This window comes from Xenopus tropicalis, chromosome 4, assembly GCF_000004195.4.
Source record: "Xenopus tropicalis strain Nigerian chromosome 4, UCB_Xtro_10.0, whole genome shotgun sequence".
NCBI lineage: Eukaryota > Metazoa > Chordata > Amphibia > Anura > Pipidae > Xenopus > Xenopus tropicalis.
Genome location: NC_030680.2, coordinates 24,918,348 through 25,206,705, shown reverse-complemented (window position 1 = coordinate 25,206,705; position 288,358 = coordinate 24,918,348). Strand labels below are relative to the sequence as shown.

Sequence of the window (288,358 nt, the reverse complement as noted above, 5' to 3'; positions counted from 1 at the left end):
AGCTGAGGCCTGCACCCACCATTGCTTCCTATGTTGCATGTTTGAATGACAGGAGGTGGGCAGAGACCCCCCCCCCCCTTCATTAGAGCACTGATAAACACAAGCAGCACAGTATTCATGGTTAGGGTTGATACTTTTTCTTATGGCCTGTACCAAACAGTGGGGTAAGAAGTGTGTGGGAGGGGTCTTACAAAGGGCTAGAATTGTGTTGTCAATGGGGCAGAGTTGTTCCTTTTGGGGGGTAGAGTCTTGACTTTATGGGGCAGGGTTAAATAAAGTAGGTCAAAATTCAATGAGTAGGTAAGGTTTGGGGGCATTCAGAGAAGGGGATGGAACTGGGGCAGTTCAGAGGCAGGCCAAGGGTCAAACAACTAGTGATTACAATTTTTTTACCGTCAAAACATTGCCTAGTGCCAGATGGCAGCCCTATTCATGATGGGGGGGGGCAGACCTTTGTCCTCCATTTTTCACCAGTTCTTCAAGGTGCAACACAGGGTAAAAAGTGCAAAAAACATGTAACCCTTTCTTGGCTGTAACTAAGCCAACAGCACGGCTAGATAGGCCTAGAGCATGGGGTACACGTGACTCAGTCCTTCAGGATGGGCCTTTGCTATGTGGAAGTAACCAAACGGAGCTATGGTGTAGTGCAACTACAACTCACTGTAGCTGTGTGCAATGCAGAATAACAAATGGGCGCCAGAAGGTTCTTGCAGTTGAACAGTAGAACTAGTTTATTTTCAGCAACAAGCAACTTGCAGGGTTATGCAATATACTCACACCTCAGTTAGCATAGCAGTCTCTGAGGACAGCACAGAGAGGGTGCACACCCGCTCCTCCCAACTCCCCTTGAGCCTGGGCAGGGTCAGTGCCACCGGTTCAGTTTCTCACTCTGTGGAACAGTCAGCTGGATACCACTCTCCTCAGGCCTCAAACTACCTGCCTCCTAGGTCTAAACCATGGCCCTACACTAAGGCAACAATGCCTGTCTGGGAGGGACTCCCACAGCTACTTTCCTCTGAGCCAAACTGCTCGTGCTCTCTTCCCTCACTATCTCACTTTCCTAGAAAGGGCTCCACAAAACTTGCTATCTAACTGCTCCTCATTCACGGGGTCCCTGTCCCCGACTTCACCAGACACACTCTGGGGCACATGGCTTTACTGGGGGCCTAGTTCTTCTGCCGCCATGCTCAATGCTCCCCTCTCTCAGAACACAGGCAGCCAAAGAGACAGACCCACCCCCTGCTAAACACTATATCTGTGTCCCAGGGGAGGGGTCTCCCTATTAACCAATAATCACACATATGAACTCAAAACTGATACATGGGTGTTTGCCCAGTAACAGCACAAAACCAGGAAGCTGCAGGGTTTAAAGCCATAGGGACTAGTTAACCCTATGGATCCGTACAAACACATAGCACATTGTGCTCATTTTTTGCAATTATTACCTGGCCCTGCACAAAACATATATATGAGCTCTATACAGCTTTGTGTGCACAGCCTGTTTGCCTCTCTAGAGGAAGCCATAACGCAGCCCCCAGCAATACACAATTCCCTTTCAATGCTTTCTGCTGTACACACAATTCAATACTTGCATGGCACCCATTTTTTTTTACACTTGACCCCTTTTGTTTTTAAAAAGTGCACACTGCAATGATAATTTAAAGGCCCTATAGCTTGACTTGCCTTTGCAAAGAGACCATATTGCTCAGCAGTCCTCTATCTCTAATGCCAATGTTTATCTGAGGCAAACAACACAGCAGCCTCCATATTCAAGCATAAAAGCAATTGTGCAGCAAATGAAACTTTCCTGTCCATAATTAACTATGTCCGCACATTTCAAAGCTAATTTTAATTGGATATGAGCCTTCAGCTACATTATCTGCCCATCTCCTCAGTGCCAGCAGCCTGCACCTTAATTGCAAATGAATGAGGATCCCACATGATCCATGTGTACACAGCTCTCTGTCCCTCATGTTGTATCCCATACATACTGTACCTGAATTAGAAGGGTACTCTTTCATGTACAGCAGAATTGTTTTTTTTTATTAAATGAAATCAACATACGGTGGGGTTAATGCATTTTGAATGTTGAGGATTCTAATTCTGCACATCCTTAGGCTTAATGTTCCATTCTGCAAGGCACAGCGGTTTGTGATGAGCTGCCGAAGCCACAGATGAATAGTGGGGTCATTACTGGGTAAAGAAGTAAATACACAAGTAGATGATACGGTCGAATGCAAAGGACCGGGAGGGAAGACACAATTATTTTTTAACAAGTTACAAATAAGTAAACTGCTTAATTGAAGGGTACTTAATCCTTTTTAAAGAAGATAATTACACTGATGGGATAGTTATTGACTTGCTTCTAGGGATGGCCTCATTAATAGTTGTTAACTGCAATGGTTTTTTTATTTCCTCTTTCCTTTTGGAGAGTCATTGTTTTGTCAATGCTTAAAGGGCAACTAAGATTTTTGTAAGTCTGGGAACAGTCGTAAACATGTTGGCACACATTGCAGTTTGACTTTCTTGCCTGGGGACAATGTTTACAGTTGTACTCTAGTCTATCACAACTACCTCCAGTGCCATATGTAGGGGTTGATATTGTGCACCACTGAGAAGAGAACCAATAACACAAGAGAATGCTCCTCATTGTAAATGCCATGGTTAAAGGACATGTCAACCCCCCAACCAAAAATTTTAGCAGAGACAAGCCTCACAGCACTGTTTAAATACCTGCCACTCCTGTCCCTCAGAAGCAAACACTGAAGCGATCCCTTGGAGTTTCTCTCACTGCAGAGCTCAGTAACTCCCTCTCCCCCCTCCCTTCAGAATCTCCTTGTCTGCCTGGCGTGGTGCACATGCCCAGTTCCAAGCCGTTTTTATGAGCATGCTCACTTGAGATGGATCTCTTCTCTACACAGCAGCCCATTGAACTCTTTAACCACGCCCACAGTCAATCCTCCAATGAGCCTATCGCATAGGCAGTTGCTATACTAACTCTGCCTTTGTAAACAAGAGCTCTCTGCTCCCTCTCTTGGATAGAGATGTAGCGAACTGTTCGCCGGCGAACACATTTTCGCGAACATCGGGTGTTCGCGAGTTTGCAAGTTCGCAAACTTTTCGCATATGTTTGCAATTTGGGTTCGCGTGGCGTTTTTCCGCTGCGTTTTTTCTCTGCCTAAAAACGCCGCACAAGCCACACATGGTGTTTTTTATCAAATCCCGTTTCCATGGTGCTAATAGCGCAAAATAGCAAAAAACGCCAAGTATTTCCGCTAGGTCTGCCAGCTGCTTTTGCTGTTTTACGCAACGCTGTGTCAACAAAGTATTTTTCAGAGAAATTTTTGCCCTTGATCCCCCTCCTGCATGCCACTGTCCAGGTCGTGGCACCCTTTAAACAACTTTAAAATCAGTTTTCTGGCCAGAAATGGCTTTTCTAGGTTTTAAAGTTCGCCTTCCCATTGAAGTCTATGGGGTTTGCAAAGTTCGCGAATATTCGCACTTTTTGGCGTAAGTTCGCGAACGAGTTTGCAAACCTTTTTTTTGAGGTTCACTACATCCCTACTCTTGGAACACATCTTTTGACTGCAGGCAGGAAAGTTTAACCTTTTCACCGCTGAATCTGATCTGCAGGCATTTTATAAGTGAGTCTTGCAAGCTTAAACAGTATTTGCTGAATGTACACTTCATTCCTGTTTAATTTTATTGTTGTTTAATGCCCTAACAGTTTCATTTTAAGGAAAGAGCTGTCTGTACAGCTTTATTTAAAAAAGCAGCTTGAACAAAACAATCCTTGAAGAGGTCAGACAGGAGGGGCAAGGACTGTAATCTATGTAACATACACATGTGCTCTCAATGACGTCACCCGGCAAAATGGCCGCCTGGTGACACACAAAACCGAGCAGAAAAGAATGCGGCAGTGCAGGCTGTAGGAGGAGACTGAGGGAGCGGCACTTATGCGGTTTAAGTGGGGGTAAGGCGCCCTATCCATTAGAACTGAAATTAGAATTAGGGTTGACATCTCCTTTAAGCTTAAACTATTGGTACTTTGACAGATTTATTGCACTTATTTAGAAAATGACCTGTATTATTTTGGCTTATGCCCAAAAGAAGATTATAGGAAATGGGGAACTATCAGTATCCCTTAATTTAAAAGCAGCTTGTATATTAACTTATTTCCTTTTATATTCAAGGCTGTGCTTTCATTCAGTTGTCAAATTTTCTAGCAGTAAGGAATAAAACAACTCCATTCATTTGTTAACATAATAATTTGAGCGTGTACGGGGGAAAAAATAGCAGCGGATTGAAAGAAAATGTGATAAAGCCAACCCTCCTTTTTGGATATAGTTTCCGTTTAATGAATTTTTAAAAAGGGAAGAGTCTGGCAGGCCAGATTTGTATGAGAAATGCTCAGCGGAGTGGAACAATGAATAAATGCCTCAGAGGATAAATTAAGGCACAGCTGTCTGTTAACTGGACAGGTGATAAAGGTGCAATTTAATCAAGTATTCAGCCTAATAGTAACATTCTATCCGCTACAATTTTAGAAGTGGAAGCTGCTAACTACTGCTGTGGAGGTATAGAGCAGGTGAACGTTATTTCTTTTTTATCTTGATTGGGACAAGTATCTGGCAAATGCCTTTCTAACTACCCATTGTGGTAATTAAACCCCTATTAAAAAGAAACTATCCACGTTTTGTTGATGAGCAGCTGAAAAGATAAACTCCTACCAGGCTTCAATAAGTACCTGGGAATGTGTGTAGGCAGCAAATATGCAGATGTTTTTTTGGAACATCGAGACCAAAGAAATTTCAGAACACAGAGTTTTCCTATTTCATTTATTTACCCCCAAAATAAAGGTTTTACAATGGTAAAGTGTGAGAGTCAAGGGTTCCAGTGCAAAAATAATGTTGTGATGGAGTGTGGTTAGGTTATGGGTTCAATCCTGCTGATAATTCAACAAGCTTGATTGTGTTTTTATTCTATTCTTGAATATTTTTACCCACACTAATGGGCAGTGTATAGATTGGACTGGTGATGGGAACTGCATACGTCCTGTATAGGGAAAACTGAAATCCCAGATTTTGAGAATTCCATTATTATTGCCGTATTGCATGGCTGGTTGCTCATTGGATTCTGAAGGAGAGGGTCTGGGAAGGGACATATTTTGCTCTGGTTCTGCCTAAGACACATTCGTTGACTGGGGAAGAGGAGGGTAATCATTTTAGCTCTGCCACCATTTTTAAGCTGAGAGTATAGGCACCCAAACACTACTTCGCTAAAGCTGCTGCCCTGTATAATAGTATGGAATAACAGGAAGCCAAGTTTTAACAGGCATTTTCTTTTAAAGCATTCAAAATACTAAGGGGTTTGCAGGATAGGGCAGTTATTGGTGCAGGGTAGAATAGCCTTTTCACTTAAAAAATTTGTGTTAACTTTCCTTTAAGGAATTTGTTCCCAGAATCCCTTTTGCATACATATGAGGCGGTCTCCTCAACCCTTTTGACCTATTTGTGTATCCCCACTCCTGGCTCTACCTAAGCTAATCAGAAAACCCTGCACTACACTGATGAGCCCCAAGAAAGGTGAAACTGGTCTGTAGAGCTTTGTGTAGTGGCAGTATCATAGCCAATGAGGTCAAACCGAGGCGTGATTATTGCTAATTGTGATGAAGCTGAAGCTTGATGAAAGTAGGGGGCTGTGTTCCCATTAGGGAAGAGCTGCTGGCTTATTTTTTGTTGGGGGCTTTGCACATGCTCCTTCTGCCTAATCAAGCTTCACTTCCTTTGCCCCAGCCATTAGGTGGGTGGGAGGTATTTTCCTTTTTTACTTTCCAGCTGCCAGCTGGAGCCTTACCAAGGTGATTAAGGGCATTGCACCAGTACACTTCTGCACCCTGGATAGGTGTCATAATCCTCTGGGCTTGACCCTAGGCCAAGACTTGGTGGTTCTCACCCTAGCTTCGGCGAAGGTGGATCTGCCCGCACATGCTGTTCATTGGCAAAAGCCTTGGACACGTAAGCATCGGAGCCCATGCCTTCGGGTAGGACTCACAGGCGATTACTCAACATGGAAACCGGTCTGTAGTTGGGAATCTGATCAGCTATTATCCTGGCTTCTGCTTTAAATCCCAGCGGGTAAGCTTAAGCCTATAGGATAAACCCATGTAAAAGAGTCTTAAGGAATTTGTTCCCAGAATCCCTTTTGACTTATTTGCATACGTATGAGGCGGTTTCCTCAACCCTTTTGCCCAATTTGAGTTTCTGGTAAGTAATACATATAATGGGATGACACTCTGAATCACTATTGGAATAATGGGTGAACTAATGCTTATAAGTTCACACAAAGGCAAAGATGGAGACTTGTAGTTAAACAAGTGGTATGTAAGAAAATGGAGGTCTACACATGTTGCACATGAATTCAGTAACAGCTTCTTCAGTTTACTCAGCACTAAGTTGCCAATATTATAAACAGAGAAACAGCACAAGGATTCTCAGGTGACCCGGCCTTCCTGCTAACTACCTTTTTTACACTCTTTCTCAGATCAGGTGGCATTAATAGCTAATAGAGTTTTTGGCACAGGATAAAGCATACATTAGAGGAGGTGCCTCTGCTGCAACAGAACCCCTTTAGCCTTAGCCCTACTCAGTCCCTGAATGGTGAGGTACTGCTAGGGTGCTGACCCCTTCCTTTCTCCTTAGTAGAGCTTTTGATGCTCAGCTAATTGGCCTGTTACTATCTCTCACCAATTACAGTCAACTCTACAGAATCTGGCCTACCACTATCTAACTAACTAATCTATATAGAACAGATATCCAGCATGCCTACAGTTCCTCACTAATATAACTAGCCTCAGGCCACTTGACTTCATTAGACTTTCTTCATATCAGCCAAAAATGGGACGAGACACACTACTCACTTATATGGACTTTCTAAAGGCTGCCATACACGGGCCGATTCTAGCTGCCGATATCAGTCCCTTAGACCGATTCGGCAGCTTATCGGCCTATGTATGGGCACTAACGACGGACCTGCCCGACTGACATCTGGCATGAAATTAGCCAGATCTTGATCGAGCAGGTTTAAAAATTTAGTCGGATCGGGGACCACATTGGCTCGTTGATGCGGGCCCCGAACCGACAGATGCCTATACTCATCGTTCGAGTACTCTATTTCTATTGTTTGGCCCCCTGAATGCCACCTCAGGACCTTCTAAAGGGAATTTCCCACCTTACTCATCCATCTAGAAATTGGAACTCACCAAAGCACTAAAATAACATGTTAACCCCTTAAAAAAAAATATAGGCCCTAGAAAGTGAAATTACTGGAGATGCAGATAACTGAGACTTGTACTTTGGACAAGATCAAAAAAGTGCAGAAAAGAGGACAAAACTGCAAAGCCTTTATAGCACTGCAGAAAGTCAAGAGGCAGTGAGTTAATGAAAACACTGCAGTGCATTGGCACATAAATAAAGTAGCATTGTTCACAATGTGATTTACTGTACTTTGACAAATATATTTCTTTTTGTGTTTGTATGTCAAGTGAATGTGATGGTATTCACGTGGTTCTCTTTTTTCTTCCTTCGTAGAAAAACCATGCTCAGAATCCGAGCAAGTGTCTCCCAAGCTACACTGCAAAATCAATTAGCTTTTATCTGAAATGCTTGTTTGCATTAACTACACCGATGCTTGGAGAGGTCTGTAACCGATTTAGCAATAAAAGTTGAAGCTATAAGGAACCCTAGACAAGACAGGAGCATATAAAACCACTGAACTCGCAAGATGAGATTGTATTCACCTTTTCACAAGGTCCAGAAATGTGTTGATTTTTATGGTCACCATTTGAAATCCAAAAAAGCACAGGAAGAACGCTCAATCTTACTGCCGCTTATTGTTTTTACTGGGGTAAGCATCAAGAAGAACATGGTCATATATTTTGACTATTAGTATTCAAACTACATACTGAGAAGAACGATATAACATGGAACTGGTACTGGGACATCAATGAAACAGTTCACATACAGGGATTAAATGTGGCATAATATATAACTCCTTCAACCCAGCTGCATTAGGAATATCAAGGACAAGGATGCAGCTATCAGTAATTCTAAAGGCTAATGTAAAGACGGAATAGGTTCCTTCTCAGTTACAACCCACCACTGGTTCAGTCAGACCTTCCAGGCACAATGGTACACAATTACCTCCCCAACAGGCTTTGCTGAGAATTATTCTCCTAATTATGACCACTAGCCATTTTCAGAAGCAATTTAGAAGCAAATCCTCTGTTCTTCTTACATCTTAACCAACACACGTTGCCCAGCGGCTGCCAACACTGCCTGTGATCATCTCATGGAAAATGATCATTGTCTTTTTCAGGATCTAATGGAGCTAGCAAGACACCGCTTATTTTTCTTTCCAGAGACAGATAAAACTGTAATTGGATTGATCTTCTTAACTTGTTCATTATACTAATAACATTCGTTGCACAAAATATTCATTGCTGATGCAAGATAATTGTTCTGCTTCTGCAAGATTGCATAAAGGAATATGTTTATTAGAAAAAAAAAAAGAAAAAAGATGTCAAACCCCCCACTAAAAATAAAATACAATCTGTTTTAAATGGAATCAGTGGGACAGATGCACAAACATGTGCAAAGAGGACACCCTAACCAGCTATAATGGGTCTCACTGCGCTCTATGGTACCAAAAAAAACACAGAATAATGCTTGGAATACAGAAAAAAGACTGAAATTGGCTCTAATAGCTAATGAAAGAACATTTTATATACTTTATAGTCATTTTAAAACAATAGCTCAGTGCTTCCAAGACTGTGGGACTTTCAGCATTAGGTAAGCCTGAAGAGTAGTTAGGGTGAGAATTGGGTGAGTGTCCATTTGTTCTTCTAGATACACCCAAAAACACACTTTGGAGGTCCGTTAGTGTAAGCTTTGGTCTGAACATGTTTTTGCTGTCCTTGTTGTCTTGACATTCTGTTTCATAGATTTCTTATAAGCCAAGGGGGGCCTTAACCCAAGGTTGGACCTGCAAGGTGCACTTGGGCTGAAAAAGGCCAACAACCACTGCAATAGCTCATTCTCTGCTGTTGGGTTCAAACATCAGAGTGATGCCAATCTTCTTGCCAGTTGGAAATGATTGTTTGGTTAGTACAATTGCTTGTTGTTATGCAAAATGACTTTTAAGTGACTGTTTTTTTCTTCACAGAGGCAAATTAAATGAGCTAAAGCTTAGCGCAGTTAATATAAAGAGTGATTATTTGGGTAGGTTAAATCAGGGCTATCCAACTGGTGGGCCAGATGCAAATTTTCATGGCCCCCTGCCTGCCTATAAGCTCCATAGACTGCTGTGTATTACATCACAAACATGTAGTTTGTCAACTAATTGGTCCACTACATGGAAAGAGTTGGACAGCATTTATGACAAAAAAAATTTGCCCAATCTTATTAGAAGCTATTTAGGCTATTTAGAAGATCTTCGGCAATTATAAAATGTGTGCAATAGTTACTTTCTATGATGCCTCTTACAATGAAGGATGTTTTTATCAATACTAATTTATACACACGTACCGTATCCTGGTCTCTGGGTTAAGCAGCCACTAGGGACTATGTAACCTGACTCACAACCCTCACTGGTATGTGCTCTGAGCTATCTTGTACAGATATGTTTATTTATAATGATACTTGTGTACTAACTAGACATTAAAATAATTTATTAAAGGAGAACTATAGCTTAACAAATAAAGAGAATAGAAATGCTGAACATTATGTTTCGGGTTTCTGTATCAGTCCAAGGCAACCACAGCCTATTGGCAGTTAAGATCTATACCTTTAAATATTACCTGTGTTTAGGGACCAACTCACAATATACTGTAATATAGAATATAAACATGCCAGCTCAGAAACCAGTGCCAGAATTTAATAATCAGTATCCCCTAGTATCAGGTTTTATTACAGAATAACCTTATTTTCTGCTTGACGACCCCCTAAGCTTAGCTTCTCAACAAAATCCAAGGTGACAAGCTCCTGTTCATGACTTTGAAGGCCTGTGTCATGGCTGTTGAAACTTTAGGCTGGTGCAGCAAGTTCAGTATAAATAAAATACAACATTTTTAGCCATATTCATTTAAATTAAAGTCTAGTTCTTCTTTAATAAAACAGACAGAAACAATCCAATAATAGAACAAATAATGCAAAAATACACAAGAATGAACATTTGGTAGGCTGTTCATATGTTGGCCAAGGCTCATTACGAGTACTCACTTGGCTAGACCTCTGCATTGTGTTATTTGTTGGCTCCTGCCAAATAAGAGCTATGATTGGCTATTTGATACCCCCTACCAGCCTGATGAAGGTTCTGTTTGGCCGTACACTGGGTTTTTATGCAACCAAAATGTGTCTCCAATCAGGAATTCAAAATAAGCAGCTGCTTTGAGGCCACTGGGAGCAACATCCAAGGGGTCGGTGAGCAACATGTTGCATGGGAGCCACTGGTTGGGTTACAACCAGATTCTAAATGTTAGTCTAGTGTAGCCCTGGTCTAACTTGTATAATGCTTTTATGTTGTTTGATAGATGAGTTCTATCAAACAGGAGGAATTATTTACAGATGCAGCACATTGTACAAAGTGCAATTTTGGGCCACAAATTGCAATGTTTTTTTATTCAGAGAAACTCCAGCATAAAATTGCATGGGATTCAGCAATATGAACACAATTTAGTATGTATTTTGGTAAATTTTACTCGAGTTTGTGGTGCACACTGTTTCCCAAGGTGCGTTGGAATGGCATCACTTCCTATGCTTGGCATTAATAATGCCAATAACATTCTAATTGCAGCTAATGATGCAGCCCACTGTCAGTGTGTCAGTGCATAATTCATCATTGTACAATAGAATACTGTGCAATTTCGGATCACGTAATATATAATCTATTTTACCATTTTTACAAAATGAAATTAACTTCTAGAATAATGAAACCTACCGTTTTTAGTTCTCTGTCTTTGTTATCAAATGAAAGAGATGCAACATCAGAACATTTACTTAATGCTTCATGATATCTCGCCACTGCTGTAGTTAATCATAAATGGAACTAATAAGTTCTATGTGTTTGCATTAAACAGTTAAAATGTCAAAAAAGCATAAATCAGAGAGAACAGGACAGAAAAAGCAACATGTTTACAGCCATCATGCTTATTTACTTATAAAGGGAGTTAAATATATGAAACTCCTACATGTTCACTGTGGGTAATAGAACCTCAAACCACTAAATGACATTACAGCAAGCCCAGTGTGGGCAGAAAGTCAAGAGTGTGGGTTGGCAGATAAACAGATTTCATTCTGAAGATCAGAAAACTTTCTCTTGTTTTTTTTAATCTGTGTTAGTAGTTAGTGTTTGCTAGAAATTTGTTTAGAAATCAAAGACTTTCTTGTCTTCTCCCAACACATTCAGGCCGCCTTCTCTGTGAACATGTTGGGTTTTGGTGCGTTAGACAATCCATTTAATCAGAATATTATTATATATATTATTATCTCTTTATGCTCTAATATATATTATTATCTTTTTATGCTGGAAATCAAAACTTTGTGTTCTTTTTGCAACATGACAAGCAAAAGGCATGAAGATTATCATCCTAAAATAAGTCATGTCAAAATGCTTTGTTTTGCCACAAATTGCTTTTTTAACTTGGTCATGAATTGTGTAATAAAATGTTCTCAAGATTTGCCAGAAAGGATTTGTTATTGATGTTGTTGTCAATTTTTATGTATCAAGTCTTATAGACTAGGATGGAGCAAGCGTGTCTACTTCCCTTATGTAAACCTTACAAGATGGTGGGCTTTTTCTATAGACCAGTGATCCTCAACCAGTGGCTCGTGAGCAACATGTTGCTCACCATCCCCTTTGATTTTGCTGCTAATGACCTAAAAGTAGGTGCTCATTTTTACATTTCTGGTTTTGGAGGCCTCCTGCAGGCCAGCAGTCTACATGGGGCTACCAAATAGCCAATCACAGACCTTATTTGGCATCCCCAAAGAACTTTATTTTTTGCTTGTATGGCTCACCAACACCTCACTTACATCTGAGTGTGGCTCACAAGTAAAATAGTTTGTGCATCCCTGCTATAGAAAACGTTTCAGAAGCTCTGGTTGGAAGCCATTTAATTGTTCATTGTTGTTTAGATGATGACCTAAATTTGTTCTTGACCTTCCTCCTGCTTGGGGTCATAGAAAATATGTGTCCTTTTCCACACTATTTATTTAAATATATGGTATATCGTTGTAATGTTCTACAACAATACTCGGGATCTGTGTTATTTTTCAAAAATAAAATAGAATGTTAGATTAGGGGTCATTTACTTTGGCCATGAACAAAATCACTAAGGGAACCACTCAGAGACCATTTTTGTCTTGGGCCTGTCTGCACTGTGCAGAGCACAACATCATTGGGCACAAGGCAGCCCTGTTAATACCACCTGGACAGATCGTAAGTCCAGGCCCCAATGTGGCCTGTGGCTGCTGGCGCATCCTAACAAAGGGAGAAGCATGGGGTGGGAAGGGGGGGCATCTACATGCCGCCTTTTGCCCCTCGTGAATACAGCATTGCCAAGCATAGACAGCACTTTATCCATGGAGTGAATATAGGTCTCTGAGCTGCAAAACAGAGGGCAGAGATCTGTAGAATTGTGGCTTTTTTTGCACTTTGTACCCTGCCCTGCAGGAAGTAAATGACCCCTTTTCTATATTTCTGCTGAAGAAAACATCAGAGATGATTCTAGTAGTTTTGGCGAGCTAAAGCTGCAGTTCACCACACAGTCCACCAATGGCATAGACCTCAATGTACAACATACTATCTTTTTACTTGTAATTCAGAATAGGCACAGAAGTTTGCTTTGATTGCTCAAACGTAGTAAAACTGGTCATGCATTGGGTGTTATTCAGTGTAAACTTGGCTCTTGGCTGAACTGTATATGGTCTCACCAATCAATACTTATACATGATAAGAGTACTGTATTGAGCCTAGTCCTCTTCTAAAATGTCTGTATAGTACCCCAATGTGATTCCCCCCCCCACGCGTGGCCATAATGGACAAATATATAAGCACATAATGGACAAATATATAATACAAAGCAGGGTCTCTTTGCCAAAATTTTCCAAAAAGTGCTAATCTTTCTGTTTATAGACATGTAGGGACCTATAGGGTTAACATTCCCTATAGCTATAAACTCTGCACTTCCAGATGTCTATGTATCTATTATGTGTTATTGGCCCATAAGGTTTATGACTAGTGATGAGCAAATTTTTTCACCAGTCATGGATTCACAGCAAATTTCCGCATTTGTAGATTGTAAGCTCTTTTGGGCAGGGCTCCCTTCACCTCTTGTATGGGTTATTGATTGCTTTATATGTTACTCCTTGTAGATTGTAAGCTCTTTTGGGCAGGGCTCTCTTCACCTCTTGTATGGGTTATTGATTGCTTTATATGTTACTCCTTGTAGATTGTAAGCTCTTTTGGGCAGGGCTCCCTTCACCTCTTGTATGGGTTATTGATTGCTTTATATGTTACTCTGTATGTCCAATGTATGAAACCCACTTATTGTACAGCGCTGCGGAATATGTTGGCACTTAATAATTAATAATATTAATAATTTCACCATGGCAAATTTTTTTTGCGAAACTTCCGTGAAGAAAAAAAGGCACGGTCACGTCGGATTTTTCACGTTTCGCAAATTTTCTTGTCGTTTCACGAATTTTATGGCGAAGCAAAACGGGACAGATTCACTCATCACTATTTATGACCATTTCCTGCACACTGTAATAGAGTGTTTGGCAGGGGGAGGATCTTCCTCTTTGGCCTGCATCTGTTGAACAAGGTGGAAGTTCACTGAGCCTGGGTTTCACAAGAACCCCAGTAAACCTGTTCTTCCCCAGAGGGAACTTTATCTTTGGAGATATCGGGGAGCATGAATGAATGAAGCTTTAGTCAGAGACAGGTTATTAATTGTTATTGCACTTTCTAGGAAAGTGAGATAGATAGTTCTAGCTAGTAAGAGCAGCCTGTGCGCCAATTTGGTGTGATATCAGGGAGTAGCTCTCCCCTAGGCTGTGCTTGCCTAAAAGGGACCACAGTGCTGACAAGGGAATCAGGCTTAATATTAACTCCCTGATCCATGTCTGCTGTATGGTATCCAGACACCAAGAGGCACTGAAACCCTAGTCATGAACCTTAAACTTCCCTAAGCTTCCCTGCCCTGTCTCAGTTCTGCCTTGACTGTCCTGACATTTATCATCATTTGTGCTACTTTGCCCCTGTGGATTGTGAGTATTGATAACCTTGCCTTGTTTGTCTTGGATAATAAAACCATTTCTGTTTGAGTTAGCTGCAAGTACCTTCTGACATCCTTTATTTCTTTAGTATTCCACATCACACAGCATAAGTGAGTTGTAGTTGCACTACCCCGTATATACTCGAGTATAAGCCGAGTTTTTCAGCACCCAAAATGTGCTGAAAAATTAACCCTCGGCTTATACTCGAGTCCCTCCAACTAACACCCTCTGCTACCTGATTCCCTGAGTACTCTTCTGTGCTCCACTCCTTCCTGGTTCCTTGCCCCACCCCCCCAGCATGACATCACACACTCCCTGCTTTCAGCTCCGGTGTCTGTGTCTAATGGTGAGGGGGAGAGAGAGCCTTTACAAGCAGGCAGGAATGGAACTGTTTTAGGGATGTAGCGAACATCGCCAAAAATGTTCGCGGACCCGTTCGCGGACTTTCGGCAAAACTCGCGAATATTCGCGAACTTTGCGAACCCCATAGACTTCAATGGGAAGGCGAACTTTAAAACCTAGAAAAGCCATTTCTGGCCAGAAAACTGATTTTAAAGTTGTTTAAAGGGTGCCACGACCTGGACAGTGGCATGCAGGAGGGGGATCAAGGGCAAAAATTTATCTGAAAAATACTTTGTAAAAAAAACGCCCCAAAAAAACCGCAAAAAAAAAAAGCCAAAAAATAACGCCAAAAAAAAAACGCAAGCTATTCCTATGTATACGCAAAGGCGAAAAACCGAAGCGAAAAAACGCGGCGGAAAAAACCGAGGCGAAAAAACGCAGCGCAAAAAAAACGCGGCAAACCCAAAATGGCGAACATCGCCAAAAGTTCGCGAATTTGCGGACTTGCGAACACCCGATGTTCGCGCGAATTAGTTCGCCGGCGAACAGTTCGCTACATCTCTAAACTGTTTGAAGCAGGCAGGCAGACGGAACATCAAGCCTGCATGCTATTGAGGTGAGAAGGGAGGGAGAGGGAGCGAGGGAGCTCCTTGAAGTAAACCTCAAGCTGAATCCTCTCAGTTTATGATGTGCTTTAATATACAGGTTGAGGAGCAAGGCATTAATAAGTGATTACTTCTCCAGGTGACCCTGCTAGAGCAGGCAGTAGGGGGGAGCCTGGCATCTCACATACTCATTCCCTGCACGTATTTGTTCAGTAAGATTGTTAGATCCTATTTTATTGGAATTTATTTTGATTATTATTGATTTGATTTATTTTTTATTATTAGAAACTGCTGCATTTCCCATCCTAGGCTTATACTCAAGTCAATAGGTGTTTCCAGTTTTCTTAGGTAAAATTAGGCACCTTGGCTTATATTCGGATTGGCTTATACTCGAGTATATACGGTACCTCCCCCTTGTTCCTTCCACATAGTGAAGGCCCATCTTGTGCATTAGAGTCAAGTGTACCCCATGCTCTATAGCCAGCCTAGCTGGACATAGTCTGTTTTACAGCCAGAAAGTTGTTACTGACAGATGAAAGTCTCCAGGTGAGAATATATTTACACACCTAAGAATGTATTGAAATTGTGCCAATCTGTTCCGGTCAAGAGCAAAATGAAAATACAATAAATGCTTAGTGTTGTTTAAAGCTCAAAACAGGACATTTCATATTTCTTCAACCTACAATAATCAAGGAACGCTTTGTACTGTATTATATTATTTTCTTTTGCACAAAGAAAACCCACTAATTTGCCCTGGAATATATTTTACAATTTCCCCAATTGCTTCAAAATGAAAAAAAAAACCTTTCCTTTCCCATTAGATGAAGGAAATGTCAGCATGCTATTATTCTGGCTTTTGCAAAACGTCGGATCACAGCAATGAATCAGAACCACCGCGGTTTATTACAGTATTGTCAAGCCTGTTATTGTAAAGCAAAGGAGATCAAGATTATCACGTGAGAAGATTATACAGTCCCTGTCAGGTAAAACTTACTAAGAAAACCTTTAAAAACTTCAAAAATCATTTGCTTCAGAACAGTAAGAGATTAATGAATAATCTTAGCTGAGAGGCGAGTTGCCCTTTATTTGAAATGTTGGCAATACAATGTTGGCTTTATGTTGTTGTGTCTGCCTTGTTCTCTGGGGATGTCATCATGGCACGTGTTTTCCTTCTTGAGTTAAAGCATTGGACCTTTTTTTTTTTGTAAAATGCAGCACCCTGAAATATTTAAAGGAGAAGGAAAGGCTAATAAAGAGTTAATCTCAAGCTGCAGGCATACCTTCAGTTCTCTCAATAGTGCCCTTAAGTCTCCCCCTATTTCTCCCATCCCTGAGCTCTGTAAAGAAAGTTCCTATAATGCCTCACTCTTGCACCAAGACCAAGACCGGTGTACATGCTCAGTTAGTAAGACTATTAGGAAGCTTCCTGCTGATTGGCTCAGATCCCACATTCCTAAGGGGGGGAGTGAGTTCTTAGCATTCTTGAGGGAGGGGGGAGCAGGAGAGGGGAGAGAGGAGAGAGCTGCGCGTCTCTGGCAGAGGAAAACAAACAGACAAGAAATCCTGTATCTTTTCATAGAGGACTCAGTGCAGCGTTTCTGTGAGTGCTTATGGCTGTATTTACATAGGCCTTTCTGATAAAGCTTACTTTTTACCTTTCCTTCTCCTTTAACATTTTAATAAGAATATAAATACATATACTGTTATTTGTGGGGTTTTTTCAGTTTTATATGCCCCCCACAATATGGTTAGTGTTATTAGTTAGTGCACAAAACGAGGCGGGTTGGGATGTAAAGGGGCAGGGTTGTTATGTAAATGGACAGAGCAAGGGGTTGGCAATGGCTCGTGGTTAGACAGAAAGCGAGTTATGGAGTGGATCGAGGAAGAAAAAAAGATTTGAGCAGATCAGGGGTGGGCCAGGAGCATAACTTAGATGTATTTCCAGCAACTTTGTAATACCAGCCGTGGCCTTGTCAGGTGTTTTAAAGGCAAGACATAAAGCATAGAAAGTCCAAGGTATAGTGCTGGGCAGCCAGAGTACAGACAGGAAATAGAATAAAAGGTAGCAGGAGAAACTTGACTGGCAAAGATGCCTAACAAGAAAGCATAGTCATTGGCATCCCTAGGTCTTTAGCACTTGAAGTTCTCACCAAAACACACTGACATCACTCCCAGAATTCCCTGTGTAATTCTTGGTGTCTAGTGGGGATTGGCCAGTTCACATGTAGGAACCCAGTCTTATAAATGACAGAGAAAGGTTTGTTATATGTTTGCATAAAGGAAAGGCATAATCATGGGGGGGCCAGTATTTGTGTCATCTGCAACTATATTATATATTATTATATATATGGTTATTACAGGGTGGAAAGGAATGTCAGAATGTTTTGCTTATGGCCCCATGTAATGGATTGCATAAGTCACGTCAAGAGTAGAGGAGCAGTTTTATAGAAATTATCAGATTTATAGAAAAAAGACTTACAGAATTGTGATTGGTTCGCTTGTACGCATGCTTAAATAGACAGTGAGGAAGAAGGCAAATGTACAAGGAACTGCGAATCATCATAGCACAAAACACACAACAAGTGATAATGCCATATAAAATACTGTGGGTCTTAGTTTGCCTAAAATTTGAATGAAATACAAAAAAAATGTTGCCTTTGGTGCCCCAATGCCTTAAACCACTGAGGTTATGCTGGGTTATAATAATGATACAGTAATAATAGGGCATTTAGGCTGAACATGTGGTCAAGAGTTTCCTGATTTTTAAAACTGACTATTTTGAAGTATGTTATAACTAATAATAAAAGCTCTGTTTATCTGTCTCTGTGTCCTTGAATGTCTTCCCAAACTGATGTGAATGTAGTGCCCACCTGAAAATATACCATGGATACTTGCCCTCATACAGGACCCTCATACAGGACACAGGGGTGCCAGTTTGCAGTTTATTATTATTAGAAACAGGAATAGGAATAGGAGAGGGACTGAATAGAAATATAATGAATAAAGAGAGAAACCTGTAGCCTCACAGAGCAATAGTTTTGTAACTGCAGGGGTCAGTGACCTCCATTTGACGGTTGAAAAAAGTCAGAAGAGGAGGGCAAATAAATCAAAAACTCAAAGAAATAAAGAATAAAGACCAATTGCAAAGTTGATAGGAACAGGACATTTTATAGCACGTAAAGTAAAAGTGAACCACCTCTTTCTTTTTTTTTTTTTTTTTTTTGTCATATTGACTGTTTTCCTGTCTGTGGTCCTTCTATTCCCCATAGCGATGAGTTAAATCTTTGCTTGTTTCCCACCAATCCCCAATCCAGGGGTCTGATCATTCAGCCTCACATCTTGGGTGTCTGCTGCAGATCTCATCAGGTCAGTGCACTTAGTGTGGGAGCAGCTGCCTGCCTTCCTCTATGATTGTATCTGCCCATAAATCTAACGCTTTCTGTACTTTCTGTTCCAGCCGGTTTAGAGCAAGCAGATTGCATGAACAATCATAGTAGGAACCAACATTATTTATTGTTTTACGCTTTCTTGGCGCTCACCACACTAAAACACTTGGGCCTCACATATTTCCTAACATATGCACTTTTATATATACAGTGCTTCCATAACATTTTAGTCCATGGCCTGGAAATGAAATTAATTTACCTGGGACCTAAGTATGTACATGGTTCCAGCGATGATAAGTGGGTGGGTATACAATGCATATGCACATATACTGTATGCTCACACCTTATGGGAAATTTAGGGTTGCCACCTTTCATGGGTGGACAGCCCAGACGGTGAAGAGTAGGTGATGCAGGGGTGCAGAACAATGACATTTACGGGTAGACTGTAAAAGACTTGAGTTTGATCTAGATTGTAAGCTCTACGGGACAGGGATCTCTATCCTCTTGTATCTTTGACTTTTAACTTATTGCAACTGTACCTTGTATTTATTGTTATACTTTGTATTTATCTATTATTTATCCCCTGTTTGTATTAATCTATTCTACTGTTCAGTTCTGCATACATAGTGCTTTATAAATAAAGATATACATACATACATTTTGCTTCAATCAGGGCAGAGTCCTGTATTCATTTCATAAGTTAATTTTAAACCCAGACAGCAAGGCCTGGCCTGACCTGGATTTTGGAAAATGCAAGAGAGGCTGCTGTAAGATTCCATAGACAAAGCAGCATTTCTGGGGCCCCCCACCCACTTGCATAGTAACATAGTAAGTTAGGCTGAAAAAAGACATAGGTCCATCACGTTCAACCATAATGCCTATATATATAACCTGCCTAACTGCTAGTTGATCCAGAGGAAGGCAAAAAACCCCATCTGAAGTCTCTCTAATTTGCCGCAGAGGGGAAAAAATTCCTTCCTGACTCAATCGGACCAGTCCCTGGATCAACTTGTACTAAGAGCTATCTCCCATAACCCTGTATTCCCTCTCTTGCTAAGAAGCCATCCAACCCTTTCTTGAAGCTATCTAATGTATCAGCCAGCACAACTGATTCGGGGAGGGAATTCCACAACTTCACAGCTCTCACTGTAAAAAATCCTTTCCGAATATTTAAATTTAACCTCCCTTCATGCTTAAATCTTCAGCGTTGAAGCGGGTCTGCGGGGCGCATCACTAGTGCAGAGGGCACCATTGTGCTCTCACCAGCAGAGCTGAAATTTAGCTCTTAAAGTTACTAAAGGTGGCTTTTTGCCACCCATGGTAACTGGCTGCTCACTGCTGTATGTGGCAACCTTGCATCCAAGGTCCTGGTTCAAAACCAGACAACCCTAGGTAACCCTAGGAAAAATACAATATGGCCATCAAAAATAGTAGCTACTGAATGCTGTAAATGAGAGTAATTGTAGGGTGCCATATTCTGAGAATAACTAAGAATGTGGATGCTTATATGTAAGGTGCTTATAAATCTCATATAAATTAATGAGGGATTTGTAACTGAACTACTCTGGACGGAAGCCCTGGTGGATTTGCCAAGCTTTCAGATGGGTCTTTCTCCTCTCTGCTTTAGGATTTTCTTTTTGCTTGCGGCCAAAATACATGCAAACACACACATACTGTATATATATATAAATAAAGCAAGAAAAAAGAGCTGCACTCACCAGGACTTGGCAAAAATATAATAAGTTTATTTAAGCAAAGAGATCCAACGTTTCGAGCACTAACTGTGCTCTTCCTCAGGGAAAAAACCTGGTTTTTTCCCTGAGGAAGAGCACAGTTAGTGCTCGAAACGTTGGATCTCTTTGCTTAAATAAACTTATTATATTTTTGCCAAGTCCTGGTGAGTGCAGCTCTTTTTTCTTGCTTTATATTTTTTAGCCAGCACCCTGGGCATTTGAATTTCAATAGGGTGTGCTCCGTTTGTTCTTGCTATATATATATATATATATATATACAGGTATCGGACCCCTTATCCGGAAACCCGTTATCCAGAAAGCTCCGAATTACGGAATGCCCGTCTCCCATAGACTCCATTTTAATCAAATAATTCAGAATTTTAAAACTGATTTCCTTTTTCTCTGTAATAATAAAACAGTACCATGTAATTGATCCCAACTAAGATATAATCAATCCTTATTGGATGCAAAACAATCCTATTGGGTTTAATTAATGTTTTATTGATTTTTTAGCAGACTTAAGGTATGGAGATCCAAATTACGGAAAGACCCCTTATCCGGAATACCCTTGGTCCCGAGCATTCTGGATAATGGGTCCTATACCTGTATATATATATATATATATTTGAAACTCTATGAATCATTGACTCATGTTAAGGCAGCTAAAATCTGAAAAAATCATCAAATAATATTGATTCCTCTATAAAAAAGTATTCCGAGGGTAGAGACTTCATTAAATTTCGTTTTCACATTCTTCAAAGAAACAAATACTCTAAATTTATCAACAAAATCCCTGAATCCAGTTACATATTTTCGATGCACAAATCCTGTTTTCTTAAAGAAAAAAAAGAACAATCTATTTTTTTTTCCCTTGGAGAAAGGTTTTGACAAGTCCCCTTGCAGCAAAATTTACTTTTCATTAGTTTATTGATTTCCCAACAAGGGCACGATGCACACAATCTATATGGTTGACATTGCAAAAAAACCCTATATTATTCAGTTTATAAACATGTCAGTTTCCATTTTCCCGTATGTATTTTTAAGCCATTGCAAGCCAAATAAAAATTCATATTGTTATTAAGTATTTATAAATGTATTCTTAGGTGCTGCTCTACTGCATTAGGAGAAAGGGAACTGCTGGGCAGCAGAGATTCCTGGAGATACAGGTATATACACCGATAGTACAGTATAACGAAGGTTAAGGACTTAGCTAATTACAAAAGCATTTAATGCACTGTGTGTATGTATGTATATATACATTAATACAGTGCTAAATATGTATGCAGTAATTTGAAATTCTTATAACATCAGTAACGTTGAAAGCATTAATAAGCTTAATAAATAACAATAAGCACAATGATTATTATTGATGGCGCTGCAGTAAAAATACTTTTACAAGGTCCTGGATGAACCCCTTGAATTCCATTAAATAAACATAATATGGTTCTTACAAAGTGCAATTTTAGTACTTTTGCAAACCGACTTCCACTATTGCAGAATTGCCACAGGTTTCTGGGCTCTGTTCTGGAGGGCAGAGCCATGCAGCTGCTCCAATGAATACAGAAGACTATCCTAATGAATACAGAGCTACCTGCGGTTAGCAGGATTGTACTAACTTGAGGCTGGCAGGGGAGCCACATAAACATCCCCACTCCTGCCTATTACCTGCCCCCCATGTCAGGCATTAAAGGAGAAGGAAAGTCATTTTGGCATTTTATTTCCAATAGATTTGCCACATTAGTGCCACCTAGAACAATATATTTATTCTACAGAAAGCATTGCCATACCTGAGTAAAGAGCCCTAGAAGCTTTCTCCCTTTGCTTAAGACAGCAGCTGCCATTTTAAATAGCTTTCTGCTCCAGTTCTAGCCGTTATAGCTGAGATCACACATTCCTAAGGGAGGGAGTTCTTAGCATTCTTACGGAAGGGGGGGGCAGGAGAGGGGAGGGGGAGCAGGAGAGGGAAGAGAGGAGAGAACTGTGCAGACTCTGGCCACTGGAATTAAGGATGTTTCTGAGAGAGGAAGTCAGTCACCCAAACAACATGTTTACAAAAATGGAGAGAAGACATCCTGTGTTTCTTTTGATAGAGGACTTAGGGCAGCGTTTCTGTGAGTGCTTATGGCTGTATTTACATAGCCCTTGATACTAATATTTGCAACTTGCACAGACCACATCTAGACCAAGGGAAGAAGTGCTTGCTGAATGAAAGGGTGCATTTTTGTACGTCTTAGTTCTCTTGTACTTCTAACCCCGCTCTGGCCCCTACAGTTTCTTTTATTATCTTATATTGACTGGTAGACTTATTTATAAAAATTAATATTTCAGAATTTTTGTATTTTTTCTAATGGGAATAAATACAATTTCTTAAAACCCAAATGTTTGCTTAATTATTAAAAAACCTGAATACAAAAAAATGCAATAAAACATATTCATACTTTACTCATCATGTTTAATGGTTCTACAAACTCGAAATATTTTTGAAAAAATAATAAGTTATAGGTTTTTCCCAGAAGTCATGTCATTTTCTGTGGTCCCACATAGACAAGCTGCCTGCTGGGTTTTATTTCTCCCAGATTTTATGTTTTCCCAGAATTTACTCTGTTTTGTTGCTGCCCCCTGGAAAACATAAAACCACAAGCTTTCAGATTCCAAATTGAGTTTTTCGTGTCTTTTTCTCTTAAATAGTGAAAGTAAATATCAAAACTTTTAGTTTTTGCCCATAATACAAATTCATGATTTGTAGCGGCAAAAAAAATCAATCACAGTAAAAATTTATATTTTTAAGCATTGATTTTTTTTTTTTTTTTAAACTAAAATCTGGGAGCTTTACATTTTTTGGAAAAAAAAACACAATTGTGAAATGGAAAACAAGAAATCCTTGTAAAAAAAAACTCACTTGTTTTTCATATACAAGTCCAATCTCAGCCAACTATTAATAATAAATCAGCCCCTTAGTATGACTAGAGGCAAATCTATAAAAATAAAAACACTGCCTCGATGGTTATAAATTCAGCAGCCTTTGCTGTAATCCACTCCGTGTCAAATGCCTCCGTGACAAACACCTTAATCTCTTTTAAATAAACATGCGTATGAAACTCTTGTCTGGAGCTGCCTCAGCTGCTTCCTGGTAGACTCTATAATCCACTGTCGCCATTCCTCCTCCCTTAACAGCAGGTACGATTATATGAGTTGCAACTTCAGAAATGTCCTGTATTGCTTTCTATTCTCTGTTGGAATGGTTGCATGAATCTATGATTTTGTTTAGTTTATAACTGCAATTATCTCTTAACATTCTTCAAAAACTGCGCATTGACACCACCAAGACCATGATACCCACTTAACGACAACATACTTTGAGCTCCTATGCACCAACTCAGAGACTAAAGCTGGCCATACACGGGCAGATCTGCTCACTTGGCGATGTCACCAGCGAGCGGATCTTCACCCGATATCCCCACCTATGGGTGGGCGATATTGGGGAGGCATGTAGGCGAATTCTACACGTGGCAATGGGGCAGTCGGTTCAGGGACCTCATCAACGAGCCGACGCGGTCCCCAATCCGACTGGATTTTCTAACCTGGCCAATCGATATCTGGACAATTTCAGGCCAGATATCGGTCGGCCAGGCCCCTCGGTTCTGCCCCTACATGAGCCGATAAGCTGCCGAATCAGTCCAAGGGGCCGATATCGGCAGCTATAATCGGCCCGTGTATGGGGACCTTAACACTCATCTCTCTACTTTATAATAACCTATCAACAGAAAACACCATACTGGTCCAGCCTTGCATGACAAAGTGGGAAACAGACCTCCAACAAGGCATCCCCCACCTCACAATGGCAAATAATATTGGACAAGGCTAGAACGACATCTGTTTGTACCACAGTGACAGAGAGAGTTTATAAACTGATCTACAGATTATTATACCCTCTCTAGGCTCTCCAAACTGACAGGAGGCTCCTCCACCCTGTCTGCTTTGCCGGCTGTAGTGAGAGAGGCACTTTATTGTGGTGGACATGTAGGGTGGTTGGGGAATTCTAGGAGAAGGTGGCGAAAACCCTCTCAACCATCTTCAGGCTCAGAATAGATCCTGACCCTCTATCCTACCTCCTTGGAATGCCAATCAGAGCACCAAAGTGCCCAGACAACAATAGACTAGCCACCCATATATTTACAGCTGCGAAGACACTTCTTGCACCACTCAACATCTACTTGTAATTAAGGTGAAATGGATTACAACAATGGCAATCAGGGCACAATTACAAGGGAAAAGCTACGATCATGAGTTGCTGTGGCTCCCCTGGATGGAGTTAGAGAGAGAGAGAAGTTGGGACCCACATGAACTTTCTTCCAAAGGGGTTGGGAGTCAGATCACTTAACCCCCCTCTACTCCTAGACCAATCAGTTTTCACCCTAGCCCTCCACTGGTCTTTAGTACGTGTTAGCCGAAACCTCCTCTCTGAATCACTTGAGTGTTGATCTTACATAGCAGACGGCCAAGGAAGAGAGGATGTTCAGGTTGTATACTTAAACATACTGAGAAGGACCAAATATTCATTCATTCATCCATCCATATTTTCACTGTGTAATGAGAAAAAAATGTGATACTCTATATCATTTGTTACCAATGCAATGTTATGTTACATGGATAATGTAAGTTTGAAAAAGCAATAAAAAATAAAAAAACTACTACCGATTGACTACCAGAGGCATAGAAGAAGTGAAAGTTAAGGAGCTGTTATGGTTTAAATTCCTAGTTATCCTCTACGGATCATTTTATTTCATGTTGGTAACTGCAATGCCATGTTTTACAGCATATAAGGAGTTAAATTTGTCTGTGATTCAGCAAGTGGTCATGCTGAAGCCCCTAGAGAGACTAGAGCTATTCTGTGGCCATTCTGTTTATGAGGCAAAGAAGGTCAGGGTATCATTTTCAAGTATTGTTATTTAGTTGTCAGCACAATGCTGGTGCTGTTTTAACATAGCAGTTAGCACCACCTACAGGCTTGATATATATTGATAGAGCGTCCCACAGATATTCCATGTGGTGCCAAGTCATAGATAGACTGGTAAACTGCAGTCATTGATCTTACTGTCCCTCCTGGTTACACAAATCAAGTGAGGCTGGTGGTTTTATAAGACATTAATGGCATTAATGGGAGTAATGTTGGTTCCTTTTCCTGGGGCTTGAAATTGCCATGATGGGATCCATTGTCCTTGTTGATTCCCAGTCCTCACGACCCTTTCAGCCCAAACAACCCTTTCTCTTAGTGAAGATACTTTAAACCTATAGCAACATAACATAACATAACAAATTACTGACTAATTCAGTTCCACTATAGGTATTGCAGGCTTACTTTCTACAAACAGTAGTGAATGAAGAGTCCGAAGGGTCAAAGGCCAAACATTCCTGGAGTGGTGTTTTATTATTTTGTATTGCATAATTTGAATTAAATAAAATTGTTATTTATAAATGTAGTTATTGTGTAATTAAAGTGGTAGCTTTTCATATGCTTCCTAACATGCAGTGAGTTTTTGGTTTTCAAAAGCCCTAGAATATGTCATGAGGTTTTGTAAAGAAAGACTCTGCCCTGGTCAGAGCACCCTATTGGATTCAAACAGAGCATTGACAGAACCTCATTACCAAAACATACAAGCTTCCCTGTGCACATCAGATGGGAAAGAAAGGTTCAGCTAGTTAGGTGTTACAGAAGAAAAGGATTGTAGATTGTGGTTTGTTGATGGGCTTATCAGGATTTGGCCTGGCCTGGTAAGTCAAAGAAGCATGGGCATCTAAAGGATCATTTATACCAGTGATTCCCAATCAGTGGTTTGTGAGCAACATGTTGCTCCTTGGATGTTGGTCTCAGTGCCCCCAAACCAGGTAGTTATTTTAAAATTCCTGACTTGGTGGCAAGTTTTGGCTGAATAAAAACAAGATTTACTACCAAATAAAGCCTCCTGTAAGCTGATAGGGTGCATAGAGGCTGCCTAATTTGGCTCCTCCATGAACTTTTATGATGCTTGTGTTGCTCTCCAAGTCTTTTTACATTTGACTGTTTGATTTGAAAGTTTGGGGACCCCTGATTTATACCATCAGGTAAAGTGATCACCTCCATTAAGACAGTACTTCTGAAGAGAAGCTAGCTCTTTTGCTCTTTGTACAAGTTCAACAGAGGAAGAGTGCCTCCACCCACTCCTTGTCCCCGGCATGGAACAGCCTAGACCCTGCTCTTTCTTTGCCCTTCTCTCTTTCAATACTTTGCTATTATTATTTAACGTTTTCACGCTCCTTATTTATTTTCTTGGAGACATTTATGTTATTTCACAGCTTTTTCCCTGTTTCATTGTGAAATCATCATTTAAGGTTTGTTTTTTTGCTGCTGTTGCTGGGTTTTTAAGTAAAAACATGAAAGCTGAAAATGTCAGTTTTGAATGAGTGTTACACTGCCTGCTGTGCTTACAAATTCTGCCTTTGCTCGGCAGTCCCAGGATATGCAGTTTGATTATTTACTTTGCTGCTTTCTGTGTGCCATTTACATTAGATCATATCCAACCCCTCAGTGCACTATGGTATTACAGTATATGTGGTTCGGTAACAGATATAAAGACCTAACAACAATTATAGGAACAATTACCGAAGAACTCATAAGGCAAAAAAAGAAAAAGAAATTACATTTCAGTTACTCACTGATTCCATAATGAAATACGGAATAGTTTAATCGGCCAATGCCATTTGAAGGTAATGGGGGGGGGGGGTTCACTGATAATTAATTGGGGTCTTAGGTCATACATTTGATACAGATGTTATATATGAAGAGTAATGATGAGAGAAATGTTTCGCCAGGCATGGATTCGTGGTGAATTTCCGCTTTTCACAACTGGCGGATTTTTTTGCAGAACGGATGAAAAAATTAGCCGCAGAAAAATTAGCTGCGCATCCAAAGATTGTCGCCCGTGTCCAAAGAATTGTCGCCTGCATCCAAAGATTTGTTGCACGTCAAAAGAATTGTTGCGGGCACAACATTTTCTCCGTTTCGCTAATTTTTTGCCATTTCGCAAATCTTTTGAAAGATTTGCGAACTTTTCAGCGAAGTGAATCAGGACAGATTCGCTCATCACTAATGAAGAGAAAAGTTTGACTGTTTGTTGTGGCTTTGTTCTCTATGGGATCAGACATGCTATGACTGAACGTGACTTTTTTTAGGGGGCGTCTTCTCATCCAGGAAGTGGTCAACAGCCAATGTTACTGTGGGCCCCTGTGTGCATTGCCCCTGCCTGTACTGTTATTTCATGTTACCAAATATTCACTTCAACACAGAACACAACTAAACTTTTCAGGCATCGTTTATCATCCTGATCTTCAGACCATCTGCTTACCTCAAAATCAGAGGTCTGCCCATCTGACAAATAAGACTGAACCATTCTATACTATAGGATAGCTACTCAGCAGGGTATTGTGGCACAGGACAAAACATATACTAAGGTGTTTTCAAAGGTACTGATCTTCAGTCAGCCATCTGTTTACCCTAAGGTACACACTATAGTATATTATCAATGTAATTTAGTAAAAGGAGGAAACCCATACCTAAAGATTTTCAAAGATGCTTACAAAGCTATGGATGGCATACCCATGGATGGGCAATACTGAGCAGTGACATTGAGGAATTCCATGGTTTTTGAGAACTATTCAACTATTCAGGGTGATGCTGGCTACCTTAGCTAGTCTGTTGGCTTTAATAAAACAAACAATGATATGGCTCTTCAAGTTGTCCGTGAAGGTTCTCAATTATGCAAGTGATGGTATAGCTGAAGTAATAAGTCAAATTAACTGGATTTGCTCTGTTTTTCTTGCTATTTAGAATCTGAATTGAGAAAGCCAGTTGAATGGCTAGAGAAAGGTCTTCCAGAAAAACACAAGTCCAGTTGATTTGACTTATTAGTACAGGATCTTCACATTCTAATCATGGGTGCAACTTGACAAGTTGCACCTCCCATTTCAGTGACAGGGACGTGATCAGGAGCAGGACCATTTCCTATCAACATGTCATATGTGCCACAGCCCTCATGTCCTCTTCATACTATCCTATCATAGATCCCAATGCAAACAAGAAAAGGGTTCATTCATTTTATATCTCACTCCTGTACCAAAAAATGTAACATTACAATCTTATTAACATATAGAGAAATGTGTCATTTGTTGATATATTATCTGCACAACTGAGTTGACAGTAGAACCACTAGAACAAATGGCTCCTATTGGAAATGTTTGATACTCAACTACTCATAAAGTCCAGATACTATAAATAATGGGGTCTGTCGATCTACTTCTTCTGCACTACATGGAAAATATTTTATGTAGAGGAATCAGTGCTGATGTGGTTACTGACAGAAGACCAATTGGAGAATTTGTGTTCTTGCCAGAGAAAATGATGCCATAAAAACTGGCACCAGAAACCTTGATTCAGCACCCATTGTGCAAAACCGTCAATATCCTTTAACGGTTGGCGGCGGTGAGCTTTCATTAGGCATTAATAACAAATGGCCAATAATGAAGCTGATGCATTTGATACACTGCACTTAACATTAAATTCCTCATTTTGTAATTTTCAACAATTGCATTTCCAATATCAGCTTTTGAATAATTGGTCAACTTCTTGTAACTAAGCAGATTTCCTTCCCATTACAAAAAGCCCATTGTTGCCTATATTTGCAGAGAAATAACTGTAACTCTTGTTTATTGCATCACTGATGTGTATTATAATTCAATTTCTTTTCATATTATCTTGCATTGATTCTCCTACCCTGGTTTTAAGGACCAGTAACATTGTAAAAATATGTTTACAAGTAAACTACTGTATTTGAGCTAGAATTTCATCATGCATTTTTGTGCAGGAAAATGAAGAAGAAAATGACTTTAATGCATTTAGAGCATGAATAAAGGGGGAAAAGCACATTTATTTCAATGAATTGGGCACAAGGAAGAACAGCCATTGCCTCTAATGCATTTGGCGCAGGAAAATATGGCCATTCATTCTAATGCATTTGGCACGAGATTATATTCCCATTCATTTCAATGCATTCTATTGTTGTAATCATAAAGAGCTAAACAGTGCAAACTCTTTGCAAGGCACATAATACGATTACCAGAGCACAGTTAATTCCCCAGCCTAATGAACTTTTGTTTGTGCATTGGTAATCTAATTACAGTAACTGCCTCGCAAGGATCAAACATGGATACCTGTGTTTGCCCTGAACTCATGTTGAAAAGGGGGTATACCGCCACATTAGATGAGCCAAGGCATCCCCAACCTGCAGATAATGGTTTATTGAGAATCACCAGAAAACATCCATAAGGGTGAAAACACAAGGAGCTATTAGTAGCAACTACTTATCATGTCTACAAAAATAGATAATGCTGATATTTACTAATAGTTGTCTCTATGTGTGTTTTAGCAGAGGCAATTCTCAGTATCAACTATGGGAGGGTATGTTCTGGCGTTTAGTAGCCATGGCAAGTAGCTGCTACTAAGTAGTGTGTCCTCACCCTAACATCTCCTATTGACCTTTGTGGACACTGCTGGTCAGCACTGGGATACAAATTTTTCAGCCAAAAAAATGCACAGTTGCCAAACATTGTCTAGTGGGTTCTATTAAATTCATAAATGGCATCTGGAGAATTTCAGACCCATGTGTCCTGTTTATAAATAGCAGTCAATTTATGGTTATGAAAATCCGGTACATATTTCAGTGGCATGTATAACACTTCTTTGGCTGTGTATTCCAGATGGAGAAATGTCCCACACCTTCCCAAGGCTTCTGCCATTGATATCAAAGAAAGTCGATGTTCATGAAGCAGAAAATTCCCACACCAGTGGAAAAATGCTACATGTGACTTAAGCCTTGGGGTACAAGATACAACCGAGACCTTTGGATGATGGGTTGGATAATGCTCTGCAAATCTTAGACAATAGAAGGTGAACATCCTTCATCTTCTCTTATACTTGAGATACTGGATTTATAACATTGATATCTCTATTGTATGCTTCTGAAGTCTTCTGGTGTAAAGTTTTTGAAAGAAGTTATCAAAAATAAATAAACTTTACACTCTTTTTCATACTTTTGAAAGCTATAGTAAGAGGTTTAATAGAAGAGGAACAAATGATTATGGGATTCCTTTGGAACTAATAAAGGCATTGACCATAGGGCATACTTCAGCAGAGAAATCATAGATAAAGAACAGCAAACATGAATATTCAAATTGCTTTTCTAAATAGTATAATGAGGTAAGATTAATTTCCTGGGTAAGATTAATTGCCTAGTCAAAGACTAATCCATTGATCATTTCCCCAGAGGAGATATCAAGGAATATCATATTAATTGCTGGCTAGGTTCTTTGACCCATATAAGTAATGGTTGGTATCTGCAGAACATTTGTATATTAAGATACTGCATTGCAGGGAAACACCCATAGAAAGGGTCACGGTGCACTTTCAGGAATAATTTTTTTCACCACCAGAAGAGTTCAAAGATGTTGCACTAACCATGAATGGAATGGCATGTGAAGAACCAATAGGCACACTTAGGGGCACATTTACTAATCCACGAACGTCCGAAAAGCGTCCGAATGCGTTTTTTTCGTAATGATCGGTAATTGTCGCAAATTTTTTGAGTGCTCAATATGAAAAAGTCGCGACAATTCGCGAAAGTCGTAACGGCTATGCAAAAGTCACGACAATTCACGAAAGTCATAATGGTTATGAAAAAGTCGCGACAATTCACAAAAGTCATAATGGCTATGCAAAAGTCGCGACAATTCACGAAAGTCATAATGGCTATGCAAAAGTCGCGACAATTCACGAAAGTCATAATGGCTATGAAAAAGGCGCGACAATTTACGAAAAAGTCGTAACGGCATCGAAAAAAATCGCAAAAAATACGAGAAAGTCGCAAAATGTTCATTTTCCAATCCAAATTTTTCTCATTCGGATTCGTGGATTAGTAAATCAGCCCCATAGTACTTAGATTTGGGTGCAAGGCACAGCGTGACCCCTGTACTTACCAGGTGTTAAATGCAGGGCACCATTAGTCCTGCCCCCTGTGCCTTGCCCTAGACAAGCTATCAAAAGTTGCACCTAGCACAGTAACCTTGCACAAACAATATGTGAATTAAATACTATAGTAATAGTGATTAGTAATAGTGATGAGCACATCTGTCCCTTTTGCTTTGCCAAATAATTTGCAAAATTGCTGAAAAATTTGTGAAACGGCAAAAAAGCAGCAAAAATCTTTGAAGTCAATAGACGACTTTTATTACATGTGACAATTTTAGGGCTGTGGCACATGGGGAGATTATCCTTGTCTCCCTTGTCACGGGCGACTAATCTCCCCGATATGTCATCCCACCGGCATGAATGTAAATCGCCAGTGGGATGGCATACGTGGCGCCGTGATCACGGAAGTTGCCTCTCGAGACAACTTCGCTGATTTCGGCAAATCGCAGACGCCGCGTATGCCATCCCACCGGCGATTTACATTCATGCCATATCGTGTCATATCGGGGAGATTAGCCTCCCACGACAAGGAAGATTTCCTTATCTCCCCTTGTGCCACAGCCCTTATGTGCAACAAATGTTTATCCATGCAACATTTTTTGCACACAACTTTTTTTCTCAGCAAAATTTTTTCTTGCCAACTTTTTTGTTTTTGCAGCAAATTTTTACCGCAGTTTCGCTGCAAATCCAATGCCTGCCAAAAAACTTTGCTCATCACTAATTAGGAGAATAGTGTTTACCCCCAGCATTAATTTTGATGCAGACAAACTTTCGAAAGTCCCTCCCGTTGCTCTTGGTCAGTTTTGCTCAAGGTCAGAAAATAGATCCTTCTTGATGGTTAAGGGAAATTGCCTCTGGATCAGCTTATTGACCCCGGTTCAATGAATAATTGAAGCTGTGGAAGTTCTGGTCACTTTAAAGATATTAAAACCCTTTCTTAGACGTTGATAACTTATTGAAGGTCAACTTAATTATAAGCAAACGCAGGAACTGAACTTAGTTGTCCCTGATTTATTGCCCAGTGTTACAGCTTTACTCACACTGATATTCACTGTCTCTTTTTCTCATACAAGGTATCTGTTATGACTTACTGTATGATATTGATCTAGTTACTTGGGTGACAATGCTAATGCAAGTGAAATGTGCATGAAAATCTCCATGTTCTTCTGCAACCAAATAACATTTCCTAGAATTTGAACCACAACTAATGAACTAATTACTGATGAATTTGCAAATGAGTCTCCTTGCTGGTTTTCTCATCCTTGCCATCAATGTATGTGTCAATTGACTCATTTCTGCTGTGGTAAAGCACATGGTTAGTACGTGTGTGGGCAAATGGCAAACAATCAAAGCCCTAGAAGTAAAGGTGCCCATACACTATAAGATCCGCTCGCTTGGCGATGTCGCCAAGCGAGCGGATCTTCACCTGATATCCCCACCTACGGGTGGGCGATATCGGGTAGCAAGGGACTTTAAAAAAAAATAATCCGATCGTTTGGCCCTGGGGCCAAACGATCGGATTACATTTGAGCTTATGGGGCAGTCGGTTCGGGGACCGCATCAACGAGCCGATGCGGTCCCCGATCCGACCGGATTTTCTAACCTGGCCGATCGAGATCTGGCCAATTTCAGGCCAGATATCGGTCGGCCAGGCAGCTCTGTTCTGCCCATACACGGGCCGATTAGCTGCCGAATCGGTCCAAGGGACCCATATCGGCAGCTATAGTCGGCCCGTGTATGGGGACCTTAACACCTTCTCAAGGCAGGTTTTCATCACAGGGGGCATACATGTGTTCTTTACCTCTCCTCCTTCCACCTTATTCATGAAAGTATAATAAACTGGCATTTTGGTGCAAAGGGCAATTATAAGGGGCATGTATTGACACAAATACCTTTTTGTACTGCATTAAACTGTATGATGTTTGCCACATATTTTTGCACCTTTGTACAAATATGTGATTCCTCAGCTTAAAAAACCCCCCATAAAAGTCTGCTTTTGATTGGTAGGAACCATTTCCCCTACCCCGTAGACTATAACAAAGATAACTTCTTCTAACACAGTTGAATCGGGCCCATTATACAGAAATCTGATGTTTTGGTCCTTTGCACCCCTTTTTTTACTCACGTGGAGTGCTGCCACTTAGGGACTTAATTATATGTATGTATGTATGCATTTATTTAACTTGGGAAGCTAAGAAAGATCTCATGTCAAAAAGTCTGTGATTTTTTCATTGTAATTAGGGATATTGTATCTGAAAATGTTTACCGCCACAAAGCAGTTCTGCATAGTATTGTCATTTTTCCCACTGCTGGAAAAAAAAACATAGGTATGTATGTACAGTATGTATGTATGTATATTTTTATTTATATAGTGCTACTTATGTACACAGTGCTGTACAGCAGAACAATAAACAAACAGGGTCATTACAATAATAGATAAATAAATACAAAGTACAATAATGAAACAAATAAATAAACAGAACATAGGTATGTATGTACAGTATGTATGTATGTATATTTTTATTTATATAGTGCTACTTATGTACACAGTGCTGTACAGCAGAACAGCAAACAAACAGGGTAATTACATGTACAGTATGTATGTATGTATATTTTTATTTATATAGTGCTACTTATGTACACAGTGCTGTACAGCAGAACAGCAAACAAACAGGGTAATTACAATAATAGATAAATAAATACAAAGTACAATAATGAAACAAATACAAATAAATAACAGAACATAGGTATGTATGTACAGTATGTATGTATGTATATTTTTATTTATATAGTGCTACTTATGTACACAGTGCTGTACAGCAGAACAATAAACAAACAGGGTCATTACAATAATAGATAAATAAATACAAAGTACAATAGTGAAACAAATACAAATAAATAAAAAGTACAGTTGCATTAAATATTCCACAGAGCTATGTGACAAGAGACAAGAAGATGGATGTCCCTGCCCTATAGAGCTTACAATCTAAGTGGGTGGGTAACTTACAGTAATAATAGTAGGGTATTAAGTGCTGAAGGTTACAGAGGGTAACACTGCAATATAAGTGTCAGTGCATAGGAGGCATTACTCTTACTAAAAGTCGCTAATGTGTAGTTTTACGTTTGCTTATGGGATTTATCACTAATTATCTGAAAAGAGATCTGTTATCCAGTGTAGTGAAGACTCATTTACTCATTTACCCTTCTGTGTTAGCCGATAATCCTCCATGAAAAAACCTTTTACATGGTGTGTGTTTAATTCAGCTGCCTTAATCCCATCCAATTTGTATCACACCGCCCCTCCTCTATATATCCCCTTTTACGTCCCGAGATCTATGTCTGGCGTGATGCATTTATACAGCATGCCTCGCTAACCATGTTTGTAATCTACTAGATGAATGGGGCCCTAGTGTCCCGAAAGCTTTCAAAGATCATCAGTTGTCAGCCAATAATGCTCTGCCCTTTAATCCGCTCTTGTTATTTTCTTGTTATATTCTTTATCCTCTCGTGCATTATGGAGCTAACGCTGCACTGGCCTTTAGTGGAAACGCTCTGAAAGTGAGAAAAAAAAAGGGCTACAAAATCGGATTTCAAGGGTGACGGCGGAAAGGTGGAATTACACAAAAAGGCCCACCTCAACAGCTACTTCAAACACCGGAGTAGCTTTTATCAGTAAGAAAAGATCTGTATCAGGAACAGATGTCTGCATTATCTCATGTAAAAGCACCAGAATAGCCGGTTCTTGCTACAGCTTCAAGGGCAAGGTGTAAAAAACAGAGATAAAAGGGACTTAAGGTCCCCATACACTATAAGATCCGCTCGCTTTGCGATGTCGCCAAGCGAGCGGATCTTTAACCGATATCCCCACCTACGGGTGGGCGATATCGGGTAGCAAGTTGCTTTAAAAAAAAATAATCGGATTACATTTGCGGCCATGGGCAGTCGGTTCGGGGACCGCATCGACGAGCCGCTGCGGCCCCCGATCCGACTGGATTTTTCTAACCTGGCCAATCGATATCTGGCCAATTTCAGGCCAGATATCGGTCAGCCAGGCCGCTCGTTTCTGGCCATACACGGGCCAATAAGCTGCTGAATCGGTCCAAGGGACCGATATCGGCAGCTTCTATCGGCCCGTGTATGGGGACCTTTAGGCTGTTGAGGGTTTGGCTCGATCTGACGCAGGCGTTGGGTTGGAGGAGATTGTGATGAACGGTTTGAGAATGGAGTGTCCCCGGCAGAAACTTTTAGTTAGTTTCTTAAACATGGCATTGACTTGTGGATCCTTGAAAATATATTCCATTTGCAATCTGTCATACTTTGCTTTCATCTTATTGACAGAATAGCTAATTCATTTGGTGCGCCCAATCATTTATTTGTGGCCACTGAATTTTTGCATGGGGAATACGCAAGGTCTGGGTTAGAGGCTTTCTGTAGCTATGGTAACACCCTGCTCAGATGCTGAAAGGGAAAGATGCTTTAACTCCTTCCTGTACCTCTGAGTTATTATTAAAGCCTGTTTAACTTGGGAATGTACAAAATAGATTGGTATTTATTATCTTTATTTATTTGAAGTGCTGACGCATTTATGGAGCTCTTTGCAGAGTTCTCCAACCTAAGATCCTTATAATATTCACACACAACAGTAAGTTCAATTTCATCAGGAGTCTGTGTGTGCAAGATGATGGACCACTCCTTGGTACCCAGGACCTTATCCAACTTGGACTATGGAATATGTGTTACATTAGGCTTTCCCTCTATGGCTCTGCTAGATCTTGAACCTGGGACCTTTTGGTTGCTGGCTGCTCTCCTTAGTCACTGGGCCAGGAGAGCAGCTGACAAGCTCTTTCTTCCAGTCTATCACTTTTAGTTTTACCTGGATTTCCCATTGTGTCCCAGCACTCTTATTTGTTGGGCTGGCCAGCCAATCAGAGCTGGCTATGCCCTATAAAAGTCCAGCTCATCTCACATCCCTTATCTTCACTATAGGGTTAACCACAATGACTTTATTTGCTTCATAGATGGAGTGATATAGACTCATTTCTCAGATAGTTCAGATGGTTACTTGCCTTGATGGTTTTGGGCATAGGCAAAGGTAGTTGTCTCTTATAGGTAAACTAGTCCCCAGCACTAGAAGGATGCCCACAGTGGTGTTTTACTCGAGGAATATATCTATTCCGGAGCCTAACCACTTGAGTCCTTATGCTAGTGAGTGACACTACGGGATTCTACTTGTTGGAGCATTTGACGGCACTACTAACTACCCCCTTAGCCTAAATCTCACTCCTATAGTGAGCTATTAATGAAACTTATACTATGAGCACCTTTTGAGGCCTACCTCCACCTCATACTCCCAAGCACGCTGATAGTGTCTAGTTCAGAAATAACTTATGACTTGTGTGCTAACCATGATTGTATTTAAAGAAATGACATGTGATGTGAATTACAATAGCCACATCCAAGTTTCTGGTCAGTATACAGTACATTCCATGTGAAACTATGTATGTAAAGGGGTTGTGCACCATTAAGTTAACTTTTAGTATGATGTAGAGCAGTGATCCCCAACCAGTGGCTCCCTAACAACATGTTGCTCACCAACCCCTTGGATGTTGCTCTCAGTGCCCCCAAACCAGGTAGTTATTTTTGAATTCCTGATAACATACTAAAAGCTAACTTAAAGCTGAACCTCCCCTTGAAGGAAATTGGTATTTGCTTGCTTGCTTGCTCATGTAAAGTCCAGAGGCTCTTTCTTTCTTTCGTTCTCTTTCTCTCTTTCTTTCTTTCTTTCTTTCTTTCTTTCTTTCTTTCTTTCTTTCTTTCTTTCTTTCTCTCTTTCATTCTTTCTTTCTTTCTTTCTTTCATCTTTCTTTTTATTTTTTTCTATCTTTCTTTTTATCTCTTTTTCTTTTCTTTCTTTTTTTCTCTCTTTCTTTCTTTCTATCTCTCTCTCTCTCTCTCTCTCTCTTTCTTTCTTTCTTTCTTTATTTCTTTCTTTCTTTCTTTCTTTCTTTCTTTATTTCTTTCTTTCTTTCTCCTTACAAATATGTATTTTATACCAATGTCATTGCTCAGTGTGGTCTAATCTTTATTTTTTTTTAAGAAGCAACACTTAAAGAGTCCATTAACATTAAGTTCTGCACATAGAAAATATGCTTAATATGAACAAAAGACAAATGGTGGTGTTTGAGAGTTAAATGGGCACACCGAAATGTATCAAAAGCTAATACCAGTGCAATTTTCTACAGGACAAATGCAGCAATCAATACTTAGCGTTAGCAGCAGAGTGAAAATGGATGAGATAGAATGGAGAAAATTGGCTTTCCTGCCTCAAAGCCATCCCAGACTACACATAACTGTGCTTGGTGATGCAGACGAAACTAAATCAGCCAGCAACCAAGTAAACCACCTTGATAAATAGTATCCAGTGCCGTATTCTAAATGGATACTTAAAACCAAAGATCTGGTTGCTAAGTGCTTGTGAAAATGAACAGATTTGGATATAAAATGGGAGGTGTGAAGGAATGATTGATGGATCTGAAGGATCTGAATGTGAGGTTGCCACAGTGATGTATCATTTAGATGGTACTCTTCTTTCCCTTTACCTTGTCTGCTTAAATCATTTCATGGAGCAGGAAGCGCAGAAAGCAGAATGAAGCAAGATTGGTACAAAAACAGTGTTGACAGAGCAATAAAACACATGCTGGAAATGGTCATAAGGCCAGAAAAAAAACCTGACAGCAATTGTGATTGTGATTACTGTACCAAAACGAGACACAGAAGGATACATTGTGATGCCTATGTCCTTCCCTTACTGCCTGATCATTTATTGATGCCCATTAATTATGCAAGGTGCATTTATATAAATAATTGTAACAGCTGTATCCTGGTCTACTGTGAGAGATGGGGTTGTATTGTAAATGCTACAGGCTATACTCACTCAGTCCATTGAGAATGAATGATAATGATTGAAGTGTAATGTCTGAAATGTTTGATATATATATTTATATGAGATTCCAGATAAATGTGTAGAAAGAGCGATTGTGGATAGGCAAGAGAAAAAATTCAAGGCAATTGCCTCATTTGTTAGGCTGTGTAAAGATATAATAGGATTTGTCTGGGTGGTGCTAGCACCCATAGTTTTGCCAAAACTACAGGTGTAACAATAGCTTTAACAGACCCAGCAGCTATTGAGAGTTTATGGGTATCGGAGAGGCTCTGGCTGGCATTTAATTTTCGTGAGAAACTGGTTATCTTCCCTCAGGCTCATAAAAGAATGTACTATGGGGGCAGTATTGAACAGCATATTTTTATGGAGGGAATGATAAATGTTCCACACTTTGTGCACACATGCAGTGTTTATCACTTTGCTCAGCCATACAGAGTCCTTCACTTTGCTCAGCCATACAGAGTCCTTCACTTTGCTCAGCCATGCAGAGTCTTTCACTTTGCTCGGCCATACACGGTCCTTCACTTTGCTCAGCCATGCAGAGTCCTTCACTTTGCTCAGCCATGCAGAGTCCTTCACTTTGCTCAGCCATACAGAGTCCTTCACTTTGCGCAGCCATACAGAGTCCTTTACTTTGCTCAGCCATACAGAGTGCTCACTTTGCTCAGCCATACAGAGTCCTTCACTTTGCTCAGCCATACAGAGTCCTTCACTTTGCTCAGCCATACAGAGTCCTTCACTTTGCTCAGCCATACAGAGTCCTTCACTTTGCTCAGCCATACAGAGTCCTTCACTTTGCTCAGCCATACAGAGTCCTTCACTTTGCTCAGCCATACAGAGTCCTTCACTTTGCTCAGCCATGCAGTGTTCCTCACTTTGCTTGGCCGCTTGTCTCATAGCAGAGGAACCTTAGATTCTATTTAATGACTTCAGCTGTTCCATATAAAACAGATCCACATGAGCAAAAATCTTTATATTTCTCCATGCAGTAAGAAGAGTAATATTTGTGGTGACGTCCCTATCTCTTTTCCCAGTTGTCAGTAGGGGTGAAATCACTGGCATGTGCTTATTAGTTTTTTTCACCTTGCAATATCTACGGCATACCAATGAAGCACTGGCATTCCCACAATATTTCTCAAGATATTCCAGAGAGTTACATAGGTTCCTAAGGGATAATTTGATTTAAATTTCTGATGATAATAGGAACTCTTACACAATGAGAGTTCTACCTATTTTAAGGCATTTGATCAAATCAACCCTTACAAAGCCAGCCTATTTGGCATATCTTGAGCAATCCTTTGGGATAAACTGCTGCAGGCTTCACTGCTTAGCGTGCTAACGTGGCATTTTCATCTGAACAAATTGATATCCTAACTAGGTAATTGACATCGGAATTTTATGTGTCCGATTTTAAAGGGATGAAGTGAGAGACACAGCAATGAATACAGAACTCTCTTTTAAAATCCAGACCATGCAAAATGCCCCTTCCCAACTAGACAATAAATCCAGTGTGGTCATTCTCCATACAGTTTTACTACTAGGTTTTCATACTGAATTTTCTGTGAAATTAACAACCTTGCAATTGTTGCCAAGTTAGAAGAATTCAAGCATGACTGATGTAAATATAATTGTTACTAATGGTGACAGTGATAAAGAATGAGTGAAGAACTACAAATGCTATCAAACCATAGACTTGTAATCATGGCTTATAATTCTCTGAATGACATAATATGAATTGTTAAGGTATTGACCTCTTTAAATGGTTGTTCACAATTTTCATGTATTAACCATTTCGAGATTTGTATATATTAATGAATTTCTTGTTCACAGAGACTTTTAAGGGGTTTTAGCTAGTATTGTTTGTTAGGTCCTTTTTGTTTCATTAAAGTTGTTCCAAGATTTTTTGCTTAGAGGGAGTGAGCGGAGTAGTATTCTCTGCCCTCTGGTCAGCTGAACCAATTTGCTAATTAAGTCGATCAGTTTATGTACGGTATTTAAACCCTCTTGTTATCCAATTGTTTAAGCCTATGAGAAAGTGCGCAATGCGTACGAAACGCGTTAGGCGTATATTCTTTTAATGAATCAATAAAGACCTGTTTTTAAAGCGAGACCCCAGAGTCTGGAGCGCTTGGTGTTCTTCACGTTTGGATTTGGATTTCCCCTCAGCTACAGGTTCGGGGCCCCGAGCACCCGGGCCACCTAGGGATTCCGGTGAGCTATTTTGACTTGAGCCTGATTTAATCTTACTTCTAAGTTCCTTTGTAGCACTGGCGATAGGTCTGGGGTTTTTACACCCGGACCTTAAATATCCTAATTGGTATGAGCCGTTTTCCACTAATTGGAGCTTAAAGTTATTTTGAATTTACATTTTATGTATACGGACATTGTTATATCTTCAAGTGTTCTGTTATTATCATTAGTTTGGGTTTGGTCGGTAGCAAATGCATCAAGCACTTAAACTGAAATGCGCAGAGACAGATGCATAAATGATGTCAGTACCTTTCCCTGAAGACAAAGCTTTGAGAAAGCTGGAAAGTGGCCAGAGCTTTTGTTGATGTGTTTATACAAAATCCCCTGGCTCCCACTTAGCATTTTCGCCTTATACAGTCAGATTGCACAATCTGTATCCCACTGTCAGGGGTCTGAAGGCCCTTACCAGGTTGAAGTCCGGACCAAGGAGGAAGCTTGTACAGGTATAGGATTCATTATCCAGAATGCTCGGGACCAAGGGTATTTCTTTAATTTGGATCTCCATACCTTAAGTCTACTAAAAAATCAATAAAACATTCATTAAACCCAATAGGGTTGTTCTGCATCTAATAAGGATTATTTATATCTTAGTTGGGATCAATTACAAGGTACTGTTTTATTTCTACATAGAAAAAGGAAATCAGTTTTCAAATTTTGAATTATTTGATTAAAATGGAGTCTATGGGAGACAGGCTTTCCGTAATTCGGAGCTTTCTGGTTGACGGGTTTCCGGATAAGGGGTCTGATACCTGTATACAGAAAGCACAGTTTGCAGTGTCCAAGAGGTTAACAAGGCCCTTAGTTGTATTAAAGGTGCCCATACACTATAAGACCCGCTCGCTTGGCGATGTCGCCAAGCGAGCGGATCTTCACCCGATATCCCCACCTACGGGTGGGCGATATCGGGTAGCAAGTAACTAAAAAAAAAAATAATCCAATTGTTTGGCCCTGGGGCCAAACGATCGGATTACATTTGTGGTTATGGGGCAGTCGGTTGGGGGACCGCATCAACGAGCCGATGCGGTCCCCGATCCGACTGGATTTTCTAACCTGGCCGATCGAGATCTGGCCAATTTCAGGCCAGGCCGCTGTGTTCTGCCAATACACGGGCCGATAAGCTGCCGATTCGGTTCAAGGGACCGATATCAGCAGCTATAGAGTCGGCCCGTGTATGGGGACCTTTAGGCAAAAAGTCGAGGTAGGGAGCAAACAACTATAGTTAGAATCAAAGCAGAGAGGCAGGAACTGGAAGAAGTCAAAATAGCAATTTAGACGCACATAGGAACTCGCGAGTAAGACCTAAATTTGAACATAGAATCTGGATTTATGGCAATTATTTATTTTAATTTTCAACACAATGACATGCGTGCTGGTGTCACCAACTGTACCTTGTATTTATTTATATGCCAAGATTTGCCATAGCCCAGCAATTGATGTATGTGCTCTTTTCTTTACACACAGTTGATGCAGGGCACAGTGGGGACCCTGGAGATACCACCAGGTTTGGGGGTTTGGAGGTGGCACAGTTTCCCCCGTGTCAGTAGGTGGCAGGAGTGGCATTGAGTGCAACTATACGGACATGCAAAATCTGTCTTTCACACAAGTACCTAATGAATTTTGTGCAACTGACCATGGCAAAATGTTGTGTACAACTGCAGTTACATGGCATCGAAACATAATTAACCATTCCTAAAAAGATTCATGAGCTCTGTAGCTACATTGGATGGTGGGTGAGTTGGTGATGGATAGAGGTTGAACTCACCTATTTACACATGACAATCCAGGTGCTTGTGCCCCAGACCTTTCAGCATACAGTGCAGATATTAACCAGGTTGGCCCTATGCATTTTGTGTCTTAAATGGCCACTTAATCATAGGCTAGTGCCAATTAAAGGCACAAAACGCATAAGGCCACTCTTATATAAACTGTAATTCCCTTAATCATATTCCTCAAACATTAACCATATTTTTCTTGGTAAATCAGCATATCCTGCATATTGTATTTGTATCTTAAAACTGCTAATGCAGATGGTTTCAGACATAAAATATCAGTCTTATTCATAAGGAGTAGTATGGGATGTGGCAGCAAATGCATTACCCAGGGCTGAAAATGAAATGCAAAACGACAGATGCATTTAATGATGTCAGCGCCTTACACCAAAGACACGGCTCTAGGAAACATTTTACTTTAGCAAAGTCTAGCGAGGAGTCACTTTTGTTTTTGTTGATGCGCATATACAAATGGCGCGGCCTCCTTTTTACTATTTCAGTTATGAAGTCAGATTATATACTCTGTAACACATTTGCAAGACAGTGGCAGACAGCCGGGTGCTAGGATGCTGAAGCAGTTGTTTATGTATAATTTACCCATTATTCACCAAGTATAAATGTGTTAGATGGCCTAACTATGCATGGTATTCAGTATGCACTGAATCCAGAATTCGGTTCGGTATTCGGCTAGGATTCTGCCTTTTTCAGCAGGGTTCGGATTCAGGCGAATCCACGGTCCTGGCTAAACAGAATCTGCGCGGGGTGACGTTTACCCCTTATGGATCCTAATTAGGATATGTATTAGGATTGGGTTAGGTATTTGGCTGAACCCCTTGGGATGGATTCGGGGGTTTGCCTGATCCCAAAAATTTAGTCCATATTGAGGATCACTAGAGACCTGCGCACTCTTGCTTTGTATATACAGTACGGTGTGTAACACACAGCACAGCTATAAAGAAGCCCACCTTCAAAAAATGTACATGTATGATATGTTATAACTGTAGTTGTTGACTTTGTCCTTGGTATGTTTGCTGCTAGTGTTGACAAAAGGGTTCATTTACAGCTGCAGTTGAGGTTACTCAAAACAGATGCAGTGGTTCAATGTCAGACTGGGATTCCAGGGGCCCACCAGAAACCCTAAAGTTGCCCATAAACAGGCAGATCCGCTCGCTTGGCAATGTCGGTCCCCGATCCGACTGGATTTTCTAACCTGGCCGATCGATATCTGGCCAATTTCAGGCCAGATATCAGTCGGCCAGGCCCCTCAGTTCTGCCCCTACATGGGCCGATAAGCTGCCGAAACAGTCCAAGGGACCGATATCGGCAGCTATAATCGGGCCGTGTATGGGGACCTTAAGACTTTCTAACCTGGCCGATCGATGTCTGGCCAATTTCAGGCCATATATCGGTCGGCCAGGCCCCTTGGTTCTGCCCCTACATGGGCCGATAAGCTGCCGAATCGGTTCAAGGGACCGATATCGGCAGCTATAATTGGCCCTTAAGACCATGGGCCCACTCTCCAAACTATTTTTTCTCCTTTCCTCACGCACTCACTCCTCTCCTACTCTGTTTATTTACATACTACACTCTGTTATAACATCTATTCTACCTCTTTTTTCCCATACAGAAATGGGGACAGAATATGAAATAGGTCAAATGGTTAGGAGCAGGAGGGCCCACTGACACCTGGGCCCACCAGGATTTCTTATGGTATCCCAGTGAGCTAGTCCATCACTGCAGTGGTTGCATGCTTTGATGCCATTAATTTAATGAGTCCAAACTCTAATTGAGTCCAAAGATGCTTCTTGCTATTCCCTGTAGTTGTGCTTAGCACCAGTGCACCTAAAGACAAAGGGGGCCCTTGGAGCCACCTGAACCTTCAAGGTTGCTGGTAATTTCATAGTTCCCATTATGAGCTACATTAATAGACACAGCAAACTTGTGACTCAAGAATCATGTGCAACTCATTTTTGATGGCGAACATTGGAAATTATTTCTCCATTCATGAAAACATGAATGCTTTCTCTTGAAGGCTCAATTACACTGTGGGAAAAGCTCCTTGGTTCGTAGATAAAAAACATGGCATTGCATACTGCACTTATGTTCATAGATGAGTCCTAGAGTCTTGGTAGCAGCCTGGACATCCTCATATAATGAAATTCTTGGAGAGCAGACAGGTATTAATAGGATGAAAAAGCTAGGGACAGGCACCATTTTACAGGAAAAGCATATGAAAGGCAAATTCTGGGTATGACACACTCTAGGCCAGTCCAAAATCTTATCCTATATGGAAAACAAAGTCTTTGCAAGATTTGAAATGACAGCTCAGCAGTTTAATTTAATTTAGTTTCCTAATGTGTTTGGGGGCCACTGTATGGGAGCTGCCGGTCCACACAGGGTCTACCAAATAACCAATCACAGCCCTTATTTGGTGCATTTTTCATGCTTGTGTTGATTCCCAACTCTTTTACCTGTGAGCTACATTCAAATGTAAAAAGGGTTGAGGACCCCTGGTGTAGAATAAAGTTCTGCTGATAGAAAATGGATATATAGAAAAAGCAGGTGAGGCAACAGCAACTCTTGTTAATGGCCTGTTCATTTCTATAGCCATCCCTGCTTTACCTGCAGCCTTGGTATTAGGAAAGGAGGCAACAACCTCGACTCATTTTCTGTTATTTCTGCTTTATATGGCAGTCTTTATAACCAGGTCCATGACAGAAGGCATTTCAAACAAACAAGGGTAATGGTTTGAAACGAACAAGCACATTTGAAGCCTGCCTGAAGCAGGTATTTAAAACTGTGGGAAAAAAAACTCTTTATGATAGAATTTTTATGGAATAATAAAAATAGCAGCTAATCCACAGCCTTCCGTTTTCACTACGGCACTGTACATTAACAAGCACATACTGTATATCCTAAGCCAAAGTGAATCAACCAGAATGTAGAAGAACCTTTGACTTCCTTATCCTAATAAATCCATTGTCAGTATTGTTTATAGTTCGAAAAAAGCTTTATCTTGAGCAGAAGCGATCAATATATTGCGAAAAGAAAACAAGAAATACCGTGCCATAATTACAGGTTCAAGATATAACTTTGGGATAACTTTGGCTATAACTGTATAACTATTATGTATTGTAGATAAGGATGAATGGAATTATGTGTTGTGTTCATTCGTTTAGATGGTGACTGACAGTCCTTTTACACTGTACAAATAAAGCTGAGCCTTTGACAAATTGGATTTTGTATGAATTTCAGTTCATGGTTTTTCTGTAACAAAAACAAAAATAGATGTTTGGGGAAAAAAAACCCTGAGTATCTCTGTAATTTCTTCTAACCATAATGGTTTTGGCCTAATATTAAATAGCATTGTTACAATTTAGAAAAAAAGTGACAATAGAGTTCACCTCAATTCATCAGAAAGTAACATGCCAACCCTCTGTTCACTTGTACAGAACTTTTCAGGTGCATATATCAAAAGGTGAAACTAGACATCAAAATACAGTTTGAACTTGAATTTTTACAATTTGCTAAGTAAAAAAAAATGCAAAATTCAAATAAAAAAGTAAAATGTGATATACAATATATTATAGCAGGAATTCACTGATCCAATGTTATTCCTTCAATTCAGTGTCCTTCATCCATATTGCTTTTTCTAATACATTGGGGTTTCATCAGACCCCTTCCCTTATAGACACAAAATGTTTTTTTAAGGTTTTGGGTCTAAACTAAGATATTTCATCAATAAGTTTTACTTGTGGGTTGCCATTTTGCTACTGCTGATTTTACTTATGTTTAGGCTTATGTCCCACCTGGAGCTTTGCCATTGCTTTGTAGCTGCAAGAAGTAACCTAAATTTATGATGAATTGCTTCCCTTTGAGAACAACTGGAACTGGTAAAATATGGCACACCTAAGCAAAGCATTCATATTGGCCATTCTTGTAGGGATTTCAGTTGTTCATAATGAAAACAGACTGGAGGTAATTCCTACTTGTTGGTACTACTCTTCCAGAGAAACATGGCAGCTTCCATAATGCAAAGAGACTGGAGGTAATTCCTACTTGTTGGTACTACTCTTCCAGAGAAACATGGCAGCTTCCATAATGCAAAGAGACTGGAGTTAATTTCTACTTGTTGGTACTACTCTTCCAGAGAAACATGGCAGCTTCCATAATGCAAAGAGACTGGAGGTAATTCCTACTTGTTGGTACTACTCTTCCAGAGAAACATGGCAGCTTCCATAATGCAAAGAGACTGGAGTTAATTTCTACTTGTTGGTACTACTCTTCCAGAGAAACATGGCAGCTTCCATAATGCAAAGAGACTGGAGTTAATTTCTACTTGTTGGTACTACTCTTCCAGAGAAACATGGCAGCTTCCATGATGCAAAGAGACTGGAGGTAATTCCTACTTGTTGATACTTCTCTTCCAGAGAAACATGGCAGCTTCCATAATGCAAAGAGACTGGAGTTAATTTCTACTTGTTGGTACTACTCTTCCAGAGAAACATGGCAGCTTCCATGATGCAAAGAGACTGGAGGTAATTCCTACTTGTTGATACTTCTCTTCCAGAGAAACATGGCAGCTTCCATAATGCAAAGAGACTGGAGTTAATTTCTACTTGTTGGTACTACTCTTCCAGAGAAACATGGCAGCTTCCATGATGCAAAGAGACTGGAGGTAATTCCTACTTGTTGATACTTCTCTTCCAGAGAAACATGGCAGCTTCCATAATGCAAAGAGACTGGAGTTAATTTCTACTTGTTGGTACTACTCTTCCAGAGAAACATGGCAGCTTCCATGATGCAAAGAGACTGGAGGTAATTCCTACTTGTTGATACTTCTCTTCCAGAGAAACATGGCAGCTTCCATAATGAAAACAGTCTGGAGGTCATTCCTACTTGTTGATACTACTCTTCCAGAGAAACATGGCAGCTTCCATAATGCAAAGAGACTGGAGGTAATTCCTACTTGTTAATACTTCTCTTCCAGAGAAGCATGGCAGCTTCCATAATGCAAAGACACTGGAGATAATTTCTACTTGTTGGTACTACTCTTCCAGAGAAACATGGCAGCTTCCATGATGCAAAGAGACTGGAGGTAATTCCTACTTGTTGATACTTCTCTTCCAGAGAAACATGGCAGCTTCCATAATGAAAACAGTCTGGAGGTCATTCCTACTTGTTGATACTACTCTTCCAGAGAAACATGGCAGCTTCCATAATGCAAAGAGACTGGAGGTAATTCCTACTTGTTGATACTTCTCTTCCAGAGAATCATGGCAGCTTCCATAATGCAAAGACACTGGAGATAATTCCTACTTGTTGATACTTCTCTTCCAGAGAAGCATGGCAGCTTCCATAATGCAAAGATACTGGAGGTAATTCCTACTTGTTGGTACTACTCTTCCAGAGAAACATGGCAGCTTCCATAATGCAAAGAGACTGGAGGTAATTCCTACTTGTTGAAACTTCTCTTCCAGAGAAACATGGAAGCTTCCATAATGCAAAGAGACTGGAGGTAATTCCTACTTGTTGAAACTTCTCTTCCAGAGAAACATGGCAGCTTCCATAATGCAAAGAGACTGGAGGTCATTCCTACTTGCTGAAACTTCTCTTCCAGAGAAACATGGCAGCTTCCATTTCAGAAAAATGTGACTGCAAAGAGACTGAATGCCATTTCTACTTACATCTCTTTCAGAGAAACGTAGCTTCTATAATAAAAAGAGACTGGATGTCATTCCTACTTGTCGATACATGTCTTCCAGAGAAACATGGCAGCTTTCATATTGCAAAGAGACTGGGGATGATTCCTACTTGTTGACACATTTCCTCCAGAGAAACATGGCAGCTTCCATTAAGCAAAGACACTGGAGGTCATTCCTACTTGTTGCTATATCTCCTCCAGAGAAACATGGCAGCTTCCATTAGGCAAAGAGACTGGAGGTCATTCCTACTTGTTGATAGATCTCTTCCAGAGAAATGTGGCAGCTTGAATGCAAAGATACTGGAGGCCATTTCTACATTTGATAGATCTCTTTCAGAAAACATGGCAGTTTCCATAATGCAAGGAGACTGGAGGTCATTCCTACTTGTTGATAGATCTCTTCTGGGAGCTTCAAACCACTAACAAAATCCGTGTGGTCTAGCGTGTGGTATACCATGTCAGCTCCTGTTTTCTATTGCAGCTAAACAGCAAACATTGTAAAAGATGTTCCTACTTGGTTGCACTTGCAGTATTTTTGGAGAACGGAGGTAATTCCTAAATGCTGTGATCAAAAAAGAAATTCAACCTGATGTTATACTGGTCCATCCATACATATGTCTTCTTCGAAACTAAACTACTAACCTTTTTGGTCCATAGGAACCAACGAGAACTTTGCAGTAGTGTCAAATGCTAATAACATCTTTACTTTGGTAGTATTTTATATTTTAAATGTCAGGCTGCCAATACCACTGTAGAGCTACTATCTTCTGCCTAATGTTGCAAACATACCTCGTTACATTAAAACAAAATATCGCAGTCCTAGACATGCTGTCAGATAGCGCTTTTGGCCATTTTCGACTGACTGCTACAGATGTAGAATATCAAGAAGCTTTCAGAGACAGTGGTGGTTGTAAAACTGCTGAGAAGAGAATCGTACTGATAGCTCGCACTGCAGTGTCAACGTGTCAATGTTTTTCAGGTCATTTTGCAAAGTTGTAGTGTGTCTTGTTCTACTGGAAAAAACACAATTAGGAGCGGTACAGTATATGTCTAGAGACTGATGAAGCTGGAAGCAAAGTCATTTATTCCAATAATGCCTTCCCCTACCAACCATATGTGGGTTACTAAACTGGAGAAGAAGTTTAGGTGACTTTATAAAAATAAAACCATGATATTTGATAGAAAGACATTCTGTTAACGTTATACTACAGACAGTTGAGTGCAGGTAACTCTGTCACATTTAGAGGCAGTTTAGAGCTTAATACATAAAAACCTATTCTATTAGTTCTATTCACTATGGGATTTTTAGAAATGTATCAAATAGTGAACTCTAACTTTCACCCATTGATAAATATGCTTCTAAAAATCCCACAGGAATGAATAGAACATGGGTGAGTTTTAAGTCTGCTCCTTAATCTGTGATTTATTATCCTTTGGTTTCTTTTGTTCTACTCTTTCAACCTAGACACCATTTTAAAACTGGATTTTGGATCTTTTCTATCTTAACTATCCATCTTTTCTTTTTTTTTAAATGTTTTCTACCAATTAGCATCACCAAAAAATACCCAACCCTAGACCTGTTTCTTCAGGAAATAGTGCAGGTAAGGGACCTATTATCCAGAATGCTTGGGACCTGGGGGTTTCCAGATAAGAGATCTTTCTGTAATTTGGCTCTCCATACCGTAAGGCTACTAAAAAAATGTATAAACATGAATTAAACCCAATAGGGCTGTTCTGCCTCCAATAAGGGGTAATTATACCTTAGTTGGGATCAAGTACAAGGTACTGTTTTATTATTACAGAGAAAAGGGAATCATTTAACCATTAAATAAACCCAATAGGGCTGTTCTTCCCCCAATAAGGGGTAATTATATCTTAGTTGGGATCAAGTACAGGTACTGTTTTATTATTACAGAGAAAAGGGAATCATTTAACCATTAAATAAACCCAATAGGGCTGTTCTGCCCCCAATAAGGGGTAATTATATCTTAGTTGGGATCAAGTACAGGTACTGTTTTATTATTACAGAGAAAAGGGAATCATTTAACCATTAAATAAACCCAATAGGGCTGTTCTGCCCCCAATAAGGGGTAATTATATCTTAGTTGGGATCAAGTACAGGTACTGTTTTATTATTACAGAGAAAAGGGAATCATTTAACCATTAAATAAACCCAATAGGATTGTTCTGCCCCCAATAAGGGGTAATTAAATCTTAGTTGGGATCAAGTACAGGTACTGTTTTATTATTAAGAGAAAAGGGAATCATTTAACCATTAAATAAACCCAATAGGGCTGTTCTGCCCCCAATAAGGGGTAATTATATCTTAGTTGGTATCAAGTACAAGGTTCTGTTTGATAATTACAGAGAAAAAGGAAATTAATTTAAAAAATTTGAATTATTTGTTTATAATGGAGTCGATGGGAGATGACCTTTCCGTAATTCGGAGCTTTCTGGTTAACAGGTTGCCGGATAACGGATCCCATACCTGTACTGCCCTGTTTTGCTTTGCTAGAAAATTTGAAACATTTTGGTAAATGTATTGAAGTCAACGGGCATGTTTTACTTCACATTTTTTTCCCATGCCAAATTTAGTGTAGTCAATGGCAGAGATAAGCAGAAAAAATTGCCACGGATGAATTTTCAGTGAAGTCTGAGAGTTTTGCATGAATTTGCAGCAACATTCATGCCAATGTTCACCTAGGCAGTGCAAGCAGGTAATGCAGTTCAGATTGCATCTCCAGATGATCTCTCCTGCGTGGCACAGGCATTGAGGGTAGAAAGGACTCCTTCTTGGCACAAGCACTGGGGGCAGAAATGACAGCCGGGGAAGCTGGAGATGCAATTGGAGCAAATGGTGGAATTCTATTGTTTCTACCTGCATTTCTGAGGATTCAGCTCTTAACATTAGTGGGGTGGATGAACAATCTTTCCTCTGACCAATGGTTGCAGGAAAGGCCGTTATAGTAACGTGTATGGTCACTTTAGCATTATATTGTTAACCTGTATATTCTGAGCCAGAACTGCAATAGACAAAGTAAAGCTGCAACATGCTTTAGACAATTGTTAGGATCATCATACTCACGAGTCATGCAACAGTGGTGGGAGAAGAACACTGTGGCAGAGCTGGAACCAGATCGGTCGCAAATCTAAACCACCAACTGTGCGGCCAGCAGATGTAGCAAGGGAGGTGCCCGTACTGACCCAAACTGCTTGCTTTGTTCCCCACGGCTTTCCAACTAGCACGTGCCAGTCAATAATAAAGTGGGTATGGGGCCCAGTGAATTAGCCCATAACGACAATGTCCAGTAGTCTTTACAGTCTGTAAGAGGAAAGGCAGTTTAATACATTGGCAATATCTCATCAGGAACTAAGGGCTAGATGTAAGGAGAACTGCATCCCCAAGCATAAAATTGTATATTCTAGGCACCATGCTAAATTGCAGGATTAGGGATAACCAAGTAATAACATGCAGGTCAGGGATCCAGACAAGACCCCATATTATAAGATACTAGCAGCTCAATATCTATGTCTACATACAGATTCAACCCAGATCATAAAAAACAACTACATGGCAACATCTCATTCAGTCCTTTTGGTGCCCCTGTCTGTAGCCTATGGATCCAATGGGATTCAAATTGGAGTAATACTTATGTCAATCGCTACCCCTCCTGGGGACTGGAATAAAGTCAATTGCCATGCAGCGGAGGGAAGGTAAAGGGTGTCCCAATTTGGCAAAATGTCTAGCAAGCGGTTGTTCCCATACACTTTTTTTGTTTTCTTTTTTATCCTTGGGTACATTGAGCTGCCCAAATGTCTCTCTAATAAAGTTCTTTTCATCAATTGATTCCTTTTTTTGGGAACTTGCTTTCTTAATCACAGCCTTAAGATTTCCTATCTGTTCTCGAAGGGAAGTAACAGTTTTGCGCACGTACATCAGTCCAGATGGGCAAGTGATAATTTATACAACAAATTCTGAAAAACATGTCAGTCTGTGTTTAATAGAAATCCTTTTACCAGAATAAGGGTGGGCAAAGTAGTAAAGAATTACATTTACATAAGACAAAATTATGACCTTTCGTGGGTTTTGGTAACCAGGTGGAAGCCCCTGGTTTGAGCCTAATGCCTATCCCTCAAATTGGGGCCTCTGTGGTAACCCAACCAGTTCTTTGTTCTTTTCCTATGACAAAAAAACTCCACTATCTGCCTATGATGTCCTCTTATGATGTTGTGAAGTTTTTGTTTACTCATAGGATCCAATAATCTTTCCCCTTAGTTTAATTACAAGTATTACAAGACTACTATAGTTTATATAAACAAAGCTGCTGTGTAGCCATGGAGGCAGCCATTCAAAGGAGAAAAGGCACAGGCACATAGCAGATAACTGATAAACCCCCATTATATTCTACAGAGCTTATCTGTTATCTGCTATGTAACCTGTGCCTTTTCTCCTTTTTCCAACTTGAATGGCTGCCCCCATGGCTACACAGCGGGGTATTTATATAAACTATAGTAGTGTTTCTGTAGCAAACACACCAGTTTTACCAGTATAGGGCACCAGTATATTATATTTAATTACTTTAAAGGAAAAGGAAAGGTAAAAATTAAGAATGCTTTATCAGAATGGTCTACATCCATAAGCACTTACAGTAATGCTCCTTATGAAAAGACACACAGGATTTCTTGTCTCCTTTTTTGTAAACATGTTCTTGGGTATCCGATTTTCCTCAGAAAATCCTTCATTCCTGGGGCCAGAGTCTGCACAGCTATCTCCCATCTCCTGCTCCCCCCTCCCATAAGAATTCATAAAACTCACTCCCCCCACCCTTAAGAAGGTGTAATCTAAGCTGCCAACAGCAAGCAGGAAGCTACTAAAAATGACAGCTGCTGTCTTAAACAAACAGAAGGAGCTTCTATGGCTCTTTATTCAGGTATGGTAATGCATTCTGCAGAATAAATATAGTGTTCTAGGTGGCACTAATGTGGCGAATCTATTGACAGTAAAATGGCAAAATTACTTTAAAACACTTTCATTTTTTGGTGTTGCTGTTCCTTTAATATCAACTACAAAATTATTCTATTAGTTTATAAGTATTCCCTCTTACCAAAGTATGCTCCAACCTCATCTCATTCTGGCATTAATAATCATAGGGAAATTTAATATTGGCATAACTATTATAAGATTTGATTCTAGGAAATCAAAATATAAAATATAAGGTAATCATATCTTGTATTGGGGTCCCTTTGGATTGAAATATTGCACTAATCATATAAAGGGATGCTAATCTACAATTTCCTATAATAAAAATAACAATTGCTGCCCAGGAATTGTTCTGAAAATTCATGATTAACCAAAGGAACTTTGTCTGTGGGAATGGGGGAAGGAGAAAACTAAAAACCTTTTTTTTCACATGACCATTAATAGAGAATATTTAAACTACTGAAAGTAACTCCAAATAAACCTTGAAGAGCCTGCATTATCCAGACGCTACATACGGTTTGACAAAAGGAAATTGCAAATGCCGAGCATTATAACTGCAATTATACAAATGTCTTTGTGGCCGTTGCATTGTAAGAAATCTATAGGTCAGGGAGGTGATTTTGTTGAATCCACAGTTCATTTAACAATTAGAGAAATTATGTTTTATGAAGTCGGAAGAGACAAAGGTCTCCATAGAAAATAATAATGCAAGAAAAAATGCATTTATAGAACTTTTTTTTTCCTCCTTTTCCTAAGGGTCATGATGTTCTGAATTCGGTTTGTACAGGTATGGGATCCATTATCCGGAAAACTTGTTATCCAGAAAAGTCCAAATAGGAATTTCCGAATTCCTAAAGACTCCATTATAAGCAAATAATTCTAATTTTTAGAAATGATTTTCTTTTTCTCTGTAAAAATAAAACAATGCCGTGTACTTTATCCCGAGTGAGATATAATTAATCCTTATTGGAGGCAAAACAATCCCATTGGGTTTATTTAATATTTAAATCATTGTTTAGTAGACTTAAGATATGGAGTTCCAAATTGCAGAAAGACCCCTTATCTGGGAAACCCCAATTCCCGAGCATTCTGGATAACAGGTCCCATACCCATAGGCAAATTGCTGTCATTAAGTCCAATTCATATGATTTACTGGATACTTTTTGGCACTGGGGGAGTTAGAGGGCATTTACTAGTTTAGCTGCACCAGGTATGGTTCCTAGTTATACTTGTTCCTTTGTTACTGACAGGGCCAGAACTAGAAGGAGGCTCGTGACTAGGGAGAAACATATGGGGGGGGGCACTAAGCACATACCTTTTCTGCCTGCCTTTTGCTAGTTTGGATTTGGGTACCTGTGTATTTAAGGACCCCTGTACATAAAGCTGGCCATACACGCACTAATAATATCATACGAAACCTTGTTTCGTACGATATTCGGTGCGTGTATGGCAAGTCGGCGAGTCGACCGGTATCCCCGATCGGCCAGGTCAAAAGATTTTGATCGGGCGCCATAGAAGGTGCCTGAGCAAAATCTGCCGGCACGGCTGAATCGGCAGAAGGAGGTAGAAATCCTATTGTTTCTACCTCCTTATCTGCCGTTTCAGCCCTGAAGGTTAGTGGCAGATCGCCACGTGTGTGGCCACCTTAAGGGCTCTGGCACATGGGGAGATTAGTCGCCCGCGGCAAAACTCCCTGTTCGTGGGCGACTAATCTCCCTGAGTTGCCTTCCCCTGCCATCCCACTGGCGAACATGTAAGTCGCCGGCAGGATGGCACACGCGGCGGCGCGATTTCGCTGCGAATTACATGTACATGTGATTCTCTGGGTTTCCCGAGCTTCATTGAGCATTTAACAGGTTGTCGAAAAGAGTGTAACAATTAGCTACATATATATGCATATACCACTCCCCAATACGGCCCTGCGCCCCCAAAAGCTGCTGCTAAAATATACGCAGGACAGTGGCCCACACTGAAAGCAGCAGTAACCACCATGCCTTTGAGCTAGAAATGTGGCTGTAATAGAACCCCAGTTTTTCTTTCCTCCTTTAAAAAAATGGAAATGCGGCTCATATAAAGCAATATGTATTAATGCAAATACCTTTATGAGTAGGATTTGAATAGATGCAATTTTAAAAAAAAATAGATGCAATTAAAAAAATATGCAGCCCTTTCGTGATTTTGAATGTGATAATATGGTTTGGAACAGTTCCCTAAGCCCCGCCCCCTGTTCCCCTGCTGATCTGGCTGACTACTTTGTGACTCACATAAAATTCAACAGTAGTTGCCTGTCCTCAGCCTGCCTTCAGCCTGCATCCTCCCAATCAGTGTCGGACTGGCCCACCAGGATACCAGGAAAACTCCCGGTGGGCCCAGGTGTCATTGGGCCCTCCTGCCTGACCATTAGGCCTGCTTCATGAACATTCACAATTTCTGAATGGAAACAAAGAGGAGAAATAGATGGAAATATAGATGCTAGAATGTAAATAAAAGAGACTGGGAGAATAAAGAGGTTGGGTGGGGAAAGGATGAAAAATAGTTTGAAGAGTGGGCCTAGGCTCTAAGGTTTTCTGGTGGGCCCCTGTGGTCCCAGTCCGACACTGGTTCTCTAGTCCCCTAGAGTTTTGGACACCTAAGTGTGGCCCTACAGTTTAGATGGGAAGCTGTTTTCTGTATTCTCCTGGCAGTTCAGTAACTGGCTTGTAGATGTCAGTGTTCTATTCTAGAAACAGGGAAGCGCACGTGTATAGCCTCTTTTGGTTCACCTACAAATGCAGCCAGCAAGTTTTCTCATTTTGTCTCACCATGTTCCAGACACCATTTGGGTCCTGCTTCTAGATCAGTGGTCTCCAACCAGTGGCTCACGAGCAACATGTTGCTTACCGACCCCTTTGATGTTGCTCCCAGTGGCCTCAAAGCAGGTCTTCATTCTTGAATGTCTAACTTGGAGGCAAGTTTTAGAGGCATAAAGACCTTGGGTACTACCAAAAGAGCCTCCTGTAGGCTGCCAGTCTACATAGGGGCTACAAAATAACCAATTACAGACTTTTTTGGTCTCCCCAGGACCTTTTTTAATGCATGTGTTGCTTCCCAACCTTTTTATATTTAAATATTGCTCACGGGTTAAAAAGGTTGGGGATCCCTAGATGGTGCTACAGTGCAACGACAACCAGTTAGAGACATAATGCAACAAAATGGTAAAGGAACTACACTGCATCTGTACTTGCTGGAGAGTTCCATGTGATAAAGATTTCACATGAAAACAGAAATGTCTTTCTGAATTGAATTGCATCTCAAATTAAATATCATCAATAAGTTTTCATGTGATAAACCTTTTCTCACTGAATTACATCTGGCCAAGTGTACAGCTAGCCATACACGTACCGATACAAACTAGGTTTCCTATGATTTTCGGACCGTATGCGGGCTCCAAATTATTGTCCTGATAATTTTCGTACCATGGTGATGGTTCATTTAGTCGATCGGACACGTTATAAAATTTGGTGTCGTATAATAAAATCTGTGCATGTATTGTGTATCGGATGATATCCATGAAATATCAAATGGAATCTACTCGTACGATTGGTGCTGCTAACTATTTCATGTTCAGAACATCCTCCCATTTGTTATTTTAAGGGATTTATCCTACAATTTCAGTCTGAATGTTAGTTTAAAATTGTTGCATTTAAACGTACGACTGATATCCGAATGTTCCTCGGAAGAAGATTAAAATCCAAACGTGTGTGGCCACCTTAAGTGCCTATCATTATCCACAATCGCTCCATAAGTCTATAACACAGACCACCAAACAGCATCACTTATTCAACAATGATTCACACTGATAACAGAGGGGCTAATTTATTATTATAGGTGCTAAATTTTACCAGGGCAGTTGTCCATAGCAACCAATCACATTTTTGTTTTCATTTTCTTGGCTGATCAAAACTCACTGCTGCTTGGTGCTAATCAGAACTTACGTCAAACAATTTCTCCCAAAGGGTCTAATAATGACAATAATATCTCAAAAGAAAAGTATAAGTTCCAATATAAGGTTCTTTTGCACACAATGTATTAACAGTGAGCACAGCACATTATGTAACATTCTGACAGTGACTCTGCCCATAGTCTCCCACATTGTTCCCATTTGTTTAGTACATAATGTTCTCTGTCTTCTTGCAGTCTGGCTCAAAGTTCCTTCTAATATCTTGTAGGCTGTGTGCGTTTACGTTAACTTGTGTGTGCTTTCTTTAATGAAATGCAATAAAAGTCAGAAAAAATAGCTAAAATGAAAATAACAAATAGAATTTCACACTGTTATATTTTTTTTATATTTCTTACCTTCCCCAACTCTCAGTCAGACTCAGTTCAAAACAATGTTCCCATCCCATTTGTACATCATAGCAGCTCTGCTTACATGGGATTTCCAATGAGCCCTACTAAACCCAACCAGTATCCGCACAGTGAGAACTCAAGAATACTAAGAGGATAAAAGATTCAGCAAAACTGAAAGACATGGCTTTTAATACATTTTCTATGGCACAATAAAATAAGGATATTTATGAAATCATGGAGACTTGGGTGCCATTTAAACAATCAAACAACCATCACTTCTAATGAGTTTTGCATGTTTGGTTTAAATCGTCTTTGGCCCTGTGATCTGCTGCTATAGTAAATCTAGTGAGGTGACTTTATACAACGTGCAAATACACATTCAGTATAGAGGCTTAGAACAACAAATACACACAACTTGTGGGGGCTCATTTATAAATACCAGGCAAATGTGCATATGGCAATAACCTGTAGCAACGTATCAGTGACTGCATTTTTTCAGTCAATTGCTGGTTGAATAGTGAAAACAAAAATCTGATTGGTTGCCATTAGTGATGAGCGAATCTGTCCTGTTTCGCTTCGCTGAAAATTGTCACGTGGCGCCACCTTTACTGTATTTCCCAGTGATTTATTGCAGCAGCCCAAGACCAGGACATGTGGTGTATAGTAACTACAAACATTTTACTGTAGTGTGAATGTGCCAGTCCCAGACCGCTGCATTTTTTAATCTCCAATAGTGCAGATTATAAAACCACTTAAAATGTATTTATTAAAACACTTCTTTTACGTGAGATTTTTAAAAGGCATATCAGGCAAATGTTATACTAATTAACACTGCCCTTTGGCATTTATTCCATGTATTAAAGTTCTGATGTGCCTATGTATAAACCTGCAGATACAGAGTTACCCCCAGCATTTACTCCAAATTTTGCATCTCTTTGTAATTGGTGGGGGAAAAAGCCTTCCTGTCTGTGTTATCTTTCTTCCCGATTAATGACAGTGACATAGAGTGTAACTGTTAGCAGCCAGGCAGGCAAAATACCTACATGGTGGCACTTCTACTGTACATGTATTTCTGCAACTTTTTCGTAGCCGTCGCGCCGAGTACGAAAGTTTCGGATTCATTCAAGCTTCAGTATCGTGACTTTCCTTGGGCCAGGTTGGAGCTGCAGAGTGCCATTGAGCCCTATGGGAGACTTTCCTTGGGCCAGGTTGGAGCTGCAGAGTGCCATTGAGCCCTATGGGAGACTTTCCTTGGGCCAGGTTGGAGCTGCAGAGTGCCATTGAGTCCTATGGGAGACTTTCCTTGGGCCAGGTTGGAGCTGCAGAGTGCCATTGAGCCCTATGGGAGACTTTCCTTGGCCAGGTTGGAGCTGCAGAGTGCCATTGAGTCCTATGGGAGACTTTCCTTGGGCCAGGTTGGAGCTGCAGAGTGCCATTGAGCCCTATGGGAGACTTTCCTTGGGCCGGGTTGGAGCTGCAGAGTGCCATTGAGCCCTATGGGGAGACTTTCCTTGGGCCGGGTTGGAGCTGCAGAGTGCCATTGAGCCCTATGGAAGACTTTCCTTGGGCCAGGTTGGAGCTGCAGAGTGCCATTGAGCCCTATGGGAGACTTTCCTTGGGCCGGGTTGGAGCTGCAGAGTGCCATTGAGCCCTATGGAAGACTTTCCTTGGGCCAGGTTGGAGCTGCAGAGTGCCATTGAGCCCTATGGAAGACTTTCCTTGGGCCGGGTTGGAGCTGCAGAGTGCCATTGAGCCCTATGGGAGACTTTCCTTGGGCCGGGTTGGAGCTGCAGAGTGCCATTGAGCCCTATGGGAGACTTTCCTTGGGCCGGGTTGGAGCTGCAGAGTGCCATTGAGCCCTATGGGAGACTTTCCTTGGGCCAGGTTGGAGCTGCAGAGTGCCATTGAGCCCTATGGGAGACTTCCAAACTTATGCAAAGTCGCAAAGGTTTGCCCGCCGTTTACAAGCGCTCAATACGAAAAAGTCACAACAATATACGAGCAAATCGTAACGGCTACGAAAAAGTTGCGACAATTTGCGCAAGTCGTAGCGGCTACGAAAAACTCGCGATAATTTACAAAAAAGTCGTAACGGCAACAAAATTTCGCAAAAAATCAGAAAAAGTCGCAAAATGTTCGTTTCCAATCCGAATTTTTCCCATTCAGATTCGGATTCGTGGATTAGTAAATCATCCCCAAAGTATTTTGCAAAGTGTAACCTTACTGTAGTTGGTCTGTTTAATAGAAAAAAAAAATAATCGCCACAACCACAAATATAAATAATATGGTTTATTTCTCTTTACTGTAACTCTAATATCTCTGTGATTCAAACAGGGGTATCCAATGGTGTCTATAATTTTATGTTTCTGCTCAGGGGTACGAGATGGAAATGTTCAGCCCAGGTGGGAGAGCTCATCGCTGGAGACAAATAATGGCAGAAAATAATGGCAGAAATGAAATAAAGCACCTGGGGTATTAGCTTTGGTTTTACACATATTCTTTTATTTAATAAATATAAAACTCTATTATGAGAGCTGGGTTGGTAGGAAGCATTGGGGGACAGGGAGCCTACAAACCTCTCAGCATAGATACATGGAAGTATAAAATAACATTTGGTATCCATATTCTTCTAATATATTGATATTCCCATTGCTTACTGTAAGTCACACTGTATTTAAAAGTGTCTGGTTTGTATGATTTTAAGCTACAAGTCTCAAAGCTGCTATTTCACAGCCACCAACTGTCACTGTGACACTGCCATAAGCCTGATGTGTGACTGAACCATTGTGATGCCCTTAAGTTTAACGGTTTTAACTGTCATTTGGTTGCTAGAGTGTCCGTTATTAACGGCTTTTCTCACTTTCATTTCTGGGATCAGAGGTAAGTGGAGTGCGCCACACGCTGGGGGGACATTTTAGGAAAATAATGACATAAATGCAGAAAATCACTACTTAATTGCATCACTAGGTAGCGCCTGGGATATTAGCCTTGGGTTTGCATAGAATTTTTCAAGTTTAATACATAAATACATACATATAAAACATGACTATTGGAGAGTAGCGGTTGGGGGAATAAATAGGGGAGCAGGGAGGCTACAGACCTCTCAGAATAAATACAAAAAGCATAAAATAACATTTGGGATTCAGATTCCTCTTCTAATATTAATATTTATGTTGTTTTTAATTTTGCTGTGTATTAAAACAAGTTTGGTAAGTCTGACAGTGTTTGGGATGACAGTTGGCCACTTGGTGTTCAGGTTCTGCCTCCAATGCTCTTAATATTCATATTTCTCTCTCTGTTTCTTACTTTGTACATAAAACTGCCTTCTTTAAAAAGCTTTTAAACATAAAGTTTCAGAGTTGCCATTTTGCAGGCATTAATGGGCCACTGATGCTGTCTGAGGCAGTTAATGACAGGCAGCCATTGCTTGTCCCAACTCCCAGCATCCCCTATCATACTTTCAGCCTGTAGTCCTGTTACTGTCACTGACCTACAACTCCCATCATCCCCTATCAGACCTGCAGCTTGTGGCCCTTGTCCTGTGGTTGCTAGGGTCCCATTCAGCTCGGCATTATTTATATACATGTTGGATCTTGGTAGCCAGTCATAGGTAAAATCTTAAACTCAAATGTGATTGGCTGCAACCCATTTAGGTATATTAATCTTTACTATAGAGGTGAGTGGAGCATACAGACACTCATACAGGGGATACATTAATGTGCTCCATCATTCCCAATCCAACTACTGTTCTCTTTCATGAAATCCAAAACAAATACCTGTAATCCTCTCCCTTCCTTTATATGGGATCCCCTCTGCTCTGAGAGCTGCCATTATTGCTATTTCCCTTCTGTGCAAGTTGAAATCCCCCTACCCATGTATTGGTACATCCTGTTAAACAGTCAAAATCTCAGTATCCTATGCTAGTAATGATATCATCACCTGGACTGGTGCAAGTGATGGGGGGGTGATGATGTTATATAGAGCTTTGCCCATAGTTATTTAGCACAGAACTATATCTCCCAGCATGCCCTGAAAGCCTTTGCAGCTGCCTTCTGAACTACGAAACACAAGCAGGGTGTCAGTACAACATGGCATAGATTTTTCAGAGGTTACTGGGCTGCATCTGCCACTGTCAGCCGTTCCTTACCCCTGGGTGCTATGTATATATATGTGTGTTCCTTACCCCTGGGTGCTATGTATATATATGTGTGTTCCTTACCCCTGGGTGCTATGTATATATATGTGTGTGTTCCTTACCCCTGGGTGCTATGTATATTATCAGGCATGACGGCACTGGGTTACATTGGATACTGGGAATTGTAGTATAACAGGGCAGGTGCCTATGCCAGTTTTCCTGACCTAAGGGATAGAATACTCCCAGTATTATCCATAGTCCCCCAACATGTGGCCCCCAAGCTGCTGCAGAACTACAACTCCCAGCATCCTTGTCTGCTCTCCCATCATTGGGCCTTAGTTATATGGTGGTGATAACATTGCAGGAGGGACTGGGCATTATGTTCTAATAGAAGGAAGGAAGGTGCCAAATACGGGGAAATGCTGCAACCTGTTTCACCATAATTTAAAGGGGAACTTCACCTTTAACGCCGTTATTGCTGCAGAACTCAGCAGCATGATTTTTGCTAACCTGAAATAATGTCACATTACACAGAAATCAGATTTCAGAAATTTGAATGAAAATATCATAGAGAATAAATATCAGTTTTTTTGTAAAATGGAAGGATTGGTCAGGGGGGAATAATGTGAATATAATGCAGTGTATCCTGATCTGTATAGCAGAGAGGGCCGGACCATGGAACTTATATCTTTTCATTTCTGTCCCCCCATACAGTGAAATTCTGTGCGACAGAGCAATTTCTGAGCGATTTCTGAGCGATTTCTGAGCGATTTCTGAGCGATTTCTGAGCGAATTCAAAGCTTTTTCAGAGCGATTTTCAGTGATTTTCCTGAAATTTTCAGCTTTTCTTTGGAAAAAACATCTTCCATTGATATCAGCTGATTTTTTTTTTTTCTAAACCCAACTGCTCTTTTAAGAGCAAAACCACTAGGGCGCAATGCCATTCTGCGCCCCCCGGAGGAAGGTAAGGCTCCTGCTATGGATTTCATTTGCTGGGTTTTGGTGTAAAGTATAGAATGTTCAGTGACACACAGAGCAGTGTTCTGCCCATATGGGGATCTTTAATGAGCCTGAATAAATATCTGGTTCTATATGGGGCCAATTTATCCCAGAATCAGACACTTTATCAGACAGTTCTTTAATATCCAGGGGTGTAACTATAGAGAAAGGAGACCCTGTGACTGCTGGGGGCCCAGGGGGTGTAGGGGGCACAGTGGGGCAAAGACTAATAAGTTGGTTTGTGAATAAAGTCCCATTCTTGGCCAAGGTTTAAAAGGCCCTAAAGTGAATTTGCTATGGGACCCCACTTTTAGTGGAAGGGCACAAGGGGTAGTACCATTTTGTTACTCAGCAAGTGTTGGGCCTAATAATGACCCTTTAAACTAACAAAATCTTTAAATTTTCCCTCAGCGAACAGCTGAATTCGGACGCCTCTCCGAAATTTATAAGGTGAGTAGGAAAGAGGGTGACATACATGACCAACACCCTGTAGGGGCTGCTAGAGCATGGAATTTGGGTGTTGGTTTTGTGATACCCCCCCAGTTTTATGTACCTCACACCTGCCAATTGCCTCTGTCTCTCATGTGTTTCTCATGCCCCTCCTTCCCAAAAGTCCCTCTCCTTCCTGTCTGCCCCCATTGTAGTTAATACATATTTTTTACCCTGTTGAATATTATGTTATCAATAAAATTCCCCTTTAATTCTATTTATCTGTTTTTCCCAGCCTCCTGATGGTCGGCTGACCAAGGAGATGCAAATCGGAGAGGGCGGCACTGGAGCCGTGTTCATGGTAAGGGACCAACCAAATTCCTAGAGAGCAGGGGGAGCTGAAAGCAAGTTGAAAGTGCTATCACTATCCCTGCTATGCACATGATTACATTCCTTAATAACTCAATATTTCTGTCAGTTTGTTCCCAATATGAGTCTTGATATTTCCAGCTAATACTGAATGTCAGTTACACCTTTCTGTGTGTGTTACAGGGCCATCACCATCGCAGAGGTAAGGTAGCCGTCAAGATGGCCAACATCACTCGGGTAAGGTTTCTTTATAGTTCCTTTCTCCATATCATCCCTATTGTGTGGCTGCCTATGTGAGCTAAAGGGTTTCTATTTTTCCTCTCCAGGATGAGGAGTCAGTCTGCCGAGAGGTAAGCTTTCTCCTGAAGTTCAGCAGGCACAGGAACATCGCCTCTTACTATGGAGCTTATTACCACCCTGCTCCAAACGAGGAGTCATCGGAGTATCTGGAGGTAAGAAATTGTTGCATCACATTCATCCCTTATGTGCCAAAGAGATCTCCATTGGAGGCGATAAAATACATACACGGCCTGAAATCATTCCTTCCTATTGCAGCTTGTCCTTGAGTACTGCAGCGGCGGCTCCCTGTACAACCTGATCGACAGCACCGAAGGCCAATCCCTGAAGGAGACCTGGATTGGCTATGTCTGCAGGGAGGTATTGAAGGTAAACTTGGATTAACCCCTTAAAGACTCTTCTATTATTTTACTTTACATTATCCTACATTGTGTTACACACTCTTTGTTAGGAATATTAAGCCAAATGTCCGTTATATTCTTATAACCTACATCTCAATCTCCCCAGGCTCTCAACCACATCCACCACCACCGGGCCGTTCACAGGGACATCAAGAGCCCCAACGTGATGCTCACCGAGAAGGGAAACATCAAACTCAGTGAGTAAAACTTATAGTTGTAAGATGAATGGATGGGGGGAAGCTTTTGTGGATATAAAGTACAGAGGGTTTCATGATACAGGTGTTTATCTTACTGCCCTTAAAATGAATGAATTTTCCATTTATATGTTTAATCTGTCATTTCAGTCGATTTCGGACTCTGCTGGGACCTGGACCCACAGACAGGGAAGTGCAAGCAGACCGATGGGACTGCGCACTGGATGGCGCCCGAGGCCTTTAGGAGGAGGGACAGGGAACCGGAATTCGACACCAAAGTATGTTGTAGAAGCAGTAGGAGGACCCAATGGCATTTATGTGTCTGCACAAATGGGTGCTGCATTCAGTAAAGGCCAATTCAGTTACATGAGTGCTAAACATGAAGCCATTGGGAACCCCCCGGTAACAAGTAACTAAATCATACGCTAACCCAATTCTATCCTTATGCTCTTTGGTGTCTTCTTTTCCAGTGTGACATCTGGTCCCTTGGAATCACTGCCATCGAAATGGCCGAGGGAAAAACACGTAAGTAAATCACAACAATTGTGGGTTTCTGTACATTGTAACCAAGGAATTGTTACCCAGTCTGGCAAAGAGCCTTTATTTAGTCATCTGTTACATTCAGAAATCCAGGCCATGCCTATTTTTCTATGTGCAGGGGTATCGTTTGTTTGTTATAATTATTCTAAAGCAAAATGTCTATTATGGTGGAAATAGCGAATAAGCCCCAATACTTCAGCGTCATGTTATATATATATGTTTTTAACTTTTAGCATACGCCGATCAGGAACTAGTGTCGGACCTGGTCATCAACAACGACTCTCCGAGGCTCATATCAAGGACCTGGTGAGTCCTTCCCAGCTCATGTCACTGTGCGATGCTGATACTGCAACTCTGTGTGTCTCTCACCTTGGCATATTAGCGATTAAAGCGATACATCTGTTTTTCTTGCTCAAATCTTTTTCTTTTTTCAGGTCTCAAACTTTTGTGTCCTTCTTGGAGTCATGCCTTGAGAAGGATCCTTCCCGGAGATGGAGTGCGGAAGAGCTGCTGCAGCACCCGTTCATTACTGAACTGCCCCCTGCGAAGACCATCAGGGCTGAAATCGAGGAACACCTTCGGGCTGTGCAGAACCGGCCGGCCAAACAAGGTGAGGGAATCCATTATATTTGTTATGGCTGTACTGTCACATCACTTAACTTACTAAAATGAGAAGCTGCTTGAGCTGGAATTGTAATAGTGGTGCTAGGAATAATAAACATATTTTTAGAGGGGTACTTTACCTTATTATTACATTTTTGTACAATAATATAATGTCAAATAATGTTGCTTTTGAATCATATAAGTTTTATTCTGCAGCTTTCCTGTTATAAATTTCAAGTGCTAGTTGGTTGCCATTACTCTAGCAACTGTTGCACCTGCAGCAATACATGCGCTAGTTAGTAGGTGCTTTTGTAAACTGCAGTTCATTCTGCGCAGCAATAGTAACAGCATTTGCATCCAATTCGCTTGCTGCAAGTCAGTAGCAGACGCAGCATACTCGTAGTAGAATCATGGAACTACCGCCATGTCAAATCTGCTGGTAATTGTTGTGAAATGGGTTCAGTAGTTCAGACTAGTTGGATGAAAGGCCGTCCCAGGGATTCATTTTTGTTTTTTTCCTTAATGTGATTTTATTTATCTATATAGGATTGAGAGCAGTTCGCTGGGCCAGGGAACAGCTACGGCAGGCAAGGGAACAGCTACGGCGGGCCAGGGAACAACTACAGCGGGCCAGGGAACCTCTACGGCGGGCCAGGGAACAGCTACGGCAGGCCAGGGAACAGCTACGGCAGGCCAGGGAACAGCTACGGCCTTGCTGTGCCATGGAACATCTACGGCGAGCCTGTGACTTCTGTGCAACTGAAACATCACTAGAACAGAAGGAGGCTCAGCAAATGGCCCTGGAGGGTTTTGCCTGTGTGTGATCCTGTGGCCAATAACATCAAGTGCCCAGGGTGAGTCTCCTGTATACCATCCAAGGAGAAAGGAACATCTGCAGAGAAAGGTACCATCTCTCCTTCTTCTACTGCTCCTTTACCACTAGGCTCTTTCCTCAGACTACCACACCTCTAGCATCTGTAGCTCCATCAACACGATCCCTTGCAGCTGCCCCAGCTCCTCCACAGTGGTGTCTCCTCGTTAAATAACTGTAACTCCACCAGCAGTCTCGGCCTTTAACATCTGCATTCAGATCTGTTTTTCTAACTGTAGATCTGTCATCATTATCTGTCATCATATCTCAGACTACCACTGCTCCACCAATTATGTCTTTCCTTTAATATCTCCATTTCAAACAACCACAGCAACAGTAATACTCACCACAAATTTCTACAGATTCACCAGTGGCATTCACAATTTTTAAACACCACAGCTCCACCAGTGAGACCTTAGATTCAAATTACCATAGCTCCACCCGAGGTCTCTTCTCTTAATTTTAGCTCCACCACCTGCCTTCCCTTTATTTGTCTACTCCTCAACCAGCATGCTCTTTGCCTTATTCTAATCTCTTATTTCTCTTCAGCTAGTCTCTTCCATTTATCTTCTATTCCACCCTCACACACTTCAAATCTCCCACTGTAGAGCCAGCGACACCTCCTCTCTAATCCCCTCACATACACACTGACATAAACCCTTAGTACAAGTTGATCCAGGGACTTGTCCGATTGCCCTTTTGGGAGTCAGGAAGGAATTTTTTCCCCTCTGAGGCAAATTGGCTCCGGCTTCAGATGGTGGTTTTTCGCCTTCCTTTGGACCAACTAGCAAATAGGCAGGTTTCTTTTAGACTAAAATTTAATACAAACAAATAACATCTATTTTATAAATAAAGCTTTAATACATATTTTGTGGTGTTCTTGCCTTTTTATAGTATTGCCAGGGAGTGTTAGAGATGACGGACACTTGTAGTGCAAGGGAAAAGGGTAACTGAAAAGAGAAGGTGCAATGAAGGGGCAGGGGAGGGAGAAATGGGTGAAAAGTGATACTAATATTGAAGAAATCAAAGCAGGGAATAAGTCATGTCTGGGCCCAGTGTTACTGATCTTGACTGAGGCAGGGATTTTGGTCAGTGCTGAAGCCTCGAGGGAGACTTCAAAAATTAAGAAATATCACTATACAGATATAGGATCCATTATCCAGAATGCTCGGGACCAAGGGTGTTCTGGATAAGGGGTATTTCCATAATTTGGATCTCCATACCTTAAGTCTACTAAAAAATTAATAAAACATTGATTAAACCCAATAGGATTGTTTTGCATCCAATAAGGATTAATTATATCTTAGTTGGGATCAATCACAAGGTACTGTTTTATTATTACATAGAAAAGGGAATCATTTAACCATTAAATAAACCCAATAGGGCTGTTCTGCCCCCAATAAGGGGTAATTATATCTTAGTTGGGATCAAGTACAAGGTACTGTTTTATTATTACATAGAAAAGGGAATCATTTAACCATTAAATAAACCCAATAGGGCTGTTCTGCCCCCAATAAGGGGTAATTATATCTTAGTTGGGATCAAGTACAGGTACTGTTTTATTATTACAGAGAAAAAGGAAATCAGTTTTAATATTCTGAATCATTTGATTAAAATGGAGTCAATGGGAGATGGGTTTTCCATAATTCGGAGCTTTCTGTATAATGGGTTTTCAGATAATGGATCCCATACCTGTATACCTATAATAATTGCTGTATAAACAATATATAGCTTATATAAACATATCATTTGGGTTACAACAGTGTGAGGCTTAGGAGGTACAGACTTATTAATACTGTATGTCACTGTGTTTAGTACATTTTGGGCCTCTGTAAAATATGGATGAAGCTGAGAGCATTTTTTAGTAGCTTAATGCACAGAATGTTTTAATGTCCTATATATAAATATATATCGATAATGGGTCAGTGCATAGGACCTCTTGTCTCCGTATGACTTTTGTGGTCAAAGACTCATATCACCCCACCTAATGGCTTAAAATTTAGTGGTGAGCAGAACTTTCCCTTTTTGCTGTATGACAGTTTAACCAGCAGACAATGGGGAAGCCCTGGCGGCACTCTGTACAAAGGAATAATCCTGAAATGACACCATATGGACCGGAGTGAAAGCTATAATGGGTGTTGGTGACAGCTGTGGCAGCTGGTGCGCTTATGTGTTTGGTGGGGCCACTGGGGTGAGATTATCTATTATGTTGCCGGGGTGATCAGTCACTGTGTCCATAGCCTAGAAAGGAACGCGCATTTTCAGTGCATTACTGCCGGAGAAACAACCGCTAGAGCTTGTGGGGGAAGTGATTGACAGGGGCCGGAGGCTGCTACCCCACAGTATAAAGCAATAGGATACATACCTTGTAATCGTTTATTCACCAGTTGGGCAGAGGGACTCAGTGAGACAGCAGTTTATTTATGATACAGTGATGATAGATGATCTTATAGCCCATCTTATGGGCTATAAGATGTTGCCTATAGATCCTTTCCTTACACAGCAAGGCATATTAAATAAATGTAAATAAAGCCCAAACTAGCTATACACCATGTCTCCATTCCATTGGATGTTACTTGTAGGAGAAAAGTCTTAGGCATTACTACTTCCACCCAGCCCTACGGGAATGCTCACTCATTTCGGTTCCTTCGGACTCACTAACATGACAAGTCATTAGGGAATGACAGAAGCAGGAAGAGGAGACGCTCGCTGCAGGTACCCCGGGCTGGTACGGTTTTCTCCCAACAGGGGCACCAGCCCGGGGTACAAGGTAAGCGATTAAAGTCACTTGGGGGTGCCTAACATTTTGGCACCCCCAAGTGACTTAGTCTTTCCTTCTCCTTTAAGTGCTGGTCAGCTTCTGTGCAGCGTTCCTAAGGACTTGTCATGTTAGTAAAGCATTATTCTATAATAATAGTAGTAATAACAGTGGCCAGTTGATTGGCTGCCTCCCCGCCCTGCTGCAACTGCAACCTGATGCATCTGTGTGACAAGAGGACATATTTGTGTACTTATACACAACAACAAATATATATACCAACACTGATATACAGGTATAGGACCCGTTATCCAGAATGCTTGGGACCAAGGGTATTCTAGATAAGGGGTCTTTCCATAATTTGGATCTCCTACCTTAAGTCTACTAAAAAATCAATAAAAGATTAACTAAACCCAATAGGATTGTTCTGCCCCCAATAAGGGGTAATTATATCTTAGTTGGGATCAAGTACAGGTACTGTTTTATTATTACAGAGAAAAGGGAATCATTTAACCATGAAATAAACCCAATAGGGCTGTTCTGCCCCCAATAAGGGGTAATTATATCTTAGTTGGGATCAAGTACAGGTACTGTTTTATTATTACAGAGAAAAGGGAATCATTTAACCATTAAATAAACCCAATAGGGCTGTTCTGCCCCAATAAGGGGTAATTATATCTTAGTTGGGATCAAGTACAGGTACTGTTTTATTATTACAGAGAAAAGGGAATCATTTAACCATTAAATAAACCCAATAGGATTGTTCTGTTTTATTAATACAGAGAAAAAATAAATCATTTTTAAAGTTCTGAATTATTTGATTAAAATGGAGTTTATTGGAGATGGACTTTCTGTAATTCAGAGCTTTCTGGATAATGGGTTTCGGGATAAGGGATCCCATACCTGTACTGTATATACCCACATACAAGGTTGAACATCTGGTGGGCCCCGCCGGCCCAGGCCTGCTCCATGCCTTGAAGTTGTGCTGAAATTAAAGTAAGGAGATGCAATGTGTGCTCATACACGTGTGGGCCAGAGGTGCGTTTTATAAGTGCACACATGCATGGCGGCTTGCTGGTAGCAAGTGTAAGGAACAGGGTGTGCAACTGAGGTGGGGGCCCTTGAGGTAGCAGCCGCGGTGGGCCCCAGAAATCCCAGTCCGAGCCTGCTCCCAATCCCACAATTCCCTGCACACATGATGTCAATAAGGAAAGGAGCATCACAGTGCAATGCATTGTGGGTTATGTAGTTCCTGCATGCTGTAAGCTGTGGAGAAGTTGTTACAATTTGTAACAACAGTGTTTTAGTCACTCCTGCCCTGCCAGGATTTCAAATGATGCAGAAAGAGATGGACTTTCTGGATAATAGGTTTTCGGATAACAGATCTGATACCTGTATCAGTAAATAATCCATACTTACTATTCCTCCTTCCCTTCAAAGTATCCCTGGTAAAATTCAGAACTTCAGTGTTTCCCCCGATTCCCCTGACCCTGATTCAGTTCAACTCTTGTGTCCTTTATACAGACGTGTATTTGAGAGTCTAGTGAAGTCTTCATTAGGGGAAGTCTTCGATGTGCTAAGGTAATTTGGAGATGCAAAATGAACCTTCACCCGCACTCCCTCCACTCTCCAAAATCCACTCACCGCTCGGTGCACAGTGCTCAGAGGGATCGGCACCCTCCCCACAACTTCCAAACAGACAGATAGCAACGGCACTCAGGAGCTTAATACAGGGCTATGCCCTTCAAATATTTTATTGCGGAAAATGCAATGTTTCGAGGCAAAGACAGCCCCTTTGTCAAGCATCGAAACATTGCATTTGGACCCTAGCAACCAGACAGCTGCTGAGATGCAGAGCTGCTGAGCAAGAGGGTGAAATAACTAAAAAAATTACAAATAATAAAAAATGAAGACCAATTGCAAATTGTCTCAGAATATGACTAAAAGTTAACGCAAGGGTGAACAGCCCCCTTTAAAATGAATTCTATGGGATAGGGTCTTCCCATAATTCAGAACGTTCTGGAGAACGGGTCTCCGGATAATCGATCCCATACCTGTATCACCCATTTTAATCTCCTTAATCTATAATTTATTATTGATTGATTTATTGGTTGAGCAGTGATTAATCTCTTTCTGTAGCTTCTGCACTAAAATAAAAAAAAGTAGATTCTATTCTGAATCTCATTCCCCCTTCTGAAATGTATAGGGCGGCAGTGCCAAGGCCCAATATTAACAGAATAAATAACATTTACAGCACTGTGATTTATACAGCAGTAGGGACAGCTTTGCTTTCAGATCTTGGCTAGGTTGCCAACGTGTGATTGGCTGTAGATCCTTCCGATCTATCCTGGCGAGACTGTAACAAGACTGAAAAAATGATCAATTCTGTATTTTGAGGCAGGCTGAATTCACTTTAATTCATGGCTCAGTTTGTGATGTTTTATTTGTTCTCAGTAAAAAGGTGGTAAATTACTGCATATTTGACTTTGCATTACTTTTGTGTTACATTATTTCTAATATTATAGATTATATCATCAAGAGAAGCAGACAGGGGAACAAGTACCTATGTAATGCCTGGGTTCTCTATGATATGTATTAAAAATAAACAGGAATTCTGGATACAGAGGGTGCCAAAATAATCAACTAGAAGCTGGGCTGGTAACGTCTTCATGTTGTGTATATTCATACACAACAATAATATATTCACCTCTTTAAAACAGCAAAAAATTTGAGAAACGTGAAGCTTGACACGTGATACGCGTGATACGCGTGATACGCGTGATACGCGTGATACGCGTGATACGCGCAACAATACATTTGACGTGCAACAATTCTTTTGATGAGAGACAATTCTTTTTGGCACAAGACAATTCTTTTTGGTGCAAGACCATTCTTTTTGACGCAGCAACAATTTTTGGATACAGTGAATTTTGTTGCCCGTTTTTTAAGGTGATCCGGCAATGGCAAAATGTGGAAATTCGCCACAAATCCATGCCTGCTGAATTTTTTCACCCATCACTAGATACCACCAATGATGATTTTCGCGGCTGATTTGACTTTTGACTATTGATTGTTGCATTCCAGACCCCTTGTGCTTTACCACTGCACTACAGGTGTTGGGCCCACCAGGTTTTCTCCCGATGCCCCAGCACGCTAGTCCAATGCTGTTAGTTACCATTTATGACCAATTAGCAGGCACTATCAGTGCTCAGTGAAGTCAGTTATAAGGAAAGTTATAGCCACCCAACCTGAAAATAAATGCCATTTTCTATAAGGCTGAAACACTGAGATAAGACAGTAGGGGTCATTTGCTCATGTAAAAATCACTTGGTATTAGAGCCAAATGATCAAATTAGCTTGATGCTTGATGCTTGATGGGTATATCGGGAGAAGATCAGTTTGTTGGTGGGCTACCTTAACATATGGCATATGGCCACCTTAAAGGAGAAGGGAAGGCTAATAAAGAGTTAATCTCAAGCTGCAGGCATACCTTCAGTTCTCTCAAAAGTGCCCTTAAGTCTCCCCATGTTTCACCTGTTCAGAAGATCTGAAGCCAAACAGGAAGAAAAAACGCTGAGCTGTGTAAAGAAAGTTCCCATAATGCCTCACTCCTGCACAGGCACCGGGACCAAGTGAACATGCTCAGTTAGTTAGACTATGGGGCCGATTTACTAATCCACGAACGGATCGAAAGCGTCCGAATGTGGTTTTTTCGTACTGATCGGTATTTTGCGATTTTTTTCGTCGCTGTCGCGACTTTTTCGTAAATTGTTGCAACTTTTTCGTAGCCGTTACAACTTGCGCGAATTGTCGCGACTTTTTTGTAGCCGCCGCGAAAAAATCAGAAAGGTTTGCCCGCCGTTTACTAGCGCTCAATATGAAAAAGTCGCGACAATTCGCGCAAGTCGTAACGGCTACGAAAAAGTCGCGACAATTCGCGCAAGTCGTAGCTGCTACGAAAAAGTCGCGACGGCGACGAAAGAATCGCAAAAAATAAGAAAAAGTTGCAAAATGTTCGTTTCCAATCCGTTTTTTTCCCATTCGGATTCGTGGATTAGTAAATCAGCCCCTATGAGCCAGCTTCCTGCTGATTGGCTCAGATCCACATTCCTAAAGGGGGGAGTGAGCTCTTAGCATTCTTGAGGGAGGGGGGAGTAGGAGAGAGCAGGAAGCTGAAAGCTGCGCGTCTCTGGCACAGGAATTCCAGACACAACAAATCTTTTTACAGAGAAGTCAGTACAGCGTTTCTGTGAGTGCTTATGGCTGTATTCACATAGACCTGTCTGATAAAGCTTACTTAGTTTTTACCTTTCTTTCTCCTTTAACACAAAGGGATAAATGGAAATGAAGTAACTCCTTATATTCTCCGTGCCTCTTTAATATTCTGATTTGTGAGTTCACTTTTCTAGAATGCACGTTATCTGCCTTTTTCCATCTCTTTTTTTCTGCTTCCAAAATGCAAAGCAATGTCCCACATACCACAGGACTGAAGCGTATCTGTACTTTGTGGATCGTTTTAAAAGATGTCAGTGATCCAGCGTACATTTCCCTCTGCCTTTATTCTAATACAACATTACAATCTCCCGGCGGCGTTTGTTAGCCTTGGTGAGCCGGTGCTTTTAAGGGCAGAATGTTTCTGAAGATAGTGGAACGTTCCTTATCATTTATCACGATGTTCATGTTAATCGCGCTCTTTTTCATTTTGTTTTCCTATTTCCTTTTGCGAATCGAAGTTCCGCTGGCTCCCGCTATGCTAGAATTCCTCTTAATACAAACTATTAAAGCAAGGAATTAGTGTTTTATTAGATGTGGAAAAATGCTTACAACTTTCAGCACAAAAACAGCTTCGGAACAAAAATCGATACCTTATTAGCTTCAAGGTTACTAAGCTTAGCGGAAATCTATGTGGACAAACATGCCAGGGGCGGCAGTTGGAGAAGAAAATAATAGACAATCACACAAGATCATTTTCTGGAGATATATGTTAAAATTCCATTTCAGAAAAAGTAAATCTACTTCCCAAAAGCTGAGCAGTGTTGATAAGGTGAGTACTGGCCTCTATAGCCCTGGGTTCTTACACACACTGTTAGGCCATTTCATGAGTTGGCAAGGCTGTCCCTACTTGATTATAGTCTTTATCTCCATCGGAATTTGCTTTTTACTAAAGATATATGAATAAATTGAATTGTTAATCATTTATACCAGTCCCTGCCCTATTGGAGCTAAGGGGGTAATGGAATACGTGATCTTAAGCTTGGTTCTTGTCTAGTAACCCCTAACAAGCAATCAGAAGGTTGCATTTACTGGTAAGCTATTTTAGTAAAAACATATGATTTGTTGCTATGGGTTAGTAAATGTTGGCATACTTAAAACATTTTATTAAAGTACCCCCTGAAGTACCTATTGCATTCAAATAATAAATAATAAAAGCAGCCAAAAAGAAGATGGGGGCTACTGGGAGCACTATTGAAGGCACAGATCTGCCCATGATTGCCTTGGGCTGGTACAGAAGCCCAAAACATAATGTACAACCTTTCTGCCCTACTTCTTTAGTTAGGCTTTAGTTCCCCATTAACCTGCTTGCATGTTTTTTGAAGTACCCAAAGGGAAACCATCCAACTTGAGGGGCTTGAGGCCCCAGCACTGCAAACTTCTAAACTACTGTGCCAGTTCCACCCGAAGCAGCAGCCCAGATGTCCCCACTCTGCGCTAAAGGAGGCCATACATGCTAAGATCTGCACACTTGGTGAGGTCGCCAAGCGAGCGGATCTTCTCCCTATATCCCCACCTACGGGGCCAAGCGATCGAATTAGAAAGACAGGTATAGGCGTCTGTCGCTTTGGGTACCACATCATTGAGACAATGTGGTCCCTAATCCAACTTAAACTCAAACCTGCCTGATCGAGATCTGACCGATTTCAGGCCAGATGTCGGTCAGGCAGGTCCGTCGTTAGTGCCCATACATGGGCCGATAAGCTGCCGGATCGGTCTAAGGGACCGATATCGACAGCTAGAATCGGCCTGTGTATGGGGACTTTTAGAACTTTAGGTCGGAGCAGGACAAAAGGGGCCATGTCACTAGTGCAGCAAGTGCAGAAAAATTAGAATTCAGTTCTTAAAGTTACCAGAGGTGGCTTTTTGCCTCCTCTGGTAACTGGCCACTCCTTGTTGCCCGCAGCACTGTGCTGTCCTACATATGGACTTATGGCTCATTAGCTGGGAAGAAGCTAAAGGGCAAATATGCCTGCCAGAATGCTCTGAGCACAGCACAAATAACAGGAGCTGTGTTCATGAGGATGGAAAAGCCACTACAGTTACTGGGATTTATGAATCATTGTCTGTGCTTATACAATGGCCAATAAGCTGTTTGCTTAGTCTGAAGGGGCTGAGTAGTAAATTGTGCTTAGTTTAAAAGAATGGCGGTGCTGGTTGGTATGGTATTATGCCATATATAAACAGTAGAGCAGTATGAGCACAAATTTTGCTTGTGCTATATCTACTCCATTCCAACCAGTCATGATCTCAGTATGGACAATGACAGCACAACATACCCCCAAGGCAAGTAGGCTGCAACATCCACTGACTATCCTAAAAAAACACAAGTGGGCTAATGTACTGTAGGTTATAGTAGAAATGTTATAGAAAAGTATGGAGATTTACACGAGACTGAAACTACAAATTAATTTTACTGTGATGTAGACAATGATATTCTGAGACTACTTGTAATTGGTTTTCATGTTGTGGTTTTGAATTGTTCAGCTTTTCGTTCAGCAACCTTCCAGTTTGGAAGTTCAGCAGGGTTGCTAGTGTATTGTTTACCTTAGCAACCAGGCAGTGGTTTGAATGAGAGACTGGATTATGAATAGAAGAGGGCCTGAATAGAGAGATAAGGAATAAAAAGTAACAATAACAATAGTTATTAATGTTATAGCAATAGTTTTTTGGCTGCCGGGGTCAGTGACCCCCCATTATAAAGCTGCAAAGATGTAGAAGAGAAAGACAAATAATTCAAAAACTATTATATATAAATAATGAAGACCAATTGCAAAGTTGCTAGGAATAGGACAGTCTATTACATATTAAAAGTAAACCTAAAGATGAACCACCTATTTAATCCTAGGACCAGTGTAACAGCATGGAACCACAGCCCCCTTGGATTCCAAGCTTCAAATCTGAGTTATATCATCAATGAATATTCTGTTTGGTTTGTGTGAAATTCCCACTCACATCCTATAGACAAATAAGTCCCCCCCTGCAGCAATGTGCCTTTTTATGTTTATTGTCCTCCTTGGTTTTCTCTAATATCTTTATCATTTATATAAAGGGGCGATTGATCCCATACACAATACCTCCCTCACATATTTAAATCCTTAACATCCAGGAACATTTATGATAATCTGTTTCTTTTTATGATGAATAAAACATAGGGATGGCTCTAGCATTTGAAACAGCTGTTTCCCTAGCAGATAGCAGCGAGAGTGATATGTATTATACAGATCTGTACATCTAAAGAATGTTAATGCAAAAATTGTCCTACTTGTATCAACAGATTGTGTTGGAGTATTTCTTAGGATAAAGGTAAATATTTACATGCCTTGAAAATGTACCTGTTCCCAAAGGATTTCTGCTATTGTATCTGCAGGTTTCTTTTCTTTCCGTCTCCATTAAGTGCTGCATTTTGCAGGCCTGTTAAACAGGGTGTGAGTTTCATTTCTGAATGTATGTATGGATAAAGCACAAAATCAGAGTGTTTGAATGCTAAGGCTAATACCACTGATTCTTGGCCTGCGGATAAACACATAACAGGGGCAGTGCCATTTTGACAGGCCCCTCCCAACAATCACAAGCTCCTCCCCCTTTATTAAGATAAGTAAATTTCATGAAAGACTTTGGTTGAAAAAGGCAGCAGCTGGTTTATTAACAAATTTCCATAGAAAACAACCAACATATATAAGCATCAGTAAAGTGTAAGGTAATGTAAATAATTACATTTATATAATATTTAACAATTTAACATCTTGTTACCTTCAATAGCCACTATAGGCTGCAAACCATTCTAACCAAGAGTGAGGGGCCCATCTGCTGTCCCTCCTGGGAGCGGCTTTCTTCCATAACTCGTGCCCCTTCTTACCCAGGTCTTACCCCTGTTACACCCTACACATCTCCCCCCCCCCAGGAGAACCCCTCCCACTACCAATCTATACCCACTAATTCAATATCTCTTTGCTCTGGGGAGGGCAGACAAGAGCTGTTCAAGGTAAAAGATAATGCCTCCTTCACTTCCTTCCTTCTTTAACCCCTCATGTATCAATCCTTCCCAATAGGCAACCCAACAATCTATAACCCCCAAGATTCCTAACAGACTCCAGTGGTTCCCTCCTTTCTAGCCCCATCATAGCCCTGTTATTCCCCAGTTCCTGGCTCACTGTCCTCAGGCCTTCTGGACAAGAATTAGCCCCTACGCTAACATTGCCTTGAGTAACTGTTACTTCTAGCTTTTCTTATGAATCCCAAGTAAATGCCATTCCTCGGTCAAATACTGTGCCTGGTTGGCCCATGTAAAGCAACCTTTAAGCTCCTGTAGGGACTTTGTTTAACTAATAAAAGAGAAAATATGGCTGAATACAGTAGAGCTGATAGCAACTACCCTACAATAAAAGCAGGGGCTTCTACTTAATGATAACGGCACTCAGGGGGTTGTGTCGCCTTTGCAAAATCGCCTTTATGACAACAAATTTCCAGAAAATACAACCACCTCGCGCTACATACGATCCAAGAAGCAAAACTCTTCATCCCTAAAAAATGGAATAATCCACCTCCTGCCAATATTTCAGGAATGGTTGATGGCCCTGGAGATCAAGAAATTTAAGGAAATCAAAGCAATGAAACAGGGGATGTTCAAAATATTCTGGGCCACATGGGACCCATGGGTCAAATACAAAAAAACTCTCAGCTAAAATTAAACGCACAACCACCAAGACACCATACACTCTAAGCGCTCAAACAACTGGTAGAGGATATCTTACAAAATAACCCCCACCCCCAAGTCTTCATATGTCTATGCAATGTTAGGTCTTTTTCCATTGTGCTTATCCCCCCCCCCCAAAAAAACTACAGAATTTACAAAAAAATATACCTTGCCATAGAGGGTAATTATATATAAAAATGAACTTCTAGGTTTGTGAGGGCCTATAGTCTCGGGTAATAATCTTTGGTTGTATTGTTGGTAGCACCTACCTTAAAGGAACAGTAACACCAAAAAATTTACATATTTCAAAGAAATTAAACTATAATGTACTGCTGCCCTGCACTGGTAAAAGTTTTGTGTTTGCTTCAGAAACATTACTAGAGTTTATATAAACCCTGGTGTGTAGCCATGGGGGCAGCCATTCAAAAGAAGAAAAGGCACAGGTTATATAGCAGCTAACAGATAAACCCTGTAGAATACAATGGTGTCTTATCTGTTATCTGCTATGTACCCTGTGCCTTTTCTCCTTTTTTCCAGCTTGAATGGCTGCCCCCATGGCTACACAGCAGCTTATTTATATAAACTATATTAGTGTTCCTGAAGCAAACACCCCAGTTTTACCAGTGCAGGGCAGCAGCACATTATATTTCAATTACTTTAAAACACTTTCATTTTTTGGTGTTACTGTTCCTTTAAGAGCCTTAAACCCTATTTGCTATTCAGTTGAGAATTAGTGATTCATGAGCATGCTCTGGTTAGCTAAATCTTTTTCACCCAATCATAGACAAACAAGGATTTCTAAAATAAAATTCGCAATACTGAAGCCACAAATGAGCGCTTATGCAGTTCCACCTTTGGGAGCCACTCAAATATCAAGAATAATAGGGATGGACACTGGGGTCGCTGATTGACTAATACATTTGCATGGGTACTGGGTCCCTGTGTAATATCCTTGGATACAGAAGTTCTAAATACAATGTAATGCCACTACCCCCTTCCTTCCTCCTTGAAAAATAAAGTTTACAGTATTATTGTACAGGTGGGGGTGGGGGTCAATTGTTGAAACTCATTGTGTGGGGTGTAGGGGGCAGTAGTCCCTCAATTCTGTTTGTAGAGGCAAAGCTACACAATAAAATCTATATAACATGGGAATGATTTTGTCACAACCCAATAGCACCATAAACTTCAAGGTGTTGCTCTCACTTACATTCAGTCTCTATTACATTTGAATCACAGGTTCATACCATTCTTCACACCATGAGAATTTCGGCACCAGAAATAATCCTGTAGTAACATCTACCGAGCAGTGGTACAGTTCCAACCCTTTGGCGCCACTCAACAATCAGTAATAATAGGAAAGGATTCTAGGGTCCCCATGTTGATGGGTACTGGGTCCCTGTGTAATGTACTTGGGGAAGGATTCCATAAGAACTCAATTATGAGGATCCAAGAGAACGCCCAGAGGGCAGGGGATGGGGGTTAATTGTTAAACCACACTATGTGGGGTGTAGGGAGCCAATGGTATCCAATCCCTATTTGGAGAGAAAAATCTACACAAACTATAAAAATCCATACAACCTAATTTTGCCAGAGCCTAATGGCACCATACATTTGAAGGTGGCTCAAGAAGCAAGCTTGTAGTGTTTAATGGTTTCTATTTACCAAGCACGTAACAAAGAAGCCCCCTTATAATTCATGATCTTACACAAGTGTTGAGTTGTTCTTTAATCCTTTAAAGTTGATTAGCTACATGAGTGCTCACCGAGGTACTCGACTCGTGTCTGGCACTCCTACAAGGATCTTTTATCTCCATTAAGTTACATGAGTAATAGAAAATAAATGACTCCAAAATCTGTGCCTTAAAACAAGGACATGATAATGAAAGAAAGACCTGGGCTGTCAGTCAAGTTTATGAGCATGCCTGCACTTGTTTTGTTGGCAATATCGGTAATATGTCTTGTGAAGAGAGTTGATAATCCTTTCTAAATATTGTTCCAGGCAGTACATGGCTTTGTGACCCATAACAAACACGGCATTGCCTGCAGGATGTGTGTATGCATTGAGCATATCTGATTAATAGATTTACCTTCCACCTCCGTGATCTAGAGGAGCCTTTTGTTTGGAAGTGACACAGACAGGAGTCGGGCATTTCCATGGAGCTAGAGCGCCATTATTCACGGGTTGTTTTGGCCATCAGAGAAGAAACACAGTTGTTAATAAATACCTCAAATAAAATGCATTTAGAGATGGCAAACAAAGCTGGATTTAGGGCTGAGAAAGGGCCTTCCTTCCTGGGCACAAATTAGGCATTCACAAACCAAAGCCATATGCCAATACAAGGGGCTGTTGGGATCCATCTATCCCTGACCCTGTCAATTTGAGTCCATACACTCAAGGGTAACACTTAAGATAATTTTCCTTTTGCTCTACTTGGTGAAGCTTCAGGCTATTCAACTACCACAGTCTTCCTCCCGCTCTATACACATGAGCTATAACAGGATCCAACCTCGTTGGTTAGTCCTACCTTTCTAGAACTTCTCCTTCTACAGAGGTCTCCCACCTTAGGCTCTTCAGCACCATTCACCCCCAGAATGTAAGGAACTCGCAGTGGTGTTTCCCCTTTATCCCTGAGTCTCTCTGCTAGAGTCCCTACACTTGTGGATGACACCTAGGGGTGTATTTATTAACATTGGAGACAAACATCACCGGTAATGTTGCCCATAGTAACCAACTAGATCTTTGCCTTTTTTCTAGCTTGTAGGTGAATGTTCAAATGTAATTGCTGATTGGTTGCCATGGGCAATATCATTGGTGATGTTTATCTCCAATGTTAATAAATACTGCCCTTAGGGTACTAATCCTTCTACTCTACTCAGTGTAGCTTCTGGCTGCTCTGCTACTCACAGTGTGACTCCTACTCCTAGCGTAAACTATGAAAGGATCTAACCTCACATTTGATATCCCTACCTGGAACTTTACCTTGTACTAAGTCCTACCTCAGGTTCTTTGACACCTTCTACCCTCTTCAGCAAATGCAGTCCAAAAGGACTGGCCATTTGATTCCTCTCCTATTTAAGAGACAGTTAACACTCCTACCTACTAAGAAACATATAGTTTCCTCCTGAGTATAGGAAAATACTTTTACTCCTAGCTATAAACAGAACTTCTCCTCCTACTGAGGCCTCCTAGTCCTACCTCAGGTTCTTCAAGACCTTCTTCCCTCTACAGCAAATGCAGTCCAAAATGACTGACCATGTGATTACATAAAGAAACAGCTGACTCCCCTACCAATTAAGGAACATACGGATTCCTCCAGGGTATGCTTGACCAACAGAAGGGAAAATACTCCCAGCAAAAACCTTAAAGTTGAACCTAAAGGGGATTTACCTAAGAAAGGGTAAAAATGATCTTTATACTGTGTTTTACATTTCCCACTTTAAAATAAAACAATAATTAAGGAATACATAAATACATCAGTGATGCCTTGTAATGTTTTACAAATGGCACATAAACGAGCCAAACACTTTGCAAACAGATAAAGGCTGTTTTAAAAATAGAAAATGGCAATTACAGAAGAAAGAAATCGTTTATTGTTTTTTAAAAAAAAGTTGTATTGCTTGTGAAGCTCAATAAGAGCATTTTAAATGTGCTCGAAATTAAACTTTTCTCTTGCTATCTTGAGCACACATTTTTGGCTGCATTTGTGTCTCAGATTATATAGTCCAATAAACGTAATCTGAGAGGCCCTAAAACAGAAAAATACACACATTTGGCAAGGTCAAGTGATACTAAAGGCAATTACTTTTATTACCCAACATTTTCCTTGTACATTTTAAAGTGCCCTTCAGTACAATCTGCATAAAGACAAGATAAACTATGCACTAACTCTGGTTCAATAATTTATTGGGTAAGACATTTGCAGACAGGGTTGGACTGGGCCGGTGGGACACTGGGGAAAAAACATGGCGGGCCCCAGCCCTTGTGGGCTCCACAGACTCAATACTGCTTCTGGTCCTCCCTCCACCCTTGATCATGTCAATAAAGAAGCTTCCGTGCGTGTGTGTGCAGTTGAGGGCAGAATTACACTGTAACCTGCTCTGTGGAGAAGTGGCGACTGGAGTTGGGGCCCCAAGGTGGAAGCCCCAGTGGGCCCCACACACCCCAGTCCGACACCGTTTACAAAGCAATCCAGAAACAAGCAGATCTTTCCATTTTATGCCGATCTAAGGTGGTCAATACTTATCTGATCTTTTGGCCTTAGGGCCAAACAATCGGATCACAATGATACAGGCTGTCGGGGCAAGGACAAAATGAACGAACCAATGCAGTCCTTGATCTAACAGGAAAATCAAACCTGCCTGATCGCCATCTTCCTTATTTTCAGGCAGATATCCATCATTTAGGCCCGTTGGAGGGTCCCATACATGGGCAGACAAACTACCAAATTCTGAGTGGGGAATTGGTGTTTAGGTTAAGCATGGGGCAGCATGATACAGGGCTTGCCAAAGGTTTTCGATACATTAAAACCTCATAATGATTCCCACATGAATTGACTATAATGTACAAATGTAAAAATAGGGGAAGCAGACCCCACAATCGCAGGTGACCTGGGGGGGGGGTCTTTCCCTATTGTTGTATATAAATCCCTGGTCCCCACCAGCTCTCAGGTAGGAGAGTAGGAGCGTAGAGCAGCTAACACATTAATGGGAAGGTGAAAGGGGGCTCGGTAGAGTTTGCTAACGCGGTTTTGAACATGCACTCCAGAAATGACACAACCCCACAGTCGGACTGGGGGGTGCAGGGCCCACCGGGGCTACCACCCAAGGGGACCCGCACCCCCCAAGGTTCCCCCGTTGCGTCCCCGCACCCCCCACAGGGGTCTCCACTGCGCCATCTTAACCCCCCGCAGGGACCCCCGACACTGCCATCCCACCAGCAAGAATGTAAAGCACTGGTGGGATGGCATAAGCGTAGCTGCGATTTACGGAATTCGCCCGAAGTTGCCTTGAGTATGCCATTCCACCAGCGATTTACAGAATTTGCCTGAAGTTGCCTTGAGTATGCCATTCCACCAGCGATTAGTTGCCTGCGGCTATGGGGATTTGTAGTGGGGCGACTAATCTCCTTGTTTGTCACCTCCCTAAGCCCCCAACGCCTGCCCAACGTCCACCCCTGAGCGCGAAACTTACTTTCAACGTATCAGGGGAGGGACACTGGTGGCCGGAGGAGCGGCAACAGGGATCAGGTCAGGGCCACCCAGTCCGACCCTGCACAACCCCCACTCTGGAAATAGTAGATGCAACTTACACACAATTTGAAAAAAAAACAGGAGAAGAACTGCAAGAGAAGGATATTTTTCCCGTGACTAGCCATCATAAGACTGAATATATATGCAGGAACCATCTGCAGAGAGATACAAGTTCCGCCACATAAGTTTGAGTAGCTTACAGAATGCATCTGTACATAGGATTCATTGTTCCTAAAGTAATAGTCTTACTCTGCTAAGAATCTGAGGCAGTAAATACTTTTATTTCTGATGCATTTTCTTCGCTCCAGTGAATTATTTTGGAATTGGAGATGGGTTGCCTTGGCCCTTTGCTTATTAAGGGAAAGCTTGGAACTAGCATGGTCTCCTGGTAGCATTTGTCATCCTTGTCTCCAAAAATGGCTGCTCCACATTTCTAACACACATACGCTGACAGAAGTCGCTATGAGCCCAGGAGAAAATGAAGAATACATTATTCCCTTGCTGTCAGAGGCTTCTGCATTATATTACCTTGTCATGGCTTGCAGGGTTTTTATGGTAGGATTATGGTGACATTAAACTGATGGAGGGGGGACACAATTCAACTTGGCCAGCTTTAAACACAGCCCACAGCAAAAAATACTGACCCAATAGTAATCATCATGATCATGTCAGTCTTCTAATTAAAGTCATATATTTACTTTTCTATGGAATGGTTATTGTTCCTGATAAAAGAGCAGTAAGGGCCCATGTGTGTCTTTGTCCAGTGCAAGATGACAAATGTGGGTAATATACTTATGTAACTTGCAATTAGTTCTGTTCAGTCTAATGTTAAATAATGAAAGTAAATATTTTATTTTTTGCTTGGGTATAAATTTGCATCTGTTTATGGCAGATCTGGGCCAAGTACTATTGTTACCCATACCCATACTGCTTGGCCCAGAACCCTACAACTTTGAACCCCCCCCCCGTGCTGATCACTCTGCATCACACCTGTGCTTAGTCTGAGCACCACCCACCCTCACTTCAGCCTGCACAGCACCCACCCACCCTTCCCCCAGGCCCAGGCTTCTCTAAAAATGACAGTTTTAATTAGAATGTTCTTAAGGAGTTAATGGGGATCATTGATCCCAACCCATCATCACCACTAGTTTGAGCCTTATTTTATCTGTTCCACTGGATATTTTGCAGTAACCCAGATGTATTAATAATGAGATGTTGGCTAAACAGTTTGCTTGGGACTGTATGTAAAGTGGTGTAATATTGCCAGTCTAAGTTTGGCATGAAGTACAAGACTTCTGTTAAGGGTTAACCCTTGGTAAAGTCAGTTCTGTTGTTCAAAGCCATCTCCACCCACCCCCACCCCCTTAGCACTGATGCCCACACATTGATAAAAGGATAATAAAAGCCAAAAAGCTGTGTTTTATATACTGAACTGACTGTACTAGTCCAGAGGTCAGAAGCCCTATAACAGTACAAGTGTCCATCCATTGAGGGTCACTGGCACTGCACATGCTCAGTGTGCTTTGTCCTTCTGTTAAGAAACTAAGTTTAGGAGTTGTAGTAAAATTATCAATATGTCATAAAAACTGATGCTACTGGGTTGATTATTAGTCATTTAGGATACAGGTACAGGACCCGCTATTCAGAATGCTCGGGACCAAGTGTATTCCGGATAAGGGGTTTTTCCATAATTTGGATCTCCATACCTTAAGTCTGCTAAAAAAATAATAAAACATTAGTTAACTCCAATAGGATTGTTTTGCATCCAATTAGGATTAATTATATCTTAGTTGGGATCAAGTACAGGTACTGTTTTATTATTACAGAGAAAAGGGAATCATTTAACCATTAAATAAACCCAATAGGGCTGTTCTGCCCCCAATAAGGGGTAATTATATCTTATTTGGGATCAAGTACAGGTACTGTTTTATTATTACAGAGAAAAGGGAATCATTTAACCATTAAATAAACCCAATAGGGCTGTTCTGCCCCCAATAAGGGGTAATTATATCTTAGTTGGGATCAAGTACAGGTACTGTTTTATTATTACAGAGAAAAGGGAATCATTTAACCATTAAATAAACCCAATAGGGCTGTTCTGCCCCAATAAGGGGTAATTATATCTTACTTAGGATCAAGTACAAGGTACTGTTTTATTACTACAGAGAAAAAGGAAATCAGTTTTGAAATTCTGAATTATTTGATTAAAATGGACTCTATGGGAGACGGGCTTTCCGTAATTCGGAGCTTTCTGGATAAGGGGTTCCTGCATAAGGGGTCCGATACCTGTACAGAATGCACTGGTTTCTATTCTGTTATGTAATGTCTAAATTCATCGCTGATTGGTATGGAGAATCTTATAGTGAATATAAGCAGTATATTGTGTCTCTATGAGTATGTGCTGTGAATCAGAAAGAAATAAAATAAGACATATTTAGTGGCACAGATATTCCCTGCTAAATAGCTATGGTGGCAATGAAACCCAACACATAAAGTATAGCATTTCTAGCCTAATTATCCATTGGGCTTTCCCTTTAATTAATCTCCCATTAATTAACATCCCTCTAATGACTAGCAGAAGGCTACAGTGTTGGTTCCTAGGATGTAGGAGGTAGTGTTCTTGATATAGAACTGACAGTAAATGGGTAACCCTCTGTAATAAAAGGATCAGCCATGTGGATAAATGTAGAGTTGTGAGAAAATTCTATTCTTGCTCCAGCCCTGAGCCGTTGTGTATGTGTATGTGTGTGACTGACAGCTGGCCAGTGGGTTGAGGAATAAACAGGGGGAATATGTATCCAATGAATAAGCAAGCAGCAATCTCCAGGCAGGGGGATATTCACATTACAGGTGATTTATGTTCTGAGTTCTAAAGTTATGCGCTCCTGTTATGCCGTCGCCAGGCTAATCAAATTCTGCGCAGATAGAAATGTATATTTTTGGCATCATGTAAAGACAAGGACAACATGTGCTCACCCAAGGGGTCAGACAAGTGGTGAATATGAAATGAGTTCTCCTTGACAGGCCATCTTTAAAACATTTATTTTAGTCACTTTCAATTATGAATGGTCACATCAATGGCAACCTTTCCACAGAGGGGCTTTAGAATGATTTGTAATTCAACACTCAGTGAGGCCTGTGTTTCTGTAATTACTGCTTTATTCCAGAGCACCTTGCCAGTCTCAGAAAATGACATATTGAGTTATATGGAAGGAGAGTATTTTGTTAATTTTATAAATTATTGGGTCACTTAGGCCTACGTCTGAGAGGGAGGTTCTGGAGGGGGGAACATTTGCACAGCAGTGAACCTGTGTCACTCTGATGGATGCCATTTTGTTGGTGGTCATTTGGTGACCATTTCGGTGGTTACCATTTAGTGCTAGAAACCTAGATTCAGTTCCAGCCAGGGCACTACCTACATGGTAGGGATGAGCAGGTTGACCCACAAGACCTGCAGGTGTAGGGTGAAGAAAGGGATCCCCAAGCAAGAGCCCAGGTGGGTGGCCTGTCAAACTTTAAAAATGGCCCCATCCCTTTGTTGATGTAATAGTGCTTACTTCTCCCCTATGGTAACCGCATCCCATATATGAGTCATAAGAGGGGAGTCAGGCCAGGAGCAGATCATGAAGTAGAAGATAAGTTCTGGGCAGACCCAGGACAAAGGATAAGGGTGCCCAAGGCAATCCATCTCCATTGCTAGTCAGCGGGCCTAGGGTCCTTGTGCCTTGCCCCCAACTTTTGTACCCCAAGAACGTGACTCTTCTGTCTAGTTCTGGCCCTGCTTCTGGCAAGTTTGGATACAAGTTAGGAAGCAGTTTAAGGTTGGGTTGAATAATTTCTGATCCAGTCATCACTACTATGAGGACGTTCTGCTGTTACTCTGGCCTCCTCCCATTCTTCAAATAAAACTGCCCATGGTGTGTGTGAATATAATAGGACCATAGAATGGAAGCTCCACTGGGACAGGGCCGGATGCGAATGATGCAAATTTATTTACAGAGCTGCAGAATATGTTGGCACTATATAAATATTAGTGTTATCTAATAGCAATTGGGAACTTTTATTTTCTGCTGTTGAAGATCAGTTCATTCCCCAGTGCCATGTAATACCCTTTATCTTCTTCTTCTTTAACAGTTCTTCCTTGAACTTCCTATAGACACCAGTATATAACAAAAATAATTCTTCAGTTGAACCATACTCCCCCTCATACACAGACACGGGCAAAACTGGCATCAAAAAGTTTGTGCCATCAAAAGAGGGTGGCATGTAAGTGAATTCTTGATCATCGTATTCTTGCTATCTTTTATTTAGGTAAACAGGGAATAAACCTGAAGTACGAGTTGGTTCTGTGCTCAGTGAAACACACGATACTGGTATTTCAGTTTATATTACATTACAAATAGAAGTTTCTCTTCTGTATATGTCTGTGTTCGTCAGTTAAAAGCCAACATGGTTAATGTTACATAAAAGACCTGCTAGATCTTTCTAATTTGTTCATAAGTTCAGTATCCTGGAACTGAACCCACTCCGGGGCTCAGTTTGTCATTGCTATTCCTGGTTACCTCTTACCCATGCTGCTTTGTTGGTTTGATTGCTTTTATCTTTTGGCCTTTTATGTTACAGCTGAGGGATCTCTACACAAAATCATGAAGCAGAACTACCAGCCCAGCCTTCCACAAGGGGCTCGACTCTTCATCTGTCTCTCTCTCGGGGGGAAAAGAAAGGCATATCTGCTGTGAGTAAAGGCTGAAAGTTCCAAAATAAAAAAAAAAGCTGAAGGAGAAATTTCGCCACCCACAGAGATGCCTGAGACATTGGAAGTTACTGAGTTATCAACTTCTCCTCTAAACATCAGTGATGATGCTCTGTGCAGCCTCATCCCAAATCCTAAACAGTGTAGCAACAATCAAAATTAACAATGAGTTTTAAAGGACGAGAGAAGTGAAAATTCAAATACCTCTTGGTTATGTAGAGCAGCCCCCTTTGATCCAAGGTACTAACTTGATTCTTATTGCCAATATCTTCTGTGGTTATGTATCCTGTAAATTCCCCACCCAGTCATTTTGCCCCCATTGCACTCCTGATCAGCTGACTTGCTCACTTGCAGACAACCATATTGAACCAAGAAGAGAGCATTGACAAAATTCTCATTGAAAGATCATTCAAATGGGCCACTGGAACTGCAGAACCAGATACAGGTTTTATTGTCCACTGTTGCTTTTAGAATCCATCTTTGTGGTTCTAGACTGCCTCAGCATGCATTAACTACTTATAATATGCAGGGAATGCTGGATATCAGTCCAGCAACATTTGGGCAGAGCCACACTGCTACGGTAGGTTTAGAAATGCCAAATAGAGGGATTTCTGGGCTCCTTTGTTCCAAGCTGGGCCACACTTTTGTAGGAACAAATTAAGCATTTCGCACCAGTCCCTATAAGACATTAAATGTTTAGCAAATGGTATTGGGTAGGGTTCCATATTGGTTATACCATACAGGAGTATACACATGCAGGACAGGCCATTTTTCTTTAAAAAGGAGTGTGGCACTTGCAAAAAGGCTTTGAACTATTGCTGCCATCTTGGCATCAGAAGGATTTGCATATAATTGCTCTTTCCTTTCCTCTTCACTGAAAACGGCAACCTCATCTTGTCATCTTGCCAGTCCATGTCAGCCCAGCCATCCATTTAACTCTGCCTTAAAACCCATTGCAGAAGGATTAAAACTATGAAAGTGCTTAGTACTTTATGTCCTATTGCTCATTTTGCAGAGATAACTCTTGTTTAAGGCAGGAGCACTCTTGTTTTTTTACAACTTCCGACGTGCCATGTCCATCAAGGCTTTTTGCCATCCAGCTCATGGTTTACAGTATCAAATAGTGTTAAGTCTAAAGCAGTGATCCCCAACCAGTGGCTCAGGTGCAACATGATGCTCACCAACCCCTTTGATGTTGCTCCCAGTGGCCTCAAAGTAGGTCTATAACTACTAAGGGTGGTGGCAGATGAGGAGATTAGTCGCCACATGAAATGCCATTGCACCGGCTAGAATGTAAATCGCCAGTGGGATGGCATATGTGTGCCGAAATCGATGGAGTTTCCTCTCAAGGCAACTTCGGCAAATCGCCACCGGTGGGATGGCATTTTGGGGACCCTTGTTGCGGGCGACTAATCTCCCCGTCTGTCACGGCCCTAAGGAAACAGATCCAATGGGCGGCCTGGGGGTACAGGGAGCAGAGGGGTCTGCTTCCTCAGTAGTCGTCCATGATTTTGTGCAGTGGGGGTAACCCACGATGGATGCTACTAAGGATGCTACCTTTCCATTTCCAAGTTCGGTAAATGTGGCAGAGATTTAACAGAGATTAGATTCCATCTAAAGTTAACTCCATAAAACATAATTTTTGTTTTACTTTGAAAAGCACATTTACAGCCATATGGGACAAAAGATGCTTCCAAGCCGAAATAAACACAGAAGTGCTTGCGCTGTTATTTTTTTTAAGTGATATTTAAATAGCAAGATGCCAAAATCCTTGCAATGGCTCCATAAAACTGCTGATTAAATCAGCCTACCTGAAACAAACTTGCCTTCATGACAAACTCTTTAATATATTCTCGGGATGATGCAAATTGGAATGCATAAGGGGAGCTTCAAAGTCCAAGTCAGCAGAGAGATAAAGAAATATACATGTATATTGCAAAAGGAATAAAAAGGTAACCCTTAGATAACCGCGGTGCTTCCTAGGAACAAACGAGTCCTATAGCTTTTGTACTTTAGTGCTTAATTCTATTCAATGGGAAATTGGATAATGGCAGCTGTTTATCTTTCTTTAATCTCGATGACCCTCGGAACTCGGCGTTTCAGCCCAATCTATGTTACAGGGGATTCTGAACTTTGCTTTTCCAAAATACGCTAATGAGATCATACATATCTCATGTCATATCTCATATTTCTCGGTGGAGTCGTTGCAAAAGGAAAACATCTGAGAAACGCAGAGCGGCGCTCATTATTTTTCATAAAAAAACACGAGCTGCTGCAATCGCACATATTTTGAAGATATGTCACTGCACAATTTATGAACCCGTGAGTTTTGCCACACTGAACTTCATCCTATTTTCTGGAACAGCTTTAGCACATACTATTGAATTTTAACAAGCCATGGGCTGTTATCTAGACGTCCCAAAGCCATCTCCCAAACTATGCATCATAACTTTACTTTCCCTCTTCTTCATAATCCCCATGTAGTTTCAGTGCAAAATCAATGGTCTTATCTTCAGTAAAAGAAAAGGGGAAAAACTCAACAGAAAATAGTGTCATAAAAAGTGCAAACTTTGGCCAGGCTGGCTTTTAGCACGTTGACGTTGCCATATAGAGACAACTTGCAGTTGGTCTTCTTTATTTGTATGTTTTTTTTTTAATTATTTAGATTTTTGTTCAGTGGCTCTCCAGTTTGGTATTTTTAGTAGCTATCTGGTTGCTAGGGTCTTATTTACCTTAGTAACCAGGAAGTGGTTTGAAGAGACTGGAATATGAATAGGAGAGGGTCTGCATGGAAAGATAAGTAATAAAAGTAACAATACTAATACAATTGTAGCCTCACAGAGCAATAGCTTTTGGCTGCTGACCCCCATTTGAAAGCTGAAAGAGGCAGAAGACTAAGACAAATAATTCAAAAACAAAATAAATAATGAATACCAATTGCAAAGTTGCTTGAAATAGGGCATTCTTTAACTTTAAAGTGAACTGCCCCTTTAACGGCAATAAAAATGATTAATCTCAGTATTTAAATGTGTCTGTCATTAACAATGTCGGGGTCCAGAACACTTTAATCTGAATATTGAGGGACTGAGAATGGAACGGCTTAGGGGTGTAACTAAAGAAGAAGCAGACCCCGTAGTTGAAGAATGGCCCAGGAGTGTGGGGGACCAGTAAGACCCTAATTAATGAGCAATATCAATATATATTGTATATTGGTAGAACTGATCAGCTTTCCAATGTGTTGGGGCCCTAAATGGACTTGATGTGGGGCCCAATAACATCTAGTTTTGTCACTGGAAGGACTTAAGGAGTGATGACAAAACAAGAAGAAGGAAGAGGATCACTTTGTCACAAACACCCCAACTGGTACAGTTTTCTCCAGGAGCCCCGGCCGGGGGTTTCAAGTAAGAGATTACAATCATTGGGAGTTGCCTAACATTTACTTAGTGATTGTAACTCTCCTTCTCCTTTAAAGTCACTGGAAAGGCAAAATTTTGTGTTTTTGTGTGTTTGTGTTTTTGTTGTCTCACTGACACTTTCTAGACGGGGACCTAATACTTCTGATGTGCCCATCTTGGTTAGGGAGAAAAGGGCTAAAAGGAGCCCAAGAGCCCTACTTAAATGCAAGACAAGCCCTGCCTCATGGGATTTACCTATGGGATTATAGGCGAAGACATGCTAATGACTCCTTAATGACCCTGTAGTCAACTATGCATCCAGAACCGCTCGTTTAATAGCCCAGATACAGCCTAATAATTCAGAATTTGACTCACAGTCATCTACCAATCTTGATGCAGGGATATCTAAAGCAGAAGTCTTGATGCAATTTGTTACTTTCTCCAGGAAAGTACCAGGGAATGAGTGAGTGCATTCCTATTAATAACTTCTGCAGATTCTCACAATTATCTTAATGTCACCCTCCAATAGGATTAGTGGAAAAATGTGACAGCTCACTCTGTGCATAGATTGGGTCATTAGCTCAGGATATTTATGTCCTACTTCATTCCAAACTAAAGGGCATGGAGGAAAGATATATGAGATAGCCTTTCCAAGTCATCCTATATGTATTTATTCAAGGTAAATAAAAGGCAGATTCATAGGATAAAAGTATGGGGGGGATAAGCCTTAGCCTATGATGAATGAAGGCCTTAGCTCTAAACTGGTCCATCAAGAGAAAAATTATTAATTCATTATTTTATTATATTTTTTAAAATGCAACAGGAGAACATAGGAAAGCTCTAAGAATGTCTTGATTCAGAACCGGCTCCTCTAAAGGAATTTATTTTCAGCACCCTGGACAGCAGCCCTTCTTTGCAGTCTTTGCTCAGAGCACAATCTCATTGCCTTGGAATACAGAAACTAATGACTTGATCCAATCTGATCCAATCTGCTAGAGTCCAGAACAAAATATCACTCAATCTAAACCGAGCCAAAAGTCCTCTTGTTCCATGAAAGAATAAAAGTCTTTACAGAACAGAGAGAAACTCTGCTGGGGCTGAAAGGGAAATTACCATCAACCCATATTTATGTTGGAGAAAAATGGAATATACAGTCAAATAGAGTAGTTTGGGGATCAGTTTGATTTAGTTTCATTTTGTTGTAGCCATTTTTAATCAGTTATGTATTTTTACTTTCTCTGGCAAAGGACCAAGTTTATGTTTCATGGCTAGGATTCTCAAAGTTTTTTGTTAAAATGTTGCTCCATCCAGATGTTGCTTGGCTACATCTCCATGCATTCCCCACCTTGCTCTTATCAATTAAAACATATCTGACAGCTGCACTGGAGCAACAAAAGCTCTGAATTCTTAGACCAATACTGTCCAATAAAACATTTCCTTGGAGCTAGTGGCCAATGAGTGCAATAAGAGCCTTCAATAATGGCAAGCAAACATCTCACTATGCCTGGTTGTGTGGACATGCCTTATGGTGTGCCTCCAGTGGGGGGCGCCCTTATCTGACATTATTGTGCCATACTACTGTGGTGAATGTTGGAGTGTCTTTACCAGACACTCAGCACCACACTACAAACCAGGGGTGATGTCTTGATGCTGGTTGGCTTGAAAGGGTTATTGATGCCAATGTCAAGCTGCTTGTTTGTTGGGCTGCCTTGCTATTGGTTTGTCCTCCTGCTGTTCCTGTGGGTACTCGGAGTGTTATAGATGTTTCTGGTATTCAATATCAGCCTGTTTCTGACCTTGCCTTGTGTGCAGACGGCCCTGACCTGCACTTTGTCTGTTAACCTTGCTGAGGATTTTGCCAGACATCTGCCTAGCTTGCTTATTCCTCCTTTACCAGTACCTGCCTTATTATCTTGTTAAACAGCCTGGGTCTAATAAACCATGTATCTTGTTTGCCAGTCCTGCCTGTACCCCAGTTTATGTTTTCTACTTTGTCCACCCATGTCTACTTTGGCTTGGAATTGGTGACAGCAAGATTCAGTGTCAGACTGGGGTGTCAGAAGCCAACCAGAAAACCTTCTCCAAACTATTTTTTGCGTATCTTCTTTATTTTCTTAATCTTCTCCTACATATTATCATCTATCTCTCCCTCCATTTCTTTTCTTTGTTCTCATGTAGACATGTGAAATGGCCATGGCATAGATCTAAAAGGAAAATAGGTAAGTAAGCAGGAGGGGCCACTGACACCTGGACCCATGGGGAGTTTTATTTGTATATCTGTGAGCCCGACTGACACTAGCAAGGTGACTGACCTAATGCTGGCAGGTATGATTCTCCTTGGTAAGTCCTATTGTATAAGTAATTAAATGAAAACTCCACCCAAATACAACTTAAGTTTTTTAAAAGAAAACATAAATTCAAGCAACTTTGTAATATGCATCAATTAAAAAATCTGCACCCTTTTAATGATTTTTAATGTAATAATGTGGTTTGGAACAGTTCCCTAAGCCCTGCCCCCTGTTCCCCCACTGATCTCAAATAAAATGGTAGAATGGTAGAAGCCTATCCTCTGCCTGCCTACAGCCTGCATCCTCCCAATCCCATAATTCCCTGCACACATTATTATGACAATAAGGAAAGGAACATCACAGGGCAATGCATTGTGGGTTATGTAGTTCCTGCATGCTGTCTGTAAGCTGTGGAGAAGTTGTAACAATTTGTAACATCAGTGTTTTAGTCCCTCCTCCCCTGCCAGGATTTCAAATGATGCAGATAGCGAAGAACTGTTTTGCAGCTGGATTTCAGCATATAAAAATATTTATTCATACTTTTCGTATATTAGGGTTTTTTTGTGTTGTGTGTGAAATTGGTTCAGAAAAAACCCGACCTAGTGAAAGATAAATGGCTGCACTAATTAGCAGAATGTGAAAATAAAACAGAAATAGCGACAGTATCCCTTTAAAAAAGAAAACATACTTTAATAATAGCCCGTTACTCTGTTTGTTATTATACAAGAAGGCCAGCCGTGCATATAAATATTATTCTTCGAATCCCATGCTCCCTCAGGCCCCTTTCATTCCCCACGTTCCCGATAGCGAAACGATCCCACGACAGGATAAATACATTTCCAATAAAAATAGGAAGTTGAAACGGAGCCAATGAGACGAGGCAGGAGAACGCTGTAATGCTTTGCACTTGCTCCAAGCGCCAGGCTAAATGTATTCTTGAAAATCTCTTCAATAAGTAATGTGGATAATGGTTTTACCTGGGCGCGCTCGGCAGCAAGGCATAGCTGGAGTTTTGTGCGAAAAGGGCAAAGATTCTCTAAGGGTTTAACTGCCACTGAGGACTTTGATCCAGTTCATGTGCTGACACAATCAGCTGCATGTCAGCATGTTCATCCCCCCTGTGGAGCAGCTTCACACTTGACAGATTGGATCTCTTCAGCCAAACAGGTCTTGAAAGCAGTTTTCAAGGCTAATTTGTGTGTGCAGACTGAGCCTCTCTGACAGGACGCAGCCGCTCAGGCTACTGATATACCAGGCAGTTTCATTGACTTCTACCTTTGTTGAGCAGTGATGGTTTGGTTTTTGTTTTTTTTATTTGCAGAAAAATGTAATAGGGGTTAAAGACTCTATAGATCTTTCTATGAATTCTTAATATGAATTATCAGGTCTGTTTAGGGTAGGTGTGGGGTAACAAGCAGCCCCCAAGGCTGCAGGGGGAAGGGGGCAGAGTAAGAGCCCATGAAAATGGTGAAGAGGGCCTTCTAACTGCCTCATTGAGTTAGGAGGCCCTCTTCACCATTTTTAAGGGGTTCTTACTGGGCCCCCTTTCCCCTGCAGCCAGGTTATGCCCTTGTAGTCAGGACAGAGAAGGCATCTCACCCACAAGCCCAGCATCACAGTGACTCCTTGATTTAGACTCTATAGATCTTTCTATGATGTCATAACGCTAATCTCAGGTCTGTTTAAGGTAGGTGTGGGGTAACAAGCAGCCCCCAAGGCTGCAGGGGAAAGGGTGCCCACTAAGAGCCCATGAAAATGATGAAGAGTGCCTCCTAACTCCCTCACTGAGTTAGAAGGCCCTCTTTACCATTTTTTCAGGGGTTTTTACTGGGCCCCCTTTCCCCTGCAGCCAGGTTATGTCCTTGTAGTCAGAACAGAGAAGGCATCTCACCCACAAGCCCAGCATCACAGTGACTCCTTGATTTAGACTCTATAGATCTTTCTATGAAGTCATAACGCTAATCTCAAGTCTGTTTAGGGTAGGTGCAGGGTAACAAGCAGCCCCCAAGGCTGCAGGGGAAAGGGGGCCCAGTAGGAGCCCATGAAAATGGTGAAGAGTGTCTCCTAACTCAATGAGGCCAGGTTAAGTCCTTGTAGTCAGGACAGAGAAGGCCTCTGACCCACGTGCCCAGAATCACAGTGACTCCTTGAGATGGAAATGTTGCAGTCACACAACCTGTGTTACTTTCAGCCAAAGCTGTTCCTTGTGTTCCATATAGGTGCTCTGGTCTCCATACCATCTTCTGTTCTAATTGACACAAGTGCATCTATTGATGTATGGGAACCCAAAAGCTCCATGGATGCCACAGAAGCCTGTGTTGCATTGTGTTTGCATTGTGGCAAAACAGGTACTAAGCTATGCATATTGTAACGCATCTGCAGCAATTATATCAGGCACATTGCCACCTTGATGATGCTGGAATTATGGGGTGCACTATGGGTAAAACGTATGCCCACTTGCCCTCAAAAATACACTTTTGACTGTACAGTGTTTTTTTAAATGACCTTTATTTGGGTAAGAACAGTTGCGGTGGGGTAATTAGGGGGCTCATCACCAACCGACCTTACCCCTGCTCACTTCCAGCGATCCTCATTCCTGTTCACCCGCTCATTTACTTCTAGCACTGTTAAGGGCAAGTAGGACCAGTGCTCGTGGGTGGCAGGTGGGCCTACGGGGCACAAGTTGGAACTACTGGACTGTACAGTACTGAGTGTGACCCTGCTGTGCTTTCAGAGAGCACCTCCCTGCCCAAATCTTCAGAGGAATTCAAAGGGCGTGATTGCTAATTGTAACCACTGGCCTGTCGCAGGCATCAACACAATGGGAAAATGGGAAAACAAAGGAGAAAAAGTAGGAAAGCAATGGCTCCTGATGTTAAGAATGAGAGCAATATTGCCTGCCTCCCCAACTTGAGATGAATTAAAGGGCACATAAACCTTCCATTGATTTGCTGCTCCATATATAGATGGGCTACAAACCAAACATACTCTGGAATAATATCAACTGTGTTAGGACCCACAGTATTAGTGCTGGGTTGTTTTAGCAGTAGTGATATGTTTTAATGAACATTTATAAAAAAAATAATAAAGTCGCTGTGAGCCCTGCCTATAAATAGCTAAATGTTGCCTTTAATGCTGCCTCTCGCAGATGGCGCTGCTTTACAGCAGATGACGATGTGATCCCCATTGCTCTCGCTGCCTAGCAAAGTCTCAGGGATCAGGAATGGCCTGACAGATGATGAACGTGTATCTCCATACTTCATTGTTTGCTCTTGTGCTTCCCTTCCCTTTTATACAACATCGCATACAACGTGGGAGTGTTTCAGAGAAATTGATAGGAATGTTCCAGCTGGCAGCATTCATTTTGATTTATTCCTGCATTAGATATGCCATTGCTGCTATTTATTGATTTGGAATATAAAGGAAGGCTTGTATGACACTTAATATTTTCTCAAAGCATTTGTTTGGCACAAGGGGATATTTTGCCAGAATAATATGTAAGTCGGGTACCTGCCAGTCTCTTTGCTCCAAAACAGAGAGTATAGACCAGAGCCCACCAATGAATGCAGTGCTGCCTGTGTTCAACATTTCTGTATTCATGAGGGGTGGGAGGAGGCACATTGGTGTCCCCCATCCTACTCCCAACCTGCCCCCTCATATAGACAGTAAAGGAGTGTGGGTCAGCACAGCCCCAACAGAGCCCTGTATATGGCAGGCAGTAAGGATGAGGCTGTTCTGCCCTTAGCACCTAGCACAGGATTTACTCCCTTTAGAACTCTTGCACTTGTGTTTGGGTCTTAGTATATGACCCCTTATATCACATGTGACCAGCTGACACTCTGCCATTGCTCTGTGTTGACATAGCCCTATGTTGAAAATTGCACTTTGCCCAATGCACTTCATTCGGTAATGATCCTTTATGTTGAAGTGTCTTACACTAGGATAGGACTGTTAGGGACATTTGTATCTGTTGGAAGAGTTCCCTTGGTAAGTGTGGAACTAAATAATCACTTTTGCCATTGCCTCTTTCCCAGGCAGAACATCTGAGCCCTTGTATTTGCAGTATGAGAAAAAATAGGCCAGCTGTATAATGATCAAGGGAAGCAGATCCCAGAAGTCAAAGCTTTGGCAAAGACGTTGAAACCCATCAGCCGAGGTGCCCCCCTACATGCAAAGTGAGAGCAACAAGCAGCATTAGATGCAATGTCTACAGAAAAGGTAAAACATCCATATCCAGCTGGTAACATAGTTCTAATGTGTGCATTAAAGGGATTGGTCACCTTTAAATAAACTTTTAGCATGATGTAGAAGTTGATATTTTGAGACAAATTGCAATAGGTCTTGAGTTTCTTTTCATTTTTTATGTTTTTGGTTTTTTTCGTTCAGCAGCTCCCCAGTTTTTTGTTTCAGCAGCTATCTGGTTGCTATAGGGTCTTATTTATCCTAGCAACCAGGCAGTGGTTTCAGTGAGAGTCATGAATATGAACAGGAGAGGCCTGAATAAAAAGATAAGCAATAAAAAGTAACAATAGCGATAAAATTGCTAGCCTCTGTGAAAAATTGTTTCTGGCTGCCGGGGTCAGTGACCCCCGTTTGAAAGATGAAAAGAGGTAGAAAAGAAGGCAAATATGAAAATAATGAAAACCAATTGCAATATTGCTAGAAATAGGGCAATCTATAACTTGTGATGAGCGAATCTGTTCCGTTTCGAAACGGCGAAAAATTCGCGAAACGGCGAAAATGTTGTGCGACAAAAAAAATTGTCGCCCGCGGCTATTATTTTGTCGCGCAGCTATTGTTTCGTCACCCGCGGCTATTATTTTGTTGCGCGGCTATTGTTTCGTCGCCCATGGCTATTATTTTGTTGCGCGGCTATTGTTTCGTCGCCCGCGCCTATTATTTCGTCACCCGCGGCTATTGTTTTGTCGCGCGGCTATTGTTTCGTTGCCCGCGGCTATTGTTTCGTCGCCCGCGGCTCTCAATTTTTGGACGTGCAGCGAATTTTTCCGCGGCTAAATTTTCCATCCGTTTCGCGAAACGCGGAAATTCGCCGCGAATCCATGCCTGGCGAAACTTTTCACCCATCACTATCTATAACATGTTAGTTAATTTAAAGTGAACCACCCTTACTGAAAGAACCCTTGAACCCCCCAACCCATTAGGTTGTCAATGAAATTGTGGTGCAGAGAGGAAAAGAAAACCATAACTCCCCAACCTGTAAAGATATCTCTTTATAATACTCCTGACTACACAGGTTAGGGAGGTGCAAATATGATCCTCTTTCTATGGTCTGACATACCTACTCTAATGCGTGTATTGCCCTATGCCTATTATTTCATAAGGGGCATTTTATGACACACGGTGGAAGCAATGGGATTGCTGGATAGCCTGTGTTTGGCTTGGAGGACAGAGTAAAACTCACACATACTGACTCCTTTTCAAATAATGGAGGTTAGACGGTAAAGAGAAGAACAGCAGTGGTCAAACTGCCCCTGTCGAAAGCACCTTAGCTGGCGTCACGTGGAGACAGATGGACCCCCATGCAAAAAAATGCTCACTTGAGCATTAGCAACATTGGAATGAAGGCAGACAAGGGTGCTGTGTGTTTGTGATGGATGGCAGTTGTGGCATTAGCCATAACCACCCCCCCAGGGGACCAGACCCACAGTTGGAAATCATGATAGCAGCCAGTGGAATAAGTGAAATGGAATAGCACTTTTATATGTTGGGCCTGTGTACATGGCATAAACCAGCATATAAAATGGAAAAGCAGATGTACAACATTATTGAAGTTGACAGAGCAGAGAAACAACAATAACATAACTACATTTGAATTTTGCATTAGCTGGCAGTTACCAGGGAACAGGCCGGGGGATTTTTACCAAGATATGGGCTGCTAGTCTTGTAGTCTGTACTAATCAGCCTGAGTCCCTATCCTCCATACATGGATGAGGTTGTGCATTTGTCTCCTTTGTGACTCCATCCATCTGTTTCCTTCCTTAAAGTGAGAAGCCTGATTAGGCCCATACAGTGAGAAATGCATGCTTTGTATCTAATTAGCCAAATCTATGGAAGATATATATAATATAATATATATATATTATTAAAAATAATTTAAATATAGATCCCAACACCTGGTAGAGGAGGTTGAAGTGAACTCTCATTAGAGATTCTGGCTTTGCAGTGACACTGAGGCCAGCGTTGGGGGCGCTAGGGTCTCACTGAAAGCTCTATTAGGCCCATTTTCCAAACTATATTTCCAGCTATCTTCATTCATTTAATATACACTCATCCTTCCCTCTATATCATCTTCCTGTCTCTCATACATAAATGGGGAATAGCCTACGGGATCCCTTATCCGGAAACCCTATATCCAGAAAGCTCCGAATTACAGAAAGCATGTCTCCCATAGACTCCATTATAAGCAAATAATTCAGATGTTAAAAATTGATTTCCTTTTTCTCTGTAATAATAAAACAGTACCTGTACTTGATCCCAATTAAGATATAATTAATCCTTACTGGATGCAAAATAATCTTATTGAGTTTAATTAATGTTTTATTGATTTTTTAATAGACTTAAGGTATGGAGATCCAAATTACGGAAAGACCCCTTATCCGGAATACCCCTGGTCCCGAGCATTCTGGATAACGGGTCCTATACCTGTATAGGTATACAAGGCCACGTTGTTGGTAGAGCAGAAGGGTCAAATCATACTGTAGCCCACCAGGACTTTTCCTAGTACCCTGCTGGGCCAGCACTGACTGAGGCTATCATGTACCTAAATCCTACAGTGACAGAACCAAAATACTTTTATTGCTCCATTATCCTCAATATCAGCGAACCAGAAAATGTAAAGGGACAATATTATGTACTTTTTTGCATCCCATAAACAGATCTAAAGTAACTGGACAGAATAGTATCTGATAGGACCAGGGGTGTTTTTGGGTCCTGCTGTCATTTGAGGGGGCAGACTTGATTCCAAACCCAATGCACTTGGAACAGGTGCAACAAGGCAACTTTATCACCTTGCTTCATGACACTGGAAAACATTCACCTCTTGAATGGGGAAGATCTAACACGGGGACTCTAGAAAACGCACTGTAGCCATTATTACTCTTATTGTTTTTGGAGGAAGAGGAACCCAACTACATCATCATGGTTATTTATCTATTACAGTATATCAAGGCAACATTACATAAGTCTAGTCTATAGCCAAGAACATCAGCTATCAAATTTTTAAAAGTGGCTGAGTATAAAAGAAAATCACTTGCCTTACTATACCTGGGTTCTTCTCAACTGGAGCTCAAGGAAGGGGGGTGGGATACTTAAAAAATGTAAAACTTCACATCTTTTTCCATTATTTCTTCTTATTCATTTCTTACAAAAGGCAGGAGCTGCTCCTCTAGATTATTATAATGTGTTTTCCACAAAGAGTGACGGCTTTGATTGCTGTCAGTGGGCTCACTTCCACTCTGCCAGCTCTACCTTGATCTGCATATTCCTCTGCCAAGAAGATTTAGCCGTGGGGAATTAAAAGTGTATCGTATGCCTCTCCGGCAATGAAAGAAAATGAATAACAGGATATTATGATGTGTCCTGCATTATGTGCCGGCTTGGAATCACAGAATTTAATACATGAGAAATAGGTTAAGCTTTCAACAAGGCATCTTTGATATAGAAAAACAAATATTTAAATAAAATATATGAATGAGCCTGGGTCTGTGATAGAATATTTGACCCTTATCTCCCAAAAATCCCCTTTAAAGGAGATGAAAAAGTAAAATCACTAGGGAGGGCTAGTTGCTACCCTGGCTAGAGTTCTTCATAAAGGGATTCTGTCATGGGAAAACATGTTTTTTTCAAAATGCATCAGTTAATAGAGCTTCTCCAGCAGAATCCTGCATTGAAATCTGTTTTTTAAATTTTTTTAATTAATTTTGAAATTTAACATTGAGTTAGACATATTAATAATTTCTCAGGTGCCCTCAGTCATGTGATTTGTGCTCTGATAAACCTCAGTCACTCTTGTGCAACAAGTTGGAGCAATATAACCCCCATCCCTTTCCCCTCCAGCAACCGATCAGCAGAACTGTGGGAAGGTAGCAAGATAGCAGCTACCTGACACCTGTATTACTAAAAATGCTCCCATGACCCACCTAGTGGTAGATATAAGGATTATATTCAATAATAAAAATCCAAGTCCGGCTCAGCCAAGTCATGACTTGGAGTAGGAGAAATAATAGCTTATGTGAAAGCAGTTATATGGTGTAGCGCTGGCTCCTTCTGAAAGCTCAGACTCAGGCACAATGCACTGAGATGGCACCTACACACCAATATTACAGCTAAAAAATACATTTGTTGGTTCAAGAATAACATTTTCAAAGGTAGAATGAATTATTTGCAATCTGAATAGTGTAATCGTGCCCCAATATGTACCCACAATGCCTGTTTTTCATAGTAACAGACAGAGTAGTACAACAGGGTTGGAAACCATCATCTCTAACCCTTGCTTCTGAGAATGGTCGAGTAGCCAGAGATGGCGGCCACCAACCTTTTTGCAATACTCTTCCTATTATCATTAGGTACAGTGGCGCAGGGCCCTACTGGGCAGCATTGGTAGTGCAGTGGCCTTCACAGGGGCCCAGTTTGTTTAAATGGGTTTTATTCTCCTGTTCTCCAAGCAATTAAGTGAGCTGTAGGTTGACCTATTATTGTATTATACGGTAAGGCAAATAATTAAAGTGGGTTTTTGGTAGTTGTTTCCATTACAACATTATGCTTATAATACAAATAGTTACATAGTTACATAGTTACATAGTTACATAGGGTTGAAAAAAGACCTGTGTCCATCAAGTTCAACCCATCCAAGTAAACCCAGCACACCTAACCCACACCTACCAATCTATACACACACATACATAAACTATAAATACAACCACTAGTACTAACTGTAGATATTAGTATCACAATAGCCTTGGATATTCTGATTGATCAAGAACTCATCCAGGCCCCTCTTAAAGGCATTAACAGAATCTGCCATTACCACATCACTAGGAAGGGCATTCCATAACCTCACTGCCCTCACCGTGAAAAACCACCTACGCTGCTTCAAATGGAAACTCCTTTCCTCTAATCTAAAGGGGTGACCTCTGGTGCGTTGATTGTTTTTATGGGAAAAAAGAACATCCCCCAACTGCCTATAATCCCCTCTAATGTACTTGTACAGAGTAATCATGTCCCCTCGCAAGCGCCTCTTTTCCAGAGAAAACAACCCCAACCTCGACAGTCTCACCTCATAGTTTAAATCTTCCATCCCCTTAACCAGTTTAGTTGCACGTCTCTGCACTCTCTCCAGCTCATTAATATCCCTCTTAAGGACTGGAGCCCAAAACTGCACTGCATACTCAAGGTGAGGCCTTACCAGGGACCTATAAATAAGCTGAAAACATAGATAAACATAGATAATATATTAATTCTAAAGGCTAAGTAACCACCCTGGCTTGGTTAATAATAGGCAGCAATCACAAAGAAAAAATATGGAGACCAGCTCCAAACGTGTTATCATTGGTCATTCTTAAAGATAATCGTAAGGTAAATAACCTCTTCAGGTTTGAATGAATGTTGAGAGCTAGGGGGTTTACAAGGCTATATCCCCCAATCGTTTAGTTATTGCAAGTTGCTGAGAAGCATCCCTTGTGGCTGGTTTGGTTGCCCTCTTCTATAGTGTTATTGCCTATTTTGTCTCTCCAATAAACAGAACTATTCCTGGGGCATAAAGCCTGTTGATGTTATGAGGAAGGTTCCACTCTTGATCAATGTTTTCCTGCACTATGGGAATTCTAGTTTAAATTGAAACTCCGATTCAGGGAGTGATTTCCAATGCCAATGTTCTCCCTCTGTATTGACTGTTGAATCACATCTAACTAAAATCTATACATGAGACCAATATCCTTAATTTTCTCTTTACTGACATTATCCTTGGAGAACTCTCTATGGATCCCACCATTCTAATGTTCCCTCAGCAATATTGTGATCGAACCCCCCCCCCCCCCAATCCTGTTCTGCATGGGCATGTGTTTCCATGGAAAACTGAGCTTGTCCTTTATGTACATTTGCAACAAAAATGTAATGGATTGCATTGTGCCGTATGTTTAGTTGGCCTTTATTAGTTAAGGTGGATATCAGTTTGTTTACAGATGGAGATTAAAGCACAGAGAAAATCTTCTGAAGCTTCTCACACTTCGTTGTGTCACGGACTACTTTTCATAATAAGATTGAATCCATTCATCATCAGACAAGGATTGTGTCAATAAGAGCCCATCAATATGTTGCTTTTGCCAATATCTACACTACACACACCAGCCCTTGCATTTAAAATGGAAATATAAATATAGATTCATGGTATAACTCAGGGATCCCCAACCTTTTATACCCGTGAGCCACATTCAAATGGAAAAGGTGTTGGAGAGCAACACAAGCATGGAAAAAGTTTCTGGGGGTTCCAATAAAAGCTGTAATTACCTATTTAATAGCCCCGATGTGGACTTGCATCCTACAGAAGGCTTTGTTGGGCATTACACAGGGTTTTTATGCAACCAAAACTTGCCTCCAGCCCAGAACTTCAAAAATAAGCACCTGCTTTAAGGCCATTGGGAGCAACATCCAAGGGGTTGGGGAGCAACATGTTGCTCATGAGCCACTGGTTGGGGATCACTGGTATAACTGTTTCTTCTCACTGTGTTTCTTTAAGCCATTCCTCCTACACAGGAACACCAGGCACTGTGATGCATCAAATACACCATTTTTGGAACTGGAGAATCCTTTACAAAAGATTTGTCCAAATGCCAAACCAAATCCAAATCCAGATATTCACAAAAATGGCATCAAACACGATCAAGTAACTGTTGTTTGGAATGTCCAGAGTTTTACATGTTACATGTATAAAGGGGAACTCTGGCTTTTGAACCTAAATGAACCTAAAAAAAACCCACACAACACAGAAACCCCTATTATACCTATCACTGTCATCTGTTCCTTCACAGTATAATAATATATATCATTTTTATATGCTGAAATCCAGCTGCAATACAGTTCTTCTTATTCTACATCATTTGAAATCCAGGCAGGGGAGGAGGGACTAAAACACTGATGTTACAAATTGTAACAACTTCTCTACAGCTTACAGACAGCATGCAGGAACTACGTAACCCACAATGCATTGCACTGAGATGTTGCTTTCCCTTTTGACATCACAAGTGCAGGGAATTGTGGGATTTGGAGGATGCAGGCTGAAAGCAGTCAACTACTACTCAAATTAGCCAGCCAGATCAGAAGCAGAACAAGGGGGAACTGTTCCAAACCATAATATTACATTAAAAAACATGCAAAGGCTGTGTTTTTTTTAATTGATGTATATTGCAAAGTTGCTTGATATTATGTTTACTTCTCAAAATGCTCAAGTTTTTTGGTGGAGTTCCCCTTTAAGGGATTGGATGCAGGATGGATGGATACCTAATTCCAAATCAAAGCCGGAACTGGTTAGTAGCATTTTTTATTAAGAGCTAAAAGGTTCCAGTTCACCTAACATAGAATATTTAGCTATTGGTATCATTTTCTGCCACCCTACCTTTTTACACCATCAACTACAAAATGGGAAATTTATTACCCACGGATATGACAAGTATTCAATTTTATGGAGGGGTCTTCAAAGTAATTTTTTTTGAGGGCTGGGTACAGTAGTTATAAGTAAGATCTTGAGGGGAAAATTGCTGGAGATCCAGATAAACATGGTAGGTTTCGGCTTCCTGTACTTACCTAGTAAGTAGGCAATATAGATCTTGAATGTAAATAGTTGACATATTGCTTAGTTTGTCCAGCAGGTGGCACCAACCCCTAGGTTGAACTTTCCCAGGCCCAAAGAACCTATGTAGGGAAGTGGGAGAAGAATGTTCTCTTTGACTTAAGAAGAGCTAATGGTAGGACATACCCTTGAAGCCAGCCTAGGTGGGGAAGCTGTTCCTTGATAGGTGCTGGTTGGAAGGGGGCGGGGGTAGTAAAATCCTCTGTTAGTTAACCATGTGCACACTGTAGCTTAACACTGTGATTGTGTTCCAGTCAGGGAGAACCTACAGGAAGTGTAAGTGAAGCAATGGGTGAAGATTGGACACTGATATGCTGGATGTGACAGAGAAGCAATCGTGGTCCTGGAACTGTAGTGGTCAGGTTGCCCCCTCAGTGGTCCACTACACTCTGCTGGTGCATTTTTAGACTGAATCTGACATTGGAGGCTCCATGATACAGAAAGAACTTGTGTTCAGTGTGAACCATCAGAGCTTCCAGCCTGTACCATCGCCATTCCCATGGGAGTCTAACAGAATTACTTGGTTCTTGCACCAAAGTGTATCACGTCTACTTTCCACAGTAATGGCCTAAATACCTTTCTAGTGATGTGCTAACCTACCTTCTGACTTGGATTTGACATTTGGATTTATTTTGCACTTTTGCCACTCTTCCACTGGGTAATGCCCTGTTTTCACCTTCATTGGCTGTTGTGTGGGAGGTGTAGGTAGGGCTGTACCTAAAGTACTGATAAAAATCACAACAACCATAGGGTTTTCTACATTAAAAGAACAGGCAAGAAGTATGTTGAGCCCTATTCATTGCACTGCAATGGAACAGGGGGGTATCCTGCCCCTTTAAGCTGAGCTCATTCCAAGAGGGTATATAGTAGTATAGTACTATATACAGGTATAGGACCCGTTATCCAGATCGGGATCAAGGGTATTCTGGATAAGGGGTCTTTCTGTAATTTGGATCTCCATACCTTAAGTCTACTAAAAAATCAATTAAAAATTAATTAAACCCAATAGGATTGTTTTGCATCCAATATGGATTATTTATATCTTAGTTGGGATCAAGTACAGGTACTGTTTTATTATTACAGAGAAAAGGGAATCATTTAACCATTAAATAAACCCAATAGGGCTGTTCTGCCCCCAATAAGGGGTAATTATATCTTAGTTGGGATCAATTACAAGGTACTGTTTTATTATTACAGAGAAAAGGGAATCATTTAACCATTAAATAAACCCAATAGGACTGTTCTGCCCCCAATAAGGGGTAATTATATCTTAGTTGGGATCAATTACAAGGTACTGTTTTATTATTACAGAGAAAAAGGAAATCAGTTTTAAAATTCTAAATTATTTGATTAAAATGGAGTCTATGGGAGACGGACTTTCCGTAATTCGGAGCTTTCTAGATAACAGGTTTCCAGATAAGGGATCCCATACCTGTAGTATATAGTAGCCAAAGTCTTTCAGTCCCATATCACATTCCATATCCTTCCTGCTAAAATGTGCCGATATAATGAAACTTCCCCGCAGTATTCAGTGCTGCCAGGCATTCCCTGCTGCATATTTATGATCTTTACAAATAACTTGAGGTCACTCTATGGGAAAATAATGTGCCATATATTTCAGGCCTAAACTGAGCGGCGCTTATCTGTCTCCGAGCCACAAGATCCATATGCTAATATACTTTCCTGGGCCCTAGATTGCCATTCCCAGCACTGCTCGGAGAGAGAAAAATCATTTGAAAAATAATTCCCAGGACAGCGGAGCTCAAGCTATTTGCAGGATCCATAATTGTAATATTTGCCTTAATTTTAATCTTGCTGCCTTCATTTTTAGCGCAGGTAATTTTGTCAATTTATTTTTGGCATTAAGGCAGTTCTTTTGGCAGGGTTTAGCCTTTCATAGCTCCGACCTCTGCATATTCTAAATCATTACCAGTCACTTTTCTGCATAATTGAAACTCTTTTAACAAGGCTCATAGCGCCGAGCCGCAGCCCAACCAGCAATCATCTCACAGTCAAACCATAAACGTGCTTGTGTCCTGTTTTTTCTTTAGCTGTGTTTAATAAAATCTGAATATAAAACCTCTTTGACTTGCATTTTATTGGCAATAGAACGTGAATATTAAAGTGTACTTTGCTTTAAAGCTGAGTCTGTTTGCCTTATCCATAGCAGAAACCCACTATTTGGTACAGAACATTCAATCCTTCAGCTATACTGACTAATATTAATATAGGTACCAGTAAATGTGTAATACCTTGTCATGTGCCCCAGCCCATCTCCAATCCACCCCAGTCTGCCTGCTATCTAGCCACCCAGCTAACTTTACTAGCCCCCCTTAAACCATTTCCCCTCAAATGCGCCCCACTGACTTTATGCCCTGCCCCATTAACATCATTGCTCCGCCCCTGACATCATGGACCTGCCCCCGGTTGACCTATTAAGAAGAAGCTTGAAATGTAACAACCCTACCCAGTGTCGGACTGGGGTGCCAAGGGCCCACCAGAAAACCTTAGACTTTAGGCCCACTCTCCCCTTCTCTGTTCACTCACTTTCTTTAGTCTCTTAATTACTTCTTTATACATACTATTATCTATCCTTTCCTCCATTTCTTCTCATATAGGATTGAGTTATGGCCATGGTATAGGCATACAAGGCAAATGGTTGGGTGAGCAGGAGGGCCCTGGGCCCACCGGGAGCTTTCCCGGTATCCTGGTAGGCCAGTCCGACACTGACCCTACCCACCATTGAAAATGCCTAAACAGAAGCTGAACATTCTTCAGTAACAGCCTGCTTGCACATCCCCACCCGCTTGAATCTACTTCCTACTGCTGCTACCACTGGTGCCGCTCACCCACACTGGGAACTGGGAAGCCAAGTGATTTGAAACAACTGTCAAAATCTCCCATCCACTCCCTATTTCAGATGTGCCAGTGGGTGTCATATGACTGACAGATCTTTGCTGACCTAGGCCTGGGTCTTTGTGGCCTTCCCAAAGGCTTTTATTTGAGTGTCTATATGTTATTAACAGGTATTTACAAAGTGCCAACATATCCTGCACAATAAATGGGTGTATACAATGAACATACAGATTTACATACCTAAATAACCAGTAACTGATACAAGAAGTGAACAGGGATCTGCACAAAAGAGTTTGCAATCTAAAATAGGGCTGTATATATTTATATACCCCCCCTACCCAAGTATCAGAATGGCCAATAATTCTGTCTGCCTACCTTTAGTTCGATTCGGAACTTTCTGACAGCTGAGCGGGGGGGGTGGAAAAGGTGATGAGTAGTGTGGTGATGGGATTGGGTGCTGGCATTGGGTGAGTGAGGCCAGAAGGGTTTGTACCCAGGAGTAAAGTAGCACTGTGAGTGTTAGTGCTGGGAACTAGTTGACCTGTAATTACCGCAGGGTGCCTGCAGCAGCCATGTCTGAGCCATTATTGTAAGTGACTGACATTGCCTGAAGTGTCAGAGAGATGGTGAATAATTCAGCAAAAAGTTACTGGGGCTCATTTATCAACACTGGAGAAATTTTCCCATGGGTAGTAACCCATAGCAACTATGAGCAAAATTTTTCATCAGCTGCAAATTTCCGTGTTTCGGCATTGGTGGATTTTTCCCACATAACAGCCCCAAAACTTTGCAGGCGATAAAATCAAAAAAATTGTCGCACACGTCATTTTTTTGACGTACACAACAATTTTTTTGACGAGCATCATTTTTCGTTTTTTCGCATATTTTGCTGTTTTTTCACAGTTTCACAATTTTTTCTGTGAAGTGAACTGGAACAGATTCGCTCATCACTAATAGCAACCTTGGCTCTTCTCGTCCCCCTTCAGGTAGAACAATGAATGCAACAATTTGATTGGTTGCCATTGGTTACTGCCCACAGGCAAATTTGCTGACTGTTAATAAATTACCCCAACTGTTTGTTGCAAGAACCATGTTATTGTGAGATCAAGTTCTGTGTGTGTGCTTCAGTAGTGTGGTTAACCCTTCCTCTACCTAAAAGAAATGGTCCCATATAACACATGATCAAAAGTTGTAGGGAGTTAGCCCAGCCCAGCTAAGTCCAAGGTAATTCATCTGAAGGTAATACAAACACATTCATTCCCACCATGAATAAGTCCGTTCAACATTCACCACAATGATATAACTAGGGCGGCCCTGTCTGCTCACACAGCAATTGTCACTTTTCTGTTTAAACAAGTGATAACTCCAAGTTGCTTTACTATGTATTATACCATCATTGTTGCACTCATGTTATAATCTTTCCAAAATGCTATTCCTTTAAACAATGATAAGGTTTTATTTTTCATCTACTTACAATCTATTTTGGGTATATACATTTAATACAATAACACGGCGTTGCAATGGATTCCCTGCTTTCCAAAGGCAGCAAGGTAAACAAGTCATTAAATAGACTGTAAATCTGCCCTGCTGCACCTCCTAGTTGTCTATAGATGTTGACAAAAAACCTAATTACACACAGAAAACAATTCACTAATGAGAATTCTACTGACCAAAAACTTAATTATAGATGCATCAGAATGCACCAATCAGAATGCTGATTCCCAGCACTACGTCTGGCATCTTGCTGTTATCTTACATACAGAGATAATTGTGTATTTTTGGCTTTGTTATATTACACTGGAATCAGACACTGGGATAAAAGACAGACTTGTTCAGTGCTGATTAACACATCCAGCTCCTGCTGTAGGAACAAAGAACATGGAGACAGATTTACACAGATCAGCTGGGATTCTCATTGGAGGATTATTTTGCATTGTAATGAAACCACTGGTCCTGGAGATCTGAGGAATAGATTTATTGAGCAATATGTTTTAAAAAAATACAGCTCTGGTGTTGCTGGACTGCCTTAACCTATGTTTTTTTTGGGATCTGTAGTCCAGCACTTTGGTGTAAGGGAACCTACTGAAACATACTGCATGGTGAAAACCATAACCATTTATAGGTGTTACATACAGGATTTATAATTAGCAATATTATTTGCAACACCGAGCACCAAGTATGTTATACGAGATCTTTCTAATTTCCAGTAAATCCATTCCACTACTTACGATTATTCCTCATTGCTAATGCTTGAGCCTTGGCTCATTATATTAAAATGCAAAACAGCCCTTCCACTTAGCATTCCGCCTTATCAACCGCTCAGAAGATAATATAATGCAATGGAAGGATACCACTGTTGTTCAGTTATCTTTTCATCATCTATGGATCCATCAGCCTGCCAGGTATCACAGTCCGATACACTGAGAACATTTCTTGTGGTTCTTTATTACTCGGTATGTTTGAGCTTTGTTTGGGCATCTGATAATTACAATTTATTTTGGTTTAGATATGTAGAGTGGTTTTATAACACCATATTGCACCCACGTTCCTTTATACCTACTGATCATAAATAACCAGTGAATGACCGCACAACTTCCACAGGCTTGTGTCTAAAGAAAAGTCTCTTTATAGCCCTTGCCCATTCCCCTCTCTCTGCCAGTGGCCAACTGGTCCTTTAGGGTAGGGAAGCGTTTAGAGCTCTTATTCTCAAAGCCCAGCCAGTTATTCAATTAAACCAATGACAGATTTGAAGATTTATTTTAGTCAAGTAAACTCCAATTTCATCCACCAACCTTAACAGAGCATTAGAAGAGTCAGTCAAGCAATGACAGGAGACATGGGACAAGTCCAACCCAAGTCCAACCCAAGTCCAACCCAAGTCCAACCCAAGTCCAACCCAAGTCCAACCCAAGTCCAACCCATGTGTCATGAGCCGAAGGAGGAAATAATGGCACACAAGGGGAAGATGCATACAACTGAACATGGTGGGGTGAAGAGGAGTAAGGGGGCAATATGATAGGGGCAGAGAAGGACACATAGACTGAAGGATAAGAGTGTTCATGGGGGGCAGAAGAAGGGGAATCTTGGGGTGGAGAAGGCAAGTGCTTGGTTGTTAAGTGCTTAAGAAGAAGAGACTAGAATATGCAAGTAGAAGACAATATAAGGAAATGGCATATTAGCTAATAGATGGGGGAATAAATGGCTCATAGGAATGAAAGGGTAAAAGGATGTAATAATAGAACACATGGTGCAGAATGTAAAGGGAATAAATATGTGAGGAGTGAGAAAAAGGGGAGCAAGGAAAGGAAAACAGGGAGAGAGTGACACCATGAGGGGTACAGAAATACAACACAAGAGAGTGGAAAAGAGAGTGGAACATAGGGAAATGGTATTAGGAGCCAATGTAACATCAGAAACTACAAGATAAAATAGAAATAATAGAACTGGGGGAAAAGAAAGAATGGGAGGGAGTGGCACATGGATGACACAATAAATGGACAGACAATTGGAAACAAGGGAGAAGAGAGAACACTAAAAATGAGAGAAGGGGGGGTAAGATGGAGGGTACTATCAGTTTACTAATAGCAGAAATACCATTGTGCAGCTGTAAAGGAGATTCTCATTGTTTCATCTCTCATTATTACATATTTAGCTCAAATAAATAAACCTTATTTAGGAATAGCAGTTATACTTTAGTTGCAGCTGAATTGCATGCTAACCCTAAGTGCTAGGAAACATTGGGGCACTAAGAAGCGAAGACATTCCAGCTTTGACCAAGTGTGCACAGGGTTTGTTTGCTTTTCATTTTATCGACAAGCAAAATAAAAAGCAAAAAAGCCGGCACAAACTTGGTCAAACACCTAAATATGGTAATGCTCAAATATGTCAAAAGGGTCATTTACTAATACCCCAGGATCAAATGCACTACGGGGCAAAAGCTCATTGCAGAGCTCAGCACCAATGGGTGCATGGCCAGCCTGGCCTTATTGCCTGCTATAGCTAGCACTCCCTGGATAGCACATTCTACTTGTTGGCCCACTGCCTAGGGCCCAGGTGGCCAGTGAGTTAATAATAGCCCCCCCCCCCCCGGAGATGGAGCTCAATTACTTGTTGCCAAGGAGTCAGGAGAATGCCAACAAGCCTATTCTTCTGAAAGATATAGAGAAGTCAGCACAGGGCCACAGTGACAGGGTGATTGTGGGTAGGATCCCTTAGGGGCCATTCTGGGCCACTGCAACATCAAATGGGGTTTTTTGCCTTCCTCTGGATCAACTAGTAGTTAGGCAGGTTATATATAGGCATTATGGTTGAACTTGATGGACGTATGTCTTTTTTCAACCCAACTTACTATGTTACTATGTAAATGCATATTCTGATAAAACTGGTGTCCATTTTTATCTTTATTATCCACTTACATGCACTCCCAGAAATACCGACCCCATAGAGGAGACTGGGGCCCTGAACATTTATTATTATTCCTGCTCAGTAAAATGCACCAGTTAAAAGGGGACCTGTTACCCTAAAGAATAATTCCAAATCCTTTTCTATTATGTCCATTGAACAAAATAAACTTTACTTATACTATATTTATTTTTTTTCCCTTCAGTCCTGGAATTTACAGTTACAGCCAGCAGGCAGCCGCCATTTTGTGAACACTGTTATTAAGGGAAGCTTAGTATCACCCCAAAATCTTTTGCATTTGCCATCTGGGTGATATGTAGGAAGTGTGAATGGAAAGTTGAAGTAATTGTAATTAAAAATCTGAGCTGACAATCATATATTGCCTGCCCCGCCTCTATGCCGTACGGCATAGAGGCGGGGCAGGCAATATATGATTGACAGCTCAGATTTTTAAATACGTTTATAACAGGTTTGGATGATTTAGTTAAAAAAAGAATTTGGGTTTCATGTTTAATAGAGGACATTTATTATACAGCTTTTTATGTGTGGGTGACAGTTCCCCTTTAATCATACATGGACCCCAATATGTTACTGTAACGTACGGATTGAGTTAAAATGGCTGTGGATGTGTAACTGTATCATAAAGAATCTGTGTGACTTCTACTGAAGACAAAATGCAAGTTTATGTTCAGAATAATCACAGTGGGAGGATATGCGACGCACACTATTTACCAATATATCCCTATTCCCCCCCCCCCGCAGCTGAACAGCAGGAGCAACAGAGGTGGGAGTGAGTGAGATACAATATGGGTTTGACCCGGGTTACACAAAACCCTTCATTTCAGACCCTCGGCACAATGTATTTATTCTCACAACGAGCATTTGCAGGGGGTGTAATTTTAACTGACTTCTCTAGCAACCCCCCCCCCAAGCCAGTGCTTTCTATAGCCCCCCCCCACAGATCTGTAAATGCTCCGGCACCCCCCTGGTTTCTCTGCAGAGACACGAGTAAGATTATAGGATCCTGTGCCATGGGGAGGGGGGGTTGCAAGGAACAATGTTATTTTACCAAACTTCCCATGGGTTTAAATGATTTAAAGAATAGTCTTTAGTGTGAAATCAGGAATCTAATGATACTGCTTCTGTAGTATTCTGTTTATTGTATTTATTCTTTATGGGCTTCTCTGTCATTCACTGACCTGTAGTTATTTTAGACTGTAAGCATAGGCGGAGGGTGACTTTTTTGTTTGGGGAGGCTAAATATGGGCCGTACATAGACTGACCTACAGCTAATGTGAGACTTAGTGGAACTGTAGCTTCACAGAGCAATACTTTTTGGTCAGTGACCCTCATTTGAAAGCTGGAAAGAGGCAGAAGCGAAAGGCAAATTATTCAAAAACTATAAAAAATTAACTAGGAAGACCAATTGCAAAGTTGCTAGGAATAGGCCATTCTATAACATACTACAAGTTAACTTAAAAGTGAACCTCCCCTTTAGATGTGTTTAAGTTAGCTTTATAGAGAGAGAGGCAGCAGGTACTGACATCCTATGCACGTTATATACAGTGAGACGCAGTCTTTATATACAAAACCAGCACATTATATGCAGTGAGGAGCAGTCTTTATATACAAAACCAGCACATTATACATACCTCCCAACATTTGAAAAATGAAAAGAGGGACAAAAAGATTCGGCGCGCGCAGCGCGGCAAATTTTTTTTGACCACGCCCCCTTTTGTGGCCACGCCCCAATTACCACACCCCATTTTAAAAAAATACTCCTTTTATATAGATCAAATGGCGGGAGCAGACGAAAATGTGCTATACCCTCATACTGAACGACCAAAGGAAAACAATATAGCAACTCCTACATATAAATACAAATATAGAGAGAAGGTAGTCAGTTATAAGTGAGTTATAACTAAGTACCAGTTTTGCCCCCCCATACACAGTAGCCCCCATACACAGTGCCCCCTATACACGGTAGCTCCCAATACACAATGCCCCCTATACACAGTAGCCCCCCATACACAGTAGCCCCCCCATACACAGTAGCCCCCCCATACACATTGCCCCCCCATACACAGTGCCCCCTATACACAGTAGCCCCCCCATACACAGTAGCCCCCCCATACACAGTAGCCCCCCATACACAGTGCCCCCTATACACAGTGCCCCCCATACACAGTAGCCCCCCCATACACAGTAGCCCCCTATACGTGAGTAGCCCACAATACACAGTTCCCCCTATACACATTTCCCCCCCCTGTACCTCCCATAGGCGCTTCGTCTCCGGCTTCTTTATGCCTCTCCTTGCGCTGCGCGACAGGCCCTTTTATAAGGTTGCGCCCCGTGCGTAATGACGTCACACCCACAGGCGCAACCTTATAAAAGGGCCTGTCACGCAGCGCAAGGAGAGGCATAAAGAAGCCGGAGACGAAGCATGAACGTCCGGCTACAGCCAGCGCATCCCGCTGTGCTGGATAGTTCCATGAATGTCCCGCAATGCGGGACATTCATGGAACTATCCGGGACAGCGGGACGCGCCATAATAAGCGGGACTGTCCCGCGAAAAGCGGGACAGTTGGGGGGTATGCATTATATGCAGTGAGGAGCAGTCTCTATATACAAAACCAGCACATTATATGCAGTGAGGAGCAGTCTCTATATACAAAACCAGCACATTATATGCAATGAGGAGCAGTCTCTATATACAAAACCAGCACATTATATGCAGTGAGGAGCAGTCTCTATATACAAAACCAGCACATTATATGCAGTGAGGAGCAGTCTCTATATACAAAACCAGCACATTATATGCAGTGAGGGGGGGTAGGGGACACGGCTGACTGGGGCACCTGCAGGGCCCCTGGGGCGGGAGCCCCGGTGGGCCCTGCACCCCCCCAGTCCGACCCTGCTCCACTGTAACTAACTAGAAATGAAAAAACAATGACAAAAGTAAAAGACAAATAGAAAGTGCAAAAAACTATAACAAATATATAAAAGCACAATGAGCTTTGTCAGGGGGAAAAGTTAACTTACCCTCCATCTGTTAGGGTAGGGGATAGGGATATTATAGATATCAGGTGACAAAGAACAATTTAATTTCAGCTAGTGGGTCAGTCTTTAGAACATATAAAGTATAGTACTTGTGTACAGTACCTGTGTATATTGCCTGTGGGATTAAAACTGCAGCAAAAGTTCAAAGTTGGTTCTTGGGTAAAGTTACAGCCTACAGATTCTTCTTTTTTTGTCTTCAATTCTCCAGTTTGCAAAATCTCCCGATCCCTGTCTGCATCTGCGCCTTGATTGGTCAATTTTACTGCCTGTCAAGAAAGCTGTGCTCTGATTGGAGAATCCACAAGAAGAAAGATCCAATCAGAGCACAGCTGATTTCTGCAGAACCCGGAGAAGATTTGCAGGCCTCCCCAAGCCTTATTGAAAATCCGCCTATGACTGTAAGCTCCCTGGGCCCTCTGTAACTCTTGTATGTTATGGCCCTGCTTTTGGCAAGTTTTTAACCAGTAATTATTTTATATAGTTTCTGAATACATTGCCTTCCTAGTCTTTTAAATGGGGGTCTCTTACTTATTTCTCTGTGCAAACTATTGCCCTGTGCAGCATTGGACTGGGCCGGCAGGATACCAATCAAAAAAACCTGGTGGGCCCCAGCCCATCCTGCCCACCATGCCCAGCCCCGCCACGCCCTGCTAACCTGCCCTGCTAACCCCGACCCACTCCCCCCGACCTCCCCTCCAGATTGCTGCCACATCGGCAATTACGATTGTTGAGCATTGCCTATTGAAGGACTTGACAGTGACCTCAAAACTGGCCGCAGTGGGCCCTGGACCCCCCCAAGTCTAATTGTGTTTCTATGGGGCTACATTGTTATTGTTATAGTTAATTTTTATTACTTATCTTTCTAGTCAGGCCCCCTCCTATTCATCCATTCCAGTATATCACTCAGACCACTGCCCAGAAGTAAAAGCGCAGAATCTCTATTATAAAAGAGACATAAAGCATCATCGAAACCCCCCAGTCTTGTAAGGCAATAATGAATGATATATGGTGCTGGATTCAATCTGAGCTAAAAATCATCATGAACTTTAAATAGGGCTGCTTTATTGCAGTTTTCCTTAGATCTTCTCTGGTCCCTGTCTGTGTTTAAAATGAGGGGAGGGTGTGTCCTAACTGTCCCTGCCAGAAGCACAGTAGGAGGAGGATAGCCAATCACAGCCCTGCAGCCACAAAAGTATGGACAAGCTTCAGTTCCCTATCAGGTCAGTCTAGCTGCTGATTGGTTCCTATCCTACAGTGCGGCGTGCTGAGTGCCGCCAGCCCCTCTTCACAGCCTGGGAAAGGAAGTAGCAGGAAGTGGGACAGATGGGCAGGGCTAGTGACATTTTGTGGGAAATTTTCAATAAATCAGCCCAAAATTTTTCGGAGCACATTCCTTTTATATAAAGAGGAGTATAATGCACTTCAAGTCTCAGAATGTATCACTTCACAATGGATCAAGGTAAGAGGGGTTGCATATCACTGTGTGGGGTGGGAATTGATCCCTGCAAGCAGCGATAGTCATGGTTTGCTTTTAATCTGTGGAAATAGGGGGACACCTAATGATATGCTGGGTAATGGTGTCTTTAGGGGCTTTCTTGGGGGCCTTGCCACTCAGATGAACCCCCCAAAATTCCAATTTACAAATCAGAATCTTGGCTCTTGGTGTTACCAGGAGCGGCTTTTTACTCACCTCATAGCAGCAGGTCCCCTGGGTGCTGTTCAGCATTACAATATGATTTCTATTAACAGCCAATTAACTGTGTGTTTTTGTAGAGCAAACTCATACAGACATAGAGAAGAAACACAAATGCCGTTAAGATATCACCCAGGCCAGAATCAAGCTCAGTCGATGCAGCGCAGAAGTGCCACCCACTAACCCCAGTGCCACCCACTAACCCCGGTGCCACCCACTAACCCCGGTGCCACCCATACATTGGCAGGGCAAGTTCCCAGCTGGAAGGCTGGCAATAAATATTATAAACACCTTGTTCACATGTGGGTATAAATATTTCCAAGGTATTGTGTCCGTTCAGTCTGAATTAGAGAGAGACACAAATACTCTCTAGGAGTAATTATCCAGCACTACAGGGCTGTTACCGTTCTATGCATTCAGCACCATCTAGTGGCCATTTGCAGCAAAGCAGCTGGTAAGAAAGACAGTAATAATGTTTTGCTCAATAACAGAAAACCTAATTCTAAGCAACTTTATAATATACATTCATTACATATTTGTAATGGTTTTTTTTATTTTATTTGTTACTTGTTTATATAATTCCTATAAAACCCAGTGTTTGATTCTATTCCCTGGCTTGGTGGCTCTGACTCTTCAAACAATGTAACACAAGGCAGCAGGCTGACCATAGGCGGAGGGTGACTTTTGTGTTTGGGGAGGCTAAAGTGACACTTAGTGGATTCGCTGCTGGCGTAAAAAGTTAACCTCCTAACTACCTCTTGCCGTTCCCACTGACTCCCAGGGATACTGTACAAAAGTGCGGGTGCTTTTTTTTTTTTACCCTAAAATGTTTAGGATGTAAAAGTATTCATACGCGCACTTCTGTTAGGGGATCTGCAAACATTTGTGTTTGTGATCAGTTAGCTTAAAGGGGTAGTTCGCATTCGAATTCACTTTTATTTTTAATGGTTTTTCAGTTATTTAGCTTTTTGTTCAGCAGCTCTCCATTTGGTATTTCAGCAGCTATCTGGTTGCTAGGGTTTTATTTACCCTAGCAACCAGGTAGTGGTTTAAACAAGAGATGGGAATATGAATAGTTAAGGGGCCTACTTGGAAAAATAAGTAATACAAAATTATAATAATAATAAAATTGTAGCCTCACAGAGTAAAATTTTTTGGCCCCCATTTGAAATCTGGAAAGAGGCAGAAGAGAAAGGCAAATTATTCAAAAAAATTAATTAGGAAGACCAATTGCAAAGTTGCTAGGAATAGGCCATTTCATAACATACTAAAGGTTAACTTAAAAGTGAACCTCCCCTTTAGATGTGTTTATGTTAGTTTTATAGCAAGAAAGGCAGTGGGTACTGACTCCCCATTATATACAGTGAGACGCAGTCCGTATTTACAAACCCAGCACATTATATGCCATGAGGAGCAGTGGGTACAGATGACAGATATTCAGGCCCTGGCAATATAACACTGGCACTGATACACAACATTGGCTCCACTGTAACTTACTATAAATGAACAAAACAATGACAAAAATAAAAAAAAATAGTAAGTGCAAAAAACAACAACAAATATATAAACACACAATGAGCTTTTTCAGAGGGAAAGAGTTAACTTACCCTCCATGTGTTAGGGTAGGGGATAGATTATAAATTATTATAGATGTCAGGTCAGGCAAAAAACAATTTAATGTCAGCTAGTGATTCTTTAGAAATGTATAGTACCTGTGTATAGTACCTGGGTATAGTGCCTGGGTATAGTACCCGTGTATAATACGTGGGCATAGTGCCTGGGTATAGTACCTGGGTATAGTACCTGGGTATAGTACCTGGGTATAGTACCTGGGTATAGTACCTAGGTATAGTACCTGTGTATAGTACCTGGGTATAGTACCTGTGTATAGTACCTGTGTATAGTACCTGTGTATAGTACCTGGTATAGTAGTATAGTACCTGGGTATAGTACCTGTGTATAGTACCTGTGTATAGTGCCTGTGTATAGTGCCTGTGTATAGTACCTAGTACCTGTGTATAGTACGTGGGCATAGTGCCTGTGTATAGTACCTGGGTATAGTACCTGTGTATAGTACCTGTGTATAGTACCTGGGTATAGTACCTGTGTATAATAGGATAGTACCTGGGTATAGTACCTTGTATAGTACCTGGGTATAGTACCTGTGTATAGTACCTGGGTATAGTACCTGGTATAGTACCTGGGTATAGTACCTGGTATAGTACCTGGTATAGTACCTGTGTATAATACTACCGTATAGTACCTGTGTATAGTGCCTGGGTATAGTACCTGTGTATAATAATAGTACCTGTGTATAGTACCTGGGTATAGTACCTGTGTATAGTACTATAATACGTGGGTATAGTACCTGTGTATAGTACCTGGGTATAGTACCTGGGTATAGTACCTGTGTATAGTGCCTGCCTGGGTATAGTACCTGGGTATAGTACCTGTGTATAGTACCTGGGTATACCTGTGTATAGTACCTGGGTATAGTACCTGTGTATAGTACCTGTGTATAGTATAGTACCTGTGTATAGTACCTGGGTATAGTACCTGGGTATAGTACCTGGGTATAGTACCTGGGTATAGTACCTGTGTATAATACGTGGGTATAGTACCTGTGTATAGTACCTGGGTATAGTACCTGGGTATAGTACCTGTGTAGTATAGTACCCTAGTACCTGGGTATAGTACCTGTGTATAGTACCTGGGTATAGTACCTGGGTATAGTACCTGGGTATAGTACCTGGGTATAGTACCTGGGTATAGTAGTATACCTGGGTATAGTACCTGTGTATAGTACCTGGGTATAGTACCTGTGTATAGTACCATAGTACCTGTGTATAGTACCTGGGTATAGTACCTGTGTATAGTGCCTGGGTATAGTACCTGGTATAGTACCTGGTATAGTGCCTGTGTATAGTACCTGTGTATAGTACCTGTGTATATGTATAGTACCTGTGTATAGTACCTGTGTATAGTGCCTGTGTATAGTACCTGTGTATAGTACCTGTGTATAGTATAGTGCCTGGGTATAGTGCCTGTGTATAGTACCTGTGTATAGTATAGTACCTAGTACCTGTGTATAGTATAGTATAGTACCTGTGTATAGTACCTGTGTATAGTGCCTGTATAGTGCCTGTGTATAGTACCTGTGTATAGTGCCTGGGTATAGTACCTGTGTATAGTGCCTGGGTATAGTACCTGTGTATAGTACCTGTGTATAGTGCCTGGGTATAGTGCCTGGGTATAGTGCCTGTGTATAGTACCTGGGTATAGTACCTGTGTATAGTACCTGTGTATAGTACCTGTGTATAGTACCTGTGTATAATACGTGGGCATAGTACCTGTGTATAGTACCTGGGTATAGTACCTGGGTATAGTACCTGTGTATAATACGTGGGTATAGTACCTGGGTATAGTACCTGTGTATAATACGTGGGTATAGTACCTGGGTATAGTACCTGGGTATAGTACCTGGGTATAGTACCTGTGTATAATACGTGGGTATAGTACCTGTGTATAGTACCTGGGTATAGTACCTGGGTATAGTACCTGGGTATAGTACCTGGTATAGTCTGTGTATAATACGTGGTAAGTACCTGTGTATAGTACCTGGGTATAGTACCTGGGTATAGTACCTGTGTATAATACATGGGCATAGTACCTGTGTATAGTACCTGGGTATAGTACCTGTGTATAATACGTGGGTATAATACGTGGGTATAGTACCTGGGTATAGTACCTGGGTATAGTACCTGTGTATAATACGTGGGTATAGTACCTGTGTAAAGTACCTGGGTATAGTACCTGTGTATAGTGCCTGGATATAGTACCTGTGTATAGTGCCTGTGTATAGTGCCTGGGTATAGTACCTGGGTATAGTGCCTGTGTATAGTACCTGTGTATAGTGCCTGTGTATAGTGCCTGTGTATAGTACCTGTGTATAGTACCTGTGTATAGTACCTGTGTATAGTACCTGTGTATAGTACCTGTGTATAGTGCCTGTGTATAGTGCCTGTGTATAGTACCTGTGTATAGTGCCTGGTATAGTGCCTGTGTATAGTAACCGGGTATAGGCCTGTGTATAGTACCGGGTGTATAGTGCCTGGGTATAGTGCCTGTGTATAGTACCTGTGTATAGTGCCTGGTAATAGTACCTGTGTATAGTGGCCTGGGTATATGTACCTGGTTATACGTACCTGTGGTATAGTACCCTGTGCCTATAGTGCCTGTGTATAGTGCCTGGGTATAGTACCTGTGATAGTGCCTGGGTATAGTGCCTGTGTATAGTACCTGTGTATAGTACCTGTGTATAGTACCTGTGTATTAGGCCTGGGTATAGTACCTGTGTATAGTGCCTGGGTATAGTGCCTGGGTATAGTACCTGGGTATAGTACCTGTGTATAGTACCTGTGTATAGTGCCTGGGTATAGTGCCTGGGTATAGTGCCTGTGTATAGTACCTGGGTATAGTACCTGGGTATAGTACCTGTGGGATGAAAACTGCAGCAAAAGTTGAGAGTTGGTTCTTAGGTAAAGTTACAGCTGCAGATTCTTCTTTTCAGTCTTCATTTCTGCACTGTTTCCAGTTTGCAAAATCTCCCGATCCCTGTCTGCATCTGTGCTCTGATTGGTCAATTTTACTGTCTGTCAAGGAAGCTGTGCTCTGATTGGAGAATCCACAAGAAGAAAGATCCAATCGGAGCACAGCAAAACAGTCTTGAGGAACTCATTTCCAGGACAGTGCAGAAACGGAGTAAGGTTTTTTTGGGGTTTTTTTAATGTGCCAAGCAGGTTTGGGGAGGCTTAGCCTCCCCTAGCCTTATGGAAAATCCACCTATGAGGCTGACAGACCTATTTGGCTGGAGGAGACTGACTTATGCAACATTGTTTAAAAAGTCATAACCAGGAGTTGGGCAAACTGAAAGAACAATGGCACCTTGCTGGTAGGGTTACCATCTGGCCGGTATCTGAGAGCCCAGCTAGTGTCAGAATTACAAATTTACCAGCAATGTAACCACTCCCACTAATGGATTCCCCCTTATAAAACCAGACCTGCCTATACTTCGCCCATTTCCCCACCCACTCTCCCCATTACAATGCCAATTCCACCTGTTTCCCCGCCCCATGTGACAACCCTGCCTGCTCCCCCGACCCAAAGGCTGGTATAATAGTAAAAGAAAGGTGGTACCCCTACCTGCTGGTCATTTTTGCCAACTGGCTTGAGAGTCAGAAGAAAATTTGAAAAGAATAAGGTTTTCTGATGTTTCTTTAAATAGAAAAGAGCAAATGAATCTTCTCTGCTCTCTTTTTAGACAGAACAACACAAGACTCCTCTGCTTCTAAGAATTTCTCATGACTGTGAAGCTAGTTGGCAGACCTGACCAGCAGGTGGTGCTGCTGATTCATCTATCTATATGTCTGTCTGTCTGTCTATTTGTAATATTAGTGTGTAGCTGTAATATTGGTGTGTAGGCGCCATCTCAGTGCATTGTGCCTGAGTCTGAGCTTTCAGAAGGAGCCAGTGCTACACATTAGAACTGCTTTCAGCTAACCTATTGTTTCTCCTAATCCCATTTAACTGGAGGAGTCCCAAGCTGGACTTGGATTTATTACTATTGAGTGCTATTCTGATACCTACTGGGAGCTGCTATCTTGCTCCCTTCCCATTGTTCTGCTGATTGGCTGCTGGGAGGTGGGGGGATTATCACTCCAACTTGCAGTAAGGTGTGACTGAAGTTTATCAGAGCACAGGTCACATGGCTGTGGCACCCTGGGAAATGAAGAATATAGCTAGCCACATGTGAAATTTTAAAATTAAATATAAAAAAAATTGTTTGTGCCACCTAAAACAATATATTTATTCTGCAGAAACCATTACCATACCTGAGTAAACAGCTTTAGAAGCTTTCTCCATTTGCTTAAGATAGCAGCTGCCATTTTAAGTAGCTTCCTGCCTGCAGTCTAGCCGTTATAGCTCAGATTGTACATTCCTGAGGGGGGGGGGGGCGGTTCTTAGCTGTGCAGACTCTGGCCCTGGGAATTAAGGCTGTTTTTGAGAGAGGAAGTCAGACACTGGAACATCATGTTTACAAAAAAAGTGACAAGAAATCCTGTGTTTCTTCTGATAGAGGACTCAGTGCAGCATTTCTGTGAGTGCTTATGGCTGTATTTACATAGACCTTTCTGATAAAGCTTACTTAGTTTTTACCTTTCCTTCTCCTTTAAGCTTCCTGTACATAGGTTAATATACTGCATGAAACCTCTCCAGACAGCATTGGCCAATGCATGGGACTAAAATATGCCCTGTCCAAACAATATCTGGGTGACAGTTTTCCCAGCTTTGCATAATCAGGGTCAGGCAATAGCAGCAAGGGGGAGGGTGGCTGAGGTGGTGGGCCCTCGGCTCGGGTTTTATGGTAAACACCAATTTCCCCCCATACAACACTCAGCAAGATTATTTAAGTAGTATTGGGAGACAAAATTCTGAATACTATTCTCTTATCATTCGCTTTAGGCAGATGCAATGGGGCAATTATTTACCAAATGGTTAATTTACCTTCAATTCTGTCAGCAACAGGCCGGGTTTATATATTCTTTTCTAACAGCCTTTAATGTGGGATTCCATAGGCTTCTGCTACTGACCTGCCTCTCATTCTCTATTATTCTTCATATTATATACACGTTCCCTTTGCTTTTGTCCCATGTCACTTTGTGTTGTTTGTTATTGTGCATTCATTTCCATTGCAATTAAACCCCTGGAATCTATTTGCTACATGTCGCTATTGTTCTGGCCGCTCATTCCCACCACATCCCCTGTTGCTTTAAAGTTCATTTACATGAGTGTTCATTTTCTAATTAAGCGGCGTACCCGCAGGTTTCCCAATCAGCAGAGGTAAATTGTGTCCTTTGTTTGTTTAACATCATTTATGCTCCATAAGTAGATCGTTTGTAGGGCCCGCGGCTAATCATTCGGCCCGTGCCAATTAACGGTTCTCAGACCTGAAGCTGGGCGGATAACTTTGCGCCCAAACAGTTGCTATGGCAACATCACTGCATTTCTTTATGAGTTAATAATATCACTCTGTAATTAACCCTATTCTGTAACCTTATTATTAACTATTTCTATAGCACCGACACATTCAGTAGCACTGTACAGAGATTATACATCAGTCCCTTCCTCAGGTCCCTATCACATTGACACACACTATGGTCGGTCTTATCATTGGCCAATTAACCTGTCTGTATGTTTCATCTGAATGTGGGAGGAGCCTACTTGAAAATGGTGCCCTGGCTGCATTTCAAACCTGATAGCCCTGATAGTGCTGCAAACCTTAACCATGAACTCATTTCGGTTTTCAGAAGGGCTGTCCGGGTCAAAACCTCATGCCCGGTTCCCCAAATTAAGAAAACTGGGCAGGACTTACTGAGATTGATGCGGCAATCAGCCAATTGCTGATCGCCACGTCATAGCCCCACCTCTTCCTGCCCGGCAAAGTAAGCTAGCAGAGGTGGCAATCCTATCTGAAAGAGACCTGCTTGCCCAGTTTTGGGTGGCAGATCCAGTGCCTGTATTTCCACGGCTGCCCGTGACCCTTGCATATACCCTTTAATATCCCTGTAGCCCTTCCCCTTCCATGACTTCAGTGGTGTGGCCCCTCCCCCTAAATGATGTCATATATTTAGAACTTTAGCGTAGTTAGTCGGACTTGGGTATGTCCAGGGACAGAAAGAGGCCTGAGGTGCCCACAGTATGACGCACACAATTTCTCATGGCTTGCCAAGGTTTTTGGCCACTCCTCCATTTACCCACTCAATATCATAACCACATATTTTAATTTTAATATATATTTCTCTAAAAATAATGTATATATATTCCTTTCTTCAGCACCAGAATAGTTTGTGTGGGAAGTTTGGAGGAGGGAGAGAAGGGGGTCAGGTGATCATTTCTTCCTTCCTTCCTCCTGTCCTGGAATAGCAATGATTGGCGTTAGGGGGCGGCGACTGTTTCCATGGGGACGGTTTTCAGAGGCGGGAACAGTTGCCAAGGTCAATTTTCTACAGGGACAGGGAATCTGAAATGGGTCACTGCCCCTGGTACAGGGATTAATGGAAACTGTAACTTGGCGCTTTAACTTGAGAAGGGCCGTAGGTCTGGTTTCCAGGGCAGCAAAGTGGTTATTAAAACAAAAAGCTGAAGTGACATCTTATTTCTGAGCAGAGGGCTGTGTCCAATGGTCAAGACAGAGAGAATGGTATACTACTACCTATAACCCTATATGGCCCATAAGGTATTATCAGCATATTTAAGGCAGGTAGCAAACAAGTAAAGTAATAAAAAAAAGTTTTCCAGTGACTGAACAAACTATTACTTTTCTGATTTCTATACAAAATAGATTTATGCTGCCATCTAGTGGCCTTCTGTGTTATAGCTTTTATTATCAGACGCTGCATTCCTGTGCCCCAGCCCATCCTTATTTGCCCTCTTCTGCCAGTTCCATAAGCCTTTCCCCCCCTCCTGTAAATTAATTTACACATTAAGTGCAGAGTTTCCTATTGATAACTGGCTCAGTATGAAAAATGAATCCCCAGTTTCTCAGCCTACACTCCCCACATGTTCTCAGATTAAAATCTTCCTGGTCTTTTTCTTTGGAATCAGGGTAGGCTCTGTTATAAGTCTTGTTCATATAGGCAACTTGTGTGTGTAATATTGTAGGGGACCTAAAGGGTTAACTGCCCCCTACTTGCTTAGGGAAACCCCAGTGAGTAACCTATGGTCGGAGGAAGAGAAATATTTCCCTAGTGTAGTTTCTTCCTGGATAAGTACAGGTATTGGACCCCTTATCCGGAAACCCATTATCCAGAAAGTTCCAAATTACGGAAAGGCCATCTCCCATAGACTCCATTTTAATGAAATAATTCACATTTTTAAAAATGGTTTCCTTTTTCTCTGTAATGATTAAAACAGTACCTTGTACTTGATCACAACTAAGATATAATTAATTCTTATTGGAGCCAAAACAATCCTATTGGGTTTAATCACTGTTTAAATAATTTTTTAGCAGACTTTAAGTAGGAGCTCCAAATTACGGAAAGACCCCTTAACCAGGATACCCCAGGTCCCGAGCATACTGGATAACTGGTCCCATACCTGTACAATGTTCTATATATTTCTTCCATCTTGTATCATTGTAGTAATCATGAACTCACATCCGGCTTAGATAGGAAAAGAGCCCAATAAGCAGATGGACTGTATCGCTCATGTTATATAAAGACCAGCCTGTAGCCCCTGTACCCCAAGAAAATTAAAAAGCTCTTGGATGGGCGCTGCATTGAGTACATTTTCCTTAAGGTGAAGAACACAGTGCTACTAGGAGCAGCTACTTGTCATGGCTATGAACTTAGACAGCGCTGGTCATTTAGTAATAATTGTCGCTATGTGTGTTTTAGCAGAGGAAATTCTCAGTATTGTCTATGGCACGGTATATTCTGGAGTTTAGTAGCCGTGACAAGTTGCTGGGAGTTACCAACCATCTCTCTATTAACCTAAATACACTGTCTGACAGGTAACCAAGGGCTTGAATAAATCACACTCGGGATGCGTCATCGGAAAGCACTAGAGGGGATCTCGCTGCTGCCTATAGGGTGCCATGACTTTGCTTGTGCCAATGAAATAGAGGGCAAACTGGGGTTTATAGAATGGTTGCTCTAGACTTGCTGGAGGGAGGGCTGGCAGGGATATTAAGTGAACGAACATACGTTTCCAGGGTATTGGTACTATACTTATAACTCACCTTGGTGTGTATGATGTGAGCAATGTTTATGGTGTGTGGCAGTTATAGGGCTAAACCCCAGTTCTAGGACATTTGCTTTTCTAAAGCTGGCCATACGCAGGCTGATATAAGCTCCTGGCCCTCAAAGTGAGTTGCCAGCTGTGTGGTGCCCTTGGAAGGGCCTGCCCGACTGGTATCTGCCAGTAAATCACTCTGATATCTATTGGACAGGTTTGATAATATAATCAGGCTAGGACTGTAAAAGGGCATTGATGCAGTCCTTTATGGTTTTCCATAGGCCTGCTGTATGATTCAAACATTCACCCCTCCCTGGCCAACCATTGGATCAGCCCAACTTGGCCAGAGATCACCAAGTATGTCCAGCTTCTAACAGCCGATACTATTTACAGGGCTATCAACCCCCAGAGCAGGGTTGGCTGCTGAGAAATACTAGACCTGTAGCTTCTTTTATTACGATTCCCTTAGTTATACTGTTCCATTGTAATATGTGTCATGGCCCCAAATGCCCTCCTGTCAACCTATGACTTCTAAGGTAACCACCTGATGATGGAGCAGATAAGCCCATAACCTTATCCGAGGTCCGGGGCTAGCACATAGGAACCTATGGGAATAGCAGAACCTGGCATCATCCCTACAGTCTCCTTAGAGACTCTGCCTTGTTGGCTATTGAAATAAATACTCAGAGGCTCCAGTGCTGGTGTTTTTATTAGGAAAATCTCTGATAATCACTTCATGGAAATTACATTGTGAATCATTAGGATAAAAATCATTTTTTTTCTTTGGCATCATTCTGAACATTGTAACGTCCATAACCATTTGCTAAACATTCACATCGTCTTTCATATGACCCAAACCGGTAAAAATCCCCCCAACCCGTGCACGACAATCAGTGATTTTGCAGTGTTGAAGGAAAAGCAAGTGTTTAGTTTATACAGAGGCCACAGTCAGCTACGCTTATTGAGCCGGAGATGAGTTTCAGTTAAACTGGCTGTGGTGGACGGATCCTTGCATCGACGTCACTTTGCAGATGAGGCAGCTCCGGTATTACCAATAAAAATGCTGATTTTCAAAATAAAATTGTAATAGTGTAGTTCAATGAATAGGTGCTGGCATTTTTCAAATGTAAATCATCCCACGGGCCATCATTGCCCTCTGATGAAGGACTCCCTACTTCTGTACTGATGCTACAATGGAGAAAGGTGCAAAATTCTGGAGACACTGGGGCTTATTTATAAACACTGGGCAAATTTGTACCTGGGCAGTTACCCATAGCAACCAGTCAGTGATTAGCTTTTTTTTGAGCTAGCTGCATTCTGATTGCCCAGAAGCAAAATTGGCCAGTGTTTATAAATGCCCCCACTGTTTATATCAGAATTCTATACAATCCAAGCCTCCTACCAACCCCTGCCCCAAACCAGTGACATGATATAAGACACAATATAGCTTTGGGACCATGAAGAAGGTTCCTGGGGGGGACCAGGCAACACAGAAACATGTCAGTGCCATTTCCATTCTAATAATAATTCACTGCCCCCAGGCACTGGTAATACGTGTGCAAAGGCAATGCTACCCACAGAGGTCCAGCCATCACCACCAGTTCCATTAATGTCCCCTGCTGGCTTCCATAGAGTCAAACTGTAAACATAAATAGGACAAGGAAAGCCATTTCCAAATCTTTCAAGAATCATTAATAATGGGAAGGATGGGGGGGGGTTACACTACTGAATCAGGTTTGCCTTTAGACATGTAAAACACAATCTAAGACCAAAGTACAAAACAATACCCTAATCCTAAAGTCTTAGAATTCCAGTTTTAACAAGTGTAACTGAGAATAAAAATGGTTTCAAGTTGCCCCATATTTTCAAATGCTATAACCTATTATAGATTGTAATGTGGCGCTCCAGCTCCTCCTAAAACAGGGAGCTGCATTGTTGCCTCAACTAAAGTAAGGTTTTCTCCGAAACGTCCTACGCTGAACTCCATCTTCACTGATCAACACAGAAGGAACTTGCCTGAGTAGCCAGATGTCCCCTATATATTATGGATCGCTACAAAAAAATAAACACAGACCTATCTACCTACGACACTGTGCCAATACACAGGGTCACGTCTCAGTTTATTTTTAAACAGTACTAATAAATACAAATATGGACTAAAGTCCAGTTTTACCCATAGGGGTAGGTGGCAGAAACATCCTAACCCAGTCCCTAAAAAAAAAAATCAACATTATTTGTTTCTGGTAACAAAAAGACTCTATAAACAAAATGCATGACATTGTGGCGTCACTAGAAAAACTTAGAAAGAAAGCCTTGAATATAGCATCAAACCCCCACGTTACCAATCGTCGTATGTCTATACAGAACTGATTTTTACGTTTCACAAGAGTGTAATTATGTATATTATTGGTTTCAAAACATTAAAAAAAATTTGCTATTCAAATAGATAACTAAGAATGTGCCAGAAAGAGTTTATGCAATAAAATGCATGGGGTTGCATGACCCTTCCCTGTTGCCATAGGGGAGAGGAGAAGGCCAGTAAACTAATGCTCATGTCTGGGTTCCAGCAATAAGGGATCAGCCCAGCCCTTGCAGGTCCTTCTCAAACCATGACCAGCCAAGGTTAAGAAGGGTCTTGAAGACGAGAGCCCTCAGCAGATGTCAGAAACAAGCAGGTCAGCTGGAACACTATCCCACCAATGGGAGCCCAGTCTCAGAACATGAATAAGTTCTGTACGCTGCGGTGGGCAAGTGTGCATCACTAGTAGACATGTCTTTCATGATACGCTAGTATCTCAACTGGGTTTATGTACTAAAAAGTCCCAACTTTAGTAATCCATAGCAACCAATAAGAGGCTTGTTTTCAAAAGCCGACCCGGGATTGTTTGCTATGGGTAAAAAACCATACTTATAATCTACCAAAGGTTGCTGAAGAGTCAGTTTAAGGGCTCCTCTTGGGAGCTAAACACCAATCGTTTCTGCTTGAGATATATATACACATAGAAGAGCCCTAGGACAAAACAGGGGTTCCAACAGATCCCCCACTCACGTTTCTTGGTCTTTGGCAGGTTACTTGTATACAAAACATAAAAAAAAAACTCTCATGGAAGTGATGTGTCCAGTTCCTATGTAAAATGTTAAGTACACTACCCATTTCACTGGAACAGAAGACCAAAGGGGATGATGGTAGAGTTTATATCTTTAGAAGCTTAGGGGGTCAACGCTGGAGGTATCGGTCATAATGAACAAACCAAAATCATGCGTGTAATTAAAAACCCTTATATCACAGATGCCGTTTTTATTCTGAGCAGGACTAAATTTGAGTTTATTCTGACAGATATTCAGATGAGTATGGTTTAATTGGTGCATCTGGTACACAGATACACCCTTAACTGAAATGCTGTGCACCAGATGCATCAATGTGTTACTGTCTGTATATGTGTCCACTTGAGAATAACGCAATAGGGCTAACCCAATTGGAAATGTGTATTGTTCTGCGCAATTGCTTCTGGCAACTGCCTGTATAACGGTGTATTTACGGTAACAACAGTCGGTAGTTATGCAGAGGATCAACTAAAACAACAAACTGAGAACAATTCCTTCCCCCCCCCCCATTTTATCATTTTTACAAACTAAAATCAACACAATGAAGAGACAATGCTGTACACTTGAAATGCATCACTTCACCTTCATCATATGTCCTTCACCATATGGCTTCAGCTTTCTAGGAGGCCATTGGCTATGATGACTATTCATTTTCTATACCAGAATCCTTTGCTCTGCACTAATGAATGGACTCAACGGGATCAACCAACCAGGATTAAAACCACATACAACTGGACGATTTGCTACCAAATGGAGCTGGCAGTCAGCCAACAAGAACTCAAACTCCACCTAACTGGAAATATTATCGTCATCATCATTATTCTCCAAAGAACCTTCCAGTTGAGGCCTACAAAATGTTGGAGCGATGCCTATATTAATAGAGCACTACCCCTTTAATGTATTGGAAAGGCAGTCAGATTACATTGTTCATTTGCAGGTTTTTTTCAAACCATTTTAAAGAAATGAATATCCACTTGAGTACAGCAGTTAACCCAGTTTTATGGTGCAAGTTTCCAACATATATTTAAAAATAGCAGCACTGAAGTGCGTCCATCAAGATACATTGTCCTGCCCTGGCCTCGGCACGGTCAGCTGTTCGTAGGTGGGAAGGGTGTTGCGGGAAGCGTGGTTCTCGGAATTCAAAGAGTTGCTCCGGTGAGGCGTTCGGATGGACTGAGTTCCCTGCTGGTTTGTGACTAGATGGTGAAGCATATCAGTGATCAGATTTAGCTTGTGGTCCATCTGGGTTACCTATAATATAAAAAAATACTCTTAGAACCTACACAGCATATCTAACCACCAGAACGGGAAAGCAAATCAAATCATTTTTAACATGTATTGCCTAAACCTCATCTCCTAAACTTTTGTTTAGAGATGTTCTAGTCAACACTGGTCTTCAAAACCTTCAGTGTCTTTGAGCACCACAAGGGGAGGCCAATTTAGGCCCAAAAAGTTCTGGATGGCACCAGGTCTAGACCTCTAAAGCCCAGTTTTTGGGGGTTTATCTAAAGTATCAGCTTGGTTTCCCAAAGATGTTCTGCACATGGAGAAGTTCTTCAATTGAAGCACACAGCAACCCAAAATATTTAACCAAGCAGCTCTACCAGTGTGTGGACAGCTTTCCTATAATAGAAAGACACTCGTCAAATAAATGTGACTGTCATTCTCAGCCTCTTACACTTGACAGGAAATAACTTGCACTGATTTTGGCCACCAGGCCTGGCTCACACTGGCACTCTAATTCATCCAACAGTGGGTTCAGTTGGGTTGAGTTTATAACACAGTGCAAGTCTCCGATTCCCAATTCTGCAAACCAATTCAGCATGGGCCTTACTTTGTGCACGGGGTTATAATCCTGATGGGAACTGTTGCCACAGAAACAGGGTTTCTACATACCCATATACTGTATGTACCATGATTTGGCATTTCATTCATAAAACTACAACCTATGTTATCCATGTGCACATTTGGTAAAAATGCTCTTTGGCCATCACCCTCTTCCTTCCAAATGCCCTAAGGCCTGCAATAAATCAATAAATCTCTGCTATTGTGGGGGACTAATCTACCTAAATGCCTTTCCCATGGCAACAAAGTGATTCGTCGGTTGAAAGGCATACACGTCACTTCATTTTTTCAAATTCGCACAAAGTTTCCTCCTGAGGGAAACTACTTGAAACTTTAGCAAGGAAGCGCCTTTCCACCACCAGCAATTCTCTTTATTGCCGGTGGAAAGGCTTTTCGGGGAGATAAGTCACCCTTAGTAGCAAAGATTTATCGTGGGCACCTAATCTCTCTGTGGGGCATTAGCCTAAAATTTGCCATAAAACCTAACACTTACCTTGTCTTCCACGCGGTTTAACCTTGAACCTATTGTATTGCTTCCTTTGTCTTTCACTTTATCTAAAGGGAAGAAATATCAGCTTTGATCAATAACCCCAAACACAACTTTTTGAAAGTATACATTATTTCAAGCAACTTTGCTATATACATCAATTAAAAATATGAAGCCTTTATATGATTTTAAAGGTATTAATATAGTAACAAAATGTAACAGTTGCCGCCTGTCCTCAGCCTGCCTCCTCCCAATCCCACAATTCCGTGCACATGTTACGTCAATAAGGAAAAGAACCATGCAGTGCAATACATTGTGATTTACTGTATGTAGTCCCTGCATGCTGTCTGTAAGCTGTGGAGAAGTTGTTAACATTTGTAACATCTATGTTTTAGTCCCTCCTCCCCTGCCAGAATTTCAAATGATGCAGAAATTAACTTAGCATATAAAAATGGTAGTTATTTACACTTTTTGAAGGACCAAATTACAGTAATAGGTATATTTGGGGTTTCTGTGTTGTGTGGGACTCTAACGAATTTTGGTTCAGAAGCCGGAGTTCCCCTTTAAAAAAAATACTGGCCAATACATACTATAATAATAAACGAGAAATTACAAAATATTTAGTACCTGATACAGAGAGGAAAAGGGAAGGCTTTCCAAGTGACTGATCTAATCTGCAAAGAAAATACTTCAGTTATTTTTCAAGATATATGTTGCAAGAAACCATAGTGTCACATGAAAATACTGCACATTTATAGTCCTTTTACCCTGTATGACAGTACAGGTATGGGATCCCTTATCCGGAAACCCGGTATCCAGAAAGCTCCGAATTACGGAATGCCCGTCTCCCATAGACTCCATTTTAATCAAATAATTCAGAATATTAAAACTGATTTCCCTTTTCTCTGTAATAATAAAACAGTACCTGTACTTGATCCCAACTAAGATATAATTACCCCTTATTGGGGCAGAACAGCCCTATTGGGTTTATTTCATGGTTAAATGATTCCCTTTTCTCTGTAATAATAAAACAGTACCTGTACTTGATCCCAACTAAGATATAATTACCCCTTATTGGGGGCAGAACAGTCCTATTGGGTTTATTTCATGGTTAAATGATTCCCTTTTCTCTGTAATAATAAAACAGTACCTGTACTTGATCCCAACTAAGATATAATTACCCCTTATTGGGGGCAGAACAGCCCTATTGGGTTTATTTCATGGTTAAATGATTCCCTTTTCTCTGTAATAATAAAACAGTACCTGTACTTGATCCCAACTAAGATATAATTACCCCTTATTGGGGGCAGAACAGCACTATTGGGTTTATTTAATGGTTAAATGATTCCCTTTTCTCTGTAATAATAAAACAGTACCTGTAATTGACCCCAACTAAGATATAAATAATCCTTATTGGAGGCAAAACAATCCTATTGGGTTTAATTAATGTTTTATTGATTCTTTAGTAGACTTAAGGTATGAAGATCCAAATTACAGAAAGACCCCTTATCCGGAATACCCTTGGTCCTGAGCATTCTGGATAATGGGTCCTATACCTGTATTATAATCAGCCACAGAAGTGAATACAAATGGAGCAGAGTTCTGCGAAAGCTGCACTGGTGTGTAAGTTCTACTGTGCCTCAGTTACATGAGATAGGAAAGGTAATTCGCTTGGAACACTTGCCTTGGCTGAATTTAGGGAGACAATTGCTGGCAATCCTGGTCCCAACATGTGCCAATATAAGAACTGGTCTTGTTTTACCCTAAATTTTTATGAGTCTCTACATCCAGTGAGTGTCTGTAGACTGCTCTCACCATTAAAGACTTCATGGCTCCTTTGCACTTATTTGCACTTGGGACTTTACACTTAACGTTTAGGATGACAGCGCTGTTTAATGTAGCCGGGGGGGGGAGGAACTGAGAAACATGAAAAAATCCAAAAGATGGATTCTGGTTTAGAACCTTCTCTGAAGTTCCTTGATTCTGACCATCAAGTTAAGGTGACCTTGTGAATACTGCTCAATAACATCACGCACGTCGTAGGGTTTTCTCGCTTGCTGCAAAAAAACAAAAGGGATTTCATAAGATTACGGTCTTCATCAATACTCTGATAAAATTAAATGCAATTATGGGTGATTCTGCAGCAGTTTATAGAAACCTTTCTAGGGTTGGGACACCCTAGCTCAGAAACACTGAAGTGAACATAGAAGTATAGGCCTGTCACTGGCCATAAGTGCCATAGGCGAAGTTGTGATAAAGGCTGTTTTGACCAGAGGTGGTGGGACTAGGTATCTGCCTCCATTTAAACAGATCAACACACATTTGTGAGCACAGTAGAGAATATTGTGTCTGTGCTTAGGTGCAGCCCAATGTGACATCAAGGTAAAGTTTGTCCCATCTGTATTTATAGTACTTACAAACCAGTGAAAGTGCAACTGGGAGCCCATAACTCATCTAACATAATCACCTCTTGAACATAACACTATAAGTTTTGACCCAACACACCTGGAATTTTTTCTTTGCAACAAAGTACTGCATTCGTCGGATGACTTTTATTGCGGCACGATGATGTTCTTTTAGCCTGTGAAAAAGAATAGGGTTTTTAAAGCATATATTGTGTGTTTCCTTTCGTAGACCTCTGTACCTTCATTTTTTACTTCTATATTATTTCCCTGTGGATATTGAGAAGAACAACCCTTTAGGCTTTATCATAACCTGTACAAAGATAGTTACATCGTTACAAAGGGTTGAAAAAAAGACCATCAAGAGTCCATCAATTTCAACCCTTGCAAGTAAACCTACCAATAACTTACCAATCTATACTATAAGATGCCCCCTTCAAGTCAAATGTGCAATAGTATATTCTGTTATGGATAATGGGCACTATTATTAGCCTGCCATAACCCACATTGGAGGTCTTAGGTTATGTGCAGGTTTGCCTTCCTATGTATTAAGCATTGTAAATGGTAGCAATCATTGGTAATGCCTCATGTGCAAAACTAGAGGTGTGTACATAAAAGCAAATAATTCATCCTAAGCATACAAATACAACATGGTTAAGGGACATGGCTGGATAGAGGGCCGGATATTAAGAATCTGATTATGTGGGAAAAGGGAAAGATAAGGGGGGTGCCTGGAGACAAATTTTGAATATTAGTTGAATAATAGTTATACCACCAGTTAATACAATAAGTAAAAGAATCTGCAACTGATATCCATTTTTTATTTGCCCAGTATATTTCACCCTTAAAACATAACCCGCAGCAGCTCCATGCACTAAAGTTTCTCAAATACGTGTTCCTGTATTTTGTACAAAATGAATGCAGTACTTACTCTGAGATGTGAGTAATTGGGGTGAGGAGAGTGTCCCCTTCCATGTCCAGGTCATCTGTGAAACTGCTTGTTCTGATAAAAGGTCCAGTGCCGGGGTCTAAGAATCCAAAGGGTTTTCTTACTGTAGAATTTCAAAAATATACGGCGGTTATACCTCAAAATATAGGATTGTACCCTCAAATTTTCTTTGTGCGTCACTGCAGGGTTCCCCACCAGTTATTTAGCTGTAAGCCCCACTCCTATTGTCCATCCAAAATGCTATTCCAAGTGGGGCTTATAGTGGCAACAAGCCAAACAAATCAGCCCAGACTTCCCTTGCCAATGTTGCCACCAGGCTCAGAATTAGGCATAGGCAGCAAAGGCACATGCCTAGGGTGCAACTGTAGGGGGGGCAAACCTCAACTGCCCCTAACTCTGGCCATTCACATCCAGAGGTGGAGGTGGACCAGCAAGAAGTCAATGTATTGCAGTGGGGTTGGTGGTGAGTGGAGGTGGAAGGTGGCAAGTAGGAGGTCAGGGGATTGCTTAGGGCACCCTGTTGGCCCCTCTCTGGTTGCCACAACTTTATCCAAAACAAAGTGCTTTTAAGATTGATGTTTTTCCTCATAATACAACAAGCTGAGTTCTGAATTCAACACAAGAATGAAAAATGTACCAGGGGTATCAAATGAGGACTATCATTAGCTATTTGGTAGCCCCTATGTGATCTGGAAGCCTACACAAGGCTCTGTTTGGCAACCAAAACCTGACTCCAAGCCAAGCCATACAAGAGGGTTGGTAAGCAAGCCCCTAATAAAGCACTGGTTGGGGCCTAGAGCATTGGGTACCTGCTGTACACCTTCATTCCACAACCCTCTTTTGTTTTATTGTATGTTGGTAGGTCTGAAGAACACTCCAACCTGTGGCAGGTTGCCCCCAGCCAATCAGGGATGTGCTTGATGTGAAATAGTCAAGTCAGTGTTTTGTTTCTGGTTGGGTCCATGGGAACACTGATCCTGGAATGACCACAGTAGAGTAGTAAAAGCAGATGGAGGCCCCATGGTTACCAAGGGATCCTTCTGAGCTCCGATAAGCACATAGTGGCAAAATGATATAAACTAAAGGTGTGGATGGTGGACTGAGTGAAATTTCTATGGCTTTTACCCCAGCCAACATGAAGGGTTAGACACGCACAAACAGCACAACAACAACAAAAAATCCAGTATTAAAATGCTAGCTAAAAAACACACGGGAGGAAGTCATAAACCGTGAGAATTTTATAGAGGAAGACAACTAGGATGCTAGTATGTGAATGACAAATAGGAGGAAGCTCTTAACTGTCACATTTTATTGTGAAGAAAGATTGTGAATGAGATTTTACCTACGGAGGAAATACCAAGAATCAGATTCATCCTCATGTCCTGATGTTAAACACTGGCCCAAGTTTTTAAACCTGATTGCACAATGGGGATTTGTATGCGTTGAGGATTAAACGGTAACAGTACTTGCCCAAGATGTGACCAATGGCCTCCAACTGCACCAGTTTGTATCAACAGCTACTCATGAAACAGCTGCCCAGGTCATTTAAATGGTTCTCCTGTGCTGACTGTTGTGGCTTATGCAATGCTTACTCCGTGCTATAAATGTGGCACGGAAGCATCTTAAATCATTTCAACATCAGGAAGCGATGAAGGACACACAATTCTCACCTTAAAAAGAACTAGTGCATCGTTCCAAAGAAACATGGGTCCCATAGGCAGCCATAGGGCAATTACTGGGATTCTGGCACCATCCTTATAGTGTTGAAACAATGCAGTGGGTAAAATCACCAAACTGCTGGGGTTTACACCTGTCCCTGGCCTCAGATACAGCCAAGTCCATGGGCTTTCTGTCCATAGCAAGACAGAGAGTTCCCCACCTACTATCCTTTATGGATCTTTTCAAGCAGAAAGTCCATGGATATTAACAGAAGACTGCATCGTTTTTGCTTCTATACTGTATCCAACAACCCGAAAGGCAGACATAGCACAATTTAGCAGTGAGCGTGAAGGGTTCTCATTGGTGGATCCTCTGAAGTGTCCTTGGAGAGTTGGGAAAAAGTCTAATTATGCTTACGAATCGGTCCCTGACAAAACGTAGCCCTCGGATAATATTTTGGAATACGCAGAATTCCAGCATCATCTGGTAGCCAAAGTAGTAATGTCAACTGGTCATTAACGATATCCTAGTGCTTATTTTCCATCATGTCTATCTCCACCTATGGCTCCCAATACAGATTCACTGGCAGCCATCCTATATGTATGTCACAGTGATGTCCATCAACACAGCCTTGTTGGTCTGAGGCAATATAAAAACATACCAACAGAATTAGCATTTCCTGAGCTACATCTACACCTAGAGAGCCTATTATAGCCTTCATGTGTCAGAAAGGAAGAGTCACACCCTGCTTGATGCATAACAAAAAAAAATGTATCATTTCCTCTGCATCCTTTTCCCCTTTAAATCGTTCTGTTCTCCAATGAGATGACAGTTTCTACTATTTTCCAGTAAAAGTGTCTCCCATGGGATGCAGCTAACCATCTCATGCTTCTTGACACAATGCAATGCCCACAAATGTGGATGTGAAACACAGCTGGATAAACATTTGTCCATTTTGTTGGAACTTGTAATGGACAAATCATAGATTATTATTATACATGATCATATTAGTCCCTCGACCATGGAGCTTACAATCTAAGGTCACATTTACATACACTAGGGTCTGTATGGTTCTGTAGTATGGGAGGGAACCGGAGTACCCAAGGGAAACCCACCCAATAGCAGCCAATTACTTACCTGTATTCTCATATGCCTCCACTGAATACCCATCATTCTTTCTATCGTCGGCTACGTGATCGTAGGTAATATTCGGAATGTTTAGCATTTTGTCTGTAGAGCCTTCCTCTCTATCTGTACGAATTTTTTTCTTTTTAACCTAGAATTGATGACAAAAAGACATCATAGATAGCACCCATACTAGATTATATATATACAGGTATGGGATCCCTTATCTGGAAATCCGTTATCTAGAAAGCTCCGAATTACGGAAAGCCAGTCTCCCATAGACTCCATTTTAATCAAATAATTCAGAATTTAAAAACTGCTTTCTTTTTTCTCTGTAATAATAAAACAGTACCTTGTAACTGATCCCAACTAAGATATAATTACCCCTTATTGGGGGCAGAACAGTCCTATTGGGTTTATTTAATGGTTAAATGATTCCCTTTTCTCTGTAATAATAAAACAGTACCTTGTACTTGATCCCAACTAAGATATAATTACCCCTTATTGGGGCAGAACAGCCCTATTGGGTTTATTTAATGGTTAAATGATTCCCTTTTCTCTGTAATAATAAAACAGTACCTGTACTTGATCCCAACTAAGATATAATTACCCCTTATTGGGGCAGAACAGCCCTATTGGGTTTATTTAATGGTTAAATGATTCCCTTTTCTCTGTAATAATAAAACAGTACCTGTACTTGATCCCAACTAAGATATAATTACCCCTTATTGGGGCAGAACAGCCCTATTGGGTTTATTTAATGGTTAAATGATTCCCTTTTCTCTGTAATAATAAAACAGTACCTGTACTTGATCCCAACTAAGATATAATTAATCCTTATTGGATGCAAAACAATCCTATTGGGTTTAATTAATGTTTTATTGATTTTTTTTAGTAGACTTAAGGTATGGAGATCCAAATTACGGAAATACCCCTTATCTGGAATACCCTTGGTCCCGAGAATTCTGGATAACAATACCTGTACCAGCTCATTTTCTGAAGTACAGGTATGTTCAATTCCACCCATGGGTGGGTGCCATCTGCCCTCTGTGCCATGCACGGATAATAATTAGGTGCAAGAAGCAAGGGTTGTGAGGCCCAAGGTCCCTACCATAAATACAAGTGCAGGGCTCTCTATTACTTGTCTGGCACTCCCCAGCCTGGAGCCAAGCAATTACTAGACAGACTAAAGGTGGCCATACACGAGGCGATTTCGCTCGTTGTGCGATGAACGATTATATCGACAAACGATCGTATGGCGATCGAGTTCCCATACGATATGCCATCCACGGGCAACGATAATTCGGGAAAGATTTTGTCGCATCATTATCGTAAGATACCTACGATCGTACATCTACGTACGATCGATGTCGTTGCTGGCAATCGTGACATGCGCAGAGAACAATCGTTGAAAGACAAATGTCTGACACTCACACCAACTGGCAGATTTTATCGTTAAACGACCAAAATTTTTAAACCTGGCCGATCGATTTTGGGGACGATAATGTCGGCTCGTTTAGTGGGCCGACGATCGTTCGTACACCACCAACTATACGATAACTTAACGATAGCATCGGATCGTTCGGGAATCGGTCGTTTGTAAGTAAAAAATCGGTCCGTGTATGGCCACCTTAACAGACAGAAACAAGATAAGAACTATTTATACCAGTACCATGGCGGATTTCTTGGGCTTCGGGCTGGGCGACAAAATATGATGATTTCGCGACTGTTTCCGAATGTAGATTTTCCATGTTGCCGAATCAGGATTTTCCGCTGCGTAGCACCGCCACGCTGTCTGAAACACAGGACATAAAATTACCGGAAAGCCACTAATACAGCTGTTTGATTACAGAATGGACATTGTTCCCATGATGCCTCCTGATGACAAGAAGGAGAGAGAAATAAAATGACCTCCCTTTACATGAAGCGATTAACAAAAAACTGTAGAAATGGGAATGAAGGAAAGTCTCCTGAAAAGGGAAAATTAATTGTATAAAAATGGTCACATTATCTGTGATCTTATATTATATTGGGACCCTGCCCATCCAGATTTGGTCCAGTACTTCAGGACAGCAAGATGTTTTCAAGTCCCACTTTGTGGGTGGGTATAGACATAAATACTGGCGCCAATGTCCCTACAAAGCCTTTGGACAAGTGTCAGAACCAAACACAATTTGCAACCCAACCATCAATGATGATTCCCCCTCTCAAATGATGGATGCTGGTTAAGCTAATGCAAGGCAACAAGCTTACCCAGAAATATAATATCCCTCAAGGAGAACATTAGCAGGCTATGCAGTTAGCATAATCCAGCCACCAGCTACTGGCAACAGATAGATCACCTACACATGCCTGGAAACTATTTACAAAACAGATCCACTTTAATAAAAGAACAATATAAATTATTTACTCCAACTTGAGCTGCAGAGTGGAGGAAAGCTTCACTATATAAAGAAATGAGAGAAAGGTCTGGGGAAAGCCCTAAACACAAAGAAATGGTAGAGGAAGGGAATTATATTGTGCCTTATGGAAACTCTTAATTTGTTTCATAGATATTACACCATATCTACCCAAATAATTCCTCTGTTTTAGAACCTGTGCAGCGACTGGCGGCATAAGGCATAATTGGTGGTCCTGGGACAAGCTTTGAGCCCTAAGGCAGGGGTCCCCAACCTTTCTTACTCGTGAGCCACAGTCAAATGTAAATAGACTTGGAGAGCAACACAAGCACCATAAAAGTTCATGGAGGTGCCAAATAAGGGCTGTGATTGGCTATTAGACAGCCTCTATGCACCCTATCAGCCCCCTGGCTTTATTTGGTAAATCTTGTTTTTATTCAACTAAAACTTGGCCCCAAGTCAGGAATTCAAAAATAACTACCTGGTTTGGGGGCACTGAGAGCAACATCCAAGGGGTTGGGGAGCAACATGTTGCCCCCGAGCCACTGGTTGGGATCACTGCCCTAAGGTGACCCCCTCTGCCATGGGGCCCCAAAATGCAGTAACCCCTGTACCCCACTGTGTGTTTCCCTTTTGACATGGGTACCCTAGAGCTAGTGCCACCTTCAAGCTGGCAGTAATTCCAGATTGCTACTGAATAATGCAGCAAATTTGCCCCAAAGAATAATGCACATGTGCCACTTTTTAGTGATGGAAATAATACCATCCAGACTCGTGCAATTTGTGTCAATGTGAAGGTACAGCAGGGCATTGGGTGCAAATGCTTCAGACACCAACTCCCCCTCTCTATGGGTGACAAATACTGCATATTGGGTAAAAAAAACATATAGAACTACATCCAAAATTGCACTAGTTCATTTTTTCACTGAAAACATGATTTCTACCTGAATGAGAGATGCGGCTGCTGGGATCTGACGATTAAAGTGCTTCTGTCTCTGTTTCTGTTGCACTTTTAAGGCAAAACCAGAACCAAGGATCCCCTATATACAAAACAGGAAAAACATGGAAATGAGTTGCCTTAGCAAAGGGAAAAGAAAGCATATACACAGAGCCATTACTCTCCTAACTACAGGGATTAGAAACGGAGCTATACAGCTCAGCACCAGTTACACTAGCCTTTGGATAAACCTATGCAAAGTGACTTTCCTAGAAATATTATCAAAGGCGCTATTGTTTTTCAGTTACTCTGCTGTTTGTATTTATGGTCGAAAATGGATATTTCGAAATTGCTTCTCCGCTCTGCTTCCCTTCTGTATTTACGACAGTCCTAATCATCAAAGATATGCTTGGCATCTACACCATGACCTTATATATTTTTAGCCTTGAATCTCTGCTGTGCTGTTCTCATGTCTGAGCTCTGGCAGAGCACAACGGCCGCACCAACCTAGGGTTGTAAGGGGATAAACAGATTTTATTGTTCTTTGCTATAGGAGCAGCTTTGCAGTCTTGGGAACTGCTGAGGGGACACTACCCCTACTATTGTTAAACAGCCGATATCATGAAAACTAAAAGAGAAAAACACTAATTGCAGAAGGGATCAGAAGAGCAATGTTTAAGTAGCGTGGGTGCGTCTGCTTTCCCTTCTATTTGAGGGGCTGATTTCCTATAAGGACTAGATACTAACTGGGGATGTCCAGGAACAGGTACATACCGCCGGTAAGGCAAAGAAAGAAATGGCAAAGACTGAGAAGCAGGAAGCAATGGTTTTCCCAATCCACGTCTGAGGAACTTTGTCTCCATATCCAATAGTTGTAACTGTCACCTAATAAAAGAAACTGGTGTTAATATGCAGGAGGCAAACCAGTAAAAACTGTGGGGCTTATATAATAAATTGCACACATAGTAACCAATCATATCCAAAGATAGAGAACAACACCCTAAGAACACCACAAAGACTAAAAAAAAGCAGCTATTGCTTTACCAGGCTATCAAAAAGCAGGGAAGCACAGCAGGGTTGGTGGGCGCCAACTTGCACCAATTGAAGCTGATTCGGCCTTGCTATAACAGCCTGTGCTAAGTGGCGGCTATCACAGTGAAGAGGGCCCAAACAGGACTGAGATGGCACGTGCAAACCCTGCTGTGCTACTATGTACCCGTGGTGCAGTTTTGGTTTCACTACTGAAACCAAAAGATGCATTTTAAACCATAAGGGTTGATGTTCTATTGGGCTCCATAGAGCATATCTCCATAGAGAATATCAAAACTTAAATTTTTTGCCCCCTAACAATTCAGTTTATTGGCAGCTCCCATACAGCAGGATCCTACGGCCGCCATGTCTATATGATTAGGCTTCATTAGGTAAGCAGGCTACTCACCACTCCCCACCAAAGTGCATCGGCATAACTGCCAAACTGGTATTCACCGGAACTATCAATAGCATCTTTTTCGGCAAGATAAACAAAATAGGATGAGAAGATCAAGCCCAGAAATCCAATGTACAACGTCGTTATCAGTTCCTGGAATCCAAAAGAGAGAGAGAGAATAAAATGGCATACACTGATTGGTGCAAAATTCATAAAGTTGATTATCTGGTGCCTCTTATGGAGACATCTGGTACAATGTCAGTGGCTTGTTGGCATCAGGTCCGAAAAAGGTGGAGAATGATTCTTTGTTTTGTGCTTCCAAACATTATCACCATCTGCATGAAACCCTAGAACCCTTCTAAATTGTGCCATTTCATTGGCGCACTGGTGTCGTTACTGTACAGCAGATCCCATGACTGTGGGGGGGTGGACCAGGAAAGAAAGGAGCCAGGTAGGCAACAACACCCCCCAGTCTCCTTCCTGTGACCATTGCATACGTATTTAGGGGGAGGTGGGGGGATTGCTGGTGAAACAATGTGCAGAGGAGCCCCAAAACTGTGTGCTGGGTAAATCAATATATACCACTTTCCTGGTGTAATGTTGCTACCGCTCTGGAGACGCTGGAGGTGCCATCTCCAATCATTAAGATTTTTGGGGTCTTGCATATGGCTCTTGACTGCCACATATTATAGAACAAGCACCGGTCAAAACCATCAGTGCATTGTGATGCAGTTACAGCGTTCCACGATAGAGATAAAGGGGTGTCTTTATTAACACTGGGGACAGACATCACCAGTGATGTTGCCCATAGCAACCAATCCGCTATTGGATTTGAACAGTCATCTACAAGTTAGAAAACAAAAGCAAAGATCTGATTGGTTGCTATGGGCCACATCATCAGTGATGTTTGTGTGCAATGTTAATAAATAATCTTGGCAACATGAGGTAAGGGAGTGCTATAGAAATACACATTATACACACTCACTATTAGAGTGTTAGCCATGACACTAGTAAAATAATGTCACTAGTGGTATGGAGTTAACTTGGTAGAGCACATTCCCACTAAATTTCCACTTCCTGCCATAGTTTATTGGATCTTCCTGTCCAGGAAAGGAGAAACATAAAAACAAATTCTTCTCCAAGGCTAAATAAAATGCCGTAAAAACCCTAAATTGTTATAGTAATAACACAATAAGCCCTTTTAGAAAATGTTGAAGTTATGACAGGTTTCCCAGCCTCTTGCATATTTAAAGGACATGTAAACCCTACATTTTCCTACTATGTATATAAGTTGGGCACATCTCCCCCACCTAAACCAGAACACTTGTATTGCATACATCCCCTCTGGTTGCCAGCACCATCACATAGCAGCTTTCACCTGGTGGCCATTTTTCACCAAACGGCACATGTGTGCTGTAAAGTTCATGCAATGAACAATGCAGGCTTACACAGGCAGAATTTACTTTAATAAAATGTTCTCCTCGGATTCAGCACTGCAGTGGTTAAGCTGAGCTCAGTTAGAAGAAAAAGTGCACAGCTAGAGCAGTTTCTATGGAAACCAGAGGTGCCATCTCTTCATTGGCTGCTAGACTGGAGGGTGTGTTTAGTAACCTAAGTTGAGAAGAACTGAGCATGCTCATTTAGCCAGGAGCCAAAGTTAATTCCTGAGGGAGGGGCCCCAAGCGGGTTAGAGGAGGAGAAAGAATCCCAAGTGATTAAGGGGATGCTGCAGCCTTACTATTAACCTTTTAACAACAGGAGTGGTGGGTATTTAAAGATTGCAAAGAGGCTGTTCACTAATCACATTTTTTGTGGGGGGGTTTACATGTCCTTTAAGACCCTAGTTCAAAAACTCATAAACCTTAAAAATGACTTAACATGTCCTAGGGCTCCTCTGAGCACTTTTGAAAAATTAATGAATTCATAAAGTATGTTAGACTGCTTATACCAAGCTTCTGGATTAACAGCTCTCGCTGTATTGGCACGCAAGGCCAATATGGGTCAGAACCCCCATTCTAGAAATCATGCTGGTTATTCAACTTTCTCAGCACATCTGAGAGGTCATTGGCTGATCAATATGTACCAGAGGCAGCCTCTGAGTTTTTCTTTCTGTGAACCAGTTATAAGTGCATTGGAGTCAGTAGAGGCATCATGACAACCTCAGTGAAACTGGCCTCTAACTTACAAAGATAAATGATAAATACTGTTGTGTTGTGGATCTACAAGATTTTATATAGTAAATGTGGGAGCAGCGCTCCCACCATTTCCTATGTTTTCGGACAAAAAGCTGACACTCTATGGAGCCCATTTACTTACTCACGAACCGGCCGAATGCGTCCGATTGCGTTTTTTTCGTAATGATCGGTATTTGCCGATTTTTTCGGAAAATTATCGCGCCTTTTTCGTAGCCATTCCGAAAGTTGCACAAAATGTTGCGATTTTTTCGTAGTGTTCGGATTCATTCAAGCTTCAGCATGGTGACTTTTCTTGGGCCAGGTTGGAGCTGCAGGGTGCCATTGAGCCCTATGGGAGACTTTCCTTGGGCCAGGTTGGAGCTGCAGAGTGCCATTGAGCCCTATGGGAGACTTTCCTTGGGCCGGGTTGGAGCTGCAGAGTGCCATTGAGCCCTATGGGAGACTTTCCTTGGGCCAGGTTGGAGCTGCAGAGTGCCATTGAGCCCTGTGGGAGACTTTCCTTGGGCCGGGTTGGAGCTGCAGAGTGCCATTGAGCCCTATGGGAGACTTTCCTTGGGCCGGGTTGGAGCTGCAGAGTGCCATTGAGCCCTATGGGAGACTTTCCTTGGGCCAGGTTGGAGCTGCAGAGTGCCAGTGAGCCCTATGGGAGACTTTCCTTGGGCCGGGTTGGAGCTGCAGAGTGCCATTGAGCCCTATGGGAGACTTTCCTTGGGCCGGGTTGGAGCTGCAGAGTGCCATTGAGCCCTATGGGAGGCTTTCCTTGGGCCAGGTTGGAGCTGCAGAGTGCCATTGAGTCCTATGGGAGACTTTCCTTGGGCCGGGTTGGAGCTGCAGAGTGCCATTGAGCCCTATGGGAGACTTTCCTTGGGCCAGGTTGGAGCTGCAGAGTGCCAGTGAGCCCTATGGGAGACTTTCCTTGGGCCAGGTTGGAGCTGCAGAGTGCCATTGAGCCCTATGGGAGACTTTCCTTGGGCCAGGTTGGAGCTGCAGAGTGCCATTGAGCCCTATGGGAGACTTTCCTTGGGCCGGGTTGGAGCTGCAGAGTGCCATTGAGCCCTATGGGAGACTTTCCTTGGGCCAGGTTGGAGCTGCAGAGTGCCATTGAGCCCTATGGGAGACTTTCCTTGGGCCGGGTTGGAGCTGCAGAGTGCCATTGAGTCCTATGGGAGGCTTTCCTTGGGCCAGGTTGGAGCTGCAGAGTGCCATTGAGCCCTATGGGAGGCTTTCCTTGGGCCGGGTTGGAGCTGCAGAGTGCCATTGAGTCCTATGGGAGGCTTTCCTTGGGCCGGGTTGGAGCTGCAGAGTGCCATTGAGTCCTATGGGAGACTTTCCTTGGGCCGGGTTGGAGCTGCAGAGTGCCATTGAGCCCTATGGGAGACTTTCCTTGGGCCGGGTTGGAGCTGCAGAGTGCCATTGAGCCCTATGGGAGACTTTCCTTGGGCCGGGTTGGAGCTGCAGAGTGCCATTGAGCCCTATGGGAGACTTTCCTTGGGCCGGGTTGGAGCTGCAGAGTGCCATTGAGCCCTATGGGAGGCTTTCCTTGGGCCGGGTTGGAGCTGCAGAGTGCCATTGAGCCCTATGGGAGACTTTCCTTGGGCCGGGTTGGAGCTGCAGAGTGCCATTGAGCCCTATGGGAGGCTTTCCTTGGGCCAGGTTGGAGCTGCAGAGTGCCATTGAGCCCTATGGGAGGCTTTCCTTGGGCCAGGTTGGAGCTGCAGAGTGCCATTGAGCCCTATGGGAGACTTTCCTTGGGCCGGGTTGGAGCTGCAGAGTGCCATTGAGCCCTATGGGAGGCTTTCCTTGGGCCAGGTTGGAGCTGCAGAGTGCCATTGAGCCCTATGGGAGACTTTCCTTGGGCCAGGTTGGAGCTGCAGAGTGCCATTGAGCCCTATGGGAGGCTTTCCTTGGGCCGGGTTGGAGCTGCAGAGTGCCATTGAGCCCTATGGGAGACTTTCCTTGGGCCGGGTTGGAGCTGCAGAGTGCCATTGAGCCCTATGGGAGACTTTCCTTGGGCCGGGTTGGAGCTGCAGAGTGCCATTGAGCCCTATGGGAGACTTTCCTTGGGCCAGGTTGGAGCTGCAGAGTGCCATTGAGCCCTATGGGAGACTTTCCTTGGGCCAGGTTGGAGCTGCAGAGTGCCATTGAGTCCTATGGGAGGCTTTCCTTGGGCCAGGTTGGAGCTGCAGAGTGCCATTGAGCCCTATGGGAGGCTTTCATTGGGCCAGGTTGGAGCTGCAGAGTGCCATTGAGTCCTATGGGAGACTTTCCTTGGGCCAGGTTGGAGCTGCAGAGTGCCATTGAGCCCTATGGGAGACTTTCCTTGGGCCAGGTTGGAGCTGCAGAGTGCCATTGAGCCCTATGGGAGACTTTCCTTGGGCCAGGTTGGAGCTGCAGAGTGCCATTGAGTCCTATGGGAGACTTTCCTTGGGCCGGGTTGGAGCCGCAGAGTGCCATTGAGCCCTATGGGAGACTTTCCTTGGGCCGGGTTGGAGCCGCAGAGTGCCATTGAGCCCTATGGGAGACTTTCCTTGGGCCGGGTTGGAGCCGCAGAGTGCCATTGAGCCCTATGGGAGACTTTCCTTGGGCCGGGTTGGAGCCGCAGAGTGCCATTGAGCCCTATGGGAGGCTTTCCTTGGGCCAGGTTGGAGCTGCAGAGTGCCATTGAGCCCTATGGGAGGCTTTCCTTGGGCCAGGTTGGAGCTGCAGAGTGCCATTGAGCCCTATGGGAGACTTTCCTTGGGCCGGGTTGGAGCTGCAGAGTGCCATTGAGCCCTATGGGAGACTTTCCTTGGGCCGGGTTGGAGCTGCAGAGTGCCATTGAGCCCTATGGGAGGCTTTCCTTGGGCCAGGTTGGAGCTGCAGAGTGCCATTGAGCCCTATGGGAGACTTTCCTTGGGCCAGGTTGGAGCTGCAGAGTGCCATTGAGCCCTATGGGAGACTTTCCTTGGGCCGGGTTGGAGCTGCAGAGTGCCATTGAGCCCTATGGGAGACTTTCCTTGGGCCGGGTTGGAGCTGCAGAGTGCCATTGAGCCCTATGGGAGGCTTTCCTTGGGCCGGGTTGGAGCTGCAGAGTGCCATTGAGCCCTATGGGAGACTTTCCTTGGGCCGGGTTGGAGCTGCAGAGTGCCATTGAGCCCTATGGGAGGCATTCCTTGGGCCGGGTTGGAGCTGCAGAGTGCCATTGAGCCCTATGGGAGGCTTTCCTTGGGCCAGGTTGGAGCTGCAGAGTGCCATTGAGCCCTATGGGAGGCTTTCCTTGGGCCAGGTTGGAGCTGCAGAGTGCCATTGAGCCCTATGGGAGACTTTCCTTGGGCCAGGTTGGAGCTGCAGAGTGCCATTGAGCCCTATGGGAGACTTTCCTTGGGCCGGGTTGGAGCTGCAGAGTGCCATTGAGCCCTATGGGAGACTTTCCTTGGGCCGGGTTGGAGCTGCAGAGTGCCATTGAGCCCTATGGGAGGCTTTCCTTGGGCCAGGTTGGAGCTGCAGAGTGCCATTGAGCCCTATGGGAGACTTTCCTTGGGCCAGGTTGGAGCTGCAGAGTGCCATTGAGCCCTATGGGAGACTTTCCTTGGGCCGGGTTGGAGCTGCAGAGTGCCATTGAGCCCTATGGGAGACTTTCCTTGGGCCGGGTTGGAGCTGCAGAGTGCCATTGAGCCCTATGGGAGGCTTTCCTTGGGCCAGGTTGGAGCTGCAGAGTGCCATTGAGCCCTATGGGAGACTTTCCTTGGGCCGGGTTGGAGCTGCAGAGTGCCATTGAGCCCTATGGGAGACTTTCCTTGGGCCAGGTTGGAGCTGCAGAGTGCCATTGAGCCCTATGGGAGACTTTCCTTGGGCCAGGTTGGAGCTGCAGAGTGCCATTGAGCCCTATGGGAGACTTTCCTTGGGCCGGGTTGGAGCTGCAGAGTGCCATTGAGCCCTATGGGAGACTTTCCTTGGGCCAGGTTGGAGCTGCAGGGTGCCATTGAGTCCTATGGGAGGCTTCCAAAATCATGCTAAGTCTGAAAGTTTCGGCCGCCGCTTACGAGCGCTAATACGAAAAAGTCGCGACAAGATACGAGCGAATCGTAATGGCTATGAAAAACTCGCGTTTTTTTCGCGAAAATCGTATTGGTAACGAAAAAGTCGCAACAATTTCCGAAAAGTCGTAAAGGCGCTGAAAAAAATCGCAAAAAATACGAAAAAGACGCAAAATGTTCGTTTTCCAATCGGAATTTTTCCAATTCGGATTCGAATTCGTGTCTTAGTAAATCAGCCCCTATGTGTTAGAGGGCTGGAATGATGATGTCGTAAATAGCCAATTGGAGCCTATAGAGAGGCAGATGGCTGTAAAATACCTCAGAGGCCCACATCTACATCTTGCAGGCCTCCAGCGGGCCTAGAAGATCCAAACATATGTATATATGAGCGCTGAATGCTCCATAGACATTACACACACTTCAGTTCTGGCAGGTCCAAGGGTATAACTGGCTTTGTAGGGACATTATGTATAAAAAGTACAACTAATCATCCTATGAGCCTTCAGCTCTCCCAGGACCATAACAACAGCCTTTAGTGCAGTGGTTCTCAACCTAATGCCGCGACCCTTTAATACAGTTCCTCATGTTGTGGTGACGCCAACCATAAAATTATTTCTAAGACCATCGGAAATATGTGTTTTCCGCTGGTCTTAGGTGACCCCTTTGAAAGGGTTGTTTGACCCCCAAGGGGTCCCGACCCACAGGTTGAGAACCGCTGCTTTAGTGGGAGGGCCATAGGTGAAATAAGACAAATATAAAGTATTACTATCAGCATTTTAAAGTCACCATCCTGCACTCTCATCACCCATTCCTCCTTAGAACTACAGCACTGTGGGGTACAGGGCAGTCACCCGTCTCAATACATCTCATTAAAACATACAGATAAAAAGTTTATAGTGACTTTGCTCCTGGTTGAATTGAAAAAAATAAACTGTTTGTTCCAAGTCCAGAACAGAATGTGATGAGTAAGGAACATTCTATCAATATCTGGGGTAGCAATGTGGAGCATTTGTATCAAAATCTTCAACTGGTTTTCCTGGAAGTGTTCATAACCTGCCTTTCTCTAAATGATGGAAAAAGTCAAAGTTTATCTGAAACGGCTAAAAAGAATTTTGAAAAAGCATTGCTACGAACTACTGAATTTGAGGTTTGTATCTGGACAAACTGTTCTACTTGGCTTTGAGAAGGGTCACATCAACCGCAATACAGACACTAAGCCCCACATTCTAAGGTATTGCATGGCCTGTGATGTGGTCTGCAAATTGCATCTTTTACTGTATATTTTGGAACCCCCCTCTGCAACAGGGTCCCTGACTGGATTACCCCCTGTACCCCCTGCTCGTGGCCCTGTTTATATATGGGGTTTGCGGAACGTGGATTAGAAAATATACGTTTCGTCACATACTTGTCTGTGAATAAAAACCACGGATCCCAGCAATCTCCACGTGCCACCCTGACGATCCACATGCAACATTCGTAAAATCTGCAGGAACCGGATTCCCCTAGAGAACAAAAATTAAAAAGTGAACAAACATAAAGCGCTGGCCCCATTTTATGATGGAATTCTATTCAGAACATTCTATTCTGTTCTTTGATCCTATCCCCATGGCTGTCCCTTAGGCCAAGACACATGTAAGTAAATAGGAGTTTATCTGGAGGAGAGGAATGGTTTAAAAATGCTCAGCGTACTTCTAAGAACGTTGCCAATTTACATTATTTTTTTCTACTTTTCAAGATGTTAGCACTTTTTAGCTGCTTATATAAAGAATTTGAAACAACAAAGCCACGTGCTGTTTATGTCAGCTACAGTCAACTGAAAATGAAGTTTGTAAGAAAAGGAACCTCTTGTAATAATGCTCGGAGTAGAAAATGAAGTTTGTGAGCAGGCCATTTCTTTGATCGCTAAGCAATATCACAAGATGTTCCTTTTCCCACAAAATTAATTTTTAGCGGACTAAAGCCAGCTGCCGCAACTGAAAAGCGGGTGGCACTGGTTAAAAAGATATCAAGATAGTCTATAGGTGGGCATACATGGGCAAATTTAAGATTTGGCCCCTTTGGATTGGCAGCTTATCTGCCAGTGTATGGGGCTTAACCGATTCATATCTGGCTGAAAATCAGCTAGGTATCAACTGGCCAGGTTTCAAAAACCAATTGGGCAAGGAAAGCATCAGGATATTAATGCAGTCTCTGTAGGCCCCAATTATGAGCTGGTGGTTGGTATATTGGATCAGCCTGATTTGGCCCAGCTTGTGGGAGATCAAACTGGGCCCAATCCAGCTTTTTTGGCTTGCATGGTCTCCTCATCCCCACCCCCAGGTTTCACATCGGAAAAATGCACAATGAGTGAAAAAAAATTGTTGTGTGACTTTAATGTATTTTTAACTTTTTGCAGTTTTGTGAATTTTTTGGCAAAGTGAAACAGGACTGATTCCTTCATCCTTAGTCGCTCTGCTTTCCATAGTGGGTGGCAAAAAGATTATCCAGAGAGCACAGAAAATCCAAGAACCAGAATTCATCACTTCCCAATGGAACAAGGTAAGGAAGGGGATTTCATGACACTGTGAGCCTAAAGTGGGTGGAGAACTGCTGCCAGGAAACATAGAGGCTAACTATCATGGTTTCCATTCAATTTAAGAAATCAGGTAAGTCTGTGTAAATATATCAATAGATACAATTGTATTCATTTTTGAGAAGTTTAGATAGCACCTTTTCTACATAGCCCCAACCGAATGAGAACATTTCAAATAAGGGGGATATATTTTTTCTTTAAGTGAAATAGTGAACGTTGTCTTCGAGGAAATCCATTACAATACCATTTAGGATTGTATGAAGCATGAAACAGAATTATAATAATAGCAGGGATTATGCAATGAGATCTCAGTAACAGAAGCCCCCTGGCACTTTTTATCATTATTTATCATTTGCCCACGCAAGCAATAAACAGACCCTAACTTATTGCCTGGATCCCTGTGTGCCTATATACACAAACACACGCCGAAGCAGTTACCTGATTGCTGACGTTGCAAAGACCTGGCCATTGGAGCCAACACAAAGCACTATAATTGAGGCCACAACTACAATTAGATCTGTAAGGAAAAAGAAAACAAAATCCCATTAAATACAAGATAACAATGTACAGTTGGAAAACTATTTTGGTACCCACATTGCTGTCACCCCAATAGCCAGTACACACCAGGAACCACAATGCAAGACCCATCCCATTCTTACCTATTACAGAAATAGGCTTCCTGGCGAATCGAAGTCTGCCCCATATCCCCACGTATTTGCTTCTACAGCCGGCCGACCATAACCGAACCACGTACTCTGCTCCAAAGAAAACCACAAGAACTATTTCCTACAAGGGACAGAAGGTCCTCAAATGAAATTTCAGTGGATTCAGACATCATCAGTTTTTATTTTTCCCCATTTAGCCCCTTGTCAGCTTCCCATTAAAAATGCTACGGGGATCATGTAATACTCATGGGAGACATGATAGACATGTGCTTTACCACTGACCCTAATAAAGCCCAGCCATATCATTTGTTGCCCCTATAGAAATATTATGTTCAGGTTACCTTGGTGACATGATACTAGTCTTAAGTCGCTTGCTGCTTTTCCCCTTACACTGTGACATGGTCATTACAATAAGCCATACTGCACATGTCTAAAATGGTCTTGCTCCAGCAGGAACCAACTACAAGGCCAGGACAGTGGTCCTCATGTTTAATGAATGCGGACAATTTGTACAGGTCTGTTCTCTATGATCTTGAAAAACATGAAAAACAAAAGAGCCCTATAGGAGACCACAATGAGGCCAAACTATGAGCACTTAAGCTGCCCATACACTGAAAGACCTGCTCATTTGGCAAGGTCACCAGCAGATCTTTCCCTGATAGTGTATGACCACCTTGGATTGATCCAATGATATGGCCCTTGGCCAAATGATCTCATGCTGGTAGGCTATTGGGGCGAGGACTGCATCAATAAGCCAATACACTACTCACTACAACAGGATTTTTAAACCTAATTGACATCTGGCTCATTTTTAGCCAGATTATCGGTCAGGCAGGCCCATCCACCTTTACTGATCTGGGTACTTTTCCTTGTTCTTTAAAATGTTTTGGAAAAGAAACAAAGTTTGCCCACATCTAGTAACACATAACAACCAAGTAAAGGCTTTTTTCAAACAGACTGACTATGAAATGCTTATTGGTTACTATGGGCTAGAAGATGGATAGCAAACCTTGTTTTCACGTTTAATTTTATTTTATCTATAGCACAAGGTTTTTTTGCTGGGAAAAGGTGCCAATGAAACATCAAGGACCTGGTGCTATCCCAACTCCTGAAGCAACAACTTATTTTTGCCAGATCTTTCCATCGATATGTCCACCTTAGGTTGATCGAAATGCAACAATGGGAATAGGACCCGTCAGAGAGAGGACCACATCAAGCCAAAGCAATCCACAATCCCATGTGACAATCAAACCTGCCTGATCGACATCTGCCCTATTTTAGGCCAGATATTGGTCAGATAGGCCTGAAAGAGGTCCCCAAACATGGCACAGTGAGCTGCCCAATTAGTCTGAAGGACCCGAATTGGCAGCTGAAATCTGCCCATGTATGGTCACCTTTAGCTATGGAGAATAAAGGTTCAGCAAATGGATATTGTATCTCTTATCCATAACTTTTTAAGTCAGGTTTTTAAGTCTTGAGCTTTAACGTTTTCTGTAGACTTAAGGTTTGGTAATTACAGGAAAATCCTTTATCTATAGAAACAGATAAATCCCATCACTGTAACTAGATACAGTTTGTGAAATGATGTTCTTACGAGGCTGAATTACATTAGTTCAGATATACGCACCATCCAGAATAAAGTTTCTGTTGCCAAATTGTTATACTGTTGTATTGTAGAAAGTACACTGAAGATCAGGCATATCAACACGATAAGGAATCTGGGGAGAGAAAATAATGAATAATTACTACATAATAATATATTTTGAACAAATCAGCTAAAAGACAAGGAAGTACAGGTGTGGGATCAATTATCTGTAATTATTGGGACCAGGGGTTTTACACATAATGGGTCTCTATGTAACTTAGAACACCTACTATGAATATTTAAGAATGGAAAAACACAACTGTCAGGATAATAAAAATGTTAATATGAGCTTCATCTCATAGAAACTTTCTAAATATAATAATAAAAAAAGTCTGTTTCTGACATACTGAAGTTACCCTTCAGTATCTGTGCAGGAGTCTGAATCTGAGTCAGATTATTGATTGACAGTTAGACCAGATACACTGGTGTGAACTCCCTAAACCAGTGATCCCCAACCAGTGGCTCGTGTTGCTCCCAGTGGCCTCAAAGTAGGTGGCCAATTTTACATTTCTGGCTTGGAGACAAGGCACAAAGACACCATTTTACCCCAAGCAGAACCACCTGCAGGCCAGCAATCCACATGGGGCCACCAAACAGCCAATCACAGCCCTTATTTGGCATCCCCAAGGAACGTTTTAATGCTTGTGTGGCTCACCAACACGTTTTACATCTGCATGTGGCTCATAAGTAAAAAAAGTTGGGACCAGAGCATGTACTAGAGCATGTACTAGAGCATGTACTAGAGCAAACTGTCATTTAAAATAACCATCTGTGACACAAAGCTGCATGATTGCCGAAATTAACTTGATTATTTCAAAAAGATTCCAAAATTGATTATATTTTGACATTTTCTCATTAGAGATGAAGCTTATTTGGGGGTATAGTACATCAAGTACAAGGTACTGCCTTATTATTACAGAGCAATGAAGATGAATATCATCACAATATTTTCGATCTTTCTGACCAAAGGGTTTCCAGATATTGGTCACAGCTCTGGATAAAAATTGGTATATACTAAAGAACTGGAAAATATAAATGTAAACAATAAACCGTGCACTGATATGTTTAATCATCTTTAACACATTAAGGACCAGTAAAACCAAAAATGAAATCAATCAGTCTGAGCAGACATCTGTACAATTCTATCCTGTAAAAGTAAATATGTTTCCGCAAAGGCGAAGTTTGACGTGAGTTCCTTATCAGCACTGCTGTGTTCCGCCATCTTTTATCTGTGGTTCAAACAAAGCCCCACCTGGTCTGTTTTGTTCAGCGGAATGTTAATTGAGTTTTTATGAACTCCATTCTTTTTTTATGAAGTATTTTCAGATAAAAATATCTTTGTTCTCTATCTTCTATTCATTTCCTGGTGTTTTTTGCACATCATGCTGATTAGGCAAGATTTTCTTTCCCATAATCCTCTGCTTGCGTTAGGAGGACAGCATGCCGCCAACGTCAACTTCAGTGCAATGAATAGGGTTTGTGCTAAACGTACATTTTGGCTTTTGTTTCAATTGTAAAAAATGTACGTTTTCTTGAGTTAAACGGGGCACTGAAGTTACCCCATGTTTGGTTCTTGCAAGGTACATAAATTACTCGTAAACAACCCAACTCCTTTCACCCTCTGTGATCGTTTTGTTAGCAGAAGTCAATTATGCAGGGTGATTATCTGTGCAATGGGAATCTAAATATCTACCTCCCAAGAACCAAACATGGAGGAGCTTCAATTAACATGTTTGCCCTGTTTAGCTCAAGATATAAAATAATAATACAGGTATGGGATCCCTTATCCAGAAACCAGTTATGCAGAAAGCTCCGAATTATGGATAGCCCATCTCCCATAGACTCCATTTTAATCAAATAATTCAGAATTTTAAAACTCATTTCCTTTTTCTCTGTAATAATTAAACAGTACATTGTAATTGATCCCAACTAAGATATAATTAATCCTTATTGGGGACAGAACAGTCCTATTGGGTTTATTTAATGGTTAAATGATTCCCTTTTCTCTGTAATAATAAAACAGTACATTGTAATTGATCCCAACTAAGATATAAATAATCTACTATACCTGTGCTAAAAGTATTATTCATATTTCATTGCCCTCATGGTCAACAAGAAGGCATAGTGCCCCTTTAAAAAAAGGAGACCTCGAAACACTATAGTCTTTTGTTTAGAGTTTAGAAGCTATTCACCACCATGTGTCATTTGCTTCTCCCACTGACTAAACATTACAGGTCACATCTCTCAGACTCACATATCAGGGGGCTGCTGGGATAGGGGTCCTATTGTAGCAGCCGTGATGTGAGGGTAAGAGGGTCAACAATGATGTACGGGGATGTCACGTGACCCATGTGTCATCAGTGGACCAGAAGATATGTCGAACATACAAGACATGCACGGGCTTGGGATGATGCAGAAGAACATGTTCTCACGCAGGCCCCTTTATGGAAATACAACAGAAGTACAGTGTTGCGCCAACTTTCCTGCAACAGGGTTCTTGCTATGGGGTAGCCATTGGAAACAAAAATGTCCCTAGTTGCTAAGCATGTATGACTCCTCAAGTGGTCTTGTTGGTCCCTAATCTTACATATTTGTGCCCAACTATATCATGAAGGTTTGTTCAGCATTAGGCAACACTATGGGCATATTGAAATAGTATGAAGAATAACTTGGACAAGGGAGTTGAGTGCAGGGGCTGGTGTTGAAGTGTCATCTCATTTTCTTCTGTGAACATAAGGGGCACTTAATCCTATTTAATAAGCATCACATGCTGCAACACCATCAAGCATTTCCAGAATGATAGGGGACTTTATCATTATTTATCCACTGGAAGCTCACAAAGGGAGACATACTGAGGAGCAAAGAATATATTTTTTCCTGTTTTGCTTTTTTATTACAATATTGAATTGTTTTCTTGCATATATGTAAGAGCATGAATGTGCTTTTGCAATAAGCCATTTAGTTAGAAGACTAGGCCACTAGGAAACAAGACAAAGGACAGTCAGCAATACACTAAGTACAGTTAACGTTTGCCAGGCCATTCAATCAGCTGGAAAGATTTGACATTCATTTCCAGGGTGACAAAACCTGCTGTAAAAAAGAGTCAAGAGCTTATTTACAGTAACTAGGCACAACAATGGGTGCAGAATTGTGACAATTTATAATGCTATGTACAGCAAAGCCTACTATTGATGATCTACGATAACCTCTTCCACCAATGTTCTGGTTTTATCCATTAAAGAAAATATGTTCAAGATACATTAGGGTATATATCCATCTGTCATTGCTTTAAGAGACTAAGCCTTAAGCCACGAGGGGTTTTACTAGTTAATAAATATAAAATACAAATATTTTGTGAATGCCAAATCCATTGGCACAAAGTCATCCAACCAGAAGCCAGAATCAAAGCATGATGTCCTGATGCATTATAACATACAATCTTTTATTGAATTCTGTAAAATGCAAAAAATATGAAGGCCCATAGGTCCACAGTGTGGTCAACCTCTACCTTAAAAAAGACCAGTAACTATCACCCTGCTATAGCTCATGTGGATATGTATTAATCTCTAATGAACGCCCAGCTTACATAGGAACCCAACAGACTTTTGTATGATGCATCCATACCATACTAAATAAAAAGCCAATAATTAGCGAGGGTAGACATACTGTACATGTATCAGTAAACCAGCTCACATGTTTAGTAATATTTCCTATAGTTCCTACCAATGCCAACATGACATCAATCTTGTGCAACATGCACCCCAACGGCACCTCAATCTCACTCCAACAACCTGTGCCAACCGCCCTGCGTCACTGAATAGAAATGTGATGAGCAGGTAATGAATAGATTTGCTAGTGAACTCATTAGCACATCTAATAGCCGAACTGTTCCTGTCATGTATGATTGTATCTGACAAATAAGACGCAGGAGAACTGTGTGCAAACATGTTATGAAGCAAGAGTGATGAAAAGAAAACAGTTTCTGCTAGAAGAACTAGTATCTGGATTTTCCCTGTCCCCTTAAGCAACCTGGTGTTAAAATCACAAACCCTTCTAGTTCTATCCGGATGAACTAGCAAGGTATTCGCCTTTGGGTCGTACCCAAAACAGTAGTGCAAGATACACGACAGGTCAGTTTTCCAGAGACTTCATCCAAAGCTGCTCCCTGTGCATTATCTAACGTGGAACCCCAAAAAGACTCATTAATGCATTATGGTACTTTATCTCCAAGACAATAAAAAACACAGCAGTTCTGATTAATGGTGGCCTATTATAATAAAAGGAATTCTCCAAAATACTAAATAGACTGCAAGAAAAAAAATCCTTTATTAGTATTTTCTATAAATTTGCAGAGGGGTGTGTTAAGGTAAATTATTCCACATATGTTGCCTATTTTACGATTTCGGTTTATCAAAGGAAACTTCACCATCAATTGAACTTTGCAGATAATGAAGACATATGAAGGACAGTCTGCAACTGGTTGGCATTTTTATTTTCATTTATTAGACTTTATGTTACATAAAGTTATGTAGTTAAAAGTGAAATTAATATAAAGTAAATACAATTGGGGACCGCTCCTCTCCACAGACTGCTGGCCTGCTTGCCAATCAAAGGCTTCACAGTACCTTTCGCTTAAGGTAACATTTCAAGGGGACTGACCACATTTCAAATTCCCTGTCCCCATGGAAATTTGCCCTAAGAAAGTGTCCCCGTCTCTGAAAGCTTTCGCCGGTTGTCCCCGTGGCAAAAAAAAAGCCACCCCCAGCTATTCCAGGGACAGGAGGAAGGAGACAGAGAGTATAGAGAGGGAGAGACAAGTGTTTAAGTGTTGAGTTATTGCTCCACATGTTAAAATGGCTTTGACTCACTAGGACACCGGTAAGAGGGAGTCTTCCAAGGAACACAATGTGATGTCTAACATTTCCTAATGTCACTTACATGCCTGTTACTCTACATCAACAGTGTAGATTGTCCACAGACGCACATGGGTGTATCTCTTTGTCTTGGCTTGAGACTTACAAGTGTTAACACCACATTATGGGCTAAAGGGAGTGACGGAGCTGCATCTGTGTATGACTACAACTTATGACAACATCTTCCTGGCAGAGCATCTCATTTCTATCACATTTATACACCTCAGAAATAAAGTCATATGGCCAACGGGGCCAACAGAAATGCTAAAATGTGAATATGATTTCTAGGAAGGTTTGAAGTTCAATAATACACAATAACTTTCACACGCGCTGCTTGTTTAATGGACATGGCTACAGAAATGCAAAGTTTAGTGCAAAAAGAGTCTGGTGTTGTATGGTGCATTATGGTTAAACAATTTAAAATGAGCATCAATAAAGGGATTGGGGGGTTTACAAAGAATAAGTGGGGGCAAAATTAAGCTGGCCACACATTTAAAGGACCGCTAGTTTGTCGACATCACCAAACAAGTGGATCCTTTGCTTGATTTAGCTACCCATTGACAGTGCTGCCACCAGGGACCTCGTGGCAGAGGGAGGGGCCTGAGATGGTGTAAATCGTGGGTCACAAAAAGAGTGGGTAATGGGTGTGGTTTTGATGGATCAGAATCACGTTTTGGTGTAATTGAGAATTGGCCAGGGTGGGTCAGTGGTTTCACTGTACATGCAAGAGGCACTGGGACTCAATTTTACTTGCTGGCAGCGCCCACCACCAAGGCAGCTAAGTAACTGGGGTACCTTGGGGCTAGGGCCCTGCAAAGTAGTAGTAATGGGTTCTATGAATACAGATGGCAGCCCTGCCCAATGCACAGAACCAAATTGGTCTGATCTTATTTTTGGCATGGGATTTCATCACCGAATAATTATTTAGACTTATGGTGACCTGTCGGTTGAGGAATGCATCAACACAACAACAAAGCCCTTCCCTTTTTTGGCAGAATTTACAAATCTGCCAATAGAAGGAAGACTCTCCTGAGTGCCCCTTACATGGGCCAATAAGCTGCTGACGTCATCTGGAGGGTCCAACTGGCAGCTTTTATCAGTCCGTGCAGTCAGATTCCTGCTAAATATAGCTTAGGCTGACCACAGGCATAAAAGCCTCCTACTCAAACCCTTCAACCCTCAGGAGGATCAGTCCAACTGAGATCAGTCTGCCAATCTATCAGATATTTATTGGGCAGGTTTGTAAATCCTGATAGCCATGTCACCGTAGGCACTCTCTATGATCCAATCCTTGGACCCTGGGTCATCTGCTCGTCTGGCAAACTCATCCTATAAACAGATCTCACTATGTATCACCAACCAGAAGTTAAGTTTAACTAGGGATCTATATTTCCAGGTTGCAATCAATTCAACCTTCAATAATAACTTTTTGATTTGGCCAAAATGCTGTCTGGTTAGCAGAAAACTGAAGAGAACTAAGAGAAAGGAAGAATGAGGAAAGGACTCAAATACTACCTGTAGGCAATGCTTATTGGTTTTCTTTTACAAATTCATTTCCTCCAGAAAAAAACATGCCAGAAAGTGCTAAGGAAAGTATTTGTTTGCTTACATATTAAAAAGAATTTTGCAAAAAAAGTAGCCTTTTCACTTGTATTATGCTTTTATAAAGCCTGGGTTAACCTTTTTACTCAACCATGAAGACTTGGCATTTGCTAGTTCCAGACAGGCTACTCACACCATAGAGTCTGGCACTGCTTGCTCAGGCTACTCAGCACTGACTGGCTGCTTTGCATACTGAATTCATTTGAAATTATGTGTGTTAAAGAGATCACAGATGTCCCCACAGCTGCTGCCTGTCCCTTGGACTTCCATGCAAATATCTCCTTATCTTCTGTTTCCAGTGAAGAACCAGCAAATGTAGAGATTCTCAGGCAAGGTGTATTCCTCTAACCTAGTGATTCCCAACCAGTGGTTTGCTCACCACCCCCTGAGTTCTCAAAGTGATATAGGTGCCCATTGTTAAATCTCTGGCTTAGAGGCTAATTATGGAAGCACAGACACAGTTTTACTCTAAAGGTCCCCATACACTATAAGATCCGCTCGCTTGACGATGTCACCAAGCGAGCGGATCTTCACCCGATATCCCCACCTACGGGTGGGCGATATCGGGTAGCTAAAAAAAAATGAATCCGATCATTTGGCCCTGGGGCCAAACGATCGAATTACATTTGCGGCCATGGGGCAGTCGGCCAGGTTAGAAAATCCAGTCGGATCGGGGACCGCATCGGCTCGTTGATGCGGTCCCCGATCCGACTGGATTTTCTAACCTGGCCAATCGATATCTGGCCAATTTCAGGCCAGATATCGGTCGGCCAGGCTGCTCGGTTCTGCCCATACACGGGCCGATTAGCTGCCGAATCAGTCCAAGGGACCGATATCGGCAGCTACTATCGGCCCGTGTATGGGGACCTTAAGGCTAATGCCAGACGAGGCGTAGGGCGGATATTTTCGGCAAACGGAAAATCGCTTGCCGGAAATACCGCCATACGCCTCCTACTTGTGCCTGCACCCAAATGAACAGAATGTGCTCGAGTGCAGGCACATGTAGCCGAAATACGCATAAAAACACGAGACTTTCAAACTCTCGCGTTTTTATGCGTATTTCGGCTACATGTGCCTGCACCCAAGCGTATCTCATTCATTCGGGTGCAGGCACAAGTAGGGTAGGGTGGAATTTTCGGCATGCGTTTTTCCGCTTCGCCTTGTCTGACCTCAGCCTAAGCAGAGCCTCCTGCAGGCCAGCAGTCCACATGGGGCTACCAAACAGCCAATGACAGCTGATATTTCTCATCTTCAAGTAACTTTTTTCATGCATGTGTGGCTCAAAAACACTTTTTACATCTGTATGTGGCTCATGAGTAAAAAAAAGGTTGGGGATCCCTGCTCTAACCATAGCAATCAAATTATCAAGCAGCTGGGCCTGGCCAACCCTAAACATCAATTGCTTAAAGAATCTACAAAGTACTTGCATCAGTATACTTCGTATATCTTCTTTTTGGCGTTACCTGTACATCAGTATAATAAATTACAGACACCTGCCCTAGGAACTAAGCTGTGCCAGTAGCTGAACCTACACAAGAGTGTTATTCAAAAACGTGACTATACACTACACTACACTATAGCCCTGCAGCAAAGGGCACATCTAATGTATATTCAACCCTGACTGCAAGGACGTATAAGTCATCAGTCATTACGATAAGTCCCGATAGGCCTTTTGAGAACTTCAGTTCCATGAGTCTATTAAATACCTATTTCAGGCAAGAAAAAATCTAAAACCATTTGCATCACAGATACGCAAGATGTGATAATGTAAAACTAAATATACATTACTAGTTCTGAAGCAAATAGTGGTTAATGTATCACACTCGAGTAGTTTTATACTGTCGTTTATACTTCCCGCAAGCATGCTCTGCCGATATCCAAGAACTTATCAGTTTGTTCTTTACCTTCATTTGCATTCTTTAGATAACCATACAATATTTCCAATTTATCTCATCCCGTGGAAAAAAATAGCCCAGTAGAATGCAGCGATAACATGGCAGGGACTGTAAAACGTTCAATCCTTAAGACCAGTTAAAATCCCTTGTGATTAAGAAGCCACTTGATCAAACATATTTAGAAGGTGTTTGTAACATCCAGTAAATGGCTTGTGGAAAGACCAAGCTCCTCTGTTGATTGTCTTCAGAGTTGGAATCACACGCACTTAACAAGTTACATTACTATCTTGTCAGTTGGGAGAAGCCAAGAAAACGATGTTAGTTTCTTCGCATCAATGTAGAATTTAGCAAAACTGTCAAAAAACAGATGTTTTCATTTGGATGTCGACTCACTAAGGCTATTGCCAGACGTGGCGTTTTTACGCTGCGTATTTTCTCCGCCTAAAAACACCGCACAAACCACACAGCCGCTGACTATGGCGTTTTTGAGCCTAGTACTGGTGACGCAGCAAATCCCGTTTCCCATGGTGCTAATAGTGCAAAATAGTAAAATCGCTGTGTATTTCGGCAAGGTCTGGCAGCTGTTTTAGTGTATAGATAGGAATAGGTTGCTGTGCAAATAACGGCCTATTTCGGCAACGTATGAAAAGTCCGTGGTAACGTGTTTTCTAGCGTATTTAAGCATAGTGTGTTTCCATTGAGACTGTTTAAGTTATTTCTATGGATGATGATATTGTGCGTTTCTCAGCCGCCGAGAGAATTAGAAAATACGCAGCGTAAAAGCGCCACGTCTGGCATTAGCCTAAAGGTTAAACTGGACTCCCATAATGTCATTTCATGTCCCTTGGCCCTTAAGTTAAAATCCAGGAAACCTATGGACTGATAACCTGGGACAGTGGCGGCTCAGGCAAGGCTAAAACTGCAAACCAAGTCAATATCTTCACGGAAATGAGCAAGATGAGCACAATTCATAAAGAAATGCATTGTAATGCATCATAAAGGCAGGTCTGGAACTCGCATGGCAGACACTAAGATTCCCAGAGTTCCCAAAGCTCAGAAATCTGGAGCAAAGCTCAGTAGAAGACTTTAGAAAATGTCCTTTCTTGATCATTCCTCGTAAGGACCCAAGTCTCCTTAAGTTGCTAACTTGGGGACAACATGATCAGGCAACCCAGTTATTGTTTAATGAACCACTCTACCGCTATTTCATGGGTTAATTTAGGTTACAGTTTTGAGTGATCATCATACCATACTTTTTTGATTTTCCCAACCCAACCGTAAAGGAGACCATCAATATTAAATATTAAAAGAATTCCCATAAAGAATGGTATACAGTATAAGTAAGAGATAGTTTGGCAAAATCAAGAGAGCTTGAAGACTTGTTGCAATCTGTCTTAGAATTCTGCTGTCTACACTATATTAAACTGAACCTCCCCTTTAATAAACAACAATAACCTGCAGCGTCAGACTGGGGCACTTGGGAGGCAACAAAGAACTTGACCTTAAGGGTGTAACTGGCAGGCACCCATTACAGTGAAAAGGATAGAAATGGCCTTTGCTGCAAGAAGCAGACATTTACACAGCAATGAATGAACCAGGGTAGACTCTTACAGTTCCTTGCAGAGAAGCAGGTTACAAACCAGGGCACAGGTTGCCGGACTCAAAGTAGAATAGTTACATATAAAACACTACTTTAAAAGATTCTCTCCAGTCCTCTCACACACACAGTGTTCCTCTCATAAAGCCACCGTGTCGAAATGCACAGGCAGAGTGGCATTAGCTTTTGAGGGCACCTTCTTTCCTTAATAAACTTTCCCCCTATTTCTTTCCTCTAACCAACACTTAAACGCTCTAATTCCCTAACAGGTTCACAGTCGCCTGGGACGCTACCCTACAATGCTCAGTCCTCGTTGGGACAACAAACTGTCCTTGCTAGCTAATCTACTTATCTCTAACTCCTAGAGTGAGTTAACACCAAGCTACTTCTCACTTACTAGCCCTGAAGGATACAGTCTCCCACTTGGTCTGGCCCTTATGACCCTAACTCCTAATTGTTGGATGTTCTTGGACCAAAGGGGAAATGTCTAGCTCCTGCCCTTCCTTATATAGGCTCCTAGGAGAATTCCCCCTGAGGCCAGCCTTTGCAGTTGGTGCCACCTGCTGGTTGAACTTAAACATTGGCAAACTATTTACATTATCATAATTAAATATATTTTACCTTCTTACAAGGGCACCTCATATGGTCACCTAACGTGAAGGATGTTATTCAGGCCCAGCTAGTGATGCCAGGGACAGTGACTATGTGATGCTCTTACTGTCATGCCTCTACTCAGTGACACCTGCATATTAGTAGGTTCAAGTGCACAGATTTTTCCAGTCGGTGACTGAGGAGCAGCCAGTTCTTGTCTACAGGGTTAGCAAGGAGAGGACGGTCTCAGGGCCTACTAGGATTTTCCCTGATCCCGGTGGACCAGTGTCCAAACTACAATTTGCAGATTCAATATTGAGCAAAAAGAAATATATTGTGCGCAACTCTCAAATTGAGAAGACCGAGAAGTTTACACAGGCATTCGCCTACACAAAGTTCTGGGTTATTGAGCAGAATCCCAAACCGACACACCGATAAAAAGAAAATTGATCATTCAGAGTAATCATTCCCAGCGCAAACCCAGTCCACATTCCCGGGACCTGCCAATTGGAAAATCCCTGTGCCAGATTCAGTTGTGGTTGCAAAGGGCAGATAACAATTTCCCTTGTGATACTATGTACAAAGCTCTACATGAGCGGATGTTCGTGGCTATCAGACTAACCTGAATGCTCCGGCTCTGGAATGCAGTCGAGCACAGAACAATGTGCAAGATCCAAGCATTCAGAACATAACGTTATGGAGTCTCCCACACTTTTGTACAAAGCCACAAATCAAGACTGTGCCAAATGGCATCGCAATACAACAAAGATAGATACACTGAAATACGCAAAAAGATCAGGTTATAATGACTAATACTATATACTTATATTGTTGTACGGTTGTGATGGTCACTTGTAAGAATAGAACATTATCAGGTTACATCCGAGTCATTATAAGGAGGAATAATGTAACTCCAGCTAATATTTACTAAACAGCAAGTCCAGCCAAATGAAATGGTATCTTCCTACCATTCACCTACCAATCTAGCTTCTGTACAGCAAATATCCAACCGAATATTAATGTGTGGGTATCTGTGCCCCAACTATAATAAATGGCACTACATTTTTGCCCAGGTGCAGTGACCCATACTAACCAATAAGATGTTTGCTTTTAAACAGGTGATCTGTAAATGCTACCTGCTGATTGGATGATATGGGCTACTTCACCTGGGCAAATAGCGTCTTCGTTTAAAAGAAAATCTGATCACATTATTTCTGCATTTCATGCTCTTATCCTTCCTAGCTTTCCATAAGTAAATAAATCAGACTGTGGGACCGAGATAAAAGAGAACAAAGGACCCTGACTTTTAAATTGTTATTTAGGTGAGTAAAGGTGGCCATACACAGGCCAATTCTAGCTGCCCATATGGGTCCCTAAGACATATCCGGCAGCTTATCGGCCCATGTATGGGCACTAATGACGGGCCTGCCCGCCCGATATCTGGCCTGAAATTGGGCAGATCTCGATCGGGCAGGTTTAAAAATTAGTCGGATCGGGGACCGCATCAGCTCGTTGATGTGGTCCCAGAACCAACGGACGCCTATACCCATCATTCTATTCAATCGTTTGGCGAATTAGCCCGATATCGCACACCCATAGGTTGGGATATCGGGAGAAGATCCGCTCACTTGCCAACCTCGCCGAGTGAGCGGGTCTTAGCGTGTATGGCCACCTTAAGTGCTCATAAGACGGGGCTTGGGTGTCCATGGCCAGATGATTGTCTTGGGTGCTCATACCTTTAGAACCAGACCAGCACCCTGTGGGATAATCAGTCTGTTACCATCCAGTTTCACTGTTTCAATGCTGATTCTGTGTAAAAGTAGATTATATTGAAAGACAAACTCTAATACATATGGGGCTCATTTACAAACAGAGGGCAAATTTGATCCTTGGCAGTAACCTATCAAATGTTTGCTTTCATTGTTCTACCTATAGGTGGCGGAAAAAAATACTAATCACTGATTGGTAGCTGTGGGTTAGTGATGTGCAGACGGGGCCAATACCCGCAGGAGCCACGGGTCGGGCCGACCTCGGCACATCATTTGAGGGTTGTTAGTGGGTTGAGCTCTTTTGCCTGCTCTACCTGCCCACAACCTTACACTGCCGCCTTGTGCTTCTGGATTTATAGGCGCGTGCCTGCCCCTTTTGTGACGTCATCGGCGGGGCAGGCACGGGTCCATAAATAGAGGGGAGAATCCGGGTCCGGTAGGGTTCGGAGCGGGCGGGTTAGGGTCGGGCGCTGGTCGAGTTTTTCTCAACCCACACATCACTACTGTGAGGGGGTCTCTTGACTTCATACAGCAATAAAAATAAACCATGAAGACTGAGAGGCAACTCATTGTGGAATTAGAGATTTATCTGGGTGACAGTGGACTACTGCTACATTTATGCAATGGTATATGCTGTTTATTTTGTCAGTAGAGACTTGTGGGAAAGATACTGACACAAGGTGATTATAGCCTTTAATGTAGATTGGAATTTGCTTAGCATTACATTTTCCTCAATATGGAGTTTCCCTTTAGAAAATTCCATCCAATCATCCAACCGAACGCTTCAAATCAGAATGATCAGAATACTCGATAAACAGGTTTCTTCCCTACAATACTTCATGACCTCAAGCGTGAAATACCAAGAACACACTGCCAAAGTTGTCATACTTGTTGTTGCGTTGAATCTAAGCCCTGTGCTTATATATTGACATGAAACACCTAATATTTGCCTTTATTGTAGGAAACAAAGCCAGGGTTTTGTTGTTCCCTAAGGCTGGGATCGCATTTCTTACTGAGCATTTAATAAGCACCTTGAAGGCACGACAATGCAGCGCAATTATTAGCTATAACATAACTTGCCACTTACCGTACTCTGGGAGAGTTAAACAGAAACCCATTAAGGCCAAATATAAAAGAAAGCTGATACTGAGAACGCATAAAGGAGTTAATGTAGCTCTCTAAACCCAAAGCAATGTGAATAGTATGACAAAGGGATAGAGCATGAGAAAATGAGTCGAGACACAATGAGGGGCCATAAATCATATCTGCAAAGCAGTAAAATTACAATACTATACACCAAGATAACCCCAGTGCTCGGGGCTTGGGTAAGGAGGTGGCTAGGGGAAAGACATTCACACGCAAGGTTTCCGGACATGCTAAGCTCACCTGTACGGAACCTCTATCCCTAACTCCAGCTATGCACCCCTTTGAGTGAAGCTTCTATGGCGCACATAAAGATACTCTGCAAGTATTAAAGGCCCTAGAGGTTCAAACTCCCTTGGAGGACCAATCTTCATGACCAGAGAAAACATTGGTGTATCAAACATACATTAGTAGTTCCAACCATATCTAGAGGAGCAAATAAATATTCAACTCCAAAGCTCATCTGACCTCTAGTTGGGCTGTCAGAGGTATCTAGAAGAGCAATTAAGAATTAACCCCAAATCCCATCATAACTAACCTTCATGTTGATCCCCTGACTGCCACGGCTCCAGCCCCCACAGGCCCAGCCCCACAATGTAGGAACCACTGCCTTAAGTTGGCCATAAATGCCCAGATTTGGTTCATGCTGCCCAACCATCTGGGCATGTATTGCAAGACAAAGGGGATACCTGGACTGATAATATCATAATCCTGGTAGATCACAGTATCTGTCTATTTCCCTTCATGTTGTTTTGATCATTCAGTTGATCATCTGGTCAAACCAAGGGGACGCCCTGCATTTAGCCACAAAGTGCATTAAGGTCTAGGGCAATGATCCCCAACCAGTGGCTCAGGAGTAACATGTTGCTCACCAACCCCTTGGATGTTGTTCCCAGTGGCCTCAAAGTAGGTCTTCATTTTTGAATTTCTGGCTTGGAGGCAAGTTTTGGTTCCATAAAAACCAGTGTAAAGCACAACAGAGCCTTCTGTAAGCTGCCAGTCCACATAGGAGCTACCAAATAGCCAATTATAGCTCTTATTTGCACACTTTTGCCATGCTTGTGTTGCTCTCCAACACTTTTTCCATTTGAATGTGGCTCATGGGTTTAAAAGGTTGGGGATCTCTGGTCTAGGGTAACAGAATTTAGATGTCTAGAACTAATGCAACAAATAAACAGAGAAACAGCTCTCTGTGTGCAGAACAAACTACCCCCTATGTCATAGGAATATATAGAATATACCACCAATACTGAATTGCTGGAAACAAGTCTATAGGAGCATAATTCATAGGAGCTGGGGAATGGAATATATGTATTCTGTCCTTATTGTAATCTATGCCTAAGGTTAGATAGATAGATAGATAGATAGATAGATAGATAGATAGATAGATAGATAGATAGATAGATAGATAGATATTGTATGCAGTTCTAGAATTGTGTAGCATATTACTAACCCTATAATGATATAGTTAGATAAATGACTAAAGAATATATAGATTTACTCTTAAGGTATAGCTTTTTATGCCTATTACTTCAAGTCCAAGCAGCAGCCCTGTCAGGTGTCACTCATTCTGAGCTGCCCTTTTGCTCTCAAGCTGCAAAGAAAGAAAAACATGTTTATCTGCTGCAGTGGGAATCTGGGAATAACAAAACTCACTGTTTCTCTGCCCCACTTGTTCCTCTGCCCCAGTTAAAGTGCAGGGGACTTGGGGGGTGTCACATGTAACAGATTTTGTCAGTGGGGTCACAGACCCCCTTGACAGCTCTGCGGCACAGCTCTGATGCCAGTAGGTAATGGAATTTGTTCATCAACACCATCTAAAGGGCCCCCGATTGGGTAGCAATCTCCACCTAAAGCCTAAGCATCCCTGCGTGGGGAAAGACCCCACGGAGTGAATAGATCGCTGCCCTTTACATCGCTTTGGTTTCCCAAGTCGCGCAAAGTTGCCTGCAGGAGGAAACTTCATGTGGCTTCGGAAACTGAAGCGATGCAAAGGAATTTCCACTGGCAACTACTATAGTTGCCAGTGGACACCCTTTTCGGAGCAGGTACTCGCCCTCGATAGCAGCGATCTATCGCCGGCGATTAATTCGTTCCATGGGGTCTTGCTCTTAATGCACCAATGTCTCCATTAAAGAAGCCTTTGAACAGGAGTTGTATAGATTTGGCCTGTTGCTTATTAAGATTAGGGGTAATGGCATAAAGGTAACAAGGTCTGCTCTTGTTCTAACCCGTAGCAACCAATCAGGATAATTTCACAAAAGAATTAAAATCAGGTATTCCAAACCAGGCTGGCATGGCTGTATTTCTGTTCTTAATCTTTCGCTATTGCACCAAGGTCATATTTAATATAAATGTTCATGTGAGTTGTCCGCAAGTGTTAATCAGGAATCAAATTTGTTTAAGGCAGTTTGTTTGCCGAAGCACATTTCATCCACAGCCGGGAAACAATAACACTTGCCAACCCAGCTGATATGGAGTTTGAGTCTTAAATACATATTTACTTCTTAGAACTCTATTTCCTGTAAATGTTTCCTCTGGATCCTTAAGGTAAGAGTCTCCCCTATGGCTGTAAGACGGGGGAAGGAGGGTGTCACCAGAACCAATCAATGAGCAATGGTTCAGGCAGCACTGACCAGGGACATGGTCGGGTTAGGGGGTCTGGGGTTATAAACCATAAAGCAGAAGGAAAGTTACAATCAGTGGGGCATCCTGGGGCCAGGAGTTTCTGCTAACAGGAGCACTTGCCCAGGGTATCAGGTAAGTGATTGCAATCACGGAGGGGTGATTAAAACTTCCCTTCTCCTTTAATGGATCACCTGCCTACTCTCACACCCAATGCACTGTACCCCGTACCCTGGACTTTCCCCTCCTCCTTAAAATTTGCAGCTGCTGGTCCTGGTTGGGAGGTGGCCTTGGTCACTCAGTGGGGCTTGTGAGGACTGGGGTCCGAAGGGTTTTTTTTGGGGGAGGTTTTTTTTTGGGGTTCCACAGGCCCATTTCAACCCTGACTAAAGCTGGCCATACACGCACCGATACTATCGTACGAAACCTCGTTTCGTACGATATTCGGTGCGTGTATGGCATGTCGGCGAGTCGACCGATATCGCCGATCGCCCAGGCTAAAAGATTTTCATCGGGTGCCATAAAAGGCGCCTGACCAAAATCTGCCGTCAGGGCTGAATCGGCAGAAGGAGGTAGAAATCCTATTGTTTCTACCTCCTTATCTGCTGTTTTAGCCCTGACGGTGTGTGGCGGATCTGACGATGTGTCGCACGAAACATCGTCAGATCGCCACGTGTATGGTCACCTTAAGAAACAGTTATGAATGTAGTGCATTAAAATGCAATATTCAGATCACATCACAATGAAGGTTTTTTTCCTGAATCACAGTGTAATAATTTCCAAAGCTGTCGCCACTGCAACCTAAACACAACACACCAATATGGTTACAACTTAGCATCCATCACACACACAAGTCATGGAATACATATTTTCCTGAATTTGTGCTCAAATGTCATCACTTCTGGGGTCAATAATGTCATTAGCATCCAACTGGTTTGGTGCAAGCCAGTTGCAGCTATTGACAAGAGGGGACCCCAGGTCTAGGCTGAAGGAACTTCCAGGGTACCCTTGTGTAAATGCATTATTCATCAGGCTAAAGAGAGGCATTGGCACTTCCACAAGCAGCAAAGGAATATGAATGGGTACAAGTACCTTACAGCATAATTGAGCCCTCACTAGCTGCAATATTTCCATGGCATTCATAGTGGATATAGACTGACTGCTTAAGACTTATAGGACAAGTATACAAGGTATATAGTATCTAAGAAGCCACCAGTGACCATTACTGAAGAGAGGTATTGCTTGGACCCAACTCAGTTGTGCAGCTGGCTCATTTATATGCAATCACTTTGCTAATCTACACAGGATGGTAACCCAGTGTGACACTAGCTCAAGCAGGCAAGCTGGGAAAACCGGTTTAATTTGATTTTTCATACCCTGCCATTCCTCGTTGGGAGAAAGGAGAGCAGAGCGGAAAAAGCACACTGAATAGTTTCCTATAATGACCATTTCAGCCCATATTAGAATACATAGTTGACATCTGAACTGTGAATATTATTGTGCTCTGAATGGTTCCAGCACTGTCCACTTTACAGCTGCAGACAGGAAAAAGCTATTACAATAGGTGCTCACACACCAGTGTTAAGTGGCATTCAGGTTATTAGTATTATTATACCAATTAACCTGCCTGTATGCCTTTGGAGTGTAGGAGGAAACTTGAGAACCCAGGAAAAACTCATTCAAACACGATTTCAGATAGTGCCCCAGATGGAATCGAACCTAAGGATCACGGCGTTGGACCTAGGTTCACTTCCAGCCAGGAACACATTTTGAAAACTTAAATAACATTGCAACATGTTCTTTTACACAAAATCAATCTAAGTGACACCTTTCATTTAGATTTCTTTATTTCTAAGTGGGAGATAAATCACCTCAGCATTTATGGAGGTTTCGTAACCTGGGAAACTTTGCGGCCACAAGGAATAAATAGAAACCGCAATTTCAGTCTGCCAGAAGAGACTTGAATATGTGGTTTGTTTATACTATGCGGTATTTATATCACTTCAATGTGCTAATTTAGAACAGAAGCATCAAATTCAACCCTTCAGTGCACCCCCTGGCACCTCTAAATCAAAGAAAGCAAAGAAACTGCACCCCCAACTCTTGTTATTTTACAAAGTTAGCATGGGGAGTTTACCTTCCTTCCTTTCATGGCTGTATCACACAACCCTATTACATTTACAAGCGTTCTTTACTAATTAAATGACATACTGTACATAGGGCACAACACATTTTGCCACCAACGAAGGTTTTTTCAATAATTCAGTGCGAAACTATTTCTGCAGCACAAAAAGCCACACTGTAACACAACAAAAGCTTGTTTCATGGTACAAAACACTACATTCTTAATAAACAAAACATTTTCTGACATGAGAGGTTTGTTCATAAAGATCTTCGTCATCATCATCATCATTGTTTATATACACTGGGATTACAAGAAGGAAGAAAAAAGCAAGCAATTATATGCATTGTTTTTCAGTAAGTTAAGTGCTGTTTATATAGTGAATAATGTATCCCCAATTGTAAACAATAAGGATATTATAAGTTACTTTATGTTAATGCACAAGTTTCAGTGTGTCATGAGACAAAGGTTACACCAATTAGAACTGATGACATCACTAAGCACCGTTTATAAGGATACAGTTTATAGTATATTCATGGCTCTTTTGTATTATAGAGGTATTATGCGACTTCTCCCCCCTCAAATTTGCACCCACCATCCCTTAAAAAATAGATAATAAAAGAGTTCTTCCAGTTTACATATGAAGTAGTGATGGCACCTTCAAGCACTGCATATGGCCGACAAATGAGAATCCCCTGGCACACCCATACTGGGCATCCTTCATGACATGAAAGATAGGAGGGCCAAGGCACGCCAGGCTCCAGTGTCCCTTGTATAAGGCCTATAGTCGTACTCCAGCACTTCCTGTACCCATGGTACATCAGCCCTAAAGTGTTAGTGCTTGACTGTCTGGTGATGGGCTGTAAATATTTAGGTGTATCATCCTATTGGAAAATATTCAGTTGCTCCTTTTTACCTTATGTGCATTCCCTATTTGCTCTTGGGACATTGCTTAATGGAACTAATACAGAGCATTGTACTTCTAATGCCATGATAACATCATTTGTCCCATTATATTCAGAAGCCTATTATTTATTCAGTCCCGCCCTTTGGCAATGATATTTGCAACAACTCATCGTTTGGTGAACAAAGATAGACAAACTCTTTAACCTGTTTGGCAATGTACAATATAATTACAGAGAGCCAGCAAAGTACTATGGGCGGTCTAACTAAAAAACAGCAGCCACGTTTGTAGAAATAATATAAATGTAAGTTGGGGGTTTTTGTGGATAACAACCCATGTACCTCTAGGCAGTGTCATTCAGTGGCTACTAAAGCAAAGAAAGTGCTGTTTTATATAAAAAAGGGCATTGACTCAAGAGTTAAAAACATAATTTTGCCTCTTTATAGGTCCCTGGTAAGGCCTCACCTTGAGTATGCAGTGCAGTTTTGGGCTCCAGTCCTTAAGAAGGATATTAATGAGCTGGAGAGAGTGCAGAGACTGCAACTAAACTGGTAAATGAGAACTTCCATTTGAAGCAGTGTAGGGGGTTTTTTCACGGTGAGGGCAGTGAGGTTGGGGAATGCCCTTCCTAGAGATGTGGTAATGGCAGGTTCTGTTAATGCCTATAAGAGGGGCTTGGGTGATTTCTTGAACAAGCATAATATCCAAGGCTACTGGACAATTGGATATTTTATGTTCATAGATCAAATTTTTTTCTCAGTTTAAGACACAAATAAAGGTTCAGTTCTTTTGGAGAGGATTTGGCTTTTAGTCCAATTAAAAATGATAGATTTGGTGCCCCCCTATTATCGCACGTGGGGGCTCCAAATTATACATTAGTACTATCCACTAGGACAAAAATAATTCCAGTTCATTTGCTTTGTGGTTGCACCAAATCCAGGATTCACATTTGGATTCAACCAAATCCATGGTCCTTGCTGAACCGAAATCACTTGATTTTTGTCTCTAACCCCTCCTTATATTTGCATTTGCAAAGGATTGGGTTCAGTATGCGGCCGAATGTTTCACAAAGGATTTGGGGTTTGTGCGGATCCTAAATTCGTGGATTTGGCGCATCTCTACTTTGTTTGGCAACAGGGGTGGGATTCTGGGATAAATCCTAAGCGATTGTCAATGCCATGAACTGGGTTAGTATATATGATTTTATATATATATTGTCTTAGATATTAAATATCACACTCGGCGGTAGGACACCTTCATGTTTAAACCAATTAGCACACCATGCTGTAACGAGAATCCCCTGCAAAGTGGGACTGGTGCTTTAAGTAGTATCTGTAATTTAACAGTTTTACGTGATAAGGATGCCGGATTCCTTTGGAATGCCCGTCGACCCAAAGCACCAATCGCAAAAGACCTATGTGACATTGTTTTTCATGAACGCAGTCGGACAAAAGCTGATAAGTACTTGTGTATTCTCGTTTGCCATTTGCCCAGGGCCCAGACTGTTGACAGGAAAATCATTTAGGAAAGACACCAGGAGAAGAAAGCCCAAGGGCAGTGCGAGCCAGAGACATTCCAACACTTCCACGCAGAACAGGCCTACAGCTGAGCCGGGAACATGACTAACCGGCTAGTGTCTGCGCTCCCTGCATCTATTACACATTGCAACTTGTGACTGGGTGCGGCAAAATAAATAAATACACTGATTACGTCAAAATTAAAGGCTACATATTATGAAAGCTGCAAATGAGGGATGCACAGCAGCGTACAAAATGTACAGCGGATCCCTGTTGTAGCAGATAAGCACAGATAACAGACTAGCTTTTAGCAAGTTGCAGAGAGTACTATTCCTCATTTCTTATCCATTTGGTTTTCAAATTATTTTGCTTTTTATTCAGCAGTTCTCTAGATTGGAATTTTTAAGCAGCTATGTGGTTGCTAGGGTGTAGGATACCATAGCAAACAGGCAAGTGATTTGAATAAGAAACTGGAATATGAATAGGAGTTTCAATAGAAAGATAAGCAATGAAATTAACAATAACAATAAAACTGTAGCCTCACAGAGCAATGGTTTTTTTTGGGCTGCCGGGGTCAGTGACCCCCATTTGAAAATTAAAAAATGAAGATCAATTGAAAAGTTGCTTAAGATATTAAAAACGTAAACCCCTTTAAAGGGAAACTCCGCCCAAATACAACTTAAGCTTTTTGAAAAGTAAACATAATTTCACGCAACTTTGCAATTGCAGTTAAAAATATGCAGCCTTTTCATGATTTTAATGTAATAATATGGTTGGAACAGTTCCCTAAGCCCCGCCCCCTGTTCTGCTAATCTGACGGACTACTGAGACTCAAATAAAATGTAACAGTAGTCGTCTGTCCTCATCTTGCCTTCAGCCTGCATCCTCCCAATCCCACAATCCCCTGCACATGATGTCAATAAGGAGAGGAACATCACAGTGCAATGCATTGTGGGTTGTCTAGTTCCTGCATGCTGTCTGTAAGCTGTGGAGAAGTTGTTACAATTTGTAACATCAATGTTTTAGTCCCTCCTCCCCTATCAGAATTTTAAATGATGCAGAAAGAGAAGAACTGTTTTGCAGCAGGATTTCAGCATATAAAAATGGTATTTATTTGTTTCCCTGGAAAGAGAAATATCTGCAGCATAATATGAAAGTGGACAACTGGGAGATGAGCCCTTCTTTCACCCATGTAAATGATTTGGAATTCCATAACATACTGATATAGGGTGCCTTTATACTGGAGTCCCCTAAGCTACAGAGATATTGCCATACACCCATACAGCCACTGGGACAAAGCTACTCAAATACCTAGTGTATAGAATGAGATAAGTATGGCTGAATGCAGTAGAATAATCCCCGTGCCTAATTGCTTAACCTTTTCTATACTGTCTTTCAGCCTCCCGCTCATTTACAGAGTATTTAGTGTGCGAGCTCAGCATCTGCGTGGAACCAGTTTCAGATTAATTCCCCTGGGGGAAATATTTTATTTTTTATAGGTTCTATAACATAAATAATACAAAGAACAGCACACAATAATTTAAGAAAAGATACATTCACGTCCATACGTTGCTATGGGGAAGTGTTGATTACCACGTGCACTTGGCACAGGGTTAGTTTGCTATTGTGCAACTGAAATCACTTGGGTGACAACAGCCAGAGCCAGCTGTCCCTATTCCAAAAAAGCTTCAGCTTCCTTGTTATACATACATACTCCATGCAGGTAGTGAGTGCTCTCACTGGAATCGAACCTAAGACCCCAACACAGGCCCAAGGTTCGCTTCCAGCCAGGAATAAAGTTTAAAATGTTAATTTTACATAAAGCAACCTTATATATAAATATATATGGATTATATGATTAAATAAGCATGTATATGCACGTTAGAATAACAATATAACATTTTACCATTTTCCAACCCTTAAAAGTCACCTTTTGGTTAACAGTATTTTCCCTTAAAGTGACCCTGATACATAATAATTGGTTGCACCTTCAACAAGAACAGGTTCCTTTCAGCAGGTTCTCATTTCATCATGAAGGCAAGTCCTCTATCTGACATCATATGATGAAGGCCACGGGGAATATCTGTACTGTACTAAGATTTCAGACTTGGCATGGGTGGTTTATTACAAGTTTCAACTCAGTCGGATTCTCCCCGTGCAGCTTCGGTGGGGACAAAGTGCCCTGCCAAGATTCTCATTGTGCCAGAGCAGCAGACAAAGTTACTGCTAGGAGATAAGGGGCTCAATAGGTATCTTCAATGATGTGCTGGTTTTATAAATATATAAAAAGGGGCCCACGTATCCCTAACGGCCCACTTATGCCAGACTTTGGTAAAAGAAACCTCAGACTGATGTTGCTATTAGTTAGGCCACTAACTGTACCTATGAACTACTCAAAATGTCTGAACACCAAGGTCAAAAGGCAGGAAAGGCTCACATTTCATGACCAGCAATGGAACCAGCCATGCAACTATACAGCCGTTGGAAGGACTAAGACTTTTGTCTTCAGGATGACTAGTTGGCATTCGTTCAGGTTGGGATCTAAGACACTAGATAATTGTCCTAGAAGAATGAAGACATTATCGGCAAATGCTTTCCCTTTGGTTCACCTTGCATGGCACTTGCCCTGAAAGACTATTAAAGGTGGCTTGAGAAATGGCACCTTAATCATAATGGGTGGCTCAGCTTATAGTCACCCATCAGGCTCTATAGGGGACTCCTGGAAACCTCTTTGTAGCACTTAAACACATCAGCCTTAAGCTGGCTATACATGCACAAATATGGCGAGCAACTTGGAGAACACAAGCCCTATGGCTTTTCTTGTGAGCCACAGTCAAATGTAAAAAGACTTTGGGAGCAACACAAGCACCATAAAAGTTCATGGAGGTGCCAAATAAGGGCTGTGATTGGCTATTAGGCAGCCTCTATGCACTCTATCAGCTTACAGGGGGCTTTATTTGGTTGTAAATCTTATTTTTATTCAACCTAAACTTGCCCCCAAGTCAGGAATTCAAAGATAACTCCCTGGTTTGGGGGCACTGAGAGCAACATCCAAGGGGTTGGTGAGCACCGTGTCACCCCCGAGCCACTGGTTGGGGATCACTGTGCTAACCCATGAACACATCTACTGTAAGGGCCATTCAGGCATTAGTTTCGGCAGATTGCCATTAGTGCCACATACTTGCATGAGAATAATGACAGGTAGGACTGACAGCCTCTTTTGTAATCCAATCACTTTTTCTTCCGGCAAATATGAATCATTTGTGCAGTTCCTAAGGGGATATCGATTCCACTCCCATAACCTTTAGATCGTAAATTATGGCCGAACAAAGAGTCTGACCAGCTGGAGCAGGAAATATACACATGATATGGAAACATTATACTTATAGTCTGGGTTCCCAAGAAGAAACAAAACATCAACATTTACACTTCACCTTTCCTACCCTAGAGAAAGAGAGTGCAGCAAAGTGGGTGATTATGGGTTTGGTTCCCAAGTTCAGCAATGCACTCTTGGCATGAAATACACTTTGACAAATGGGATACGCCTGGGCAGCTCTATTGGAATCTGGAGTCATTTATCCATCTGGTCACATACATTAAAGCAAAAGTTGCCAAAAACCTAGGCCATAATAGGGTTTAAGTCAGATTCAACAAAACATCAGAGTCTATTTGAATCTATCAATGACACAATGTAAGGTGTCTGGCCAAATGGACAAATGTCAGATACTTGAGTTACTGATGAGTGAAGAGTTCTGCTGAGTCCACTCAAGTTCCCCCCAAGTGATTCAAGTAATTTTCCTGCTACCCAGGGCTGGTAGTGTTTGAGGAGTATTGTACCGCCATCTTGTTCCAATGTTCCATACACGCCATGCTCTTTATGCTGTAACCCAATCTGGTGCAAGTGCAAACCTGGGGTATCAGCTAAGGGACTAGAATAGCTGGTGGGGGCAACAATCCATCTTCTTTAAAGGGATTGTTCACCTTAAAACTATTTTTTAGTACAATGTAAAGATTGCTGGTCTTATATAATTTGCAATTGGTCTTTGTTTCGTTATAATTTGTGGTCTTTTAATTATTTAGCTTCTTGTTGGACTCTTAGTCTGGAATTTCAGCTCCTATCTGGTTGCTAGGGTCTAAATTGCCTTAGCAACCAGGCAGTGGTTTTAATGATAGACTAGAATATGAACAGGAGAGGGCCTGAATAAAAAGATTAGTAATAACAAAGTAACTATAACAATAGGGTTTTTTTGGGGGGGGTGGCTGCTGGGGTCAGTGACCCCCATTTGAAAGTTGGAAAGAGTCGGAAGAGGAAAGCAAATAATACAAAACAAAAAATGAAGACCAGTTCAAAAGTTTATATTCTTTAATATCCTAAAAGTTAATTTAAAGGTGAACTACCCCTTTAAAAAGGAAATGTAAACCCCCCCCCCATACAAAAAATTAATCAGTGAACAGCCTATTTGGAATATTTAAATACCTGCCACTCCAGTTGTCCAAAGGTTAAAAGTAAGGCTGCAGCATCCCCTTTAACTCTTTGATTTCCTTCTCCTCCTCTAACCCACTCGACCCCCCACCCCCAGCAGCCAATGAAGAGATGGCATTGCTGGTTCCAATATAAACTCAACTCTAGCTGTCTGGTCCTGATTTTTTCTGCCTAACCTCTGCTCCTGAGCTTAGCTTAACCATTACAATGTTCAGTCAAAGCAAGACTTTTTATCAAAGTATCTTCTGCCTGTGTAAGCCTGCATTCTTGACTGCATGAACTTTACAGCGCACATATGCTGTTTGCAGATGGAAATGTCATTGATAATGTGTCAGAGGGAAAATGGCTGCCGGTTGAATAGTGATGTGCGGTTCGAGAAAACTGACCCGCACCAGATGCTAACCTGCCCACTCGCAACCCTACCCGGCTTCTCCCCTCTATTGATAGACCCGCTCCTACCACAAAAGGGGCGGGCGCCTATAAATACATATGCCGGCAGTGTAAGGTTGTGGGCGGGGAGGGCGAGCAGAAGATCTCAACCAGAACCCGCCCGCAACCAGCAAGTGATGCGCCAAGGTCGGCCCAAACTCGCCCGACCCGCAGGTATCACGCAGGTATCGGGCCGGCCTGCACAACACATCTGTATTGTTTCTAGAAAATGTGAAGGCTCTGGCAAATGGAGGGGATATATGCAGTACAAATGATACCGTCTGGGTGGGGAAGATGTGCCCAGCTTATATACATGGCAGGCAAATGTAGGGTTTACATGTCCTTTAAGCTTCTGGCAGTTGGCCAGGCAGAACAGCAGGGGGGCACTTCTGTAAAAAATGTATCATATTAGCAGTGTAAAATTGCTAATATCATAAAAACTAAAAGAAGAACTAATAAATCTGCACTTTCCTGCTTTACTGCAGGACACAGTTCAGCATTACAAACAAATGTACAAATTACAAATGGTTATTTTTTATGTTCTGCTCTTATTCAGGTTGTTCCCCAATATTAATCGTATAAAAGGCATTTGTTCTCTCAAGTCTTTCTGGCAGACATTGGGTTACCTTAGCTCTCCTTGAGAAAAGTTCTAGGTTGCTTTTAAGGACCTGTTTAATGACATGATTTATTTGCATCAGTGATAACCTTGATAAGAGTCAGGATGACTGGCTCCAGTTCAAAACTAATCTGGAACATAGCACATAAGCGCTCTCAGATACTAGAGAATTAGCTCTCCTTTCTTTGCACCCAGGCAGTTTCATGTGGAAAAGTCTTGTATACTTGTATTTGGTGTTGGGCTCTTTCCCAGTTCCTATATATATTATTATATACATTTATTTTGAAAATATGTTATTGTGTTGTGACCTCTGCTTTGCTAAGTATTCAGCAGTCAAGGGCTGCAGTGTCAGTATTACTAATGGTGTAGCACTCATTCAAAACTGCCCCAAAGCCATCCCAAGTTTAGCCACAGTTACCCCCTAGTGCTGTGAAGAGTAAGGCTGATGACCCACGGATAGAGTTAGTCTCCCATAATAGATTTCTGCTACCGCGGGCGACTAACCACTCCAAAATGCCTTTCTACCGGCAACAAGAGGAGTCGCCGGTGGAAAGTCCTACGCAATACTTTGGCTTTCCAAGTCACGCAGGAGGACTTCGGAAAGCCAAAGTGACACTTAGGCCTTTTCACCAACGACTCTTATTGTCACCGGTGGAAAGGCACTTCAGAGAAGTTAGTTGCCTGTGGTAGCAGAGATCTTCCTGAATTACACTAGGGTGGGGGGAGAACTCAGATTGTTCTGGACCCCAGTACACCTGGCCTGCTGCTTGCCCAGGATCTGCATGGTGGGTAGAGCCAAAAAGTCTGCAGAAGGCAAGGGTCTTCAGACCCCATTTTCTGCAAGGATAGGAGGCTCCCTTTTCTCAAATTCTCCTTTTGGAGCATTTTTTCACTGGTGGTTGCTTACAGGAGGTATGTGGAATGGAGGGACCTTTGTGATGGGGGGGCTCTTGTGGAGGTAAATACTCCAGTCTGACAATGGGCAGAATGATGTTTCCTCATACTGGACAGTAACTCTGAACAACACTACAACCAATAGAAAGATCGTGCCTCCACCAGCCCAGCATGACTGACTGCGGGCTCTCAACACTCAGGCAACATGAGCCTGGTTGGAGTGTCAGGATGGTGTAAATGCCACTAAAGCTGGGGGAGATAAAGGGGTATGAAACAGAGCTGTATCATTTGTAATGTGACACATTCCTTATAGTTTGAACTATGTCAGTATCACTTTAAGGCTGAAGGACTCATTTACCAACGCAGTACAAATCTGAATGCAAAACTTCATGTTCCCCTTGAAGACCATGGGGCTGTAGGGGACCTCCCTAGCCTTGCGGTGAAGACCCTTGCCTCCTGCAGACCTTTTCGCTGAGGAAGATGGGGGTAGAGCGCTCCACCCTAGTCTTTGTCAAAGGTGAACTAGAGACTCCTTTTTTATTTCGTGACTATTGGCTGGGTAACTGAGGAAAAAGGGGCTTTGTTTTGCTTAAAGCAGGTCCATTTTTGCACCCTTGCACTTAGTGCGTTATTGCATGTTTTTGCACTGGGTAAAGATGAAGCAGCAGTTCTAGCTACAATCTCAGCCATAAGTAAGACGCTTGTAAATGTTCAATTACACCTCCCCACAAAACTGCCTATAATTTTGTCCAGAGCTTGCGCTTTCGCCACCGCTTCCAGACACAAACACAAACAATTTGTATTAGAAAAAGATTTCTTTAATCCGTTTACCGAGTTGCTGAGGGCTGAAGCAGGAAAGCCAAGTTTCATAAAGACTCAGAAGAGAGTCATTTCGGTACCGTTCTTAAAGCTCCAAGGAGGCTTTTTACATTTTTATTAGCTCATCGGGGCTATAAGCATTAGATGCCGTATACCAAGCTAACAGGGACTGCCATGCCAGCTTGATAGACTTACACAGGGACAGACCTATTCAGCAGTTTACAGGTCCCTCTGACAGACCTACAAGCCTAGATGACAATCAGTACTGTATTAGTTCTTAACCCAAACCGGTCTTTTTTTTTTTCAGAAGGCATCACCAGCCCTCAGAGAAAGCAATTCCTAACATATTGGCACCTAACTATAGTGGCCTTCGGCTTGGAGAAGCTTTTGGGTGTGCTGAGCGGCAATGCTGCATGGTAAATACATGTGCAAAAAAGTATTTGGTTATATAGAAGCAAACCCCACCAACAATGTTCCTCGCAGAAGAGTAAAGGATGTTACAGCAGCAGCAGAGGACCAGCTTCATATGAAGTTTGTCCCCCCTTTTGCTGCTGTAAAAGCCTTTATTCTTGTGGAAAGGCCTTCTACTAGATGTTGGTGGGAAATATTTTGAGACAAGAGTCCAGAAATATATTGTTCATGGCAGTACTTTCAGCACATTCACTGCCATGTTTGTCTGAAGGTTTGCAACGCCCTTTGAGAAATTTTTAAATTTATGTTATAGCAGTGGGATCATTTTAGCCCACCTCAACCTAATCTGACGGGTAACTGTGAGCAGATAAACATCTGTTAGAGAGTGTATACAAGCACAACAAACCATTTGCATCTCCTGCTGCTTAGAACTTGATGGGCAGAGGATATCCTGCAATTATGACGAAGGTGTTGAGGATCACTGTTAGCTGTGCCCTAGTAAGAAGCAGGAAAGGCAATATATAAACACCAGCTTTCATGTTCTGAAGCACTTTAATAAAGAGCTCTTGGGCTCATTGTAGTTTAGGGTCCACAGTAAATTATTTTGGTCATCTGCTCTAAAGGGTTTTTTTTATTCTACCAAAGTCTTTTCTTGCAGAAGAAGAATGGAGATGATTGGGTTTCAGGCACATTCCAAATCTATAGAAGAAAATCAGTATTCCAGGGGATAAGAGATGATTGAACGGGAAGTAAGAATAGGAAAGAGTAACTCTATTGTATACAGCCTGGAAGTACCAAACGTAGGATATGTGAGAGGCACGGTTCAACATCAAGGAGCAGAATCATAAAGGATTTTCCGGATCAAATTCCCAAACAAGATGTGACGCTATAAAACGCCGGAGCTCGGGGCTTGGAGGAAGTGTGATAAAGTGCATCTTCTCTGGAATGGTAACAAATGTCTCGCACTGGTGAGAAAGAGAATACGGATGCTGAGTTGCCAAAAACATGTGGCTAGGGACAAGGGGAAGTATTGACGGAGATATAAAAACTTTGAGATATGAAAAGCAAACGGCTGAATTGGCTCAATTATACTATTAAAAATATACATAAATATATATATTACAAGAGCCAGGAATGTCCTGTAAATTATATCCTTATAAAGGGAGCTTAGCGATGTCATCCATTATAATCATGACTTAGTAATTTCTGTCACACAATAATGTAGTAAAATATCACCCTGGAGCTACGTGACCTATATAAAAGCACTTTGTTTGACTATTCTTGTATTTTACAATAGGGGGGTACACTATTGATTATTGCCGGATTTCCTTTTCGGGCGCCCATAGGCCACCCCCTTTCTCCGCCCCACTCAAGATCATGCGCATGTGCATCCTTTTAGCTCTCATACAGTGCACTGGGGACACCGAGGTGCGACTGGGCCCCAAAGTTTATGTGCCCTAGGCCCGGGCCTGAATATATATACACACACATACAGGGGCTGGCAACAATATAATAATCCTGTGGGGTATCCAAAAAGTATGAGTGGCTGCACCCACATGAGGGCCTTAATTACCAAGGGGCACTGTCAGATTTCCAGGGGAGACCTGGGAAGAGGGGGGCTGAATTGGGGCCAGGTGTAGGTGGGGTGGGTGCAGAGCAGGACTGTGTTTGGGGGGGCAGCCTAGGGCCTAAAGGAGATTTTATCTACCCCTTTATGGAAATGGCACACGTTTTGATGTCCACAGTAAATCCCACCAACAGTACAGTGAGTCGCCAGTAGGAAAACATACGAATCACAAAGTAGCCTAACGTTTCCTACTTAGGAAAGCAGTAGCTTTTCCACCAGAACTTCACTTTACTGCCAGTGGGAAACAAAACATCCTGTATGCCATTGACCTTGTCAGGCCTGGATTTGTGGGCAGGCCACAAAGGCCGGGGCCTAGGCAAGCAAAGATCGGGGGGGTGACATACTGCAATTTAAATCTCCCACCCATCCAGTCCCCAGTACAGCCAATCAGTAAGGGGATGTGGTAAGTGTTGGGGGTGGGGGGTGCAAGCGCCTAGAGGAGAGCAAACAAACGGGAGTGCAGTGGTGTGAGCGTGAAGAGGGTGGTGGAGGGGGCGAGGAGCGCACATATTTAAAATCCGATCCTGGCCTTTATGTAATGCACCGTGCACTCAAGCCCTGGCCTGAGCATTGCCCAACATCGTGCATTGGCAGATGAAATTATCAACCTGCCCCATCAACAAACCAACCAATATTCATGGTTCACAGATATCGACTAAGATTATCCAGCCAATGCTTTATTAATTTAGCTCAAAAATGCATTTGTGCCATATTAAGCTTGGCAACTCTTCAAGCCAATGCTGCAATGCTCCCTTTGTTGCCATGAACAGAATGCCCGTGTCTTTCAGATAAAGGATCACTGATGGGGCACACAGCAGGTAACCCTGATTTCCATGCTAAGAAGAATCAAAACCAGTGAGATCTGCAGCCCCAATAAGCCGTAGTTTGGAAGCAACCTCGAGGAAAGAATGTGGTGCCATGTCACCATTCATTACATTTGTCCAAACGTGCTTATTGTATTTCTATATAATTGCGCTAAAAGCCATTGCGTCTGTTCAGTCGCACACAAGAGCACATTCTGATGCTGGGGAACCCTGAAGTGACTGCCTTCCTGAACATGGTGGTAATTTCAGGGCGTACCCACAGTGAGTTATATCAATAACAGTATAGAACAATAAAATACACCTTTTATTCTTCAAATTGCACCACTATAGGTGCAATATAGGTCCCTGGTAAGGCCTCACATTGAGTATGCAGTGCAGTTTTGGGCTCCAGTCCTTAAGAAGGATATTAATGAGCTGGAGAGAGTGCAGAGACTGTAACTAAACTGGTAAAGGGGATGGAAGATTTAAACTATGAGGTGAGACTGTCGAGGTTGGGGTTGTTTTCTCTGGAAAAGAGGCGCTTGCGAGGGGACATGATTAGTCTGTACAAGTACATTAGAGGGGATTATAGGCAGATGGGGGGTTGTTATTTTCTCCCATAAAAATAATCAACGCACCAGAGGTCACCCCTTTAGATTAGAGGAATGGAGCTTTCATTTGAAGCAGTGTAGGGGGTTTTTGAAGGTGAGGGCAGTGAGGTTGGGGAATGCCCTTCCTAATGGCAGATTCTGTTAATGCCTATAAGAGGGGCCTGGATGAGTTCTTGAACAAGCATAGTATCCAAGGCTATTGTGATACTAATATCTATAGTTAGTATTAGTGGTTGTATATATAGTTTATGTATGTGAGTGTATAGATTGGTAAGTATAGGTTGTGTGTGCTGTGTTTACTTGGAAGGGTTGAACTTTATGGACTCTGGTTTTTTCAATCCTATGTAACTATGTAATATACTGTAAAGGTGGCCATACACTGTAAGATTCGTTCATTAAGCAAGGTCGCCAAATGAGCAGATCTTTCTCCTGAACTACTGCGACAGGGATAGGGGATAGGAGCCCACTGAGTGAGGACCACATCAAAAAGTTAATGCGGTCCTCAATCCGACGGGAAAATCAAGCCTGCCCAATAAACATGTGGACGATTTTCAGCCACATATTGATCAGATAGGCCTGAAGGTCTGAAGGACCCAAATCGGCAGCTCATATTTGCCCGTGTATGGGCACCATGAGTCCAGCTATTAATGATGACAGTATCTGGCGTTGCAAATGCATCAAAGGATGAATGCAATATTGCTGCTTTTGAGCACTTATACCACTTTGAATGCACAGTGGCCGATGCAGGAATAAAAACAAAGTAATTTTTAAACACAAGTTAAATAAACAGAAGACTTCCCAAACAAGTTGCCTTCAGCGTAACGACTGGATCCAACACTGGGATATTTTTTCCTAACGAAAGCAGCGGCTATTGTGAGACTGTCATTGAATCGTCTCAGAGCAACGTCATGTGCAGCTCATCACATCCTCTGGCCTGTCCCTCTCTGCATCATCGCTGTGACCTGCGGGCATATTCTTGGCATTGTTATCTTGCCCCCGGGTCGGCCTGGCGTCACGACACTTTCACTTCCATTGTCAGGAGGTGAATGGCGCAGGGGCACAGAGTACAGTAAACAGAGACGCGGGTGGTGTTTCTCTAATGGAGTCGACTTCCAGCTTTCGGTCTAAATTTAACTAAAGAGGAACGAGCAGGGGGCTACATTCCATGTGGGCGGCTTGCATGGTTCTGCCATCTTCCTGGACTCTTCCACAGCACAAATATGTGGAAAATCTGACCATACTGCCAAAGGTATAGAAACAGGACAGTGTTTCCTTGAGATGAATGTGACCCTCTTGTAAATGTCTTCCCCCGGATCTACAAACAAGCCATGTTCATTTTTTAGGGTTTAGTTCTTCTTATGGTGAAAATAAGAAAGAGCTGATGGGAATTCTTCCAGACTGGGATATGTTCTGGTACATCTGTTAGGGGCATTTTTGTCTCTCAGTACTCCTGGCCGCCCTATACCTAATCATACATGGGCAAGAAAAATTGCCAACTTCGCCACTTATCAGCATGTGGACGGTACCTTCTTATCAATTTGCCCCACCAATTTGCAGAATACACAGTCAAGTGAGGACTATCTCTATTCTCTCACCATAGGGCCCCTCATGATTCATTTATTGGCCCTGGAGCTCAAAGATCATATCACAGCCCCAAATCAGGCAAAGATCTGTTCAATTGGTGACCTTGCCAAATCCATGTATAGCCAGCTTTAGGTCGTAGGGTATGAAAACATTCACGACCCAAAAAATCAACTCAACTGAATTGTCCTTAAGGGTATTGGCAGACAAGATTAATTCCCCGCGATAAATCTTTGCTACCGCAGGTAACTAACCTCCTCCAAATGCTTATCCACTAGCAATCATGTAAATCGCCAGTCAGAAAACATACACAGCGTTTTATTTTTCTGAAGCTGCCCAAAATCTCATTACAGGGCAACGTCAGGCAACTGTGGAAAAACAAAACGCTGCATATGTTTTACCATTTTGGATTTACATTATTGCCGGTGGCAAAGCACTCGGAGGAGATTAGTCGCAGCAGTAGCGAAGATTTATCATGGGCTACTAATCTCCCGAAGCCTAAGCCACATGTGAGTCAGATCTATCGACCTTGTCTACAAATTAAACGATGAAAGCAAAGATCTGGTTGGTTTCATGGTACATATGTGCACGGCTGAAATTCAGGATCTATGTTAGTAAGTCAGCGTCCTCATTATATAAGTTTTCATCTCTTCCAAAGCAATTTGTGACATTGAGCTAAATGAATAATGTTAAGGAGACTAGTTAGTTGGGATAGTTATATATGGGCATAATGTGATTTTTTTTTCTCACTATGTACGTTCTTGGGATGTCTTTCATGCAATATGATAGTGTTGCTGTGAAGATTCCGACCCACATCTGCTCCCGAGGCCCATGTATAGCCTGCGAGTTGTATTTATAGTTCTAAGCTATGTACATGCTCGCACAAAGGGGTGAAGGAGACTTCAAAATAAATAAACATATTGTTGTGTAACTATTACATCACCAGTGATGTTGCCTAAAGCAATCAATCAGCAATTCGATTTGAAAAGTCACTTACACGTTAGAAAAAAAAAGCAAAAATCTGATTGGTTGCTATAGGCAACAGCACTGGTGATGCTTGTTTCCAATGTTAATATATACATCTCATTATGTACTTAATACCTGCCTTTGACAGCAACAATTGCTTAGAAGCATGGAGGGTAATTCATGTTTTTTACACCTAATGCAATGTTTTCCCATAATTGCAGAGGTTTTGGGTAGTTGTGCACCACTGAGATTGCACCCAATGCATAAAATATCAGGAGGACATGACTTAGTCTGCAATAAAGCTTAATCCCGGCAGTTATTGTGCCTAGGCCTGCACGGCAGGAACTACGCGGTTACAAGTGTGTCATCACTGACCCAAACCCTCCAATAGGAACCCAAGTATCACGTTGCCACAGAGACACTTGGCTCCCTATCCCCCAGAATCAAGTCAGTCTTTGTAGAACCCCAAACACGGTGCTGCGAGGTGCAATCATCAAATGAAACTGAAGTAACGCACGCATACAATTGCAAGAGGTGAGACAGACTGTGGGGGTCAATGGGATGGATTTTTCACACATGTGGGGATATATCCAAAAGATGGCAGCCGCAAGACTTAGGGGGACTTAAACTTAAGCTGGTCATACATTATAAGATCTGCTCATTTGGGGAGGTTGCCTATATGCCTGCCTAAGGTGGCTGACAATAGGCTGATGGCATTAGGGCTAAACGATCAGATCCAAAGGACAGGGATACAGGCCACTGGGCGAGGACTGCATCAACAATACAATGAGGTCCTCAATTCGACAGGAAAATCAAACCTTCCCAATCAACATCTGGCCCATAATAAGTGGCCAAATCAGTCTGAAGAGGCCAAGTCCAGGCCCGGACTAGCAATCTATGGGTTCTGGCAAATGCCAGAGGGGCTTCTGTAAGATGCCACAGACAGTTGCTATTTTAGTGGGCTGGTGGGGGCTGTTTGGGACTGTGTACTTGAAATGCCAGGGACTATTTTGAATCCCAGTCGAGGCCTGGCCAAATCAGAACCTTCAATCTGCCCTTGTTAACTTCCTGACTTAAAGATATAATTTACTGTAAGGGGAACTTTCATGACAGCAAGGAATGTTAGGTAAGCTTTCATCCTCCTTTAATTCCCAGCTCATGTAAGAACTCCTTCTTCAGGATCCTGTCCTCTCCAGCCTTTTTTAACACACACAATGCAAAGTCAGCATGTTTGTGCCAACAACCTTGGTCATGGTCATGTGCCTCCTGGCGCCAAACATAAATGTGACACCGACCTGGGAAACACCATTGGCTATAAATATGCCTGCACGGCTAGAACTCCTTCCCAAAACAAGACAATTACGGTTCTTTGAAAGGAACCATTTATGTTATACAGCGACCAGTATACAATGGCACATTTTACTGAGGTCTATGCAAGAAAGGGGGTCTCCCCTTACAGGCAGGACTAGAATGAAAGAGTCTATTTATACAAGCAGAATGAGTCTGTCCTTTCAAGCAGCGCTATAGGGAGAGGTGCCCTTCTTTATGGCCAAGGTTACCTTAAATAAATCCTTTCATTACTGCATACCTTCTGAGGCTAATATACATGGGAGGATGTGGGGGAGGCCCAGGGAGGAGGGCACTGCAAGGCTATGGCTACTTGTTCTTTGCTAGTGTCATGGAATATCCTGAGCAAAAATTCAGTACCACCTTTCCAACACTGCAGGATGGCGACGCCGCTAGAACTTTAACCATAAAGTGAACCTGCACTCTCATTTATTGTATATTTTTATGCGTGAGCTAGAATAAGAGACACCTTATGCAAGTTATTGGGGACGTATAGCAATTGCTCAGGGCGCTCTTCTGATCACTTTTGCAACTTATAATAATTTTGTTTTGATGTTACTAGCAGTGGTTTACAATTCATGTCATGGATGTGTAAAAAGGTGCCCCCTGGTGTTCTATTGTGGTAGTGGCTGAACAAAACAGCAAAAGGTTAAGTTACTGTTGCAGGAAGCACCTCTGGATGCGTATCAACTCAGTTCTATGTATGGTTGCCGCTTTGTATTATACCAGCCTTTGAGAAAGGGGTGATAATGAGGGCAGGGTGATGACAGAGAAATGGGCTGGTAGGATTAGGAAATGGGCAGAATGGAGGTGACCTGTTCTAATAAGGGGAATTGGGCAGTGGAGTGGATGAAGAAAGGGAATTAGGGTATTGCAGATTTACTGTTGTGCATTGACGGTTAATACCGGCCCTGGTCTAGTCTGTGGTTTACCAGTTAGGTCGTCAAATACCAGCCAGGTGGTAACCCTAGTTCTCTGACGTGTTCCATAACATCTGTGCAGGCCTGTATTGGGGTCTGGAATGCAGCCCACCCCCTGCCCTTACTTATCTGCATATGCGGCAACAAGAGAAATACCCAGGCCACAAAGGCCCAGGGTGGCATGACTTTAAGGGTGGCATGGCGCCCAGCCGCACCTAAACATTGCTCACATATGGAGCACTGGGAACAGGACACGCAGAAAATTTTAACCCTCTTTTGTCCCCAGGGCCCCGTATGTGCCATATATCAATGCGCATGGCCTTCATTACAAATCCAGCACTGGAATCACCTTCTATTGGAGAAGTCCAATTTTTATCGACTTATATCTTCCCTTTTTAGCCCCTTTTGCTCCAGCCACAGCGCTCTGCAGGGGTTTCCATCCAACCAAAAGCAAGATTGGGCTGTGTGTGGCCACTTTTTGCCTGATCCATTGGTCAGGAATGAACAACGCAGCAAACAAGCTCACCTCTGTCCAAGTCTGGACTGAGATTCAAAATAGGCCCTGACATTTCCAGTACACAGAGGTCCAAACAGCCCCCCCAAAAGCCCAATAAATAGTGACTGTCAATGGCATCTTACAGCAGCCCCTCTGGCATTTGCCAGTCCAGACCTGCCTCTGTCTCTCCACTTCATTACAAGCAAATGACTCCAACTCACGCAGCTTTCCATAGGCCTGAATGGATAGGAGCTGGCCTGAGTCCAAATAACAGTCCAGGCCTGACTTGAAAGAACATAGCCACAGAGACAGACTAGGGGGTCAGATTATGATAAGCAAAGCAGCTGCTGGCAGCCACACAGTTTGCATTGTAAATGGCTCAAGCAGCCCCGGGAGAACATTGGAACGGGCTGGATATCCTTTTAATGACATCGCTGGATGGATCACTTAATGACATCAATGTATAGCCATCAAATATGTTTCACGTTATGTGGAAAGCCTTGCTATATCTGTCCCTGGTGCGTGCAGCTAATGTTCTATGGAAAGTTTGTCACGGAAACATGGTGTTTTCTTATAATATAGTGAGTTATGTAAAAGTGTGCTTTAGTGGAGCCACCCACAGCAACCGATTGGATGCCTGCATTCATTATTCTCACAGCAGGAGGCTTCTGATTGGAGAGGCAGCCATACAGGTAATTAACCTGGCAGCGAGTAAGAATTAATTAGTCCCTCTATTTATATACCCCCAGTAATAAGGTACAGACTGGGTAATGTCTGGGCAGATCTGGGCGAATCAGAACAGCCTATCAGTCAAACCGGTAATTAGAAAAAGCTGCTTTGACTTTTTGGCACATCAATTATTCCTTGCTCTGTATATTTACAATATGTTTTTGCAGTTTGCACTTTTTAGCAGTATGTTTGTTTATGGAATGTAAAATGTTTTTTTTCTTTGTGTGGGTCAATAACAATTTGTAATTTCAACCAATGTTTATATTTTTTTTATGCAGATGCGATGACAATAAAGCTTGAGTTGATCAGTTTGCAGTCAATGGGCAAGTTGCAGTGATCAAAGCCCCCCAACACACATCTGGGACAGTACAGGTATGGGACCCATTATCCAGAATGCTAGGGACCTGGGGTTTTCCGGATAAGGGGTCTTTCCGTAATTCAGATCTCCTATCTTAAGTCTACTAAAAAAAAAATATCGAAACAGTAGTTTCATTAGGATTATTTTGGCTCCAATAAAGGTTAAGGATTTCTTAGTTGGGATCAAGTACAGGTACTGTTTTATTATTACAGAGAAAAGGGAATCATTTAACCATTAAATAATCCCAATAGGGCTGTTCTGCCCCCAATAAGGGGTAATTATATCTTAGTTGGGATCAAGTACAGGTACTGTTTTATTATTACAGAGAAAAGGGAATCATTTAACCATTAAATAAACCCAATAGGGCTGTTCTGCCCCCAATAAGGGGTAATTATATCTTAGTTGGGATCAAGTACAGGTACTGTTTTATTATTACAGAGAAAAGGGAATCATTTAACCATTAAATAAACCCAATAGGGCTGTTCTGCCCCAATAAGGGGTAATTATATCTTAGTTGGGATCAAGTACAGGTACTGTTTTATTATTACAGAGAAAAGGGAATCATTTAACCATTAAATAAACCCAATAGGGCTGTTCTGCCCCAATAAGGGGTAATTGTATCTTAGTTGGGATCAAGTACAGGTACTGTTTTATTATTACAGAGAAAAGGGAATCATTTTTAAAAATGTGAACTATTTAATTAAAATGGAGTCTATGGGAGGTGGGCTTTCCGTAATTCGGATAATGGGTTTCTGGATAAGGGGTCCCATACCTGTACAACAATCTTATTCATCATCTGCGGAGCTGTTACTGTACATGGGAGTATTATAAAGGGCGAACACACACGGGGCAATTAGTCAGAGCGAATTTTTAAAAAATCAGTCACGGCGACTAATCTAGGTGACTTTCCTGCTATAGGGAACTGTATAAGTTGCTGCAACTAATCACGCGCGGGTTTGGATGAGCGGATAAGTTGCCGCGACTTTTTAAAAAGTATTTACCCTAAGAGTCACTGGCACAGCTCTGCTGTGGAGGAATATAAACTTGCAATTAAAACGTAATTGTACAGTCTCAGGAATGGGCATATTAAAGAGTAATTACACCTATAATTACCTTCCATTTAATTTTCCCATAAACAGAATATAACCCATACAGCTGTAGGTTACTGTGCGCATGGCACATTCCTTCCCCGCATTCATGGCATTAAAGGGTGTTTAGACTGGAGCATTTCAGTGGGCTGAGGGGGATGGGAAGGTGCCATGCCTGATGGGATAGCCCCTGTATCTGTCAGTAGGCATATGCCCTGGGCGAGGGCAAGAATCTGAAACAAAAGACATTGTTAAAGGGGTAATTCATAACTTTTAATATGATGTAGAGAGTGTTATTTTAAGACAAATTGCAATTGGTCATTTTTTTATTTTTTGCAGTTTTTGAATAACTTAGCTTTTGTTTGGCAGATCTCCAGTTTGGAATTTCAGGAACTACCTGGTGCTAAGGTCCAATTTAACCTAGCAACCTGACTAGTTTGAAAGAGAGATGGGAATATGAATAGAGGAGGGCCTAAATAGAATGATAAGTAACAATAACAATAAAATTGGAGACTCACAGAGCAATAGATTTTCTACTGCGGGGGTCAGTGACCCCCATTTGAAAGCTGGAAAGAGTCAGAAGAGAAAGGCAAATAATTCTACAACTGTAACAAATAAAAAATGAAGACCTTTTTCTAAGAATAGGACATTCTATAAAATACTAAAATGAACCCGCAGGTAAACCACCCAGGAAATACCCCCCATTGGGAATCCAATGCACAGAGGGTGCTGTGGCACCAGAAGAGTATGGAGGCGCAGAGGAGAAAATTACCCCAGGTGGGTGTAGTTTTGTAGAACAAGGGGCGCTGCCCTGCAATCAGCATTGACTAGAATTCCTAGTCTTTTACAGGAGACCAAAGACCCCCACAAGGGCCCAATGTTCCCTCCTCAATTCCTCCAAAAGCCCAGTAACCATGATACTGGCTCTATAGCTGCAGAGTTGCGCAGCCACAAGCTTGGTCCGGTATCTGTCTGCCTATAGAAGATCCACAAGAAGAACCATGTAAAGTAGAAGATATGGTTTTGGGTTCTTTTGCATATGGATCACTGACAGTGAGCAAGACACGAGATAGGACTTGGCCATTGATGATGGCCACCAACTCTGTAGATAGACACTACCTTGGTCCAGTGTCTGTCTGACTAAAGAAGAACCACAAGAAGAACCTTGTGAAGTAGAAGATCTAGTTTTGGGTATCACCATAACATATATTTCTGCCTGTGCCTAGCAAACAGCAGCGTGTACCAGAAAAACAGAGTGGCGTAACTCTAAGGCTGATGTTCCATGGAGAGATAGATCTCTGCTATGGCGGGCGACTAACCTCTACAAAATGCCTTTCCACCAGCAACAATAGGAGTCACCATTGGAAAGGCCTTCGCATCATTTCAGTTTTCTGAAGTCAAGCAAAGTTGCCTGCAGGAGGAAATTTTGCGTGGCTTTTGAAAACTGATGCCCACGGAAAGGCATTTCGAGTGGTTAGTCGCCTGAGATTGCAGAGATTTATCGTAGGTGATTAAGATGCTCCGTGGGACATCATCTTTATACAAGCCCAGATTTGGGCACTTCAGTCGATTATAGCCATTATATGGCAAGTTCTGTGCTCTCTACAATCAGTGTGAGCGCTGGTGTGATAACGTGTGTGTGCGTGCACAGGAGCACGCGGCTCAGAAGGAACACCATTCAGACCTCTTCCCATTGTAGTCACTGGCCCACAGCAACTCAAAGGGCTTTATTACCTCTTTTCCCCAGGAAACGGTAGCAATTAAGCTGTGCCGTTAGCCTCTGTGATACAGAGTGCTGCTTCACACGTGGGGGTGCCATGAAAGCAAATAATGCCACAAATTGGCCCTAGTGCGTGTGAATGTCAGAGGATAAAAGTGTCAGCTCCACTGGGGCAGGGACTGCAGAATATATTGGCGCCATATAAAAAAAAAGAATATATGCAAACAGATTGTCGTGCCCAAGGCTAGGAAATGGGGGTTTTAAGAGAGATAGCGCAGTGGGGCCCAATAGCCTATCAATAGCAGTTATTTTAACGAGAGACCGGGCCATGAATAGGAGAGGCCTAAACAGAAAGACACACAGTAAAAAAGGCAGTAGTTTCACAGAACAATCGTTTTTCGGCTGTTGGGGGTGAGTGACTCCCCCATTTAAATGCTGTAAAATTACAGAATAATGATTCAAAAACTATATAAAAAGACCATTTTAAAAGCTGCTGAGAATAGGACATTCAGTAACATACTAACAGATTATTTAAAGGTACCCAGGGCCCACTGTGTACCTGACTTAGGGCCCCCCACTGCTGCACTACTTACTTACTACTTAGGCCACACCTCTATGGGGAAAAAAAACTAAAGATGGCTGTGCGTACCATAGTGGAACGCAAGGCCATCTTTAATTTTGCTTTAATCTGGCCGAATCTTGTTGGCCGGTGGCAGGACACACTGGGATTTTTTACGGGATCCCGGTGGGAGGGAGGAGGGAGGGGGGAGAGTACACATACTGTGTCACTCAATAGGAGGTTATAATTCCAAGTGATTTTCAGGGTGTGAGTCCAAGCAATGATAAGAACAGACACTGTGTGACTGCGGACATGAATGGATCATCAATAAGCTAGTATCCCGGCTCACTCAATATGCGCACACACATCCCCTGATCCTAGGTCATATGGTTACTGTGCAAGCATGGCCGCCCTCTCTGGGAGTGGGATATTGGTCATGAGGCGCAGAGTTATTGGCTTCTCAAGCAAAAATACTATTTTTAATCACTTCTTATGCATTCTGGAAACCGCACATTCAAACTTGGTCCAAACAGGGTTTCAGAATGTCACAGGAGGTGGGATTAGTCATGGTAATACCCCATAATAATTTGCCATAATGGGGATAATCAGTAGAGTGGTACTAAGCATGACAGGGTAAGCAACTCCATGGCAACAATACTTTTATGAAAAATATCTTAAGGAACAAAATGAAGTGGAACTATTTTGAATATGGAAATGGTCAGTTTCCCTTTAAACTAAACTTTTAAATTGGATTTTGGTTTTTTTGTGGTGACACCACATCCTGGGTCACATAGGAACCCACCTAAAACATGAGCATAATGCTGACTTTACTTTTGCATCAGTGTAAAGCTGGGCAAACATGGTGTCCTCGCCAAATGAGTGGACCTTACCATGTAGGCCTAGATTTACAGTAACTGAACTGCTTTATAAATCCAGCTGGATCCCCCCAAGAACCCCATCATATACTAGCCGATGACTCTTTAGGGTTGAGTGAGCGACTTATATTGGTCAGTGTATGCGCTCAGCCTAACACTGTACTGTGTACCTATGTGTGTGTGTGTATATATATATATATATATATATATATATAATGTACAGCCAATTACAGCTTCACTTACATCACAAATGAACTGTACTAATTCTAAAATGATCCTATTACAGGTATGGACTCTATTACCTGGAATGTTTGGAACCTGGATATGGGGACCTTCCGTTATTTGGAACCATACCTTAAATGTGCTACAATACATGTAAACATGAAATAAGTCTAATAGAAGTGTTTGATTTATGCAGCTTAGTTAGCATCAAGTTCTGCCTTTATTATTATTATGGAACACTATGGGAATTGGCATTCATGTATAACAGAGCTTTCTGGATAAAGGGATAGTAGTGAGAAGGCTGATACATTCCCAAAGCTCCAATGAGCACAAAAGTAACGGCAAGTGATTCTACACTGGGGGCAGTGGCATACCTACCTACCTACTTAACTACCTACCAGCCGTCCACAGAAAAGGCCAACATGCCCCCCTAGCCCCCTCCTTTCCAGCTGCCACAATGCTGTCAAATACATTCACTTGGGGTCACAGAAGGGAAGGGGATTACAGGTATGGGATCCCTTATCCGGAAACCCATTATCCAGAAAGCTCTGAATTACGGAAAGCCTGTCTCCCATAGACTCCATGTTAATCAAATAATTCAGAATTTTAAAACCGATTCCCTTTTTCTCTGTAATAATAAAACAGTACCATGTAATTGATCCCAACTAAGATATAATTACCCCTTATTGGGGGCAGAACAGCCCTATTGGGTTTATTTAATGGTTAAATGATTCCCTTTTCTCTGTAATAATAAAACAGTACCTGTACTTGATCCCAACTAAGATATAATTACCCCTAATTGGGGGCAGAACAGCCCTATTGGGTTTATTTAATGGTTAAATGATTCCCTTTTCTCTGTAATAATAAAACAGTACCATGTAATTGATCCCAACTACGATATAAATAATCCTTATTAGGTGCAAAACAATCCTATTGGGATTAATTAATGCTTTATTGATTTTTTAGTAGACTTAAGGTATGGAGATCCAAATTACGGAAAGACCCCTTATCCGGAATACCCTTGGTCCAGAGCATTCTGGATAACGGGTCCTATACCTGTATAGTTACATAAGGTTTAGGGTTTTCAAAACTTTTTTTTTACAGGGGTCAAAGGAAAATGAAGTTACTGCCACTGACTGAGGGGATGCTATTTTCTTTGCACACACTATTTCCTGCTATGGAAAAAAACCACACACCCCCACCAAGGGTACAGAGGATATGATAAAAGTCCAGTTGCTACTAGTTGCTAAGGGCTAGTGGAATGCCTGCTGAGTGTATGAAATGGAAAATCCCAGTGTGCCACTTGCCCAGGCTGCTAGCCCAAGGCCAAGGAATAAAGGCTACTTACACTGTGAAGTGATAGACAAAGCATTTCCAGCCGGTGGGCCGCTCTAAGAAGTTATACACCCTGCCCTGGATGTTGGTCCGGGTGAGCAGGGGTCGGCGGCCGCTGTAGATGGAAACTCTGGGATCCAGGTTGATGGTGGGTCGGGGAGGGTCGGTGGTGACAAGCGTTTCGCGTTTCAGTTCGAAAGTATCCGCCTGGCGATCCTGTCGCTGCTGCCCGTTGCTGCTGCCGTCCTGCGGCAGGGGGATCGCCTCGTACAGGGTGTTGATGGTATTTTCATTCATCTCTAGCGGCGCCTGTTTGTTCAGACGGTTCTGGTTGGGAGGGAAAAGTCCGAACGTCCAGTTTGGTTGTTCTGATTTGGCAGCGGACGACATCGGGCGATCAACATAAGAACTAAAAAAGTGTAGAAACTCGGTTGCGACTCAGCGGCAGCAGCAGCAGCAGCCGGGGGAGACTTGCTTCAGTCTAAGGGAAAACAGAAGGGAAATGTGGTGAGTCCTATAGACAAATCCTGCCCACATTACTTTCCCTGGGTGAGAAGGGAGGGGTTTACTGAGCTGCCATTCGCTCCTACACACTCTCTAAAGGGGAGATAAACCCAAACAATCCAAACAACTTGCCCATCTAATCGTTTCACTAAAATAGTCTTTCTCTTGCAGCAATGTAGCATGAACAGGAAAACTGAGTTCTGCTACATTGTTTGGTGAGTCAGAACCAGAAAGGGATAAACAAATACAAATGTGTTTTTAATGAGTGTATACTGAGAAAGCGCTTGCAATGGTGATTGCTTTCATTGGGCAAAATGCTATGTTTGGGTTTGTATTGACTTTAATGACTGGGAAAGTTAAGTCAGTCCTGACCCCAGTTCTAAAGTCTCTAAAGGTGGCCATACACGCTGAGATCCGCTCGCTTGGCAAGGTCACCCAGTGAGTGTATCTTCTCCCGATATCCCCACCTACGGGTGGGCGACATTTGGCTAAATTCGATCAAATTAGAGCAACAGGTATAGGCAAAGTGGTTCAGGGACCGCATCAACGAGCCGTTGCGGTCCCTGATCCCAACAAATTTTTAAACCTGCCCAATCGATATCTGGCCAATTTCAGATCGGATATCAGTCGGGCAGGCCCGTCGTTTGTGCCCATGCATAGGCCGATACGCTGCCGAATCAGTCTAAGGGACCAATATCAGCAGCTAGAATCGGCCCGTGTATAGCCACCATTAGGCTAGTGGCACGCCTGGTGGATAAATGCCAGCGACTGCCCAATGTCTCTACATCCTGCTGCCCAATTTGCTCCCATCCGTATCTCACTGCCAGCAAAGTGGTTGGTGGGAGGCAGAGTTTGTATTGGACGGCCACTGGCATTGAGGGCTACGATCAGTAATCCGTGTCGGACTGGGACCCCAGGGGCCCATTAGAAAATCGTAGACCATAGGCCCACTCTCCAAACTATTTTTCCTCCTTTCCTCACCCAACCTTGTTATTCTCCTAGTCTCTTTTATTTACATACTAGCATCTATCCTTTCATCTATTTCATCTCTTTCTTCCCATTCAGAAATAGGGAATGACCATGAAACAGGCCAAATGGTCTGGAGCAGGAGGGCCCACTGACACCTGGGCCCACCGGGAGTTTTCCTGGTATCCCGTTGGGCCAGTCCGACACTGTCAGTAATCATGGGGTTCCACACCCTAAAAGGTTGCCTATATGTAAATATTGCCGTGCCCCCCACAAAGAGTTACAATTATTAGCCCCCTGGGTGGTGAGCTGGGCTAACATATTATTGGGCCCCAGTGGAAAATAAAAAGCCCTGAGCATGCAAGACTCAAACCATGCCCCATTATGCCAAAATCCCACCCACTGCCCAGCCAACCTGTGCCCACTTCCTACAAGTCCCACCCCCTTTACAACCAGCGAATCCCACTTTTGCATCTCTTGGGGTCCCTGACTAGGTAGAAAATGAAGTAAAAGATCTGCCAAGTGTGCCAGTAGCCTAATGTTATGGCTCTATATTAAAGGTGTTAATTAACTTTTAGTATGTTATGGAAGGGCCTACTCTTAGCAACTTTTCAATTAGTCTTTATTTTGTTTTAGAGTTTTCAATTATTTGCCTTCTTCTTTCTTTGCAGACTCTTTTCAGCATTCAAAAGGAAGTCACTGACTCCAGCAGCCAAAAGACAATTGCTCCAAGAGCTTAAAACTCTATTGGAATTGTTACTTTTCATTACTCATATTTCCATTCAGGCCATCTCCTATTCATATTTCTGTCTCTCTTTAAAACCACTGCCTTGTTGCTAGGTTAATCAGACCCTAGCAACTAGATAGCTGCTGAAATTTCACACAGGAGAGCTGCTGAACATAAAGCTCAATAATTCGAAAACTGCAAATAATAAAAAATGAAGACTCTCTACATCATACTAAAAGTTAGTTTAAACGACGTTCCTGATGTTGCTGAAGATAAAGCTGCAAGGGCCAAAGCTAAGCGTTTGTGCAGGTAAGATGGCCTTGTAGGTTAGGGCCTGGCACCTTCATGCCACTGTGTGGGTACCGGGTACTTCTGCACGTGCACTTATGTAACCGCCATCTGCTTGCACTGGCTACAATTTCCTGAGAAAGACAAAAAATGCTTTCCATTCCAGGCGAAACTGTACAGGCGTAAAGAGAAGCAAAGCCTGGGGGGCACAGAGAGTCTGACACTTAAAGGGACATAGGCAGTCAGTGCTAAAGTGCATTGGGCTCCCTGCGAGGCAGTCTGTGCTAAAGTACATGGGGCTCCCTGTGAGGCAGTCTATGCTAAAGTGCACGGCTCTCCCTGCGAGGCTGTCTGTGCTAAAGTGCTCCCTGCAAGGCAGTCTGTGCTAAAGTGCTCCCTGCGAGGCAGTCTGACACTTAAAGGGACATTGGCAGTCTGTGCTAAAGTGCATTGGGCTCCCTGCGAGGCAGTCTGTGCTAAAGTACATGGGGCTCCCTGCGAGGCAGTCTGTGCTAAAGTGCACGAGGCTCCCTGAGAGGCAGTCTGTGCTAAAGTACATGGGGCTCCTTGCGAGGCAGTCTGTGCTAAAGTGCACGAGGCTCCCTGAGAGGCAGTCTGTGCTAAAGTGCACGGGGCTCCCTGTGAGGCAGTCTGTGCTAAAGTGCACAGGGCTCCCTGCGAGGCAGTCTGTGCTAAAGTGCTCCCTGCGAGGCAGTCTGTGCTAAAGTGCTCCCTGCGAGGTAGTCTGCGCTAAAGTGCTCCCTGCGAGGCAGTCTGTGCTAAAGTGCTCCCTGCGAGGCAGTCTGTGCTAAAGTGCTCCCTGCGAGGCAGTCTGCGCTAAAGTGCTCCCTGCGAGGCAGTCTGCGCTAAAGTGCTCCCTGCGAGGCAGTCTGTGCTAAAGTGCTCCCTGCGAGGCAGTCTGCGCTAAAGTGCTCCCTGCGAGGTAGTCTGCGCTAAAGTGCTCCCTGCGAGGCAGTCTGCGCTAAAGTGCTCCCTGCGAGGCAGTCTGTGCTAAAGTGCTCCCTGCGAGGCAGTCTGTGCTAAAGTGCTCCCTGCGAGGCAGTCTGTGCTAAAGTGCTCCCTGCGAGGTAGTCTGCGCTAAAGTGCTCCCTGCGAGGCAGTCTGCGCTAAAGTGCTCCCTGCGAGGCAGTCTGTGCTAAAGTGCTCCCTGCAAGGTAGTCCGTGCTAAAGCGCATGGGGCTCCCTGTGAGGCAGTCTGTGCTAAAGTGCTCCCTGTGAGGCAGTCCGTGCTAAAGTGCATTGGGCTCCCTGTGAGGCAGTCCGTGCTAAAGTGCATTGGGCTCCCTGTGAGGCAGTCTGTGTAAGATCTTTTATTTCTAAATGCTATTGCAACCGAGAGAAGTGTTTTTCTGGCCCTTTTCTGCACTGCTGGTTCTGCCTCTTAAAGCAGTGTAGCAGCAGCCAGCTCTCCCCACATTGCATGGTATGATCCTTAGGTAATCACCTGGCTGCTGCTACATTGTTGCAATGGTTGGAACCAGCGGTGCTGAGAACAGCAAGATTGACCTGTGTTCAATAGCAATTGCATTTACAAATCACTTTAAAACCATTGTAGTGAATGTGCAAAAGGAAACTGCTGTACTTTGAGGAATTTTCTAACCCTCAGGCCAGGGGTGTAACTACAGAAAGTTCCTGAATGAAAGCCTGAAGGGGGCCCTGTGGGCCAGGGAATAAATACAAATTGTAGGGGCTGTCCAAAGCACAATCCCTGAGAGATAAAGGTGAGATTAAGCAACTGAAGGTGAATGCATACCTTCCAACTACCCCCCCCTTTCTTAAAGTGGTAGCAGCCTCATACACAGGCCAATTTCACCTGCCGATATCGGTCCTTTACATCGATTTGGCAGCTTATTGGCCCCTTATGGGCACAACCGATGGGCCTCCCCGACCAACATCTGGCCTGAAATCAGCTAGATCTTGATCGGGCAGGTGTGATTTTTTGTCGGATCGGGGACCACATTGCCTTGTAGACCCCGATCTGATCTGACGGTGCCTATGCCCGATGTGTTAATTTGATCGTTTGGCCCTAGGGTCAGATCAGTCCTGACACAGGGCTGCAGGATTTGAGCACAACTGGCTAAAAATAGGTTTTATTGTCTTCTACAGGTCATACTACATGGACTACAGACTGCAGATTAGGAAACCCCCATTGCAAACAATAGAAGACCCTTCTGGACACTTTTTAAAAACTGTTTCCACAGATGGACTGTGTGTCTATAGTGCAGGTGCCAGTCCATAGTGAAATTTGTATTGCTTAAATCAGATACAAGCACATTGGTACAGTGATGATATTTCAGGTCTAGTTACCCATGGCAGCCAAACAGCAATGAATATGCATTGGCCAAGTGCAGTTAAAATAATGGGAATAAATGGAGTAATATAAGTACATGTTTTGCTACAGGTCTAGTTGCGTCTAGCATCCAATCAGCAGGTAGCATTTACTGACCACCTGTTTAAAAGAAAATATTTTATTGGTTTATATGGCTTACTGCACCTGGGAAAACCTTGTGCCTTCTATTACATATTAGGGTTAATGCCCAAGTGCTCCTGGAGTAGGTATAGAGGTACAGAGGTCTCAGCCTTCCCCCACGTGTCCATGAAAATGTTGGGTGCCAGAGGTCCTTGAAAAACTGCATTTTGATTACCAGTTGAGTCGCTTATAGAATATGGATCACATTTGGAATACTTTGAATAGGAATTCCTGTTCCTAGGGTCACCCTGGAGCCCTTTAAAGGTATAGCTCACTTACCCCTACCTTTTAGGGCCCCCAGCAGACCATTCCTGGGCTATTGACTCCAGTACCACTCCTTTTGGGGGCTTTAGACTGCCCAGCTTACTAGCCTTTACTTATATTGTGCTATTACAGCATCTGTTGTAGCGATTGTAGGCTTCACACTCGCTAGTACCATGATCATGAGGTCCTCTCCCTGAACTCCAACTCCTCTGGATTTATCCACACTCCTTTCTGACAGGGGTCCAAGAGTATGACTTAAGGTGGCCATACAATATAAGACTTGTTTGGCGAGGATCTTTCCCCCGATATGCCCACCTAAGGTGGCCAATATCATTTGAATCTGATTGGCCCTAGGCCCAAATAATCACATTACAATGAAAGGGATAGGAGCCATCAGAGCAAGGACCACATCAATAAGTCAATGAAAAACCAAGGAAAATCAAGCCTGCCCTGACATCTGGCCAAAAATCGTACAGGAGGCCTGTTGGAGGGCCACACCAGGAGTCATATGACACTGTCTCACAAAACAGTCACCTACAAAATCTGGCAACACACCAGGTCTCCTACAAGAAGACCCTACCTTTCCTACTAAGCAGTGCCAGGCCAGCCGGGCACCCTAGGCCCATGCCTCTTCTACCTACCCCTAGTTTCGTTCCTGCTACTAAGGGCATTTGCTATTGATTACGCCTAAATGTAGGGTTGTCTATTTCACCACATCCCTGTACCAAATCAGACATCTGATCTGGTTATTTCTGCACCTGGGCATATTTTCCTTGTTACTTAACAACTACCAAGTACTACTTTATAAATAAAATGTTGCACATCGCCACCTTGTGGCAATAACATGTTTCGTAAGGTATTGCTATCAAAATAGTGGAACTTCAGAAGTATTATCTATTACCCTTGTTACCATCATAGGTCCAACAAGCACTAGAATGTGTTGATTGGTACGTCCATGGGTGTAATTCAAAGGTTGGAGAGGGCAACCTCATTTCTGGATGTTGCTCTTTCTGTATGCGCATTGTCCATTTCTTTTGACTGAGAAGATAAATTAAAATTAAATTAACTGAAGCTTCAGATGATGAATAGCGACCCTGGCATAATGGTGGAGATCCAAGTCTTCAAAACATCCCAGGGTCCAAGAGATCTTATTACACCTTCTTGGTTTAAACATACGATAGTTACACGTTAGCAACTAGTTAGTTGGCCAAAATGCTTGAATCACCAAGGCCCTGTTCTGTAGACAAGAAGGGTGCTTAAGAGGAATTAAAACCCTAATAGTAAGGCTGGCCATTTAGTTTCTTAGAGGAATAAGACTAGGGCCACAATGACTACAGGTATATAACCATGCATTGCTAAATCTAGTACAAGTAGGTCTGGTTCACTTTATGTATTATTATCTTATATACAGTATGGATTTCAGTTGAAATAGTGCAAACCAGTTTATACTGGAGAACAAAGCATACTCTTTGCTGAAGAGGAACTGGTTTTGGACAGCATGCTAGGGAAACGGAGGGGGAGGTAAGGGGGTAAATTATATACTTGATTAACAAAACAATAAAGGAATTCAGAGGACACTGAGCAGACAATAGGTGATTTATCAGAGCAGTTCCTTTTAATAAACTTGCACTGATGGGTTCCTAAGTACATTTGTGCTGCTGCCAGAATGGACTGAAGTGAATAGGACTGTTTGATCAATGATCTCCTGCTTGATAGGCTTTGTGGGGTGGGGGGAGGCACCGTGGGGTAGGACAATGGTTACATTAGGGGGAAGGAGGTTTCCCATGGGCCAGCACTTTGTAAAGATATAGTTTTTTGTACATAGTCCAAGTTTTTTAATTAACAAAAACATGGAGCCAAAGCACCAGAAGGGCCCTAGCTGGCTTGCATGTGAATGTGCCATAGGGCCCTCCCATTGCACCATATATTGTAAATCCTCATAAGGCTTTTTTCCCCTAGGCTGCCATCCCTAAAGCTGCCACCTATTGCATGGGCTCTTGGGTTCCTATATGGTATTATGGCCCTGTCTATCATCACCTTCTCCAGCCAGCAGTTCTGTAAAGGCACTAGAGCAAAAGGCACGCATAGGCAGCATTTTCATTCAGTAGAAAAACTCAACCAGTAAAAAAGATGCTTAATCTGCCGCCAACACTATCCATTTGAATGGGAAGTCACCTAACATCATGGGTATGGGCACCATCACTCTTCAGCAAGAAAATGTTTCCCATTCAAGGGGTGGTATTACAGAGATTGCCAGTACAGTACGCCCAGGTGTACCATAGGTTTAAAGTCTTCAGTTAGAAAATGCATTCTTTCTTTTATAATAGGTCTAGCTTAGGCATGAATAACATAATGATCAGAAAGATTTAGATGAAGCTCCAGACATTCAGGTCATCACTGCTCAGATCTCAGATGGCCCCATGCAATTAATTTCTCTCTAAAGAGCTCATCACTGTTTGTGGCAAGGCTGCTGACAAGCCATATGCTCAGCAGTTGTCTGGGAATGTTGCATGGAAGTGTCCTTGAGTGTGTGTCATCATGGCTGACAGCCCCTTGTGTGTCTTGGTTCATTGGGGGCAATGGGGTACATTATGGGACATTGCAGCTATAATTTCATGGGGACTGTGGTTTGGATACCTGTATGGGCTTCACTCACCCATGCTTGCTTTATATAACATTATTTCGCATGATCGGATCCCCCCTCCAGCTATAAAGTCTGATATGATGTTTTTTTCCACTGCTGATAATCTGGACATACATGTTTTGGGAGGCAGTTATTGGGAACAGTTATACATCCCATTTGGCCACCCATGTGCTGGGCCAAACTGTGCTTATCCTCCATGTTAACAATTGGAAAGAACGTTATCACTGGTCCATTGCAGACCTTACCTGACTTGGACCAAGCAGCCCCATACATAGGCCAATAAGCTGCCATACAGTCTTGACAGTCCACAGCTTATATTGGCCAATGTATAGCTAGCTATTCTCACAGGAACTCCTTGATCATCACTCTCATCTGCTGCCCCAAAGTTCACTCTACAGAAGAGGGAATCAAAATCCTGCTGTGCTGTTCACCATATTATCAGGGAACCATTGTTCCAAGCATTTTGTAGCACAGCGAATCTAATTCTCCTGTATAGAGTCTTCCCAGTAATAAGGAGAATACAATCCTCGGGCTAATCCGAAGGCTGTGTCCATATGATGGTATCTACCTCACTGTGTAGTGTTGTGTTAACACTCAAACATGGGACAAACATAACATGGGACAAACTTCTGGACTTCCCAGCTTCACATTCACCAACTGTTCATGCCACATAGAAACATTGCCTATAACTCTATGGCCAGGTAGCCTCTGACATAAATACAGTGGAGAAAGAAGCAGCCCAAGGCTGATCTTTGTGATTTATCTCTTATAGCTCTAGTTGGATAAAGTCAAAGCCACTCAATACAAGACCATTTAGCCAGATGTTATCTCTGTATCTGTAGAATTCCCAAGATGACTGCACTTTCCATAGAAATCCTTCTCCATCAATAGGAATTCAACTTGTCTGACAAGATAAATCTCTCCTAAAACCATGTTTTTACTTGTGATATTTCTCTTCAAAATGTTCAAATATTGAGCATGATCCCTTAACCCATGAAATACCTTTTCCCCTCTGCGATACAAGTGATGCAATGGAAAGATCATCATCGTTCGTTTATATAGCTCCCTACAAATCATGCAACTAATTAAAAGAATATATTGATTTGTTTATATCAGTTATACTAATATACTGTATGTTTCTATAACACACACAGTGTTAAAGTTAAGTTAACATTAGTATGTAAACAACATAGCAACTTTGCAATTGGTCTTCATTATTTATTTTGTATAGTTTTTAATTATTTCCCTTTCTTTAATGCCTCTTTCCAGCTTTCAGATGGGGGTCACTGACCCCAACAGACAAAGAACTATTTCTCTCTATTTCTTTCTTGTATTGTTATTGTTACTTTTTATTACTTTTTTTCCTATTCAGTCCTTTGCCTTTTCATATTCCAGTCTCTCATTCAGATTACTGCCTGGTTGCAGATCATCTCAGAATATCACTGCCTACATCATACTAATTTAAAGGTAAACCACCCCTTTCATTTCAACAGAAACCATTTAACCTAATTGGGTTCTGGATGGAAACTCAAGCAAACATGCGGAGAAAATACAAGTTAAGTTAGCACAGTGCCCTAGTGAGAATCGAAGCCAAGACCCCATATAGAGCAAGGCAAGTTATTCTTAAGGTCCCCATACAGGGGCCGATTCTAGCTGCTGATTTTGGTCCCTTAGACTGATTTAGCAGCTGATCGGCCCGTGTATGGGCACTACCGACGGGCCTGCCCGATATTTGGCCTGAAATCGGCCAGATCTCGATCGGGCAGGTTAAAAAATTTAGTCGGATCGGGGACCGCATACCTGCTGTAATAATTCGGTCGTTTGGCCCCAGGGCCAAACAATCGAATTAGCCTGGATTCTCCTGATATCGCCCACCCATAGGTGGGGATATCGGGAGAAGATCCGCTTACTTGGCGACATCGCCAAGCGAGTGGATCTGAAGATGTATGGGCACCTTAACCCATATGTTTGTAGTCTGAAGGTCTGTAGTTACTGGATAGAGACAGTTTTCCCATTATAAATATTCCAACGGTATATTTTTTTGCTTAAATCCAACACACAAGAAGATAAGAAATAAAAGCCTTGATGAAACAATGACTCATTAGTACATGGCCCCTGTTCTGCCCACTATTTACCATGCTTGGTACAAGGGCATCGCACACAAACACCCACCCCTGTTCTAATGCAAACAGGTATACACATATATATAATAAGAACTTTTACATTTATATTATAGAATGTACTATTGTACTGGCATTGGCCTAATATTGTATTTGGGGTATGAAGTGCCAAAATGTTTAGCAGCTCTGTACAGTAGGTTATTATGCACTGTTACCGGGAAAGGGAAGGGAGAGGTGCCAGTAGCCTTGGGTATTATGGGCAGAGAGATGGCACTTGGCATATGGAAAATTGAACACCGCTATGTGGGCCGTCCATCTTATTGCAATCAGTTGGGCTCCATTCTTTATTTGTGTGTTTTGTTTTGTTATTACCTTTTTTTTAGCAGCTTTCAGGTTGGGAATGTTAGCAGCTATCTGGTTGCTAGGGTTCAAATTACCCTAGCAACCAAGCAGTGGTTTCAATGAGATACTGCAATAGTAATATTTTGAATATAGTATTGCTAAAACACACATAGAGAGAAGTATCAGTAAATGATCAGCATTGTCTATTTTTGTAGCCGTGACAAGTAGCTGCTACTAGTAGTCAGCCAGATCAGCAGGGGAACATGGGGCGGGGCTAAGGGAACTGTTCCAAACTATATTATTATATAAAAAATCATGAAAAGGCTGCATATTTTTTAATTGATGTGTACTGCAAAGTTGCTTGAAATTATGTTCCCCTTTAATTCATTATGTAACAATTTCACAAGCAAACACGGCAACCAGAGCCGGGCCTTGAAGTATTTGTGCTCAATACAATACCACTTGGCTTGGCACCCATGTGACCAGTAGCAGAGGCAGAAGAGGTACATGCCTAGGCTCCTAGCAACTGTTGCACCCATGTGCCCTTCTGCCCACGCCTACTTCCGGTCCCGACTGCAAACTAAATCAGAATGAAACCCAGATAGAAACTGATCAGAACCTAAAGAGAGTTGGAAATGTAAGAAAATGTGCCCTTTATGTTATTGTCACGAGAGAACAAGCATTTGGATTTGGTTTGGTTGCTTCCTACGGAGTCAGCAGAATCCAGACCTTGCAAAATACCCTGAGTTTCAGCCAAATTCCGGAATCAGCTGATCCCTATAAAAATATATTTTACACATGGAAACTAAAATGGCATCAGAATGTTGGGAAAGAAAAACTTCGGCTCCCATTACAAATACCATCATCCAGCTCCAGTCAGCGCCCCGTGCCTATAGCTCTACAGCTACATTAGGATAGCGCTGAAATTGCTTCCATATTGCCTCTGTTTACATGAGATTATTGTGCGCAACGGTTTCAGTGCATATAACGAGTGCCAGCGTCAGTTCCATGAGAATGAATTAAATAGCTGAATAGAAAGATAAATAATGTCACTTATTGCTCTGGAACTGATGCTGACAGGGTTAGGGGAGATAGCTCTCAGTACAAGTGAGGGAATACAGGGGTATGGGAGGAGATAGCTCTCAGTACAAGTGAGGGAATACAGGGGTATGGGAGATAGCTCTCAGTACAAGTGAGGGAATACAGGGGTAGGGGAGATAGCTCTCAGTACAAGTGAGGGAATACAGGGGCAGTACAAGTGAGGGAGGGAATACAGGGGTAGGGGAGATAGCTCTCAGTACAAGTGAGGGAATACAGGGTAGGGGAGATAGCTCTCAGTACAAGTGAGGGAATACAGGGGTAGGGGAGATAGCTCTCAGTACAAGTGAGGGAATACAGGGGTAGGGGAGATAGCTCTCAGTACAAGTGAGGGAATACAGGAGGGGGCTTTCAAAGGGGAACAGGGGTATGGGATTAGCTCTCAGGTACAAGTGAGGGAATACAGGGGTAGGGGAGATAGCTGCTCAGTACAAGTGAGGGAATACAGGGGTATGGGGATAGCTCTCAGTAACAAGTGAGGGAATACAGGGGTAGGGGAGAGAGCTCTCAGTACAAGTGAGGGAATACAGGGGTAGGGGAGATAGCTCTCAGTAACAAGTGAGGGAATACAGGGTATGGGGGATAGCTTCTCAGTACAAGGAGGCGGAATACAGGGGTATGGGAGATAGCTCTCAGTACAAGTGAGGGAATACAGGGGTAGGGGAGATAGCTCTCAGTACAAGTGAGGGAATACAGGGTATGGGAGATAGCTCTCAGTACAAGTGAGGGAATACAGGGTAGGGAGATAGCTCTCAGTACAAGTGAGGGAATACAGGGTATGGGAGATAGCTCTCAGTACAAGTGAGGGAATACAGGGGTAGGGGAGATAGCTCTCAGTACAAGTGAGGGAATACAGGGGTATGGGAGATAAGCTCTCAGTACAAGTGAGGGAATACAGGGGTATGGGGAGATAGCTCTCCAGTACAAGTGAGGGAATACAGGGTATGGGAGATAGCTCTCAGTACAAGTGAGGGAATACAGGGGTAGGGGAGATAGCTCTCAGTACAAGTGAGGGAATACAGGGGTATGGGAGATAGCTCTCAGTACAAGTGAGGGAATACAGGGGTAGGGGAGATAGCTCTCAGTACAAGTGAGGGAATACAGGGGTAGGGGGATAGCTCTCAGTACAAGTGAGGGAACAGGGTAGGGGGATAGCTCTCAGTACAAGTGAGGGAATACAGGGGTATGGGGAGATAGCTCTCAGTACAAGTGAGGGAATACAGGGGTAGGGGAGAATAGCTCTCAGTACAAGTGAGGGAATACAGGGGTAGGGAGAAGCTCTCAGTACAAGTGAGGGAATACAAGTGAGGGGTATGGGGAGATAGCTCTCAGTACAAGTGAGGGAATACAGGGGTATGGGAGATAGCTCTCAGTACAAGTGAGGGAATACAGGGGGGAGATAGCTCTCAGTACAAGTGAGGGAATACAGGGGTAGGGGAGATAGCTCTCAGTACAAGTGAGGGAATACAGGGGTAGGGAGATAGCTCTCAGTACAAGTGAGGGAATACAGGGGTAGGGGAGATAGCTCTCAGTACAAGTGAGGGAATACAGGGGTATGGGAGATAGCTCTCAGTACAAGTGAGGGAATACAGGGGTATGGGAGATAGCTCTCAGTACAAGTGAGGGAATACAGGGGTAGGGGAGATAGCTCTCAGTACAAGTGAGGGAATACAGGGTTATGGGAGATAGCTCTCAGTACAAGTGAGGGAATACAGGGGTATGGGAGATAGCTCTCAGTACAAGTGAGGGAATACAGGGGTAGGGGAGATAGCTCTCAGTACAAGTGAGGGAATACAGGGTTATGGGAGATAGCTCTCAGTACAAGTGAGGGAATAAAGGGTTATGGGAGATAGCTCTCAGTACAAGTGAGGGAATACAGGGGTATGGGAGATAGCTCTCAGTACAAGTGAGGGAATACAGGGGTAGGGGAGATAGCTCTCAGTACAAGTGAGGGAATACAGGGGTAGGGGGGATAGCTCTCAGTACAAGTGAGGGAATACAGGGGTAGGGGGATAGCTCTCAGTACAAGTGAGGGAATACAGGGGTAGGGGGATAGCTCTCAGTACAAGTGAGGGAATACAGGGGTAGGGGAGATAGCTCTCAGTACAAGTGAGGGAATACAGGGGTATGGGAGATAGCTCTCAGTACAAGTGAGGGAATACAGGGTAGGGGAGATAGCTCTCAGTACAAGTGAGGGAATACAGGGGTATGGGAGATAGCTCTCAGTACAAGTGAGGGAATACAGGGGTTATGGGAGATAGCTCTCAGTACAAGTGAGGGAATACAGGGGTATGGGAGATAGCTCTCAGTACAAGTGAGGGAATACAGGGGTATGGGAGATAGCTCTTAGTACAAGTTGATCCAGGGACTGGTCCGATTGCCATCTTGGAGTCAGGAAGGAATTTTTCTCCCTCTGAGGCAATGGCATAACTATAGAGCCCATGGTTGTGGGGGGACCGCAGGGTCTGTTTCCCCCCCCCAGTCGCACCACTAGCTATGGGGAGCTGGGGAGCTGGGGATGTGAGAGAGAGAAAGGGCAGGACAAGAGGCCAGTAACGGTTGAAGTGAGCGTCAGGCCTCTCCAAAGATTTTTTTGCAGGGGGACTAGGCGCATTCTAGGGACAGGTATGGGACCTGTTATCCAGAATGCTTAGGACCTGGGGTTTCCGGATAAGGGATCTTTCCATAATTTGGTTCTCCATAACTCAAGTCTGCTAAAAATCATTTAAATATTGAATAAACCCAATAAGATAGTTTTGCCTCCAAAAAGGATTAATTACACCTTAGTTAGCATCAAGTACAGGCACTGTTTTATAATTAAAGAGAAAAAGGAAATCAGTTTTAAAAATTATAATTATTTGCTTATAATGGAGTTTATGGGAGATGGCCTTTCCATAATTCGGAACTTTCTGAAGAACGGGTTTCCAGATAAGGGATCCCATACCTGTACACAGCTTCTCTGAGGCAAATTACAGAGGCTTCAGAGGGCTTTTTGCCATTCTCTGGATCAACTAGCAGTAAGGCAAGTTTCATATAGACATAAAAGGTTGAACTTGATGGACGTGTGTCTCTTTTCAACCTAACATACTATGTTACTATATTAGCCCAAAAAACCCAGTGCAATACGCAACGTTTGTCGCCAAAATTCTAGGGGAATTGTGTCAACCAAGAGATGCGGCTACATTTTGCATGTGTGACTTGGTGTGAGCTATAGTGGAACACAGGAGCAATATTTGCATCCATTTCTAAGTATTATAGGTGTCACTTGGGTGAAACATGTCATTATGCTGATTGTTGGCTATAGGGAGACAAAGCACGGGGTCTCGGTCCCACTTGGCTCTCATGCAGGTAAGCTGCTTCCGGTGATCACACACAGGTCTGTGTCAGTGATTGACAGCTCGGGCAGCCCAGTCCTGTCTGTACTGAACAGAGCCACTCTCACTGCCGTCAGTGTTGAAAAAGAGGTTGATCCAGCCCGGCTGGAACGGCACAGAGCAAGGCAGGCTGGGTGATTTCCTTCACTTCCAGAACAATAAGTGTGGCTTGTGATACATATACAGGTATGGGATCTGTTATCCAGAAGCCCGTTATCCAGAAAGTTCCAAATTATGGGAAAGCCATCTCCCATAGACAGTGATGATTTCCTTTTTCTCTGTTATAATAAAATAATACCGTCTACTTGATCCCAACTAAGATATAATTAATCCTTATTGGATGCAGAACAAACCTATTGGGTTTATTTAATTCTTAAATGATTTTTTAGTAGACTTAAGGTATGGAGATCCAAATTACAGAAAGATCCCTTATCCGGAAAATATGCAGGGGCATGCAGGGACTGACCTTGTGGTTAGTGCTTTTATTTTTCTGATCCAAAAATCAAGTGCTGTTGCTAAGGTTCATGGATAGGGTATCTCAGGGGAAGTTTCTAGGCAGTCGGTGTGAGCATGTTTCCTAGTGTTTGTTTCCTGCTCCACTGTGAGTATCTTCTGGTGACATTGTGCATCTTGACTTTTAATTTTGTTTCTCTTCCTGATTTTCTTTTTTTATGCCATACCAAATAAATCTAAATATAACACCTAGAAGTTGCACAGGGAGCTCTGCAGAACTCTTTTACCACTTACCCAGAACTATTCCAGCCCAAAGCTTTAAGGCAATGGCACACACAGCTTTGTAGCCACATTTTGCCTCCTATTTATTGGGATAACTAGGCTGGTTGCACAAGTGAGCTTGAGGGTGGCAGCTGCTCACTTGGGGCGAATATACAGTAATACCAGTTGCCCACAGGAGCCATTGTTTCTAAGAGATTTGAGGGCTCATTTATGACCTTAATTACAGTGTGCAAAGTTCAATTTCCGGTGCAATTTGCCATGCTTTTACCTACAATGCAGTGTTTTCCCAATGATTCCGGCATAGGGAGTTGCACTCTCCTCAACGGCTGCATGTGCATTGAACTCAAGTTACATAGTTACATAGGGTTGAAAAAAGACCAGTGTCCATCAAGTTCAACCCATCCAAGTAAACCCAGCACACCTAACCCACACCTACCAATCTATACACTCACATACATAAACTATATATACAACCACTAGTACTAACTGTAGATATTAGTATCAATAGTTACCTAGTTACATAGGGCTTTTGTGGTCAAAATTGTCAGCCCAGATTGTGTCATTCCACTCAACAGCTGTTTGCTGTTGTTCAATTTCAAATTCCATTTGAATTTTTTTAGGCGCAAGTCTGATGAACCTATTGACCCAGCAAAATGAGGGATCCCTGGATCTGTGGGTTCTGGCAAATGCCAGAGGGGCTGCTGTAAGATGCCATAGACAGTCACTATTTATTGGGCTGGTGGGGGGGCTGTTTGGGCCTAACGGTATTTGAAATACCAGGGCCTATTTTGAATCCCAGTCCAGCCTGAAATTATGCAAACATTTAGGGTGAAGAGACACTGAGCTACTAGTAGCAGCTACTTTTTCATGGCTACTAAACGCCAGTAAATACCCTGCCATAGCCAATACTATGAATTGCCTCTGCTAAAACACACATAGAGACAATTATCAATAAATGATCAGCATTGCCTATTTTAGTAGCCACGACAAGTAGCTGCTACTAGTAGCTTTGTGTGTCTTCACCCTTAAGCTGGTGGCAGCTGCAGGGTTCCTCAGTATTAATAGGTGCACTTGCGCTTGCTCCCATCCCTCAAGGGTGTGGAACGGACACACTATACCAGCGGTTCTCAACCTGTGCAGCGGGACCCCTTTGGGGGTCGACCAACCCTTTCACAGGGGTCGCCTAAGACCATCGGAAAATACATATTTCCGATGGTCTTAGGAATAATTTTATGGTTGGGGGGTCACCATAACATGAGGAACTGTATTAAAGGGTCATGGGATTAGGAAGGTTGAGAACCACTGCACTATACAGAAGTGCAAGGAGTGTATTTAGAAGCATGTACCTTGAATGGCGTCAATGCATGCAAATTGTCTGCATTTTAGCATGGCTGTAAATGAGCCCTTTGGTAAATGCATCTAAGAACCAGCTGTGCTATGTTTATGTAGCAAGCAACTAGTTTCACAGTACCATCAACTAATAGGGCCGGAAATAGGGATAGGCAGAAGAGGCACGTTCTGGTGGTGCAACACTGGGAGGGGGTGGCGCTAGGAATGAACCTTTTATCTGCCTACCCATATTCCAGGCAATCAAGTCCCTCCAGTCCCACTCACGATAACCATCACGCCAGCTCCCCACCTCATCCACTACTCTTTGATGCTCGCCCATCTTTCCACCCCCCATAGCCATCACCGTGTGCATACAGGTGCGCTCACGCTGGTGGGGGTGAAGCAAGGTGGCCAGCCGGGTCGCCTAGGGCACTTGGCCGGCCATGTCAACAATACAAAATCTCCCCATAAATGTTTAAATGTAGGTGTTGCCTTGCTTATGGACTAGAAGCAGTGGCTTCAAGAACAGATCATGCATGTAGTAGTGGTATTCAGTCTGTCTGGCTAAACTAATATGAACAAGGCTCCACCATTTTCATTTATCGGACCTTCTGGCCATCGGGGGCCAAACGATCGGATCAATCTGATATTGCCCACCTCAAGTTGGGCACATCTGGCAAAGATCCACTCATTTGGCAACCTTACCAAATAAGTGTACCGTAATGAATGTTAACTGTGCCCCATGCACCCGAAGTACATATACAATAATACAAGAACACCCAACTAGAGCATACAGTCTGAGGCACAGGGAGATGAAGTGAATTGCCCAAGGTTACAAACCTCTAGCAAAGGAATTCAATAGCCAGTCCTAATACCGAGCCATTCACATACCCAATAGTACTTGTATGTTAATCATTGAAAGCGCATATTAGAAACATAGGAACAGCCTTTGCTAGAGGCACAGGAATTCCTTGCGATTAAAAAAAAAAGAAACCGATGGGCATGTCAGGGCACGGCTCAGCACCAGTCCCCTAGTACAGTCTTCTCATGTTTTCAGCCTGGTTTGTTAGCAATTGCAGGCAGTCTGTGTATGTTCTTAATTTCTATTTTTACACTATTTGGCTTATTTGAAAAAATACTTGGCTCTTTAGAAATAAACAGTAAAACTTAATTATAACACTGCAAAAAAATGTGCTAGAAGTTCCAGCTGCAACAGCACTGAGTACAGGGCAGCCCTATTGCATAAGAGACGCCTGCAGATTTCCTCTCGGTTTTGCATTTCATGCTATGAATATTTTCCAAAATAGGGACTTTTTTGGTGCTTGAAAAACCAGAGGAGGAAACTGGTGCTTTTCCATAGAGAGAGAGGTGCCCTTGACATTGCCGGAGGCAGTACATTTAATGACCGGCCCTTATGGTGACGTAGAAGAAGTTCAACCAAACCCAGACCTTTACTGACCTGCTAACAGATTAAGAAAATGGTAGAAGAGGCCCCAGAGGTACCTACTTACCCAGTATATTCCGGGACTTTGTTGAAAGCGACTGTAAAGATTCCAAACGGATCTTGGAAGTGCTGAGGTTTCCCTTTGTATCTCATGCCCAGAGGAGTAGTAAAGCAACTTCTCCAGCACTTCCTATATCATTTCTTGCTTCTCTCTTCCTTGCCGCCCTGAGACTCACACACACAAAAAAAAAAAAAAAGTTGTTCTTCCTCAAAATGGAATTTCAGGCTAAACTTAGATGGTAAACACACAAGTTTTTCCTCCCTCGACTGTGGCACAGGAAGCACGTTCATTAACACCAGAAGCTACCCCGCTGCTGCTGCTGACAGCCATTACAATTATTGTAACCTGAGAGTCCTAAAGGGGAAAAAAAATCTTCTGTTTTCTGTTTGGTTAACTCTTAAATCCCCCCCACCTACTTGGTCTCAGTAGCTTGGGCAAGTCAAAACTCAGCACCTCCAGGGCATGTTTAGTGGCCTTGTTGTGCATCTTTCTGCACAAACTGATTCTGCACAATGGAGTTTCAGGGCTAATATTTCTACCTATATAGAATTAGGGATCAATTCTATTCGTCTGAACCCCGAATCCTTCATGAAAGATTCGTCCGAATACCAATCCCAATCCTAATCTGAAATGGGACGGGTGAAAGAGAACCACACCCTGCACGGTTTGGTGAAAAATGTTTAACTTCTGTGTTTATGTGACGAAAAGTCATGTGATTTTAAGGATTTGGATTCGGTTCGGACAAATCCGCATCCTGGAGAAAAAGGTTGAATCTTGGCTGAATCCTGGATTTGGCACCTCCCTATATAGAATAAATCCAGTGAAAAATAGCTGCGTCCAGCACAGTATTGTGATCACAAACTCACCAAAGGGTCCAGGAGCACCAACCCCAAACCCTCAGCCTACGGTGCAAAGATTACCACTATGATTAAGTGTTCTTGGAGCACAAAATGCCTTGAGATATTGCTCAAATAATTTTGTTTTTAACTTATTTTTGCACAAAGATCTTTGGGTTTTTTTGAGTGCCTTTTCCCCCTGCCTCAGAATAGATGGGGGGGGCGGGATAGTTTTTTATTGTCTGAGCCACAAATAGGGCCGGCCTGAAGCAAGATGCATTCCTGGGCAATTTTACAGTGTATATTCCCATTCTGCACATTACAAGCTGATATCTAATACTGTCCAGTTTACTGCTTGTGGTGTATATTACAAGGGTCTGTTCCAGGGGTGTTGAACCTGCCACCTTGCAGCTGTTGTCGAACTATATTTCTGAGTATTTTGTGTAAGATCCCTATCACATTCGCACACTAAGGTCAGTTTTCTCCAACCTGTAAGGAGAGGAAACCTGAGCACCTGGGAAAACCCAAGCAGACACAGGGAGGACATACAAACACCTTGCAGATAGTGCCCTGTTTAGGGTGAAGACACACTGAGCTACTAGTAGCAGCTACTTGTCACGGCTACTAAACACTAGAAAATCCCCTGCCATAGACAGTACTGAGAATTGCCTCTGCTAAAACACACGTAGAGACAATTATCAGTCAATGATTAGCATTGTCTGTTTCTGTAGCCGTGACAAGTAGCTGCTACTAGTAGCTCTGTCTGTCTCCACCCTTAGAATTGAATGCATGATCCCAGAACAAACAGACCCACCGCGATAGAAGGATTGTCAACCAATCAGCTATTTCTGGGCCTGCTTTTGTACAGGAGATGAATACTTTGGTGCCACAGTCCTTCTGCAGAGGTTATATCCACAGTAAACAGGGCACACTCCAAGGACTTAAACTACAGGCATATGATTCCTTATCCAGAAAGCTCCAAATAAGGGGTTAGCGGCGAAGTCCATTCCATGTGCTTGCACCCAGGCCAACGCATTGCCTCCAGGTGCAGTCACATCTGAAAGCTGATCGGAAAGCAGGGGCCGATTCTCGGCCTGCGTTTATCCACATTCCGAGAATAAACCCCCTCTGGCATTAGCCTTAATCCTGCTAAAAACTCAGAATCCTCCAGTGGTGTAAACATTGAATTCTACATAAGATCTTGGGTCTGAACAATGCAAAAAAGATAGCTGGAAAATCACCCACTGTGAGTAGGAATGGGACAATATGCTTTGTTAATGACTAAATATCATAGGAATAAATACAGGTCCTTTGTTCAGAAACCGTTATCCAGAAAGCTCTCTATTATGGGAAGGCCCTTTTCCACAGAGCCATGGTAAGCAAATAATTCTAATTTTTCAAAATGATTTCCCTTTTTCTATGTAATAATAAAACAGTACCTTGTACTTGATCCCAACTAAGATATAATTACCCATTATTGGGGGCAGAACAGCCCTACTGGGTTTATTTAATGGTTAAATGATTACCTTTTCTCTGTAATAATAAAACAGTACCTGTACTTGATCCCAACTAAGATAAAATTAATAATTATTAGAGCCCAAACGATCCTATTGGGTTTAATTACTGTTTAAATAATTTTTTTAGTAGACTTAAGGTAGGAGATCCAAATTACGGAAAGCCCAGGTACTGCGCATTCTGGATAATTGGTCTCCTATTCCTCTTAAGAAGAAAGAGATTATTTGTAATTAGAGATTGGTGGACGCTGCATATATATTCAAATCACACATTTTAGGGCTCATTTACAAGTGCAGTGTGCAAAATGCAATTTTGAGCACAAAACAAAGTACAGGTATCGGACCCCTTATCCCATTATCCAGAAAGTTCCGAATTACGGAAAGGCCATCTCCCATAGACTCCATTTTAATCAAATAATTCACATTTTTAAAAATGGTTTCTTTTTTCTCTGTAATAATAAAACAGTACCTTGTACTTGATCCCAACTAAGATATAATTACCCCTTATTGGGGGCAGAACAGCCCTATTGGGTTTATTTAATGGTTAAATGATTCCCTTTTTCTATGTAATAATAAAACAGCACCTTGTACTTGATGGTAACTAAGCTGCATGAATCCATATTGAAGGCAAAACCACCCTATTGGGTTTATTTAATGTTGTAATGTATTTTAGCAGATATAAGGTATGGGGTTCCAAATTATGGAAAGACCCCTTTATCCTGAAAACCCCAGGTCCCAAGCATTCTGGATAATAGATCCTATACCTGAATAACAATTTTTATCAACAATTTGAATGAGTCTGGTTTCCTGAACTGAAGATCCTATAACCTAGATGATCGATAGATAAATGATAGATAGATAGATAGATAGATAGATAGATACATCTGCTAGATGTACAGGTATGGGACCTGTTATTCAGAAAGCTCGGGACCGGGGGTTATCCGGATAAGGGGTCTTTCCGTAATTTGGATCTCCATGCCTTAAGTCATTTAAATCATTTAAACATTAAATAAACCCAATGGGATTGTTTTGCCTCCAATAAGGATTAATTATATCTTAGTTGGGATCAAGTACAGGTACTGTTTTATTATTACAGAGAAAAGGGAATCATTTAACCATTAAATAAACCCAATAGGGCTGTTCTGCCCCAATAAGGGGTAATTATATCTTAATTGGGATCAAGTACAGGTACTGTTTTATCATTACAGAGAAAAAGCAAATAATTTTAAAAAATCTGAATTATTTGCTTATAATGGAGTCTATGGGAGATGACCTTCCCGTAATTCGGAACTTTATGGATAACGGGTTTCCGGATAAGTGATCCCATACCTGTACCCGGATTTTACATTTTCCCTGGGACCAGAAAATAATGCAGGAAAATGTAAGATCAGAGTAGTGAGTTAAGGACACATAAAGGCCAAGTATATAGAGCAAATAGACAAAGGAATTATTTTTCTTTAGTGTGTTAGTTAAAAGGTTTCAGCTGTAAAGCACTGAGAGAACATCAGGCACATATATGTATTTCTCTTGGCCAGAAGGTTGCACTTATCTTACATCATGTGTTATGTCAGTACACAGCAGTGCAGGATTGTTTCCTTATGGCCAAGTAATGCGGTACTGTGATTTGATTGGGAGGGTAGGTGTGTTTGTGTGTGTGAAGGGGTGTGTGTGGGTGTGTGTGGTCACTTACCTAAGTGGGTAAATCCTCTTGCCGTACTTTACATTTTGGTCACTTACCTAAGTGGGTAAATCCTCTTGCCGTACTTTACATTTTGGTCACTTACCTAAGTGGGTAAATCCTCTTGCCGTACTTTACATTTTGGTCACTTACCTTAGTGGGTAAATCCTCTTGCCGCACTTTACATTTTGGTCACTTACCTAAGTGGGTAAATCCTCTTGCCGCACTTTACATTTTGGTCACTTACCTAAGTGGGTAAATCCTCTTGCCGCACTTTACATTTTGGTCACTTACCTAAGTGGGTAAATCCTCTTGCCGCACTTTACATTTTGGTCACTTACCTTAGTGGATAAATCCTCTTGCCGCACTTTACATTTTGGTCACTTACCTAAGTGGGTAAATCCTCTTGCTGCACTTTACATTTTGGTCACTTACCTAAGTGATTAAATCCTCTTGCTGCACTTTACATTTTGGTCACTTACCTAAGTGGATAAATCCTCTTGCCGCACTTTACATTTTGGTCACTTACCTAAGTGATTAAATCCTCTTGCCGCACTTTACATTTTGGTCACTTACCTAAGTGGATAAATCCTCTTGCCGCACTTTACATTTTGGTCACTTACCTAAGTGGATAAATCCTCTTGCCGCACTTTACATTTTGGTCACTTACCTAAGTGGGTAAATCCTCTTGCCGCACTTTACATTTTGGTCACTTACCTTAGTGATTAAATCCTCTTGCCGCACTTTACATTTTGGTCACTTACCTAAGTGGGTAAATCCTCTTGCTGCACTTTACATTTTGGTCACTTACCTAAGTGGGTAAATCCTCTTGCCGCACTTTACATTTTGGTCACTTACCTTAGTGAATAAATCCTCTTGCCGCACTTTACATTTTGGTCACTTACCTAAGTGGGTAAATCCTCTTGCCGCACAAAACATTTTGGTCACTTACCTAAGTGGGTAAATCCTCTTGCCGCACTTTACATTTTGGTCACTTACCTTAGTGGGTAAATCCTCTTGCCGCACTTTACATTTTGGTCACTTACCTTAGTGATTAAATCCTCTTGCCGCACTTTACATTTTGGTCACTTACCTTAGTGGGTAAATCCTTTTGCCCACTTTACATTTTGGTCACTTACCTTAGTGATTAAATCCTCTTGCCGCACTTTACATTTTGGTCACTTACCTTAGTGGGTAAATCCTCTTGCCGCACTTTACATTTTGGTCACTTACCTTTAATAATAATGGCACCTACTGGACACAGAGACACTTTGCAGCACAGATATGAGAAATCCTCTCCAGCTCTTGCAGTTGTTTCTGTAACATGAAAGCATTAGAGCTCAGTTTATACTGTAGGTTTGTTCCCAGTTGCCAATCAGAATTGAGCATTGGTACAGTTAGCGTGAGGGCAGGACATGGTGCCCCCATCTATAGTGCTTTGGTGATATTCACTTAGGAAGCAACCTTTCTAACATGAATAATAATTTGCCAGACAATAAAGCTTGGTTTTATGTTGCCGGGACTAATGACTATAGCAACCAGTTAATATTTTATATTTATGAACCACGGACACTTTAATGCAAAAGTGATGTTGCTAGTAGCAACACATCAGCTAAAAGTGCCTGTTGGAGGCAAAAAGGGGAAAATACAGTTGGGCTCATTATCAACACTGGGCACGACTGCACCTGTGCAGTAACCCATAGCAACCAGTCAGTGATTAGTTGGGCTCACACAGCTGAAGGTAGAACTATAAAAATGTTATTGGTCACCAAGGATTACTGCCCAGTGTTGGTAACTGCCCCTCTGCCATAGGAAACATTTAATGCGGGGCAAGGACATAAAAAAAAAACAATGTATTGGTATTTATTTACATTCTGTTACATGTTAAGGTTGGTATATAATAAGGTTGGGACTGAGTTTACAAAGAAACGTGAGTGTATGGACTTACTTTGTTTGGTATATAGGAGCAGGGCAGATCCCTGGGGGTAGAGGGGCAACATTCTATAAAGCCTGTCAATACTGGGAACAAAAATAATGTATTTTACGGTGCGGCAAATGTCATCTTTTTATGGGGATTTCTAGTGGGAAAAGTGTATATTTGCTGCAGCCCTGCATAACTGCCAAATCCTGGCTCTGTGTCTCCCAACCAGCACTAAGATTAAATGCGGCAAAAAACGTTGTGGAACTTGCTCATTTGTTGCACCAAAAAAACTTAATATAGAGGGCATACCAAAAACAAAAGACTTTATTAATTGCCGCTCTATATATGTTGTATACTTATTAGTCTGTCCCTGTAACAAGTTTTATGTTGGTAGGACTATTAGATCGGTAGGGACCAGAATTTCTGAACATGTACGGAACATCAGGGCTGGAAAAACTAATCATGGGGTCCCTAGACATTTTAAGCATGCGCATAATAGTGACCCAAAAGGTCTGATCTTCGTTGGCCTTGAACAAATAACATCTAGTATTAGAGGGGGCGACCGTTTTATTAAACTTAGACAAAGAGAAACCTTCTGGATTTTTAAACTCAACACGTTGCATCCATTGGGGCTTAATGTAGATATAGATTTGGCTGCTTTCTGATTTTAGGCTTCCCTTATTAGTCTAGTTAAGGACTTAGTTTCACTGTTGGTTTTTAAGTTAGATAGATTATGATTAGTCTTAAATTGACCCATTTTAATTGATATGAGGACAAATCGAGCAATGTATACGGCATGATATTTTCTCTTTTTGTATTTTTATAATAAGTGATATATTTTTGATATTGCTGAGATGGTCTCGGGTCGCCGGCACCATAGGTTATCATTATAAATATTTGACTAACAAATCTTGATATACACGTATTTTGTAAAGATAGGCATATTGACACTTATTGTCCTCTTATATCTATGGGTATGCTTTATTTTATTATATCTTGCTGTTGGCGGGTAAAGATAGGCATTTATTGTCCTCTTATATTTATATGTATGTGTTATTTTATTTTATTACTCCGCTGATTTTAATCAATCCCCACTGTGTGAAATTACTATGTATGTTTCCGTAAAGTTTAAAAAAAAAAAAAGTGGGAAGGGTATAAATAGCCAGGGGGATTGATGGTGGGCTCATTTGCTCCTGAGGAAGCGTGCCGTGAGCACGCGAAACGCGTTGGGCTTTTTGTTGTGTCTGATATACTGCTTCACACTGTAAGTAGCCTGCATTGTGCAGGGGCTTTATTTTACATATTAAACGATTTTATACTATTTTCAATTCCTCTTCATTCCATATACTCTGAGGACTAAGGATGCACTGCAATCAATAGCTGAATTGACTTCTCTACATGCTCTTATTTTAATTAAATCTGGTGAGCATTTACTTTGGACACATCGTGTGGGTGTGATACACTGCATTGGGCTGATATATAAGCACTTTTGATTGTTCGATTCACTTAATATATTTGCACATTTTGCACCAAATTAGAACGCTAAAAATCTTTTAGCGTTTTAGTCACAAAGAAAGTTTTGTACATATTGCACTAGTTTTGCTTTTGTTTTTCTCTAATTCCATGCGCTTCCATCAACACGATTACACACATCTGAGACCCATCTAAAAAGGGAGGGTTGTTCTTATGAGGAGGCAGCACACGATCACACAGTTTCTACTATACTGAAGATTTGGTTTCAAAGAACTCCACCAAGAAGCGCTGAGTATTTGGGGGACCACCCTATTAACTGTAGCACTAAGATTAAAGGCTATTTTAGGGGAAAACTCTCCAAATTCACTAAAATCAGTAAAAGAAACAAAACCTGCTGGTCTGGGGGCTCCATCCAACTATTTACCCTCTTTTTTTTTTTTTTTTTTTTTTTAGCTAAAATGAGGGTTATTTGGCAGAAAATCTCTCAGAAGTGAATGCTCTTACCTCTCACTGCAGTGACACCAACGGACTGAACCAACTGTCACTCCCCTAGGGGTGAAGTCACCTCTCATCACATGACAGGTGCTGCTATTAAAGGGGAAGTGTACCCTTAGCCTGAATAGTGGGTAGAGACACTCAGCCCCTACAATAGGAAGGCCTTTGTCCCTAATTGGGGAAATGCTTTATACAAGGTATGTATGGGGGGGGAGATTTCATTCATTGCTCTGGCAGTGACCAGGCTGCTTGGCTGGGGGGCTTTAAACTAATCTTTAAGTAGAAGCTGTTGCATCCTGGGAAACAGGAAGTGATCCTGTATCCACTCTGATGTCAGTAACACAATTTGCCTTACATATTACAGAAACCCCCATAAAGCAGGGCTTAGGCATCCACTTGGGAGAGGTAAGGGGTCACTTGCCATCCCCCCGAGGTCTCCCCACAAGCAGAGCAATGCCGCTGTCTCCATAATAGAATAAAGATTCTCTGCTTCAGTACATCGATTGCTTTATTTCCATGTGGCTGCGCTGTATGGGAAGTTTTGCTTTCACTGATTTTCTGTTTGTGTGACCCCTAGAGGGGGTTTTAGTTCGACAACTGTTTGTGTCTAATCCCACTGGGATGTTACTATAATATTTGGATAATGTTACACTAGGTCCCTGGCAGGGGTTTGTTTTTGTTTAGGCGACCTAACCTTTGGTTAAGCTACTGCGGCTACTGCCTGCTTGGTTTGCAATAAATTCTGATGGCTGATGGGATTTACATGATTACAAGTAGAAATGAAGTCATAGAAACTCATAAAACCCCTTCTCTGCTAACCTGTCAGGTTTTACTGCTTCCTTACTACAGTGTTTGGGTTGGAGATGTATTTCCTATACCAGCAGTCGGACTGGGGTACCCGACTCAAGGGCCCACCACCACTCCTGCTCCACCTTGCAACCCTGTACTGCTTACTTAAATAAAGATGGGCATGTCTTCCACTTTGGTTGGGCCAGTCAGGCTCTGTATACCGTACTCTGTCTCTTGGTGCATCTCGCCGAATTGGTTTGGAGGAATCTTGAAAGCCCAGAGCTCCCAAACAAACACTGGTGTGAAGTCCAGGGGCAGGCCAAGCCGACCGGGCGCCCTAGGCAACCCGGTCGGCCAACTCCGCCCACCTCCCCGCCCCCCCCCCGAACGGCGCATGCGCGCCAAAGCACAGGAGAAGGTTCGGGGGGGGCGGAGCGATTAGATCGCTTATTGCCTCCGCCGCTAATGACAAGCAGTGGAGGCAATGACAAAGTAGCACTAGGGGTAGGCAGGAGAGGCTCCTGCCTGGCACCCCTTAATCATTGCGCCCTAGGCAGCTGCCTGGTGAAGTCATGCTTTCAACCCTCTCTTTATGTATACAACAGTGCCTAATGCAGGCTGCACAGTATTCATGGGGGTAGCTGCATGTCTCTGTGATCTAAAATGGAGCGCAGAGACCTCTCCAACCCTCCCCTCGTGTATACAGCAGTGCTAAACACAGTCAGAACTGTATTCATAGGGGTTGCTATACATCTCTGTGTTCTGAATGGAGCGCAGAGACCTCTCCAACCCTCTTCTTGTGTATACAATGGTGCCAAACCCATGCAGAACTGTATTTATGACAGTAGCTGTGCGTCTCTGCTCTGAAATGGAGCACAGAGACCTGCAGAAGGATATAAAGTGCAAAAAATGGCCCATTGCACCCCTTTTTTTTGCACTTTCCACCCTGCCTTCCAGTGGGAAAATGAGCCAAATACAATTACTATTTTTCCATAAATGTGCTTACTCTATTCAGGTTAATAGTAGGTTAATAGAGAGTTGTAAAGTCTCCCACAAATGGTGGCGTGCTCTATTCACACCCTTTTGATAAATATTTCCCAGGGATTTAATATGTATTTAGTTTGAACCAGCTGTATATAGATTTAGCATGTTGTCAATTTGGCATTTAAACTCACCCAGAAGTAGTGTCGGTAACAAACTGGAGGAGAAATTAGTGGGATCCTGAGGTTTTATTAATACAGGTATTAGTGTTATATTTATATTTACGTTTGGGAAAAAGTGGAGTGAAATCCGAAAATTTCTGACGTGGTCATACAAAAATATTGTCGTACGATACAAAAGTTCCGAAATTTTCGTATCCGAACAATCATAAACGGTGCGAAAAACTTTCTGACTTTGAACCTTCAGTGCATGATTTTGGAATCCTCCCATAGGACTCAGTGGCACTCTGCAGCTCCAACCCGGCCCAAGGAAAGTCTCCCATAGGGCTCAATGGCACTCTGCAGCTCCAACCCGGCCCAAGGAAAGTCTCCCATAGGGCTCAATGGCACTCTGAAGCTCCAACCCGGCCCAAGGAAAGTCTCCCATAGGGCTCAATGGCACTCTGCAGCTCCAACCCGGCCCAAGGAAAGTCTCCCATAGGGCTCAATGGCACTCTGAAGCTCCAACCCGGCCCAAGGAAAGTCTCCCATAGGGCTCAATGGCACTCTGCAGCTCCAACCCGGCCCAAGGAAAGTCTCCCATAGGGCTCAATGGCACTCTGCAGCTCCAACCTGGCCCAAGGAAAGGTCTCCCATAGGGCTCAATGGCACTCTACAGCTCCAACCTGGCCCAAGGAAAGTCTCCCATAGGGCTCAATGGCACTCTGCAGCTCCAACCCAGCCCAAGGAAAGTCTCCCATAGGGCTCAATGGCACTCTGCAGCTCCAACCTGGCCCAAGGAAAGTCTCCCATAGGGCTCAATGGCACTCTGCAGCTCCAACCCGGCCCAAGGAAAGTCTCCCATAGGGCTCAATGGCACTCTGCAGCTCCAACCTGGCCCAAGGAAAGTCTCCCATAGGGCTCATTGGCACTCTGCAGCTCCAACCCGGCCCAAGGAAAGTCTCCCATAGGGCTCAATGGCACTCTGCAGCTCCAACCTGGCCCAAGGAAAGTCTCCCATAGGGCTCAATGGCACTCTGCAGCTCCATCCCGGCCCAAGGAAAGTCTTCCATAGGACTCAATGGCACTCTGCAGCTCCAACCCGGGCCCAAGGAAAGTCTTCCATAGGACTCAATGGCACTCTGCAGCTCCAACCCGGCCCAAGGAAAGTCTCCCATAGGGCTCAATGGCACTGTGCAGCTCCAACCTGGCCCAAGGAAAGTCTCCCATAGGGCTCAATGGCACTCTGCAGCTCCATCCCGGCCCAAGGAAAGTCTTCCATAGGACTCAATGGCACTCTGCAGCTCCAACCCGGCCCAAGGAAAGTCTTCCATAGGACTCACTGGCACTCTGCAGCTCCAACCCGGCCCAAGGAAAGTCTCCCATAGGACTCAATGGCACTCTGCAGCTCCAACCTGGCCCAAGGAAAGTCTCCCATAGGGCTCAATGGCACTCTGCAGCCCCAACCTGGCCCAAGGAAAGTCTCCCATAGGGCTCAATGGCACTCTGCAGCTCCAACCCAGCCCAAGGAAAGTCTCCCATAGGGCTCAATGGCACTCTGCAGCTCCAACCTGGCCCAAGGAAAGTCTCCCATAGGACTCAATGGCACTCTGCAGCTCCAACCCGGCCCAAGGAAAGTCTCCCATAGGGCTCAATGGCACTCTGCAGCTCCAACCCGGCCCAAGGAAAGTCTCCCATAGGACTCAATGGCACTCTGCAGCTCCAACCCGGCCCAAGGAAAGTCTCCCATAGGGCTCAATGGCACTCTGCAGCTCCAACCCGGCCCAAGGAAAGTCTCCCATAGGACTCAATGGCACTCTGCAGCTCCAACCCGGCCCAAGGAAAGTCTCCCATAGGACTCAATGGCACTCTGCAGCTCCAACCCGGCCCAAGGAAAGTCTCCCATAGGGCTCAATGGCACTCTGCAGCTCCAACCCGGCCCAAGGAAAGTCTCCCATAGGGCTCAATGGCACTCTGCAGCTCCAACCCGGCCCAAGGAAAGTCTCCCATAGGATCAATGGCACTCTGCAGCTCCAACCCGGCCCAAGGAAAGTCTCCCATAGGGCTCAATGGCACTCTGCAGCTCCAACCCGGCCCAAGGAAAGCCTCCCATAGGACTCAATGGCACTCTGCAGCTCCAACCCGGCCCAAGGAAAGTCTCCCATAGGGCTCAATGGCACTCTGCAGCCCCAACCTGGCCCAAGGAAAGTCTCCCATAGGACTCAATGGCACTCTGCAGCTCCAACCCGGCCCAAGGAAAGTCTCCCATAGGACTCAATGGCACTCTGCAGCTCCAACCCGGCCCAAGGAAAGTCTCCCATAGGGCTCAATGGCACTCTGCAGCTCCAACCTGGCCCAAGGAAAGTCTCCCATAGGGCTCAATGGCACTCTGCAGCCCCAACCTGGCCCAAGGAAAGTCTCCCATAGGACTCAATGGCACTCTGCAGCTCCAACCCGGCCCAAGGAAAGTCTCCCATAGGGCTCAATGGCACTCTGCAGCTCCAACCCGGCCCAAGGAAAGCCTCCCATAGGACTCAATGGCACTCTGCAGCTCCAACCTGGCCCAAGCAAAGTCACATTACCGAAGCTTGAATGAAACTTTCGTACTCGTTGAGACAAATACGATTTTGTCACACAAATTGTCGCAAAGTACAAAAAAGTAGCGGAAATGAACAAAAAAAATTGCAGAAAATATGCACAGTTCTAAAAGTTAGAAAAAATACGAATTTCTTCCATTCGTACTCATTCAGACTTTAATGAATGGGCCCCTAGAATTGGCTGAGGTTATACACAGGGGTAATTTATTGCAAGGCCCAGAACACTAATGCATGCCCCTTTGTATTACTTATGAAGCACTTGTGCATTGGGGCAAGCTGTGCTCTGTAGAGGGCAGCATCATGAGGCAGGTAGGGGGACTCCTTTATGCCTCCCCACCTTCCTCTCTAGGATTGGGTGCTGCCCAGCGCAGGAAGCTCTTGATTCAAGGGAAATAGTTCAGGTCTCTGCACTCCAAGAAGCTTCTTTAATACATTAAGATACATAGCCACCTGTAACCTTATACCTGAGGTATCTCTGCACCCACTTGGATTTGGTGATATATTGGTAAAGGGACCCACATGGCAGCACCCTAATGCACACGCATACATAAAAAGGCACAACATGGGTTTATCTATTCTATATGTAGAAGCAGCATTGCCCAAATGCTTGGCGTGTGTGGCTGGGAAACATGCATGTAGCAGGTGCTAAACTAAATCTGATGCACGCCCACCGTACTGTCACGCAAAAACAAATATAAATGTGATACTTTTGTACTTAAAAAACAAAGGTAGTGAGCAGAGATGGGTTAACTGATGTTTCTCTGGTCAGTTTTGTGCAACATCACTGCACGTCTCTTGTCTCATGAAATTCATTTCCAGCCGACTGTAGCCGTAACCATGCAGTGTATCGTCAGATTTTTTTTTTCTTTTAGTGTCACCGAAATATTGTTTGTCATGGCATTAGCAATGGTAAAAAAAGAATTTAAGGATCCATACAGAGAATGGCTAGACTCGCCAAGTCTATCAGCCTGTGCCCAGTTTAAGGCTTGTGGCTTGTGTGCATCTGCCTGTCACTGCGCACACGGGGAGGATTTCAGCCAAAATATACAAACAAGTGCAGACTCTAAATGGGGACCTAGGCAGAATAGTACCTTTGGGGCCCCACCTTGCACGATGAACAAGAACGTGCTGCTGCTGTGCCAGTGCAAGCCAGTGCACCATGGTGCATTCCGATCAGGTCTGGACTGGGACTCAAGATAGGCCCTGGCATATCAAGTACACAGAGACCTAAACTGCCCCCCCACCAGCCCAATAAATAGTAACTGTCAATGGCATCTTACAGCAGCCCCTCTGGCATTTGCCACAACCCACAGATTGCCAGTCCAGGCCTGGTTTAGCTTAGTGATTCAAATTCATTTGCAACATTAATTTCACTTTTCACTGTAATTTCCAGGCCTCCAACTCCAGGTTAGTGCCTAGGGCACCTAATGGGTAATCTGGCACTGTAAAACTGTTCCCTGTGCCAGGCAGATACAAGGAAAGTAAATGGCACGAAGCAGTGACAGCTGGGCATTGTTCCTCTGAAGGATCTGAGAATTTGCTATGAGACATGGGTACATTTTCTTTTTATCTGTTTCATAGTGACAATATTTGCACTTTAGGGTAAGGCTAATGTCCCACGGGGAGAGTAGTTGCCCGTAATAAATATCTGCTACAGCAGGCAATTATTTTACTGGAAAAGCCTTTCCACCAGCAATGAAGGGAGTCACCGGTGAAAAATGTACCCCTGTATCTTACATAGTAACATAGTAACATAGTAAGTAGGGTTGAAAAAAGACATACGTCCATCAAGTTCAACCATAATGCCTATATATAACCTGCCTAACTACTAGTGTGCACTCTGTACTGTCTGTGTGCACTTCCAGCGTCGGAGTGGGCTGCCGGGGTACCAGGAAAAAACCCGGCGGGCCCCGGCAGCCCAGATCCGATATCCCCCAGGGCACTCCTGTGATCCACCGGCTCCCCCCCCCCAACACGTCGTAGGCAAGTTTCTTTTAGAAGTGATCGGGGGAGGGGGCCAGAGGGTGTTGGGGGCCACTGGGGGGTGCAGGGGCCCCTGAGGCAGAAGCCCCGGTGGGCCCTGCACACCCCAGTCCGACCCTGTGCACCTCCATAACTATGCAAAGGGAAAGAAGCACACCAGTTGTGTCGGCAATGCCTTTAAATCATTTATTTGCAGAAATGAGCAAAACAGCACAAGCTTTCGGGGGTGACCCCTTCCTCAGGTGCTTGGGAGCGGCCGTGAGCACCCTCTGAGAACATGTATGTAATTGGTGTGCTGAAGATTTTTCTTTATGTTCACCTCCATAACTACCAATCAGGTAATCAGAGCCTACACAAAAGCATGGAGGTTAACAATCAGTCCCCCCTGCTGCCCCAATTTGCTTGAGTAAAATATTTATTAAATAGTTAATAGCCAATGGTAGAAGTAAAAGGAGGGTATTTGGCAGCTGGCACCCATAAGAACTGATAGTGGCTTGTATCTGTATATTGAGCCACCCCACGGTTCTGCCTGTTTAGACCCCCCTCCTTCTCAACCTCAGCATTTATAGACCCCCCTCCTTCTCAACCTCAGCATTTATCTTGGAGTCCCCTAGGAGTTATTTGCAGAAAGATTTAAAAAAAAAAAAAAAAAAATCCAGGTTGATGAGAGACAGAATTCTCTAAATCTCTTCTTATTTAATGTGAATTTCCCCTTTAATCATTCCCATTGCAAACGCTATAGAGAATTAAACCTACTTGTGGCATTTTATTAGTGCAACAAACCCACAGTTGTGAATCCTTTGGAATATTTTCAGGTCAGGCATTAGATGTCATTTTGATGTTCCCACTACCAGTTGAAGGTGAATGTGATATTGTGCATTAATGGATGTAAATATGGGTATTTAGGAGTCCATGAGAGATTCCCTTGGTGCCTGATCTATCCCTGCTGCCTGCCAATGGGAGAGATGTTTATGAGAGTACCTAAGTAACATGCACTGGCATAGCTGGAATTCTCTGCCCAACTTCCAACAAACCCCGAGGGAGGCAAAACCAGGGACACTGTATCTATAACAGCCGGTATCTCGGGTTTGTTTGGGAAATGATACTGTGGGACACAAGCATGATTTCATGCCATGAATCGGCACGGGTGAGTACATATGTACATAATGTTGCCCCATGCTTTAGACTTAATGTTATCAACCTGGTTGCCAGGAGAAGTAAAGGGTTAATCACTTAGGGGGGGCAATTCTTAGGTACCTGCCCCCAGTAATCAGTAAGCTAAGACCCTGGGCAAAAGTTCAGCTTTTATTATTCAAACTTTCAGTTCTACTCTACTGCACATGTGCACAGCCCCAGACTAGCTGCAAGGGAACCCTGGGAAAGGAAAGATGGCTGTGCTGTGCTCACTAGAATAGTAGCCCAGGATGGAGTGCATTTTAGCAAGGAGGAGCACCAGTCTGGGTTTAAGGTAAGGGTTAATAATCACTGAGAGGTGTCCAATACTGATGCAGTTTGTCTTCACCTAACCCACGACTGCTAGAGATACACTGGGAAGTAGTCGTGCAACCAGTGGCACATGTAGTGATTCTGGGCATTTTGGCACCCAATGGCACATGTAGTGATTCTGGGCATTTTGGCACCCAATGGCACATGTAGTGATTCTGGGCATTTTGGCACCCAATGACACATGTAGTGATTCTGGGCATTTTGGCACCCAATGGCACATGTAGTGATTCTGGGCATTTTGGCACCCAATGACACATGTAGTGATTCTGGGGCATTTTGGCACCCAATGGCACATGTAGTGATTCTGAGCATTTTGGCACCAATGGCACATTGTAGTGATTCTGAGCAATTTTTGGCACCCAATGGCAAATGTAGTGATTCTGAGCATTTTGGCACCCAATGGCACATGTAGTGATTCTGGGCAGTTTGGCACCCAATGGCACATGTAGTGATTCTGGGCATTTTGGCACCCAATGCACATGTAGTGATTCTGGGCATTTTGGCACCCAATGGCACATGTAGTGATTCTGAGCATTTTGGCACCCAATGGCACATGTAGTGATTCCGGGCATTTTGGCACATGTAGTGATTCCGGGCATTTTGGCACATGTAGTGATTCTGAGCATTTTGGCACCCAATGGCACATGTAGTGATTCTGGGCAGTTTGGTCCCCAATGGCACATGTAGTGATTCTGAGCATTTTGGCACCCAATGGCACATGTAGTGATTCTGAGCATTTTGGCACCCAATGGCACATGTAGTGATTCTGGGCAGTTTGGCACCCAATGGCACATGTAGTGATTCTGGGCAGTTTGGCACCCAATGGCACATGTAGTGATTCTGGGCATTTTGGCACATGTAGTGATTCCGGGCATTTTGGCACCCAATGGCACATGTAGTGATTCTGAGCATTTTGGCACCCAATGGCACATGTAGTGATTCTGAGCATTTTGGCACCCTATGGCACATGTAGTTATTCTGGGCAGTTTGGCACCCAATGGCACATGTAGTGATTCTGGGCAGTTTGGCACCCGTAGGGATTCTGAGCATTTTGGCACCCAATGGCACATGTAGTGATTCTGGGCAGTTTGGTCCCCAATGGCACATGTAGTGATTCTGGGCAGTTTGGCACCCAATGGCACATGTAGTGATTCTGAGCATTTTGGCACCCAATGGCACATGTAGTGATTCTGGGCAGTTTGGCACCCAACGGCACATGTAGTGATTCTGAGCATTTTGGCACCCAACGGCACATGTAGTGATTCTGGGCAGTTTGGTCCCCAATGGCACATGTAGTGATTCTGAGCATTTTGGCACCCAACGGCACATGCAGTGATTCTGGGCAGTTTGGTCCCCAATGGCACATGTAGTGATTCTGGGCAGTTTGGCACCCAATGGCACATGCAGTGATTCTGGGCAGTTTGGCACCCAATGGCACATGCAGTGATTCTGTGCATTTTGGCACCCAATGGCACATGTAGTGATTCTGGGCAGTTTGGCACCCAATGGCACATGTAGTGATTCTGGGCAGTTTGGCACCCAATGGCACATGTAGTGATTCTGAGCATTTTGGCACCCATATCTACAGCTCCATGGGTGAAATGCTCTGTGTAGCTCTCTGGTTATTTGTAGCTTGGAACAAACTTTTTATTGTTGCTATCTAGCAGTCACAGCAAAGGTCGCTCTATGCAGGACTGGTTTCTGCCACCCCGTTGGCATGCCAACATTCCCAACCCACTTGACAAGAGATCCAAGAAAAGAAACTCTACTTGACAATGACACTTTAATTAGTTAACACCATCAAGAGCCGTTACTGCAGGGAGCATTGTTTCTCGCCAGGTGTAAACGGCACTAGTCATTGATATAAAACATACATGAGCAATGTCTCCTTGGTCCGGTTCAACTACAGTACTGAGTAACAAAGGGTTAACAAAAATAGCTCTGTTTCAAAAATTCACTCTCAACCACAATCACAACTGGTTTGGGACACGTAATGAGTTCTAGCGCCAACAATGCTCCGATGGCGCACAGGGAAAGTCCAATCTGCAACCCTCTGGGTGATGACTTGCGGCTACCGGCCTCCCCAGAAACCTTCATCTTCATCACGGGATCATGGAAGCTGGTGCTCAGAGCAATACAAAGGGCTACATCCCTACTCTAAGCGATATCCATACTTCCGCATTGTACGGTTTGGAAATAAACCCAACAAACCTTGTTCTCAACCTAAAAAGACAAGTGTTGTTTTTCCAATGTGCAAACACACAAGGCTATCAGGGTAGGGCTCAGCACAATACAATGTTTAGTCCTGCTGACACGGATGTACCTTAAAGGGGAAGGAAAGGCTAAATCACTATGGGAAGTTAAATGTTAGCTGGTGTGATGGAGTTGGATCTGCCAAATTGCTCAATAAGGGGCCAGCACAATGGCCCATGATGGCACAGCCTGGATACAATTCAAACTGCATAAAGACGTACTTGATGGGGTCCTCTCATTGCAACCCAATTGCCCCATCTGCACCACAAACAGGGCACTTCCCATTGTTGTTAACAGGCAGCATGTTTCCCATTCACTGGAATGTAACATTGGCCTAAGGAATTACCGTTCCTATGCAGAATTAGCTGACAATAATAGCAATACATCTTTTTTTTTTTCTTTTTTAACAAGATCATTTAGTTGGGCTAAAGTAGAAAACATAATCTGAACTTTTTTCACAAATATTAAGTTGGCCATATATTGAAATATCTGCTCGTTTAGTGACCTTCCCCAATACACCCATATTGATGTAGGAGATATGGGACTGATCACATTGACAGGATACAGGCTGTTGGGACAAGGACCGTATCAACGAGCCAATGCGCTTCTCACCCTGACTGGATTTTTATACCTGTCCTAATGACATCTGGATGATTTTTGCAAGAAAAAAAGACTTTAAGTCCCAGAATTCATCACATCACATGTATTCATAGTGTATTCTACATAAGCCCAAGTGAATGAGCACACACACAAAAAAAAAAAAAATAGGGGGTATATTTCTCCTTTAAAGGGGTGGTTCACCTTTACATTTAATTTATCATAGAATGTATGTCATATTCTGAGCAACTTTTGCAATTGGTCTTCATTATTTTTTCAGTCAGTGAAAAGTAAAGTATTACTTATCCTTCTGTTCAGGCCCTCTCCTTTTCATATGCCAGTCTCTCATTCAAACCGCTGCCTGGTTGCTAGGGAATATAAGACTCTAGCAACCAAGCTCCTGAAATACCAAAGAATAGAAACATATTGTAATTTAAAGGTGAACAACCCCTTTAACGTTGATGCAAATGCACTTGCATGGCAGGGGAAGAGCAAGTCAGTGCGCGCACACAGGGTGGATTTCAGTATAAAAGGGCAAGTCATCCTTCTCTCTGCTCCAGAGGAGAAAACCTCAAGCGTGACAGAGCCCTAAGTTGAAAAAAAAGTTTGCCATCATGGGGTCAGTAGTCTCCACTATATAAGTTTAACTAGCCAAGTCTTGTTCATTCAGGATATTCACCCACTCTGAAGAGTCAGTGCTTACAGGACTGTGTCCCTCTCTAATTCCCATGGCAGTTGAATGCTCAGCACAGACGCTGGGAGACCGGGGTCAGACCCATCAAACACTGGGGCATTTAGACACGGACTCAGAAATGAGTGAGCAACTTCGAAAAGTTAAAAGGAAAAGTGTATTGTGCATTCTCTCTTTCCAGGAGCAGTATATTGCTTAACAAATAAGCCATCTTATCAAGGAGAGATAGTCTTGACCTATCAGACAACATTTTGGTTTTAGCAGGAAAAAAAAAAATCTGGTTTTCACATAGAGCTCTCTCCTAATGATCATGAAGATAAACCTACTGACACCGCCAGTTGAATAAAAACAACATTAAAGACATTTGCCAACTGCTCCTATGGTTAGTGTTATGTCCCAAGGCACTGAAGACAATTCCTAGTATGGGATCTCTTATTCAGAAACCTTCAAATTACAGGAAGGCCGTCTCCTATAGTGCATTTTCTTATCTTTAATTTAACAGTACCTTGTACTTGATGGGAACTAAGCTGCATACATTTATGGTGGTGGAAAAACAATCCTATTTGGGCTTAAATTAATGTTTCTTAGCAGACTTAAGATCTGGTGATCCAAATGACATAAAAATCTTTTATTCGGTAAACCCTCAGGTCCTAGGCATTCTGGATAATAGATCCCATATCTATAGTAGCTGAAAAGCCCACTCAAATGAATCCCATCCATCACATTAGTAAGTAGCTGAATTAGATGCCAGAAACTCCAAAACTATTAACATATACAAAAAAAAACATTTAAATCTGAAGCTGCAGTTACTTAAACCTTCCACAAGGGGAGTCCAAAACACAATGTTGCTGGATTGCAAGCCCCAGCACACACTCACACTGGAAATCTTGTTTTATCAACAGCTCCCAAGCCTTTACCTACCAATGTAAGAAAACCTTTACACACAAGCAATAGGAGCACTGTATACTTACTGTAGGAGAGTCAGACTAACTCACATCTTTAACAACAAACCCCTTAAAAGCTATGGGGAGGGACCACCGTGTGTTCTTATTCAATAAGTTGTGCCATTTTTCTGTAAACTGTATTAGTCAAAGAAGAACAATTTTGTTTTTTTCTTTGTAGCTGTTAAGAACAGGAGATTGTTGAAATACAAAATGCACAAGGGGTAACATACAGCACACTGAAACTCTTCTCCATTTCACAGTAAGTGGTTGAATTACAATACAAAAACACACGGAGTAAAATCCAGTTGCTCTTTGCCAGTAAGATTAGCTGGGCTGGGCCCTTAGAATGGAACACATGGGCAATAAATGCAGCCGCCTCGCTCGTGCCCTTGTGCATCCATAGATTGGGCATACAGTTCCAGATGTTTGCACTTGGAATGGTCCCTCTATATCTGACTGAGCAGGAAGAAGAAATTTAATGCTGGACAAGTGACACGCTTCCGTAGGACCCGCATACACTGAGGCATTATGGGACTCTCAATGCAACTAAAGTCAGTGAGTGGAAGGGTATATGTGTCTGTATTTGGGCAATTGTGCTCACCTTAAGGCCTGCTCAGAGAGGGAATGATGTAATATTTAATCTGTAATGTGTTGGTGCTACGCAAGCAAATATATAAAAGGTAATCACTTACACACACACACTTAGGGGGTTTAACATTCCACCCTGTGCAGGGGCTACTTGTATGCTTTCCATCACAGGAGGAATGCAGGGTGAGATGCAGAATCTAACCTGCGTTTGGAGCTTCAATGAGTTCCCAATGATACAGGCCCCATAGAAAAGAGTGGGGTTAGTTAAAGGGGCTGTTCACCTTTAAATTAACTTTAGTGTAATGTAAAGCAGTGATCCCCAACCAGTGGCTCGAGGGCAACATGTTGCTCCCAGTGAACTCAAGGTTGGTGCCCATTTTTTTTTTAAATCTCTGGCTTGGAGACACAGTTTTACTCCAAGCAGATCATCCTGCAGGCCGGCATTCCACATGGGGCTACCAAATAGCCAATCACAGCCCTTATTTTATATTCTTACTGAACTCATGCTTGTAAGCCACACTTAGATGTAAAAGGTTGGGGATCCCTGATGTAGAGAGTGCTATTCTGAGATGATTTGAAATTGGTCTTCATGGTTTTTTTTTTTATTTGTGGTTTTTTAATTATTTGCCTTTTTGTTCATTAGCTCTCCAGTTTGGAATTTCTGGTTGCTAGGGTACAATGTAACCTAGCAAACAGGCAGTGGTTTGAAAGAGAGACAGGGATATGAATAGGGGAAAGCCTCAATAGAAAGAAAAGTAATAAAAGCTAAAATTGTAGCTTCACAGAGGAATAGTTTTATTTGGCTGGTGGGGTCAGTGACTCCCATTTGAAAGATGACCAATTGAAAAGTGACTGGAACAGGCCATTTTCTAACATGCTAAAAGTTAACTGGAAGGAGAACTGCCCCCTGAACAGATCAGATGTAAAAATGACGTGTGTGTAGGAGCCATATAGGCAGCAGGTTGCTCTTTGCTCAGCAAAGATATTTCCATATCCAGAAGCGGCTACTTCTGGGATGTGGATTATAACGAGAGGCAGGCAGGTTTGAAGTTATGGTTTGTGAGTGACTTCAACTAGTTGCCTACCATGAACTGACACAGGTTCAATTCAACCAGATCTGCAAATGACCTTTCCAAAGAAACTAAACTGCAGGAGTAACAGCTTCAATCATAGACAAAGTTCAATTCCAGATCGGTTAGTGGCCGAGAGGACTGGATTATACATACTGTGTGGGTCTAAATTTTGAAAAAGGTTATTAGTAAAAGAATCTGCTGAAATATTTTAATAAAAACCCTTAAATAAACTAGCGGATTTCTGGAAATATCTAACAAATATACATAACCCCACGGCTTACAGTCTGAGAACCCTTGCTACATGAAAAACAGCAAATATTCTTCTTCAGACACTAAAAAAAAAAAATATAAGGACACGGCTCCCAAATTGGAAAATACATAATTGTTGCCTTGTGCAATCAGCAGAATTGATCTCTTCAAGCTCCGGGTTTATATTCCACAAAAAAAAAAGGAGAAAAAAAAACCAAAACAAAAAAAAAAACATAATGAGGTTTAGGCGTTTCATTATTAAATAGCAGTAGAAGTATCCATTAAAATATAAAAAGTACAATTGTTGTTCAGTAACATGGAGCTGAGCGCAGAGGCAGAAAGTTGTTTTAGTGCTTTTTGTGTTTATTCGTGTCCTTTTCAGAATTCACGTCCCCATTGCGATGGGATTTTTCCTCTTCATTCCTGTGCTGTTTTTGCTGTCGTATTTCTTTGTAGCGCAGTGTAATATCTCTGCGGATGAGAAGGAGAAGAAGTACAGACCCATTACACAGATGGTTAAACATTGTTCTATTGGAGCTCTGTTTATGACGATAGGTTGGGCACTTGTCTAAAGGGAGTTAGGCAGATGCCACATGTCCCAGATAGCTACATTGCCCTAAAGCAAAGGTTTTTGATCTGTTCTTGGTTCAAGCCCCCTCTGATTTTCATTGTTTGTTCCCTCCTTAGTTCATAACAAGGCTAAAGACATATAAAAACACTACTTTATCAGTCAGCTAGCAATAGTTCCAAAAAATCCAGGACAGTCAAAGAGGACAATACATGAAAAGAAAGTTGAATGCCAGCAGCTAACCGACGCAGTCTTTACCCTCACAGGATTTTTAAACCTGCCCAATACACATATGCTCGATTTCCAGCCACATATTGATCAGGCAGGCCAGTCGGAGAGCACCATACATGAGCAGATTAAGCTCAGTCAGTCTAAATGAACCACACTGTCTGAACCGTCAACTTGGATCTGTACATGTATAAGCTCCTGTGAGACATTCTCTCGAAGTTTCAGCCTAGATGGCCTTCAGTTTGGGCCTCATACTGCTCCAGGGCCCTTCTAGGCAAACCATAGCCTTAAAGCACTAATGACTTCTCTGCCGTGTAGTACCACTATACTTCATTTACTGGTAGTGAAGACTTATAGCTGCCCTTAGCGGTCCTTTACACTGATTCGACAGGTTATCTGCTGATGTATGGGCACTAACGACATCTGGCCTGAAATCAGACAGATCTCGATTGGACAGGTTTGATTTTACGTCTGCCCTGAATTACGCAATATCAGGCTAATTCGGTCGTTTGGCCCTTGGCCAAATGATTGAATTATAACGGTGGGTATAGGCACCCTTCAGTTCGGGGCCTGCATCAACGAGCCGATGCAGTCCCTGATCCGACAAAAAATCAAACCTGCCTGGTTGAGATCTGCCCGATTTCAGGCCAGATGTCGGTCAGGCAGGCCCGTCGTTAGTGCCCATACAAGAGCAGATAATCTGCAGATTCAGTCTAAAGGACAGATATCGGTAACTAGAATCGTCCCGTGTATGGGCACCTTAAGTCTTCACTACCAGTAAATGAAGTATAGTGGTACTACACAGAAGAGAAGTCATCAGTGCTTGAGGGCTATGGTTTGCCCTAAAGGGCCCTGGAGTAGTATGGGGCCCAAACTGAAGACCATCTAGGCTACATGTACAGATCTAAGTTGACAATCGGATTTTAGTGTGTATGGCCACCTTTACTGAATACCCATCTCTTTACATGCTTCTACAACAAACAAAACCCCCTAAATATCTTACCTAATGAAGAAGCGCCACACTGTCCACGTCAGAACAAGAACGATACCCAGAATCCAACATTGTGTGACATAAAACGGTAAAGGCAACGTTATGGTGTACGGGTCGTATTTCACAACAATAAGAAACTCTGTCACTGTAATAGCAGCAACCATCCATGCCTGCTGCCCCAGCTTCTTATGGAATTTCCTGAAAAACAAAAGGTTTTTATCAGTCGTTTTAAAATTCTGTGCGGATATTTGATACATAAGGCACAGTAACTTTAGCTCTAAGAATAAATTAAAGTACACTGGCAATTGCAGTACACTATGTAACCATGCCAGCAGTCTTTGTATTAATGAGCAGAGCATTTACAATTGGGAACATAAATGGTTCTTTAAAGGGGTAGTTCACCTTTAACATTAACATTAGGTTAACATTTAGTATGTTATATAATGGCCTATCCTTGGCTACTTTTCAATTGGTCATCATTTTTTGTTACAGGTTTTAAATGATTAGTCGTCTTCTTCTGACTTTTTCCAGGTTTCAAATTTGGGTCGCTGACCCCAGCAGCCAAATAACTACTGCTCTGTGAGGTCACATTTTTAATGTTATTGTTATCTTTCTATTTAGGCCCTCCTCTATTCATATACCAGTTTAGTAAGAAATTATTCTGTATGGTGTAAAGATATATATTCTCTGAAGAGCACTGTGAAACATGTGTGGCTCTACATAAATAGAGGATAAATAAATAAAAGGGTCTGCTTCACAGACACTGGAGACAAAAAGATTACTGGAAAAGCATTTTATAGTGCTTTAATGCTAGTCTGACGGATCTTAAGCATGGTTTTCCTTAACGCTTCCACAAGAGGGCACTGCTGTCATAATCTGAAATAACTGTTATCCATGAACTTGAGCAATATAGCAAAATACTTGGCCAATGAAAGGCAGGTTATTAAACGGATATAATGAGTAAAACTGGAATGAAGCTTACAAGTCATCCATAAAGTCGTAGATCTCCCTCATGGCCACACCTCCCACATTCACAAAAAAGACAAGGCGTAACAGGACCAGGTAGTGTTCCGGTGGCATCCAGAGAACAAATTTGAGGTAAAAAGTATTGAGCTCTGCCAATAAAAACTAGGAGAGAAAGAGACAACATAATTGTTACATTTTAGCTTCAGGAGCTCTTATATTACTCTGCACAATATACAAGAATAGTTAAGTGTTACGCGTGCATGTTGGCAAGATTAACTCTCAAGAGTGGGTTTTGGCTGCCCCAGTAATCATTTTTGCCCACAAAGTACCTGCACCTTGTACACTACAGATACACTCACAGACTGCTACATTCTCCTTCTACCCTTAAGGGATGGACAACGAAGGTATATAAACACCATTCTCACTTAGGCATGGATGGCACATAAAATACAAACCTCAATCAAAATACAAAACATTTATTGATATTATTGATGCTGGGAACAAGTATAAATTGTATATTTTGCAGGTTCAGACTGGCAATCTGTGTATTCTGGCAAATGCCAGAGGGGCTGCTGTATGATGCCATGGACAGTTGCTATTTATTGGGCTGGTGGGGGGATGTTTGGGCATCTGCCTATTTGACATGCCAGGGCCATTTTTGAATCCTAGTATGGACATGGCTATGGCTTTGTGGCAGTTTGTTCAGACTCAGGTTGACTAAAGCTGGCCATACACGAAAAGATTCGCTCATTTGGCAAGGTCAGTCTAATTGCCACCTTGAGGTTGGCAATATTGGGCTGATCTGATTTCTTGGCCCTCAGATCACAGAGACGGGCATGCAGGCTGTCATTGCTTGGATTTTTAAACCTGCCTGATCTATATCCGCTTGATTTTTAGCCACATATTGTCAGGCAGGCCTGTCGAAGGGGCCAATACACAAGGAGATAAGTTACCGACTTGTTCTGAGGGGCAGAAGTTAGCAGCTTTCATTTGCCCGTGCTTAGAACTATGTCTATATTTGAAAGTTACAGTGTTTGATAATTTGTTTTATCTTCATCCATAAAATCTCAGCAGTCATCATTAGCAGCACCACATAGTGGGAACTAGGAGACCACATAACAGTTAGCACCAAACAGTTTGCAATATACTGATGAACTCACTGGTGGCACAAACAAAATATTTTCAAGATCCTTTTAAAGGGTGCCACTTAATTCCAAATGGAAAGTGAGGCTGCTAAACCAGTACTAGCAAGAATGAATAGGTATTTTCTTAGGCAGGAAATGTACTTACTACAAATATGATTCCACAAACCGCTAACCAGCGCCGCAGACTCGAAGCAGGTTTCCATTCAAACTTCACCCAACTATAAGGTGTGAACTGAAAGGCGATTCTCTTCATTTTACCCCTGTAAAAATACAAATACATATGGTGTCAAACTGGTCATTTTGCTTACAAAAGCAATGCTAATATATGGAAAATATAGATAATGATGCCTGCTAGTGAGACTAGCTGCCTCCCTGGGATCAGGTCCTAGCAAGCTTGTGGATACAAGTCTGAACAGGTTACACGGACAACATAATATAATAAACAGTCAGAACAATGTGACACACACCATCAGTCTGGTTATTTCAAAATATCCCCCATGTCTGCATGGGCCCACCATAACCTCAAGGCAAGGCCTAACTGATGGGCTACTTTGTGCCCATGGGGCCAGTACTTTGCTCATTGTCAGGAAACTGACCTGTAAGTGGGGATATTCCAAAGCCCCTGCCACTTGTAGGGTTTCATGGACAGCCATTCCAGGGTCTTCATTCCACAATAGATTCCAAATCCATTACACACCAACACATCCATTATCCACTAAAATATAAGAAATACATTTAACAATTCAGATAAAATGATTTGTAAAATAATGGGGCAAAAACATAGGAACATGGACAAAAGAGGTGAAAAATAGGTGAAGCGGAGAAACACTTTTTATGGCATTTGAGTGTTTCCCCCCCATTTGGAACTGTTTGCCACTAACACACCCTCCCTACATTCCCACTATTTTTTATTTTTTTCAGACTAAAAATGCTGTAAGAGATATTGGGGTGCGAATTACAGCCTATGGGGCTGTGACCTACAGCTCTTCCCTAAGACTCTGTTCCATTTCACTTCAATAGGTCAGCATTTCGGTGCCAAAAGGGAAGCAGATAATAGATTTGTAAAAGGAAATTATAGGAGATAACACTACTTATACTTTATGGGTAGAAGTAAAAATTTACTTTGAGGATGGGTCAAACCAGACCCAAGAATATGGCACACTATGGCTGCCTTGTTACCTTTCATTGAGCCATAAGGTTTCTTGGCCACATGGGGCTCATTCACAGCCTGCGGAAAAATGCAGGCCAAGAATCAGCCCCTACGATAGCATAAGCCTTTCCTTGTATGTGCACCTGGAGCCGAGAATCAGCCCCTACGTTAGCATATGTTTCCCCTGTATGTGCACCTGTAGAATCAGCCCTGTGTGGTAGTTTGTGATAATGAGCACAAATGATTACCCGTGTCAAACTGTATATTTCCCCCCCACCTTAAAGGAGAACTATACCCCCAGGCCCTAAAAGCCCCCTTAACTTACCCCTACCTTAGCTAGGGGTTAGTGATAGGGACAGCGTTTAAACTTAAAAACTATGCGATAAGGGGGGGTCTAAGCAGTGATAGCTAAGGGGGTATAGTTCTCCTTTAATGGCAGACATAACCTACTGCAGAGGTACCCAAGGCGCGAGGCTCAACTCCCACCCAAATTAGTGACAGGGGGGGACATTCAGCCAGAGTTGGCCCCATATATGTGCATGCACACACGGGGTGATTAGTTACCACAACTTTTAAGTAAGTCTGTCGCAGTGACTAATCGCAGCAACTTTTCTTCCATATGCTACAATAGAAGTCGCTGCGACTAAACGCTCTCAAGTTTTCGTGGCGACTAATCCCCTATGTGTCTTCGCCTTATCTCCAGGTAAATTCCTTATCCTAATGCCTTATCATTCTGCACTACAAGTAAACACTGGTTTTTCCAAAGCCAACAAGCACAGAGATTAAATAGCTTTCTGCACTCTCACTCACAAGTCCAGATTCTTAGGGTGATAGCACACAGGGAGATTTGTTGCCTCACAGGGAAACTGCAGAAAACAAAGCCATTTCGGGAAGATTAGTCGCCTGTGGAACCTCTCAATTATTTTTAAGGACCAATAAAGGACATAACCTAGTGTGCAAAGACCATTTTTTCATCAAATTCATATTTAGCAGTGAATGCTACCATACGGATTGTCCCGCTAATTAAATGTAACGTAAACCAAATTGTGGCTGTCCTTATGTTGCACAACTAGTACTCCTATATTCCTTATTTAATTTCAGCTTTTGGTTCATGCTGGAATATCCCTGGGGGTGCTAAATGTTAGGCATCCCCCAGTGATGGTAATTGCTTAACTTTTACCCCAGGCTGGTAAAGGCATGAAGAAAGAAGAGGATCGCTCGCAGGTACCCCAGACTAGTGCGGTTTTCTCCTAACAGGAGCACCAGCCCGGAGTAAAAGGTAAGTGATTACCATAACTGGGGGATACTTAAAATTTGGCACCCCCCAGTGATTTTTAACTTTCCTTCTCCTTTAAATAGAAACACCCTTTTGTGTTATTACCTGTATGTTATTCTCACTCACTGGGAATTGTAACAGAGGACTCAATCAGAATTTCTACAGCCCAGGCACTGTTAACACAGCCCCACAGACTGAACCTGAAAAAGTAATTTGTCTTTCTCACTTAATATTTAAACTCTACAGTAAAATTCTGTGTTTTTGACACTTCATAAAAAATGTATTAAAATTAATTTTTATTATTACCATTATTAATCTTTGTCCTTTTACCCTGAAGTTATTTGGATGTGGGTCATTGCTAAACCATATACTATAAATATTCATGGCAAATCAATCATGCTCTAACCATCCATGGGCCGACATCCTATGTTGAAAGTATGGATGAAAAAAAAAAAAATGCAAAAGCCTGGCACAACTTTCCATGATTTTCAAACCATGAGTCTACCCTTTATCACTGCTGCTCAGTCAGAACAATATACATACAAAATGGAAAGCAAAGAGCAATCCGTAACATTTCCCTTTTACTGGCTGCATAAACCACTACGGCAGCAGATGCAGGTCATTAATAAAAAAAGGTACTGAAAACAAAGGGCACCCCAGAGAAAAAGCCTCTAACAAAAACAAAGCCTATCAGCATGATGGCAATCCCTGCGGGGATATTAGCGCAGCCCGTTACCCACAACTGTGCCAGCAAGGTTAATGAAACAGTTCATTAAAATGCAATGTGTTCCAAGGAGCTTGGATGCAGACACTGGAGCTGGGAACATTGCACTCTGCGCTTGTGCTTCCCAATAGGTAAGCCCTTGTTATAGAACCGTGTCCTGGGTAAAATGATGAAAATATTGCAGAATCTGGGTTCTACACGTCCCAGGGGATGGTGTCAAAATGGCATAAATTCCAAGAAAACATTAGATCCGGGTTCTACTGTATTTGTTAGCGATAGGAATTAGAATGTTATTTACCAACGCTTTAAAAGGAGTCATTTAGGCGCCACAATACATCGCAAGGCAATAGGGCCAGGGCCCAGCACCCTAAACAATTAAGAGCTGGAGAATGAGGTAGGCTTAATACAATGACCAGCAACAAGTGGCTTTTAAGCCACGTTGCTCACCACCCCCACTGATGCTGCTCACAGTGGCCCAAAAGTAGGTGCCCAAAGGCAAATTTTGGAGGCATAAAGTTTCACTTTATACAAACCTTTCTGCAGGAAGTCCACATGGGGCTTACCACAATTAGCCAATCACATGCCTTACTTGGCATCACCAATGAACTTTTTTTTATGCTTGCGTGGCTCCCCAATACTTTTTATATTTGAGTGTGGCTCACAGGTTAAAACTATTGGGAACCCCTCACTTAGAAAATATAACTGCTATTAAACCACTTACGTGATCCCACCAGCATTCACTGAAGTTTGGCAGCTGATGTTCCAAGCTGTACTCCAAGAATTCAAACATGACACTGATGATCATACACATCCACCAATCTCTTATCATTAGTGTCTAAGGGCAAAATTAAAAGAAACGTATAAGATGATACAGGTTATCTGTAGACAGCAAAGGTGTTTGCAGAGACGCACTCCCTAGTTACCGAGGAGGGGGCATATAATTTAGGGGTATGAATATACAAGGTGGGGTGCACAAAGCTACAGCTCTAGGAATAGCAAATCTGAACAAGAAAACGTAATCTAAGCCCAAAACAACAATACCATATGAATTTCTAACCAGTGGTTTAACTATAGATGAAGCAGAGCCTGTGGTTGCATGGCAAACTGGACAGCAGTGGGGTCTGCTGTTTCTATAAATGTAGAGATTCCCCTCTCCTTGGCTGCTCTCCTACCTGAGAGTGGGTAAACGGGCAGGGGGGCAGCACACTAGCAAGCGAGAGGGAAGGGGTTGGGTTTTTGATGTTAGACCCCTCCAAATATTTTTTTTTTGTGTAAGGGCCCTGGTAGTTACGCAACTGTTTCTAACATAACATCTGCTGACACAGTTGCTCAGTTTATTAAGGGAAGAGTGAAAGATGATTAGTAGTGAACATGGTAGTTCCACAGGAGGCCAATAACTTACTTTTATATACCAGCCAAGAAAATGTGCTGGAACAAAGCCATCCATTTTATCCTAGGGAGCAGAATAAATACAGTTAGAATGAGGTTTGTAACAACACACCTGAGGATCTAAAAAAAACACTGGTCAAAGATTTACCACATATATAACAAAGCATTTCACGTGTGAATGTCTAATATACCATTAGGTGCAAGAAGCAGGGTGCGGGGGTTCTCTATTTTATCACCCAATTTCCATGTCAGACATATATTATGGGCATCCTAGTAGACAATTTGTCCGAGATGTACATAATAAATCTGCTCTAAAAAACGGGAAGGACAGGGAACCAAATTGTCAGTCTGCAGTGATAGAAGCAGACTTTGCAGACAATTTTTAAGTGACCCCTAGCCTGGGTAAGGAAGGCAAGATCTTTTATTATGTTATGTTAGTATAAGTTATACTATGCCCTAATTGTTTAAATCAAGTTTTCTCAAGCTCCATTTTATATTATTTATAGTTTATGAATGAATTGATTCTCTTTTCTGCCTCGTTCAGCTTAAAAATGACCTTGCCATTTACTGTGAGGCTACAATTTTATTGTTACTTTTTATTGACTCTTTATTCAGGCGCTCTCCTATTCATATTCCAGCCTTCCATACAAACCACTGCCTGGAAAATAAGTGTATAATTCAATAGGACCTTGTTTACCTTAGCAACCAGGCAATGTTTCGAACAAAAGACTGGAATAGTATTAGGAACTAAATAGAAAGATAAGGAATGAAAAGTTTTAACAATAACAACATTTTAGCCCTACAGAGCAATAATAGTTTGGCTGCTGGGGTGAGTGACCCCCCATTTGAAAGCCAATACGTAGGAGAAAGCCAAATAATTCAAATAATTAAAAAACTATTTAAAAATAAATAATTAAATAAATAAATAATGAAGACTAATTGCAAAGTTAGCTAGGAATGGGACATTCTATAACATAAGCTAACGTAAAGGTAAACCACTTCTTTAACAGAAACATTTTAAGATGAATATAATGAATTGGTGCTCATATTCTCTCTTCACTTTTACTCTGGCCAACAGCCATTAAGGGCTTTAATATGTGAAACACTAAATATAAAACAGTAAATATAATAGGTACTATACTTATATGTACTAGGGGTACAGTGTCCCTTAATATACATACCCAGAGATTGTGATAAGGGTCTGTTTTGTTGCCAGGGTCATAAATTAAACAGTTCCCACCATAATCTCTTTCAGGTAGCGGTACACCCAGTTTGGGATCGATAAACTTCATAAACTGCCGCCCATCGTGAACAGTCTAAACGAAAAGAAAAAAATTTAATGGGAAAAAAAAAAGAGAAAGCTCATGCACAATGAGTTTGATTCACATATCTATGGTGTAAAGCTCAAATTAAATGCAAGTTTCCATCATTGCAGGAAACCCTTGGGGCATATTTATAAGTGTTTAAACGATCACCGTGATGTTGCCCATAGCAACCAATCAGCAATTAGATCACCTACAATTTAGAAAACAAAAGCAAGAATTCTCGTGGTTGCTATGGGCAACCTCACCGGTGATGTTGGCTTACACATCAATAAGCCTCTTGGACAAAACCACATACCAGCCAGTAAACTTGGCTTTGGCACACAGCTTCAGCAGGGTACTTAATAACTACTTCTCTAGTGTACACTGCAGAGTAAATCTACCACCAGCTCAGAATAGTTTTCATATTGGATCAAACATTTTTCCAAAGGTATTTGGCAAGGAACATTGTGTAAGTGCAACAGGCAACAATCCAACATGGAGAGGCCTGTATTATTTCCTTGGAATCCCCTATAACTTCAGAATCTGCATACAGATGCATAAACCCCTATAGTACAATGATTAGAAACAGTGCTGATTAGCGATGTGACCGCCACCTTTTCTGGATTTGGCCAAATACAGAATCTAACACAAAGGAAATGGATAAAATTTGAAATGAATCAGAACTCCAATTTGTAAATGAAAATTGGCCTAATCCAGGTTAAAAAAAATTACATGACCTAAAGTCACCTGGATTTGGACAAATCCTGCCAAAAAAGTCTGGGATTTAACCAAATCAGGGATTCGGTGTATCCCTACTTGCGATATATATGGTGTGTGGCTGCTTGGTATTGTGTATAGTCTCACCTGGAAAAGAATGAAGATGAGGAAAAGCTCATACACCACGCTGACACATAGCCAGAACCTCCAATAGGCTGGAAGAAACAAAAGTCATGGTACACAATATTATCTTTCCATTCTTGATGTGAGGGTGATGAGATTACATTTATACCTATTATATACTGCAGTTAGAGGGTTACAAAAAAATTCAGACATCAGGATTTAACTTGTGTTTTGTCTACTTATGTTAAAACTTAAGAAAGGCAGAGGGGAAGCCCTTGCTGAATAACTACCGATACCCTGATCAGGACTCCAGCTTTTGCTTTGCAGGAACGCAATCACGTCAAGTGATATGAACAACTTTTTACTTGTCCAGATGATCAGAACCGCAAGCATGCAAGAGAAACAGTGGCTGCAGCTGCGCCGGATCATGTGGTACATTTGTAGAAAACGTTTTAAAACGAACACAATCCACACCCTGACCAATAGCCACAACTGTCATACACAAACATTTACTGGCCCACTGAACTGGTTGGGGGGCTTGTAGGTGGCACCCTAAAGTTTAATGCTGACTCCTAGGTGGAAAATATATTATTATGTATATTAAATAGAACATACCTGGATGTGGTCTTGAAAATGGCCCATCCTTAGCTTGCGTAACTCCAAAACACAGGAAAACCAATATGCTGGCAATAATACCTCTGAATAGAGAAAACATGAAAAAATACATTAGCCAGTGCCATGATTTTGCACTTAAAATTAAACTGTGTATAGAAAATGAGAACAGGAATAATTGCCTCTTGCACATATACATGCCGTGAGTGCCATGGTATGCATGGGCATGGCAATAAATACATGAGTGCAGGACAAACACAAACAATGACCTTAGAACCAGGCATTTTTTTCCCCATAAACTACTGCTTATACTTTCATATAAGAAGATTTAGTTGGCATGACCTCTTTTGCATAACAATGCTGACTAACGGCCTGGCTAATTTTGGAATGAGTTTTATAAGTACCTTTGGCTAAACATCATATGAGCTTAATACATTATCCCTCTTAAAGGAATACTATCACCACCACAAACATTAAAGAAAAACAGTTTTTGCCACATCTACCAGCCCATAGAAGCCGATCAGATTTAAGAATGCCTGTGGCTCGCGGGCAAAATGTTGCTCCCCAGCCCCTTGGATGTTGCTCTCAGTGCCCCCAAACCAGGTAGTTTTTGGTTTTTTTTTTTAATTCCTGACTTGGTGGTAAGTTTTGGTTGAATAAAAACAAGATTTACTACCAAATAAAGCCCCCTGTAAACGGATAGTGTGCATGCCTAATAGCCAATCACAGCCCTTATTTGGCACCTCCATGAACATTTATGATGCTTGCGTTGCTCTCCAAGTCTTTTTATATTTGACTGTGGCTCATGAGTAAGAAAGGTTGGGGACCCCTGCTCTAGGGAAAGGCTAAACTAAAGTACTAAAGTTCTTATCTTAACCAATGCTTGGCTTATACAAATGTCATACAACTGTTCTTTTTCTATGCTGAGCAAGGAAGTCCATTTCCTAGATCCCTTCCTCGCAAGTTATAAACAGGATGCCCTACACGTGCTATTGGAATAATGGGATTGCCTCACCAGGGACTATCCAAACAACTGCACTTAAAAGCAGAGAATGACACTGGACATTATAGTAGTAGCAAGATAAACAGTACTCATTTACTGTTCTGGTTTCGGCATATTATCAAGGCTAAATTTGGCTATTACTTCATCACATGGGAAGGTCTGTCTGCAGAATATCCAGAAGTAAATGACCAATAACAGTTATGACAACTGCATATAGAGGGTATAGGTTATGTGCCATGAATAATACCGTTTCCCTGTTTTCTTGTTTGGACACCTGTTAGTTTTTTGTTTTTTAAAAGAATGGGATACCCTGGAAAAATACATAGGCTACTGCCAATGTAGCAAACAATCTTTCAGATTTCTATTATGCCTACACTTCAAATGAATCTTGTGCTGATTGCATGAAAATATTTTTTCACCAAATCAGTGTTTATCCACTCTAATATAATGCATTTCACTAAGGTCTCATTTGAAAATCTGTAAATATATATTAATTTCATGCATAATAATCAGGCCATCAGATAGTCAGGCAGGCTATATACGTGTATGAGATCAGGCAGGTGAAACCTAAAACAAAGGAAATCGTGAATATCAGACTTTGCAGATCATGACAATGAAACCTGGTTACTGTTTGTGTACTTTCTTTCAGAAGTGAATGTTGCTATGGGAAAGGTTTCCCTAAGGTTAAGACCTTAATGTAAATGATATTTGAGCTGGAGAGAATGGAAAATAATTGGCATTCCCCAGATAACAGATTAAAAAAAAAATAATAATTTAATAGCTCTGTTTTATTTCTTGATGGTTATGGATTAGTTACCGGTGGTGTGATAACATTATCACGCAAAACACAAGGCAGCAAGCACTTAAAGGAACAGTTCATTGTAAAAATTGGTAAAATAGATAGACTGTGCAAAATATATTTGTAATATAATTAGGAAAAAATGTAATCTATAAGGGCTGAACTTTAAGGCCAGAACTTTACTTCCTGCTTTCAGCTCTCTAACCTCTTAGCAGTCAGTGACATTAGGGGGGTCACATGGGACATAACCGTTCAGTTAAGGTCCCCATACACGGGCCGATTCTAGCTGCCGATATCGGTGCCCGTGTATGGGCACTCCTGAGGGGCCTGCCCAACCGATATCTGGCCTGAAATCGGGCAGAAAATCTAGTCTGATCGGGGACAGCATCGGTTCGTTGATGCGGTCCCTGGACCGACTTTGCCTATGCCCGTCTTTATAATTTGATCGTTTGGCCCCAGGTGGAGCATTATGACATCTGCCCACTCCAGCCTTTATTGATTATATTTTTGCCTAATATTTAAAACATTTCTTATTTTGTGCAGTGTCCATTTTGCCCATTTTAATTTTTACACAGAACCGCACCTTTAATTATCTGGCAGTCTATACAAAGGGTAATCCCTGAGCTCTCTTTTTCCACATAAAATCCCACAACAGGCAAAGCCCCTTGGAAAAAAAGGGCTGCAGAGAAACGTTGAAGCCATAGTGGTGCTTTCTACAGAAACACAACGTTGCAGTATCACAACTGCCAATACATACTGCAGTACAGAGAAATCCCTTACATATGCCAGAAAGTTATTTATAGCCCTGATTAGTAACTTTAACTGCATCAAGAAAATGCATGGAAATGCTTTAAAAGGGAATGGCTATGTACAGCATAACTGACATAAGATGTGCAGAACAAACAGAAGGAAGTTGTTTTTATAAACAACTAAGGGATGAGGAAAGGCTAATACACTGGGAGGGAGATGCCACCTTGATTCACTGGCAGGGTGGGGTGGAGGTAGCTAACATACTGGTCCCCCCTCACTGAATCTGCATTTTTTGCTTCTTTAAATGGCCAGAGCTTTCATTTGCCGTCGAGTTTGGCAAGTAGTATGTAACCAAAAGAGCCTGGGGTTGCCCAAACTGGTAAGCAGTTAAGATTTGGCACCTGGGGCACTTTTTTTTTTTTTTAATACAATTAAATAAATGGCCCCCCCTTAAATCAAATTGCTACCCTCGGACCATGCAAATAACGTACCAGCCCGCGTGCTATCCTGACCTGCCAGTGCACTTTAAAACAACTTGTAGGGAACAGCCCTGCGGTCTTACCTGCCATTTAAGACTCATAAAATAACACCTTGGTACCTTTAGTGGTTGCTGCAAGAAGTCCAAAAAGGAGATTACCTCAATCGAGGTTAAAGGGATTCTGTCATAATTTTTATGGGATACTTTTTATTTCTAAATTACACTGTTTACATAGCAAATAATTCACTCTACTATTTAAACTGGCCCTGGGCCGAATGATCGAATTAGAACGGCAGGTACAGGCGCCATCGTTTCGAGGACTGCATCAACGAGCCAATGCAGTCCCCAATCTGAGAGAAAAATCAAACCTGCCCGATAGAGATCTGGACGATTTCAGGCTAGATGACGGTCGGGCAGGCCCGTCGTTAGTGCCCATACACTGACAGATAAACTGCCAAATCGGTCTAAGGGACCAATATCGTCAGCTAGAATCGGCCCGTGTATGGGCAACCTTTACATTGGGCAAAAAATGCCTGACGAAGGGGTACGCCCCGAAACGTTGCTGCTGTTTTTTGAATAAACACGCAGGGGCCAAGCCCTGCTTGCATTACACTCATTGTGCCGGTCAACTATTTTTTGCTGGACTGTGCTGGGAGTGCCGACTCTCTGGGCTGTGCACCAAGTAAGAATTGTTGGAGGAGGAAAGGATGTGCTGGGTGAACTTTCTCTGTTGTATAGTAATTCAGTTATACACCTTCACATTGGCTAATGAGAGAACGACAATAGCAATTACCTGTTCTATTGCTAAAACGCTTTTTGTATTAATTGTGATGAAAATAGACTGTTTTTATCAACAAAAAGCATTATACAATTACTGGCAGAGGGTATAGCCCTTCTAGACAAAACAAAGCTGTACCTCTTTGCATTGTATGCTGTATCTTGAGGCGTTTCTTCGAGTAAGGTGACGTATCCAAGTGAACACGTGAGGATAAATAGCACGGTCAACGTATGAGCTCTCCTATAAGCGTAAGGGGGGAAAAAAACAATAGGTAAGTGCAGAAATCAGAAAATCATTATGGAACAATACAAAACAATTACTCACTCGCATGAAAAAGATTAGAGCAAAGCAGTAAATCTTTTATAAAACAGCTGTCAAAGAACAACTTCAATGCCCTTTTACAACTCTACAAGTAGGGTTTTTGTGGGGAAAAGTAATTATGCTACTCCTGTCTGACAATAGGTTGCTGGGACATTTTTCTTAAAGGAAGGAAGTTGTCACCAGGTGGGCTAAACTACTGTGGTCTACTGCAAAATCATTTAAACATTAAAATCCTTCAATTAGGATTATTTTATTATTTTATTTGGAATCAAGTACAAAGTACTGTTTTTATTACAGAGAAAATAAATCATTTTTAAAAACTGAATTATTTCATTATTAATCAAAACGGAGTCTGTGGCATGGCCTTCCCATAATTTGGAGCTTTCTGGATAAGGGGATAACAGATTCCATACAATATGTAATTGTTTTATTCAGAACCCTTATATATTGTTACAGGCGACACATATGAAGCACACTTATAAACCGGAGGTTGTCATCAGAAGAATAAATATACCGGTAGGTGTTTTCTTAGGCACACCAAAAGCCCCTGACTAATGCCAAAATCCTGCACCAGCTGGCACATGTAGGGTTAATACACCCCCCTAGTATGACTGCAACTACAGATTCCCTATTATGTGCTAAAGCTGATTAATTACATTTCATATAAGCTAATCTGCAAACAGCTAAGCCTCTTCCAGTTTTAAAGGACAGAAGGGGTATTTTAAGATTAGTGCTGACTGTGCCTACATTATTTTTTTTTTGGATTCAAGGTGCCCAAATTTCCCATCGTGTTCTAGATAATGCCTTAGACAGTAGACGGCACCTTTGGATGTGCCTGAGGATTACACCTGGTTACTCCTGACACTGCATAAGGGCCTGCCCATAGCCAATGCAATCAATACCAAAGTCGATATTTAAGGCAGCCAGAGCTGTCACTATCTGCGGTATAATCTAAACTGTTTCGGACTTGAAACCGATTGTGCAGAGCAAAGAGAACTTCTACACAAGCTGTAAACTGGGTTCAATGCGGAGGTTTTACATGCTGCCCTGCCACAGAAAATTAGCCCCAGTCCAACCCATTGAAATATAAACATTGTATTTTGCAGATGGGCTTTCCATTTCCTGCAGAATGCCATTTTACACTACGGAGTTTTTATATGCAAAAGAATGTGAAGGATGCTGGCAATCCGCAGAACACAGAAGCTGTACATGCATCTAAACAGTAAACTAACAATGAAGCTTGTTAGTTGTTCTCTGAATAAAAGAGCTCCCTTGTTAAAGGGAAAACTGACCTTAGGATCATTTTAGACAAAACCAGACTAGAGTTTAAAGTGATAAAACAATAAAGCTAATCTTAAAGAAACATTACAATGCAGTAAGCTAATGGAATTAGTCCGTTGCTTGTAATCAGTAGCCTGGTCCCCAGAGAGGCTTGCCCTACTAGAGGAGGCCACACGCATTTAGTTTTTAGTCGTTTTACGTTGAGTGTGTGGGTATCGATTGTACATTTTAAAGCAACAATCTAGAACTAAAGCTGGTCATACACGTAACGATTTGTCTTTACTTAATGACTAACTTCAGTACGATCCGGCAATTATTGCAAGGTTTGTGTGCAATGAACAAATCATACATCTAGCAACATTTTATCCAACATCAGCCAGAAAAAATTGATTGGATAAAAGGTTGCTAAACCCTCTCCCAGAGTCAGACTTGACCACCGGGGCACCGGGAAAAAACCCAATCCCCAACAGTTGCTCCCCCAAGCCGGCAGTCATTCTCTCCTGCCCCCCGATGCCCTGAAGATATGTATGTGCGCCCTGGGGGGGGAGCACAGAAAATCACTATGGAATAATACAAAACAACAATTACTCACTGGCATGAAAAATATTATATCAAAGCAGTATATCTTTTGTAAAACAGCTGAACAACTTCTATGCCCTTTTACAACTCTACAAGTAGGGTCTGATCAACAAAACAACTGATTGTCATGGTACGAAAATTGTCAGGTCTATAATTCGGAGCCCACAAACAGTCTGAAAACAGTATGAAACTATGTTTCGTATGATTATATCAGGGTGTATATGGCCAGCTCAAGGCCAGGCCATAAATAATGAGGCCACGCATCAGGAAGGGGCTGTGAGCTTTGCCTAATGTGGTCCACAGCCAGATTTCAACCACGAGAGCCAATCAGCTGCTGAGTTGGCCAGCAGCCACAACCACAGCTTATGTATGGTCAGTTTTAGTTGCCTGGCAACGCCCATCTGATGCAGCTTGTTCTGTAATTGGAGGCAGGGGGAGGAAGGCATCCTTCAGTAATGATAATGAACAAAGAAAAGGCTGCACTTCCAAGACCACCCACCTACCTACCTACCTGCAAGGTGCCTGCAGTCATATGCGACCCTCTCAGTACACCCAGTATTTCAGTTTTATAGTTGTGGCAACGTTAGAAAATGTTAATCACTAAACTACACAATTTGTGCAACTTTTAACAAGCTAGAAAAATAAAGTTGCTAGAGACGATTCCCGTACCCGTATAAACCAGAAGATCGATATTTATTTCTAAAGAATTAAGTTTCCTGAAAAACCACATTTCACTTGTCAGCCATAAAGAAAAACAAATGTAAAGAATGTTAAAGGGGTGGATCACCTTCAGTATGTTATAGAATAGTCTATTCTTAGCAACTTTTCAATGGATCTTCATTTTTTTTTTTAGTTTTTGAATGATTTGCCTTCTTCTGACTCCTTCCTGCTTTAAATGGGGGTCACTGACCCAAGAAGCCAAAAAAAACTATTGCTGTGAGGCTACAATTGTATTGTTACTTTATATTACTTATCTTTCTATTTAGGCCCTCCTCTATACATATTCCTATCTCTTTTGAACCAATGCCTGGTTGCCAGGTTAATTTGGTCCCTAGCAACCACATAGCTGCTGAAATTCTAACCTGGAGAGCCGCTGCACAAAAAGGTAAATTAAAAAAAAATGCAAATAAAATGTGAAGACCAATTGCAAATTGCCTGAGAATAGCACTCTACATCAGGGATCCCCAACCTTTTTTTTACCCTTAAGCCACATATAAATGTAAAACGAGTTGGGGACCAACACAAGTATGAAAAATGTACCTGGGGGTACCAAATAAGGGCTGTGATTGGCTATTTGGTAGCCTCTGTGTGGACTGGCAGCCTACAGGAGGTTCTGTTTCGGAGTTCACATGGTTTTTATGCACCAAAACTTGCCTCCAAGCCAGGAATTCAAAATAAGTTGCTGCTTTGAGGCCACTGGGAGCAACATCCAAGGGGTTGGGGAGCAACATATTACTCCCTACCCACTGGTTGGGGATCTCTGCACTACATCATACTAAAGGGGAACAACCCCTTTATTGCTCCCTGCATTGTTGTCTGCTGGCCAGAAATACTGAACACTGAGTAACAACCCTGTAAAGATGCAGAGCCAGAGATTTCACCACCAAGACATCTAGTGCAAGACACTGTGTTCTTGGCTAAACAAACTGTTCAGTGGAATTTGTGGGGGAGTTGGCATTTGATTTGACCCAAACCCAGTTGTTTCACAAGCCACGCAACAGAAAAAGACGTTGTGCCAGCAGTCTGTGCTGCTCCATAGGTAAAGATACGCAAAAGAGCACAATAAAATATAAATGTAAGCTCTTTTGGGCAGGGCTCTCTTCACTTCTTGTATCGGTTATTGATTGATATATATATATATATATATATACATATTACTCTGTATGTCCAATGTATGAAGCGGTATAGTAGACCGCTGCAGAACATGTTGGCGCTTTATAAATAAATGTTAAATAATACATGGTTCAAGCTTTCTTATTTTGCTTGGCAACTCCCAAGTGTCCTGGGGTGCTCCAACCTAAAGTGGCAAATCTTATTATTGATCTCTTACTGAAACTCACTGAGACAGGATGACCAGCAACATATGTAGTAGCAGAAATAGGGCCCAAAAAATTGTGTTTAAAGGTGTGCTTTACCTTTAAAGTAGGTAATAGAATGTCTTATCCCTAGAAACTGCAATTGGTCTTCATTATTAATTCTTAATAGATTTTGCATTATTTGCCTTCCTCTTCTACCTCATTCCAGCTTTCAAATGGGGGTTAATTTAAAGGTGAACTAAACCTTTAAATACATTGCAAAATAAAATAGCAGTTCACTAAATATTGCAAGCTGCCGATTCCTTCGGGCAATGGCCAACAGGTAGATTAGTCACCCGCGGTTAATCTCAGCTCAGCTGAAATGCCTTTCCACTGGCAATAAAGTGAATCAGGGTCGCTTTGTTACTCCGATATGTTGGCTCCTGCAGGCGACTTCGGAAAAACAAAGCGACGTGTAGGCCCTTCCACCAGATATTCACTTTATTGCCAGTACAAAGGCATTTCGGGACATTAGTCGCCCGCGGCTAGTCTATCCTGTGGGGCATCAGACTTACTGCATTAATTAAGACTTGAAACAAACATTGCTATCCGAGGCCTTCAAATGGGCCACTTAGCCACTGCAATATAATTCACACACATTCATAGAGAAAAACAGCTTATTATGAACAGATATAGTAAATATCCTATAGGATCCCTTTTAAATGTGACCGGTAGGATGTCGTTATGAATCCCATTTGCTCACTGCCTGCCATAATGCAAGAAGGCATATGCACAGAAACCCATTTACCTAAGTTAAGTTGTCCTAGTAAGCAGCATTATATTTAATGCTTAATACAAAAGCTTGCTATTACATTCATAATTATAATTTCCATTTTTGCTCTAGGATTTCAGCTCACCCAGAAGCCAGTAAATTTCCACATTTGTGAAGATCATGCAAAGTGATCCTCAGCCCTTTGTAGGTAAAAGGGTGCACTAACTCCTGGAAAATCTTTCAGAAGAATAAGCATTGGGGTGCATTGTAAATGCCCATTGCGCTTGCCGATGTAAATAAGCCCTACAGTCTACACAAGTATAGTGAATATATTCCATAGTCAGGTGGTTATAGGGGGGATGTCTCAAATTAGTCTAAAGTGTCAGTGTTACGTAAAGATCTTGAAACTAGAATCAATCCTAAAACAATGCCTCCTAAAGGGGATGTTTTTGCCCAAACAACCATGCCTTAGGGCGAAGACTTTTTTTTTAAAAAGGTGCAGTCGGTTTGGGAACCGCATCAACGAGCCGATGCTGTCCCCGGTCAGACTACATTATATAGACTATATCTGGCTGATTTCAGGCCAGATATCGGTCAGGCAGGCCCATTCGTTAGTGCCCATACTTTGGCCGATAAGCTACCGAGTCGGTCTAAGGGACCGGCAGCTAGAATCGGCCCGTGTTTGGCCACCTTTAGGCCCATATCTGAATGAAGGGTCCTGGGTGGTGGGTGCCTGTATGATGCAAATAAAGTCCTGTCTCAGTTTAAGAGGAATAAACTCATAAAGCTGGCAGTGGGGATGTGAGTAACTACACAGCATGAATACAGAGCAATCCACCTGACTATACACATACCTATACAGAAGCTTCCAAAAAAATAAATGTTCATTTGTTCTTGACCCACTGCATAGAGATGGAGGAGCTCCAAGAATTCATGATAACAATAAGTGAAACAACTCCAGGTATGAACACACCTCAGCTAAAAAGGCTTTGGCAGTCAGCAACAGAAGCTGAACACAAACAGTTTTTTAAAAGGGAACAGGGTAGGACCAGCATTTAAAGATTAAGAAAGGGTTAATTTACGGCAGTTCCTTTGTTTATCCAGTTTCAATATCTATTTTCTTAACAGGTTACTGACTAGACATGCAGACTTTGTCATATAGCAGGACTATATTAAAGGAGACATATCCTATAAAAATTATGAATGTACCAGGGAATTATACTCCTCTAGATATAGAAGGATTGTGCTTAAAAAAGTTGTGTTTCTGACTGATTTATTGAGAAATTCCACAAAAAACCCACTAGCCCCGCCCATCTGTTCCACTTCCTGCTGGCTGAATTCTCTGGATGAGCTGGGGAGCCGGCGGCCCTCCGTACCCTGCACTGTGGGATAGGAACCAATCAGCAGCTAGGCTGACCTGATAGGGAACTGAAGCCTCTCTGTGCTTGTGTGAGTGCAGGGCTGTGATTGGCTCTCCCCCTCCTACTGTGCTTCTGGCAGGGACCGTTAGGACACGCCCACTCTTCATTTCAAACTCGGACAGAGAAGTGAGAGGATCTATAGGGAGCTCCAATAAAGGGGCCATTGTTACAGATAGGATTAATTTTTAGCACAAAGTGAAACCAGCACCGGATATTATTCATAATTGCCTACAAAATTACCTTTTTTTCCCATTTATCCAATATGTCTCCTTTAAGCAGCCACTGGAAGGGGCATAACCTGAACCATTTACAGTGCACTCTGTAATAATTTATCACTGTAGGATTAACAGTTCAGATGCATAGTTTCCCTTTCAAGTCTAACAGTGTTAGGATGTCCCCTAATGGAACTTGAAGTCTGCCAAAGAGGCACCTTTAACAAGCAACAAGCTCTTCCGTCAGAATTACATTTGCCATAATGCTGTATGCTTAAATTAACTTTTATTATGATGCAGGCAATGATATTCCGAGACATTTTGTCATTGGTTTTCATTTTTTATTATATGTGGTTTTCCAGTTATGTCGCTATTTGTTCTGCATCTCTCCAGATTGAAATGTTAGCAGCTAGCTGCTGGTTGCTAGGTTATCGTTTACCTTAGCAACCAGACAGTGGCTCAGAATGAAAGGCTGAAATATGAATAGGAAGGGGTCTGAAAAGAAAGAAAAGGAATAAAAAGTAATAATAAAATTGGAAACTTAGCGAGTAATAGTTTTTTGCTACCCGTGGTCAGTGACCCCCATTTGAAAGCTGGAAAGATGTAGATATAAAACAGATGAAGACCAATTGCAAAGTTGCTAGTATTTTGTAACATATAAAGAGTTAACTTAAAGGTGAAACCCTTAAAACAATGTAATTCCCAAGATGCTCTGTCGGGCGTTTACTTACATGACAAAAGCTGTAAGAGCCAAGCAGTTTTTATTGGTGAAGCAGTGCCAGGTAAAATGCTGAGCTCCCATGCTTGCAGACTTGTCCTTGTGTATGAGATCAGTTCAGCTAAAAGTCAAATGTTCAGCCAAACCTCAGGTTTTTAGGCGGCTGAAACAGGTTCTCCTTGGAGTACTTCCTTGTGTTTTGCACCGTTCGCTTCTAACAAGACGCCCAAGCACAGGCCGATGAAAAGAAGCCCCAATGGAATAACACCACCTTCCCAACACAAGGCCAAACTAACAATGGAGTGGCTGAAGAACAAAAGAAGGTCAGTGCTTTACTGTAAGTGCCACTCGTGCCATAAGGCAAGGCCAGAACCTTGGCTCAGGTGGCCACGTGAAAGGTAAATGTACGGATGAAGAATTTTTTTTTTCTAATATAAAAAAAAAGTCACATTACCAAAAACCTATTTCTGTTCAGTGCTTTGAAATAAACCTATTACATAGAAGTGGCCGTTTCTAGAGTTGTTATCTCTAGTGCTAGACTCGTGGCAGTAAACGGCTTCCTGATCAGATCTGGGGCATAAGGCAGAGCTTTGGAATTTCTTTCTCCGGCGCTTGTATCAGCTCTGGGATTCAGCAATGTATAAAAGCAGAGGAGCACAATGTAGGGACGCAGGAAGCGAAGGGCCATGTACTTTTCTGTCTGTACGAGGGAACACAATTACTGTACCTTTTCCCTTTTTAGCAGAGCCAAGCTGTTTCTTTGAGAGAACTTCCTTTAACAGAAGTCATTAACACTTAAATCAATATCAGTGTATGCAGAGCAATTTAACTGCACTCAGATGCATGATAAAGAGCAATTAACGTGGTTATAGAATGAGGCTGTAAAATTCATAATCTTGCTGTTTCCAGAAAAGGCACGCGCATAACATAACACTATTCTATGCTTTATAACATGGACATGCAACCGCACATATCACAGTACATGAAATATTCACACTGGATTATGGGCTCAGTAGGGATCTGTGGGTCAGGAAAAACTCAACCCATCCCCAACCCGCAGAACCTTAACCAGCAGCCAACCTAAAAGGTGGCCCATACATTGAAAGAATCACTTGTTAAACTATGGCCATACATTGAAAGATACGCACATTAGTGATATCGGCATACAAGCAGATCTTACCATTATTGCCCACCATACACAATATCAGGTTGATATGGTTATAATATACAGGGCACCATATGACAAGAAAATCAAATCCACCCGACTGACATGTAGCTGATTTTCGGCCTGATATAGGTCAGATAGGTCCATCGGAGGGCCCTATACATGGGCCAATGTGCTGCAGACTCTTCTGTCCTTCAGCAGCTTTTATTGGCCTGTGTATGGCCACCTTAAAGGAACAGTAACACCAAAAAATTAAAGTGTATAAAAGTAACTAAAATATAATGTGCTGCTGCCCTGCACTGGTAAAAGTTGTGTGTTTACTTCAGAAAGTCTACTATAATTTATATAAATAAGATGCTATGTAGCCATGACGGCAGCCATTCTAAGGAGAAAAGGCACAGGCACATAGCAGATAACAGATAAAACACTTATGTATTCCACATAGCTTATCAGTTATTTGCTATGTAACCTGTGCCTTTTCTCCTTTTTTCCAGCTTGAATGGCTGCCCCCGTGGCTACACAGCAGCTTATTATATAAATTATAGTAGTGTTACTGTAGCAAACACACCAGTTTTACCAGTGCAGGGCAACAGTGCATTATATTTTTATTACTTTAAAGCTCTTTCATTTTTTAGTGTTACTGATCCTTTAACCTTCCATTGTAGGACCTGCCCCCAACCCATATCAACTCAGCTACTTTTGCACACAGGGTCCAAGGCAGGTAATCTTCAGGGAGCAGAGTAGTGTATCTCCCCAGTCTGACCTAAAACCAACACAAACCAGCAATGGTTGGACAAATTTCAACCTCAACCTGACCAACTAGTGAGTTCGGTGGGTCTTGGGTCAACTCCACACATCAATAGGGCTCAGTGCACGTTATGTCATTGCTTGTAGTACTTATGCTTTAAAATCTCCATACAGTTTAAAGAGATTTTAATCAATACAAAACTTTTGTGTATAACCACCCACCAGATGGGCCCAATAAGAATCATTAAATCATAAGGCCAACTGGCCAACAATCAGATTATATGGGGGCCCAACAGACAAGGACTAGTGATGAGCCCACTCACATGTATTGATCAAAGCCCAGATGAAGGCCACTGACAGTAATGGAAAGAACAATAATAGACAAAAAGCACATCTGCTTCAATATGAAGAAATGTGACAGGGTTGCATGGATAATTCTACAACACCTTCACTGACCACTCTTATACCCCCAGATCCTCCACTCAGTTTGAACCCCCCAACTCCAAAATACAACCAACGCCATTATTGCTGAATCTATGAAATAAGATTGTATCTTGTGATGGTAACTAAACTGAAAAAAACTGGAAGGATTATTTTGCTACCAACATGGATATATGCAAATTTAACATTTTTTAAGATGATCCATATTATGGGAGAACCCCTCATCCAGAAAACCCAGGTCTCAATTCTAGGTAACAGATCCAATATCTCTTACTACTCAAAAGGGGATTTCATTCACAATTGTAAATAGCATCCTAGCTCATTTAATTCTGTAACCCGTGTTTGTTAAATAATTGTTATCATTTAAAAGGGCCTCAGTATTTGCTGGTATTATGTGAGTAAATGATTAGTCGGTGGTCTGCAGTTTAGAGCAGCAGGTAGGGAAAAAATTAAAAATTCAGAAAAAACAGAGCAATTCACAACAATGATATTTTTATATTTGAATGTGTATAACAAAAGACTGACTTTTGGGAACAAACAAAAGAAAGCCTTTAGTAAACTGATCTACATACGGCAGCGTCTGCAAGGAGCATCATGTTAACATGATGTGGTTTTATCCGGAACATTAATCTCTATACACTTAATCCATTCTACTGAAAGCATTACTCTCATCCTACTAATTCATTCATGAGGAGGGAGAGGATCTAAATGAAGCCTGAAGGGGCAAATTAAGGAAGGGGATCATTGTGGAATTTAAGAGGCACTTCTAATCAATAAGGAAAGTGAGCTGCAGCAAACAACTTGGTTAAACCGGTGCCAAGCACAGCAAAACCTGGAACAACACAGGTAACAGAACAATGTTACTTCATCCACTCCAGCGAATCCCATCTGGTTGGCTGTAACGGAAAGTATAAAGGGCAGCAGAGATACCTGTGGCGATACCTAGCTCCCCAATACCCATGTGGTGGAGTCTTGAATGTGAAATGGGCCTTAAAGGAGAAGGAAAGGCAAAAACTAAAAAAAGGCAGTTTGATCAGAAAGGTCGATGTAAAGGAGAAGGAAAGGCAAAAAAAAAAAAAAAAGTAAGCTTTATCAGAAAGGCACTTACAGTAATGCTGCACTGAGTCCTCTATCAAAAGAAACACAGGATTTCTTGTTTTCTATTGTGTATACACAGTATCAGATTCTCTCACAAAAATCCTTCATTCCCGGTTCCTGAGTCTGCGCAGCTCTCTCCCTTATCCTGACTCCCACCCCCTCCATAAGAATGTGTGATCTATGCTACCAAGGGCTAGAGCTGCAGCAGGAAGTTATGGAGATCAAGTTAAAAATGGCAGCTGCTGTCTTAGGACGAAGACACATGGGGTGATTAGTCGCTGTGACTTTTAGCTATGAAAGTCGCTGCGACTTTTCGCCATAGGGGGTTATGAGTATCACTGCAACAATTTGCGCAACCAATTTCATTGTCGCAACTTTTCCGGGAAGTCTCGGTGACTAATCGCCCCATGTGTCTTCGCCCTAAAACATATGGAGGGAGCTTCTTGGGCTCTTTTCGCAGGTATGTTGAAGCTTTCTGCAGAATAAATATAATTTTTTAACTTGCAATAATGTGGCAAATCTATTGGCAGTAAAATGCCAAAATGACTTTCCTTCTCCTTTAGGGTGAAGACACACAGAGCTACTAGTAGCAGCTACTTAATGTGGCTACTAAAAAAAGACACTGCTGATCATTTACTGATAATTGTCTCTGTGTGTTTTAGCAGAGGCAATTCTCAGTATTGTCTATGGCAGGGGATTTTCTGGAGTTAAGTGGCCTTGAAAAAAGTAGCTTCACCCTTAAGGCCATGACACATGGGGAGATTAGTCGTGCCATTTAGGTGCACTGCGATCTACATTTTGTCTTTCCTTGTCTACTTCCTAGTTGCTGGGGTAAATTTGGGCAGCTGCTGAAAAAGTGAAATCATTCAAAAACCACAAAAAAAAAAGGAAGACCATCTGCAAGCTATCTCAGAATAGTCTTAAAAATGCAGCTAATGTACCCTGTGCTCATTGCTGGGCACTAGAAAAAACTAATGGATGCAGGTCATCCGGCTTGGTATATAGGGAGGTGTTAACTTGCCTACTGCACCTGGATAGGGGATTAACCCTCACAAACCCAGTCATCCTATGAAGTGACGGCAAAGCAGCTTTTACACTTTGCATGTGGATAGAAGATGAAACAGAATCGCTGCTCACTGACCAGTAATCATCAGGGATCACAGGGTCATTCACCTGTCAGATAACGGTCGATCACAAAAGTGGCAATCCATGTTTCAGAATGACAACTGCCTGTCACGCAGGCTCTCCCAACACCCAAATTAAATCCATGACGAGGGTTGCCAAGCATTTGCCACCTAACTATGGTGCTACTTATCCCCCGGGGGGGAAGAAAAAGTACCTGGAATCCCTACATGTAACTTTTGCTATACACATGATTGGAAAATGCAGATATTACTTATATCTGCATTTTCCAAAGTGTGTAACATAGGAATTGCAGGTTCAGTATGAATTAAAAATCTGTTCACAAAACTGCATTCCAAAAGATCCACATGGGTGCAAACTGACATAAGGTTCTTACAATGAGAGTTGCAACTTTAAGTAAACAATTTTTATTTGCATAAATATATGGATCAGCAGCTGTCATACTGACTTTGGTTTCTGCTAAGGATTTGCACACACTGCTTTAGCATGCATGAAATGTATTCTTCCACTACCAAACCCACGAGTAAAGCTGTCCATAAACAAAAGGCAATGATACATAGGGGCTATTTGTAGCAAAAAATTGCTACCGCTAGCTACAACTCTCCCCAAAAATACTTTGCCATAGACTAACACTGGGATTGCGAAGAGTAAAACATATTACTTGTAGCAATCTGGCTTAATGGTGGTAAATTGTAAAGGGAGACAACTTCCTGGGATTAAGCTAGATCGCCATGATCTATATGCTTTAGCAATCCCAATGTTAGTCTTTCTAGGAGATTTGTCGGTCCGTCTGAGGTCCCCAAAAACGGGCAGATAAGCTGTTCAATCAGTCTGAAAAGCCCAAATTGGCAACTTAAAGGAGAAGGAAAGGCTAGTAAAGAGTTAATCTCAAGCTGAAGGCAAACCTTCAGTTCTCTCAATAGTGCCCTTAAGTCTCCCCATATTTCTCCTGTTCAGATGATGAGAAGCCAAACAGGAAGAAAAAAACGCTGAGCTGTGTAAAGAAAGTTCCCATAATGCCTCGCTCCTGCACCGAGACCAAGACCGGTGTACATGCCCAGTTAGTAAGACTATGAGGAAGCTTCCTGCTGATTGGCTCAGATCACAAATTGCTAAGGGGGGGAGTGAGCAGGAGAGGGGAGAGAGGAGAAAGCTACACAGACACTGGCGCAGGAAAACAAAGAGACAAGAAATCCTGTTTCTTTTGAAAGAGGACTCAGTGCAGCATTTCTGTGAGTACTTATGGCTGTATTTACATAGACCTTTCTGATAAAGCTTACTTAGTTTTTACCTTTCCTTCTCCTTTAAATCTGCTCGTGTATGGCCATCTGCAACCAAAAGATTTTCTAGAGACAAAGTTAGATTTTGGAGAAATGTGAATATTGTAACCTTAAATAAGAAGCACAGATTAATAAAAAAAAAGTTTCTAGAGTCAAAATATTATAAAGCAAGCGGCACAGCAACACTTTAAAAGAAAAATTATTGCAGTGCAGTCATCTGGAAACATAAACATTACTGTTTCAGGTCAAAAAGACCTTCTCTGCCCTTCCAAACAGAAAATGTGTAAAAGGCTGACCTTGCTGCTTCCAACTATGTACTTTCCCAACTAGCCTCATTCAATTTGTTACTTGCAGCAGCCAACCCCCCCCCCCCCCCCCCCCAAAAAAAGGACAGGGTGGAGAAGAGAATGTGCACACATTAAAGCGCTTCTTAAAAGGAATGCAGACCCGAAAGTAAAACTTTTTAACAGTAATTATAACTGCTCTTGAAAGCAGTATGAGCTTTTTCACATGTGTCTTGCTATCCTCGGCACTGGTAAACAGCATGCAGGGCTGACGTCCAATACATTGTTTCAAAAGGCAGAACCAGCTGCACAAAAAGGAGTGGATTAATAGAGTTTCAGTAACAAACTTGCAAAAAAGAAACTTTTACCACCCAATTTATTTAATGAACCTATATTAAAAGTTGCTCAGAACTTTTCATTTTCAAAAAGTTTGCGTTTATATTCCCTTTAGGTATTGTTCAATATCCTTTTACCTCCCAACATCATCATCGGATAATCAGTCATTTTCTGTAAGTAGCAAGATGCAGAAAGCAACTGCAGCAAACGATTTAACTCTTATTTTAACTCCCTGAGCGTGACAACTTGGGAGTTGGGGCAAAGCCAGAGAGTAGTTTCGGCAAAGTCTTACAAAATAGGAAGCAGTTAGGGTGAAGACACACAGAGCTACTAGTAGCAGCTACTAAAATAGACAATGCTGATCATTTACAGATAATTGTCTCTACATGTGTTTTAGCATAGAAAATTCTCCGCATTGTCTATGGCAGGGAATTTTCTGGAGTTTAGTAGCCATGAAAAAGTAGCTGCTACTAGTAGCTCGGTGTGTTTTCAGCTATTAAAGGAACAGTAACACCAAAAAATGAAAGAGCTTTAAAGTAATAAAAATATAAGGCACTGTTGCCCTGCACTGGTAAAACTGGTGTGTTTGCTACATTAACACTACTATAGTTTATATAATAAGCTGCTGTGTAGCCACGGGGGCAGCCATTCAAGTTGGAAAAAAGGAGAAAAGGCACAGGTTACATAGCAGATAACAGATAAGTTCTGTAGAATACAATAGTGTTTTATCTGTTATCGGCTATGTGCCTGTGCCTTTTCTTCTTTGAATGGCTGCCTCCATGGCTACATAGCAGCTTATTTATATAAATTATAGTAGACTTTCTGAAGTAAACACACAACTTTTACCAGTGCAGGGCAGCAGCACATTATATTTTAGTTACTTTTATACACTTTCATTTTTTGGTGTTACTGTTCCTTTAATAGGTCTTTGCCCTAAGGGTGATCAACCCAATACGTGCAGGAAGAGCTATGGCAATAATTACTCCTGAAACAGTTGCTTCTCTGTCTACATAATAGGAACGACACTGCCCAGTGCCCATGCTGCGCAGAACTTTTGAGGAGGTGGATTTTTAGTTGGTGGTATTATTATTAAAGAAATAAATAATATTGAACTACAACTACTGAAAAACCACAGCTGCTTTTTATGAAAGAGCAAAACAAACAGTCCCAGCAGCAGTTAAATCATTAGTGTGGTTCAGCCCCAAGGCTAATGTCACACATACAGATTTATTGACACACTAAAAACCTCACAGCAACAAATATCCTTGATGGGTTTTAAACTCAGGCTGGCTATGGATTGCCTGATCTGCTCGACCCGTTAAAGGGGTAGTTCACCTATTTTTAGACAATTTGCAACTTCATGTTTTTATTATTTGTAGTTTTAAAATTATTTCTCTTTGTTTAGCAGTTTACCAGTTTAGAATTTCAGCAGCTATGTGGTTGCTAGGATGCAATTTAACCTAGCAACCAGGCAGTGGTTTGAAGTGGAATAGAAATAGAGTAGGGCCTAAAAAGAAATGTAATCAAAAGCCTCACAGACCAATAGTTTTTTTGTCTGCTGGGGTCAAAAATAAATATTGAAGACCAATTGCAAAGTTGCAAAGAACAACTTAAATAAACTTAAAGTCAAACAGGCAGATCAATGGGGAATTGGACTACAGAACATAGTAGACAAATTTAGCCATTTCGAGCCCCAAATGATTGGAATAGGCAGGTGGTCCCACTGGGCCAATAGCTAAACACACCCACATATTAGATTAGAATTTGTTTGGACCCATTCTAATGGGCAGATATCTGGCTAACTGCTCAGTAAAAGCAGGGCAATATCAAGCACTTTACATCTAATATAGGACCCAAACAGTAGTATTCATTGCTGGAGGTTGCAGCACATTTCTGGTTTTATATCCTCAAAAATATCACAATATTATGTGTCCTATGTACTTTTACCTACCATTCCAACTGTGGTACTGTTTAGGTTCACATTAGTTCTAAACAGAGTAAAAACAACATGTCTAAGACAGTGGTAGCTGAAAGCAGGAGTATCACTAATCCCAATCAAAGACCCTGGCATATATGGGTCACTATGGAAAAGCAAAGGTATAAAGCAGTCTTGTTTGCTGTGCATTTTGGATAAAAACAGAGCAACAAATCCATCCAAGCAAAAGTGGCCAAACAATGAACTCTACTCAGAGCAGCCCCAGAGGAAATGACCGGGGGGGTTATTCGTCAACGCGGGAATGTCAAACACATGGCAGTGCAGCTGCTGTGCAAGTAAAACCCGCAGCACCCTTTAGCATCAAGTGGAGCATTCTGGAAGTTGTAGTTCACAGCAGCAAAAGGATCCATGAGTCAAAGTAAAACAGGGATGTTCTGAATACGTCATTCAGTTTGGGGTTCAGCTAAATACTGGTGGTTTTGGTAGGGGATGGTTGTAGCCAAACACTTACACTGATGTAACTTTAAAGGACAAGTAAAGGGTAACTTAATCATGAACCTCAGACCCCACCAATACCAGTGCTCCACTAAAAAAAAAAATACTAGCCCAGAGTACTACTTTACTGAGCGCCACACTGTCATCTTGCCAGTTACACAAGGGATCACTGCTGCCTTGGGCAAATACACACTAGGGGGCACATTTACTAATCCACGAATGTCCGAAAAGCGTCCAAATGCTTTTTTTTCGTAATGATTGGTATTTTGCGACTTTTTCGCAAATTGTCGTGAATTTTTCGAGCGCTCAATATGAAAAAGTCGCGACAATTTGGCAAAGTCGTAATGGCTACGAAAAAGTTGCGACAATTCCCGAAAGTCATAATGGCTATGAAAGAGTCGCGACAATTCATGAAAGTCATAATGGCTATGAAAAAGTCGCGACAATTCACGAAAGTCATAATGGCTATGAAAGAGTCGCGACAATTCACGAAAGTCATAATGGCTATAAAAAAGTCGCGACAATTCACGAAATTTGTAATGGCTATGAAAAAGTCACGACAATTCACGCAAGTTGTAACGGTTACAAAAAAGTCGCAACAATTTACGAAAAAGTCGCAACGGCAACGAAAAAAATCGCAAAAGATACGAAAAAGTCGCAAAATGTTCGTTTTCCAATCCGAATTTTTCTCATTCGGATTCGTGGATTAGTAAATCAGACCCTAAGTCTTGTAGATTGTAAGCTCTTTTGGGCAGGGCTCTCTTCACCTCTTGTATGGGTTATTGATTGCTTTATATGTTACTCCTTGTAGATTGTAAGCTCTTTTGGGCAGGGCTCTCTTCACCTCTTGTATGGGTTATTGATTGCTTTATATGTTACTCCTTGTAGATTGTAAGCTCTTTTGGGCAGGGCTCCCTTCACCTCTTGTATGGGTTATTGATTGCTTTATATGTTACTCCTTGTAGATTGTAAGCTCTTTTGGGCAGGGCTCTCTTCACCTCTTGTATGGGTTATTGATTGCTTTATATGTTACTCCTTGTAGATTGTAAGCTCTTTTGGGCAGGGCTCCCTTCACCTCTTGTATGGGTTATTGATTGCTTTATATGTTACTCCTTGTAGATTGTAAGCTCTTTTGGGCAGGGCTCTCTTCACCTCTTGTATGAGTTATTGATTGCTTTATATGTTACTCCTTGTAGATTGTAAGCTCTTTTGGGCAGGGCTCCCTTCACCTCTTGTATGGGTTATTGATTGCTTTATATGTTAATCTGTATGCCCAATGTATGTAACTCACTTATTGTACAGCGCTGCGGAATATGTTGACGCTTTATAAAAAAAATTTAATAATAATTATAAGTCAAAATCCCAAGGGATACTCTACTGGGCAGCTCCATGGAATCCCCGCAAAAGCTGGCAGAATGGCACTAAATAGAACAGTAACCCAGCATAGAGGAAAGCTGGGCAGGATCTGAGGTTAGTAATTATAATTACTGGGGGGGGCATATTGGCATTCCCCAGCAATTAACCCTTTACTTGTCCTTTAAAGCTCTGGCCATTAGACTGTATCTGTATATACAAATAAGGGTTCACATTGACTTCATTAAGGAATGTGAGGATTTAGTGCGAATGTATGCCACTCTGCTGAAGGGTGCTGCTGATAGTTGCAGTTCAACAACAGCAGGTTGGCCAACTCTGACCGCAGACGAGCCAGAGATTAAGGGCCCCTTAAGTTTGTGTGAGAAGCGTTCCATACTGTCATTATGTGCAGCCCTCCAGCCCCCATTTAATCCCCCTCCTTCCTACAATGCCATGACCCTTGCGGTCTCACTCGGGCCCTGTCACAGTTACAAGGGCAGGAGGGCCCCGTTAGCGCTATAATAAGAGGAGTCCGAGTCTCACCAGAAGAAAGTGTTGGTGCCATCATCAAACACCTCCGACTCCGTGCTCCTGCGGAGCTCCCCTCTGTGAGAGAACTTATTTCCCAGGTTCCTGTTTCCCCGGACCTCCAGTTCCTCGCAGTACAGCCCGTCCAGGGAAGCTTTTCTTCCAGCGGCGACTCTCCTCACATCGGAACGCAGCATGGTCCCGCAGCCTCTCCCCGGCACCTCCCGGCTCGCATATGAACTGGCTCCTCACACAGGTAGCAGCTCACAAAACATTCGCGGGGCGGAGCCGCTTTCGCCAGACCACGTGGGGCCCCAACCAACGTGACCTGTGACGTCGCGGCGGCCGAAGCCCTCGGCTGGAGGAAGCGCGCTCGTCCGTTGCTAAGGGGCGGGGCTCGGAGGAATCACGCCAGAGGGGCCGAAGTTATTGCACGCATGCGCTGTCCGCGGTCCTGAACCCTCCTGTCTCTCGGTAGGGTTGTGAATGGGCATTCATGGATTGTGTTTGTTCATTAAGCCTCATAATAATACATTCTCGTATATTATAGTGGGGTAGGCACATGCACAGCCTATTGTAATGACCAGGACAAGCACATTTATTTTGCCTATGTCCATTACTAAATGGGCGCTGCCATAATGGCACTATTGTCTAAAGTGTGTTCTACCTATAACATCAGGGGTAGTCGTCAGTGGCGGGGGTACTTACTTTGTGAGCTGTCCTGAGGCAAGCAGTATGGCAGCATCCTAAATGTGCAAACAGTTTCCTCTTGGGAAGGCTTTGGGCACACATGGGGGCATGGAACATATGGCACCTTGTGAGGGTAATGATGGGGCACCAAGAGGAAGCTGTGTGCTACTGAAAGCAGAGTAGTCTATCCAAAAGGGTACTGGGAGGGTAATTCCTATCCTTACTTTGGTTTCACTATTCTCAAATATTTTTATATTTGCCCCTACCCTTCTTATCTGATCAGATCCATTCCATTCATTGCACAGGTGAATGGAGGCATTTACTCCTGGTGACGCTGACAATGGGTGGTTTGGGGACCCTGGGTCCCAAGTGTGACAATGTGTCTCACCGTCTTTAAAAGGGAAAGGAATCCGTCACAAGTATAATGATTTATATGATGGGGCAGCAGTATTCATAACATTCTTTGCTCTGCCAGGGAGGCTTGTAAATTGCTTGTCTTCTGCAGTCCTAAAATGCATGATGGTTGAGTTGATCTACTCTCTATGCTGTTTTGTCAGAGATCAGTCCATGGATAGTAGCAGTTGGGAAAGTTGCCCATGCTGGGTAGGAGGGTCATTGAGCCAGATTGTAAGCTCTACGGGGCAGGGACCTCCTTCCTACTGTGTCTCATACCACATGGCACTTATATATATATATACATATATGTATTTATTTATTATATCACTCATCCTCCCTGTGTGTAATTTTGTATTCTGTAAGACTGTACAGCGCTGCGTACCCTTGTGGCGCTTTATAAATAAAGTTATACATACATACATACATACATACATGGGAGACTTTCCTTGGGCCGGGTTGGAGCTGCAGAGTGCCATTGAGCCCTATGGGAGACTTTCCTTGGGCCAGGTTGGAGCTGCAGAGTGCCATTGAGCCCTATGGGAGTCTTTCCTTGGGCCAGGTTGGAGATGCAGAGTGCCATTGAGCCCTATGGGAGGCTTTCCTTGGGCCGGGTTGGAGCTGCAGAGTGCCATTGAGCCCTATGGGAGGCTTTCCTTGGGCCGGGTTGGAGCTGCAGAGTGCCATTGAGCCCTATGGGAGACTTTCCTTGGGCCGGGTTGGAGCTGCAGAGTGCCGTTGAGCCCTATGGGAGATTTTCCTTGGGCCAGGTTGGAGCTGCAGAGTGCCATTGAGCCCTATGGGAGGCTTTCCTTGGGCCAGGTTGGAGCTGCAGAGTGCCATTGAACCCTATGGGAGACTTTCCTTGGGCCAGGTTGGAGCTGCAGAGTGCCATTTAGCCCTATGGGAGACTTTCCTTGGGCCAGGTTGGAGCTGCAGAGTGCCATTGAGCCCTATGGGAGACTTCCCTTGGGCCAGGTTGGAGCTGCAGAGTGCCATTGAGCCCTATGGGAGACTTTCCTTGGGCCAGGTTGGAGCTACAGAGTGCCATTGAGCCCTATGGGAGGCTTTCCTTGGGCCAGGTTGGAGCTGCAGAGTGTCTTTGAGTCCTATGGGAGGCTTCCAAAATCATGCACTGAAGGATCAAAGTCAGAAAGTTTTTAACGCCGTTTACGATCGTTCGGATATGAAAATTTCTGAACTTTCGTATCATACCACAATATTTTCATATGACCACGATGCAAATATTTTTTCAGATATTATTCGGCTTTAATCTGAATTTTTAGAATCATACTTTTAAATGTCTGAAATTCGGACTTTGATAAATGGGCCCCATAGTGTAGGGTAAAAAGTCCATTCACATGGGCTCACAAGTGCCAAGATACATTATATAAATAATATGGTGAGCTGATCACCCCACAACTTCTGATATATTTGTTGGCGTTTAAAGTACAAATGGAGTGACTTTTGGAAAGGTCAAAAGTTGTCATTGGGATGAAAAATGCAAATGATGTAATAATGTGTAATTATTGTTTTATTGCCCTGTTATCACATTACACAAGCATAACTTTGACACTATATCCCAGTAGACACTAGCTTCCAATCAGTGATAACTCTTATGAACTGACAGGTTGTCAGCAGATGTGTATCTTTTTTAAATAATTCAATACAGTTTACTAGTTCGACAGTACTGGGGTTATCCGGTTTACTTTATAGATAACTACAGATATAGGTGAAAAGTCACAATTTTTCACACTGGTTGAAATTTCTACATCTTTCCATAGCCGTTTAAGCGAATGTTTTAAAGGTACTGGATCCCTTATCCAAAGACCCAATAGCCAGAAAGCTCTGAATTACAGGAAGGATATCTCTCATTGAGCCTATTCTAAGCAAAATATTCAAATTATTACTAATAATTTCCTTTTTCTCTGTGATAATAAAACAACACCTTGTACTTGATGGTAATTAAGCTAAATGAATCCATATTGATGGCAAAACAATCCTGTTGGGGTTAATTAAAGTGTAAATGTTTTTTAGCAGACTTAAGGTATGGAGATCGACATTATGGAAAGACCCCTTATCTGGAAAGCTCCAGGTCCCAAGTGTTCTGGATAATGAATCCCATACTTATATATACTGTATATATATACAGGTATAGGATCCGTTATCCAGAATGCTCGGGACCAAGGGAATTCCGGATAAAGGGTCTTTTTTCAAGTCTACTAAAAAATCAATAAAACCTTACAAGGCACTGTTTTATTATTACAGAGAAAAAGGCAGTCAGTTTTAAAATTCTGAATTATTTGATTAAAATTGAGTCTATGGGAGACCGACTTTCCATAATTCGGAGCTTTCTGGATAATAGGTTTCCGGATAAGGGATCCCATACCTGTGTATATATATATATATATATAATTGTACAAACTAAAGTGGAGCTAACGTAGCAGTCTGAATACCTAGTCCGAACTCACGGACAATACATATAGAAAGAAACAAAAAGGTCCAGACTCATTTAAATTAAAGGAAAAATAAAGTCAAAGTCACTTGGGGGTGCCAAAATGTTAGGCACCCCCAAGTGACTTTGACCGCCTACCTTTTACCCCGGGCTGGTGCCCCTGTGAGGAAGGAACAGCACCAGCCCGGGGTAGCTGCCGGCGCTTCCTTGCTGCTGATTCGCTGCGCGCGCATGCGCAGTAGAGTGAAAAGCCGAACTTAAATGTTAAAGTCGGCTTTTCACTCTACTGCGCATGCGCCCACCGCTGGCACTCAGGAAAAGGAAGCGAGGAAGACGGAAGCGCTGCGCTCCAGGTGCCCCGGGCTGGTGCTGTTTTCTCCTAACAGGGGCACCAGCCCGGGGTACGAGGTAAGCGGTTAAAGTCACTTGGGGGTGCCTAACATTTTGGCACCCCCAAGTGACTTTGACTTTCGTTTCCCTTTAAAAAAGAAAAAATCTTTATTGGACCTTTTTGCTTCTTTCTATATAATATATATATATATATATATATATATATATATATGCGTGTGTGTCTATGTGTATTAATTTATATATCAAATCCAAATGAACAAAGGAAAAGCTTATTAAGCTCATTCCTAATACATAAATCATTTTAAACATGTAAATTATAACTAACTAAGACGCTGGTATGTGAATCAAGTCAGTCAAGAATCAGTCAAGTAGTTAAAGGAGAAGGAAAGGTAAAAACTAAGCAAGCTTTATCAGAAAAGTCTATGTAAATACAGCCATAAGCACTCACAGTAATGCTGCAGTGAGTCCTCTATCAAAAGAAACACAGGATTTCTTGTCTCTTTTTTTGTAAACATGTTGTTCCATTGTCTGACTTTCTTTCTCAGAAACAGCCTTAATTCCTGTGGCCAGAGTCTGCCCAGCTCTCTTCTCTCTCCCCTCTCCTGCTCCCCCCTCCCACCAGAATGGTAAGAACTCCCTCCCCTCTCCCTTAGGAATGTGCGATCTGAGCTATAACGGCTAGACTGAAGGAAGGAAGCTACTTAAAATAACAGCTGCTGTCTTAAGCAAATGGGAAAGCTTCTAAAGCTGTTTACTCAGGTATGATAAAGCTTTCTGCAGAATAAATATAGTGTTCTAGGTGGCATTAATGTGGCAAATCTGTTGGCAGTAAAATGCCAAAATGACTTTTCTTCACCTTTAAATGAATTATATCAACCCAAATATAGTGTTAACTGGGTGTATATAAAACCCCAGGTCCGTTGCTTGTTTCCCAGCAAAGTACAGAAATCAACCTGCCAATGAAAGTTCTAAACTTTTCAAAACTCACCACTGTCAATAGGTGGTCCAGGTGCTAACCATAAATGAGGTGATTAACCATAAACGAAAAGAGAAAAACAACTTCAATCACATGCTGGAACCATGAGCTGAAGTCTATTAAAACTTGATTTTATTCATTCATATAATACAATATGCCTGACGCGTTTTGTGCATGTGCACATTTAATCATAGGCATGCTATGATTATGTGCGTACACACGAAACGCATGGTGGCATATAACATCCCCTAGGATGAACAAATCTACATTTATCTCTTTATTGGTGTAGGGGATCAGAGAACTCTTTCCCCTGTTTCTCTGTCTGTAACATCATCCAGCTCAGCTGCAGACTAGGGAGAAACCCGATTGGCTGGATGCCCCAGTGCACTGTTGGGAGAGAGGAGGTGTGCCTCAGTTTGGAGCCAAAAATCAGGGGCGGGCCCAGCAGCTTATAAAGGGGGCCCCTGTTGTTTTGCCAGCGTTAAGACAGAGACCATCCAGGTATCATTTGGAGTGCCAGCCTGTAAAGAGAGATCTGCTAGACTGCAGTCAGATGCCTTTATCCCCAGTGAGTGATCCATCTGAGGGAAATGTATTGAAAGTCTCCTGTGTGTGTCCCCTGTATGAGGACACGTGTTTCTCGTGGCCTGCTACGTGGGAACAACTGCCTATTCCAAAGGGAGATGTACTTTGGGGCAGGTAGTGCTACCTGGGGAAACCAAAAGAGCTCTGGGGAAGGGACTTTGCCACGACTGAACTGGGAAAGAGTATTTCCTTCAGGAGTGGAGTGTTGTACTGTGTCCTCAGAGAGACTGAGCCAGTAGTGGCTAAACCCACACAGGTATCCAAATCAGGGTTCAATACTGTTGCATGTTATAAGTATTTTATTTTCACTGTTATATAAAGTTGATATTTGCTGCAAACTGTGTGTGATTAGTTCCTAGTGGAAATCCCCTTGAGGTGTGCTCCTCAGTGTCCCCTAGGTGGAGGTACTGCACTAAAATCCCAATTCCCAGTACCTTTCACTATTGCAAGGGGGACCAAATCTTCTGTTAATCAAGTATACAGCCCAAAATAAGTGAGTGTGCCAAGAAAGGGTTACATTGGTTTAGAAGTAAAACCTATTTAGAAGTAAGGTCTATTATCACTGTATTTACCTTGAAATGTACAGCTATTCTTGTATAATTAGGATGCCAGTTAAAAATTCCCCAAGCACCCCAAGTGATCATATGCAGATCAGTGTAATCATTATGAAAATACTTTAGATGAGGTCAATATTGTGCCCCCATTTTCCCGAGCATTCTGGATAACGGGTCCTATACCTTAAAATGGCAAATTTAAAAAAGTAAAGCAGGGTTTTACATATGAGTTGTTTAATGAAATATATTTTTATAGAGACCCACATTGTTTAGGAGTATAGTATCCCTATTAAGAGAAAAACTGGCATGAAAATAATAATTAAAAGGTTACCATATTAAAACAGATCATTTCACTCACTGCACACTCGCACTGCTGTTAAACAGAACAATGAGATTACAATAATTGTAACTGCTTAAACACAATGTGGTATAAAAGATTTTTAATGGAATGCAAAGTGCTTTTCCTTCAGACACAGTAACGGCGGATACGGTTACAACAGAATGCCGTAATCCTATATGCCATGGAAAGTCAAGTGTTGGATTTGAACAGTTTAAAAATGGAGGCTGCCGTCTCGTTGACTCACTGTTGTCCTGTGATTGAATAATTCACAAGCAGAGTTCTCGGAGAAAGCAAATGTATGCTGCCGTCTGTGTGTGGGAGTCACCCGGATGAAGGGCACTTGTTGCTTCTGGCAAGGTAAAAGTACTTGTCTTTGTGAAAGAGCAATGAGCTGTTTCTGAATGAAGGGAAGATACTGAATCAGAACTAGTTATATGTACGGCAAGTACAGATGTGGAATCTAGGGGTTCCCATATAAGGGGTTTTCTGGATCCCCTTACCTTAAAGTGTGCTAAAAAAATATTTAAACCCAGTTGCATTGTCTTACCATCAAGTACAAGCTACTGTTTTATTATTACAGAAGTAAAGGTAATCATTTAACCATTAAATAAACCCAATAGGGCTGTTCTGCCCCCAATAAGGGGTAATTATATCTTAGTTGGGATCAAGTACAAGCTACTGTTTTATTATTACAGAAGTAAAGGTAATCATTTAACCATTAAATAAACCCAATAGGGCTGTTCTGCCCCCAATAAGGGGTAATTATATCTTAGTTGGGATCAAGTACAAGCTACTGTTTTATTATTACAGAAGTAAAGGTAATCATTTTTTAACAAAAAATTTGAATTATTTGCATAAAATGGACTGTACAGGAGTGGTCTTTCTGTAATGTGGAACATTCTAGGTATTGGGTTTCTGGAGAAGAGATCCTTTACTTGTAATCTGAACTTTAGCGAACAGATTTATATGTTACTACAGGTATGGAGTCTGTTATCTAAAAATCTATTATCCTGATTTAGGGGAAAAGCTAAACATTTTAATCAAATAACTAAACTTTTTGGAAATGATTTCTTTTTTCTCTGTAATAATAAAACAGTACCTTGTACTTGATCCCAGAGGTTAGAGAGCTGAAAGCAGAAAGTAGAGTTCTGGCCATTATGTTAGACTTCTGGTCAGTCCAGCCTTTATAGATTACATTTTTGCCTAACTAACTATATTATGAATATTATTATTTTGCGCAATCTATCCATTTTTCCCAGTTTTGCGCAGTCTAACCATTTTGCTCATTTTTACTGAACTATATCTTTAAGGTCTGAAGATCTACATTATGGAAAGACCCCTTAATCAGAAAATGCAAGGTCCAGAGCATTCTGGGTAACAGGCCCCATACCTGTGCTTATTATTTAAAGGTTGTTTCTTGGTTTGTACTGGGGTGGCCACTGTGGCTGCCACCTGGGGGTCCCCCCACCGCCGTCACAAGCTCCTGCTCCCCCCCCCTGCTATTTGGGTCAGAGCACTGGTGCATGCAGTTCCTGGTGGGGAAGGAGAGGGCTGGGACAGCGGGGGCTGCGGGACTCACTAGAGCCAAGACCCACCAGGTTTTTCCTGGTGTCCTGCTGACCCAGTCTGACCCTGTTAAGACAAATGCACCTTACATCCACCACCAACTCTGTACTAATGTCCAGCACTGCCCTAAGCCCCGACCCTGCCATCTGCCCTCTCTCTGATCTGCGCATCCACAGGACAGTTTTTGTGCATGAAAAGAGGGATCCCCTATTCCCTTGAGCCATTGGATTTATCTGTAGTTGTCCTGCGACAGGCTGGGTAGAATTAAAAAAAAAATACACAAAGGGGGTTGTGGGTGCACTCCAGGGCTAGGTAAAGAACAATGGAAGTAAGAATAATTTGGCCAGTTTTACTGCAATTACAAAAAAAGGGTTGATCAATATTCCTGGGTCCCCTTTTTTATTACCTTAGTATCTGTTCATGCATTCATTTTCAAAAACCTGGGTTTCAAGTTATAATTATAAAGTTGCTAAAACCAAGAGATGCAACCATGCAGGGAGGTGCCAACCTATAAAGACCTGAGGGAAATAGTTAGGACCAACATATGGAGTTACCATGACATTGTATGGTGGTTGGGCAACTTTATGATTATAACTTTGTAACTAAAAACCTGTTTTTTGTTTTTGTACTCATAAAATGGACCAGCGAATGAGCATTGATCTTCTTATCAATGTATATATAAATGTTTATGTATATGCTGTGTAAATAAGCATCTTCTAAACTGTAATTGGTTCTTGATACTGGTATATATTTTTTTGCAGCTATCAAAGCAAAAAAATAAACCATAAATACTCATTTAACTCTCCTGGCCAAGACCCATGTGTGCTGTCTTCTTGGAGTTACTATCCAACTTGAGCAGTGACAGAATTACTGTAGGTGTAAGCAGAGAATGTCTAGGGGGCAATGGTAGGGGGTACTGGGCACGTGCAACTTCTGCCTGCCTTACCCTAGTTTTAGCCTGTTTAAGCCCTGATCTCAGCCCTGGACTCACCCATTATTTCATCCCTCTCCCCCTTTACGTCACTACCCTTCCTGGTTGCATTACAACCTGTCTGCCCAGAGATCATGGCTGGTAAGAACAAAACATGGCAACCCTAGGTGGAGTTTAGATCAAGGTCTTGTGAGGGCTTCCCTTGGGCACCTGTAACCTTAGGCCCAGCACTGGACCTGAAAGATGTAGGATCAAACCATAACTGCTCACAATGTAGTTTGGAAATACTAGGAAGTGTATTCCCTTGGGTAGGGCAACGTCTATCTTAGAGGTAGGAGTTTGGCTAGGGAGGGAGCCAGACTGAAACAAACCTCTTAGACTTGAGGCTAGGCTGGATCTAGGGTGCAGGGCAGAGGCTGGGGGGTGCCAAATGGTTAGGCAACTTGGAGTTGCTTCCAGGTATCCCATGGACAGTGTAGAAATCTTTACAAAAGTTCTGCATTCTGTATGTAGGAATTGTTACAGGGGATACCTTGGTGCTTAGGGAAAGATGGCAGCAACCAATTTAGTACCGCTTGCTGATGTTCCCCTATATTAAAAATACACCAGATTTACAGTGATTGTGGGGTGCCTAATAAATGGGCACTCCCTCGTCGACTTTATATTTGGTCTCCTGAAATCTCTGGAGCCCTTGAGCAGACTAGGGTGTCATAAAAATCCTTTGGAGGGGTGCAGGTTTCCATTGGACAGTCCTGATTTACTTATTTAATCATTTATTTGTTCGTTGTCATTGTGTGTATCACAAACCTGCAAATAAAAAACAAGCCACCAAATTTAAGTCTGAATTTACAGTGAGAAATAGGTGCATTCTTATATTCTCATAAAATATTCAGCATTTCATGTGTATCCTGATGATTGCTTGGCCCTTGTTCTACAGTGACTGCCACGAAATTCAGCAGGGGCTGGAGGATAAGGCAGTGAGTGAGCACAAGAAACCTTGCCAGGGACTGAAAAGTTACCTCAAATCACCTCATAAATATGCATGTAGGATCGTCTCCTCTCCCGCACTCCTGATGGTAATGATAGCCGCTTCATCTAGTCAATGACAATAAAAAAGTAGTAAAGGATCTGCAGCCCAAAGAGTAGGATTTATTGAACTGCATGCTTGGAAACGGAGCGGAGTGCGGCAGAGATTGCTGCAAGAACCACGACTTGGACTGTGTGTGTGTGTTGCAGTCATCACTCCATACCATGCCAAAGTGTTTCAGATTCCGCATGCCATTTTTACTTTAATAACTAAACTTAGGCTAACAGAGCGGGTTACTCAGCCCCATAAGGCTATACGGTTAATTGCAGCACTGCGATTGCCAATAGCAACCAAACCATTCTTACCAGTCCACTGCAAGTTAGTTGCTAAAAACAAAGAACTGATAAGTCCCTATAGGATTAGGTTATCATTAGTATATCAACACCCTAGGGTGCCTCTTGAACACTATAGGTTTTTATTCCTCTTATTAAATGATTTTCCTAATGGACATACTTAAAGCTGAAAAGACTGGAGCGCCCCTGATCACACCCAGGCCTGGGCTAGAATTCAAAATAGACCCTGACATTTCCGAGGCCCAAACGGCCCCCCACTAGCCCAAAATTGTGACTGCCTATGGGATCTTACAGCAGTCCCTCTGGCATTTGCTAGTACCCACAGGTTGCCAGTTAAGGCCTGACCATGCCCTTTTCTTTATTCCTGCTAGGATATTAAAAAGGATGACAATACTGCAAATATCATGGCCAATTTCATTGGAGAATAACAGGCCATAAATTATACTTTTCATACCACAGACAGTGGTAATGTATAATGCAATTTATTGTATAATGTATAATGTAATTACTCTCTTGTATGAAGCACAATTCAGCTCCAATTTCTGGGGCTATTTTGGTCATTTAAAGATACTTGATAGCAATTTGTTTAATAGGCAGGTTATGTATAATTCTAGGCGATATATGGGCCAAGAAAAGCTGCCAACATGGATTCCTTGTCTTAGTTAGGAACATCCCACCCTCAGCTTGCGTGTGCCACTATTATTGCATAAATTATTGCATATAATACCCTTCATTTAGTTCCTTTTTCACATTTACATATACTGTTATTTCATGCTTATTTCAATGTATTTGTTATGGGATTATGCACCCCCTGCTGGTGAGTAGGAGTATATTCTGTAAGCATGTAAATACATTCTTTTTAAAGTCTCCATTGCGTTACTACACCAATTCAGCAATTATGGTTTAGCTTAGGAAAACTCTATGGAAGGCCATACACGGCCTGGTTTAAGCTCAGGTCCTTCAGACTGATTTGGTAGCTTATCTGCCTGTGTATGGGCACCCCTGAAGGGCCTACCTTACAGATATCTGGCCTAAAATGCTGTCCCCCAATCCCCGTCGGATCAGGGACCACATCAGCTCATAGATGCAGTCTACGCTTCAACAGGTCCTATTCCCGTCATTGTAATTCAATTGTTTGGTCCGAGGGCTAATATTTGTGAACATTTACCCTAAAAGCTTCTGCTACAGGGGCATGAGTTTAGAAACTGCCCTAGGTGGCAGCAGCCTGCAAGTTTCCAGGGGCGACAAAAAGCAGCTCCTGGTAACTTCATGAGCAGTAATTCCAATTTTTAAATCGGAATTCCAGATCTTCTAGTGCAGAGAGCACAATTGCCTCTTTCTTATACGGCATCAAGCTTCCCACTGCTAAGCCTGTTAGCATACTGAAACCCATATTTTCTTTTCAATAGTTTTCATTAAATTCTCAAAATTTTACAGGGTGAGCATCATTAGGTAAGTATCACATTAATGTATAAATTACAGATGCCCATTCTAAGAATTATTAAGGAATGAGAATAAGATGTCTCGAGTCCTAAAATGCCAGACTCGAGAAAAGGAAAAAACATGAAGAGAAAAAAAATCAATTTGAACTGATTATTATGAGTTCAAAGCGTATGAATAAAAAAAATCTTGCTTGGTAGATGGTACCTTCGAGGTCAAAATCTATATTTTCAATGTAACATACACAGAGGGCAGTATAATATAAGGTGCAATATTTTCTGCTGGTCTAGTTATCCATAGAAACCAATCAGTAGGTAGTATTTACTAATCAATGGAATAAAAACAAACATCGGATTGGTTGCTATGGGTAGCTAGATCTGGGCAAACTTTGCCCTTATTTATTACATTGCCTTAATACCTGTTAGTTAGTCAAACATACTTAGTAAAAGCAACATCTTCAAGACTGCTCAGGTCATGTGATTGAATGAAAGCACTGAACTGCACCATAAGCATCTTTCCCTATTAATATTAATATATAATTGGGCAGGATGTACATGCAGTGTTAGGAATGATTGGCGTCATACTCGAAAGTGATTTATGGCTATCATGTCTCAGCAATAACCTGCTTAGGCAGCACTAAGATATAAGTGCTTCGGGCAGGTATGTACACATTAAAGAAAAATGTTTTGGCCGTGTGATAGGCTATAGCCTATGATTAAGTTCTGTGTGGACGAAACACGTCAGGCAGTTTTGATGGAGAATAAAGGACTTTGAATAATAGGCTAAAGATGAGGCATACATAGATTAAGTTACAATTAATGTGAGACTTACTGGATTTGCTGCTGGAGTAAAAATGAACCTCCCAACGACCTCTTGCGGTTCCCACTGACTCCCAGGGATACTGTGCAAAAGTGTGGGTGGGAGTGCTATTTCACCATAAAATGCTTAGGATGTAAAAGTATTTATACATGCACTTCTGTTAGGGGTTCTCCATCCATTTGTGTTTGTGAGAGTATAGAGTGAGAGGCAGTGGGTACTGAAACCCCAGGCACATTATATACAGTCAAATGCTGTCTGTATTCACAAAACCAGCACATTATATGCAGTGAGAAGCAATGGGTACTGATGGCAGATATTCAGGCCCTGGCAATATAACACTGGCACTGATACACAACATTGGTTTGTTTCCCAGCTATGCAGTCTCATGAGGGCTCCACTATAACTGACTAGAAATAAACAAAACAGTGACAAAAGTGAGTGATTGCAAAAAACAATGGTAACACAGTACAACATCTTATAACCAGAAAGGAGATGGGAAAGGGCATCTGAGGCTCATGATCTCCTTCCTGAGCAGTTCAACACTAGAACTCTTCTCGGTTTTTCTTTTTACAGTGTAACTCTCAGACTGTACAGTTACAGGACCTGACCAGCAGGTGGTGATGTTATTACAAAATTAATTACATTGGTAGTTAATAAAAAGTAATGTAGAAAAGCACCCTGAGCAATTTAACATTAAATATTTTTTAAGGTTTACTAGTATGGGGGAGCCTTATATTTGGTGCTCACTTTTTGTTCTTTTTATTCTTGTTCGTTCTTGTTCATGTTGCTTTTCTCCCTGCACTTAACATTCTATGATTCAGCCATCTATCCTCCAGGTTTCGAAGGTACTGGACGTGTACTTGGGCATCCCTACAAAAGAGAATAATGGAGGTGAGATACCATAGTGTGTTTGTGCATGAGTTCTTCTGCCTACTGTGTAGCAATCCAATGCTCTCCCGCCTCAAGCCTACAGAGTGTGTAAGTGCTTTGGACCTATTATATCAGTGATTGAACCAGGGCTCTATAAATGTAATTCCTATCACAAGTTTCATTAAGAATGAGAATAATTATTAATAAAACGGATCTATAAAGCATCAACATACTTTGCAGTGTACTATGGACAGTTAAATGCATCAAATATACAAATTACACTTACAGCTTACAATCTTAAGTATAGGATGCTCCAAAAACAGGCTCTTTTTGCTATGTGAGAAAATGTTCAGAATTATTTTACTGATAATATGGATTTCATGGCAAGGTCATAAAGTTTTTTCCAGTGGTCTACATGTAGTAAGAATACAGAGGCTGGGTAATTTAAAGACTTGTCTGTAGAGGGTGTTATTCTCCTTCTCTTTCACAGATCTCCAGTATTTGTGCCTCAGTTATAGATCAAAGAGATATTTTCCTCTGCGGATGGTATGCTCATTAAGAATATCCTAGTCTGTAGATTAAATGAATCCAACCCCCAGTCTTAGACACTGTTATTATAAAGATGTATTTTAAACAATATAGGGGCTCAGTTACTAAACGTAAGGGCAGAGTTGCCCCATTATTGGGTTATGCACTAAAGTGTCTGTGCCTAATGGTACTCTTGTATAGGAGTAGGCCCGGACTGGCAAATGCCAGAGGGGCTGCTGTAAGATGCCATATACAGTCACTATTTATTGGGCTGGTGGGGGTTGTTTTGGCCTCTGTGTACTTAAAATGCCAGGGCCTATTTTGATATTTTGAATCCTAATCAGGGCATGTACAGGAGTGGGCTGAAGTGTGTCAGATGCATCTATGTTGGCACATCAGGAGCAAGACATTCACTCTTGTGCTTACTGAATAGTTTAAGGTGTGCATATGGCGGGAGAGACTGGCATGCAGTTTTACTCAAGTGCAAAGATCATTGGATTGTGGGTAATAACTACACCAGGGTTTTATTTTGCACTTTATCCATCTTACTATATTATATATATTATTTTACATGTGGTTAAGTATTTGAAAGATGTATAGGATCATTTATGAATGCTGCCACACATGTCTAGTACTCAAAGGGTCAAACAGCCACTAGCCCAAAAAATAGGGACTGTCTATGGCATTTGGCAGAAGCTACAGACTGGCAGTCCTGGCCTGCTGCCACAAGTGCAGTTGCGCTAAAGTCTGTGGTGTAAGCAGAGGCAGCAGCTTGTAACTCTGCCCATTATTAAGTGACAGATTTGAAGCTGCTTGTTACGCTACAAAGCTCATGTCCAGCCTAGGGCAACCTGTTGTTCAGCTCTATAACAGACAAGCACATACGTATCTTCTTCCTTACTGTTTTTGGGATTATCTTCTTCTCATCCTGCAGGCTTCTTGCAAACTCTTTTCAAAGCCAATATCTAAATGATGCATCAAAGTGGTGCCTGGGGGATTCACTGCCCACCTGCATTTATCAGCTTGCCGTATTGGCTCTGTCTCTCTATGTTTCTTCTTCAGAGGCTCCTAGTTCTTTGTGACAAGTCCTCTCGCCAGATGTTTTATAAGTATGCAGTATGTATGTAATGAACGGTTTCATTAATGCCCCAGTTTGTAGCTGTTGCTGCTCCTTTCCCTCTGTCTTTCTACACCTGAATGATATGCCTGTTGCTATGAAATAAAAGAATAGTTAAAGCCACCAAGAAGATTGGTGTCCAAATAAAGGTGCAAGGCCACCTTTACTAGTCATAAGACTCTAAGGGAACATTCAAAAGAAGTTGCAGTGTAAAATCCTGCATGGGTCTAGTCAGCCAGACTCATGCCAACCCAAACCTGCCAACCCACTCTGCCCCTTGCCCAGGCCTGACGACACGGGTGAGGCTAAGTGAGAACCTTGCCTGAGGGGTCAAGGAGTGGCCAGATGCTAAAGTTCTAGGTGTGGAGCAAGGGGGAGTCATCAGCACTGCTGCCCTTTTTCCAAGCTCACTAACCCACTCTGCCCTTTCCCCAGACTCACTAAACATATCTGCCCTTTCCCCAGACTCACTAAACATATCTGCCCTTTTCCCAGACTCACTAAACATATCTGCTCCCTCCCCAGACTCACTAAACATATCTGCCCCTTCCCCAGACTCACTAAACATATTTGCGCTTTCCCCAGACTCACTAAACATATCTGCCCCTTCCCCAGACTCACTAAACATATCTGCCCCTTCCCCAGACTCACTAAACATATCTGCCCTTCCCCAGACTCACTAAACATATCTGCCCTTCCCCAGACTCACTAAACATATCTGCCCCTTCCCCAGACTCACTAAACATATCTGCCCCTTCCCCAGACTCACTAAACATATCTGCCCCTTCCCCAGACTCACTAAACATATCTGCCCCTTCCCCAGACTGACTAAACATATCTGCCCCTTCCCCAGACTGACTAAACATATCTGCCCCTTCCCCAGACTGACTAAACATATCTGCCCCTTCCCCAGACTCACTAAACATATCTGCCCCTTCCCCAGACTCACTAACATATCTGCCCCTTCCCCAGACTCACTAAACATATCTGCCCCTTTCCCAGACTCACTAAACATATCTGCTCCTTCCCCAGACTCACTAAACATATCTGCCCCTTCCCCAGACTCACTAAACATATCTGCCCCTTCCCCAGACTCACTAAACATATCTGCCCCTTCCCCAGACTCACTAAACATATCTGCTCCTTCCCTTGACCCACCAACCCTCTATGCCCTTCCCCC

The 288,358-nt window shown here is 42.2% G+C and overlaps 4 protein-coding genes and 1 pseudogene across 4 annotated transcripts; 3 read left to right on the top strand and 2 right to left on the bottom strand.

The window, feature by feature from the left end:
- Positions 1–5,602: 5,602 nt before the first annotated feature.
- LOC116410672 lies at positions 5,603–5,759 on the top strand (annotated as a pseudogene).
- A 57,534-nt stretch (positions 5,760–63,293) lies between these two features.
- Positions 63,294–65,205, top strand: LOC116410324 (serine/threonine-protein kinase mig-15-like). The gene is made up of 5 exons (XM_031900575.1): positions 63,294–63,603; positions 63,693–63,818; positions 63,922–64,536; positions 64,729–64,783; positions 65,032–65,205. Exons 1-3 carry the CDS (start codon positions 63,586–63,588, stop codon positions 64,045–64,047), a joined length of 270 nt encoding a protein of 89 aa, XP_031756435.1. The 5' UTR covers positions 63,294–63,585; the 3' UTR covers positions 64,048–64,536; positions 64,729–64,783; positions 65,032–65,205.
- On the top strand, positions 64,231–67,139 carry LOC101733778 (traf2 and NCK-interacting protein kinase). The gene is made up of 6 exons (XM_012962162.2): positions 64,231–64,261; positions 64,409–64,536; positions 64,729–64,783; positions 65,032–65,104; positions 65,233–65,408; positions 65,948–67,139. Exons 1-6 carry the CDS (start codon positions 64,231–64,233, stop codon positions 66,223–66,225), a joined length of 741 nt encoding a protein of 246 aa, XP_012817616.2. The 3' UTR covers positions 66,226–67,139.
- A 60,902-nt stretch (positions 67,140–128,041) lies between these two features.
- Positions 128,042–217,073, bottom strand: kcnq1 (potassium channel, voltage gated KQT-like subfamily Q, member 1). The gene is made up of 17 exons (XM_002936499.4): positions 216,738–217,073; positions 198,358–198,825; positions 154,760–154,850; positions 153,127–153,253; positions 152,906–152,984; positions 151,301–151,397; positions 143,697–143,837; positions 143,033–143,143; positions 142,266–142,361; positions 140,595–140,717; positions 138,935–139,073; positions 136,121–136,241; positions 135,293–135,368; positions 134,750–134,844; positions 133,415–133,461; positions 132,794–132,855; positions 128,042–131,706 (listed from the first exon to the last, which is right to left on the bottom strand). Exons 2-17 carry the CDS (start codon positions 198,732–198,734, stop codon positions 131,509–131,511), a joined length of 1,980 nt encoding a protein of 659 aa, XP_002936545.2. The 5' UTR covers positions 198,735–198,825; positions 216,738–217,073; the 3' UTR covers positions 128,042–131,508.
- A 21,953-nt stretch (positions 217,074–239,026) lies between these two features.
- On the bottom strand, positions 239,027–272,552 carry ptdss2 (phosphatidylserine synthase 2). Its single transcript, NM_001079204.1, is given in 12 exon segments — positions 239,027–239,528; positions 240,857–241,042; positions 241,827–241,972; positions 243,101–243,215; positions 243,552–243,670; positions 246,827–246,940; positions 247,508–247,558; positions 248,676–248,810; positions 249,663–249,730; positions 250,254–250,336; positions 254,197–254,298; positions 272,199–272,552. Coding segments are annotated over 12 exon segments (1,425 nt in total). The 5' UTR covers positions 272,381–272,552; the 3' UTR covers positions 239,027–239,404.
- Positions 272,553–288,358: the final 15,806 nt, after the last annotated feature.

Excerpts from the sequence above, each read along its gene's own strand:
- LOC116410324 (XM_031900575.1), top strand. Across the intron at positions 63,819-63,921 it reads AGTCATCGGAGTATCTGGAG|CTTGTCCTTGAGTACTGCAG; the intron begins GTAAGAAATTGT and ends TTCCTATTGCAG.
- LOC101733778 (XM_012962162.2), top strand. The coding sequence starts at position 64,231 with ATGCTCACCGAGAAGGGAAACATCAAACTCA. Across the intron at positions 65,105-65,232 it reads AGGCTCATATCAAGGACCTG|GTCTCAAACTTTTGTGTCCT; the intron begins GTGAGTCCTTCC and ends TTCTTTTTTCAG. Across the intron at positions 65,409-65,947 it reads GAACCGGCCGGCCAAACAAG|GATTGAGAGCAGTTCGCTGG; the intron begins GTGAGGGAATCC and ends TTATCTATATAG.
- kcnq1 (XM_002936499.4), bottom strand. The coding sequence starts at position 198,734 with ATGTCGTCCGCTGCCAAATCAGAACAACCAAACTGGACGTTCGGACTT. Across the intron at positions 140,718-142,265 it reads CAGCCGCATCTCTCATTCAG|ACAGCGTGGCGGTGCTACGC; the intron begins GTAGAAATCATG and ends CCTGTGTTTCAG. Across the intron at positions 136,242-138,934 it reads GGAGGCATATGAGAATACAG|TAAGAAAACCCTTTGGATTC; the intron begins GTAAGTAATTGG and ends GAAATTCTACAG.